Below are 282,860 nucleotides of genomic sequence, written 5' to 3'. Positions count from 1 at the left end.
CCGAGAAGTGTGAAGTGATGCATTTTGGCAGAAGGAACAGGGAGAGGCAATATACACTTAATGGAACAGTTTTAAAGAGTGTGCAGGGACAGAGGGACCTGGGAGTTAATGTGCATGGGTCCCTGAAGGTGGCAGGACATACAGGAAACTTTGGTTTATCCGGAGGTTATATGTCCGGAATACTCGATCTAACGGCAAAAATCAGGAGCCGTTTGCTATAAGTTTTTTTAGTTCTCGTTGCTTTTTTTTTCCCAGTCAGGCACTGCAAGGTCTGTAGCTATAGCAACAGCTTCAGTTAGAGACGCTTGCAGCTGCAGCTGACTGTTTTGAAGCTGTTGCTAAGCAACAGGGTTTGTTGATTCACACGGAGCTTTTCAGTTCCGTATGTTTCAACATTAACGCTGGTATGTCCGGCACTTTTGATGGTACGGCACCAGCTCGGTCCCGTCAGTGCCGGATATCAGAAAGTTTCCTGTATTGAGAGTGGTTAACAAAGCATATGGGATCTTGGGCTTCATAAATAGAAGTATTGAGTACAAAAGTAGAGAAGTTATGCTGAACTTTTATAAAGTGCTGGTTAGGCCACAACTGGAGTATTGCGTCCAGTTCTGGTCACCACACTATAGGAAGAATGTGAAGACCCTTGAGAGGGTGCAGAGGAGATTTACCAGAATGGTTCTGGGAATGGGGGATCTTAGCTACAAGGACAGGTTGGAGAAGCTGGATTTATTTTCATGAGAGCAAAGGAGGTTGAGGGGTGATTTGATAGAGGTGTACAAGATTATGACAGGTTTGGATAGGCTAGATGGGGAAAGGCTGTTCCCACTAGTTGATGGTACAAGGACTAGGGGACACAGATTTAAGGTTTTGTGCAAGCGATACAGGGGGGACGTGAGGAAAAACTTTTTTATGCAGCGAGTGGTGAGGACCTGGAACTCGCTGTCGATGGAAGTGGTGGAGGTGGAGACACTCAATGTTTTCAAGGGGAGACTGCAGAGGCACTTGAGGGAAATAAACTTGCAGGGCTACAGGGATAGAGCGGGGGAATGGGACTGACTGGATTGTTCTACAGAGAGCCGGCACGGACTCGATGGGCCTCCTTCTGTGCCGTTATGACTCTATGGCCTAGAAATTCAGTTGTTAGCGCCAGCCGCTAGCGCCTTAAGAGGGTGAGAAGTGGGGTGCGAAGCAGCTAGCGCCCGGGCGCGGCGTGATCTGCGCCTCTCGCGAACTTCAGTCAAGAATTAGCGGTGGCGCAAAACCGCAGCGCCCGCTCAGGTGCGCGCGCAGATCCTGACGTCATTTCATGGTGCAATGTCCTTGGTGCGCCCCGAACCGGAACTTCAGTGGCGCCCCCCTTCTATGCGCCTGGCGCTCCCAGCGACTGGTTGAGTGGAACGGTTCCCAGTCGCTGTGGGGCGCTGGGGGCGCTATTTAAAGGGGACTCTTCCTGCATTCTTTGTGGCAGCCATTTTGTTCCACTCCTTCTGTGTGAGAGAGAGAGATTTGGAGAGAGGCAAAGGGAGAGAGCTTTCTGCTTTGACTCAGCGCTCGCACAGGTACTTCTGGCTTCAGGCCAGAGCTTTGCAGTTGGATTTAACTTTCAGTGCCATAGCCTTGAGTCGCCACATATAATGGGGGCTGCAATGGGTGGAAACGTTGGGTTTCTCCATTGGATTGAAAGGGCTCAGAGACGCCGAGAGAGAGTGCCAATCATGGCCAGACGGAGGAGGGCCAGCAGGCATCGGCACAGGAGGCCTTACCCACCCAGGGTATATTGCCAGCAGTTCTCATACCTCAACATGTCTGAGGAGCAGTGTATTCAGAGGCTGCGATTCAGAAGGGAGGTGGTCACTGAGATCTGCCACCTGCTTCAGAGAGATCTGCAGCCTCAGCTGAGGAGCAGGATGTCACTGTTGGCAGTGAAGGTGACAGTGGCTCTCAACGTCTATGCCACCGGCTCCTTCCAATCCGCTACTGGGGACATTGCCAATGTCTCCCAGTTCGCGGTGCATTGCTGCATCCGCCAGTTGACGAATGCCCTCTTCAGAAGGAGACGTCAGTACATTTCCTTCCCCATGACGCCGGACAAGCAGCAAGAGCGCGCAATGGGATTTGCAAGAATAGTGGGCTTCCCCATGGTCCAGGGCGCCATTGACTGCACGCATGTGGCTTTGCGGGCGCCTCTAGGGAATGCCGAGGATTACTGCAACCGGAAGGGTTACCATTCGCTGAACGTCCAGTTGGTGTGTGACCACAGGCAGCTCATACTAGCTGTCAATGCCCGCTTTCCAGGCAGCAGCCACGACGCCTTCATCCTGCGCCAGACTTCTGTGGCAGACAAATTCGAAGCCCCGGCTCACCCAGGAGGCTGGCTTATCGGGGACAAGGGCTATCCTTTGTGCACCTGGCTGATGACCCCGCTCCTTGCGCCCACCACCCCTGCTGAAGAACGATACAATGACAGCCATCAAGCGACCAGGAACATCATTGAGCACACAATCGGCGTGCTGAAGCAATGGTTCCGCTGTCTGGACCATTCCGGGGGAGCCCTACAGTACGAGTACCCCATTTCATTGTAGTGTGCTGCATGCTGCACAACCTGGCTATCCTCAGGACTCAGCCACTGCCAGCAGACATTGGAGGACTATCAGAGGAGGAGGAGGAGGAGGAGGAGGAGGTGGAGGAGGAGCACCAAGACGGGAGAGATGCAAGGGCCATCCGTCAGCGGCTTATTGCAAGTTGGTTCTAGGCCCCCTCTCAGGGAATGGCTTGTGCCATTGAAAGAACATGAATGGAGCCGCTCTGCAAACCCTCAGCCGGTCAAGACAACAAATAGTTCAAAGTGTAAACATGGACAATCTGAATAAAGACCATTTTTTATTTGACAAACTCTGTGCCCTTCCCGCATGACAACCAAATACAGAGAAACCCCCAAAAAACAGTCAGACACATAACTGGCTCTCACAACCTGGAGAAAATGAAAAAAACAGTTAAACAAAAATGACCATGATCCTCGGCCTTCATATAAAAAAACATAAAATCCTCGGCCTTCATATAACAAAAACATAAAATCCTCGGCCTTCATATTAAAAAAAATCACATTCTCGGCCTTCATATAAAAAAAAAATCACATTCTCGGCCTTCATATAAAAAAAACATTGTGCCACACCTTCTACTTTTTCACCTGTGAGGGTGATCCGCCTTGCTTGTGCGATTGGCCCCTACCCGCCCTGCAGCTCCTCCTCAATGGGACCCCAGTGGCTGCAGCAAGGCTGGGGGAAGGCTGCTGAGGGTCAGATGGTGAGTCGGCAGATGCCCTTGGGGGACGGCCTGGACCAGCTCTGGGCCTGGAGGGCCCGGCTGCTGACTGCTCCAACTCTACTTGGGCAGCAGCAGTCTGTCCTACGGGTGGTGGCAGCTGCAGTGGAGGAGTGACAGTGTTGGCAGCAGGAATGCTGCCAACCTAACAGAGCCCAGGCACTCTCTAGTCGGCCGAGGCACTGGCACTCGCACGGGCCAGCACTGAAGCATGCGCAGCAATCTGCTGAAGCACAGCTTGCTGGGCTGCTGCAGCGTGGCGAGGGCCCCGGCAATTCCCGGCCGATCCAGCGAGGGTGGCAGCAGTTAGTGCCCGTGTGGCCCTGATCTGTGCCTGCATCAGACCAGCCAGTGAATGCATGGCACGACTAAGCACTTGGCTGGAAGCCGCATGTGATGCAGCGAAGTCCTGCTGACCCCTAGCCTGTGCTGCCCCGAAGTCCTGCAGACTCCTGGCCTGTGCTGCCCCGAATTCCGGAACACTCCTTGCCAGTGACTCTATGGAGTCAGGCATCCTTGCCACTGTAGCCATGAGCTCAGTGTGCCTGCGCTCAGTCTGGGCGCCCATTTCACCAAGGAGCCGCACCTCCTCTGCGCTCACCGTAGCAGGACTGGAGGCCGCACTCCCCCTCCGGGGAGAAGGCCGCCGAGCTACCCCACCCCTCCCACGTTGCTGCAGCCCACTGGGCCCCGGAGCTTTACCCTCATCAGACCCTTCCCCCCTCCAGGGAAGACATGTCCCCATCATGGCCATGGGCTGCACAAGAGTTGCTTTAGAGTGAGGACAGGGCGGCAGCGAGGGAGGCATGAGTGCTGCTATGCACTGCATTGGTTCGACAGTGGCAAAGGATGCTGGTGTGAGGCACAAGTGGAAAGAGAGAGGTCAAAAAGTTGATGACCTTACCATTGCTGTCCAGAACGGGGTCGGCATCTCCACTGGTGACTGGGCCAATCAGCCGGCCTCCCATAATCCGCTCAACTCGCTGCGCCAGGTCGCTGAGCTCTTTAAGGTCAGGATGGCCTACCCCGGTCCGTAGCTGCTGCCTGCGATTGTGGGCCAGCTTGCCCTGCAAGAGAAAGGACGGCCTCTGAGTACAGTGTCAAGCCCTGATCGTGCCATCACTGCCTCCCATGTTTTTACCAACTTGCTTAAAATGTGGAAAATAACTTGGCCCAGGTGAGTTGACCAATGGTGATTCCTGGACCTGTTTATCAACAGTCAACTTGACTGTAACAAGGAACAAACAATCGCTGGATTAGACACTCAGTATTTGTCTTCTCTGTGCTGACTATTGCTCCTTGGCTTTAGGAACAGAGGAACAGGAGGAGGCCATTCAGCGTCTTGAGTCTGTTCCGCCATTCAATTAAATCATGGCTGATCTGTATCTTAACTACATTCACCCGCCTTAGCTCCATATCCCTAATACCCTTACCTAACAAAAAGCTATCAATCTCAGTTTTGAAATTTTCAATTGTCCTAGCCTCAGCAGCGCTTTGGGGCAGAGTTTCCAGATTTCCAATACACATTTGTGTGAATAAGTGCTTCCTGACATCACCTCTGAATGGCCTAGCTCTAGTTTTAAAGATGAGTCATAGGCCTAGAAATTCAGTATCGCTACGTTTGGGGCGCTACAGCCTGTGAAACCTGACGTGAGCACTATTGGCTTGCTGACTATCAGCAGCAGGTCAACCATTAAAGAGGAGATTTGATCAGTCATCATTTGCAGGTGGCAGGACTTTGTTGTCTCAGGCCTGGGGCAACTTTTACCAGGCTTAAACACACCTGTGGAAGGTTGGAGCCTCACACACTTCTCCAGTGTGACTTCCTGCGAAACCCCTCTCGCCACCCTCACTCAGTGCTTCCTCAACTGAGGCATCTACCAGAAGCATGGGAGACCATTTTTTCCCTCCCTTCTTGGCATTAGAGGACCTCCAGCCCCATTCGCGAAATGACACATGCCACAACTGCAGCAGTTGCCATCAGAATTTTCATGCAAAACAAACAACTGATGGCATTTTTACAAAATACACATTTCACCCAAGTGACTACCCTTGTGACTATTTGTGCTTTATTTTCCTCTTACGCGTGCTCTTACATAGTGGTTCCCCTGTGGCTTCAGCAGATGTGGAGGCCCCTTGCTCACTTTCCTGCTGCTCCTGTCTCGACACCTTTGGCGGGCGTCCTCTGGCGTGGCGAGCCTGTGAGGGCTCATCAGCAGTCTGCTGCTCCTGCGGCTGTGCAGGAGTTGAGACGTCTATCTCAGTTGGGTGTGGACTCCGGCGGGGCTCTGACTGAGGGCTCTGCAGTGGCATGGACATGTGAGCGCTTGGAGAGGAGCCCCCACTTCCTTGAGGTTTGCCACCAACCTCCCTCTCATGGGTCAGGGCCCCCTCAGTGCCTGCAAGTGGCTTGAGAGCACCTTGCTGCACATCAGGGAGGCCATGGGGACCCGTATCTGCAATGGCAGTCCTACTCAGAAGGACTTCTATGAAGGTCTGGTTTCTCTGTTCAATAGATGCCCATCGCTCCTCAAGAGATTTCATTCTATTCTGAACACTCACCATGTTTTCCATACCCTGGCGACTAACCTCCTCCATGGCCGTAGCCCTCCTCTCCTCTACCGTAGCCAGCCTTACCACGGAGGCAGCAATCATTTCCACGTAGGTAGCCATTCTTTCCGTGTTGAGGCGTTCATGCGCCACTGACTCCACAAAGGCTCTGCTCATGTTCGCTATGGACTCCTCCATTCGCTCCAGACTCGCAGTGACCCTGGAGACAAAACCTGCCAGAGACTCCTGCATCTGTGCATGGAGTTCCATCACCTCTGATCTTACGGATGGACCCAGAGGCAGAGGGTCGACATGCAGCTGAGCCGAGTTGGCAGAGTCCTGCACCCTCCGATGAGGACTCTCCACTGCTGCCCCTGTCTCCACAATCTGCTGATGCTCACTTGTGAGCTGTGATACACCAGGTGACAACTCTACTCTATGTCCCGAAGGTCCCACCGAGGTGTGAGTGTCTGCGCTGGTGCTGGGTGCTCTTATTTCTGCTGACGCTGCACCTCAGAGGTTGCTGAGGAGTCTGACATCTCAGGCTCTTCCTCCTGCACAGTGTGGATGGGGACGCTCGATGGTCCTGTGGGGGAGTGAAGGATAAAGTTAGAGATGTGATGCCATGGTTACATGCACATAGTATTTTGCAGATGATCATAAGTCCATATGATGTAGCTTCAGAATCATTATCAGCGACTCATGCAATGCCAATGAGAGAGATGGAAAACTATTCTGTCACCAGCTTGCGGGGATGCACCTGTCTGTCCTTCCCCAACTTCCGCATCTCTGTCAGCCCCGACAATCTCCAGGATGGCTTCCTCCCAGGGGATGAGCTGGGCTAAAGAGGGCAGCCCTCCTCCTGTCCTGGCTCGCTCTCTCCTGTTGTGAGCTCTCTTTTCCTGCAATGAGGGAGACAAGTGGAGGTTGAGTGAGAATGAAGGAGTGAGTGCAGAGATTGCATAGCATAGATACTTAGAAGGAGACAAAGATGGAGTGAGGTTGCAAGACCAAGGGCCCTCCCTGTGTATCAGAGGAAGGCAGCAGCAGCCAACTTCCTGGCACCAGGGGTGGCTCTGCTGCACAGAATGGGAGGAAAAAGAGGGGTAGATCTATAGTAATAGGGGATTCAATTGTAAGGGGAATAGATAGGCGTTTCTGCGGCCGCAAACGAGACTCCAGGATGGTGTGTTGCCTCCCTGGTGCAAGGGTCAAGGATGTCTCCGAGCGGCTGCAGAACATCTTGGAAGGGGAGGGTGAACAGCCAGTTGTCGTGGTGCATATAGGCACCAACGATATAGGTAAAAAGCGGGATGAGGTCCTAAAAGCGGAATATAGGGAGTTAGGAGATAAATTAAAAAACAGGACCTCAAAGATAGTAATCTCAGGATTGCTACCAGTGCCACGTGCTAGTCAGAGTAGAAACAGAAGGATACTTCAGATGAATACGTGGCTAGAGGAATGGTGCCGGGGGAGGGATTCAAGTTCCTGGGACATTGGAACCGGTTCTGGGGGAGGTGGAACCAGTTCAAACCGGACGGTTTGCACCTGGGCAGGGCTGGAACCGATGTCCTAGGGGGAGTGTTTGCTAGTGCTGTGGGGGAGGGTTTAAACTAAAATGGCAGGGGGTTGGGAACCTGAGCAGGGAGACAGAGGAAAGGGAAACAAGGATAAAAGCAAAAGATAGGAAGGAGAAAAACAAAAGTGGCAGTCAGAGAAATCAACGGTTTAAATCAAACATGGCCACAGTAAATAATAATTCTAATAGGTCTAAGAGCGTTAAAAAAACAAGCCTGAAGGCTTTGTGTCTTAATGCGAGGAGCATTTGTAATAAGGTGGATGAATTGGCTGCGCAAATAGAAGTAAACAAATACGATTTGGTTGGGATTACGGAAACGTGGCTCAAGGAAGGCCAGGACTGGGAACTCAACATCCAGGGGTATTCGATATTCAGGAAAGATAGGCAAAAAGGAAAGGGAGGTGGGGTAGCATTACTGGTTAAAGAAGGGATTAACACAATTGTAATGAAGGATATTAGCTCTGATGAGGTGGAATCTGTATGGGTAGAATTGAGAAATACTAAGGGGAAAAAAACATTAGTGGGAGTGGTTTATAGACCTCCAAACAGTAAGGCGGAGGTTGGGGATGGCATTAAAAGGGAAATTAAAGAAGCGTGCAATAAGGGCACAGCAGTCATCATGGGTGACTTTAATCTACATATAGATTGGGCCAACCAAATTAGTAACAATACTGTGGAGGAGGAATTCATGGAGTGTTTACGGGATGGTTTCCTGGACCAATATGTCGAGGAACCAACCAGAGATCAGGCCATCTTAGACTGTGCATTATGTAACGAGAAAGGATTAATTAGCAATCTTGTTGTACGAGACCCCTTGGGTCGGAGCGATCATAATATGATCGAATTCTTCATTAAGATGGAGAATGAAGTAGTTGACTCAGAGACTAGGGTCCTCAATTTAAATAAAGGAAACTATGATGGTCTGAGGAGCGAGTTGGGTAGGATTGATTGGGGAATGGCACTCAAAGGGTTGACGGTGGATAGGCAATGGCAAACATTCAAAGACCGAGTGGATGAACTACAGAATTTGTTCATCCCAGTTTGGCATAAAAATAAAACAAAAAAGGTGACCCAACCATGGCTAACAAGGGAAATTAGGGATAGCATAAGGTCCAAGGAGAGGGCATATAAATTGGCCAGAAAAAGCAATAATCCTGAGGATTGGGAGCAGTTTAGGATTCAACAAAGGAGGACAAAGGGATTAATTAAGAAAGGGAAAATAGAATATGAGAGTAAGCTAGCGGTGAACATAAAAACTGACTGTAAAAGCTCTTATAGATATGTGAAGAGAAAAAAATTGGTGAAGTCAAGCGTAGGTCCCTTGCAGTCAGAATCGGGGGAATTTATAATGGGGAACAAAGAAATGGCAGACCAACTAAATACATATTTTGGTTCTGTCTTCACAAAGGAGGACACAAATAACCTCCCAGAGATGCCGGGGAACATAGGGTCTGATGAAAGGGTGGAACTGAAAGAAATCAGTATTTGTAGGGAAATGGTGTTAGGAAAATTGATGGGACTGAAGGCCAATAAATCCCCAGGGCCTGATAATCTACATCCCAGGGTACTTAAGGAACTGGCCCTAGAAATAGTAGATGCATTGCTGGCCATCTTCCAGAACTCAATAGACTCTGGAACGGTACCCATGGATTGGCGGGTAGCTAATGTTACCCCACTATTCAAAAAAGGTGGTAGAGAAAAGGCGGGGAATTATAGACCGGTAAGCTTGACATCGGTAGTGGGGAAAATGCTAGAGTCCATTATAAAAGATGTAATAGCAGAGCACTTGGAAGGCAGTGACTGGATCGGACAAAGTCAACATGGATTTACAAAAGGTAAATCATGCTTGACTAATCTACTGGAATTTTTTGAGGATGTAACTGGTAAAATAGATAAGGGAGAACCAGTGGATGTGGTGTATTTGGACTTTCAGAAGGCTTTCGATAAGATCCCGCATAAGAGATTAGCGTGTAAATTAAGGCACATGGGATTGGGGGCAAGGTATTGACTTGGATAGAGAACTGGTTGGCGGACAGAAAGCAAAGAGTTGGAATAAACGGGTCATTTTCCGAGTGGCAGGCAGTGACCTAGGACCCCAGCTCTTCACAATATATATTAATGATCTGGACGAGGGAATTGGATGTAATATCTCCAAATTTGCAGACGACACAAAGCTGGGTGGGAGGGTATGCTGTGAGGAGGATGTCGTGAAACTCCAGTACGATTTGGACAGGTTGGGTGATTGGGCAGAAACATGGCAAATACACTATAATGTGGATAAATGTGAGGTTATCCACTTTGGTGGCAAAAACAGGAAGGCAGATTATTATTTGAATGGCAATACATTGGGAGAAGGGGAAGTGCAAAGAGACCTGGGTGTTCTTGTGCACCAGTCGCTGAAGGTAAGCATGCAGGTGCAGCAGGCGGTTAAGAAGGCAAATGGTATGTTGGCCTTCGTAGCAAGAAGGTTCGAGTACAAGAACAAGGATGTCTTGCTGCAGTTATACAGGGCCTTGGTGAGACCACACCTTGAGTATTGTGTGCAGTTTTGGTCGCCTTACCTGAGGAAGGACATCCTTGCTATGGAAGGAGTGCAGCGAAGATTCTCCAGGCTGATACCTGGGATGGCAGGAATGACGTATGAGGAGAGATTGTGTCGATTGGGCTTATACTCACTGGAGTTTAGAAGATTCAGAGGGGATCTCATCGAAACCTATAAAATTCTGTCAGGCCTGGACAGACTAGATGCAGGAAGGATGTTTCTGATGGCCAGGGAGTCCAGAACCAGCGGTCATAGTCTAAGGATAAGGGGTAAGCCATTTAGGACTGAAATGAGGAGGAATTTCTTCACCCAGAGAGTGGTGAACCTGTGGAATTCTCTGCCACAGAGGGCGGTGGAGGCCAGTTCATTAAGTATATTCAAGAAAGAGTTGGATATATTTCTTAAGGCTAAAGGGATCAAGGGATATGGGGAGAAGGCAGGGACAGGGTACTGAATTTGGATGATCAGCCATGATCTCATCGAATGGCGGAGCAGGCTCGAAGGGCCGAATGGCCTACTCCTGCTCCTATCTTCTATGTTTCTATGTTTCTATGTGTTGTCAGTTGTGTTCAAAGCATCAGAGTGAGAGGGAGTGTGAGGGCTGCATGGTGGAATAGTTATGTGAATGTGAGCATAGAGAGAGAGGGAATGGGTAAGGGTGCATGGATGTGAGTGTCAAGTGGGATGTGGAGGAAAAGATTGCTAAAGCTGAGTGCTGGTGAGGAAAGGCAATGGGGATCAGATTGAGGGTGATGGAAACTTCATACAGTACTTACTTTTCCAGTTTGATGAAGGTCATGGAATCTTTTCCTGCACTGCATCCAGGTGTGCCATGTGAGCCCCAAGGAGTTGACTTCACCAGCCACCTGTAGCCACACAGCCTTGGTCTGACTGGGAGGCCTCATCCTCCCTGAAGAAGGGAACAGGACCTCCCTGTGGGCACTAGCACCATCCAGCAATGCCTGGAGTGAAGCCTCATCAAATTTGGGTGCAGCTCTTGCCCTCCCACTGGCCGTTGCTCCTGCAGGCTCCTGTGACATGTTAACGGTGAAGTTTGGAAGCCTGCAGAAGAAGCAAGGCTTCCTGTGGACCTTAAAAGCAGCAGCAATGATGACGTCATATTCTGCGACTTTCTGACTGGAAATACTCAATTGCCAAGGGTTCCCACACGTTGGAAATCAATTGGCCAATTGAGTTAAAATTGCATCAATTTCACAGACCCATTTAGATTCGTGTGGGAAACACGAAATTCGGGGAACCCGACAATTCCCCGCACCTGAGTAAAAATCGACCCCTATGACACAGTGGAACAGAGGAAGGGGGAGTGCGCAGTTAAACCAGAGTCAGAAGAGTAGAAAGTACGAGTTAGGGTGTAGAGCTGGAGATGAGGAGGAGCAAGGCCATAACATCGTTATGAAATCCTCAGTCTATTGTAATTCCACTCTGGTAAATTCAATCATTCATAAATATCAGCATATTTGGTAGCTTTCTGTTTCAACTGAATGTCATTCGGATCAATACCGATTAGCTTGAGACGTCAGCATGATGTGAACTGTCTATAGATTCGTAGGCAGGGAGTTGTCTAACAAACTCAATTTATATTTGGATAAACAAGATAAATATGTAAAAAATGAATTCGCTGAAGATTCAAGGTACAATTGAGCAGTAATGAATGTGGCGCGTAGTGTTTGGTTAAATTAAGGCTTGATGGAGGTGGCCCTTTGCCTTTTCATGAGCGTTCCACAGCATTCGTAATGTCCCAGGACTATATTCATGGTAAACTGGTTCACTCAATCAGGTGAATATGAACTTTATTGAGCAAAGCCCAGCAATTCTTTCCATCAGTCTTTAATGCTCATCAGATTTCATGGCTGGAGTTTCAAAAGGTAAGTTGAAGCAATGACTTAAACCAAAATTTTCACATTGTTTAATAGTACACTGTCTAATATTAAAATTGGGTTCAAGGGGCTGCTGATCTAGTGTATGGTCAGGCTACCCTTGTACATGTTTAGAAATGTTTTATAAATCACAAGCTATTGCATCTAAAAATGTGTATTTGGGGCCATATGGGACCAGTTCTGTCCTTTTGAAACCAGTGTCTACACAGATACCATCATCACACGTGAGGACACCACCCACCAGGTACATGGTACATACTCATGTGACTCGGCCAACGTTGTCTACCTCATACGTTGCAGGAAAGGATGCCCCGGAGCATGGTACATCGGCGAGACCATGCAGACACTGCGACAACGGATGAACGGACACCGCGCAACAATCGCCAGGCAGGAGTGTTCCCTCCCAGTCGGGGAACACTTTAGCAGTCAAGGACATTCAGCCTCCGATCTTCGGGTAAGCATTCTCCAAGGCGGCCTTCGAGACACACGACAACGCAAAATCGTAGAGCAGAAACTGATAGCCAAGTTCCGCACTCATGAGGACGGCCTCAACTGGGACCTTGGGTTCATGTCACGCTACATGTAACCCCACCTGACGTAGGGTCATCCAGACTCGAGTCGTCGTTGGCTGGTTCTCTCTACACAGATGCAGCCGGACCTGCTGTGATTTCCAGCAAAAAAAATGTTTTTTGTTTTTCATACAGACCCCAGCATCTGCAACATTTGACCCCTTGTGACCCCACCTCATTGTTCTTTGATGTAATGTTTTCCTGACTGACCTGTTTGGACACCATTCACACCTTTGATTGCTGTGATTATCTCTCTGCCGAGGTGTGATAAATGGCAGTTAGAAAGATTACCTGTAATCATCTGGCATTATTCTCTGACTATATAAGCTGTGTCTTTATGCATCTCTCCACTTCACCTGACGAAGGAGCAGCGCTCTGAAAGCTTGTGATTTCAAATAAAACTGTTGGACTATAACCTGGTGTTGTGTGACTTCTTACATTTGTCCACCCCAGTCCAACACCGGCATCTCCACACAGTGTCTAGGAGGTAAGTGGAATTTCTGCATTTCACTCAAGACCTGGAGTTTTTTCAGGAAAATAAAATGCCGATTGAATGAGTTGGAACAGTCACCCCCCTGGTCTAAAGGCACCAGTCACAATTCCAAAATATATTCCCTTGTCTTAACTTTCTTTTTAAAAGGAGCAGTGCCTTTTTATGCCTGATGCATGTCCACCTCCAGCAAACATCGCCTATTCTGGGGCCATGATATTTTTGCAAATAGGACCATTTGTCCCAGAATCTTCAATCTTGGATGAGTTCAATTTGAATGTTAGAATGCAATTTGGCAGCTTTTCCAGTCAACCTGAAGATGTGACTTAAGTTAAGATTTGGGAATCACTTGGGTACAACTTGGAGAGAGTCCTGCCTCTCCTCCTCACAAACACAATTTGCACTACACAACCTGCGATAACAGACATGGTACCACTCACCCACTCACACACATGCCATCAACCCACCTCTCCCCTTTCAGATTATCTCTTGTATGTTATTTCAATAATGAACATACACTCTGCTATTCTTGGTTGATGTGTCCGAGTACGTCAGAGGTGACCAACCTGTGACCCACTGAGCTTTGGCAATCTTCCCCTGAAGCTCAGGCAACTAGATCCCACTTGTGCTTATTTTATCTGCTGGCTTCCCTCTGTTTGAATTTTTCAGGGCCTAGAGATTTGGAAAAGGGTTGCTGTCTGATTGGTGAATAAGTTCTAAATCAGTACACCATGATCTGTTATAAGAACATAAGAAATAGGAGCAGGAGTAGGCCATTTGGCCCTTCGAGCCTGCTCCGCCATTCAATAAGATCATGGCTGATCTTCTACCTCATCTCCACTTTCCAGCACTATCCCCATAGCACTGTACCCAAGAGATCCCAAAACCTTATCATGAGCAACTTTGAGATATACACTAAGGAATAAGAACATGGATTTAAAATTTAAATCGGGTCTTGCAGTTCCATGGTGTGCACTTAGGGAGCCCACAAAGACAGAAATTCAGACATCTACAAATGTTCATATCGGCTCATATATCCCACTCCAGGGGTGACGGAACTTTAGGTCCTGTTTCAGTTTCAGTTGATTTTGGCACTCTTTCATAAAGTTATCTTCAACAATGAAAGAATGTCCCAGACCAATATTTTCTTCATCAATGTAGCAAAGAATTTGTACGGAGAGGAACTTTCTCTTCATGGGCCACCTAGATTCATATCGCGGTGCCACATATAAAGTTTAAACCCCATCCCCCACACCCACAAGAGATCAATTATAAATGGAACCTCTGGGAAACGACCCAAACTCCACTAAAGTTTTCAAAGTAATTGTCGTCCCCATCCCCGCAAGCTCCTGCATCTTGCTGGAAACAATCACTTTTCCAATAATAAGTCCAAGATTTCATGAGTCTTCAATCGCTGAGCTGCAAAACAAAAGGAATATATTGCTTATCTCTCTTGCTTATTTTGGCCAGTGGGGGAACAGGATTGACGTACTGAATGACCTCTTCTCAATCCATACGCTGTTATAGATTACATGGATCTAATAGGCCATCAATTGGCTGGTGAATACAAGGAAAAGGAGAGTCTTCCAATTCTATCATGGCTTTCACAACCTCAGGACGTCCCAAAGCGCTTTACAGCCAATGAAGTACTTTTTGTAGTGTAGTCACTGTTGTAATGTAGGGGAAAGTGGCAGCCAATTTCTGCACAGCAAAGTCCCACAAACTGCATTGAGATAAATGATCAGACAATCTGTTTTAGTGATGTTGGTTGAGGGATAAGTATCGGCCAGGACACCGGGGAGAACGCCAATATAAAGTGAAACCAGTAAATGGAATTTTTAAAGTGCTCTTCCTCTCAGCTAACTGCTTTGTTTGTTCCCCTATTTTATTCAGTTTAGGATTAACTAAAATATTTTAATAAAATGACTGGATTTCTCAGAGTTCCAGCATATATCAGATACACACAAGATATTGGGTTTTTATTAAAAAAAGGAAGATCCTCAGCATATGTCATAAATGCACTGTCCAGTACCCTTTACGCTTGGTCTTCCTATACTGTGCAGCCTTCATTACTCTGTTGCATAGACTAGGCCTGTAATCCCTCGAGTATAGAAGATTAAGGGGTGATCTGATTGAGATGATTAAATGATTTGATGGGGTAGACAGAGAGAAATTATTTCCTCTGGTGGGTGAGTCCAGAACAAGGGGGCATAACCTTAAAATTAGAGCCAGGCCGTTCAGGGGCGACGTCAGGAAGCACTTCATCACACAAAGGGGAGTGGAAGTCTGGAACTCTCTCCCCGAAAAAGCTGCTGAAGTTCGGTCAATTGAACATTTCAAAACTGAGATTGATAGATTTTTGTTAGGCAAGGGTGTTAAGCGTTATGGAACCAAGGCGGGTAAATGGAGTTAAGATACAGATCAGCCATGATCTAATTGAATGGCCGAACATGCTTTAGCGGCTGAATGGCCTCCTCCTGTTCCTATGTTCCTAATTTCTGGGAGGGCCGATTAGTTTGCATCATAATCCTACAGGTGACCGAGCAATTAAACCATTGCTGACCTTTTTAATATATAAAAACAAAACCTGCTTCCAGTCATTAACCGAATTGTGATAACTGATTTATTTACGCTGTTGGCAAAAAGAGCCCCTTGAAAACTATTCAACCCCACGCAAATTGGAGCAATGCTTCTGTGCGACATACTAGAGCTGATGCAATCAGATGGCCCCATGTCTGGGCGGCAGCAAATCATACAATGGGTCTGCTGTGATTTTTCATATGATACTGATTAAATATCAAGAGCAAAACAACAGTGACGGTTGCATCAGTGAATAACTGATCAGTGTTTTCGACATTAATCAAATTTGCATATAAAAACCCTTCTCCCCTGCAGCAACGCTATGTAGATCTTTATTGGGTCATCCACCATTGATGGCCTTTTTGATTACTGGATATCTCAAAGTGCTTTACAGCCAATGAAGTACTTTTAAAGTGGAGTCACTGTTGTCATGTGGGAAACGCGGCAGCCAATTTGGTCACAGCAAGCTCCCACAAACAGCGATGTGATAATGACCAGATAATCTGTTTTTGTTATGTTGATTGAGGGATAAATATTGGCCAGGACACCGGGGAGAACTCCCCTGCTCTTCTTCGAAATAGTGCCATGTGATCTTTTACGTTCACCTGAGAGAGCAGACGGGGCCTCGGTTTAACGTCTCATCCGAAAGACGGCACCTCCGACAGTGCAGCGCTCCCTCAGTACTGGCACAGGGAGTGTCAGCCTAGATTTATGTGCTCAAGTTCCTGGAGTGGGACTTGAACCCACAACCTTCTGACTCGCAGGCGAGTGTCCATTACGTCGCTGTGTCCCTGGCAAAGTCACTTTAGTACCGTCGTGTACCTCATCAAGATTTTCAAATAATACCTTGCTCACCTACTCACTTACAATTACATTTCAATGTGCCGAATTAGATCTTAATCTAAAGAAACATTGAACTTTCCCCTGCCGCCGGGAACAATCGTGTCACTGACGACATCAGTGCAGGATCTTGTACCAAGCAGGATTTGCACGACAGGTGTAAATGTTCAGAAACATTGTGCTGGCGTAAGCGTAAAAATTTAAATTCAGTTTAAAAGCAAAATCTGGAAATAAAATGCCAGTATCAGTAAAAAGTGACCCCGAAGCTGTCGGATGGTCATAAAAACCCCAGCTGTTTCACCAATGTCCTGTCGGGAAGGAAACCTGCCGTCCCTACCCGGCCTGGCCTATATGTGACTCCAGACCCACACCAGTCTGGTTGCCCTCTGAACAGCCACTCAGTTGTATCAAATCCCTCAAGACATTCCACCACCACCTTCTCAGGGCAAGTAGGGATGGCCAATAAATACCAGCAACGCCCATAAACCAAGAATGAATTTTTAAAAATGTCCAAGTGGCTGTTTTATTGGCAGCTAACTTTTGGTTGTATTGAATTTTCAAACTTTTTTTTTTACACACATTTGTTTCTGCTCCCCTCCTTTTGACAATTTTTCTCTTGCCATCTTAAATGCCCCACCTCCGTGCTGTGCACTTCTTTCCGATTGGTAGGCAACATCTTCCTAGGTTACCGCTTATGCTGCTCTTGAACTGGTGCTTAGGAGGCGTAAGAAGGCCCCAAGCCCACCTTTCGATCTTATTACCATTTAGAATTTGTCCCACTGCTCTAAACTTGTAAACACGAGAGAAAGACATTGTCCACAAGTAGGTTGCGTCTCCGTGAACCAAGATCAGCGCTCTTGTGCATGTCGTGAATGAGATAGAAGGATTTAGGGCTAACAGTTACTTCAATTAAGATCATTGGCAAAAGAACCAGGTAGCAGATGAGGAGAATTTTTTTTACACAGTGTGTTGTTATGATCTGGAATGCACTGCCTGAAAGAGTGGTGGAAGCAGATTTAATACATACAACTACATTACATAGAATTTACACCATAGAAACAGGTCATTCGGCCCAACTAGTCCATGCTGATGTTTATGCTCCACACAAGCCTCCTCCCACCCTGCTTATCTAGCTTCCCTTTAAATGCATCTATACTATTCGCTTCACCCACTCCCTGTGGGAGAGAGTTCCACAATCTAACTACACTCTTGGTAAAGAAGTTTCTCCTGAATTCTCTATTGGATTTATTAGTGACTATCTTATATTTATGACCCCTAGTTTTGGACTCCCCACAAGTGGAAACATCTTCTCTACGTCTACCCTATCAAACCCCTTCATAATTTTAAAGACCTCTATTAGGCCACCCCTCAGCCTTCTATTTACTAAAGTATAGAGTCCCAGCTTATTCACTCTTTCTTGATACGTATAACCTCTCAGTTTGGGTAGCATCCTTGTCAATCTTTTTTGCACATTCTCCAGTGCCTCGATAATCCTTCTTGTAATATGGAGACCAGAACTGTACGCAATACTCTAACTGTGGTCTAAACCAAGTTTCTATACAAGATTAACATCATTTCCTTGCTTTTCAATTCTATTCCTCTAAAAATTAACCCCACTGCTTTGTTTGCATTTTTATGGCCTTTCAAATAATAACTTTGTATGAGGAAAGAGTGGGGGAGTGGGACTAATTGGCGAGCTCGTTCACAGAGCCAGCACAGGCACGATGGACGAATGGCCTCCTTCTGTGCTGTATGATCCTATGAACACACTGTTGATTACATGAGACATTCCATGATTCTCTTATGTTCATCAAACAGCTACACTGTCAGTCCATGTTTTTAGGCTGAAACCAATGGGAACTTTTATTTACAAAATGATATACAGAAGCCATAAGGCACAGTAGGCTACTGGTGGTACAAATATATAGGAACAGAAGGAGGCCATTCAGCCCCTTGATCCTGTTCCACCATTCAATGAGGTCATGACTGATCTGTATCCTAACTCCATCCACCCGACTTGGCCCCATATTTCTATTTTAAAAAGGTGGTAGAGAGAAATGGGGAATTATAGACCGGTAAGCCTAACATCGGTAGTGGGGAACATGCTAGAGTCCATTATAAAAGATGTAGTAGCTGGGGGAGACTGCAGATGGCCTTGCAGGATGACCTCCAGCAGCCCTGGGCCTAGAAGGCCTGGCTTTAGACTGCACCACCTCGGCACGGGCGGTAGCAGTCTGGGCTGGCTGGCTGACAGACAACAGCAAGGGCACTGGCGGAGTGGCAGGGGAGGAAACACAAATACTGTCATCCTGAGAGAGGACAGCAGGTTCATGCTCCACGGAGCCACTCCCACTCCCCTGGGGCGGCACCTCAGCAATCCCAGTAATCTGTTGGAGGACCGATTGCTGGACTGCTGTGACACCCTGCAAGCCCCTTTTAACACTGGTATCCGCAGCCATAATGGCAGCAGTCTGAGCTTGCATAGAATCATAGAATGGTTACAGCACAGAAGGCGGCCATTCGGCCCGTCGAGCCCATGCCGGCTCTCTGCAAGAGCACTTCAGCTAGTCCCACTCCTCTGCCCTTTCCCTGGAGCCCTGCAATTTTTTTCCTTCAAATACTTATCCAACTCCCTTTTGAAAGATAAGATTGAGTCTGCCTCCACCACCATTTCAGTTAGCGCATTCCAGATCTTAACCACTCGCTGCGAAAAAAAGTTTTTTTTTACGTCGCCTTTGGTTCTTTTGCCAATCACCTTAAATCTGTGTCCTCTGGTTCTTGACCCTTCCGCCAATGGGAAGAGTTTGTCTCTATCTACCCTGTCCAGACCCCTCATGATTTTGAACACCTCTATCAAATCTTCTCTCAATCTTCTCTGCTCCAAGGAGAACAACCCCAGCTTCTCCAGTCTATCAACGTAACTGAAGTCCCTCATTCCTGGAATCATTCTCGTAAATCTTTTCTGCACCCTCTCTAAGGCCTTCACATCCTTCCTAAAGTTTGGTGCCCAGAATTGGACACAATACTCCAGTTGGGGCCGAACCAGTGTTTTATTCAGGTTCATCATAATTTCCACACTTTTATACTCTATACCTCTATTGATGAAGCCCAGGATCCTGTAAGTCTTTTTAACTGCTTTCTCAACCTGCCCTGCCACCTTCAATGATTTGTGCACACATACCCCCAAGTCTCTCTGTTCGTGCACCCCCTTTAGGATTTATAGTAGGTGCATTGCTGGTCATCTTCCAAAATTCTATAGACTCTGGCACAGTTCCCATGGATTGGAGGGTAGCTAATGTAACCCCACTATTTAAAAAAGGTGGTAGAGAGAAAACGGGGAATTATAGTCCGGTAAGCATGACATCGGTAGTGGGGAAAATGCTAGAGTCCATTATAAAAGATGTAATAGCAGAGCACTTGGAAAACAGTGACAGGATCGGACAAAGTCAACATGGATTTACAAAAGTTGACTAATCTACTGGAATTTTTTGAGGATGTAACTGGTAGAATAGATAAGGGAGAACCAGTGGATGTGGTGTATTTGGACTTTCGATAAGGTCCCCGCATAAGAGATTAGCGTGCAAAGTTAAAGCACATGGGATTGGGGGTAAGGTACTGACTTCATAGCGAGAGGATTCGAGTACAGGAGCAAGGATGTCTTGCTGCAGTTGTACAGGGCCTTGGTGAGGCCACACCTTGAGTATTGTGTGCAGTTTTGGTCACGTTATCTGAGGAAGGATGTTCTTGCCATGGAGGAAGTGCAGCGAAGATTCACCAGGCTGATACCTGGGATGGCAGGAATGATGTATGAAGAGATTGGGTCGATTAGGCTTATATTCACTAGAGTTTAGAAGAATGAGAGGGGATCTCATTGAAACTTATAAAATTCTAACAGGACTAGACAGACTAGATGCAGGAAGGATGTTCCCGATGGCGGGGGAGTCCAGAACCAGGGGTCACAGTCTAAGGATAAGGGGTAGGACATTTAGGACTGAGATGAGGAGGAATTTCTTCACCCAGAGAGTGGTGAACCTGTGGAATTCTCTACCACAGAAGGCAGTTGAGGCCAATTCATTAAATATATTCAAGAAGGAGTTAGAGATATTTCTTAAGGCTAAAGGGATCAAGGGATATGAGGAGAAAACAGGGACAGGGTACTGAATTTGGATGATCAGCCATGATCGCAGGCTCGAGGGGCTGAATGGTGGAGCAGGCTCGAGGGGCTGAATGGCGGAGCAGGCTCGAGGGGCTGAATGGCGGAGCAGGCTCGAGGGACTGAATGGCGGAGCAGGCTCGAGGGGCTGAATGGCGGAGCAGGCTAGAGGGGCCGAATGGCGGAGCAGGCTCGAGGGGCTGAATGGCGGAGCAGGCTCGCGGGGCTGAATGGCGGAGCAGGCTCGAGGGGCTGAATGGCCTACTCCTGCTCCTATCTTCTATGTTTCTATGAACCATTTAGTTTATATGTCCTCTCCCCATTCTTTCCACCAAAATGTATCACTTTGCACTTTTCTGTGTTAAATTTCACCTGCCACGTGTCCGCCCATTTCACCAGCCTGTCTATGTCCTCCTGAAGTCTATCACTATCTTCCTCACTGTTCACTATACTTCCAAGTTTTGTGTCATCTGCAAATTTTGAAATTGTGCCCTGTACACCCACATCCAAGTCATTAATATATATCAAGAAAAGCAGTGGTCCTAGTACCGACCCCTGGGGAACACCACTGTGTACCTTCCTCCGGTCCAAAAAACAACCGTTCACCACAACTCACTGTTTCCTGTCACTTAGCCAATTTCGTATCCATGCTGCCACTGTCCCTTTTATTCCGTGGGATTCAACTTTGCTGGTAAGCCTATTATGTGGCACTTTGTCGAACGCCTTTTTGAAATCTATGTACACTACATCAACTGCATTACCCTCATGAACCCCCTTGGAATATTATGGCCAGTACCTCCGTGACTTCCACCCTCAATTACCGCATCAAAAAACTCGATCAAGTTGGTTAAACACGATTTGCCTTTAACAAATCTATGCTGGCTTTCATTAATTAATCCCCACCTATCCAAGTGACTGTTAATTTTGTCCCTGATTACTGTTTCTAAAAGCTTCCCCACTACCAAGGTCAAACTGACTTGGCCTGTAGTTGATGGGTTTATCTTTATACCCTTTTTGAACAATGTGTAACATTTGCAATTCTCCAGTCCTCTGGCACCATCCCCGTATTTATGGAGGATTGGAATATTATGGCCAGTACCTCCGCGATTTCCGCTTTCAATTGACTCAACATTCTAGGATGCATCCCATCCGCTCCTGATGACTTGTCTACTTTTAAGTACAGCCAGCCTTTCTAATACCTCTTCTTTATCAATTTTTATCCTATCAAGTATCTCCACTGTAGTGTATGTACTTTGCAGAAGGAACTATATTCTGCAGCCCCTGTATACTGCAGTACCAGTAGTGACTCTTATGTTCATTAATAAATAGACATTCTTATTATGAACACAGCTAGCTTTTGCTAGTTACTTTATTGAGCACATGTGGACTAGGTACAGTATCTGTAGAGGCATCCATCTTGACTGCTGTCTTGTGGGTAGCCTAGTGCCTCATGGGTAATGTAGTCTTAATATACATACAGCTGGGTAGTGTAGTCTTATACATACAGCTATATACAGCTCTACACAGCTCTATGGCTCCACCTAGTGTCCACTATAGAATGACATGTTATTGATCATTACATCCCCCTTTCTTTGAGGTTTAACAAAATCAATATCAATCAACTTTCAAGAAAACAATAAAGATATCAGTAACACTTTTGTTAGTGCTCTATAAACATAAACATTTTCAAAACAGTCAACACATTTTCAAAGCTTTACATTGTACTCAAAGATTAAGTCTATCAGGCTATTTTACTTCACGTGTGGATCTTCTCAACACGGGTAAGTCTGACGTGTCCTCATGAGATTGTTCTGGCGGTGAATGACAAGATGCAGTTGCGGCATTGTCATCAATCTGCTCTTGTATAGATCGAGGTCTCCTTGTGATCTTTGCTTGGAGAGGGTTTCAGTGTTTCCTTCACTCTTCATGCCATAACCCTCAATGTAGTCAATGCACTCTCGAAAAACTGCTGGCAGCTGGATCCCATCATACAGCATAGTCCTCTCAGCAGCCTCGGCTAATGGAACACCAAAGATTGGCCTGAGAGAAGAAGGAGTATCCACCGGAACTGCTTCCTGCTCTGGTGCAGGCTTACATAAGAACATAAGAAATAGGAGCAGGAGTAGGCCAATTGGCCCCTCGAGCCTGCTCCGCCATTCAATAAGATCATGGCTGATCTGATCCTAACCGCCAATCCACTATGACAGGACTATCACAGAATCACAGAAACCTCACAGTGTAGATAGAGGCCATTTCGGCCCATCGAGCCTGCACCGACACATATCCCACCCGATCCCCGTAACTCCTACACCAACACATATCCCACCCTATCCCCGTAACCCCACATATTTAATCCCCCTAACACTAAGGGTCAATTTTTAGCATAGCCAATCAACCTAACCCGCACATCTTTGGACTGTGGGAGGAAACCGGAGCACCCGGAGGAAACCCACGCAAACACGGGGAGAATGTACAAACTCCACACAGACAGTCACCCGAGGCCGGATTCGAACCCGGGTCCCTGGCGCTGTGAGGCAACAGTGCTAACCACTATGCCACCGTGCTGCCCTTAAGAGTGTGTACTATCTCCTGAATCTAACAGAATTAGACACACGAAACAGGAGCAGGATCAGGCTACACGGCCCCTGGGCCCGCTCTGCTACCCACAGGGCCATGACCGATCCGAACCTAGACTCATGTCCAAATTCCTGCCCGCTCCCCGTAACCCTTAATTCCCTTTTCTTCTAGGAAACTGTCTATTTCTGTTTTAAATTTATGTAATGATGTAGCTTCTACAGCTTTTTGGGGCAGCATATTCCATGGACCTACCACCCTCTGAGTGAAGTAGTTCTTCCTCATCTCAGTTTTGAAAGAGCAGCCCCTTATTCTAAGACTATGCCCCCTAGTTCTAGTTTCACCCATCATCTGGAACATCCTCCCTGCATGCACCCGATCCAACCCCTTCACAATCTTATATGTTTCAATAAGATCGCCTCTCATTCTTCTGAACTCCAATGAGTCCCAATCTACTCAACCTCTCCTCATATGTCCATCCCCTCATCCCCGGGATTAACCGAGTGAACCTTCTTTGTACTGACTCGAGAGCAAGTATGTCTTTTCTTAAGTATGGACACCAAAACTGTATGCAGTATTCCAGGTGCGGTCTCACCAATACCTTGTACAACTGAAGCAATACCTCCCTATTTTTATATTCTATCCCCCTAGCAATGAAAGCCAACATTCCATTGGCCTTCTTAATCACTTGCTGCACCTGCATACTAACCTTTTGAGTTTCGTGCACCAGGACCCCCAGATCCCTTTGTACTTCAGCACTTTCCAGTTTCTTGCCATTAAGATAATAACTTGCTCTACGATTTTTCCTGCCAAAGTGCATAACCTCACACTTTCCAGTATTGTATTCCATCTGCCAAATCTCTGCCCACTTACTTAGCCTGTCTATGCCCCCTTGCAGGTTTTTTATGTCCTCCTCACTCACTACTTTCCCTCCCATCTTAGTATCATCTGCAAACTTTGATATGTTACACTCGGTCCCCTCCTCCAAATCGTTAATATAGATTGTAAAGAGTTGGGGACCCAGCACTGACCCCTGCGGAACACCACTGGTTACTGATTGCCAGTCTGAGAATGAACCATTTATCCCAACTCTCTGCCTTCTGTTAGATAGCCAATCCTCTATCCATGCCAGAATATTACCCCCAATCCCGTGATTTTTTATCTTAAGCAATAATCTTTTGTGTGGCACCTTGTCAAATGCCTTTTGGAAGTCTAAATACACTACGTTCTTCTTTTTCTTTTTCTCTTTCCACTGCTTAACAACATCTGCTGCGGTTATATCTTTGGACTTTTTCTCCTTGTGTTTTTCCTCTTTGTGCTTTTCTTCCTTTGGATTGTCTTTGACCTTAAAGTCTTTTTCTTTCTTCTTGGAGAAACTAGGCTTTTTGAAGACATGGATACCCTTTGGTCTTTTCATCCTTGATGGGCTCTCTGCTTCATCACCTGAGTCATCTGGTCTGCTTATGGCACAGTTTATACGGTAGACTCTCTTGACCAGTTCTAAGTCTTCACAAGCTTTGTCACCTAGTATCGAATCAAGTCTTTCAGCCACAACAGAAAACATGAGATGATGCACTTTGTCTTTGACTGTCACTTTAAGTCTGCATACACCTAAGCTATCTATTTTCTGTTCATTATAGTCCTTCAGTAGTACTGACTTTTTCTGTATTTTGGGCTTTTCTTTCATATTGTTAATGTCACTCATACTGATTAAGTTTGCTTTTGCCCCAGTGTCTAGTTTCAAGGTAACTAATGCTCCATTTACGTGCAGTGGGATCATCCATTTGTCCTCTTTTACTGCATTAACTTTATGTTCAGCATTGTCCATTTCTGAGGGCTGCACATTTTCTGTATCCTTTTTGATATTGTCACATGACACCATTCCTACAAAAAATGTCTCACTTAAATCAGTGTCCTCAATTACATTAACTCATTGCCCTTTCTTAGTTTGTACTTTTGAAAAGCATTGTTTGGCAAAGTGATTCTTTCCATTACACTTTGTGCACATTTTTCCAAACGCTGGGCATTGTCTTAACTGGTGTTTGTAACCACAGCGTTTACAATTAAAAATTTCATCCTCCGATTGCTTTTCATTTCTGTTCTGCCCACGTTTCTTCCTCTTATAGGACATAGCATCGACAGCAGCATTATCACTCATTACAATTGCATCATTATTGATTTCACTGAAAGTCTTCGCATGCTTTCGAGCTAGCTCGCTGGCTTGGCATATTTTCACCGCATTTTCCAAATTTAGTTCGGTTCCTCTCAACAGGCGTTCCCTGACTTTTTTATCATGAATACCAAACACAATCTGGTCACGAATCATGGATGATTTCAGCTCAGAGAAATTATATGTCTGTGCTTTCAGTTTCAGATCAGTTATAAAGCTATCAAAAGACTCATTTTGTTGCTGTGTCCGAGAACGGAAGATGTATCTTTCATACGTCGCATTCTTTTTGGCAGAGCAATGTGCATCAAATTTTTTTAGCACATCTTCTAATTTTTCTCTGTTCTCCTCTGGATTAAATACAAATGTATTAAATACCTCTATCGCCTGTGAGCCTGCAACCGTAAGCAGCAACGCTATTTTTCTTGCGTCTGGCTTCGTACCGAATCCGATGGCAGCAATGTAGAGTTCGAATTGTTGTTTAAAAATCCACCAATTGTAGTCGACATTTCCCTCGAGATTCAAATGCTCTGGTGGCTTCAAATTCTCCATGTCGCTTTTCACAATTTTCAGTAGATCTTCACCATCCTGCTACCATCTTATGTTCATTAATAAATAGACATTCTTATTTTGAACACAGCTAGCTTTTGCTGGACACTTTTATTGAGCACATGTGGACTAGGTACAGTACCTGTAGAGGCATCCATCTTGACTGCTGTCTTGTGGGTAGCCAAGTGCCTCATGGGTAATGTAGTCTTAATATACATACAACTGGGTAGTGTAGTCTTATACATACAGCTATATACAGCTCCACACAGCTCTACGGCTCCACCTAGTGTCCACTATAGAATGACATGTTATTGATCATTACAGTGACCACCCCTGTATATAAGCCTGTGTAGTAACTTTGCATAGTAGTTCCAGTTTTGTCTCCACTCAGTAAACACCTGTTGTAACCAATTCCTGCAGTCCGTGTCTCAATTACACACAGACATAATACTGGCGACGAGCAGATCCGAACATACCTACAGTCTGCACCACCTCATGGGGATCCATCCCTGAAGCGAAGTTGTCAGAGGTCGAGGCCAGAAGGAAGAAAAAAAAAACAAACAAACAGAAGAAACGGGCGTCGACCGTGGGCAACCGCCTCTGATTCATCGGATTTGAAGATTTGCAGGAGAGGCTGTCGAGAGCGGGGCTTGGTTTTCCTGTCTATGGTGTTCCAGCTAATCGGGCTGGTGGCAGGTAGTACACTGATCCTTCCTGGGCTGCGGCGGGCTAGAGCTCGATCGGGTGGCTTTTCAACGGGCCGAGCAGCGTTGTCGGGAAGAGGAGAGAGAGGGGGAGGGTGGAGCACACAGGGCGCAGCCGGTGCTACGAAGCCGGGCAGCGTACAGACCCGAGAAGAGGGAGGAAAGTGTCCCGTAGGGTTTGCTCTGATGACTGGAAAATAAAAGAAATTAGAAGCGCAGAAAGCCGCGAGGAGCTGCGATTTGCCACGGGGACCGCGGAGAGCGGTGTTAGCAGCAGCGCAGGGGGGGAAGTGCACGAAGACCATAGGGCGTTGCCATCAAGGCATAAAAACGCTAGCAACAGCGCTAGCAGCAGCGGAGAAGACAGAAAGCGCGGGAGGCGCCATCTTAATCCAGCGGGGAAGAAGGCAAAGCGCGGGAGGCGCCATTTTGTTCAATCGGGGAAGAAGGCAAAGCGCGGGAGGCGCCATCTTAGATTTCCAAGATGCCGAAGTCTGGCAATATCACTGCCTTCGATAATGCAATAGAAGACTGGACCACGTATGTGGAAAGATTCGAAGTATATTGCAAAGCAAACGAAGTAGCCGATGAGAAAAAGGCATCGGTACTACTAAACTTAATGGGCGCAAGAACATACGGCCTATTGCGGAACCTGATCACTCCAGCCAAACCGATGGCGAAGAGTTTTAACGAAAATGTTGATATCCTACAGGAACACCTAAATCCTACACCGCTGCTGATAGCAGAAAGATTTAAATTCCACAGGAGAAATCAGCATAAAGATGAGAGCAATGCTGATTACCTTATGGAACTACGCAAGCTATCAAAGCACTGCCAGTTCCGAGCAGGACTGACAGATACTCTACGGGACAAATTTGTCTGTGGACTCCTGAGTGAAGGAACCCAGAAGAGGTTACTCTCAGAGAAAGAGCTGACGCTGGATAAGGCTTTCAGCTTGGCAGTATCGTACGAAGCAGCAGCAAGGGGAGCTGCGGAAATACAGCAAAAGCCACAGGAATACGGCACCCATGAAATGACACGGGGATTTGAAAAATGTTATCGCTGTGGCAGAACAACCCATGACCAGAAGGACTGCTGGTCCAAGGACAAAATATGCAGGCAATGCGGAAAGATGGGACACATTGCACGAGTTTGCAGGTCTGGAAAGAAGACTAACGACAACAAAAAGTGTTGAGTCTGTGTGTTCCAGATATGCTTATTTTAAATAACTGGACACAGACAACAGGAAAAACTTAAACAGGTCTTTACTACTTGAAGGTCAGGGCTGAACTGCTTTACAAATTACTACACAGAGCTTATATACCGGTGTGGTCACCACCGGTACTACAATATACAGTAGCAAGAGAAAGTAGTCCATCTTCTTAAGGTAGTTCTCTTAAGGTGGTACAGGTTACATACACCACAATTCCTCCCTTTTTAGCTTAACAGTGTACACCCCAATTTAAACATAACATGGATAACATATATACAACTTTCATGCAACTGTTCAAAGATTCAGTCTCTGAGGAGGCCTCCTGATCCGAGTTGGATAACGCCTTTCAGGGGTCTCTGATTCTGGTTGCTGGGGTGACTCCTCTAATTGATCTCTTATGGATTGAACATCCTCATGTACGTTCGCGTTTGAGGTAGATGCTACAGGTTCAATAATTTCTTCCACTGGTGTCTCTGCCGTAGCCATGGGTTCGACCCTTGTTCTCGATTCTACAAGTTGGTCAGCATGACGTCGTATTACGTTTTCACCAATCTCTACTGTGTGCATCAGGGGTCCTTGTCTGGCACGAATTGTTCCAGATTGCCATTTCTCATTCTTATAGTCCCGGGCTAACACTGGTTGTCCTATTTTGAAACTCCGAGTGGTCTTGTTATTTACATGCTGGAACTGTTTGTTTTCGACTTCCCTATGCACATTTGGTTTTAACAAATCCAACCTGGACCGCAACCTCCTGTTATAAAACATCATGGCAGGACTTTGATTTGTCACTGCATGTGTGGCGTTTCGATATGCCATTAGGAAATTGTCCACCTTGTGTTGTAGTGGAATACGATCTTCGCTCATGGCCTTTATCGCCTTTTTGAACGTTTGTACAAATCTCTCGGCCAACCCATTTGTAGCCGGATGATATGGGGCAGATGTATAGTGTTTCACCCCATTCTTCTTCATGAATTTCTGGAATTCTTCTGACACGAACTGCGGTCCGTTGTCTGAACATATCTGTTCTGGCAATCCATTTCTTGCAAATATGGTTCTTAGAACTGCGATCGTCTTTTCCGAGGTAGTGGTCGCCATCTTAATCACTTCTGGCCATTTAGAATGTGCGTCTACCGCTATCAAAAACATGGAATCCATGAATGGACCTGCAAAGTCGATATGTACACGCTGCCATGGGGTTGAAGGCCATTCCCATGGATGCAGCGGTGCAATTGGAGGTGCATTTTGAACTTTTTGGCACCCTGAGCAGCTTTTAGTAAGATCCTCTATTTGTTTGTCGATACCTGGCCACCACACATAAGCCCTAGCAAGGCTTTTCATCTTGACTCCCCCCAGATGACCTTCATGCAGTTCCTTGAGAACTCTCTCCCTTAATTTAGGAGGAATAATCACCCTTGTTCCATACATCAATGTTCCTTGACAAACGGACAGCTGTTCTCGTCTGGCTGAGAATGCCGGTAACAATGGTTCGCCATGTGCTGGCCATCCCTTCACTGTCAATTCGTAGACCCGAGACAGTGTCGGGTCGTTCCTGGTCTCTCTCTCAATACTCGCATTGGTGACTGGCAAACATTCGATGATGGTCGAGTGAAATAACTCAACAGGGTCAACTGCCGGTGCCTCCTCCTCTGTAGGTAGTGGCAGGCACGACAGCCCATCAGCATTACCATGTTGCTTTGTACCTTTGAATTCGATCTCATATTGATGTGCCCCTAGGAAAAGGGACCATCTCTGGAGCCTCTGCGCTGTCATCACCGAAACACCCTTCTTAGGGTTAAAAATGGAAACCAACGGCTGGTGGTCTGTCAGCAGCGTAAACTTTTGGCCTTGCAGGTAATGATTAAATTTTTTTACTCCCCACACGAGGCTGAGAGCCTCCCTATCTATCTGAGCATAGTTGCGCTCAGCGGAGGTCAATGATCTGGATGCGAACGCGACTGGTCTTCCCAAGCCATTTGGCAACTTATGTGATAGCACTGCCCCAATACCATATGGAGAAGCATCACAAGCTAAACGAATAGGCAGCGTTGGGTTAAAGTGAGCCAACACTTCCTTAGAGGTGATCAATGCCTTGCTTTTGTGAAAAGCCCGCTGACAGTCCTCGCTCCACTTCCATGGCACTCCCTTTTGTAAAACAGCGTTCAGCGGGTGTAGCACCGTGGATAAATTTGGCAGAAACTTATGGTAATAGTTAATCAACCCTAGGAACGACCTCAACTGGGATACATTTTCCGGAGCGGGAGCCTTCACAACAGCTTCGATCTTGTCAGGTGACTTGTGAAGCCCCTCCTGGTCAATGACGTGACCACAGTACGAGATTCGCTTCTGAAAGAACTCACATTTCTGGCGATTAACTCGAAGTCCATACTCTTTCAATCTGGTGAGCACCTGTTCCAAATTAGCAAGGTGTTCCTCATCATCATCTCCTGTAATAAGAATGTCATCCAGATAGCATTGTGTGCCAGGAATTCCCTGTAATACCTGCTCCATGGCCCTTTGCCAAATCGCTGGAGCCGATGCCACTCCAAAAACCAATCTATTATACCGATATAAGCCCTTATGCGTGTTGATCGTGAGATACTGGCGTGACGCTTCATCAACTTCCATCTGTAAGTACGCCTGCGCCAGGTCTATCTTGGTGAAGTGTTTCCCGCCAGACAACGAAGCGAAGATATCCTCAATCCGCGGAAGCGGATATTGCACCGTGTGAAGAACCGGATTAACAGTGATCTTGAAATCGCCACAGATGCGAACCTTCCCCGGTTCCCCCGGCTTGTTGCTCAACGAACGCTTCATGACGGGAACAATGGGCGTGGCCCATTCGCTCCAGTCCACCTTTGACAGTACTCCTGAACGTTCTAGCCCTTCCAGCTCAGCTTCCACAGCAGGTCGTATCGCATAAGGTATCGGTCTGGCTTTGAAAAATTTCGGGTTTGCATGTTCTTCAACCTTGATGTTTGCCGTAATTCCTTTCAGTGTTCCCAGTCCCTGTTGGAACACCTCCTTAGCATCGTCCAATATTCTGGACAGTCGTTTAGGTTTGACATCGTCCTTTTTACCGGAATCTACAGTTAGTGCTTTTAAGGAATGCCAGTCCATATTTATTCTCCTGTTCCATTCCCGTCCCAGTAGTGGTGGACCTCCCTCAGGTAACACATACAAGTCCATTCCTTTGCTTTCTTTACCCTTGTGGACCACCTTTACTTTTATCTTTCCGATGGGGTGCACTCTTTGCCCCGTGTATGTTTTTAATACAATCTCCGTATCCCTTAGGGGAATGTGTGAGATTAACCTTTTGTAATCTTGCTTATTCATGACCGTCAATGCCGATCCCGTGTCCAATTCCATCTTCACTTGGACTCCTGCTATCTGGAGTGTAACCCAAATAGTTTGGTGGTCTGCTGTGTTACCCACATTATGTATTCTTAGACAACCCAGTTCCTTACTGCTGGAGTCTGAATCCGTCTTCTGTTCATCCGAACTGTTCTCTGTCACCTTGTGTACTTTTTTGTATTTCTTCTGTGGTGACTTTTTGTTGCTGGCCTTCTTTCCTGACCGGCATACTTTCGCTATGTGACCAAGTCTGCCACATTTTCTGCATTCTTGATCTTTGAACCAGCACTGGTTCTGATCGTGCGTTGTCCTTCCGCAACGATAGCACTTTACTGCACCCAATGCCATTTGATTGGTGCTGAGTTCCGATGGCCTTAGCTGCATTTCCGCGGTGCCTCGTGCTGCCGCCTCGTGCGATGCTGCAATGGTGACAGCTTTATCTAGCGTAAGGTCCTTTTCCTCTAGCAGTCGCTTCTGAGTTCCTTCTTTTAATAGTCCACACACGAACTTATCTCTCAGAGCATCTGCTAGTCCTGTACCAAACTGACAGTACTTTGATAGCTTGTGCAGTTCAATTAAGAATTCAGCGTTGCTTTCCTCTTTCAGCTGCGTTCTTCTGTAAAATTTAAATCGTTCCGCTATCAGCAGCGGCGTGGGGTTTAACTGCTCTTGCAGGATAGTAACAATATTCGCGAAAGTCTTATCCGCCGGTTTATCTGGTGTTACAAGGTGCCTTAATAACCCATACGTCTTCGCACCCATTGAGTTTAATAGGGTTAGTGCTTTCTTTTCAGCCGGTATCTCATTTGCTGTACAATAAACTTCAATACGCTCCACATAAGTGGCCCAATCTTCGACATCGCTATCAAAAGCAGTGATGTTACCGTTTTTAGGCATCCTTGTAAGTTTCTTTAAGTATTTTATTATGATTTTTTTTTCCAAAATGGCGGCTTCCCGCGCTTGGCGGCTTTTCCCGCGCTTGTCTTCTTCCTGCGCCGACTAAAATGGCGGCTTCCCGCGCTTGGCTTCTTCCCCCGCTGGCTACAATGGCGATTACCGCGCTGTTGCTGTTCTCGCCTCCCAGCGGTCCTTAATTTCCCCCGACGCTGCTGCTTTTACACCCCGCTGTCCTCGTGGGTATTAGCACTTCCTTTCTTGCTGCGCGTCTATTCCGATTGCAGCCCGGCCCTTTACACCGGCTGCGGTCGAGTTCTCCGCCCTTTTCCCTCCGGTCTCGCCCCCCTTCTCCACTGACAACGCGGCCGACTTTCTGCCCGTGTCGCTAGATCGGCTTACCCACCGCCGTGGAAGAAGGATGATCACTGCCTGTCGCTGATGGTGGACTTCGTGGTCAGCAATTCCAACCCGGGTTCTCGATGCCTCCCGTGCGAATGCGGTGCTCAGCAGGATGATGAGGGCGGATGCCTCTTCTCGACGCCCGTTCTGGGGACAAAGCTGCCTTGGATGCAATTGCCGCTGGGTAAGATCAACTCGTCGCCACTGTTGAGTCTGTGTGTTCCAGATATACTTATTTTAAATAACTGGACACAGACAACAGGAAAAACTTAAACAGGTCTTTACTACTTGAAGGTCAGGGCTGAACTGCTTTACAAATTACTACACAGAGCTTATATACCGGTGTGGTCACCACCGGTACTACAATATACAGTAGCAAGAGAAAGTAGTCCATCTTCTTAAGGTAGTTCTCTTAAGGTGGTACAGGTTACATACACCATAAAAAGGCTACGAAGGAACAGTACAGGAAAGTACAAAAGATGACGGACAGTAGTTCCGAAGACCAGAAGAGCGATAGTGAATCCGGGAACAAGAGACTAAGCTGTCTCAAACTTCACAACGTAATCGCGAAAGAGGATCACCGAACCATTTGGGTCACCCTCATGATAGCAGGGTCCCAAGTCAAAATGGAATTGGATACAGGATCAGCCCTGGCCGTCATGAATCGACGAGACTACGAGCGGCTATTCTCACACATACCCTTGAAAGAGACATCCATTGTCTTGAAGATGTATACGGGGCAGAAAGTATACCCCAGAGGGAAAATAAGGGTGCCTGTCGAATACAACGGCAAAGAAATACAGAAATTGTATCTGTACATACTGCAAGATGGTGGACCACCATTATTGGGACGTGAATGGATCAGAAAGATAAGTTTAGACTGGCACTCCATTCAGGCACTGACTGTGGCTGGTAAAAAGGATGACGACGTCACACCTGGACGATTGTCAAAAATCTTAGCTAACGCTAAAGAGGTATTTCAACAAGAACTGGGAACTCTTAAAGGCGTAACCGCCTCGATAAAAATAGAAGAGAATGCAATTCCCAAGTTTTTCAAAGCAAGACCGGTACCGTATGCAATTCGCCCAGCCGTCGAGGCAGAGCTGGAGAATCTGGAGAATGCAGGCGTGTTATCTAAGGTAGACTGAAGCGAGTGGGCGACACCCATCGTTCCTGTCATGAAAAAAACGTTAAACAATAAGTCTGAGGAGCCAAGGAAGGTTCGCATTTGTGGGGACTTCAAGGTGATGGTGAACCCAGTCCTTCACACAGTACAGTATCCTCTTCCGAGGGTAGAAGATATTTTCGCCTCACTATCTGGAGGGAAGCGTTTTACAAAAATTGACCTAGCACAAGCATATTTGCAGATGGAGGTTGAAGAATCCTCCAGGAAGTATCTCACGATAAACACTCACAAAGGTCTTTACCAGTATAATCAACTGGTATTCAGAGTAGCATCAGCTCCGGCGATATGGCAAAGAGCAATGGAACAAGTCCTGCAAGGAATTCCGGGGACTCAGTGTTACTTGGACGACATCCTAGTGACAGGTGAAGATGACAGTGAACACCTTAACAACCTAGAGCAGGTGCTCACTAGACTAAGAGAACACGGGCTACGAGCCAATCGTCCCAAGTGCGAGTTTTTTAAGAAACAGATATCGTATTGTGGCCACGTGATTGATGAAGAGGGGTTACATAAGTCCCCTGACAAAATTGAAGCGGTAGTTAAGGCTCCAGCGCCTGAAAATGTGTCGCAACTGAGATCATTCCTAGGATTGGTGAATTACTACCATAAGTTTTTGCCGAATTTGTCCACAATTCTGCACCCACTGAACGCCCTACTACAAACTGGAGTAGCATGGAAATGGAGCGATGAATGTAAGCGGGCTTTTCAGAAGAGTAAAGACCTAATCACTTCAAGAGAAGTATTGGCTCACTACAACCCATCACTACCGATAAGACTGGCATGTGATGCGTCTCCCTACGGCATTGGAGCGGTACTGTCACTTAAACTCCTTGATGGTTCAGAGAGGCCGATAGCTTTTGCGTCACGCTCGTTAACTTCAGCCGAGCATAACTATGCCCAGATTGACAGAGAGGCCCTCAGCCTAGTGTGGGGGGTGAAGAAGTTCAATCACTACCTGCACGGTCAGAAATTTACTCTACTAACTGATCATCAACCTCTTGTCTCCATTTTCAACCCCCAGAAGGGCGTCCCGATAATGACAGCACAACGGCTACAGAGGTGGTCCCTTTTCCTAGGGGCACACCAATATGACATCGAGTACAAAGGAACTAAACAGCATGGGGATGCTGATGGATTGTCCCGCCTACCGTTGCCGACGGTGGAAGAAGCACCTGCAGTGGATCCTGTGGAGATATTCCACTCGACCATAGTCGAATGTCTACCTGTGACGAATGCAAACTTAGAAAAGGAAACACGAAATGACCCGACACTCTCCAGGGTCTATGATTTAATGGTGAAGGGATGGCCAGCACATGGCGAACCACTGTTGCCAGCATTCTCGCCGAGAAGAGAACAGCTGTCAGTGTGCAGAGGAACCTTGATGTGTGGATCCAGAGTAGTAATTCCACCCAAATTGAAGGATAGAGTGCTCAATGAGCTTCATGAGGGTCATCTGGGAGGGGTAAAAATGAAGAACTTAGCCAGAGCGTTTGTGTGGTGGCCGGGAATCGACAGAGAAATCGAAGAGATGACCAAGAGCTGTACAGGATGCCAGAAGGTCCAAAACGCCCCACCACAAGCCTCTCTACATCCATGGGAGTGGCCCTCATCTCCATGGCAAAGGGTGCACATTGATTTTGCTGGTCCATTTATGGACTCGATGTTTTTAATTGCGGTGGATGCACATTCAAAGTGGCCAGAGGTAATAAAAATGTCCTCAACCACCACAGAAAAAACTATCACAGTCTTACGAGCCATATTCGCCAGAAATGGGCTGCCTGAACAGATTTGCTCTGACAATGGACCACAGTTTGTGTCTGAAGAGTTCTGGAGGTTCTTAAAGAACAATGGTGTTAAGCATTACACATCCGCCCCATATCATCCAGCCACCAATGGATTGGCTGAGAGGTTCGTTCAAACATTCAAGAAGGCTATCAAGGCAATGTGTAATGAAGACATACCCCTACAACACAAGGTGGATAACTTCTTGTTTGCCTACCGGAATGCGCCATATGCAGTTACCAACCAAACTCCAGCCATGATGTTCTTCAATCGAAGACTACGATGCCGCTTGGATTTAGTTAAGCCAAACATCAGAAGAGATGTGGAGAACAGGCAGTTTCAGAATATGAATGAAAGGCCGACCAGGAGTTTTGTTAAGTCCGTGATTGATTGAGACACGGACCAGCAGGAGTGAAAACAAACAAGTCTTTACTGGTGGAAGTCAATAGTGAAACTAACAAACAGAGGCTCTCTAGCGCCTTTTATACAGGGGTGGTCACTGCCGGTACTGCAGTCTGAGACCAGTTATTCTCTTAAAGGTACATACACAACAATTCCTCCCCTTTTAGATAAGCAGTACATAACATTCATTTAACAACTAAATGATAACGAATTACAATCACAATTACTGTTGCTAGATATATTGGTTAAGTTTAAGCAATTATAAGTTCAGTCTTTGAGGAGGCTTCCTGATTTTGTCTGGATAACGCCTCTTTGGGGTATCAGGTTCTTCTGGCAATGTTGCGTCGGGATCAATGTCTTTGTTTGGTTCATCTGCTTCCAATATTACCGGTTCTGCGGTAGCTGCAATTGGAACGTCAATTTCATTACCAGGTGTATCAGATCGTGGTGTGGAGTTGACGTTTTCCAGTGACTCTAGAATCTGGTCAGCATGGCGTCTTACAATGCTCTCCCCAACGTCCACGGTATACATGAGAGGTCCTTGTCGTGTACAAATCGTTCCTGGCTGCCATTTCTCAGTGCGGTAGTCCCGGGCCAAATCTGGTTGACCTATCTTAAAACTCCTGGTCGGCCTTTCATTCATATTCTGAAACTGCCTGTTCTCCACATCTCTTTGGACGTTTGGCTTAACCAAATCCAAGTGGCATCGTAGTCTTCGATTGAAGAACATCATGGCTGGAGTTTGGTTGGTAACCGCATGTGTCGCATTCCGGTAGGCAAACAAGAAGTTGTCCACCTTGTGTTGTAGGGGTATATCTTCATTACACATTGCCTTGATAGCCTTCTTGAATGTTTGGACAAACCTCTCGGCCAATCCATTAGTGGCTGGATGATATGGGGCAGATGTGTAGTGCTTAACGCCATTGTTCTTTAAGAACCTCCGGAACTCTTCAGACACAAACTGTGGTCCATTGTCAGAGCAAATCTGTTCAGGCAGCCCATTCCTGGCGAATATGGTTCGCAAAACTGATAGTTTTTTCCGTGGTGGTTGAGGACATTTTTATTACCTCTGGCCACTTTGAATGTGCATCCACCGCAATTAAAAACATCGAGTCCATGAAGGGACCAGCAAAATCAATGTGCACCCGTTGCCATGGAGATGAGGGCCACTCCCATGGATGCAGAGGAGCTTGTGGTGGGCGTTTTGAACCTTCTGACATCCTACACAGCTCTTGGTCATCTCTTCGATTTCTCTATCGATTCCCGGCCACCACACAAACGCTCTGGCTAAGTTCTTCATTTTTACCCCACCCAGATGACCCTCATGAAGCTCATTGAGTACTCTATCCGTCAACTTAGGTGGAATTACTACTCTGGATCCACACATCAAGGTTCCTCTGCACACTGACAGCTGTTCTCTTCTCGGCGAGAATGCTGGCAGCAGTGGTTCGCCATGTGCTGGCCATCCCTTCACCGTTAAATCATCGACCCGTGATAGTGTCGGGTCATTCCGTGTTTCCTTTTCTATGTTTGCATTCGTCACAGGGAGACATTCGACTATGGTCGAGTAGACTAACTCCATTGGATCCACTGCAAGGTCTTCTTCATCCACCGTCGGCAACGGTAGGCGTGACAATCCATCAGCATTTCCATGCTGTTTAGTTCCTTTGTACTCGATGTCATATTGGTGTGCCCCTAGGAAAAGGGACCATCTCTGCAGCCGTTGTGCCGTCATTATCGGTACGCCCTTCTGAGGGTTGAAAATGGAGACAAGAGGTTGATGATCGGTTAGTAGAGTAAATTTTTGACCGTGCAGATAGTGATTGAACTTCTTCACCCCCCACACTAGGCTGAGGGCCTCTCTGTCAATCTGGGCGTAGTTACGCTCGGCAGAAGTTAACGAGCGTGACGCAAAAGCTATCGGCCTCTCTAAACCATCAAGGAATTTATGTGACAGTACCGCCCCAATGCCGTAGGGAGACGCATAACACGCCAGCCTGATTGGCAGTGCTGGGTTGTATTGAGCCAATACTTCCCTTGAAGTGATTAAGTCCTTACTCTTCCGAAAAGCACGCTTACAATCATCGTTCCATTTCCATGCTACCCCCGTTCGTAGCAGGGCGTTCAGTGGGTGCAGAATTGTGGACAAATTCGGCAAAAACTTATGATAGCAATTCACCAACCCGAGGAATGACCTCAGTTGCGACACATTTTCAGGCGCTGGGGCCTTAACAACCGCTTCAATTTTGTCAGGGGACTTATGTAACCCCTCTTCATCAATCACGTGGCCACAATACGATATCTGTTTCTTTAAAAATTTGCACTTGGGGCGGTTGGCTCGCAGCCCATGTTCCCGTAGTCTAGTGAGCACCTGTCCTAGGTTGTTAAGGTGTTCACTGTCATCTTCACCTGTTACAAGGATGTCGTCCAAGTAACACTGAGTCCCCGGAATCCCTTGCAGGACTTGTTCCATCGCTCTTTGCCATATCGCCGGAGCCGATGCTACTCCGAATATCAATCGATGATACTGGTAAAGACCTTTGTGAGTATTTATCGTGAGATACTTCCTAGAGGACTCTTCAACCTCCATCTGCAAATATGCTTGTGCTAGGTCAATTTTTGTAAAACGCTTCCCTCCAGACAGTGAGGCGAAGATGTCTTCTATCCTTGGAAGAGGATATTGTACTGTGTGAAGGACAGGGTTCACCGTCACCTTGAAATCCTCACAGATGCGAATCTTCCTTGGCTCTCCGGACTTATTGCTTAACGTTTTCTTCATGACAGGAACGATGGGTGTCGCCCACTCGCTCCAGTCGACCTTAGACAACACGCCCGCCTTCTCCAGATTCTCCAGCTCTGCCTCGACGGCAGGGCGAATTGCATATGGTACCGGTCTTGCTTTGAAAAACTTGGGAACTGCATTCTCTTCTATTTTTATTGAGGCGGCTACGCCTTTAAGCGTGCCCAGTTCTTGTTGAAATACCTCTTTGGCGTTAGCTAAGATTGTTGACAATCGTCCAGGAGTGACGTCTTCATTTTTTTTACCGTCCACTCTCATTGCATGAATGGAATGGCAATCTAAGTTTATCTTCCTGATCCATTCCCGTCCCAATAACGGTGGTCCACCATTTGGCAGTATGTAGAGATACAATTTCCATATTTTCTTGCCATTGTATTCGACAGGCACCCTTATTTTTCCTCTGGGGTATACTTTTTGCCCCGTATACGTCGTCAAGACGATGGATGTCTCTCTCAAGGGTATGTGTGAAAATAGCCACTCGTAGTCTCGTCGATTCATGACGGTTAGCGCTGATCCTGTATCCAATTCCATTTTAACTTGGGACCCTGCTAACGTGAGGGTGACCCAAATGGTTCGGTGATCCTCTTTTGCGATTACATTGTGAAGTTTGAGACAGCTTAGTCTCTTGTTTCTGGATTCACTATCGCTCATCTGGTCTTCGGAACTACTGTCCGTCATCTTTTGTACTTTCTTGTACGGTTCCTTAGTAGCCTTTTTGTTGTCGCTGGTCTTCTTCCCAGACCTGCAAACTCGTGCAATGTGTCCCATCTTTCCGCATTGCCTGCATATTTTGTCCTTGGACCAGCAGTCCTTCTGGCCATGGTTAGTTCTGCCGCAGCGATAACATTTTGCAAATCCCCCGTGTCATTTCGTGGGTGCCGTATTCCTGTGGTTTTTGTTGAATTTCTGCAGCTCCCCTGGCTGCTGCTTCATATGATACTGCCACGCTGAAAGCCTTATCCAGCGTCAGCTCTTTTTCTGAGAGTAACTTCTTCTGTGTTCCTTCACTCAGGAGTCCACAGACAAATTTGTCCCATAGGGTATCTGCCAGTCCTGCTCCGAACTGGCAGTGCTTTGATAGCTTGCGTAGTTCCGTACGATACTCAGCATTGCTCTCATCTTTGTGCTGAGTTCTCCTGTGGAATTTAAATCTTTCTGCTATCAACAGTGGTGCAGGGTTTAAGTGTTCCTGTAGGACAGCAACAATCTCGTTAAAACTCTTCGCCTTCGGTTTGGCTGGAGTAATCAGGTCCCGCAATAGGCCGTACGTTCTAGCGCCCATTAAGTTTAGCAATATCGATGCCTTTTTCCCCTCCGCTATTTCGTTTGCCTCGAAATATACCTCGACTATTTCCACATACGTGGTCCAGTCCTCTAATGTATTATCAAAAGCAGTGATACAGCCAGTCTTCGGCATCTTGCAAATCTAAAATGGCGCCTCCCGCGCTTTGCCTTCTTCCCCGATTTAACAAAATGGCACCTCCCGCGCTTTGCCTTCTTCCCTGCTGTTGTTAGCGCTGCTTTCCACGGTTTCTTGCACGTTAAATATTGATTCTTTTTCTTTTATTATTTTCCCGTCGTGGAGCGCACCCTCTGGGACACTTCCCTCCCTCTTCTTAGGTCCGAACGCTGCCCGGCTTCGAAGCACCGGCCGCGCCCTGTGTGCTCCACCCTCTCTCTCTCTCTTTGCTTCCCGACTCGCTGCCCGGCCCCGTTGAAAAGCCACCCGATCGAGCTTCAGCCCGCCGCAGCCCAGGAAGGATCAGAGCACTACCTGCCACCAGCCCGATTAGCTGGGAAACCACAGACCGAGGAACCCAGCCTGGCTCTGGACAGTCTCTCCTGCAAGTTTTCAAACCGATGATTGACGGTTGACGCCCGTTTCTCGAGTTTCTTTGGACTCTATTTTTTTTTTTCTTTCTTCTGGCTCTGACCTTCAACAACGTCGTCTGAGGTGCTGCCGAGTTGCAGGTAAGTTCGTTTCTTACTCGTCGCCAGTGTTAAGTCCGTGAATGATTGAGACACGGACCAGCAGGAGTGAAAACAAACAAGTCTTTACTGGTGGAAGTCAATAGTGAAACTAATAAACAGAGGCTCTCTAGCGCCTTTTATACAGGGGTGGTCACTGCCGGTACTGCAGTCTGAGACCAGTTATTCTCTTAAAGTTACATACACAACATGTTTTAAGATAGGTCAACCAGTTTTGGCCCGGGACTACCGCACAGAGAAATGGCAGCCAGGAACGATCTGCACACGGCAAGGACCTCTAATGTATACCGTGGATGTTGGAGAGAGCATTGTAAGACACCATGCTGACCAGATTCTAGAGTCACTGGAAAACATCAATTCCACACCACGATCCGATACACCTGGCGATGAAACCGAAGTTCCAATTGCATCTACCTCAGAATCGGTGATATTGGAAGCAGACGAACCAAACAATGACGTTGATCCCGAATCAACTTTGCCAGAGGAAGCTGATACCCCAAAGAGGCGTTATCCAGACAGAATCAGGAAGCCTCCTCAAAGACTGAACTTATAATTGCTTAACTTCAGCTAATGTCACAGAATCACAGAAACCCCACAGTGCAGATAGAGGCCATTTCAGCCCATCGAGCCCACACCGACACATATCCCACCCTATCCCTGTAACCCCATGTATTTAATCCCCCTAACACTAAGGGTCAATTTATCATAGCCAATCAACCTAACCCACACATCTTTTGGACTGTGGGAGGAAACCGGAGCACCCGGAGGAAACCCACGCAAACACGGGGAGAATGTGCAAACTCCACACAGACAGTCACCCGAGGCCGGATTCGAACCCGGGTCCCTGGCGCTGTGAGGCAACAGTGCTAACCACTATGCCACCGTGCTATCTAGCAACTGTAATTGTAAATATGTTATTTAATTATTAATCGAATGTTATGTACTGTTTAGCTAAAAGGGGAGGAATTGTAGTGTATGTACTTTGCAGAAGGAACTATATTCTGCAGCCCCTGTATACTGCAGTACCAGTAGTGACCATCCCTGTATATAAGGCTGTGTAGTAAATTTGCATAGTAGTTCCAGTTTTGTCTCCACTCAGTAAACACCTGTTGTAACCAACTCCTGCAGTCCGTGTCTCAATTACACACGGACATAATATCCACTACCTCCTCCTTCACTATGTCTATGGCAGCATGTTCTTCCTTGGTGAAGACAGATGCAAAGTACTCCTTTAGTACCTCAGCCATACTCTCTGCCTCCATGCATAGGTTTCATTTTTGGTCCCAATCGGCCCCACCCCTCCTCTTACCATTTTACTATATATATGCCTATAGAAGACTTTTGGATTACCTTTTATGTTGGCTGCCATTCAATTCTCATACCCTCTCTTTGCCCCTCTTTTTTTCTTTTTCACTTCTCTGACCTTTCTATATATAGCCAGATTCTTAGATGTATTTGTGACCTGACATCTGTCATACACGCTCTTTTTCTGCTTCATCATATTCTCTATGTTTCGTCATCCAGGGAGCTCTGACTTTAGTTGCCCTGCCTTTCCCCCTAGTGGGAATGTACCTGAACTGTACCTGAACTATTTCCTCTTTAAAGGCAGCCCATTGTTCCATTACAGTTGTGCCTGCCAATCTTTGATTCCAGTTTACCTGGGCCAGATCCGTTCTCATCCCACTGAAATTGGCCTTCCCCCCCAGTTAAACATTTTTACTCTAGATTGCTCCCTGTCCTTTTCCATAGCTAATCTAAACCTTACGATACTTCAGTCTGAGCTTCCACTGCAGCACCGAGATATTTGGTGGAAGCTGCTTGTGGTGCAATAGAAGCTGAGATATCGGCCATCAGATGCTGCATCATGGTTGAGTCCACAAGTGTGTTGATGGAGGTGGCCATCTCTTCCATGTTGGAAAGGATGGGCTCCAAGCTCTGTGCAAAGCCCTGTGCAAAGTTGGTGCTGGACTCCTCCATGCTCCTTGGCATTGAGTGCAGGCTTTCTGGCAAGCTTTCCAGTGCACCAGGCATTTGGTTGTGTACATCTATCAGCCTTCTTCTGTAGCCTGGCCGATTGATGTCCTCATCTGAGTCCTCTGCAGCAGCACTCATGTGCAACCTTGCCCTCCGGCAAGCAAACCTTGCCCCCTGCCCTGGTTGCACACCACTTGTGCCCGGTGTCTCACCATGTGGAGATCCTGCCTCTATGATATCCGCTAAGATACGCGCAGTGTCAATATCTGAACTGATGGCTGGAATGTGAAATCAAGTGAAGGTGTGTCTTCATCATCACTGTCTTCTTGCTGTTCCACCACTGCCTGGCCTTGGATATCTGAAAGGAGAAAGGCACAAGGGTAAGGTTGTGCTGAAGGGATGAGGGGAAAGTAAGAAGTGCATGCTTACACCAGCTGCAGCTTGTAAGTCAGAAGAGATTGTGTGATGAAGGGGAAGTGGGATGTGAGAAGAAGGATTAGGTTTGAGGATACCGTCATCTTCAATAAATTCAGCTCCGCTGCTGGCCAGAGCCTCAGCAATGGCCCTTCTGATAATGGCCAACACCGTCTCCTCTACGGGGGTTAGAGAATGTAGGCGTGCCTCACCCCTCTGGTTAGTTCATGCTGTCTTCGGATGTGTGTCATCTTGTCCTGCATGGGGAAGTATGTAAGTGAGTGTGGTGTAATGTGTTTGGGTGATGTGGCTGTTATGGTTGAATAGGTGGCAGTGTGTGCAAGCTGTGAGATGTGGGTGTGAGGCTTGCAGCAGTGCTAAGTGCGTGAGGGTAAGGGTGAGGTGAAGCATTAGGTACGAGTCCTGATTGATAGAGATTGTTGGTAGGTGAGTGATGGGGGTGTGGTGCATTGAGCAGTGTATGAGGCTAGTGGTGCAGTTGGTGGGATATGGTATTTGAAGATGCATTCGCTGACCTTGACCACTCTTGTGAGGTCATTAACCTTTTTGCGGCACTGCTTCCAGGTCCTTGGGGCTACACTCCTGGCATTGATCTCCAACTATCTGTTCCCACTGCCTTCTCATCATGTGTCTGGAGGGCCTCCTGGCTCTCTATGGATTCAGGACATCTCTCCTCCTTTCCACCTCCTCCACCAAGACCTCCAGTGCAGCATCCAAGAACCTGGGTGCTCGCTCTCATGGACAGCCATTCTTCTCTCTTTCCCAGGCCAGATTCAGCTCACAAAGGACTTCTAGCTCCTGCTCCAGCCACAATGCACCTCCCCTTTAAGAGGTGCAGGCTAGCTTTAAGCAGTGCAGGCTAGCTTTAAGTAGTGCAGGCTAGTATCGATTTTTGGCTTCCTGTTGATAAGAACATAAGAAATAAGAGCAGGAGTAGGCCATACGGCTCCTCGGGCCTGCACCGCCATTCAATAAGATCATGGCTGATCATCGACCTCAACTCCACTTTCCCGCCCAATCTCCATATCCCTTGATTCCCCTAGAGACCAAAAATCGATCGATCTCAGCCTTGAATATACTCAAAGACAACCTCTCAGCATCTACCCTGTCAATCCCCTTCAGAATCTTGTATGTTTCAATGAGATCACCTCTCATTCTTCTAAACTCCAGAGAGTATAGGCCCATTCTACACAATCTCTCCTCATAGGGATCAATCTAGTGAACCTCCGTTGCACCGCCTCCAAGGCAAGTATATCCTTCCTTAGATAAGGGGACCAAAACTGTGCACAGTAGTCCAGGTGTGGTCTCACTAAGGCCCTGTACAATTGTAGCAAGATACATGCAGCCAATCAGCAACACGGTTAGCGGTGGTTGCACGCAGAAATCATGTTAATGAAGATGCGGTGCTGCCTGCATTACATTGAATGGGCACAGGGTAATTGCGCATCGCGATCCCCGCGTCCGTTTTTGGGGGCTATCCAATTTAGCCCCCGAGGACTATTTTCCGATATACTCAGTCTTCAGAAATAGGAAGAACTTCACAACCAATGAAGTACTTTTGAAGTGTAGTCACTGTTGTAATGTAGGGATACGTGGGAGCCAGTTTGCACACAGCAAGCTCCCACAAACAGCAATGAGGAAAAATGGCCAGATAATCTGTTTCACCTTTTTACTACTTGGACCCTAAGTGCAATGTTCCCAAATCTGCCAAAACCTGCCTTGTTTCACAATATGTCTGCAGGACTTGTGCGCTATCAACATGAAGCCAGAAGAATAAGATTTCTGTTAGCAGCTTCTTAAGGTCAGGGAGACTTTCACTTAATTTCTTATTTCTATTTTTTGTTTTAGTGGTATGATTCTATATACGAGGATGTGGGAGTAAGCATGGCTGCTCTTTCAAAGAGCCGGCACGGGCACAACGGGCCAGTGTGTTGTAAGTTTCTATGATCCTGTACAAAGCACTCTCGCCTCTAAGTCCGAAAATCATGGGTTTACGTCTCACTCCAGAGATTTGAGCTCGTAATCCAGGCTGACACTCCAGTGCAGTGCTGAGGGAGTGCTGCACTGTCAGAAGTGCCGTCTTTCAGATGAGATGTTAAACCGAGGCCCCGTCTGCCCCATCGGGTGGGCGTAAAAGGTCCCACAGCACTATTTCAAAAAAGAGCAATAGAGTTCTCCCCGGTGTCCAGGTCAATATTTATCCCTCAATCAACACAACAACAGATTATCCGGTCATTATCACATTGCTGTTTGTGGAAACTTGCTGAGCGCAAATTGGCTGCCACAGTCCCATAATACAGTGTGAATATTTTCAACAGCCCAGGCTGCAGCTATCAGGGCCCAGTGACTATTCTGGCAAAATCAATTCTTTTTCTACGATTATAATTTTCTAATAATTGTTCCATGTCCTCCTCTAGCACATTCTCACTTCCACCATCATTTGTCTAAAATGAATGCAAATTATTTCTTTAATATCTCTGCCACACCTTTTTTCTCCACAATTAGTTTGCCCCTTTATCCCTGAATCACCTTACCCTCTCTTTAACTATTTCCCTTATAGTCTTTGGGGGTTATTTTGGTGAAAGGGTGAAAACAGGCATTATATGGGTGCTGTGCTAATAAGACACACCAGATTGAAAGTCTGGTTTTAGCATGCAATTTTGGTCCTAATTGCTGATTACCATAATTTAAAATTGCTGGGAGGTGCTAAACCAAAGGCACCTGCAGGTTCAGCACTCAAGAGCTGATTAGACACAATTTCGGTGGATCAGTATATGTGGGCTCCACTCACCCAAGAGGTGGAGTGCTTTGATTGTCACAGCGGCAGGTTTCAGATGGCTCAGGGACCGAGTGAGAGGGAGCACAGGTTCTCGGACGCGACACTGGAGGTCCTGGTGGAGGGGGTCCAGAGGAGGAGGAATATCCTGCAATGATTCCTGTAATTTTTTTTTGGGTGCGCGGCCCCTTTAAGTGGCTGCATGGCCCATTAAAATTCTCGCGTGTGCGCGGTTATTCCAATTGAAAAGCCAGTGAGCGGCCTGCGTGGGAGCTCCAGACTGCTACATGGCCCTGTGGCTGCGCAGCTTAAAGGAAACACTGATGTCCTGTACCTGCAGGGGGGAAGGAGTCTATCTCGCCCTCCTGTCCCTCTCTCTTGCAGCAGCCGGGGCTTCTCTGCCTGGCCTCATGTCCTCCTCCCGTTCCAAGGGAGAACCCTTGCAAGATGCCGATGAACAAGCACTCCCTTTCTCTTGGTGACTCGTATGAGGCGTCCAATAAGGTAGAGTAGCATAGCACTTAAAGGCTAAATTGGATAAGGCCTGAAAAGGGGGCGCAGATTGCGATGCACTATCAGCTCGCGCCCATTCAAAGTCATGCAGGCAGCATGTGAAATTCGTGCTGGCTGCTCACTAACATGACTGAGCCCATCGCTAAACGTGCTGCTGGTTGGTTCAGTGCTCAACAGGGGGACCAATATCGTGGGGAGTCTGCTCTCTATATAAAAATTGCCTGCAGAGTGAAAGGCAGTCTGCACTTCTTAAAAGGGAGGTGTTTTGTGAGAGAAGTACCTCATTTTGACTGGAGCTGGAACTTAGCAATGTCTCAACAGGCAGAGAAAGGGCACCTCGGTGCAGCACTGGAGGCCTTGGTGCAGAGGGTCAATAGGAGGAGACATGTCCTCTACCCACAGGAAGTCAAGAGGTCCTCCAGACACATTGTTCAAAGGCAGTGGGAGCACATTGCTGAAGTGGTCAGTACCACCAGTCTTTCCCCCAGAACATGGATCCAGTGCTGGAAGAATTTTAATGATCTCACAGGAGTGGTTAAGGTCAGTTAATTCATCTTCAAATGCCATATCCCACCATCTGCACCACTAGCCTCATACACTGCTCAATGCACCAAACCCCCATCACTCACATAAGAAAATAAGAAATAGGAGCAGGAGTAGGTCATTTGGCCCTTCGAGCCTGCTCCTCCATTCAACGAGATCATGGCTGATCTTCTGCCTCAACTCCATTCACCGGCCCTATCGCTATATCCCTTACTAGTCAGAAATCTATCAACTTCTGTTTTGAATATACCCAATGACTGAGCCTCCACAGCCCTCTGGGGTAGAGAATTCCAAAGATTCCCCACCCTCTGTGTGAAGAAATTTCTTCTCATCTCAGTTCTGAATGGCCTACCCTTTATCCTGAGGCTGTGGCCCCTGGTTCTCGACTCCCCAGCCAAGGGAAACATTCTCCCAGCATCCACCCTATCAAGCCCTGTAATAATCTTGTATGCTTCAATGAGATCCCGACTCATTCTTCTGAATTCAAGAGAATACAGGCCTAGTTTATTCAATCTCTTCTGATATGACAGTCCCGCCGTCCCAGGAATCAATCTCTTGAACCTTAGTTGCACTCCCTCTATGGCAAATATATCCTTCCTTAGGTAAGGAGACCAAAATTGTACACAGTACTCCAGGTGTGGCTCACCAAGACCCTATCTAATTGGAGTAAGACTTCTTTACTCCGGTACTCAAATCCTCTTGTAATGAAGGCCAGCATACCATTTGCCTTCCTAATGGCTTGCTGCACCTGAACATTCACTTTCAGTGACTCATGTACAAGAACACTTGAGCATCTGCATGCCCCAATCTTTCACCATTTAGGAAATACTCTGCCTTTCTGTTTTTTCTACCAAAGTGGATAACTTCACATTTATCCACATTATATTCCATCGGCCATGTTCTCGCCCACTCACTGAGCCTGTCGAGATCCCCTTGAAGCCTCTTGACATCCTCTTCACAACTGCCACTGCCACCTAGCTTTGTATCATCAGCAAATTTGGAAATGTTACATTTAGTCCCCTCATCCAAATCATTGATATAGATTGTGAATAGCTGGGGCCCAAGCACCGATCCTTGCGGTACTCCACTAGTTACAGCCTGCCATCCTGAAAAAGACCCATTTATCCCGACTCTTTGTTTTCTGTCTGTTAACCAATTCTCAATTCATGCTAGTATATTACCCCCAATTCCATGTGCCCTAATTTTGTTCACCAACCTCTTGTGTGGGACCTTATCGAAGGTCTTCTGAAAATCCAAATACAACACATCTACCGGTTCTCCTTTGTCTACTCCACTAGTTACATCCTCAAAGAACTCCAATAGGTTTGTCAAACAGGAGTTCCCTTTCATAAATCCATGTTGACTCTGCCCAATCTTACTATTAGTTTCTAAGTGCCCAGTTATTGCATCCTTTATAATAGATTCCAGCATTTTCCCAACTACTGATGTGAGGCTAACAGGCCTGTAGTTCCCCGTTTTCTCTCCCCCTCCTTTCTTAAATAGCGTGGTTACATTTGCTGTCCTCCAATCTGTAGGAACTGTTCCAGAATCTATAGATTTTTGGAAGATGACAACCAATGCGCCCACGATCCCAATGGCTACCTCTTTCAAAACCCTAGGATTTATTGGGATTTATCGACTTTTAGTCCCATTAATTTTGCTAGTACTGTTTTTTTACTAATAATAATTTCTTTAAGTTCCTCATTCTCGCCACACCCTTGGTTTTCTCGTATTTCTGGGAGGTTTTTTGTGTCTTCCTCCATGAAGACAGAAACAAAGTATTTATTTAATTTCTCTGCCATTTCCTCATTCCCCATTATAAATTCTCCCGTCTCTGACTGTAAAGAGCTTACATTTACCTTCACCAGTCTTTTCCTTTTCACATACCTATAGAAGCTTTTACAATCTGTTTTTATTTTTTTCGCTAGTTTATGCTCATATTCTATTTTCCCTTTCTTGATCAATTTCTTGGTCCCCCTTTGCTGATTTCTAAAAAGATCCCAATCCTCAGGCTGACCGTTTTTTCTGGCAACTTTATAAGCTTCCTCCTTTGACTTAATGTTAGCTTTAATTTATTTTGTTAGCCATGGTTGGATCACTTTTCCTTTTGGGTTTTTATGCCCTAGAGGAATATATGTTGGTTACAAATTATGTATTCTTTCCTTGAATGTTAGCCATTGTATGTCCACCTTCATACCTTTTAGTGTAGTCTCCCAATCTACCATGGCCAACTTATCCCTCATACCCTTGTAGTTTCCTCTGTTTAGATTGAAGACCTTAGTTTCAGATTGGACTACATCACTCTCAAACTTAATGTAAAACTCAATCATATTATGGTCACTTGTCCCTAAAGGCCCCTTTACCACAAGATTATTGATTAGCCCTTTCTCATTACACAGTACCAGATCCAGAATAGCCTGTTCCCTGGTTGGTTCCTCTTGCATGCATTCCAAGAATTTGTCCTCCACACCATTAGTGGTAATTTGATTTGCCCAGTCAATATGTAGATTAAAGTCCCCCATGATTACTGTATTGCGCTTGTTACATGCACTTCTAATTTCTTGATTGATACTGTGCCCTACATTACCACTACTATTTGGTGGCGCATACACAACTCCCACCAATGTTTTCCGCCCTTTGCTGTTTCTTAGCTCCACCCAAACTGATTCCAGTTCTACATCATGATCTGCCGAGCCAAGATCTTTTATCTCTACCGTACCGATCTCATCCCTTATTAACAGCGCTACGCCACCTCCTTTTCCTTTTTGTCTGTCCTTCCTAAATGTTGAGTACCCTGGAACATTCAGTTCCCAGCTTTGGTTACCCTGCAACCAACAATCTCTAGCAATCACCACTCATACCTCACATTCATAGCTTCACCTCACCCTCACACACTTACCACTGTTGCAAGCCTCATACCCACATCTCACACCTTGCACACAATGCCAGTTATTCAACCGTGACAGCCACATCACCCAAACACATTGCAGCACACTCACTGACACACTTCCCTTTCTCTTGCAGGCCAAGGTGGCTCACAACTGGCACAAGCAGGAGCAAACAGGCGGGGGACAAGCACGGCTGCAGAACCTGACCCAGCTGGAGGAGACAGTGCTGGAGATAATTGGAGGGGCTGTCACTGAGGCCATGGCGATGGGCACTGTTGTGTATGTAACTTTAAGGGAATAACTGGTCTTAGAGTGCAGTACCGGCAGTGACCACCCCTGTATAAAAGGCCCTAGCAGGGTTCTGTAGTTTCAGTTCCAGGTTGTCTCCATTCAGTAAAGACCTGTTATAATCAACTCCTGCAGTCCGTGTCTCAATTATACATGGACATAATACTGGCGACGAGCAGGTACGAACTTACCTACAGTCTGCACCACCTCATGGGGATCCATCCCTGAAGCGAAGTTATCAGAGGTCGAGGCCAGAAGGAAGAAAGAAACAGTGGAAATGGGCGTCGATCGTGGGCATCCGCCTCTGAGTCAGCGGAGTTGAAGATTTGCAGGAGAGGCTGTCGAGAGCGGGGCTTGGTTAGCCTGTTGATGGTGGTTCAGCTAATCGGGCTGGTGGCAGGTAGTACACTGATCCTTCCTGGGCTGCGGCGGTCTAGAGCTCGAGCGGGTGGCTTGCAATGGGGCCGAGCAGCGTTGTCGGGAAGAGGAGAGAGAGGGTGGAGCACACAGGGCACGGCCGGTGCTACGAAGCCGGGCAGCGTACAGACCCGAGAAGAGGGAGGCAAGAGTCCCGCAGGGTTGTTCCGACGACGGGGAAATAATAAAAAAAATTAAACGCACAGAAAGCCGCGAGGAGCTGCAGTTTGCCACGGAAACCGCGGAGAGCGGCGTTAGCAGCAGCACGGGGGGAAGTGCGCGAAGACCATAGGGCATCGCCATCAAGGCATAAAACGCCAGCAACAGCGCTAGCAACAGCGGAGAAGATAGAAAGCGCGGGAGGCGCCATCTTAATCCAGCGGGGAAGAAGGCAAAGCGCGGGAGGCGCCATTTTGTTAAATCGGGGAAGAAGGCAAAGCGCGGGAGGCGCCATCTTAGATTTCCAAGATGCCGAAGACTGGCTATATCACTGCCTTCGATAATGCAATAGAAGACTGGACCACGTATGTGGAAAGAGTCGAGGTATATTGCGAGGCAAACGAAGTAGCCGATGAGAAAAAGGCATCGGTACTGCTAAACTTAATGGGCGCAAGAACGTACGGCCTATTGCGGGACCTGATTACTCCAGCCAAACCGAAGGCGAAGAGTTTTATCGAAATTGTTGCTATCCTACAGGAACACCTAAATCCTGCACCGCTGCTGATAGCAGAAAGATTTAAATTCCACAGGAGAAATCAGCATAAAGATGAGAGCAATGCTGATTACCTTACGGAACTACGCAAGCTATCAAAGCACTGCCATTTCAGAGCAGGACTGGCAGATACCCTACGGGACAAATTTGTCTGTGGACTCCTGAGTGAAGGAACACAGAAGAAGTTACTCTCAGAAAAAGAGCTGACGCTGGATAAGGCTTTCAGCTTGGCAGTATCGTACGAAGCAGCAGCAAGGGGAGCTGTGGAAATACAGCAAAAGCCACAGGAATATGGCACCCATGAAATGACATGGGGATTTGCAAAATGTTATCGCTACGGCAGAACTAACCATGACCAGAAGGACTGCTGGTCCAAGGACAAAATATGCAGGCAATGCGGAAAGATGGGACACATTGCACGAGTTTGCAGGTCTGGGAAGAAGACCAGCGACAACAAAAAGGCTACTAAGCAACCGTACAAGAAAGTACAAAAAATGATGGACAGTAGTTCCGAAGACCAGATGAGCGATAGTGAATCCGGGAACAGGAGACTAAGCTGTCTCAAACTTTACAATGTAATCGCAAAAGAGGATCACCGAACCATTTGGGTCACCCTCACGATAGCAGGGTCCCAAGTTAAAATGGAATTGGATACAGGATCAGCGCTAACCGTCATGAATCGATGAGACTACGAGCGGCTATTCTCACACCTACTCTTGAGAGAGACATCCATCGTCTTGACGACGTATACGGGGCAAAAAGTATACCCCAGAGGAAAAATAAGGGTGCCTGTCGAATACAACGGCAAGAAAATACGGAAATTGTATCTCTACATACTGCAAAATGGTGGACCACCATTATTGGGACGTGAATGGATCAGGAAGATAAGCTTAGATTGGCACTCCATTCATGCAATGACGGTGGACGGTAAAAAAGATGAAGACGTCACTCCTGGACGATTGTCAACAATCTTAGCTAACGCCAAAGAGGTATTTCAACAAGAACTGGGCACTCTTAAAGGCGTAACCGCCTCGATAAAAATAGAACAGAATGCAATTCCCAAGTTTTTCAAAGCAAGACCGGTACCATATGCAATTCGCCCAGCCATCGAGGCAGAGCTGGAGAATCTGGAGAATGTAGGCGTGTTATCTAAGGTAGACTGGAGCGAGTGGGCGACACCCATCGTTCCTGTCATGAAGAAAACGTTAAACAATGAGTCTGAGGAGCCAAGGAAGGTTCGCATCTGTGGGGACTTCAAGGTGACGGTGAACCCAGTCCTTCACACAGTACAATATCCTCTTCCGAGGATAGAAATATCTTCGCCTCACTATCTGGAGGGAAGCGTTTTACAAAAATTGACCTAGCACAAGCATATTTGCAGATGGAGGTTGAAGAATCCTCTAGGAAGTATCTTACGATAAACACTCACAAAGGTCTTTACCAGTATAATCGACTGATATTCGGAGTAGCATCAGCTCCGGCGATATGGCAAAGAGCGATGGAACAAGTCCTGCGAGGGATTCCGGGGACTCAGTGTTACTTGGACGACATCCTAGTGACAGGTGAAGATGACAGTGAACACCTTGCCAACCTAGAGCAGGTGCTCACTAGACTACGTGAACATGGGCTACGAGCCAATCGTCCCAAGTGCGAGTTTTTTAAGAAAGAGAAATCTTATTGTGGCCACGTGATTGATGAAGAGGGGTTACATAAGACCCCTGACAAAATTGAAGTGGTAGTTAAGGCTCCAGCGCCTGAAAATGTGTCGCAACTGAGGTCATTCCTCGGATTGGTGAATTACTAGCATAAGTTTTTGCCGAATTTGTCCACAATTGTGCACCCACTGAACGCCCTGCTACAAACTGCAGTAGCATGGAAATGGAGCAATGAAAGTAAGCGGGCCTTTCAGAAGAATAAGGACCTAATCACTTCAAGAGAAGTATTGGCTCACTACAACCCATCACTACCGATAAGACTGGCGTGTGATGCGTCTCCCTACGGCATTGGGGTGGTACTGTCACATAACTTCCTTGATTGTTCAGAGAGGCCGATAGCTTTTGCGTCACGCTCGTAAGGCGGTGAAGAAGTTCAATCACTACCTGCACGGTCAGAAATTTACTCTACTAACCGATCATCAACCTCTTGTCTCCATTTTCAACCCTCAGAAGGGCGTACCGATAATGACAGCACAACAGCTACAGAGGTGGTCCCTTTTCCTAGGGGCACACCAATATGACATCGAGTACAAAGGAACTAAACAGCATGGGAATGCTGATGGATTGTCGCGCCTACCGTTGCCGACGGTGGAAGAAGAACTGGCAGTAGATCCAGTGGAGTTATTCCACTCGACCATAGTCTAATGTCTCCCTGTGACGAATGCAAACATAGAAAAGGAAACACGAAATGACCCGACACTCTCCTGGGTCTATGATTTAACGGTGAAGGGATGGCCAGCACATGGTGAACCACTGCTGCCAGCATTCTCGCCGAGAAGGGAACAGCTGTCAGTGTGTAGAGGAACCTTGATGTTTGGATCCAGAGTAGTAATTCCACCCAAATTGAAGGATAGAGTGCTCAATGAGCTTCATGAGGGTCATCTGGGAGGGGTAAAAATGAAGAACTTAGCCAGAGCGTTTGTGTGGTGGCCGGGAATCGATAGAGAAATCGAAGAGATGACCAAGAGCTGTACAGGATGCCAGAAGGTCCAAAACGCCCCACCACAAGCCCCTCTACATCCATGGGAGTGGCCCTCATCTCCATGGCAAAGGGTGCACATTGATTTTGCTGGTCCATTTATGGACTTGATGTTTTAATTGCGGTGGATGCACATTCAAAGTGGCCAGAGGTAATAAAAATGTCCTCAACCACCACAGAAAAAACTATCACAGTCTGACGAACTATATTCGCCAGGAATGGGCTGCCTGAACAGATTTGCTCCGACAATGGACCACAGTTTGTGTCTGAAGAGTTCCGGAGGTTCTTAAAGAACAATGGTGTTAAGCATTACACATCTGCCCCATATCATCCAGCCACTAATGGATTGGCCGAGAGGTTCGTTCAAATATTCAAGAAGGCTATCAAGGCAATGTGTAATGAAGATATACCCCTACAACACAAGGTGGATAACTTCTTGTTTGCCTACCGGAATGCGACACATACGGTTACCAACCAAACTCCAGCCATGATGTTCTTCAATCGAAGACTACGATGCCGCTTGGATTTGGTTAAGCCAAACATCAGAAGAGATGTGGAGAACAGGCAGTTTCAGAATATGAATGAAAGGCCAACCAGGAGTTTTAAGATAGGTCAACCAGTTTTGGCCTGGAACTACCGCACAGAGAAATTGCAGCCAGGAACGATCTGTACACGGCAAGGACCTCTAATGTATACCGTGGACGTTGGAGAGAGCATTGTAAGACGCCATGCTGACCAGATTCTAGAGTCACTGGAAAACGTCAACTCCACACCACAATCTGATACACCTGGCGATGAAACCGAAGTACCAATTGCATCTACCGCAGAATCGGTGATATTGGAAGCAGACGAACCAAACAACGACATTGATCCCGACTCAACTTTGCCAGAAGAACCTGATACCCCAAAGAGGCATTATCCAGACAGAATCAGGAAGCCTCCTCAAAGACTGAACTTATAATTGCTTAACTTCAACCAATGTATCTAGCAACCGTAATTGTAATTGTAATTAGTTATTATTTAGTTGTTAAATGAATGTTATGTACTGTTTATCTAAAAGGGGAGGAATTGTTGTGTATGTACCTTTAAGGGAATAACTGGTCTTAGACTGCAGTACCGGCAGTGACCACCCCTGTATAAAAGGCCCTAGCAGGCTTCTGTAGTTTCAGTTCCAGGTTGTCTCCATTCAGTAAAGACCTGTTATAATCAACTCCTGCAGTCCGTGCCTCAATTATACACGGACATAATAGGCACAGCTGAAAGCATTGATGATGATGGAATGCTCATACCTAATCCTTCTTCTCAGCTCCCACAACCTCCTCATCCCACAATCTCTTCTCACTTACAAGCTGCTGATGACGTAAGCATGCACATCTTGCTTTCCCCCCTCCCCACACCACAACTCGACCCTTGTGCATTTCTCCTTTCAGATACCCAAGAACTGCCACCTGCCCAGCCTGTGCAGGAAGAAGTACAGGAGGAGAGTGATGGAGAAGAGACACTGTTACTCGACCTGACATTCCCAGGCACCAGCTCAGAAAATGGCACTGTGTGAACTTTAGAGGGTAGGATAGAGGCGGGATCTGCAGGTGGTGAGTCACTGGGCACGAGTGGGCTGCAGCCAGGGCAGGGGGCAAAGATAGCACAGGTGCCAGCTCCCCTGAGGGCGAGGCCATACATGGGTTCTGCTGCACAGGACTCAGATAAGGACTTTGAAAGGGTGGTCTTCAGAAGAAGGGTGATGGGCATGCAGACAAAAATGCTTGGTGCAATGAGAGCCTCTTGTCAGTGTCAAGGAACATGGAGGAGTGCGGCTCCAACATTGCACAGGACTTTGTGTGGAGCTAGGAGCCCATGATTTCCAGGATGGAAGTGATGGGCAACTCCATTAGAGCACTTGTTGACCCAACCATGATGCAGGGTCTGATGGCCAATGTCTCAGTTTCCATTGCAGCACAAGCAGAAGCCACCCAATGTCTGAGTGCCACAGTGGAAGCTCAGACTGCTGCCATCATGGCTGGGTTTACGAGTGTAGAAAGGGGTTTGCAGGGTGTCCCAGCAGTCCAGCAATCTGTCCTCCAACAGACCGCCCCGGGGGAGCGACAGTGACTCCGTGGAGCAAGAACTTGCTGTCCTTTCTCAGGATGACAGCATTCACACTTCCACCTCTGCCACTCTGCCAGTGCCCTTGGGATTGCCTGTCAGCCAGCCAGCCCAGACTGCTGCCGCCCATGCTAAAATGGTGCAGTCTACTGCCGGGCCTCCTAGGCCCAGAGCTGCTCGAGCTCATCTTGCAAGGCCATCTGCAGTCTCCCCCCACTGAAAGTCAGCAGCCTTCTACCAGCCATGCTGCAGCCACTGGGGTAGCACTTCATAGGAGCGCGAGAATAGGCATAAGCACACAAGACAGACACTAAGGGAATACACAAGGGTAATTAGTTGATTTTATAATGTAATATTGGATTGAATAATTTATAAATTGTGTTTGGTATGTTTGTTTTATGGTGGCTTGCATTTCAGCATTGTGGCCAACATAACCCTGTGGTGTTCTATGCAAGAGAGGTGGTACAGTGTGGAAGTGTTGAGCATCGGGGATCTGGGGTTTCATTCAGGGGAAGAGAACAAGAGAGCGTCCAACCACCTCCCTTTGACATTCAGCGGCATTACCATCACCGAATCCCCCACCATCAACATCCTGGGGGTCACCATTAACCAAAATCATAAATACTGTGGCAACAAGAGCAGGTCAGAGGGTGGGTATTCTGTGGCGAGTGTCTCACCTCCTGACTCCGCAAAGCCTTTCCACCATCTACAAGGCACAAGTCAGCAGTGTGATGGAATACTCTCCACTTGCCTGGATGAGTGCAGCTCCAACAACACTCAAGAAGCTCGACACCATCCAGGACAAAGCAGCTCGCTTGATTGGCAGCCCATCCACCACCTTAAACATTCAGGGGGAGAAGTTCCTTTTAGCCAGTAAAGTTGCCGGTGTCACCAGCACCTGGTTTTAATGGCCGCAATGTTAATGGAGCAAAATTCATCTGGGGGATGGAAATTGTTGGTGCAGCACTTACCTGCCGTGCAACGACATCCTGGTGGTGTTACTGGAGGCCTCCGCCCTGTAGTTCCTGTCCAGGTGCGGCGATGCAACTTCCCACAGCCTCCGGAAGTGAGGCTGTGGAGCTCGCAAGGAATTGTGGGCAATGAAGAGGCCTCAGAATTAAAGGGGCCATGCACACTGAAGCAATACAAATGAAAGTGAAGTGAAACAATGCAGTTTTCAGCCCTTTCTGCCTTTTAAAAAAATATTTAACATTAAAAAGAAGTCCAAATGTGAATATTGAGCTCTTAAAGCTGAATTCCCTTCCTAACCTTAAAAAACGTGAAAACCACCTTAGCACTAACACAAATCGCTTAGTAAGCGAGGGAAGGGGCATCCAGGTTCTCACTTTGTCTCGCTGACCCTCCAGCTTTGTGCAGGGTTCAACAGTGCAAGAGAGGTCCTCTACCCACAGGGGCCAGGAGGCTCTCCAGAAAGAACGATGTGGGACCACATCACTAAGGCTGTCACTGCCAGCAGTGTCACCCCCACCACTTGGCTCTGGTGCCCAAAGAAGCTTCATGACCTCAGACCACTGGCGGGGCATGGCTGAGCCTTTGGCCAGCAGTGGGGCTGAAAGGATGCAAGATGCCGGTATCCTCATACGTTATCCTCCTTCTCGCATGCACCTCTTGCTTTCTCACCCTCCCCTCACCACAACTCCACCCTTGTGCCTTCCTCATTTCACACACCCAAGAAATGCAGCCTGCCCAGCCAGTGGTTGACCAAGAAGAGTGAGAGGAGAGTGAAGAAGAAGAAGAAGATTGATTTGACACTCCCAGCCACCAGCTCCTCAAGGTCAACCAGCAAGACCATTTGCAGGGTCCCCCACTGAAATTCAGCAGGTTTCCACCAGCCTTGCTGCAGCCACTGGGGGAGCACTGCGTGACATCAGTGGGATAGGCAAAGACACCACACATGACAGTCACTAAGGGAATGCATACAGGTGATTAGTTGGATTGGAAAGTTTGCTTTGTGGTGGCTTTTATTTCAGCATTGTGGCCAAGAGGACGCTGTGATGGTCAGTATCAGAGGGAAGGTAAGGTGTGGGGCAAATGTTGAAAGGGGAATTGGGGTTGTGGTCACTGGGACCACAGGCAGATGATTCCTGGATATCCCGGCCACAAAGGGGCTGTCTGGGATGCATCCTTCCGTCTAATTCCTCCTTTTCTGTGTCTTCCTCTTCTGCTTTCTCCTCTTCTGTGTCTTCCTCTTTCCTGCTGCAAGCAGATGCTGTAAATGTGAAATGACAGCTTAAAATGCTGGAAATACTCAGTTGGTCAGGCAGCATCTCGACCTGAGACGTGAACTCTGTTTTTCTCTCCACGGATGTTACGTGGCCTGCTGAGTATTTGCAGCATGTTCAGTCTTGTCAAAGGCCTTCATTTACCATCCGAGCCCTTTAAAGTGTCCAGCATCACTCCCTATACACTTAAAAATCTTTTCACATCTATTGCAGCAAGCCACCACTTCAATAAAATCAAATAAACCCAGTCCAAAACCTTAAATCCAAAATTACCTGAGCGATGTGTGTATCCCTTTAAGAGGTGCAGACATTGCCACTGTCAGCCTGCTTGCACGGCAGGTTTACTTGGTGTGCTTAGGACCCAGTGCTGAATTCAGCGCTCGGGTCGAAGTTCACGCTTGTGACGTAAAGTCAGCGTTGCACGTTGATTTATGTCACAACACCACCATTTTGTTGGAGATGGTGCTGCCAGTTACCGGCAGTGCAACGCTAGGGACCAAAATGGTGGCTGCTGCCAGCAGCTGGCAAAAGAGCGGCGGCTGCCATTTTAATGCCATCTAATGGCGCTATGGATTGACACTAAGGCCACAAATTTCTCGCCCTCACTCCCTCCACCACTGGCGTACCATGGTGTGTACCATCTACAAGATGCACTGCAGCAACTTGCCAAGGCTTCTTCGGCAGCACCTCCCAAACCCGCGACTTCTTCCACCTAGAGGGACAGGGGCAGCAGGCGCATGGGAACACCACCACCTCCAAGTTCCCCTCCAAGTCACACACCATCCTGACTTGGAAATATACCGTTCCAGTCAACCAGTCGCTGGGAGTGCCAGGCGGAAAGAAGGGGGCACCACAGAAAGCAAAGAGTTGGAATAAACGGGTCGTTTTCCGAGTGGCAGGCAGTGACTAGTGGGGTACCGCAAGGATCGGAAGACAGTTTATTATCTGAATGGCAATAGATTGGTAAAAGGGAAAGTACAATGAGACCTTGGTGTTCTTGTGCACCAGTCGCTGAAGGTAAGCTTTCAGGTGCAGCAGGCGGTTAAGAAGGCAAATGGTATGTTGGCCTTCATAGCAAGAGGATTACATAGAAACATAGAAGATAGGAGCAGGAGTAGGCCATTCAGCCCTTCGAGCCTGCTCTGCCATTCAATGAGATCATGGCTGATCATCCAAATTCAGTACCCTGTCCCTGCCTTCTCCCCATATCCCTTGATCCCTTTAGCCTCAAGAAATATATCCAACTCTTTCTTGAATATATTTAATGAACTGGCCTCCACCGCCCTCTGTGGCAGAGAATTCCACAGGTTCACCACTCTCTGGGTGAAGAAGTTCCTCCTCATTTCAGTCCTAAATGGCTTACCCCTTATCCTTAGACTATGACCCCTGGTTCTGGACTCCCCGGCCATCAGAAACTTCCTTCCTGCATCTAGTCTGTCCAGACCTGACAGAATTTTATAGGTTTCGATGAGATCCCCTTTCAATCTTCTAAACTCCAGTGAGTATAAGCCCAATCGACACAATCTTTCCTCATACGTCATTCCTGCCATCCCAGGTATCAGCCTGGAGAATCTTCGCTGCACTCCCTCCATGGCAAGAACGTCCTTCCTCAGGTAAGGTGACCAAAACTGCACACAATACTCAAGGTGCGGTCTCACCAAGGCCCTGTACAGCTGTAGCAAGACATCCTTGTTCCTGTACTCGAACCCTCTTGCTACGCCTGCTGCACCTGCATGCTGACCTTCAGCGACTGGTGCACAATAACACCCAGGTCTCTTTGCACTTCCCCTTCTCCCAATCTATTGCCATTCAAATAATAATCTGCCTTCCTGTTTTTGCCACCAAAGTGGATAACCTCACATTTAGCCACATTATAGTGCATTTGCCATGTATCTGCCCAATCACCCAAACTGTCCAAATCGTACTGGAATTTCACGACATCCTCCTCACAGCTTACCCTCCCACTCAGCTTTGTGTCGTCTGCAAATTTGGAGATATTACATCCAATTCCCTCGTCCAGATCATTAATATATATTGTGAACAGCTGGGGTCCTAGGACCGATCCTTGCGGTACCCCACTAGTCACTGCCTGCCACTCGGAAAACGACCCGTTTATTCCAACTCTTTGCTTTCTGTCCGCCAACCAGTTCTCTATCCAAGTCAATACCTTGCCCCCAATCCCATGTGCCTTAATTTTGCACGCTAATCTCTTATGTGGGACCTTATCGAAAGCCTTCTGAAAGTCCAAATACACCACATCCACTGGTTCTCCCTTATCTAATCTACCAGTTACATCCTCAAAAAATTCCAGTAGATTAGTCAAGCATGATTTACCTTTTGTAAATCCATGTTGACTTTGTCCGATCCTGTCACTGTTTTCCAAGTGCTCTGCTATAACATCTTTTATAATGGACTCTAGCACTTTCCCCACTACCGATGTCAGGCTTACCAGTCTATAATTCCTCGTTTTCTCTCTCCCACCTTTTTTGAATAGTGGGGTTACATTAGCTACCCTCCAATCCATGGGAACTATTCCAGAGTCTATAGAATTTTGGAAGATGACCAGCAATGCATCTACTATTTCTAGGGCCACTTCCTTAAGTACCTTAGGATGTAGATTATCAGGCCCTGGGGATTTATCGGCCTTCAATACCGTCAATTTCCCTTACACCATTTCCCTAGAAATACTGATTTCATTCAATTCCTCCCTCTCATTAGACCTTATGTTCCCCGACATCTCTGGAAGGTAATTTGTGTCCTCCTTTGTGAAGACAGAACCAAAGTATGTATTTAGTTGGTCTGCCATTTCTTTGTTCCCCATTATAAATTCCCCTGATTCTGACTGCAAGGGACCTACGCTTGACTTCACCAATCTTTTTCTCTTCATATATCTATATAAACTTTTACAGTCAGTTTTTATGCTCCCCATCGTGATGCAGGACTGGAACCCTTCCCCCCTACAGTCCAATAACATTCAATCCAATTATTGATGCTGCAACTCTCTCTTTAGTTACTTTGCTCAGCGACACGAAACTGAAGGTGGGTCAGAATGTAGCATCAAATACACGTGAGCGGGACATCACTGAGGCCAGATGGATTCAAACTGTGTTATTTCCCCTCTCACTTATGGGTTTTCCACTCCTCATTGTCAGTATCGGTGGAACTGGGCTCTAAATAAAAGGGAAGCGATACCACTCCTTTTAGAAGCCCATTGTCTTTAATTCAGCAGCACATATTCTAAGTATCGTTACCTGGGTCAGGGGTTTACCAAATGAATGATGGCATTACCTCCATGACTAGCTCCCCCAATGGACAAATACTATAACCTGAATCACTGCAGCAAGAGCTAATGTTGTCATCGTCAAAGATCAAGTCAGGAATGGTGAATAGGCCGAGGCTGCTAGTCCAGGACAAACGAGAGACAAACTGAGGTATGTTTATTACTGACGGCAGACGTCTCCTGGGGGGTATGCTTGAGAGAAAGGAAGCTCAACATTAACATCTGTGACACAAAAGAAGAAGCAGAACAGCAACTTGCATTTATATAGCGCCTTTAATGTCGTAAAATGTCCCAAGGCACTTCACAGCAGTGTAGTCAGAGACCGAGCCACAGAAGGAGATATTAGGACAGGTGACCAAAAGCTTGGTCAGAGAGGTAGGTTTTAAGGAGCGTCTGACAGCAGGAGAATAGAGGCGGAGAGGTTTCAGGAGGGAATTGCAGAGCTTAGGGCCTCGGCAGCTGATGGCACAGCTGCCAATGGTCAGTCACCAGTTGCACCTGACACCGTCATTACTCATGTCTCTTCTTCCTCAAAGAGAAAAATAAACCATGTTTAGAACACTTTCCTATGAAAACAGTGCCTCTGTAAACTATATATCTTTGTTACGCTTCACTTGGTCAAACAGGAAGAATCCTGTTCAAGTGCTTGTTACCATGGTATCGTCAAGTTTTAATCATCCTTGCTGTGGAGAATATGAAGACGCTGAGGCTCAGAGCCAGTGTGTCTGTTTATGAAAGGTTTCACTACTGCTGCAAACCAGAGTCCACATTATGAATACTTGCAGTGTAAAGGATGTGATGTTGCTTGTAGCCAACAACTGGGTCCTGTGCATGCGTGAAACCAAGTACAGGACCTCCATTCACTCCTGTTCTGTAGGACTCATTGTCTGGGCATAAGCACAGTTCTTGTGACATATGGGCCGAGCAGGATTCATCTGTAGCAACAAGTGAACCAAAAGAGGTGACATCACAACACTCTTTCCTGGTAATTCTCAGTCATCCCTCCAAATCTGATAACGTAATGCTTAAAAGGAGAAGACTCTAACATTGGGAGCAATTTGTAGAGAAATTTATATTCATAGGAAAGACCACACAGATTTTGGATCTTTTTGCCATGTAAAATTGCGGGTGGCTATTCTCCAGGAAAGCAAAACCAGTGAACGATGTGGTGCTATGTGCATAGTTTTCCTGTTAACATAAGAACATAAGAAATAGGAGCAGAAGTAGGCCAATCGGCCCCTCGAGCCTGCTCCACCATTCAATAAGATCATGGCTGATCTGATCCTAACCTCAAATCTTCTATCACTCTCCATCCCATCTGAACCCATGTGATCTCCCGGGAGAGGCGAAAAACCAGATAAAAAACCCAATGGCCAATTTGGGAGAAAAAATCTGGGAAATTCCTCTCCGACCCATCTAGGCGATCGAAACACTTCCAGGAGATCACTCTGTCCCTATATTTTCTACAGTACTTACCTTCTGTAAAGGCGATCTCCACCCCAGCCAGGAACAGGAATAAAACCATCTCCTGAAATTTAACAGAATTAGAACACAAGAAGTAGGAGCAGAACCAGGCTACACGGCCCCTGGGCCCGCTCCACTACCCACAGGGCCATGACCATTCCAAACCTAGACTCATGTCCAATTTCCTGCCCGCTGTGTTAGAATGGCACACTAATATTGAGTGTAATCATCTGACTTTCCCTTCCCTCTCTGTTCTGTGCTAGATCACTGAATCGTATTTAACAGGATCTGAAGTCTTTCATGGGAAAAATACGCCATCAAGTTATTCTTGGAGGTCAAGACTTCTGTATGGAGGCACTTTATCCTCCTGTAACATGCCCTTGTGTCTGCTCTCCAATAAAAACTTGAAGCTTTCTTAAGAAAAGAAAGACTTATATTTATATATCACCTTTCACGAACTCAGGATGTCCAAAGTGCTTTACAGCCAATTAAGTACTTTATTTTAAAAGTGTAGTCACTGTTATAATGCAGGAAACACAGCAGCCAATTTGCACACAGCAAGCTCCCACAAACAGCAATGAGATAATGACCAGATCATCTTTTTACTTACGTTGATTGGGGGATAAATATTGGCCAGAAGACCGGGGAGAATACCCCGGTCTTCTGCGAGTAATGCCGTGGGATCTTTTACATCCACCAGGTTTAACGTCTCATTCAAAAGACAGCACCTCCGGCAGTGCAGCGCTCCCTCAGTACCGCAATGATGCGTCAGCCTAGATGTTTCTGGAGAGAGACTTGAACCCACGACCTCCTGACTCAGAGACAAGAGGGCTACTAGCTAAGCCACGGCTGACACAAACACGCATGGTAATGGCAGTAAAAATGCCAGCATTCTACAGGAACAGGCCCCACAGTGTATGCATTAAGAGCTTTCCACTATAAAAATGATTTGCAATGCTTTTTTTCTGGGAGAGGAAATGAAAATCGCACAGCCATTATCTGTGGACTGCCTCTGTTCTGCTTGTGACTCCACAAGGCCACAAAGGATGAATTGTGTTTTCTCATTTTTTTTTTCAACTACTTTTTTGGAATAAAATGAAACAATATATAATGGATCCAAATCATTTCAAAACAGGAAATCTAGCCAGATCACACATTTATTGGACCATGGCCTAGAAATGACACTGTGTCATACTGATGTAATTTAACGCAGAGAAGCGTGAAGTGCAGCATTTTGGGAGGAACAATGAGGCAAGGCAATATAAACTAAATAGTACAATGTTAAAGGGGATGCAGGAACAGAGGGACCTGGGGGGTGAGATACACAAATCTCTGACGGTGGTAGGGCAAGTTGATAAAGCTGTTAAAAAAATCATATGGGATCCTTGGCTTTATAAATAGAGGCATAAAGTACAAAAGCAAGGAAGTTATGCTAAACCTTTTATAAATCACTGGTTAGGCCCCAGCTGGAGTATTGTGTTCAATTCTGGGCACCACACTTTAGGAAGGATGTCAAGGCCTTGGAGAGGGTGCAGAGGAGATTTACCAGGGATGAGGGACCAATTATGTGGAGAGACGAGAGAAGCTGGGATTGTTCTCCTTAAAACAGAGATGGTTAAGGGGAATTTTAATAGATATATTCAAAATTATGAGGGGTTTTGATAGAGTAAATAGGCAGAAACTGTTTCCATTGGCAGGAGGGTCAGTTACCAGAGGTCACAGATTTAAGATAATTGATAAAAGGACCAGAGGGGAGATGAGGAGAATTTGCCTGAAAGGGCGGTGGAAACAGATTCAACAGCAATTTTCAAAAGGGAATTGGATAAATATTTGAAGGGGGAAAATTTGCAGGGCTCTGGGGGATGAGCTGGCGAGTGGGACTAATTGGGTCGCTCTTTCAAAGAGCCAGCACAGGCACGATGGGCTGAATGGCCTCCTTCCGTGCTGTATCATTCTATGATTCTGTAGTGTGCAAGCAATTATCAGGTTCATAGGTCGTGACTTTGTCCACTGCCTTAGTGGAGGTGATGAGCTATTTATTTTAATTTCCTATTATTATAACCATAACATTTGTTGTGTATCACTGACCCTAAATATTATACCTGAGGACTTTCAATAACTCACAATATTCCACATCATTTCCAACAGGTAGGCCGCGATTTTACTAATGGAGGCGGGTTGAGTGCGGGTTCGCTGCTCGGAGCCTTTCCGACCCGTTCCTGGCTCCTGCCTCCCAGAACTTACTATTTTGCCTTGATTGGCCTCGTTACGCCGACGTGTGGATCCCTCCAGGCAATTGCTTGGCGGCTGTCAGTTTCTCGCCTCTGATGACGTGTTGTTTGGATGAAAATTTAAAGGGGCCATGTCCCCTTTGGGAAAAATGTCAATGGGATGGTTTGGTGCTGTATTATATAGAAAGGGGAGTTGACAGCGTCTGTTCTGAACAAAATATAATGAATGAAATTGCTGTTCATATTATTCCAGAAAGATATTTATGATTTTTAAAAATATCCCTCCGATCACCCCCCCCGACCACCCCCTGATCACCTTCCTGACCACCAATCACCCCCCACCCCCCGACCACCGATCACCCCCCCCGACCACCGATCACCCCCCCACCCCCCGACCACCGATCCCCCCCGACCACCGATCACCCCCCCACCCCCCGACCACCGATCACCCCCCGACCACCAATCACCCCTCCGATCACCCCCCACCCCACCGATCACCCCCCGACCACTGATCACCCCCCACCCCGACCACCGATCACCTCCCGACCACCGATCACCCCCCCGACCCCCTCCGACCACCGATCACCGCCCCCGACCACCGATCACCCCCCCACCCCCCGACCACCGATCACCCCCCCCGACCACCAATTCCCCCCGACCACCGATCACCGCCCCCCCCTCCCTCATTGTCCACAGTTGGCTGGCTTGATGGAAATGAGGCCCGAGGTCCAATATCGAGGGGCCTCACATTCAGACGCACATTCAGACTCTGCAGCCCACACATGTACCCAAAATGAATTTCTATGCCTGTGTGTCTTTGCCAAACTCACACTTCCCCATATTGAAGTCCATCTGAAAAAGCTTTTTCCACTTACATAATTTGTGGATGTTTCTTTGTAAAGAAAAAAGAAAGATTTGCATTTATATAGCGCCTTTCACGACCACCAGACGTCTCAAAGCGCTTTACAGCCAATGAAGTACTTTTGAAGTGTCGTCACTGTTGTAATGTGGGAAATGCGGCAGCCGATTTGCGCACAGCAAGCTCCCACAAACAGCAATGTGATAATGACCAGATAACCTGATTTTGTTACGTTGATTGAGAGATAAATGTTGGCCAGGACACCGGGGATAATTCCCCAGCTCTTCTTCGAAATAGTGCCGTGGGATCTTTTATGTCCACCTGAGAGAGCAGACGGGGCCTCATCTGAAAGATGAGACGTTTGTAACTTCCTCCTCCCATGCACAGAACGTACTGTGCTTGCTAACTTAGTGTCTTCTGCAAACTTGCATATACAGCTCTCTATTCCTTCATCTAAGTTATTAATATATATAATGTATTATCACATGGTTTGTCACATGAGTTGTCACATGGTTTGGTATGAGCATGCTCAGTTTGCTCTGGCCTAATAAAGTAAGCACATGTGTTGTGTATCTAATATGTGTGCTACTTTGAACCTATGGACAGGACTGCACTACTTGTAGGGCGTAGTGATACGCAGTACCACTCCTGGCCATAGGGGTATAAATAGTACTGTGGGTACTGATCTCCCCTCAGTTCCCGCCTGTGGGCATGAAGTAAAGACCTACGTATAGTCCCTACCTCCAACCAGTAAAGACCTGTTTGAGTTATACGTTTAAGTCTTTGTGTTAATTGTTCAATACAATACACATACTTAACACTGGCGATGAGTCAGGTTCTTACCCTGCGGCAGTTGAAGAGAGGTTTCAAACATCACCACCCCACTAGAAGCGACAGGCTTTAGGACTCTGAAGCCTCCATCAGCGACTGAGCACTGGAGTGCAGCAGCCATCCTGACAGCTTCCAGCGACTGACAGAAGTCTTTCTGCAGTTTCCTTGTTCAACCTAGGTGGTGGGGTAAGCCGTGCAGCGTTGGCTGCAAAGACAGGGCTGGGGAAGTTGGAGAAGATAAGGGCGATCGCAATCCCTGATAAGAGCCGCGGTGAAACGCGCGAGCGGGTAAGCCAGAGCCCGGGAGGGAGCGAGCAAGAGCCGCGCGAGCGGGTGAGCCAGAGGCCGGGAGCCGCTTCAAGTGCGAGCCGCAGCGCGGGCCAGCGATCGGGACCAAAGATAAGGGCCGCACTCGGACTGAAAGGCGCGGCGGCTGCAGAAGCTCAAGGTGCGAGAGCCGCGGTGCACAGCGCGGGCTATCGATCGCGGCGAAGATAAGGGCCGCACTCGGGGGCTGAAGGGAGACGGCGTCGGGGGACGGGTGAAGACCGCCAAGCGCGGGAAAACCGCCATTTTGTGGGCGGAGGACGACGGCAAGAGCGGGAAGCCGCCATCTTTGATAACAAGTAAAGAAAATAAAATCTGAGAAATTGCAAATCTACAATGCCTAAACACGGGAATATTAGCACCTTTGATAGTGACCTCGAAGATTGGGCCATATATGTTGAAAGAGTAAAAAATTATTGTAAGGCCAATAAAATTCGTGACCAAGATAAAGCTCTAACATTATTAAATTTAATGGGTGCGAAGACATACGGGCAATTGAAACACCTGTTATCACCAGATGAACCGGCGGATAAGACGTTCGATGAGATTGTTACTGTCCTGAAAGATCATCTAAACCCCACGCCGCTGATGCTAGCGGAACGATTTAAATTTTATGACAGAAGGCAGCTACAGCATGAAAGCAATGCTGAATATTTGCTGGAATTGCGTAAATTAGCGAAATATTGCCAGTTTGGAACGGGACTGACAGATGCACTACGAGACAAATTTGTGTGTGGTTTATTTAAACAGGATACACAAAAGCGACTGCTCGAGGAGAATGAGCTGACGCTTGAGAAGGCGGTCACTATGGCAGCAGCACACGAAGCCGCAGCGAGAGGCACGGCAGTAATGCAGCTACGGTCACCGGAGCTCAGTGCACACAAATTGGGTGTGAGTTCTGGCAAATGTTATCGTTGTGGAAAGACAACGCATGATCAGAACCAGTGTTGGTTTAAAAACCAAGAATGTAGAACTTGTGGTAGGCTTGGACACATAGCTAGAGTATGCAGGTCAGGGAAGAAGACCAGCAACAAGAAGTCACCGCAAGGAAAATACGCAAAGGTACACAAGGTGACCGAACAGGAGTCCGATTCAGACGCTAGCAGTAATGAACTGGCTAGCTTAAGCTGTAATGAACTGGCTAGCTTAAGAGTACTCAACGCTGGTAAGGGTGCAGACCTCCAGACAATTTGGGTCACTCTTCAGATAGAAGGAGTCCAAGTAAAACTGGAATTGGACACTGGATCGGCATTGACGGTCATAAATAAGAAAGATTACGGAAAGTTATTCCAACATATTCCCCTACAGGATACGGGGATTATATTGAAAACATACACGGGGCAAAGAGTGTACCCCATCGGGAAAATAGAGGTTGCAGTGGTCCACAAGGGCGAAGACAGTCAAATAATGGACTTATATGTGATATCTGAAGGAGGTTCTCCATTACTAGGACGGGAGTGGATTAGGAAAATGAATATGGACTGGCATTTCCTACAAACAATAACGAGTGAGAACTCGGTGAAGATAGTCGGCCCAGACTCTGGAACGGATGATGGTAAGCCCAACTCAGGTGCAAAAGACAAAGTTTCAGCACAGAATTCCACTGAGCAACAACAACATAGTTTAACTGTGGATTCTGAGTCTGGCAAGTCTACTGATGTGCCCATTTCTGAGGGACACCGGGCTCGAACTCAACTCCATTTCAAACTACAACAGCAATTAGAACAAATGCTTCGCCGTTTTGAGCAAGAGTTGAATGCAACGAAAGAGTTCTTTGATATAGAGTTGGAGAATCTGGAAAGACAACAGAAGCAGCTGATGGAGAAAATGGAGCAGGAGCACACAAAACGTCTGATGTCAGAGGAGTTAACGGTCAGCCAACTCCTGCATATGCTGAAGGACAGGACTCTGAAATGGGAAAAACTTGAACACGAACTTCAATATTCAAACGAAAGGGGTTCGGAGCTCTCAAAGGTTATTGGAAGAGCTGAGGTGGCAACACAGACTGAGATGACTGCAACAGAGCAGCCCTTGGATGCCAAAAGTACGCTGACTCACGTCAACGTAGAACAACAGACCGCTGAAACAGCTGCTCCGGTAGAGGGATTGAATAGTCCGATCAATCAATCTCCAAAAGAAGTTGAAGTAGTAAAATCTCAAATGAGGTCATTAGTAAACGACTTGCTGAAAGCCCAGAAAAAGCTGGATGAAGAGGTACGCATGAAGAAGTCTCTTCAGGAAAGATGTCTGGACTTGGAACAAAAGCTGGCTAACGCCCAGCTGGGTATGGAGGAAATAGAAGACCCTCTCGCTGGCCTAGATCAGGACGACACCGAATATTACTATGTCCTGTCCTGCCCAACTTGTAACTTCGACTCCCACCATACAGAAATCATGGAGGAGCACCGAAAGTCTACGGAACATCGGGAGAAGGTGGCTCTACTACGGAAAAAGGAGGAAGAGAAGGAGGACCTGCGCATGCAGCTGGCAGCTGACAGTGGAGCCCAGAGAGTCTCCAAGAAGCAGAAAAGGAAAAGTCGAAACAGAAGATGACCCATCTGAACCATTATTACCTCTACCAGATCACACACGTGGTCCCTCCGAACGGAGCCAATTCAGTTCGGAAGTTCAAACTGTTAAATCCATGGAAGGACTATTGAATGAGTCACTCCAGCAACGTGAACCGACTACACCACAGAGATTGAATCTGTGAACTGTTTTCCGCAGAGACTGAATCTGTGATCTGTTTTGACATGAAGTTATCTATGTATCTATGTTATTCTGTTATGTAAACCTGAAGTTATATATGTATATATGTTATTACGTTATGTTAAATGGGGAGATGACTGTAAAGCTAGGAAGGGAGGAATGTTGTGTATGTAATATGTGTGCTACTTTGAACCTATGGACAGGACTGCACTACTTGTAGGGCGTAGTGATACGCAGTACCACTCCTGGCCATGGGGTATAAATAGTACTGTGGGTACTGATCTCCCCTCAGTTCCCGCCTGTGGGCATGAAGTAAAGACCTACGTATAGTCCCTACCTCCAACCAGTAAAGACCTGTTTGAGTTATACGTTTAAGTCTTTGTGTTAATTGTTCAATACAATACACATACTTAACGACATGGACGAGCAACTCATGGTATCGCTGTCCTTCATTTGTTCGACCGACATATATTCTTCTTCTCTTAGGCAGTCCCTCGGAACCGAGGATGACTTGCTTCCACATTAAAAATGAGTTCTCAGGTGACTGATGAATCCAATGCGGGACCTACAGTCTCTGTCACAGGTGGGCAGACGGTGGTTGAAGGGGTGGGTGGGGTGCTTGGGTTGACGTATGCTCCTTCTGCTGCCTGTGCTTGGCTTCCACTTGCTCCCGGCGAAGAGACTCGAGGTGTTCAGCGCCTTCCTGGATGCTTCTCCTCCACTTTGTGCGGTCTTGGGCCAGGGATTCCCAGGTGTCGGTGGGGATGTTGCACTTTTTCAAGGAGGCTTTGAGGGTATCCTTGAAGCGTTTCCTCTGCCCACCTGGGGCTCTCTTGCCATATCGGAACTCTGAGTAGAGTGCTTGTTTTGAGAGTCTCATATTGGGCTTGCAGACGATGTGACCTGTCCATCGGAGCTGATCGAGCGTGGTCAAAGCTTCGATGCTGGGGATGTTGGCCTGAGCGAGAACACTGGCATTGGTGCGCCTATCCTGCCAATGGATTTGCAGGATCTTGCGGAGGCAGCATTGGTGGTACCTCTCCAGTGCTTTGAGGTGCCTGCTGTACATGGTCCTTGTCTCTGAAGCATACAGGAGGGCGGGTATCACTGCTGCTCTGTAGACCATGAGCTTGGTGCTGGGTTTGAGGTCCTGATCTTCAAACACTCTCTTCCTCAGGCGACCGAAGGCTGCACTGGCACACTGAAGGCGGTGTTGGACTTCGTCATTGACATCTGCCCTTGTTGACAGTAGACTTCTGAGGTATGGAAAGTGGTCCACGTTTCCAAGGCCTTGTCATTGATTTTGATAATTGGGGAGCAGTACTGTGTGGCGGGGGCAGGTTGGTAGAAGACCTTTGTCTTACAGATGTTTAGTGTAAGGCCCATGCTCTCGTCTGCTTTGGTGAAGGTGTTGATGATGGTTTGGAGTTCGGCCTCAGAGTGTGCGCAGATGCAAGCATCGTCTGCATACTGTAATTCGATGACAGAGGATGGGACGACCTTGCATCTGGACTGGAGGCAATGGAGGTTGAACAGTTTCCCGTTTGTTCTGTAGATTAGCTCCACTCCAGTGGGGAGCTTGCTGAGGGTGAGATGGAGCATTGCAGCCAGGAAGATCGTGAACAGTGTTGGTGCGATGACACAGCTTTGCTTGACCCCGGTCCGTATGTGAATTTGGCCTGTGGTGGATCCGTTGACCAGGACCACGGTTTGCATGTCGTCGTGAAGCAGGCGAATATGAGGAGGACACTCCATAATCCCTCATGGTTGACGGTGTTGAAGGCCTTTGTGACGTCAAAGAAGGCCATGTACCGCGGTTGGTGCTGTTCCCTGCATTGCCCTTGTAGTTGACGTGTGGTGAAGATCATGTCCATTGTGCCCCTTAGCGGAATCCACATTGCGGCTCTGGAAGGAGCTCTTCAGCCACTGGGAGAAGGCAATTGAAGAGGATTCTTGTGATGACTTTCCCTGTGGCAGACAGCAGGGAGACTCCTCTGTAATTACCGCAATCGGACTTGTCACCTTTCTTGAAGATGGTCATGATTACGGCATCTCTGAGATCCCCTGGCATGTTCTTCTCCTTCCAAATAAGAGAAATTAGTTCATGTATTCGCGCCAATAGTGCTTCTCCGCCATGCTTTAGTGCCTCGGCAGGGATTCCATCTGCACCTGAGGCCTTGTTGTTCTTCAGTTGTCGGATGGCCTTTTCAACCTCATGCCAGGCTGGGTTTGTGCTGAGATGGTGGCAAGTAGCGTGCTGCGGGATGGAGTTGAGGACACTCATGTCGAAGACAGAGTCTTGGTTAAGGAGATCTTCGAAGTGCTCCTTCCAGCGGGCACTGACTGCCTCTCTGTCTTTGATGAGTACCTCTCCGTTCTTGGCCCACAGTGGGGTAGGACCTTGGGTGCTTGGGCGGTAAGTGGTCTTGACTGCGCTAAAGAATCCACACACGTCGTGGTTGTCGGCTAGCTGCTGGATCTCCTGCGCTTTCTCCACCCACCATCTGTTCTTTAGGTCGCGAGTTTTTTGTTGGACCTCGGCCTTCAGCTGTCTGTAGATCTGCTTTCTTGCTCTCGAGTTGTGTTGCTGTTTCCAGATCAGGAATGCCTTGCACTTGCAGCTTATTAGCTCCTGGATCTCCTGGTCGTTCTCGTCGAACCAGTCTTGGTGTTTCCTGGTTGAGTGACCGAGCGTCTCTTCACAGGTACTGATTATGGAGGACTTGAGAGCAGACCAGGCGCTGTGGACACTCTGTGTCTCTGAATCACTGGGAGTCATCAGGTTGTGAGGCGCAGACTGAATAGGGCTTTCTTAGCAGGGTCTCTGAGTGCTCCAGTGTTGATTTTCCTGCGGCATTGCTTCTGTTGCTGCCGCTGTTTTGGGGCTACATTGATGGAGATGACAGAGTGGATTAGGTGGTGGTGTGTCCAGCAGTCGTCAGCTCCTGCCGGGTGATGCGGACGTCCTTGCGGTCCCTCACTTGGATGATGACTTAGTCCAGCAGATGTCAATGCTTGGAGCGAGGGTGTTGCCATGAAGCCTTGTACTTGTCTCTCTGATGGAACAAGGTGTTGGTTATGACGAGGCCATGTTCTAAGCATTTCGTCAGGAGGAGGGCACCGTTGGAGTTGGCTTTCCCTACCCCCTCTCTGCCGATCACACCTCCCCCGAGGTCTGTGTCCTTTCCAACTGTGGCGTTGAAGTCACCAAGAAGGATCAGCTTGTCGACCGTTGGGACTTGGGACAGGGATTGTTCGAGGCTGGAGTAGAATTCCTCTTTGGTCTTGTCTGTGGCTTCCAGTGTTGGGGCGTACGCACTGATGACCGTAGCACACTGGTTCCGGGCTAGGGTGAGCCGAAGAGTCATGAGGCGCTCGTTTATATCACTAGGGGAGTCTCTGAGATGTTCAACAAGCTCATTTTTTATGGCGAAGCCTACCCCATGGAGGCGACATTCTTCTTTAGGTTTGCCTTTCCAGAAGAAGGTGTAGCCACCACCCTGCTCCTTGAGCTGGCCTTCCCCTGCCCACCGGGTCTTGCTTAGGGCAGCGATGTCTATGTCGAAACATCTGAGCTCCCGGGCAACAATAGCAGTACAGCGTTACGGTCTGTCACTGTTGGGGTTGTCCATGAGGGACCTGACGTTCCAGGTCCCGAACTTCATTTTAAAGGGTGGAAGATGCCTGCGCGTGAATTCTTTTAACGTGGGGTGGCCATTGCACACCAGCTACCACACGGGCTTGACAGAGCAAGGTCTTGGTCCAATGGCAAGATGATTGGAGACTAGGCTCTGCTACATCGGCCTAGCACGCACACAAAAAAATACTCCTACTGCCCTCCTCCCTCTTTCCTGCAGGTCCTCGCTGCTTGGGTTTCATAGGCTGCAGTGTGGTCCTCCCGACCCCGCTGCTGGTCCACGCTGCATCACTCCTGGGCCTCGACTTCGCTGCTGGGCTCGTCATCGCTCCTGGGTCTGGTCCACGCCCCTAGGCCTTGTCTGTGGTGTCTCCTTCCAGTGAGTGTGTCCCGCGGTGTCTCCTTCCAGTGAGTGTGTCCCGCGGTGTCTCCTTCCAGTGAGTGTGTCCCGCCGTGTCTCTTCCAGTGAGTGTGTCCGGCGGTGTCTCCTTCCAGTGAGTGTGTCCCGCGGTGTCTCCTCCCAGTGAGTGTGTCCCGCAGTGTCTCCTTCAGTGAGTGTGTCCGGCGGTGTCTCCTTCCAGTGAGTGTGTCCGGCGGTGACTCCTTCCAGTGAGTGTGTCCCGTGGTGTCTCCTTCCAGTGAGTTTGTCCCGCGGTGTCTCCTTCCAGTGCATGTGACCACTGGTGTCTCCTTCCAGTGAGTGTGTCCCGCGGTGTCTCCTTCCAGTGCCTGTGACCCCTGCTGTCTCCTTCCAGTGAGTGTGTCCCGCGGTGTCTCATTCCAGTGAGTGTGCCCCGCGGTGTCTCCTTCCAGTGAGTGTGTCCCGCGGTGTCTCCTTCCAGTGAGTTTGTCCCGCGGTGTCTCCTTCCAGTGCATGTGACCACTGGTGTCTCCTTCCAGTGAGTGTGTCCCGCGGTGTCTCCTTCCAGTGCCTGTGACCCCTGCTGTCTCCTTCCAGTGAGTGTGTCCCGCGGTGTCTCATTCCAGTGAGTGTGCCCCGCGGTGTCTCCTTCCAGTGAGTGTGTCCCGCGGTGTTTCCTTCCAGTGAAAGTGTCCCGTGGTGTCTGCTTCCAGTGAGTGTGTCCCTCGGAGTCTCCTTCCAGTGAGGGTGTCCCGCGGTGTCTCCTTCCAGTGAGTGTGTCCCGCGGTGTCTCTTTCCATTGAGTGTGTCCCGCGGTGTCTCCTTCCAGTGAATGTGTCCCGCGGTGTCTCCTGCCAGTGAGTGTGTCGGGCGGTGTCTCCTTCCAGTGAATGTGTCCCGCGGTGTCTCCTTCCAGTGAGTGTGTCCCGCGGTGTCTCCTTCCAGTGAGCGTGTCCCGCGGTGTCTCCTTCCAGTGAGCGTGTCCCGCGGTGTCTCCTTCCAGTGAGTGTGTCCCGTGGTGTCTCCATCCAGTGAGTGTGTCCCGTGGTGTCTCCTTCCAGTGAGTGTGTCCCGCGGTGTCTCCATCCAGTGAGTGTGTCCCGTGGTGTCTCCTTCCAGTGAGTGTGTCCCGCGGTATCTCCTTCCAGTGACGGTGTCCCGCGGTGTCTCCTTCCAGTGTGTGTGTCCCGTGGTGTCTCCTTCTAGTGAGCATGCCCCGCGGTGTCTCCTTCCAGTGAACGTGTCCCGCGGTGTCTCCTTCCAGTGTGTGTGTCCCGTGGTGTCTCCTTCCAGTGAGCGTGTCCCGCGGTGTCTTCTTCCAGTGAGTGTGTCCCGCGGTGTCTCCTTCCAGTGAGTGTGTCCCGCGGTGTGTCATTCCAGTGAATGTATCCCGCGGTGTCTCCTTCCAGTGAGTGTGTCCCGCTGTGTCTCCTTCCAGTGAGGGTGTCCCGCGGTGACTCCTTCCAGTGAGCATGCCCCGCGGTGTCTCCTTCCAGTGAGTGTGTCCCGCGGTGTCTCCATCCAGTGAATGTGTCCCGCGGTGTCTCTTTCCATTGAGTGTGTCCCGCGGTGTCTCCTTCCAGTGAGTGTGTCCCGCGCTGTCTCCTGCCAGTGAGTGTGTCTGGCGGTGTCTCCTTCCAGTGAATGTGTCCCGCGGTGTATCCTTCCAGTGAGTGTGTCCCGCGGTGTCTCCTTCCAGTGACCGTGTCCTGCGGTGTCTCCATCCAGTGAGTCTGTCCCGTGGTGTCTCCTTCTAGTGAGTGTGTCCCGCGGTGTCTCCTTCCAGTGAACGTGTTCCACGGTGCCTCCTTCCAGTGTGTGTGTCCCGCGGTGTCTCCTTCCAGTGAGTTTGTCCCACGGTGTCTCCTTCCAGTGCATGTGACCCCTGGTGTCTCCTTCCAGTGAGTGTGTCCCGCGGTGTCTCCTTCCAGTGCATGTGACCCCTGCTGTCTCCTTCCAGTGAGAGTGTCCCGTGGTGTCTCATTCCAGTGAGTGTGTCCCGCGGTGTTTCCTTCCAGTGAACATGTCCCGCGGTGTCTACTTCCAGTGAACGTGTCCCGCCGTGTCTCCTTCCAGTGAGCATGTGCCGCGGTTTCTCCTTCCAGTGATTGTGTCCCGCGGTTTCTCCTTCCAGTGAGTGTATCCCGCGGTGTCTCCTTCCAGTGAATGTGTCCCGCTGTGTCTCCTTCCAGTGAATGTGTCCCGCGGTGTCTCCTTCCAGTGAGTATGTCCCGCGGTGTGTCCTTCCAGTGAGTATGTCCCGCGGTTTCTCCTTCCTGTGAGTGTGTCCCGCGGTGTGTCTCCTTCCAGTGAGTGTGTCCCGCGGTGTCTCCATCCAGTGAATGTGTCCCGCGATGTCTCCTTCCAGTGAATATGTCCCGCGGTGTCTCCTTCCAGTGAGTGTGTCCAGCGGTGTCTCCTTCCAGTGAGTGTGTCCCGCGGTGTCTCCTTCCAGTGATTGTGTCCCGCGGTGTATCCATCCAGTGAATTTGTCCCACGGTGTCTCCTTCCAGTGAGTGTGTCCCGCGGTGTCTCCTTTCAGAGAATGTGTCCGGCGGTGACTCCTTCCAGTGAGTGTGCCGGTGGTGTCTCCTTCCAGTGAGTGTGTTCTGCGGTGTCTCCTTCCAGTGAGTGTGTCCCGCGGTGTCTCCTTCCAGTCAGTGTGTCCAGCGGTATCTCCTTCCAGTGAGTGTGTCCCGCGCTGTCTCCTTCCAGTGAGTGTGTCCCGCGGTGTCTCCTTCCAGTGAGTGTGTCCCGCGGTGTCTCCTTCCAGTGAGTGTGTCCCGCTGTGTCTCCTTCCAGTGAGGGTGTCCCGCGGTGACTCCTTCCAGTGAGCATGCCCCGCGGTGTCTCCTTCCAGTGAGTGTGTCCCGCGGTGTGTCTCCTTCCAGTGAATGTGTCCCGCGGTGTCTCTTTCCATTGAGTGTGTCCCGCGGTGTCTCCTTCCAGTGAGTGTGTCCCGCGCTGTCTCCTGCCAGTGAGTGTGTCTGGCGGTGTCTCCTTCCAGTGAATGTGTCCAGCGGTGTATCCTTCCAGTGAGAGTGTCCCGCGGTGTCTCCTTCCAGTGAGTGTGTCCCGCGGTGTCTCCTTACAGTGACCGTGTCCCGCGGTGTCTCCATCCAGTGAGTCTGTCCCGTGGTGTCTCCTTCCAGTGAGTGTGTCCCGCGGTGTCTCCTTCCAGTGAACGTGTTCCGCGGTGTCTCCTTCCAGTGAGTGTGTCCAGCGTTGTCTCCTTCCAGTGAGTGTGTCCCGCGGTGCCTCCTTCCAGTGTGTGTGTCCCGCGGTGTCTCCTTCCAGTGAGTTTGTCCCGCGGTGACTCCTTCCAGTGCATGTGACCCCTGGTGTCTCCTTCCAGTGAGTGTGTCCCGCGGTGTCTCCTTCCAGTGCATGTGACCCCTGCTGTCTCCTTCCAGTGAGAGTGTCCCGCGGTGTCTCATTCCAGTGAGTGTGTCCCGCGGTGTCTCCTTCCAGTGACTGTGTCCCGCGGTGTTTCCTTCCAGTGAACATGTCCCGCGGTGTCTACTTCCAGTGAGCGTGTCCCGCCGTGTCTCCTTCCAGTGAGCATGTGCCGCGGTGTCTCCTTCCAGTGATTGTGTCCCGCGGTTTCTCCTTCCAGTGAGTGTATCCCGCGGTGTCTCCTTCCAGTGAATGTGTCCCGCTGTGTCTCCTTCCAGTGAATGTGTCCCGCGGTGTCTCCTTCCAGTGAGTATGTCCCGCGGTGTGTCCTTCCAGTGAGTATGTCCCGCGGTTTCTCCTTCCAGTGAGTGTGTCCCGCGGTGTGTCTCCTTCCAGTGAGTGTGTCCCGCGGTGTCTCCATCCAGTGAATGTGTCCCGCGATGTCTCCTTCCAGTGAATATGTCCCGCGGTGTCTCCTTCCAGTGAGTGTGTCCAGCGGTGTCTCCTTCCAGTGAGTGTGTCCCGCGGTGTCTCCTTCCAGTGAGTGTGTCCCGCGGTGTATCCATCCAGTGAATTTGTCCCACGGTGTCTCCTTCCAGTGAGTGTGTCCCGCGGTGTCTCCTTTCAGAGAATGTGTCCGGCGGTGTCTCCTTCCAGTGAGTGTGCCGGTGGTGTCTCCTTCCAGTGAGTGTGTCCCTCGGTGTCTCCTTCCAGTGAGTGTGTCCCGCGGTGTCTCTTTCCATTGAGTGTGTCCCACGGTGTCTCCTTCCAGTGAGGGTGTCCCGCGGTGTCTCCTGCCAGTGAGTGTGTCCGGCGGTGTCTCCTTCCAGTGAATGTGTCCCGCAATGTCTCCTTCCAGTGAGTGTGTCCCGCGGTGTCTCCCTCCAGTGAGTGTGTCCCGTGGTGTCTCCATCCAGTGAGTGTGTCCCGTGGTGTCTCCTTCCAGTGAGTGTGTCCCGCGGTGTCTCCATCCAGTGAGTGTGTCCCGTGGTGTCTCCTTCCAGTGAGTGTGTCCCGCGGTGTCTCCTTCCAGTGAAGGTGTCCCGCGGTGTCTCCTTCCAGTGTGTGTGTCCCGTGGTGTCTCCTTCCAGTGAACGTGTCCCGCGGTGTCTCCTTCCAGTATGTGTGTCCCGTGGTGTCTCCTTCCAGTGTGTGTGTCCCATGGTGTCTCATTCGAGTGAGCGTGTCCCATGGTGTCTCCTTCCAGTGAGTGTGTCCCATGGTGTCTCCTTCCAGTGAGTGTGTCCCATGGTGTCTCCTTCCAGTGAGTGTGTCCCGCGGTGTCTCCTTCCAGTGAGTGTGTCCAGCGGTGTCTCTTTCCATTGAATGTGTCCCGCGGTGTCTCCTTCCAGTGAGTGTGTCCCGCGGTGTCTCCTTCCAGTGAGTGTGTCCCGCGGTGTCTCCTTCCAGTGAGTGTGTCCCGCGGTGTCTCCTTCCAGTGAGTGTGTCCCGCGGTGTCTCCTTCCAGTGAGTGTGTCCGGCGGTGTCTCCTTCCAGTGAATGTGTCCCGCGGTGTCTCCTTCCAGTGAGTGTGTCCCGCGGTGTCTCCTTCCAGTGAGTGTGTCCCGTGGTGTCTCCATCCAGTGAGTGTGTCCCGTGGTGTCTCCTTCCAGTGAGTGTGTCCCGCGGTGTCTCCATCCAGTGAGTGTGTCCCGTGGTGTCTCCTTCCAGTGAGTGTGTCCCGCGGTATCTCCTTCCAGTGACGGTGTCCCACGGTGTCTCCTTCCAGTGAGTGTGTCTCGCGGTGTCTCCTTCCAGTGAGTGTGTCCCGCGGTGTGTCATTCCAGTGAATGTGTCCCGCAGTGTCTCCTTCCGGTGAGTGTGTCCCGCGGTGTGTCATTCCAGTGAATGAGTCCCGCAGTGTCTCCTTCCGGTGAGTGTGTCCCGCGGTGTCTCCTTCCAGTGAGTGTGTCCCGCGGTGTCTCCTTCCAGTGAGTGTGTCCCGCGGTGTCTCCTTCCAGTGAGTGTGTCCCGCGGCGTCTCCTTCCAGTGAGTATGTCCCGCGGTGTCTCCTTCCAGTGAGTGTGTCCCGCGGTGTCTCCTTCCAGTGAGTGTGTCCTGCGGTGTCTCCTTCCAGTGAATGTGTCCCGCTGTGTCTCCTTCCAGTGAGTGTGTCCCGCGGTGTGTCTCCTTCCAGTGAGTGTGTCCCGCTGTGTCTCCATCCAGTGAATGTGTCCCGCGATGTCTCCTTCCAGTGAGTGTGTCCAGCGGTGTCTCCTTCCAGTGAGTGTGTCCCGCGGTGTTTCCTTCCAGTGAGTGTGTCCCGCGGTGTATCCATCCAGTGAATTTGTCCCACGGTGTCTCCTTCCAGTGAGTGTGTCCCGCGGTGTCTCCTTTCAGAGAATGTGTCCGGCGGTGTCTCCTTCCAGTGAGTGTGCCGGTGGTGTCTCCTTCCAGTGAGTGTGTTCTGCGGTGTCTCCTTCCAGTGAGTGTGTCCTGCGGTGTCTCCTTCCAGTCAGTGTGTCCTGCGGTATCTCCTTCCAGTGAGTGTGTCCCGCGCTGTCTCCTTCCAGTGAGTGTGTCCCGCGGTGTCTCCTTCCAGTGAGTGTGTCCCACGGTGTCTCCTTCCAGTGAGTGTGTCCCACGGTGTCTCCTTCCATTGAGTGTGTCCCGCGGTGTCCCCTTCCAGTGAGTGTGTCCTGCGGTGTCTCCTTCCAGTGAATGTATCCCGCGGTGTCTCCTTCCAGTGAGGGTGTCCCGCGGTGACTCCTTCCAGTGAGCATGCCCCGCGGTGTCTCCTTCCAGTGAGTGTGTCCCGCGGTGTGTCTCCTTCCAGTGAATGTGTCCCGCGGTGTCTCTTTCCATTGAGTGTGTCCCGCGGTGTCTCCTTCCAGTGACCGTGTCCCGCGGTGTCTCCATCCAGTGAGTCTGTCCCGTGGTGTCTCCTTCCAGTGAATGTGTCCCGCGGTGTCTCCTTCCAGTGAACGTGTTCCGCGGTGTCTCCTTCCAGTGAGTGTGTCCAGCATTGTCTCCTTCCAGTGAGTGTGTCCCGCGGTGCCTCCTTCCAGTGTGTGTGTCCCGCGGTGTCTCCTTCCAGTGAGTTTGTCCCGCGGTGTCTCCTTCCAGTGCATGTGACCCCTGGTGTCTCCTTCCAGTGAGTGTGTCCCGCGGTGTCTCCTTCCAGTGCATGTGACCCCTGCTGTCTCCTTCCAGTGAGAGTGCCCCGCGGTGTCTCATTCCAGTGAGTGTGTCCCGCGGTGTCTCCTTCCAGTGAGTGTGTCCCGCGGTGTTTCCTTCCAGTGAACATGTCCCGCGGTGTCTACTTCCAGTGAGCGTGTCCCGCCGTGTCTCCTTCCAGTGAGCATGTGCCGCGGTTTCTCCTTCCAGTGATTGTGTCCCGCGGTTTCTCCTTCGAGTGAGTGTATCCCGCGGTGTCTCCTTCCAGTGAATGTGTCCCGCTGTGTCTCCTTCCAGTGAGTGTGTCCCGCGGTGTGTCTCCTTCCATTGAGTGTGTCCCGCGGTGTCTCCATCCAGTGAATGTGTCCCGCGATGTCTCCTTCCAGTGAATATGTCCCGCGGTGTCTCCTTCCAGTGAGTGTGTCCCGCGGTGTCTCCTTCCAGTGAATGTGTCCCGCGATGTCTCCTTCCAGTGAATATGTCCCGCGGTGTCTCCTTCCAGTGAGTGTGTCCAGCGGTGTCTCCTTCCAGTGAGTGTGTCCCGCGGTGTCTCCTTCCAGTGAGTGTGTCCCGTGGTGTCTCCATCCAGTGAATTTGTCCCACGGTGTCTCCTTCCAGTGAGTGTGTCCCGCGGTGTCTCCTTTCAGAGAATGTGTCCGGCGGTGACTCCTTCCAGTGAGTGTGCCGGTGGTGTCTCCTTCCAGTGAGTGTGTTCTGCGGTGTCTCCTTCCAGTGAGTGTGTCCCGCGGTGTCTCCTTCCAGTCAGTGTGTCCTGCGGTATCTCCTTTCAGTGAGTGTGTCCCGCGCTGTCTCCTTCCAGTGAGTGTGTCCCGCGGTGTCTCCTTCCAGTGAGTGTGTCCCACGGTGTCTCCTTCCAGTGAGTGTGTCCCACGGTGTCTCCTTCCATTGAGTGTGTCCCGCGGTGTCCCCTTCCAGTGAATGTGTCCTGCGGTGTCTCCTTCCAGTGAATGTATCCCGCGGTGTCTCCTTCCAGTGAGTGTGTCCCGCTGTGTCTCCTTCCAGTGAGGGTGTCCCGCGGTGACTCCTTCCAGTGAGCATGCCCCGCGGTGTCTCCTTCCAGTGAGTGTGTCCCGCGGTGTGTCTCCTTCCAGTGAATGTGTCCCGCGGTGTCTCTTTCCATTGAGTGTGTCCCGCGGTGTCTCCTTCCAGTGAGTGTGTCCCGCGCTGTCTCCTGCCAGTGAGTGTGTCTGGCGGTGTCTCCTTCCAGTGAACGTGTTCCGCGGTGTCTCCTTCCAGTGAGTGTGTCCAGCGTTGTCTCCTTCCAGTGAGTGTGTCCCGCGGTGCCTCCTTCCAGTGTGTGTGTCCCGCGGTGTCTCCTTCCAGTGAGTTTGTCCTGCGGTGTCTCCTTCCAGTGCATGTGACCCCTGGTGTCTCCTTCCAGTGAGTGTGTCCCGCGGTGTCTCCTTCCAGTGCATGTGACCACTGCTGTCTCCTTCCAGTGAGAGTGTCCCGCGGTGTCTCATTCCAGTGAGTGTGTCCCGCGGTGTCTCCTTCCAGTGACTGTGTCCCGCGGTGTTTCCTTCCAGTGAACATGTCCCGCGGTGTCTACTTCCAGTGAGCGTGTCCCGCCGTGTCTCCTTCCAGTGAGCATGTGCCGCGGTTTCTCCTTCCAGTGATTGTGTCCCACGGTTTCTCCTTCCAGTGAGTGTATCCCGCGGTGTCTCCTTCCAGTGAATGTGTCCCGCTGTGTCTCCTTCCAGTGAATGTGTCCCGCGGTGTCTCCTTCCAGTGAGTATGTCCCGCGGTGTGTCCTTCCAGTGAGTATGTCCCGCGGTTTCTCCTTCCAGTGAGTGTGTCCCGCGGTGTGTCTCCTTCCAGTGCGTGTGTCCCGCGGTGTCTCCATCCAGTGAATGTGTCCCGCGATGTCTCCTTCCAGTGAATATGTCCCGCGGTGTCTCCTTCCAGTGAGTGTGTCCAGCGGTGTCTCCTTCCAGTGAGTGTGTCCCGCGGTGTATCCATCCAGTGAATTTGTCCCACGGTGTCTCCTTCCAGTGAGTGTGTCCCGCGGTGTCTCCTTTCAGAGAATGTGTCCGGCGGTGTCTCCTTCCAGTGAGTGTGCCGGTGGTGTCTCCTTCCAGTGAGTGTGTTCCGCGGTGTCTCCTTCCAGTGAGTGTGTCCCGCGGTGTCTCCTTCCAGTCAGTGTGTCCTGCGGTATCTCCTTACAGTGAGTGTGTCCCGCGCTGCCTCCTTCCAGTGAGTGTGTCCCGCGGTGTCTCCATCCAGTGAGTCTGTCCCGTGGTGTCTCCTTCCAGTGAGTGTGTCCCACGGTGTCTCCTTCCAGTGAACGTGTTCCGCGGTGTCTCCTTCCAGTGAGTGTGTCCAGCGTTGTCTCCTTCCAGTGAGTGTGTCCCGCGGTGCCTCCTTCCAGTGTGTGTGTCCCGCGGTGTCTCCTTCCAGTGAGTTTGCCCCGCGGTGTCTCCTTCCAGTGCATGTGACCCCTGGTGTCTCCTTCCAGTGAGTGTGTCCCGCGGTGTCTCTTTCCAGTGCATGTGACCCCTGCTGTCTCCTTCCAGTGAGAGTGTCCCGCGGTGTCTCATTCCAGTGAGTGTGTCCCGCGGTGTCTCCTTCCAGTGAGTGTGTCCCGCGGTGTTTCCTTCCAGTGAACATGTCCCGCGGTGTCTACTTCCAGTGAGCGTGTCCCGCCGTGTCTCCTTCCAGTGAGCATGTGCCGCGGTTTCTCCTTCCAGTGATTGTGTCCCGCGGTTTCTCCTTCCAGTGAGTGTATCCCGCGGTGTCTCCTTCCAGTGAATGTGTCCCGCTGTGTCTCCTTCCAGTGAATGTGTCCCGCGGTGTCTCCTTCCAGTGAGTATGTCCCGCGGTGTGTCCTTCCAGTGAGTATGGCCCGTGGTTTCTCCTTCCAGTGAGTGTGTCCCGCGGTGTGTCTCCTTCCAGTGAGTGTGTCCCGCGGTGTCTCCATCCAGTGAATGTGTCCCGCGATGTCTCCTTCCAGTGAATATGTCCCGCGGTGTCTCCTTCCAGTGAGTGTGTCCAGCGGTGTCTCCTTCCAGTGAGTGTGTCCCGCGGTGTCTCCTTCCAGTGAGTGTGTCCCGCGGTGTATCCATCCAGTGAATTTGTCCCACGGTGTCTCCTTCCAGTGAGTGTGTCCCGCGGTGTCTCCTTTCAGAGAATGTGTCCGGCGGTGACTCCTTCCAGTGAGTGTGCCGGTGGTGTCTCCTTCCAGTGAGTGTGTTCTGCGGTGTCTCCTTCCAGTGAGTGTGTCCCGCGGTGTCTCCTTCCAGTCAGTGTGTCCAGCGGTATCTCCTTCCAGTGAGTGTGTCCCGCGCTGTCTCCTTCCAGTGAGTGTGTCCCGCGGTGTCTCCTTCCAGTGAGTGTGTCCCACGGTGTCTCCTTCCAGTGAGTGTGTCCCACGGTGTCTCCTTCCATTGAGTGTGTCCCGCGGTGTCCCCTTCCAGTGAATGTGTCCTGCGGTGTCTCCTTCCAGTGAATGTATCCCGCGGTGTCTCCTTCCAGTGAGTGTGTCCCGCTGTGTCTCCTTCCAGTGAGGGTGTCCCGCGGTGACTCCTTCCAGTGAGCATGCCCCGCGGTGTCTCCTTCCAGTGAGTGTGTCCCGCGGTGTGTCTCCTTCCAGTGAATGTGTCCCGCGGTGTCTCTTTCCATTGAGTGTGTCCCGCGGTGTCTCCTTCCAGTGAGTGTGTCCCGCGCTGTCTCCTGCCAGTGAGTGTGTCTGGCGGTGTCTCCTTCCAGTGAATGTGTCCAGCGGTGTATCCTTCCAGTGAGAGTGTCCCGCGGTGTCTCCTTCCAGTGAGTGTGTCCCGCGGTGTCTCCTTACAGTGACCGTGTCCCGCGGTGTCTCCATCCAGTGAGTCTGTCCCGTGGTGTCTCCTTCCAGTGAGTGTGTCCCGCGGTGTCTCCTTCCAGTGAACGTGTTCCGCGGTGTCTCCTTCCAGTGAGTGTGTCCAGCGTTGTCTCCTTCCAGTGAGTGTGTCCCGCGGTGCCTCCTTCCAGTGTGTGTGTCCCGCGGTGTCTCCTTCCAGTGAGTTTGTCCCGCGGTGTCTCCTTCCAGTGCATGTGACCCCTGGTGTCTCCTTCCAGTGAGTGTGTCCCGCGGTGTCTCCTTCCAGTGCATGTGACCCCTGCTGTCTCCTTCCAGTGAGAGTGTCCCGCGGTGTCTCATTCCAGTGAGTGTGTCCCGCGGTGTCTCCTTCCAGTGACTGTGTCCCGCGGTGTTTCCTTCCAGTGAACATGTCCCGCGGTGTCTACTTCCAGTGAGCGTGTCCCGCCGTGTCTCCTTCCAGTGAGCATGTGCCGCGGTTTCTCCTTCCAGTGATTGTGTCCCGCGGTTTCTCCTTCCAGTGAGTGTATCCCGCGGTGTCTCCTTCCAGTGAATGTGTCCCGCTGTGTCTCCTTCCAGTGAATGTGTCCCGCGGTGTCTCCTTCCAGTGAGTATGTCCCGCGGTGTGTCCTTCCAGTGAGTATGTCCCGCGGTTTCTCCTTCCAGTGAGTGTGTCCCGCGGTGTATCTCCTTCCAGTGAGTGTGTCCCGCGGTGTCTCCATCCAGTGAATGTGTCCCGCGATGTCTCCTTCCAGTGAATATGTCCCGCGGTGTCTCCTTCCAGTGAGTGTGTCCAGCGGTGTCTCCTTCCAGTGAGTGTGTCCCGCGGTGTCTCCTTCCAGTGAGTGTGTCCCGCGGTGTATCCATCCAGTGAATTTGTCCCACGGTGTCTCCTTCCAGTGAGTGTGTCCCGCGGTGTCTCCTTTCAGAGAATGTGTCCGGCGGTGTCTCCTTCCAGTGAGTGTGCCGGTGGTGTCTCCTTCCAGTGAGTGTGTTCCGCGGTGTCTCCTTCCAGTGAGTGTGTCCCGCGGTGTCTCCTTCCAGTCAGTGTGTCCTGCGGTATCTCCTTCCAGTGAGTGTGTCCCGCGCTGTCTCCTTCCAGTGAGTGTGTCCCGCGGTGTCTCCATCCAGTGAGTCTGTCCCGTGGTGTCTCCTTCCAGTGAGTGTGTCCCACGGTGTCTCCTTCCAGTGAACGTGTTCCGCGGTGTCTCCTTCCAGTGAGTGTGTCCAGCGGTGTCTCCTTCCAGTGTGGGTGTCCTGCGATGTCTCCTTCCAGTGAGTTTGTCCCGCGGTGTCTCCTTCCAGTGCATGTGACCCCTGGTGTCTCCTTCCAGTGAGTGTGTCCCGCGGTGTCTCCTTCCAGTGCATGTGACCCCTGCTGTCTCCTTCCAGTGAGAGTGTCCCGCGGTGTCTCATTCCAGTGAGTGTGTCCCGCGGTGCCTCCTTCCAGTGAGTGTGTCCCGCGGTGTTTCCTTCCAGTGAAAGTGTCCCGTGGTGTCTCCTTCCAGTGAGTGTGTCCCTCGGTGTCTCCTTCCAGTGAGGGTGTCCCGCGGTGTCTCCTTCCAGTGAGTGTGTCCCGCGGTGTCTCTTTCCATTGAGTGTGTCCCACAGTGTCTCCTTCCAGTGAGTGTGTCCCGCGGTGTCTCCTGCCAGTGAGTGTGTCCGGCGGTGTCTCCTTCCAGTGAATGTGTCCCGCAATGTCTCCTTCCAGTGAGTGTGTCCCGCGGTGTCTCCCTCCAGTGAGTGTGTCCCGTGGTGTCTCCATCCAGTGAGTGTGTCCCGTGGTGTCTCCTTCCAGTGAGTGTGTCCCGCGGTGTCTCCTTCCAGTGTGTGTGTCCCGTGGTGTCTCCTTCCAGTGAGCATGCCCCGCGGTGTCTCCTTCCAGTGAACGTGTCCCGCGGTGTCTCCTTCCAGTGTGTGTGTCCCGTGGTGTCTCCTTCCAGTGTGTGTGTCCCATGGTGTCTCCTTCCAGTGAGTGTGTCCCATGGTGTCTCCTTCCAGTGAGTGTGTCCCATGGTGTCTCCTTCCAGTGAGTGTGTCCCGCGGTGTCTCCTTCCAGTGAGTGTGTCCAGCGGTGTCTCTTTCCATTGAATGTGTCCCGCGGTGTCTCCTTCCAGTGAGTGTGTCCCGCGGTGTCTCCTTCCAGTGAGTGTGTCCCGCGGTGTCTCCTTCCAGTGAGTGTGTCCCGCGGTGTCTCCGTCCAGTGAGTGTGTCCCGCGGTGTCTCCTTCCAGTGAGTGTGTCCGGCGGTGTCTCCTTCCAGTGAATGTGTCCCGCGGTGTCTCCTTCCAGTGAATGTGTCCCGCGGTGTCTCCTTCCAGTGAGTGTGTCCCGCGGTGTCTCCTTCCAGTGAGTGTGTCCCGTGGTGTCTCCATCCAGTGAGTGTGTCCCGTGGTGTCTCCTTCCAGTGAGTGTGTCCCGCGGTGTCTCCATCCAGTGAGTGTGTCCCGTGGTGTCTCCTTCCAGTGAGTGTGTCCCGCGGTATCTCCTTCCAGTGACGGTGTCCCACGGTGTCTCCTTCCAGTGAGTGTGTCCCGCGGTGTCTCCTTCCAGTGAGTGTGTCCCGCGGTGTGTCATTCCAGTGAATGTGTCCCGCAGTGTCTCCTTCCGGTGAGTGTGTCCCGCGGTGTGTCATTCCAGTGAATGTGTCCCGCAGTGTCTCCTTCCGGTGAGTGTGTCCCGCGGTGTCTCCTTCCAGTGAGTGTGTCCCGCTGCGTCTCCTTCCAGTGAGTGTGTCCCGCGGTGTCTCCTTCCAGTGAGTGTGTCCCGCGGCGTCTCCTTCCAGTGAGTGTGTCCCGCGGTGTCTCCTTCCAGTGAGTGTGTCCCGCGGTGTCTCCTTCCAGTGAGTGTGTCCTGCGGTGTCTCCTTCCAGTGAGTGTGTCCAGTGGTGTCTCTTTCCAGTGAACATGTCCCGCGGTGTCTACTTCCAGTGAGCGTGTCCCGCAGTGTCTCCTTCCAGTGAGCATGTGCCGCGGTTTCTCCTTCCAGTGATTGTGTCCCGCGGTATCTCCTTCCAGTGAGTGTATACCGTGGTGTCTCCTTCCAGTGAATGTGTCCCGCTGTGTCTCCTTCCAGTGAGTGTGTCCCGCGGTGTGTCTCCTTCCAGTGAGTGTGTCCCGCTGTGTCTCCATCCAGTGAATGTGTCCAGCGATGTCTCCTTCCAGTGAATATGTCCCGCGGTGTCTCCTTCCAGTGAGTGTGTCCAGCGGTGTCTCCTTCCAGTGAGTGTGTCCCGCGGTGTTTCCTTCCAGTGAGTGTGTCCCGCGGTGTATCCATCCAGTGAATTTGTCCCACGGTGTCTCCTTCCAGTGAGTGTGTCCCGCGGTGTCTCCTTTCAGAGAATGTGTCCGGCGGTGTCTCCTTCCAGTGAGTGTGTCCCGCGGTGTCTCCTTCCAGTCAGTGTGTCCTGCGGTATCTCCTTCCAGTGAGTGTGTCCCGCGCTGTCTCCTTCCAGTGAGTGTGTCCCGCGGTGTCTCCTTCCAGTGAGTGTGTCCCACGGTGTCTCCTTCCAGTGAGTGTGTCCCACGGTGTCTCCTTCCATTGAGTGTGTCCCGCGGTGTCCCCTTCCAGTGAGTGTGTCCTGCGGTGTCTCCTTCCAGTGAATGTATCCCGCGGTGTCTCCTTCCAGTGAGTGTGTCCCGCTGTGTCTCCTTCCAGTGAGGGTGTCCCGCGGTGACTCATTCCAGTGAGCATGCCCCGCGGTGTCTCCTTCCAGTGAGTGTGTCCCGCGGTGTGTCTCCTTCCAGTGAGTGTGTCCCGCGGTGTCTCCTTCCAGTGACCGTGTCCCGCGGTGTCTCCATCCAGTGAGTCTGTCCCGTGGTGTCTCCTTCCAGTGAGTGTGTCCCGCGGTGTCTCCTTCCAGTGAACGTGTTCCGCGGTGTCTCCTTCCAGTGAGTGTGTCCAGCGTTGTCTCCTTCCAGTGAGTGTGTCCCGCGGTGCCTCCTTCCAGTGAGTGTGTCCCGCGGTGTCTCCTTCCAGTGAACGTGTTCCGCGGTGTCTCCTTCCAGTGAGTGTGTCCAGCGTTGTCTCCTTCCAGTGAGTGTGTCCCGCGGTGCCTCCTTCCAGTGAGTGTGTCCCGCGGTGTCTCCTTCCAGTGAGTTTGTCCCGCGGTGTCTCCTTCCAGTGCATGTGACCCCTGCTGTCTCCTTCCAGTGAGTGTGTCCCGCGGTGTCTCCTTCCAGTGAGTGTGTCCCGCGGTGTTTCCTTCCAGTGAACATGTCCCGCGGTGTCTACTTCCAGTGAGCGTGTCCCGCCGTGTCTCCTTCCAGTGAGCATGTGCCGCGGTTTCTCCTTCCAGTGATTGTGTCCCGCTGTGTCTCCTTCCAGTGAGTGTGTCCCGCGGTGTGTCTCCTTCCATTGAGTGTGTCCCGTGGTGTCTCCATCCAGTGAATGTGTCCCGCGATGTCTCCTTCCAGTGATTATGTCCCGCGGTGTCTCCTTCCAGTGAGTGTGTCCAGCGGTGTCTCCTTCCAGTGAGTGTGTCCCGCGGTGTCTCCTTCCAGTGAGTGTGTCCCGCGGTGTATCCATCCAGTGAGTGTGTCCCGCGGTGTCTCCTTCCAGTGAGTGTGTCCCGCGGTGTCTCCTTCCAGTGAATGTGTCCCGCGATGTCTCCTTCCAGTGAATATGTCCCGCGGTGTCTCCTTCCAGTGAGTGTGTCCAGCGGTGTCTCCTTCCAGTGAGTGTGTCCCGCGGTGTCTCCTTCCAGTGAGTGTGTCCCGTGGTGTCTCCATCCAGTGAATTTGTCCCACGGTGTCTCCTTCCAGTGAGCGTGTCCCGCGGTGTCTCCTTTCAGAGAATGTGTCCGGCGGTGACTCCTTCCAGTGAGTGTGCCGGTGGTGTCTCCTTCCAGTGAGTGTGTTCTGCGGTGTCTCCTTCCAGTGAGTGTGTCCCGCGGTGTCTCCTTCCAGTCAGTGTGTCCCGCGGTGTCTCCTTCCAGTGAGTGTGTCCCGTGGTGTCTCCATCCAGTGAATTTGTCCCACGGTGTCTCCTTCCAGTGAGTGTGTCCCGCGGTGTCTCCTTTCAGAGAATGTGTCCGGCGGTGACTCCTTCCAGTGAGTGTGCCGGTGGTGTCTCCTTCCAGTGAGTGTGTTCTGCGGTGTCTCCTTCCAGTGAGTGTGTCCCGCGGTATCTCCTTTCAGTGAGTGTGTCCCGCGCTGTCTCCTTCCAGTGAGTGTGTCCCGCGGTGTCTCCTTCCAGTGAGTGTGTCCCACGGTGTCTCCTTCCAGTGAGTGTGTCCCACGGTGTCTCCTTCCATTGAGTGTGTCCCGCGGTGTCCCCTTCCAGTGAATGTGTCCTGCGGTGTCTCCTTCCAGTGAATGTATCCCGCGGTGTCTCCTTCCAGTGAGTGTGTCCCGCTGTGTCTCCTTCCAGTGAGGGTGTCCCGCGGTGACTCCTTCCAGTGAGCATGCCCCGCGGTGTCTCCTTCCAGTGAGTGTGTCCCGCGGTGTCTCCTTCCAGTGAGTGTGTCCCGCGCTGTCTCCTGCCAGTGAGTGTGTCTGGCGGTGTCTCCTTCCAGTGAATGTGTCCCGCGGTGTATCCTTCCAGTGACTGTGTCCCGCGGTGTCTCCTTCCAGTGAGTGTGTCCCGCGGTGTCTCCTTACAGTGACCGTGTCCCGCGGTGTCTCCATCCAGTGAGTCTGTCCCGTGGTGTCTCCTTCCAGTGAGTGTGTCCCGCGGTGTCTCCTTCCAGTGAACGTGTTCCGCGGTGTCTCCTTCCAGTGAGTGTGTCCAGCGTTGTCTCCTTCCAGTGATTGTGTCCCGCGGTGCCTCCTTCCAGTGTGTGTGTCCCGCGGTGTCTCCTTCCAGTGAGTTTGTCCCGCGGTGTCTCCTTCCAGTGCATGTGACCCCTGGTGTCTCCTTCCAGTGAGTGTGTCCCGCGGTGTCTCCTTCCAGTGCATGTGACCCCTGCTGTCTCCTTCCAGTGAGAGTGTCCCGCGGTGTCTCATTCCAGTGAGTGTGTCCCGCGGTGTCTCCTTCCAGTGACTGTGTCCCGCGGTGTTTCCTTCCAGTGAACATGTCCCGCGGTGTCTACTTCCAGTGAGCGTGTCCCGCCGTGTCTCCTTCCAGTGAGCATGTGCCGCGGTTTCTCCTTCCAGTGATTGTGTCCCGCGGTTTCTCCTTCCAGTGAGTGTATCCCGCGGTGTCTCCTTCCAGTGAATGTGTCCCGCTGTGTCTCCTTCCAGTGAATGTGTCCCGCGGTGTCTCCTTCCAGTGAGTATGTCCCGCGGTGTGTCCTTCCAGTGAGTATGTCCCGCGGTTTCTCCTTCCAGTGAGTGTGTCCCGCGGTGTGTCTCCTTCCAGTGAGTGTGTCCCGCGGTGTCTCCATCCAGTGAAAGTGTCCCGCGATGTCTCCTTCCAGTGAATATGTCCCGCGGTGTCTCCTTCCAGTGAGTGTGTCCAGCGGTGTCTCCTTCCAGTGAGTGTGTCCCGCGGTGTCTCCTTCCAGTGAGTGTGTCCCGCGGTGTATCCATCCAGTGAATTTGTCCCACGGTGTCTCCTTCCAGTGAGTGTGTCCGGCGGTGTCTCCTTTCAGAGAATGTGTCCGGCGGTGTCTCCTTCCAGTGAGTGTGCCGGTGGTGTCTCCTTCCAGTGAGTGTGTTCCGCGGTGTCTCCTTCCAGTGAGTGTGTCCCGCGGTGTCTCCTTCCAGTCAGTGTGTCCTGTGGTATCTCCTTCCAGTGAGTGTGTCCCGCGCTGTCTCCTTCCAGTGAGTGTGTCCCGCGGTGTCTCCATCCAGTGAGTCTGTCCCGCGGTGTCTCCTTCCAGTGAATATGTCCCGCGGTGTCTCCTTCCAGTGAGTGTGTCCCGCGGTGTGTCTCCTTCCAGTGAGTGTGTCCCGCTGTGTCTCCTTCCAGTGAGGGTGTCCCGCGGTGACTCCTTCCAGTGAGCATGCCCCGCGGTGTCTCCTTCCAGTGAGTGTGTCCCGCGGTGTGTCTCCTTCCAGTGAATGTGTCCCGCGGTGTCTCTTTCCATTGAGTGTGTCCCGCGGTGTCTCCTTCCAGTGACCGCGTCCCGCGGTGTCTCCATCCAGTGAGTCTGTCCCGTGGTGTCTCCTTCCAGTGAGTGTGTCCCGCGGTGTCTCCTTCCAGTGAACGTGTTCCGCGGTGTCTCCTTCCAGTGAGTGTGTCCAGCGTTGTCTCCTTCCAGTGAGTGTGTCCCGCGGTGCCTCCTTCCAGTGTGTGTGTCCCGCGGTGTCTCCTTCCAGTGAGTTTGTCCCGCGGTGTCTCCTTCCAGTGCACGTGACCCCTGGTGTCTCCTTCCAGTGAGTGTGTCCCGCGGTGTCTCCTTCCAGTGCATGTGACCCCTGCTGTCTCCTTCCAGTGAGAGTGTCCCGCGGTGTCTCATTCCAGTGAGTGTGTCCCGCGGTGTCTCCTTCCAGTGAGTGTGTCCCGCGGTGTTTCCTTCCAGTGAACATGTCCCGCGGTGTCTACTTCCAGTGAGCGTGTCCCGCCGTGTCTCCTTCCAGTGAGCATGTGCCGCGGTTTCTCCTTCCAGTGATTGTGTCCCGCGGTTTCTCCTTCCAGTGAGTGTATCCCGCGGTGTCTCCTTCCAGTGAATGTGTCCCGCTGTGTCTCCTTCCAGTGAGTGTGTCCCGCGGTGTGTCTCCTTCCATTGAGTGTGTCCCGCGGTGTCTCCATCCAGTGAATGTGTCCCGCGATGTCTCCTTCCAGTGAATATGTCCCGCGGTGTCTCCTTCCAGTGAGTGTGTCCCGCGGTGTCTCCTTCCAGTGAGTGTGTCCCGCGGTGTATCCATCCAGTGAGTGTGTCCCGCGGTGTCTCCTTCCAGTGAGTGTGTCCCGCGGTGTCTCCTTCCAGTGAATGTGTCCCGCGATGTCTCCTTCCAGTGAATATGTCCCGCGGTGTCTCCTTCCAGTGAGTGTGTCCAGCGGTGTCTCCTTCCAGTGAGTGTGTCCCGCGGTGTCTCCTTCCAGTGAGTGTGTCCCGTGGTGTCTCCATCCAGTGAATTTGTCCCACGGTGTCTCCTTCCAGTGAGTGTGTCTCGCGGTGTCTCCTTTCAGAGAATGTGTCCGGCGGTGACTCCTTCCAGTGAGTGTGCCGGTGGTGTCTCCTTCCAGTGAGTGTGTTCTGCGGTGTCTCCTTCCAGTGAGTGTGTCCCGCGGTGTCTCCTTCCAGTCAGTGTGTCCTGCGGTATCTCCTTTCAGTGAGTGTGTCCCGCGCTGTCTCCTTCCAGTGAGTGTGTCCCGCGGTGTCTCCTTCCAGTGAGTGTGTCCCACGGTGTCTCCTTCCAGTGAGTGTGTCCCACGGTGTCTCCTTCCATTGAATGTGTCCCGCGGTGTCCCCTTCCAGTGAATGTGTCCTGCGGTGTCTCCTTCCAGTGAATGTATCCCGCGGTGTCTCCTTCCAGTGAGTGTGTCCCGCTGTGTCTCCTTCCAGTGAGGGTGTCCCGCGGTGTCTCCTTCCAGTGAATGTGTCCCGCGGTGTATCCTTCCAGTGAGTGTGTCCCGCGGTGTCTCCTTCCAGTGAGTGTGTCCCGCGGTGTCTCCTTACAGTGACCGTGTCCCGCGGTGTCTCCATCCAGTGAGTCTGTCCCGTGGTGTCTCCTTCCAGTGAGTGTGTCCCGCGGTGTCTCCTTCCAGTGAACGTGTTCCGCGGTGTCTCCTTCCAGTGAGTGTGTCCAGCGTTGTCTCCTTCCAGTGATTGTGTCCCGTGGTGCCTCCTTCCAGTGTGTGTGTCCCGCGGTGTCTCCTTCCAGTGAGTTTGTCCCGCGGTGTCTCCTTCCAGTGCATGTGACCCCTGGTGTCTCCTTCCAGTGAGTGTGTCCCGCGGTGTCTCCTTCCAGTGCATGTGACCCCTGCTGTCTCCTTCCAGTGAGAGTGTCCCGCGGTGTCTCATTCCAGTGAGTGTGTCCCGCGGTGTCTCCTTCCAGTGACTGTGTCCCGCGGTGTTTCCTTCCAGTGAACATGTCCCGCGGTGTCTACTTCCAGTGAGCGTGTCCCGCCGTGTCTCCTTCCAGTGAGCATGTGCCGCGGTTTCTCCTTCCAGTGATTGTGTCCCGCGGTTTCTCCTTCCAGTGAGTGTATCCCGCGGTGTCTCCTTCCAGTGAATGTGTCCCGCTGTGTCTCCTTCCAGTGAATATGTCCCGCGGTGTCTCCTTCCAGTGAGTATGTCCCGCGGTGTGTCCTTCCAGTGAGTATGTCCCGCGGTTTCTCCTTCCAGTGAGTGTGTCCCGCGGTGTGTCTCCTTCCAGTGAGTGTGTCCTGCGGTGTCTCCATCCAGTGAATGTGTCCCGCGATGTCTCCTTCCAGTGAATATGTCCCGCGGTGTCTCCTTCCAGTGAGTGTGTCCAGCGGTGTCTCCTTCCAGTGAGTGTGTCCCGCGGTGTCTCCTTCCAGTGAGTGTGTCCCGCGGTGTATCCATCCAGTGAATTTGTCCCACGGTGTCTCCTTCCAGTGAGTGTGTCCGGCGGTGTCTCCTTTCAGAGAATGTGTCCGGCGGTGTCTCCTTCCAGTGAGTGTGCCGGTGGTGTCTCCTTCCAGTGAGCGTGTTCCGCGGTGTCTCCTTCCAGTGAGTGTGTCCCGCGGTGTCTCCTTCCAGTCAGTGTGTCCTGTGGTATCTCCTTCCAGTGAGTGTGTCCCGCGCTGTCTCCTTCCAGTGAGTGTGTCCCGCGGTGTCTCCATCCAGTGAGTCTGTCCCGCGGTGTCTCCTTCCAGTGAATATGTCCCGCGGTGTCTCCTTCCAGTGAGTGTGTCCCGCGGTGTGTCTCCTTCCAGTGAGTGTGTCCCGCGGTGTCTTCATCCAGTGAATGTGTCCCGCGGTGTCTCCTTCCAGTGAGTCAATCCCGCGGTGTCTCCTTCCAGTGAGTGTGTCCCGCGTTGTTTCCTTCCAGTGAGTGTGTCCCGCGGTGTCTCCATCCAGTGATTGTGTCCGGCGGTGTCTCCTTCCAGAGAGCGTGTCCCACGGTGTCTCCTTCCAGTGAGTTTGTCCCGCGGTGTCTCCTTCCAGTGAGTGTGTCCCGCGTTGTTTCCTTCCAGGAAGTGTGCCCCGCGGTGTCTCCTTCCAGTGAGTGTGTCCCACGGTGTCTCCGTCCAGTGAGTGTGTCCCGCGTTTTTTCCTTCCAGTGAGTGTGTCCCGCGGTGTCTCCGTCCAGTGAGTGTGTCCCACGGTGTCTCCTTCCAGTGAGTGTGTCCCGCGGTGTCTCCTTCCAGTGAACGTGTCCCGCGGTGTCTCCTTCCAGTGAGTGTGTTCCGCGGTGTCTCCTTCCAGGAGCGTGTGCCACGGTTTCTCCTTTCAATGAGTGTGTACCGCGGTGTCTCCTTCCAGTGAGTGTGTCCCGCGGTGTCTCCTTCCAGTGAGTGTGTCCCACGGTGTCTCCATCCAGTGAGTGTGTCCCGCGGTGTCTCCTTCCAGTGAGTATGTCCCATGGTGTCTCCTTCCAGTGAGTGTGTCCCGCGGTGTCTCCTTCCAGTGAATGTGTCCCGCGGTGTCTCCTTCCAGTGAGTGTGTCCCGCGGTGTCTCCATCCAGTGAATTTGTCCCACGGTGTCTCCTTCCAGTGAGTGTGTCCCGCGGTGTCTCCTTCCAGTGAGTGTGTCCAGCGGTGTCTCCTTCCAGTGAGTGTGTCCCGCGGTGCCTCCTTCCAGTGTGTGTGTCCCGCGGTGTCTCCTTCCAGTGAGTTTGCCCCCCTGTGTCTCCTTCCAGTGCATGTGACCACTGGTGTCTCCTTCCAGTGAGTGTGTCCCGCGGTGTCTCCTTCCAGTGCATGTGACCCCTGCTGTCTCCTTCCAGTGAGTGTGTCCCGCGGTGTCTCATTCCAGTGAGTGTGTCCCGCGGTGTCCCCTTCCAGTGAGTGTGTCCCGCGGTGTTTCCTTCCAGTGAAAGTGTCCCGTGGTGTCTCCTTCCAGTGAGTGTGTCTCGCGGTGTCTCCTTCCAGTGAGTGTGTCCCTCGGTGTCTCCATCCAGTGAGGGTGTCCCGCGGTGTCTCCTTCCAGTGAGTGTGTCCCGCGGTGTCTCTTTCCATTGAGTGTGTCCCGCGGTGTCTCCTGCCAGTGAGTGTGTCCAGCGGTGTCTCCTTCCAGTGAATGTGTCCCGCGCGGTGTCTCCTTCCAGTGAGTGTGTCCCGCGGTGTCTCCTTCCAGTAAGTGTGTCCCGTGGTGTCTCCATCCAGTGAATGTGTCCCGCGGAGTCTCCTTCCAGTGAGTGTGTCCCGCGGTGTCTCCTTCCAGTAAGTGTGTCCCGTGGTGTCTCCATCCAGTGAATGTGTCCCGTGGTGTCTCCTTCCAGTGAGTGTGTCCCGCGGTGTCTCCATCCGGTGAGTGTGTCCCGCGGTGTCTCCTTCCAGTGAGTGTGTCCTGCGGTGTCTCCTTCCAGTGAGTGTGTCCCATGGTGTCTCCTTCCAGTGAGTGTGTCCCACGGTGTCTCCTTCCAGTGAGTGTGTCCCGCAGTGTGTCCTTCCAGTGAATGTGTCCCGCAGTGTCTCCTTCCGGTGAGTGTGTCCCGCGGTGTCTCCTTCCAGTGAGCATGCCCCGCGGTGTCTCCTTCCAGTGAACGTGTCCCGCGGTGTCTCCTTCCAGTGTGTGTGTCCCGTGGTGTCTCCTTCCAGTGAGCATGCCCCGCGGTGTCTCCTTCCAGTGAACGTGTCCCGCGGTGTCTCCTTCCAGTGTGTGTGTCCCGTGGTGTCTCCTTCCAGTGTGTGTGTCCCATGGTGTCTCATTCGAGTGAGCGTGTCCGGCGGTGTCTCCTTCCAGTGTGTGTGTCCCGTGGTGTCTCCTTCCAGTGAGTGTGTCCCGCGGTGTGTCATTCCAGTGAATGTGTCCCGCAGTGTCTCCTTCCGGTGAGTGTGTCCAGTGGTGTCTCCTTCCAATGAGTGTGTCCCGCGGTGTCTCCTTCCAGTGAGTGTGTCCCGCGGTGTCTCCTTCCAGTGAGTGTGTCCCGCGGTGTCTCCTTCCAGTGAGTGTGTCCCGCGGTGTCTCCTTGCAGTGAGAGTGTCCCGCCGTGTCTCCTCCCAGTGAGTGTGTCCTGCGGTGTCTCCTTCCAGTGAGTGTGTCCCGCGGTGTGTCTCCTTCCAGTGAGTGTGTCCCGCGGTGACTCCATCCAGTGAATGTGTCCCGCGATGTCTCCTTCCGGTGAGTATGTCCCGCGGTGTCTCCTTCCAGTGAGTGTGTCCCGCGGTGTCTCCTTCCAGTGAGTGTGTCCCGCGGTGTCTCCTTCCAGAGAATGTGTCCGGCGGTGTCTCCTTCCAGTGAGTGTGCCGGTGGTGTCTCCTTCCAGTGAGTGTGTTCCGCGGTGTCTCCTTCCAGTGAGTGTGTCCCGCGGTGTCTCCTTCCAGTCAGTGTGTCCCACGGTGTCCCCTTTCAGTGAGTGTGTCCCACGGTGTCTCCTTCCAGTGATTGTGTCCCGCGGTGTCTCCTGACAGTGAGTGTGTCTGGCGGTGTCTCCTTCCAGTGAATGTGTCCCGCGGTGTATCCTTCCAGTGAGTGTGTCCCGCTGCGTCTCCTTCCAGTGAGTGTGTCCCGCGGTGTCTCCTTCCAGTGAGTGTGTCCCGCGGTGTAGCCTTCCAGTGAGTGTGTCCCGCGGTGTCTGCATCCAGTGAGTCTGTCCCGTGGTGTCTCCTTCCAGTGAGTGTGTCCTGCGGTGTCTCCTTCCAGTGAGTGTGTCCAGCGGTGTCTCTTTCCAGTGATTGTGTCCCGCGGTTTCTCCTTCTAGTGAGTGTATCCCGCGGTGTCTCCTTCCAGTGAGTGTGTCCCGCGGTGTCTCCTTCCAGTGAATGTGTCCCGCGGTGTCTCCTTCCAGTGAGTATGTCCCGCTGTGTCTCCTTCCAGTGAATATGTCCCGCGGTGTCTCCTTCCAGTGAGTGTGTCCCGCGGTGTGTCTCCTTCCAGTGAGTGTGTCCCGCGGTGTGTCTCCTTCCAGTGAGTCAATCGCGCGGTGTCTCCATCCAGTGAGTGTGTCCGGCGGTGTCTCCTTCCAGAGAGCGTGTCCCACGGTGTCTCCTTCCAGTGAGTTTGTCCGGCGGTGTCTCCTTCCAGAGAGCGTGTCCCGCGGTGTCTCCTTCCAGTGAGTTTGTCCCGCGGTGTCTCCTTCCAGTGAGTGTGTCCCGCGTTGTTTCCTTCCAGGAAGTGTGCCCCGCGGTGTCTCTTTCCAGTGAGTGTGTCCCACGGTGTCTCCGTCCAGTGAGTGTGTCCTGCGTTTTTTCCTTCCAGTGAGTGTGTCCCGCGGTGTCTCCGTCCAGTGAGGGTGTCCCACGGTGTCTCCTTCCAGTGAGTGTGTCCCGCGGTGTCTCCTTCCAGTGAACGTGTCCCGCGGTGTCTCCTTCCAGTGAGCGTGTTCCGCGGTGTCTCCTTCCAGGAGCGTGTGCCACGGTTTCTCCTTTCAATGAGTGTGTCCCGCGGTGTCTCCTTCCAGTGAGTGTGTCCCGCGGTGTCTCCTTCCAATGAGTGTGTCCCGCGGTGTGTCTCCTTCCAGTGTGTCCCACGGTGTCTCCATCCAGTGAGTGTGTCCCGCGGTGTCTCCTTCCAGTGAGTATGTCCCATGGTGTCTCCTTCCAGTGAGTGTGTCCCGCGGTGTCTCCTTCCAGTGAATGTGTCCCGCGGTGTCTCCTTCCAGTGAGTGTGTCCCGCGGTGTCTCCATCCAGTGAATTTGTCCCACGGTGTCTCCTTCCAGTGAGTGTGTCCCGCGGTGTCTCCTTCCAGTGAGTGTGTCCAGCGGTGTCTCCTTCCAGTGAGTGTGTCCCGCGGTGCCTCCTTCCAGTGTGTGTGTCCCGCGGTGTCTCCTTCCAGTGAGTTTGCCCCGCTGTGTCTCCTTCCAGTGCATGTGACCACTGGTGTCTCCTTCCAGTGAGTGTGTCCCGCGGTGTCTCCTTCCAGTGCATGTGACCCCTGCTGTCTCCTTCCAGTGAGTGTGTCCCGCGGTGTCTCATTCCAGTGAGTGTGTCCCGCGGTGTCTCCTTCCAGTGAGTGTGTCCCGCGGTGTTTCCTTCCAGTGAAAGTGTCCCGTGGTGTCTCCTTCCAGTGAATGTGTCCCTCGGTGTCTCCTTCCAGTGAGGGTGTCCCGCGGTGTCTCCTTCCAGTGAGTGTGTCCCGCGGTGTCTCTTTCCATTGAGTGTGTCCCGCGGTGTCTCCTGCCAGTGAGTGTGTCCAGTGGTGTCTCCTTCCAGTGAATGTGTCCCGCGGTGTCTCCTTCCAGTGAGCGTGTCCCGCGGTGTCTCCTTCCAGTGAGTGTGTCCCGCGGTGTCTCCTTCCAGTAAGTGTGTCCCGTGGTGTCTCCTTCCAGTGAGTGTGTCCCGCGGTGTCTCCATCCGGTGAGTGTGTCCCGCGGTGTCTCCTTCCAGTGAGTGTGTCCCGCGGTGTCCCCTTCCAGTGAAGGTGTCCCGCGATGTCTCCTTCCAGTGTGTGTGTCCCGTGGTGTCTCCTTCCAGTGAGCATGCCCCGCGGTGTCTCCTTCCAGTGAACTTGTCCCGCGGTGTCTCCTTCCAGTGTGTGTGTCCCGTGGTGTCTCCTTCCAGTGTGTGTGTCCCGTGGTGTCTCCTTCCAGTGAGCGTGTCCCGCGGTGTCTTCTTCCAGTGTGTGTGTCCCGTGGTGTCTCCTTCCAGTGTGTGTGTCCCGTGGTGTCTCCTTCCAGTGAATGTGTCCCGCAGTGTCTCCTTCCGGTGAGTGTGTCCCGTGGTGTCTCCTTCCAGTGAGTGTGTCCCGTGGTGTCTCCTTCCAGTGAGTGTGTCCCGCGGTGTCTCCTTCCAGTGAGTGTGTCCCGCGGTGTCACCTTCCAGTGAGTGTGTCCCGCGGTGTCTCCTTCCAGTGAGTGTGTCCCGCCGTGTCTCCTCCCAGTGAGTGTGTCCCGCGGTGTCTCCTTCCAGTGAGTGTGTCCTGCGGTGTCTCCTTCCAGTGAGTGTGTCCAGCGGTGTCTCTTTCCAGTGAACATGTCCCGCGGTGTCTACTTCCAGTGAGCGTGTCCCGCAGTGTCTCCTTCCAGTGAGCATGTGCCGCAGTTTCTCCTTCCAGTGATTGTGTCCCGCGGTTTCTCCTTCCAGTGACTGTATCCCGCGGTGTCTCCTTCCAGTGAGTGTTTCCCGCGGTGTCTCCTTCCAGTGAATGTGTCCCGCGGTGTCTCCTTCCAGTGAGTATGTCCCGCGGTGTGTCCTTCCAGTGAGTATGTCCCGCGGTTTCTCCTTCCAGTGAGTGTGTCCCGCGGTTTGTCTCCTTCCAGTGAGTGTGTCCCGCGATGTCTCCTTCCAGTGAGTATGTCCCGCGGTGTCTCCTTCCAGTGAATGTGTCCAGCGGTGTCTCCTTCCAGTGAGTGTGTCCCGCGGTGTCTCCTTCCAGTGAGAGTGTCCCGCGGTGTATCCATCCAGTGAATTTGTCCCACGGTGTCTCCTTCCAGTGAGTGTGTCCCGCGGTGTCTCCTTTCAGAGAATGTGTCCGGCGGTGTCTCCTTCCAGTGAGTGTGCCGGTGGTGTCTCCTTCCAGTGAGTGTGTTCCGCGGTGCCTCCTTCCAGTGAGTGTGTCCCGCGGTGTCTCCTTCCAGTGAGTGTGTCTCGCGGTGTCTCCTTCCAGTAAGTGTGTCCCGCGCTGTCTCCTTCCAGTGAGTGTGTCCCGCGGTGTCTCCTTCCAGTGAGTGTGTCACACGGTGTCTCCCTCCAGTGAGTGTGTCCCACGGTGTCTCCTTCCAGTGAGTGTGTCCCGCGGTGTCTCCTTCCAGTGAGTGTGTCCTGCGGTGTCTCCTTCCAGTGAATGTATCCTGTGGTGTCTCCTTCCAGTGAGTGTGTCCCGCTGTGTCTCCTTCCAGTGAGGGTGTCCCGCGGTGACTCCTTCCAGTGAACATGCCCCGCGGTGTCTCCTTCCAGTGAATGTGTCCCGCGGTGTCTCTTTCCATTGAGTGTGTCCCGAGGTGTCTCCTTCCAGTGAGTGTGTCCCGCGGTGTCTCCTGCCAGTGAGTGTGTCTGGCGGTGTCTCCTTCCGGTGAATGTGTCCCGCGGTGTATCCTTCCAGTGAGTGTGTCCCGCGGTGTCTCCTTCCAGTGAGTGTGTCCCGCGGTGTCTCCTTCCAGTGAGCGTGTCCCGCGGTGTCTCCATCCAGTGAGTCTGTCCCGTGGTGTCTCCTTCCAGTGAGTGTGTCCCGCGGTGTCTCCTTCCAGTGAATGTGTTCCGTGGTGTCTCCTTCCAGTGTGTGTGTCCCGTGGTGTCTCCTTCCAGTGAACGTGTCCCAAGGTGTCTCCTTCCAGTCAATGTGTCCCGCGGTGTCTTCTTGAAATGCGTGTGTCCCGCGGTGTCTCCTTCCAGTGAATGTGTCCCGCGGTGTCTTCTTCCAGTGAGTGTGTCCCGCGGTGTCTCCTTTCAGTGAGTGTGTCCCGTGGTGTCTCCTTCCAGTGAGTGTGTCCCGCGGTGTGTCCTTCCAGTGAATGTGTCCCGCAGTGTCTCCTTCCGGTGAGTGTGTCCCGCGGTGTCTCCTTCCAGTGAGTGTGTCCCGCGGTGTCTCCTTTCAGTGAGTGTGTCCCGCGGTGTCTCCTTCCAGTGTGTGTGTCCCGTGGTGTCTCTTTCCAATGACTGTGTCCCGTGGTGTCTGCTTACAGTGAGTGTGTCCCGCGGTGTCTCCTTCCAGTGAATGTGTCCCGCGGTATCTCCTTCCAGTGAGTGTGTCCCGCGGTGTCTCCTTCCAGTGAACATGCCCCGCGGTGTCTCCTTCCAGTGAGTGTCTCCTGCGGTGTCTCCCTCCAGTGTGTGTGTCCCGCGGAGTCTCCTTCCAGTGAGTGTGTCCCGCGGAGTCTCCTTCCAGTGAGTGTGTCCCGCGGTGTCTCCCTCCAGTGTGTGTGTCCCGCGGTGTCTCCTTCTAGTGAGTGTGTCCCATGGTGTCTCCTTCCAATGAGTGTGTCCCGCGGTGTCTCCTTCCAGTGAATATGTCCGACGGTGTCTCCTTCCAGTGACGGTGTCCCGCGGTGTCTGCTTCCAGTGAGTTTGTCCCGCATTGTTTCCTTCCAGTGAGTGTGTCCTGCGGTGTCTCCTTCCGGTGAGTGTCTCCCGCGGTGTCTCCTTCCAGTGAGTGTGTCCCGTGGTGTCTCCTTCCAGTGAACGTGTCCCGCGGTGTCTCCTTCCAGTGAGCGTGTTCCGCGGTGTCTCCTTCCAGTGAGCGTGTGCCACGGTTTCTCCTTCCAGTGAGTGTGTCCCGCGGTGTCTCCTTCCAGTGTGTGTGGCCCGCGGTGTCTCCTTCCAGTGAGTGTGTCCCGCGGTGTCTCCTTCCAGTGAACGTGTCCCGCGGTGTCTCCTTCCAGTGAGCGTGTTCCGCGGTGTCTCCTTCCAGGAGCGTGTGCCACGGTTTCTCCTTTCAATGAGTGTGTACCGCGGTGTCTCCTTCCAGTGAGTGTGTCCCGCGGTGTCTCCTTCCAGTGAGTGTGTCCCGCGGTGTCTCCTTCCAGTGAATGTATCCCGTGGTGTCTCCTTCCAGTGAGTATGTCCCGCGGTGTCTCCTTCCAATGAGTGTGTCCCGCGGTGTGTCTCCTTCCAGTGAGTGGGTCCCACGGTGTCTCCATCCAGTGAGTATGTCCCATGGTGTCTCCTTCCAGTGAGTGTGTCCCGCGGTGTCTCCTTCCAGTGAGTGTGTCCCGCGGTGTCTCCTTCCAGTGAGTGGGTCCCACGGTGTCTCCATCCAGTGAGTATGTCCCATGGTGTCTCCTTCCAGTGAGTGTGTCCCGCGGTGTCTCCTTCCGGTGAGTGTGTCCCGCGGTGTCTCCTTCCAGTGAGTATGTCCCATGGTGTCTCCTTCCAGTGAGTGTGTCCCGCGGTGTCTCCTTCCAGTGAGTGTGTCCCGCGGTGTCTCCATCCAGTGAATTTGTCCCACGGTGTCTCCTTCCAGTGAGTGTGTCCCGCGGTGTCTCCTTCCAGTGAGTGTGTCCAGCGGTGTCTCCTTCCAGTGAGTGTGTCCCGCGGTGCCTCCTTCCAGTGTGTGTGTCCCGCGGTGTCTCCTTCCAGTGAGTTTGCCCCCCTGTGTCTCCTTCCAGTGCATGTGACCACTGGTGTCTCCTTCCAGTGAGTGTGTCCCGCGGTGTCTCCTTCCAGTGAGTGTGTCCCGCGGTGTCTCATTCCAGTGAGTGTGTCCCGCGGTGTCTCCTTCCAGTGAGTGTGTCCCGCGGTGTTTCCTTCCAGTGAAAGTGTCCCGTGGTGTCTCCTTCCAGTGAGTGTGTCCCTCGGTGTCTCCTTCCAGTGAGGGTGTCCCGCGGTGTCTCCTTCGAGTGAGTGTGTCCCGCGGTGTCTCTTTCCATTGAGTGTGTCCCGCGGTGTCTCCTTCCAGTGAGTGTGTCCCGCGGTGTCTCCTGCCAGTGAGTGTGTCCAGCGGAGTCTCCTTCCAGTGAATGTGTCCCGCGGTGTCTCCTACAGTGAGCGTGTCCCGCGGTGTCTCCTTCCAGTGAGTGTGTCCCGTGGTGTCTCCATCCAGTGAATGTGTCCCGTGGTGTCTCCTTCCAGTGAGTGTGTCCCGCGGTGTCTCCATCCGGTGAGTGTGTCCCGTGGTGTCTCCTTCCAGTGAGTGTGTCCCGCGGTGTCTCCTTCCAGTGAAGGTGTCCCGCGATGTCTCCTTCCAGTGTGTGTGTCCCGTGGTGTCTCCTTCCAGTGTGTGTGTCCCGTGGTGTCTCCTTCCAGTGAGTGTGTCCCGCGGTGTCTTCTTCCAGTGCGTGTGTCCCACGGTGTCTCCTTCCAGTGAGTGTGTCCCGCGGTGTCTCCTTCCAGTGAGTGTGTCCCGCGGTGTCTCCTTCCAGTGAGTGTGTCCCGCAGTGTGTCCTTCCAGTGAATGTGTCCCACAGTGTCTCCTTCCAGTGAGTGTGTCCCGCGGTGTCTCCTTCCAGTGAGTGTGTCCCGCAGTGTGTCCTTCCAGTGAACATGTCCCGCGGTGTCTACTTCCAGTGAGCGTGTCCCGCAGTGTCTCCTTCCGGTGAGTGTGTCCCGTGGTGTCTCCTTCCAGTGAGTGTGTCCCGCGGTGTCTCCTTCCAGTGAGTGTGTCCCGCGGTGTCTCCTTCCAGTGAGTGTGTCCTGCGGTGTCTCCTTCCAGTGAGTGTGTCCCTCCGTGTCTCCTCCCAGTGAGTGTGTCCCGCGGTGTCTCCTTCCAGTGAGTGTGTCCTGCGGTGTCTCCTTCCAGTGAGTGTGTCCAGCGGTGTCTCTTTCCAGTGAACATGTCCCGCGGTGTCTCCTTCCACTGAGTATGTCCCACGGTGTCTCCTTCCAGTGAGTGTGTCCCGCGGTGTCTCCTTCCAGTGAGTGTGTCCTGCGGTGTCTCCTTCCAGTGAATGTATCCTGTGGTGTCTCCTTCCAGTGAGGGTTTCCGCGGTGACTCCTTCCAGTGAACATGCCCCGCGGTGTCTCCTTCCAGTGAATGTGTCCCGCGGTGTCTCTTTCCATTGAGTGTGTCCCGCGGTGTCTCCTTCCAGTGAGTGTGTCCCGCGGTGTCTCCTGCCAGTGAGTGTGTCTGGCGGTGTCTCCTTCCGGTGAAAGTGTCCCGCGGTGTATCCTTCCAGTGAGTGTGTCCCGCGGTGTCTCCTTCCGGTGAGTGTGTCCCGCGGTGTCTCCTTCCAGTGAGTGTGTCCCGCGGTGTCTCCTTCCAGTGAGTGTGTCCCGCGGTGTCTCCTTCCAGTGTGTGTGTCCCGTGGTGTCTCTTTCCAATGACTGTGTCCCGTGGTGTCTGCTTACAGTGAGTGTGTCCCGCGGTGTCTCCTTCCAGTGAATGTGTCCCACGGTATCTCCTTCCAGTGAGTGTGTCCCGCGGTGTCTCCTTCCAGTGAACGTGCCCCGCGGTGTCTCCTTCCAGTGAGTGTCTCCCGCGGTGTCTCCCTCCAGTGTGTGTGTCCCGCGGAGTCTCCTTCCAGTGAGTGTGTCCCACGGTGTCTCCCTCCAGTGTGTGTGTCCCGCGGTGTCTCCTTCCAAAGAGTGTGTCCCGCGGTGTCTCCTTCCAGTGAATATGTCCCATGGTGTCTCCTTCCAGTGAGTTTGTCCCGCATTGTTTCCTTCCAGTGAGTGTGTCCTGCGGTGTCTCCTTCCGGTGAGTGTCTCCCGCGGTGTCTCCTTCCAGTGAGTGTGTCCCGCGGTGTCTCCTTCCAGTGAACGTGTCCCGCGGTGTCTCCTTCCAGTGAGCGTGTTCCGCGGTGTCTCCTTCCAGTGAGCGTGTGCCACGGTTTCTCCTTCCAGTGAGTGTGTCCCGCGGTGTCTCCTTCCAGTGTGTGTGGCCCACGGTGTCTCCTTCCAGTGAGTGTGTCCCGCGGTGTCTCCTTACAGTGAACGTGTCCCGCGGTGTCTCCTTCCAGTGAGCGTGTTCCGCGGTGTCTCCTTCCAGGAGCGTGTGCCACGGTTTCTCCTTTCAATGAGTGTGTACCGCGGTGTCTCCTTCCAGTGAGTGTGTCCCGCGGTGTCTCCTTCCAGTGAGTGTGTCCCGCGGTGTCTCCTTCCAGTGAATGTATCCCGCGGTGTCTCCTTCCAGTGAGTATGTCCCGCGGTGTCTCCTTCCAATGAGTGTGTCCCGCGGTGTGTCTCCTTCCAGTGAGTGGGTCCCACGGTGTCTCCATCCAGTGAATGTGTCCCGCGGTGTCTCCTTCCAGTGAGTATGTCCCATGGTGTCTCCTTCCAGTGAGTGTGTCCCGCGGTGTCTCCTTCCAGTGAATGTGTCCCGCGGTGTCTCCATCCAGTGAATTTGTCCCACGGTGTCTCTTTCCAGTGAGTGTGTCCCGCGGTGCCTCCTTCCAGTGTGTGTGTCCCGCGGTGTCTCCTTCCAGTGAGTTTGCCCCCCTGTGTCTCCTTCCAGTGCATGTGACCACTGGTGTCTCCTTCCAGTGAGTGTGTCCCGCGGTGTCTCCTTCCAGTGCATGTGACCCCTGCTGTCTCCTTCCAGTGAGTGTGTCCCGCGGTGTCTCATTCCAGTGAGTGTGTCCCGCGGTGTCTCCTTCCAGTGAGTGTGTCCCGCGGTGTCTCCTTCCAGTGAGTGTGTCCCGCGGTGTTTCCTTCCAGTGAAAGTGTCCCGTGGTGTCTCCTTCCAGTGAGTGTGTCCCTCGGTGTCTCCTTCCAGTGAGTGTGTCCCGCGGTGTCTCTTTCCATTGAGTGTGTCCCGCGGTGTCTCCTTCCAGTGAGTGTGTCCCTCCGTGTCTCCTTCCAGTGAGGGTGTCCCGCGGTGTCTCCTTCCAGTGAGTGTGTCCCGCGGTGTCTCTTTCCTTTGAGTGTGTCCCGCGGTGTCTCCTTCCAGTGAGGGTGTCCCGCGGTGTCTCCTTCCAGTGAGTGTGTCGCGCGCTGTCTCTTTCCATTGAGTGTGTCCCGCGGTGTCTCCTTCCAGTGAGGGTGTCCCGCGGTGTCTCCTTCCAGTGAGTGTGTCCCGCGGTGTCTCTTTCCATTGAGTGTGTCCCGCGGTGTCTCCTTCCGGTGAGTGTGTCCCGCGGTGTCTCCTTCCAGTGAGTGTGTCCAGCGGTGTCTCCTTCGAGTGAATGTGTCCCGCGGTGTCTCCTTCCAGTGAGCGTGTCCCGCGGTGTCTCCTTCCAGTGAGTGTGTCCCGCGGTGTCTCCTTCCAGTAAGTGTGTCCCGTGGTGTCTCCATCCAGTGAATGTGTCCCGTGGTGTCTCCTTCCAGTGAGTGTGTCCCGCGGTGTCTCCATCCGGTGAGTGTGTCCCGCGGTGTCTCCTTCCAGTCAATGTGTCCCGCGGTGTCTTCTTCAAGTGCGTGTGTCCCGCGGTGTCTCCTTCCAGTGAATGTGTCCCGCGGTGTCTCCTTCCAGTGACGGTGTCCCGCGGTGTCTGCTTCCAGTGAGTTTGTCCCGCATTGTTTCCTTCCAGTGAGTGTGTCCTGCGGTGTCTCCTTCCGGTGAGTGTCTCCCGCGGTGTCTCCTTCCAGTGAGAGTGTCCCGCGGTGTCTCCTTCCAGTGAACGTGTCCCGCGGTGTCTCCTTCCAGTGAGCGTGTTCCGCGGTGTCTCCTTCCAGTGAGCGTGTGCCACGGTTTCTCCTTCCAGTGAGTGTGTCCCGCGGTGTCTCCTTCCAGTGTGTGTGGCCCACGGTGTCTCCTTCCAGTGAGTGTGTCCCGCGGTGTCTCCTTCCAGTGAACGTGTCCCGCGGTGTCTCCTTCCAGTGAGCGTGTTCCGCGGTGTCTCCTTCCAGGAGCGTGTGCCACGGTTTCTCCTTTCAATGAGTGTGTACCGCGGTGTCTCCTTCCAGTGAGTGTGTCCCGCGGTGTCTCCTTCCAGTGAGTGTGTCCCGCGGTGTCTCCTTCCAGTGAATGTATCCCGCGGTGTCTCCTTCCAGTGAGTATGTCCCGCGGTGTCTCCTTCCAATGAGTGTGTCCCGCGGTGTGTCTCCTTCCAGTGAATGTGTCCCGCGGTGTCTCCTTCCAGTGAGTATGTCCCATGGTGTCTCCTTCCAGTGAGTGTGTCCCGCAGTGTCTCCTTCCAGTGAATGTGTCCCGCGGTGTCTCCTTCCAGTGAGTGTGTCCCGCGGTGTCTCCATCCAGTGAATTTGTCCCACGGTGTCTCCTTCCAGTGAGTGTGTCCAGCGGTGTCTCCTTCCAGTGAGTGTGTCCCGCGGTGCCTCCTTCCAGTGTGTGTGTCCCGCGGTGTCTCCTTCCAGTGAGTTTGCCCCCCTGTGTCTCCTTCCAGTGCATGTGACCACTGGTGTCTCCTTCCAGTGAGTGTGTCCCGCGGTGTCTCCTTCCAGTGCATGTGACCCCTGCTGTCTCCTTCCAGTGAGTGTGTCCCGCGGTGTCTCATTCCAGTGAGTGTGTCCCGCGGTGTCTCCTTCCAGTGAGTGTGTCCCGCGGTGTTTCCTTCCAGTGAAAGCGTCCCGTGGTGTCTCCTTCCAGTGAGTGTGTCCCTCGGTGTCTCCTTCCAGTGAGTGTGTCCCGCGGTGTCTCTTTCCATTGAGTGTGTCCCGCGGTATCTCCTTCCAGTGAGTGTGTCCCTCGGTGTCTCCTTCCAGTGAGGGTGTCCCGCGGTGTCTCCTTCCAGTGAGTGTGTCCCGCGGTGTCTCTTTCCTTTGAGTGTGTCCCGCGGTGTCTCCTTCCAGTGAGGGTGTCCCGCGGTGTCTCCTTCCAGTGAGTGTGTCCCGCGGTGTCTCTTTCCATTGAGTGTGTCCCGCGGTGTCTCCTTCCAGTGAGGGTGTCCCGCGGTGTCTCCTTCCAGTGAGTGTGTCCCGCGGTGTCTCTTTCCATTGAGTGTGTCCCGCGGTGTCTCCTTCCAGTGAGTGTGTCCCGCGCTGTCTCCTTCCAGTGAGTGTGTCCAGCGGTGTCTCCTTCCAGTGAATGTGTCCCGCGGTGTCTCCTTCCAGTGAGCGTGTCCCGCGGTGTCTCCTTCCAGTGAGTGTGTCCCGCGGTGTCTCCTTCCAGTAAGTGTGTCCCGTGGTGTCTCCTTCCAGTGAATGTGTCCCGCGGTGTCTCCTTCCAGTGAGTATGTCCCATGGTGTCTCCTTCCAGTGAGTGTGTCCCGCGGTGTCTCCTTCCAGTGAATGTGTCCCGCGGTGTCTCCATCCAGTGAATTTGTCCCACGGTGTCTCCTTCCAGTGAGTGTGTCCCGCGGTGCCTCCTTCCAGTGTGTGTGTCCCGCGGTGTCTCCTTCCAGTGAGTTTGCCCCCCTGTGTCTCCTTCCAGTGCATGTGACCACTGGTGTCTCCTTCCAGTGAGTGTGTCCCGCGGTGTCTCCTTCCAGTGCATGTGACCCCTGCTGTCTCCTTCCAGTGAGTGTGTCCCGCGGTGTCTCATTCCAGTGAGTGTGTCCCGCGGTGTCTCCTTCCAGTGAGTGTGTCCCGCGGTGTCTCCTTCCAGTGAGTGTGTCCCGCGGTGTTTCCTTCCAGTGAAAGTGTCCCGTGGTGTCTCCTTCCAGTGAGTGTGTCCCTCGGTGTCTCCTTCCAGTGAGTGTGTCCCGCGGTGTCTCTTTCCATTGAGTGTGTCCCGCGGTGTCTCCTTCCAGTGAGTGTGTCCCTCCGTGTCTCCTTCCAGTGAGGGTGTCCCGCGGTGTCTCCTTCCAGTGAGTGTGTCCCGCGGTGTCTCTTTCCTTTGAGTGTGTCCCGCGGTGTCTCCTTCCAGTGAGGGTGTCCCGCGGTGTCTCCTTCCATTGAGTGTGTCGCGCGCTGTCTCTTTCCATTGAGTGTGTCCCGCGGTGTCTCCTTCCAGTGAGGGTGTCCCGCGGTGTCTCCTTCCAGTGAGTGTGTCCCGCGGTGTCTCTTTCCATTGAGTGTGTCCCGCGGTGTCTCCTTCCGGTGAGTGTGTCCCGCGGTGTCTCCTTCCAGTGAGTGTGTCCAGCGGTGTCTCCTTCGAGTGAATGTGTCCCGCGGTGTCTCCTTCCAGTGAGCGTGTCCCGCGGTGTCTCCTTCCAGTGAGTGTGTCCCGTGGTGTCTCCTTCCAGTAAGTGTGTCCCGTGGTGTCTCCATCCAGTGAATGTGTCCCGTGGTGTCTCCTTCCAGTGAGTGTGTCCCGCGGTGTCTCCATCCGGTGAGTGTGTCCCGCGGTGTCTCCTTCCAGTCAATGTGTCCCGCGGTGTCTTCTTCAAGTGCGTGTGTCCCGCGGTGTCTCCTTCCAGTGAATGTGTCCCGCGGTGTCTCCTTCCAGTGACGGTGTCCCGCGGTGTCTGCTTCCAGTGAGTTTGTCCCGCATTGTTTCCTTCCAGTGAGTGTGTCCTGCGGTGTCTCCTTCCGGTGAGTGTCTCCCGCGGTGTCTCCTTCCAGTGAGAGTGTCCCGCGGTGTCTCCTTCCAGTGAACGTGTCCCGCGGTGTCTCCTTCCAGTGAGCGTGTTCCGCGGTGTCTCCTTCCAGTGAGCGTGTGCCACGGTTTCTCCTTCCAGTGAGTGTGTCCCGCGGTGTCTCCTTCCAGTGTGTGTGGCCCACGGTGTCTCCTTCCAGTGAGTGTGTCCCGCGGTGTCTCCTTCCAGTGAACGTGTCCCGCGGTGTCTCCTTCCAGTGAGCGTGTTCCGCGGTGTCTCCTTCCAGGAGCGTGTGCCACGGTTTCTCCTTTCAATGAGTGTGTACCGCGGTGTCTCCTTCCAGTGAGTGTGTCCCGCGGTGTCTCCTTCCAGTGAGTGTGTCCCGCGGTGTCTCCTTCCAGTGAATGTATCCCGCGGTGTCTCCTTCCAGTGAGTATGTCCCGCGGTGTCTCCTTCCAATGAGTGTGTCCCGCGGTGTGTCTCCTTCCAGTGAATGTGTCCCGCGGTGTCTCCTTCCAGTGAGTATGTCCCATGGTGTCTCCTTCCAGTGAGTGTGTCCCGCAGTGTCTCCTTCCAGTGAATGTGTCCCGCGGTGTCTCCTTCCAGTGAGTGTGTCCCGCGGTGTCTCCATCCAGTGAATTTGTCCCACGGTGTCTCCTTCCAGTGAATGTGTCCCGCGGTGTCTCCTTCCAGTGAGTGTGTCCAGCGGTGTCTCCTTCCAGTGAGTGTGTCCCGCGGTGCCTCCTTCCAGTGTGTGTGTCCCGCGGTGTCTCCTTCCAGTGAGTTTGCCCCCCTGTGTCTCCTTCCAGTGCATGTGACCACTGGTGTCTCCTTCCAGTGAGTGTGTCCCGCGGTGTCTCCTTCCAGTGCATGTGACCCCTGCTGTCTCCTTCCAGTGAGTGTGTCCCGCGGTGTCTCATTCCAGTGAGTGTGTCCCGCGGTGTCTCCTTCCAGTGAGTGTGTCCCGCGGTGTTTCCTTCCAGTGAAAGCGTCCCGTGGTGTCTCCTTCCAGTGAGTGAGTCCCTCGGTGTCTCCTTCCAGTGAGTGTGTCCCGCGGTGTCTCTTTCCATTGAGTGTGTCCCGCGGTATCTCCTTCCAGTGAGTGTGTCCCTCGGTGTCTCCTTCCAGTGAGGGTGTCCCGCGGTGTCTCCTTCCAGTGAGTGTGTCCCGCGGTGTCTCTTTCCTTTGAGTGTGTCCCGCGGTGTCTCCTTCCAGTGAGGGTGTCCCGCGGTGTCTCCTTCCAGTGAGTGTGTCCCGCGGTGTCTCTTTCCATTGAGTGTGTCCCGCGGTGTCTCCTTCCAGTGAGGGTGTCCCGCGGTGTCTCCTTTCAGTGAGTGTGTCCCGCGGTGTCTCTTTCCATTGAGTGTGTCCCGCGGTGTCTCCTTCCAGTGAGTGTGTCCCGCGGTGTCTCTTTCCATTGAGTGTGTCCCGCGGTGTCTCCTTCCAGTGAGTGTGTCCCGCGCTGTCTCCTTCCAGTGAGTGTGTCCAGCGGTGTCTCCTTCCAGTGAATGTGTCCCGCGGTGTCTCCTTCCAGTGAGCGTGTCCCGCGGTGTCTCCTTCCAGTGAGTGTGTCCCGCGGTGTCTCCTTCCAGTAAGTGTGTCCCGTGGTGTCTCCTTCCAGTGAATGTGTCCCGCGGTGTCTCCTTCCAGTGAGTATGTCCCATGGTGTCTCCTTCCAGTGAGTGTGTCCCGCGGTGTCTCCTTCCAGTGAATGTGTCCCGCGGTGTCTCCATCCAGTGAATTTGTCCCACGGTGTCTCCTTCCAGTGAGTGTGTCCCGCGGTGCCTCCTTCCAGTGTGTGTGTCCCGCGGTGTCTCCTTCCAGTGAGTTTGCCCCCCTGTGTCTCCTTCCAGTGCATGTGACCACTGGTGTCTCCTTCCAGTGAGTGTGTCCCGCGGTGTCTCCTTCCAGTGCATGTGACCCCTGCTGTCTCCTTCCAGTGAGTGTGTCCCGCGGTGTCTCATTCCAGTGAGTGTGTCCCGCGGTGTCTCCTTCCAGTGAGTGTGTCCCGCGGTGTCTCCTTCCAGTGAGTGTGTCCCGCGGTGTTTCCTTCCAGTGAAAGTGTCCCGTGGTGTCTCCTTCCAGTGAGTGTGTCCCTCGGTGTCTCCTTCCAGTGAGTGTGTCCCGCGGTGTCTCTTTCCATTGAGTGTGTCCCGCGGTGTCTCCTTCCAGTGAGTGTGTCCCTCCGTGTCTCCTTCCAGTGAGGGTGTCCCGCGGTGTCTCCTTCCAGTGAGTGTGTCCCGCGGTGTCTCTTTCCTTTGAGTGTGTCCCGCGGTGTCTCCTTCCAGTGAGGGTGTCCCGCGGTGTCTCCTTCCATTGAGTGTGTCGCGCGCTGTCTCTTTCCATTGAGTGTGTCCCGCGGTGTCTCCTTCCAGTGAGGGTGTCCCGCGGTGTCTCCTTCCAGTGAGTGTGTCCCGCGGTGTCTCTTTCCATTGAGTGTGTCCCGCGGTGTCTCCTTCCGGTGAGTGTGTCCCGCGGTGTCTCCTTCCAGTGAGTGTGTCCAGCGGTGTCTCCTTCGAGTGAATGTGTCCCGCGGTGTCTCCTTCCAGTGAGCGTGTCCCGCGGTGTCTCCTTCCAGTGAGTGTGTCCCGTGGTGTCTCCTTCCAGTAAGTGTGTCCCGTGGTGTCTCCATCCAGTGAATGTGTCCCGTGGTGTCTCCTTCCAGTGAGTGTGTCCCGCGGTGTCTCCATCCGGTGAGTGTGTCCCGCGGTGTCTCCTTCCAGTCAATGTGTCCCGCGGTGTCTTCTTCAAGTGCGTGTGTCCCGCGGTGTCTCCTTCCAGTGAATGTGTCCCGCGGTGTCTCCTTCCAGTGACGGTGTCCCGCGGTGTCTGCTTCCAGTGAGTTTGTCCCGCATTGTTTCCTTCCAGTGAGTGTGTCCTGCGGTGTCTCCTTCCGGTGAGTGTCTCCCGCGGTGTCTCCTTCCAGTGAGAGTGTCCCGCGGTGTCTCCTTCCAGTGAACGTGTCCCGCGGTGTCTCCTTCCAGTGAGCGTGTTCCGCGGTGTCTCCTTCCAGTGAGCGTGTGCCACGGTTTCTCCTTCCAGTGAGTGTGTCCCGCGGTGTCTCCTTCCAGTGTGTGTGGCCCACGGTGTCTCCTTCCAGTGAGTGTGTCCCGCGGTGTCTCCTTCCAGTGAACGTGTCCCGCGGTGTCTCCTTCCAGTGAGCGTGTTCCGCGGTGTCTCCTTCCAGGAGCGTGTGCCACGGTTTCTCCTTTCAATGAGTGTGTACCGCGGTGTCTCCTTCCAGTGAGTGTGTCCCGCGGTGTCTCCTTCCAGTGAGTGTGTCCCGCGGTGTCTCCTTCCAGTGAATGTATCCCGCGGTGTCTCCTTCCAGTGAGTATGTCCCGCGGTGTCTCCTTCCAATGAGTGTGTCCCGCGGTGTGTCTCCTTCCAGTGAATGTGTCCCGCGGTGTCTCCTTCCAGTGAGTATGTCCCATGGTGTCTCCTTCCAGTGAGTGTGTCCCGCAGTGTCTCCTTCCAGTGAATGTGTCCCGCGGTGTCTCCTTCCAGTGAGTGTGTCCCGCGGTGTCTCCATCCAGTGAATTTGTCCCACGGTGTCTCCTTCCAGTGAATGTGTCCCGCGGTGTCTCCTTCCAGTGAGTGTGTCCAGCGGTGTCTCCTTCCAGTGAGTGTGTCCCGCGGTGCCTCCTTCCAGTGTGTGTGTCCCGCGGTGTCTCCTTCCAGTGAGTTTGCCCCCCTGTGTCTCCTTCCAGTGCATGTGACCACTGGTGTCTCCTTCCAGTGAGTGTGTCCCGCGGTGTCTCCTTCCAGTGCATGTGACCCCTGCTGTCTCCTTCCAGTGAGTGTGTCCCGCGGTGTCTCATTCCAGTGAGTGTGTCCCGCGGTGTCTCCTTCCAGTGAGTGTGTCCCGCGGTGTTTCCTTCCAGTGAAAGCGTCCCGTGGTGTCTCCTTCCAGTGAGTGAGTCCCTCGGTGTCTCCTTCCAGTGAGTGTGTCCCGCGGTGTCTCTTTCCATTGAGTGTGTCCCGCGGTATCTCCTTCCAGTGAGTGTGTCCCTCGGTGTCTCCTTCCAGTGAGGGTGTCCCGCGGTGTCTCCTTCCAGTGAGTGTGTCCCGCGGTGTCTCTTTCCTTTGAGTGTGTCCCGCGGTGTCTCCTTCCAGTGAGGGTGTCCCGCGGTGTCTCCTTCCAGTGAGTGTGTCCCGCGGTGTCTCTTTCCATTGAGTGTGTCCCGCGGTGTCTCCTTCCAGTGAGGGTGTCCCGCGGTGTCTCCTTCCAGTGAGTGTGTCCCGCGGTGTCTCTTTCCATTGAGTGTGTCCCGCGGTGTCTCCTTCCAGTGAGTGTGTCCCGCGCTGTCTCCTTCCAGTGAGTGTGTCCAGCGGTGTCTCCTTCCAGTGAATGTGTCCCGCGGTGTCTCCTTCCAGTGAGCGTGTCCCGCGGTGTCTCCTTCCAGTGAGTGTGTCCCGCGGTGTCTCCTTCCAGTAAGTGTGTCCCGTGGTGTCTCCATCCAGTGAATGTGTCCCGTGGTGTCTCCTTCCAGTGAGTGTGTCCCGCGGTGTCTCCATCCGGTGAGTGTGTCCCGCGGTGTCTCCTTCCAGTCAATGTGTCCCGCGGTTTCTTCTTCAGGTGCGTGTGTCCCGCGGTGTCTCCTTCCAGTGAATGTGTCCCGCGGTGTCTCCTTCCAGTGAATGTGTCCCGCGGTGTCTCCTTCCAGTGAATATGTCCCACGGTGTCTCCTTCCAGTGACGGTGTCCCGTGGTGTCTGCTTCCAGTGAGTTTGTCCCGCATTGTTTCCTTCCAGTGAGTGTGTCCTGCGGTGTCTCCTTCCGGTGAGTGTCTCCCGCGGTGTCTCCTTCCAGTGAGTGTGTCCCGTGGTGTCTCCTTCCAGTGAACGTGTCCCGCGGTGTCTCCTTCCAGTGAGCCTGTTCCGCGGTGTCTCCTTCCAGTGAGCGTGTGCCACGGTTTCTCCTTCCAGTGAGTGTGTCCCGCGGTGTCTCCTTCCAGTGTGTGTGGCCCGCGGTGTCTCCTTCCAGTGAGTGTGTCCCGCGGTGTCTCCTTCCAGTGAACGTGTCCCGCGGTGTCTCCTTCCAGTGAGCGTGTTCCGCGGTGTCTCCTTCCAGGAGCGTGTGCCACGGTTTCTCCTTTCAATGAGTGTGTACCGCGGTGTCTCCTTCCAGTGAGTGTGTCCCGCGGTGTCTCCTTCCAGTGAGTGTGTCCCGCGGTGTCTCCTTCCAGTGAATGTATCCCGCGGTGTCTCCTTCCAGTGAGGGTGTCCCGCGGTGTCTCCTTCCAGTGAGTGTGTCCCGCGGTGTCTCTTTCCATTGAGTGTGTCCCGCGGTGTCTCCTTCCAGTGAGTGTGTCCCGCGCTGTCTCCTTCCAGTGAGTGTGTCCAGCGGTGTCTCCTTCCAGTGAATGTGTCCCGCGGTGTCTCCTTCCAGTGAGCGTGTCCCGCGGTGTCTCCTTCCAGTGAGTGTGTCCCGCGGTGTCTCCTTCCAGTAAGTGTGTCCCGTGGTGTCTCCATCCAGTGAATGTGTCCCGTGGTGTCTCCTTCCAGTGAGTGTGTCCCGCGGTGTCTCCATCCGGTGAGTGTGTCCCGCGGTGTCTCCTTCCAGTCAATGTGTCCCGCGGTTTCTTCTTCAGGTGCGTGTGTCCCGCGGTGTCTCTTTCCAGTGAATGTGTCCCGCGGTGTCTCCTTCCAGTGAATGTGTCCCGCGGTGTCTCCTTCCAGTGAATATGTCCCACGGTGTCTCCTTCCAGTGACGGTGTCCCGCGGTGTCTGCTTCCAGTGAGTTTGTCCCGCATTGTTTCCTTCCAGTGAGTGTGTCCTGCGGTGTCTCCTTCCGGTGAGTGTCTCCCGCGGTGTCTCCTTCCAGTGAGTGTGTCCCGTGGTGTCTCCTTCCAGTGAACGTGTCCCGCGGTGTCTCCTTCCAGTGAGCCTGTTCCGCGGTGTCTCCTTCCAGTGAGCGTGTGCCACGGTTTCTCCTTCCAGTGAGTGTGTCCCGCGGTGTCTCCTTCCAGTGTGTGTGGCCCGCGGTGTCTCCTTCCAGTGAGTGTGTCCCGCGGTGTCTCCTTCCAGTGAACGTGTCCCGCGGTGTCTCCTTCCAGTGAGCGTGTTCCGCGGTGTCTCCTTCCAGGAGCGTGTGCCACGGTTTCTCCTTTCAATGAGTGTGTACCGCGGTGTCTCCTTCCAGTGAGTGTGTCCCGCGGTGTCTCCTTCCAGTGAGTGTGTCCCGCGGTGTCTCCTTCCAGTGAATGTATCCCGCGGTGTCTCCTTCCAGTGAGTATGTCCCGCGGTGTCTCCTTCCAATGAGTGTGTCCCGCGGTGTGTCTCCTTCCAGTGAGTGGGTCCCACGGTGTCTCCATCCAGTGAGTGTGTCCCGCGGTGTCTCCTTCCAGTGATTATGTCCCATGGTGTCTCCTTCCAGTGAGTGTGTCCCGCGGTGTCTCCTTCCAGTGAGTGTGTCCAGCGGTGTCTCCTTCCAGTGTGTGTGTCTCGCGGTGTCTCCTTCCAGTGAGTTTGCCCCCCTGTGTCTCCTTCCAGTGCATGTGACCACTGGTGTCTCCTTCCAGTGAGTGTGTCCCGCGGTGTCTCCTTCCAGTGCATGTGACCCCTGCTGTCTCCTTCCAGTGAGTGTGTCCCGCGGTGTCTCATTCCAGTGAGTGTGTCCCGCGGTGTCTCCTTCCAGTGAGTGTGTCCCGCGGTGTTTCCTTCCAGTGAAAGTGTCCCGTGGTGTCTCCTTCCAGTGAGTGTGTCCCTCGGTGTCTCCTTCCAGTGAGGGTGTCCCGCGGTGTCTCCTTCGAGTGAGTGTGTCCCGCGGTGTCTCTTTCCATTGAGTGTGTCCCGCGGTGTCTCCTTCCAGTGAGTGTGTCCCGCGGTGTCTCCTGCCAGTGAGTGTGTCCAGCGGAGTCTCCTTCCAGTGAATGTGTCCCGCGGTGTCTCCTACAGTGAGCGTGTCCCGCGGTGTCTCCTTCCAGTGAGTGTGTCCCGCGGTGTCTCCTTCCAGTAAGTGTGTCCCGTGGTGTCTCCATCCAGTGAATGTGTCCCGTGGTGTCTCCTTCCAGTGAGTGTGTCCCGCGGTGTCTCCATCCGGTGAGTGTGTCCCGTGGTGTCTCCTTCCAGTGAGTGTGTCCCGCGGTGTCACCTTCCAGTGAAGGTGTCCCGCGATGTCTCCTTCCAGTGTGTGTGTCCCGTGGTGTCTCCTTCCAGTGTGTGTGTCCCGTGGTGTCTCCTTCCAGTGAGTGTGTCCCGCGGTGTCTTCTTCCAGTGCGTGTGTCCCACGGTGTCTCCTTCCAGTGAGTGTGTCCCGCGGTGTCTCCTTCCAGTGAGTGTGTCCCGCGGTGTCTCCTTCCAGTGAGTGTGTCCCGCAGTGTGTCCTTCCAGTGAATGTGTCCCACAGTGTCTCCTTCCAGTGAGTGTGTCCCGCGGTGTCTCCTTCCAGTGAGTGTGTCCCGCGGTGTCTCCTTCCAGTGAGTGTGTCCCGCGGTGTCTCCTTCCAGTGAGTGGGTCCCGCGGTGTCTCCTTCCAGTGAGTGTGTCCCGCGGTGTCTCCTTCCAGTGAGTGTGTCCCGCGGTGTCTCCTTCCAGTGAGTGTGTCCCGCCGTGTCTCCTCCCAGTGAGTGTGTCCCGCGGTGTCTCCTTCCAGTGAGTGTGTCCTGCGGTGTCTCCTTCCAGTGAGTGTGTCCAGCGGTGTCTCTTTCCAGTGAACATGTCCCGCGGTGTCTACTTCCAGTGAGCGTGTCCCGCAGTGTCTCCTTCCGGTGAGTGTGTCCCGTGGTGTCTCCTTCCAGTGAGTGTGTCCCGCGGTGTCTCCTTCCAGTGAGTGTGTCCCGCGGTGTCTCCTTCCAGTGAGTGTGTCCCGCGGAGTCTCCTTCCAGTGAGTGTGTCCTGCGGTGTCTCCTTCCAGTGAGTGTGTCCCGCCGTGTCTCCTCCCAGTGAGTGTGTCCCGCGGTGTCTCCTTCCAGTGAGTGTGTCCTGCGGTGTCTCCTTCCAGTGAGTGTGTCCAGCGGTGTCTCTTTCCAGTGAACATGTCCCGCGGTGTCTCCTTCCAGTGAGTGTGTCCCACGGTGTCTCCTTCCAGTGAGTGTGTCCCGCGGTGTCTCCTTCCAGTGAGTGTGTCCTGCGGTGTCTCCTTCCAGTGAATGTATCCTGTGGTGTCTCCTTCCAGTGAGGGTTTCCCGCGGTGACTCCTTCCAGTGAACATGCCCCGCGGTGTCTCCTTCCAGTGAATGTGTCCCGCGGTGTCTCTTTCCATTGAGTGTGTCCCGCGGTGTCTTCTTCCAGTGAGTGTGTCCCGCGGTGTCTCTTTCCATTGAGTGTGTCCCGCGGTGTCTTCTTCCAGTGAGTGTGTCCCGCGGTGTCTCCTGCCAGTGAGTGTGTCTGGCGGTGTCTCCTTCCGGTGAAAGTGTCCCGCGGTGTATCCTTCCAGTGAGTGTGTCCCGCGGTGTCTCCTTCCGGTGAGTGTGTCCCGCGGTGTCTCCTTCCAGTGAGTGTGTCCCGCGGTGTCTCCTTCCAGTGAGTGTGTCCCGCGGTGTCTCCTTCCAGTGTGTGTGTCCCGTGGTGTCTCTTTCCAATGACTGTGTCCCGTGGTGTCTGCTTACAGTGAGTGTGTCCCGCGGTGTCTCCTTCCAGTGAATGTGTCCCACGGTATCTCCTTCCAGTGAGTGTGTCCCGCGGTGTCTCCTTCCAGTGAACGTGCCCCGCGGTGTCTCCTTCCAGTGAGTGTCTCCCGCGGTGTCTCCCTCCAGTGTGTGTGTCCCGCAGAGTCTCCTTCCAGTGAGTGTGTCCCACGGTGTCTCCCTCCAGTGTGTGTGTCCCGCGGTGTCTCCTTCTAGTGAGTGTGTCCCGCGGTGTCTCCTTCCAGTGAGTGTGTCCCATGGTGTCTCCTTCCAAAGAGTGTGTCCCGCGGTGTCTCCTTCCAGTGAATATGTCCCACGGTGTCTGCTTCCAGTGAGTTTGTCCCGCATTGTTTCCTTCCAGTGAGTGTGTCCTGCGGTGTCTCCTTCCGGTGAGTGTCTCCCGCGGTGTCTCCTTCCAGTGAACGTGTCCCGCGGTGTCTCCTTCCAGTGAGCGTGTTCCGCGGTGTCTCCTTCCATTGAGCGTGTGCCACGGTTTCTCCTTCCAGTGAGTGTGTCCCGCGGTGTCTCCTTCCAGTGTGTGTGGCCCACGGTGTCTCCTTCCAGTGAGTGTGTCCCGCGGTGTCTCCTTCCAGTGAACGTGTCCCGCGGTGTCTCCTTCCAGTGAGCGTGTTCCGCGGTGTCTCCTTCCAGGAGCGTGTGCCACGGTTTATCCTTTCAATGAGTGTGTACCGCGGTGTCTCCTTCCAGGAGCGTGTGCCACGGTTTCTCTTTCCAGTGAGTGTGTACCGCGGTGTCTCCTTCCAGTGAGTGTGTCCCGCGGTGTCTCCTTCCAGTGAGTGTGTCCCGCGGTGTCTCCTTCCAGTGAATGTATCCCGCGGTGTCTCCTTCCAGTGAGTATGTCCCGCGGTGTCTCCTTCCAATGAGTGTGTCCCGCGGTGTGTCTCCTTCCAGTGAGTGGGTCCCACGGTGTCTCCATCCAGTGAATGTGTCCCGCGGTGTCTCCTTCCAGTGAGTATGTCCCATGGTGTCTCCTTCCAGTGAGTGTGTCCCGCGGTGTCTCCTTCCAGTGAATGTGTCCCGCGGTGTCTCCTTCCAGTGAGTGTGTCCCGCGGTGTCTCCATCCAGTGAATTTGTCCCACGGTGTCTCCTTCCAGTGAGTGTGTCCAGCGGTGTCTCCTTCCAGTGAGTGTGTCCCGCGGTGTCTCCTTCCAGTGTGTGTGTCCCGTGGTGTCTCCTTCCAGTGAGTGTGTCCAGCGGTGTCTCCTTCCAGTGAGTGTGTCCCGCGGTGCCTCCTTCCAGTGTGTGTGTCCCGCGGTGTCTCCTTCCAGTGAGTTTGCCCCCCTGTGTCTCCTTCCAGTGCATGTGACCACTGGTGTCTCCTTCCAGTGAGTGTGTCCCGCGGTGTCTCCTTCCAGTGCATGTGACCCCTGCTGTCTCCTTCCAGTGAGTGTGTCCCGCGGTGTCTCATTCCAGTGAGTGTGTCCCGCGGTGTCTCCTTCCAGTGAGTGTGTCCCGCGGTGTTTCCTTCCAGTGAAAGTGTCCCGTGGTGTCTCCTTCCAGTGAGTGTGTCCCTCGGTGTCTCCTTCCAGTGAGTGTGTCCCGCGGTGTCTCCTTCCAGTGAGTGTGTCCCTCGGTGTCTCCTTCCAGTGAGTGTGTCCCGCGGTGTCTCCTTCCAGTGAGTGTGTCCCTCGGTGTCTCCTTCCAGTGAGGGTGTCCCGCGGTGTCTCCTTCCAGTGAGTGTGTCCCGCGGTGTCTCTTTCCTTTGAGTGTGTCCCGCGGTGTCTCCTTCCAGTGAGGGTGTCCCGCGGTGTCTCCTTCCAGTGAGTGTGTCCCGCGGTGTCTCTTTCCATTGAGTGTGTCCCGCGGTGTCTCCTTCCAGTGAGGGTGTCCCGCGGTGTCTCCTTCCAGTGAGTGTGTCCCGCGGTGTCTCTTTCCATTGAGTGTGTCCCGCGGTGTCTCCTTCCAGTGAGTGTGTCCAGCGGTGTCTCCTTCCAGTGAATGTGTCCCGCGGTGTCTCCTTCCAGTGAGCGTGTCCCGCGGTGTCTCCTTCCAGTGAGTGTGTCCCGCGGTGTCTCCTTCCAGTAAGTGTGTCCCGTGGTGTCTCCATCCAGTGAATGTGTCCCGTGGTGTCTCCTTCCAGTGAGTGTGTCCCGCGGTGTCTCCATCCGGTGAGTGTGTCCCGCGGTGTCTCCTTCCAGTCAATGTGTCCCGCGGTGTCTTCTTCAAGTGCGTGTGTCCCGCGGTGTCTCCTTCCAGTGAATGTGTCCCGCGGTGTCTCCTTTCAGTGAGTGTGTCCTGCGGTGTGTCCTTCCAGTGAATGTGTCCCGCAGTGTCTCCTTCTGGTGAGTGTGTCCCGCGGTGTCTCCTTCCAGTGAGTGTGTCCCGCGGTGTCTCCTTCCAGTGAGTGTGTCCCGCGGTGTCTCCTTCCAGTGTGTGTGTCCCGTGGTGTCTCTTTCCAATGACTGTGTCCCGTGGTGTCTCTTTCCAATGACTGTGTCCCGCGGTGTCTCCTTCCAGTGTGTGTGTCCCGTGGTGTCTCCTTCCAGTGAGTGTGTCCCGCGGTGTCTCCTTCCAGTGAATGTGTCCCACGGTATCTCCTTCCAGTGAGTGTGTCCCGCGGTGTCTCCTTCCAGTGAGTGTGTCCCGCGGTGTCTCCTTCCAGTGAACGTGCCCCGCGGTGTCTCCTTCCAGTGAGTGTCTCCCGCGGTGTCTCCCTCCAGTGTGTGTGTCCCGCGGAGTCTCCTTCCAGTGAGTGTGTCCCGCGGTGTCTCCCTCCAGTGTGTGTGTCCCGCGGTGTCTCCTTCTAGTGAGTGTGTCCCATGGTGTCTCCTTCCAATGAGTGTGTCCCGCGGTGTCTCCTTCCAGTGAATATGTCCCACGGTGTCTCCTTCCAGTGACGGTGTCCCGCGGTGTCTGCTTCCAGTGAGTTTGTCCCGCATTGTTTCCTTCCAGTGAGTGTGTCCTGCGGTGTCTCCTTCCGGTGAGTGTCTCCCGCGGTGTCTCCTTCCAGTGAGTGTGTCCCGCGGTGTCTCCTTCCAGTGAACGTGTCCCGCGGTGTCTCCTTCCAGTGAGCGTGTTCCGCGGTGTCTCCTTCCAGTGAGCGTGTGCCACGGTTTCTCCTTCCAGTGAGTGTGTCCCACGGTGTCTCCTTCCTGTGTGTGTTGCCCGCGGTGTCTCCTTCCAGTGAGTGTGTCCCGCGGTGTCTCGTTCCAGTGAGTGTGTCGCGCGGTGTCTCCTTCCAGTGTGTGTTTCCCGCGGTGTCTCCTTCCAGTGAGTGTGTCACGTGGTGTCTCCTTCCAGTGAATGTGTCCCGCGGTTTCTCCTTCCAGTGAGTTTGTCCCGCGGTGTCTCCTTCCAGTGAATGTGTCCCACGGTGTCTCCTTCCAGTGAATGTGTCCTGCGGTGTCTCCTTCCAGTGAGTGTGTCCCGCGTTGTTTCCTTCCAGTGTGTGTGTCCCGCGGTGTCTCCTTCCAGTGAGTGTGTCCCGCGGTGTCTCCTTCCAGTGAGTGTGTCCCGCGGTGTCTCCTTCCAGTGAACGTGTCCCGCGGTGTCTCCTTCCAGTGAGCGTGTTCCGTGTTGTCTCCTTGCAGTGAGCGTGTGCCACGGTTTCTCCTGCCAGTGAATGTATCCCGTGGTGTCTCCTTCCAGTGAGTGTGTCCCGCGGTGTGTCTCCTTCCAGTGAGTGTGTACCACGGTGTCTCCATCCAGTGAGTGTGTCCCGCGGTGTCTCCTTCCAGTGAGTATGTACCACGGTGTCTCCTTCCAGTGAGTGTGTCCCGCGGTGTCTCGTTCCAGTGAGTGTGTCGCGCGGTGTCTCCTTCCAGTGAGTGTCTCCCGCGGTGTCTCCATCCAGTGAATTTGTCCCGCGGTGTCTCCTTCCAGTGAGTGTGTCCCGCGGAGTCTCCTTCCAGTGAGTGTGTCCAGCGGTGTCTCCTTCCAGTGAGTGTGTCCCGCGGTGCCTCCTTCCAGTGTGTTTGTCCCGCGGTGTCTCCTTCCAGTGAGTGTGTCCCGCGGTGTCTCCTTCCAGTGCATGTGACCCCTGGTGTCTCCTTCCAGTGAGTGTGTCCCGCGGTGTCTTCTTTCAGAGAATGTGTCCGGCGGTGTCTCCTTCCAGTGAGTGTGCCGGTGGTGTCTCCTTCCAGTGAGTGTGTTCCGCGGTGCCTCCTTCCAGTGAGTGTGTCCCGCGGAGTCTCCTTCCAGTGAGTGTGTCCCGCGCTGTCGCCTTCCAGTGAGTGTGTCCCGCGGTGTCTCCTTCCAGTGAGTGTTTCCCACGGTGTCTCCTTCCAGTGAGTGTGTCCCACGGTGTCTCCTTCCAGTGAGTGTGTCCCACGGTGTCTCCTTCCAGTGAGTGTGTCCTGCGGTGTCTCCTTCCAGTGAGTGTGTCGCGCTGTGTCTCCTTCCAGTGAGGGTGTCCCGTGGTGACTCCTTCCAGTGAACATGCCCCGCGGTGTCTCCTTCCAGGGAGTGTGTCCCGCGGTGTCTTCTTCCAGTGAATGTGTCCCGCGGTGTCTCCTTCCAGTTTGTGTGTCCCGCGGTGTCTCTTTCCATTGAGTGTGTCCCGTGGTGTCTCCTTCCAGTGAGTGTGTCCCGCGGTGTCTCCTGCCAGTGAGTGTGTCTGGCGGTGTCTCCTTCCAGTGAATGTGTCCCGCGGTGTATCCTTCCAGTGAGTGTGTCCCGCGGTGTCTCCTTCCAGTGAGTGTGTCCCGCGGTGTCTCCTTCCAGTGAGTGTGTCCCGCGGTGTCTCCATCCAGTGAGTCTGTCCCGTGGTGTCTCCTTCCAGTGAGTGTGTCCCGCGGTGTCTCCTTCCAGTGAACGTGTTCCGCGGTGTCTCCTTCCAGTGTGTGTGTCCCGTGGTGTCTCCTTCCAGTGAACGTGTCCCGCGATGTCTCCTTCCAGTCAATGTGTCCCGCGGTGTCTTCTTCAAGTGCGTGTGTCCCGCGGTGTCTCCTTCCAGTGAATGTGTCCCGCGGTGTCTTCTTCCAGTGAGTGTGTCCCGCGGTGTCTCCTTTCAGTGAGTGTGTCCCGTGGTGTCTCCTTCCAGTGAGTGTGTCCCGCGGTGTGTCCTTCCAGTGAATGTGTCCCGCAGTGTCTCCTTCCGGTGAGTGTGTCCCGCGGTGTCTCCTTCCAGTGAGTGTGTCCCGCGGTGTCTCCTTCCAGTGAGTGTGTCCCGCGGTGTCTCCTTCCAGTTTGTGTGTCCCGCGGTGTCTCCTTCCAGTGAGTGTGTCCCGCGGTGTCTCCTTCCAGTGAGTGTGTCCCGCCATGTCTCCTTCCAGTGAGTGTGTGCCGCGGTGTCTCCTTCCAGTGAGTGTGTCCTGCGGTGTCTCCTTCCAGTGAGTGTGTCCAGCGGTGTCTCCTTCCAGTGAACCTGTCCCGCGGTGTCTCCTTCCAGTGAGCATGTGCCGTGGTTTCTCCTTCCAGTGAGTGTGTCCCGCGGTTTCTCCTTCCAGTGAGTGTGTTCCGCGGTGTCTCCTTCCAGTGAGTGTGTCCCGCGGTGTGTCTCCTTCCAGTGAGCATGTGCCGTGGTTTCTCCTTCCAGTGAGTGTGTCCCGCGGTTTCTCCTTCCAGTGAGTGTGTCCCGCGGTGTCTCCTTCCAGTGAGTGTGTCCCGCGGTGTCTCCTTCCAGTGAATGTGTCCCGCGGTGACTCCTTCCAGTGAGTATGTCCCGCGGTGTCTCCTTCCAGTGAGTGTGTCCCGCGGTGTCTCCTTCCAGTGAGTGTGTCCCGCGGTGTCTCCTTCCAGTGAGTATGTCCCGCGGTGTCTCCTTCCAGTGAGTGTGTCCCGCGGTGTCTCCTTCCAGTGAGTGTGTCCCGCGGTGTCGCCTTCCAGTGCATGTGACCCCTGGTGTCTCCTGCCAGTGAGTGTGTCCCGCGGTGTCTCATTCCAGTGAGTGTGTCCCGCGGTGTCTCCTTCCAGTGAGTGTGTCCCGCGGTGTTACCTTCCAGGGAAAGTGTCCCGTGGTGTCTCCTTCCAGTGACTGTGTCCCTCGGTGTCTCCTTCCAGTGAGTGTGTCCCGCGGTATCTGCTTCCAGCGAGATTGTCCCGTGGTGTCTCCATCCAGTGAATGTGTCCCGCGGTGTCTCCTTCCAGTGTGCGTGTCCCGCGGTGTCCCCATCCAGTGAGCGTGTTCCGCGGTGTCTCCTTCCAGTGAGCGTGTGCCACGGTTCCTCCTTCCAGTGAGTGTGTCCCGCGGTGTCTTCTTCCACTGAGTGTGTCCTGCGGTGTCTCCTTCCAGTGAGTGTGTCTCGCGGTGTCTCCTTCCATTGAGTGTGTCCCGCGGTGTCTCCTTACAGTGTGCGTGTCCCGCGGTATCTCCTTCCAGTGAGTGTGTCCCGCGGTGTCTCCTTCCAGTGAGTGTCTCCCGCGGTGTCTCCATCCAGTGAATGTGACCACTGGTGTCTTCTTCCAGTGAGTGTGTCCCACGGTGTGTCTCCTTCCAGTGTGTGTGTCCCGCGGTGCCTCCTTCCAGTGAGTGTGTCCCGCGGTGTCTCCTTCCAGTGAAAGTGTCCCGTGGTGTCTTCTTCCAGTGACTGTGTCGGGCGGTGTCTCATTCCAGTGAGTGTGTCATGCAGTGTCTCCATCCAGTGAATGTTTCCCGCGGTGTCTCCTTCCAGTGAGTTTGTCCCACGGTGTCTCCATCCAGTGAGTTTTTCCCGCGGTGTCTCCTTCCAGTGACTGTGTCCCGCGTTGTTTCCTTCCAGTGAGTGTGCCCCGCGGTGTCTCCTTCCAGTGAGTGTGTCCCACGGTGTCTCCGTCCAGTGAGTGTGTCCCGCGTTTTTTCCTTCCAGTGAGTGTGTCCCGCGGTGTCTCCGTCCAGTGAGTGTGTCCCACGGTGTCTCCTTCCAGTGAGTGTGTCCCGCGGTGTCTCCTTCCAGTGAGCGTGTGCCACGGTTTCTCCTTTCAGTGAGTGTGTCCCACGGTGTCTCCTTCCAGTGTGTGTGTCCCGCGGTGTCTCCTTCCAGTGAATGTGTCCCGCGGTGTCTCCTTCCAGTGAGTGTGTCCCGCGGTGTCTCCTTCCAGTGAGTGTGTCCCGCGGTGTCTCCTTCCAGTGAGTGTGTCCCGCGGTGTCTCCTTCCAGTGAATGTGACCCCTGGTGTCTCCTTCCAGTGAGTGTGTCCCGCGGTGTCTCCTTCCAGTGAGTGTGTCCCGCGGTGTTTCCTTCCAGTGAAAGTGTCCCATGGTGTCTCCTTCCAGTGAGTGTGTCCCTTGGTGTCTCCTTCCAGTGAGTGTGTCCCGCGGTATCTCCTTCCAGTGAATGTGTCCCGCGGTGTCTCCTTCCAGTGTGCGTGTCCCGCGGTGTCTCCTTCCAGTGAGCGTGTTCGGCCGTGTCTCCTTCCAGTGAGCGTGTGCCACGGTTCCTCCTTCCAGTGAGTGTGTCTCGCGGTGTCTCCTTCCAGTGAGTGTGTCCCGCGGTGTCCCCTTCCAGTGTGCGTGTCCCGCGGTGTCTCCTTCCAGTGAGTGTGTCCCGCGGTGTCTCCTTCCAGTGAATGTGACCCCTGGTGACTTCTTCCAGTGAGTATGTCCCGCGGTGTCTCCTTCCAGTGAGTGTGTCCCGCGGTGTCTCCTTCCAGTGAAAGTGCCCCGTGGTGTCTTCTTCCAGTGACTGTGTCGGGCGGTGTCTCATTCCAGTGAGTGTGTCCCGCGGTGTCTCCTTCCAGTGAGTGTGTCCCGCGGAGTCTCCTTCCAGTGAATGTTTCCCGCGGTGTCCCCTTCCAGTGAGTTTGTCCCGTGGTGTCTCCTTCCAGTGAGTGTGTCCCGCGGTGTCTCCTTCCAGTGAGCGTGTCCCACGGTGTCTCCTTCCAGTGAGTGTGTCCCGCCTTGTTTCCTTCCAGTGAGTGTGCCCCGCGGTGTCTCCTTCCAGTGAATGTGTCCCACGGTGTCTCCGTCCAGTGAGTGTGTCCCGCGTTTTGTCCTTCCAGTGAGTGTGTCCCGCGGTGTCTCCGTCCAGTGAGTGTGTCCCGCGATGCCTCCTTCCAGTGAGCGTGTCCCACGGTGTCTCCTTCCAGTGAATTTGTCCCGCGGTGTCTCCTTCCAGTGAGTGTGTCCCACGTTGTTTCCTTCCAGTGAGTGTGCCCCACGGTGTCTCCTTCCAGTGAGTGTGTCCCATGGTGTCTCCTTCCAGTGAGTGTGTCCCGCGGTGTCTCCTTCCAGTGAACGTGTCCCGCGGTGTCTCCTTCCAGTGAGCGTGTTCCGCGGTGTCTCCTTCCAGTGAGCGTGTGCCACGGTTTCTCCTTTCAATGAGTGTGTACCGCGGTGTCTCCTTCCAGTGATTGTGTCCCGCGGTGTCTCCTTCCAGTGAATGTGTCCCGCGGTGTCTCCTTCCAGTGAATGTATCCCGCGGTGTCTCCTTCCAGTGAGTATGTCCCGCGGTGTCTCCTTCCAGTGAATGTGTCCCGCGGTGTCTCCTTCCAGTGAGTATGTCCCGCGGTGTCTCCTTCTAATGAATGTGTCCCGCGGTTTGTCTCCTTCCAGTGAGTGTGTCCCACGGTGTCTCCATCCAGTGAGTGTGTCCCGCTGTGTCTCCTTCCAGTGAGTATGTCCCATGGTGTCTCCTTCCAGTGAGTGTGTCCCGCGGTGTCTCCTTCCAGTGAGTGTGTCGCGCGGTGTCTCCTTCCAGTGAGTGTGTCCCGCGGTGTCTCCATCCAGTGAATTTGTCCCACGGTGTCTCCTTCCTGTGAGTGTGTCCCGCGGTGTCTCCTTCCAGTGAGTGTGTCCAGCGGTGTCTCCTTCCAGTGAGTGTGTCCAGCGGTGTCTCCTTCCAGTGAGTGTGTCCCTCGGTGCCTCCTTCCAGTGTGTGTGTCCCGTGGTGTCTCCTTCCAGTGAGTGTGTCCCTCGGTGTCTCCTTCCAGTGAGTGTGTCCCGCGGTATCTCCTTCCAGTGAGTTTGTCCCGCGGTGTCTCCTTCCAGTGAATGTGTCCCGCGGTGTCTCCTTCCAGTGTACGTGTCCCGCGGTGTCTCCTTCCAGTGAGCGTGTTCCGCGGTGTCTCCTTCCAGTGAGCGTGTGCCACGGTTCCTCCTTCCAGTGAGTGTGTCTCGCGTTGTCTCCTTCCAGTGAGCGTGTCCCGCGGTGTCTCCTTCCAGTGAGTGTGTCCCGCGGTGTCTCCTTCCAGTGAAAGTGTCCCGTGGTGTCTTCTTCCAGTAACTGTGTCGGGCGGTGTCTCATTCCAGTGAGTGTGTCCCGCGGTGTCTCCTTCCAGTGAGTGTGTCCCGCGGAGTCTCCTTCCAGTGAATGTGTCCCGCGGAGTCTCCTTCCAGTGAATGTTTCCCGCGGAGTCTCCTTCCAGTGAGTGTGTCCCGCGGAGTCTCCTTCCAGTGAGTGTGTCCCGCGGAGTCTCCTTCCAGTGAATGTTTCCCGCGGTGTCTCCTTCCAGTGAGTGTGTCCCGCGGAGTCTCCTTCCAGTGAATGTGTCCCGCGGTGTCTCCTTCCAGTGAGTGTGTCCCGCGGTGTCTCCTTCCAGTGAGTGTGTCCCGCGGTGTCTCCTTCCAGTGAATGTGTCCCGCGGTGTCTCCTTCCAGTGTATGTGTCCCGCGGAGTCTCCTTCCAGTGAATGTTTCCCGCGGTGTCTCCTTCCAGTGAATGTGTCCCGCGGTGTCTCCTTCCAGTGAGTGTGTCCCGCCTTGTTACCTTCCAGTGAGTGTGCCCCGCGGTGTCTCCTTCCAGTGAGTGTGTCCCGCCTTGTTACCTTCCAGTGAGTGTGCCCCGCGGTGTCTCCGTCCAGTGAGTGTGTCCCGCGTTGTTTCCTTCCACTGAGTGTGTCCTGCGGTGTCTCCGTCCAGTGAGTGTGTCCCGCGGTGTCTCCTTCCAGTGAGTGTGTCCCGCGGTGTCTCCTTCCAGTGAACGTGTCCCCCGGTGTCTCCTTCCAGTGAGCGTGTTCCGCGGTGTCTCCTTCCAGTGAGCGTGTGCCACGGTTTCTCCTTTCAGTGAGTGTGTACCACGGTGTCTCCTTCCAGTGAGTGTGTCCCGCGGTGTCTCCTTCCAGTGAACGTGCCCCGCGGTGTCTCCTTCCAGTGAGTGTGTCCCGCGGTGTCTCCTTCCAGTGAAAGTGTCCCGTGGTGTCTTCTTCCAGTGACTGTGTCGGGCGGTGTCTCATTCCAGTGAGTGTGTCCCGCGGTGTCTCCTTCCAGTGAGTGTGTCCCGCGGAGTCTCCTTCCAGTGAATGTTTCCCGCGGTGTCTCCTTCCAGTGAGTGTGTCCCGCGGTGTCTCCTTCCAGGAGTTTGTCCCGTGGTGTCTCCTTCCAGTGAATGTGTCCCGCGGTGTCTCCTTCCAGTGAGTTTGTCCCGCGGTTTCTCCTTCCAGTGAGTGTGTCCCACGGTGTCTCCGTCCAGTGAGTGTGTCCCGCGTTGTTTCCTTCCACTGAGTGTGTCCTGCGGTGTCTCCGTCCAGTGAGTGTGTCCCGCGGTGTCTCCTTCCAGTGAGTGTGTCCCGCGGTGTCTCCTTCCAGTGAACGTGTCCCCCGGTGTCTCCTTCCAGTGAACGTGTCCCACGGTTTCTCCTTTCAGTGAGTGTGTACCGCGGTGTCTCCTTCCAGTGAGTGTGTCCCGCGGTGTCTCCTTCCAGTGAACGTGCCCCGCGGTGTCTCCTTCCAGTGAGTGTCTCCCGCGGTATCTCCCTCCAGTGTGTGTGTCCCGCGGAGTCTCCTTCCAGTGAGTGTGTCCCGCGGTGTCTCCCTCCAGTGTGTGTGTCCCGCGGTGTCTCCTTCTAGTGAGTGTGTCCCGCGGTGTCTCCTTCCAGTGAATATGTCCCACGGTGTCTCCTTCCAGTGACGGTGTCCCGCGGTGTCTGCTTCCAGTGAGTTTGTCCCGCATTGTTTCCTTCCAGTGAGTGTGTCCTGCGGTGTCTCCTTCCGGTGAGTGTCTCCCGCGGTGTCTCCTTCCAGTGAGTGTGTCCCGCGGTGTCTCCTTCCAGTGAACGTGTCCCGCGGTGTCTCCTTCCAGTGAGCGGGTTCCGCGGTGTCTCCTTCCAGTGAGCTTGTGCCACGGTTTCTCCTTCCAGTGAGTGTGTCCCGCAGTGTCTCCTTCCAGTGTGTGTGGCCCGCGGTGTCTCCTTCCAGTGAGTGTGTCCCGCGGTGTCTCGTTCCAGTGAGTGTGTCGCGCGGTGTCTCCTTCCAGTGTGTGTTTCCCGCGGTGTCTCCTTCCAGTGAGTGTGTCACGTGGTGTCTCCTTCCAGTGAATGTGTCCCGCGGTTTCTCCTTCCAGTGAGTTTGTCCCGCGGTGTCTCCTTCCAGTGAATGTGTCCCACGGTGTCTCCTTCCAGTGAATGTGTCCTGCGGTGTCTCCTTCCAGTGAGTGTGTCCCGCGTTGTTTCCTTCCAGTGTGTGTGTCCCGCGGTGTCTCCTTCCAGTGGGTGTGTCCCGCGGTGTCTCCTTCCAGTGAATATGTCCCGCGGTGTCTCCTTCCAATGAGTGTGTCCCGCGGTGTCTCCTTCCAATGAGTGTGTCCCGCGGTGTCTCCTTCCAGTGAGTGTGTACCACGGTGTCTCCATCCAGTGAGTGTGTCCCGCGGTGTCTCCTTCCAGTGAATATGTCCCGCGGTGTCTCCTTCCAATGAGTGTGTCCCGCGGTGTCTCCTTCCAATGAGTGTGTCCCGCGGTGTCTCCTTCCAGTGAGTGTGTACCACGGTGTCTCCATCCAGTGAGTGTGTCCCGCGGTGTCTCCTTCCAGTGAGTATGTACCACGGTGTCTCCGTCCAGTAAGTGTGTCCCGCGGTTTCTCCTTCCAGTGAGTGTGTCCCGCGGTGTCTCCTTCCAGTGAGTGTGTCCCGCGGTGTCTCCATCCAGTGAATTTGTCCCGCGGTGTCTCCTTCCAGTGAGTGTGTCCCGCGGTGTCTCCTTCCAGTGAGTGTGTCCAGCGGTGTCTCCTTCCAGTGAGTGTGTCCCGCGGTGTCTCCTTCCAGTGAGTGTGTCCCGCGGAGTCTCCTTCCAGTGAATGTTTCCCGCGGTGTCTCCTTCCAGTGAGTGTGTCCCGCGGTGTCTCCTTCCAGGAGTTTGTCCCGCGGTTTCTCCTTCCAGTGAGTGTGTCCCACGGTGTCTCCGTCCAGTGAGTGTGTCCCGCGTTGTTTCCTTCCACTGAGTGTGTCCTGCGGTGTCTCCGTCCAGTGAGTGTGTCCCGCGGTGTCTCCTTCCAGTGAGTGTGTCCCGCGGTGTCTCCTTCCAGTGAACGTGTCCCCCGGTGTCTCCTTCCAGTGAACGTGTCCCACGGTTTCTCCTTTCATTGAGTGTGTACCGCGGTGTCTCCTTCCAGTGAGTGTGTCCCGCGGTGTCTCCTTCCAGTGAACGTGCCCCGCGGTGTCTCCTTCCAGTGAGTGTCTCCCGCGGTGTCTCCCTCCAGTGTGTGTGTCCCGCGGAGTCTCCTTCCAGTGAGTGTGTCCCGCGGTGTCTCCCTCCAGTGTGTGTGTCCCGCGGTGTCTCCTTGTAGTGAGTGTGTCCCGCGGTGTCTCCTTCCAGTGAATATGTCCCACGGTGTCTCCTTCCAGTGACGGTGTCCCGCGGTGTCTGCTTCCAGTGAGTTTGTCCCGCATTGTTTCCTTCCAGTGAGTGTGTCCTGCGGTGTCTCCTTCCGGTGAGTGTCTCCCGCGGTGTCTCCTTCCAGTGAGTGTGTCCCGCGGTGTCTCCTTCCAGTGAACGTGTCCCGCGGTGTCTCCTTCCAGTGACCGGGTTCCGCGGTGTCTCCTTCCAGTGAGCTTGTGCCACGGTTTCTCCTTCCAGTGAGTGTGTCCCGCGGTGTCTCCTTCCAGTGTGTGTGGCCCGCGGTGTCTCCTTCCAGTGAGTGTGTCCCGCGGTGTCTCGTTCCAGTGAGTGTGTCGCGCGGTGTCTCCTTCCAGTGTGTGTTTCCCGCGGTGTCTCCTTCCAGTGAGTGTGTCACGTGGTGTCTCCTTCCAGTGAATGTGTCCCGCGGTTTCTCCTTCCAGTGAGTTTGTCCCGCGGTGTCTCCTTCCAGTGAATGTGTCCCACGGTGTCTCCTTCCAGTGAATGTGTCCCGCGGTGTCTCCTTCCAGGAGTTTGTCCCGCGGTTTCTCCTTCCAGTGAGTGTGTCCCACGGTGTCTCCGTCCAGTGAGTGTGTCCCGCGTTGTTTCCTTCCACTGAGTGTGTCCTGCGGTGTCTCCGTCCAGTGAGTGTGTCCCGCGGTGTCTCCTTCCAGTGAGTGTGTCCCGCGGTGTCTCCTTCCAGTGAACGTGTCCCCCGGTGTCTCCTTCCAGTGAACGTGTCCCACGGTTTCTCCTTTCAGTGAGTGTGTACCGCGGTGTCTCCTTCCAGTGAGTGTGTCCCGCGGTGTCTCCTTCCAGTGAACGTGCCCCGCGGTGTCTCCTTCCAGTGAGTGTCTCCCGCGGTGTCTCCCTCCAGTGTGTGTGTCCCGCGGAGTCTCCTTCCAGTGAGTGTGTCCCGCGGTGTCTCCCTCCAGTGTGTGTGTCCCGCGGTGTCTCCTTCTAGTGAGTGTGTCCCGCGGTGTCTCCTTCCAGTGAATATGTCCCACGGTGTCTCCTTCCAGTGACGGTGTCCCGCGGTGTCTGCTTCCAGTGAGTTTGTCCCGCATTGTTTCCTTCCAGTGAGTGTGTCCTGCGGTGTCTCCTTCCGGTGAGTGTCTCCCGCGGTGTCTCCTTCCAGTGAGTGTGTCCCGCGGTGTCTCCTTCCAGTGAACGTGTCCCGCGGTGTCTCCTTCCAGTGAGCGGGTTCCGCGGTGTCTCCTTCCAGTGAGCTTGTGCCACGGTTTCTCCTTCCAGTGAGTGTGTCCCGCGGTGTCTCCTTCCAGTGTGTGTGGCCCGCGGTGTCTCCTTCCAGTGAGTGTGTCCCGCGGTGTCTCGTTCCAGTGAGTGTGTCGCGCGGTGTCTCCTTCCAGTGAGTGTGTCCCGCGGTGTCTCCTTCCAGTGAGTGTGTCCCGCGGTGTCTCCTTCCAGTGAATGTGTCCCGCGGTGACTCCTTCCAGTGAGTATGTCCCGCGGTGTCTCCTTCCAGTGAGTGTGTCCCGCGGTGTCTCCTTCCAGTGAGTGTGTCCCGCGGTGTCTCCTTCCAGTGAGTATGTCCCGCGGTGTCTCCTTCCAGTGAGTGTGTCCCGCGGTGTCTCCTTCCAGTGAGTGTGTCCCGCGGTGTCGCCTTCCAGTGCATGTGACCCCTGGTGTCTCCTGCCAGTGAGTGTGTCCCGCGGTGTCTCATTCCAGTGAGTGTGTCCCGCGGTGTCTCCTTCCAGTGAGTGTGTCCCGCGGTGTTACCTTCCAGGGAAAGTGTCCCGTGGTGTCTCCTTCCAGTGACTGTGTCCCTCGGTGTCTCCTTCCAGTGAGTGTGTCCCGCGGTATCTGCTTCCAGCGAGATTGTCCCGTGGTGTCTCCATCCAGTGAATGTGTCCCGCGGTGTCTCCTTCCAGTGTGCGTGTCCCGCGGTGTCCCCATCCAGTGAGCGTGTTCCGCGGTGTCTCCTTCCAGTGAGCGTGTGCCACGGTTCCTCCTTCCAGTGAGTGTGTCCCGCGGTGTCTTCTTCCACTGAGTGTGTCCTGCGGTGTCTCCTTCCAGTGAGTGTGTCTCGCGGTGTCTCCTTCCATTGAGTGTGTCCCGCGGTGTCTCCTTACAGTGTGCGTGTCCCGCGGTATCTCCTTCCAGTGAGTGTGTCCCGCGGTGTCTCCTTCCAGTGAGTGTCTCCCGCGGTGTCTCCATCCAGTGAATGTGACCACTGGTGTCTTCTTCCAGTGAGTGTGTCCCACGGTGTGTCTCCTTCCAGTGTGTGTGTCCCGCGGTGCCTCCTTCCAGTGAGTGTGTCCCGCGGTGTCTCCTTCCAGTGAAAGTGTCCCGTGGTGTCTTCTTCCAGTGACTGTGTCGGGCGGTGTCTCATTCCAGTGAGTGTGTCATGCAGTGTCTCCATCCAGTGAATGTTTCCCGCGGTGTCTCCTTCCAGTGAGTTTGTCCCACGGTGTCTCCATCCAGTGAGTTTTTCCCGCGGTGTCTCCTTCCAGTGACTGTGTCCCGCGTTGTTTCCTTCCAGTGAGTGTGCCCCGCGGTGTCTCCTTCCAGTGAGTGTGTCCCACGGTGTCTCCGTCCAGTGAGTGTGTCCCGCGTTTTTTCCTTCCAGTGAGTGTGTCCCGCGGTGTCTCCGTCCAGTGAGTGTGTCCCACGGTGTCTCCTTCCAGTGAGTGTGTCCCGCGGTGTCTCCTTCCAGTGAGCGTGTGCCACGGTTTCTCCTTTCAGTGAGTGTGTCCCGCGGTGTCTCCTTCCAGTGAATGTGTCCCGCGGTGTCTCCTTCCAGTGAGTGTGTCCCGCGGTGTCTCCTTCCAGTGAGTGTGTCCCGCGGTGTCTCCTTCCAGTGAGTGTGTCCCGCGGTGTCTCCTTCCAGTGAATGTGACCCCTGGTGTCTCCTTCCAGTGAGTGTGTCCCGCGGTGTCTCCTTCCAGTGAGTGTGTCCCGCGGTGTTTCCTTCCAGTGAAAGTGTCCCATGGTGTCTCCTTCCAGTGAGTGAGTCCCTTGGTGTCTCCTTCCAGTGAGTGTGTCCCGCGGTATCTCCTTCCAGTGAATGTGTCCCGCGGTGTCTCCTTCCAGTGTGCGTGTCCCGCGGTGTCTCCTTCCAGTGAGCGTGTTCGGCCGTGTCTCCTTCCAGTGAGCGTGTGCCACGGTTCCTCCTTCCAGTGAGTGTGTCTCGCGGTGTCTCCTTCCAGTGAGTGTGTCCCGCGGTGTCCCCTTCCAGTGTGCGTGTCCCGCGGTGTCTCCTTCCAGTGAGTGTGTCCCGCGGTGTCTCCTTCCAGTGAATGTGACCCCTGGTGACTTCTTCCAGTGAGTATGTCCCGCGGTGTCTCCTTCCAGTGAGTGTGTCCCGCGGTGTCTCCTTCCAGTGAAAGTGCCCCGTGGTGTCTTCTTCCAGTGACTGTGTCGGGCGGTGTCTCATTCCAGTGAGTGTGTCCCGCGGTGTCTCCTTCCAGTGAGTGTGTCCCGCGGAGTCTCCTTCCAGTGAATGTTTCCCGCGGTGTCCCCTTCCAGTGAGTGTGTCCCGCGGTGTCTCCTTCCAGTGAGTTTGTCCCGTGGTGTCTCCTTCCAGTGAGTGTGTCCCACGGTGTCTCCTTCCAGTGAGCGTGTCCCACGGTGTCTCCTTCCAGTGAGTGTGTCCCGCCTTGTTTCCTTCCAGTGAGTGTGCCCCGCGGTGTCTCCTTCCAGTGAACGTGTCCCACGGTGTCTCCGTCCAGTGAGTGTGTCCCGCGTTTTGTCCTTCCAGTGAGTGTGTCCCGCGGTGTCTCCGTCCAGTGAGTGTGTCCCGCGATGCCTCCTTCCAGTGAGCGTGTCCCACGGTGTCTCCTTCCAGTGAATTTGTCCCGCGGTGTCTCCTTCCAGTGAGTGTGTCCCACGTTGTTTCCTTCCAGTGAGTGTGCCCCACGGTGTCTCCTTCCAGTGAGTGTGTCCCATGGTGTCTCCTTCCAGTGAGTGTGTCCCGCGGTGTCTCCTTCCAGTGAACGTGTCCCGCGGTGTCTCCTTCCAGTGAGCGTGTTCCGCGGTGTCTCCTTCCAGTGAGCGTGTGCCACGGTTTCTCCTTTCAATGAGTGTGTACCGCGGTGTCTCCTTCCAGTGATTGTGTCCCGCGGTGTCTCCTTCCAGTGAATGTGTCCCGCGGTGTCTCCTTCCAGTGAGTATGTCCCGCGGTGTCTCCATCCAGTGAGTGTGTCCCGCGGTGTCTCCTTCCAGTGATTGTGTCCCGCGGTGTCTCCTTCCAGTGAGTATGTCCCGCGGTGTCTCCATCCAGTGAGTGTGTACCGCGGTGTCTCTTTCCAGTGATTGTGTCCCGCGGTGTCTCCTTCCAGTGAGTATGTCCCGCGGTGTCTCCATCCAGTGAGTGTGTCCCGCGGTGTCTCCTTCCAGTGAGTGTGTCGCGCGGTGTCTCCTTCCAGTGAGTGTGTCCCGCGGTGTCTCCTTCCAGTGAGTGTGTCGCGCGGTGTCTCCTTCCAGTGAGTGTGTCCCGCGGTGTCTCCATCCAGTGAATTTGTCCCACGGTGTCTCCTTCCTGTGAGTGTGTCCCGCGGTGTCTCCTTCCAGTGAGTGTGTCCAGCGGTGTCTCCTTCCAGTGAGTGTGTCCCTCGGTGCCTCCTTCCAGTGTGTGTGTCCCGTGGTGTCTCCTTCCAGTGAGTGTGTCCTGCGGTATCTCCTTCCAGTGCATGTGACCCCTGGTGTCTCATTCCAGTGAGTGTGTCCCACGGTGTCTCCTTCCAGTGAGTGTGTCCCGCAGTGTTTCCTTCCAGTGAAAGTGTCCCGTGGTGTCTCCTTCCAGTGAGTGTGTCCCTCGGTGTCTCCTTCCAGTGAGTGTGTCCCGCGGTATCTCCTTCCAGTGAGTTTGTCCCGCGGTGTCTCCTTCCAGTGAATGTGTCCCGCGGTGTCTCCTTCCAGTGTACGTGTCCCGCGGTGTCTCCTTCCAGTGAGCGTGTTCCGCGGTGTCTCCTTCCAGTGAGCGTGTGCCACGGTTCCTCCTTCCAGTGAGTGTGTCTCGCGTTGTCTCCTTCCAGTGAGCGTGTCCCGCGGTGTCTCCTTCCAGTGAGTGTGTCCCGCGGTGTCTCCTTCCAGTGAAAGTGTCCCGTGGTGTCTTCTTCCAGTAACTGTGTCGGGCGGTGTCTCATTCCAGTGAGTGTGTCCCGCGGTGTCTCCTTCCAGTGAGTGTGTCCCGCGGAGTCTCCTTCCAGTGAATGTGTCCCGCGGAGTCTCCTTCCAGTGAATGTTTCCCGCGGAGTCTCCTTCCAGTGAGTGTGTCCCGCGGAGTCTCCTTCCAGTGAGTGTGTCCCGCGGAGTCTCCTTCCAGTGAATGTTTCCCGCGGTGTCTCCTTCCAGTGAGTGTGTCCCGCGGAGTCTCCTTCCAGTGAATGTGTCCCGCGGTGTCTCCTTCCAGTGAGTGTGTCCCGCGGTGTCTCCTTCCAGTGAGTGTGTCCCGCGGTGTCTCCTTCCAGTGAATGTGTCCCGCGGTGTCTCCTTCCAGTGAGTGTGTCCCGCGGAGTCTCCTTCCAGTGAATGTTTCCCGCGGTGTCTCCTTCCAGTGAATGTGTCCCGCGGTGTCTCCTTCCAGTGAGTGTGTCCCGCCTTGTTACCTTCCAGTGAGTGTGCCCCGCGGTGTCTCCTTCCAGTGAGTGTGTCCCGCCTTGTTACCTTCCAGTGAGTGTGCCCCGCGGTGTCTCCGTCCAGTGAGTGTGTCCCGCGTTGTTTCCTTCCACTGAGTGTGTCCTGCGGTGTCTCCGTCCAGTGAGTGTGTCCCGCGGTGTCTCCTTCCAGTGAGTGTGTCCCGCGGTGTCTCCTTCCAGTGAACGTGTCCCCCGGTGTCTCCTTCCAGTGAGCGTGTTCCGCGGTGTCTCCTTCCAGTGAGCGTGTGCCACGGTTTCTCCTTTCAGTGAGTGTGTACCACGGTGTCTCCTTCCAGTGAGTGTGTCCCGCGGTGTCTCCTTCCAGTGAACGTGCCCCGCGGTGTCTCCTTCCAGTGAGTGTGTCCCGCGGTGTCTCCTTCCAGTGAAAGTGTCCCGTGGTGTCTTCTTCCAGTGACTGTGTCGGGCGGTGTCTCATTCCAGTGAGTGTGTCCCGCGGTGTCTCCTTCCAGTGAGTGTGTCCCGCGGAGTCTCCTTCCAGTGAATGTTTCCCGCGGTGTCTCCTTCCAGTGAGTGTGTCCCGCGGTGTCTCCTTCCAGGAGTTTGTCCCGTGGTGTCTCCTTCCAGTGAATGTGTCCCGCGGTGTCTCCTTCCAGTGAGTTTGTCCCGCGGTTTCTCCTTCCAGTGAGTGTGTCCCACGGTGTCTCCGTCCAGTGAGTGTGTCCCGCGTTGTTTCCTTCCACTGAGTGTGTCCTGCGGTGTCTCCGTCCAGTGAGTGTGTCCCGCGGTGTCTCCTTCCAGTGAGTGTGTCCCGCGGTGTCTCCTTCCAGTGAACGTGTCCCCCGGTGTCTCCTTCCAGTGAACGTGTCCCACGGTTTCTCCTTTCAGTGAGTGTGTACCGCGGTGTCTCCTTCCAGTGAGTGTGTCCCGCGGTGTCTCCTTCCAGTGAACGTGCCCCGCGGTGTCTCCTTCCAGTGAGTGTCTCCCGCGGTGTCTCCCTCCAGTGTGTGTGTCCCGCGGAGTCTCCTTCCAGTGAGTGTGTCCCGCGGTGTCTCCCTCCAGTGTGTGTGTCCCGCGGTGTCTCCTTCTAGTGAGTGTGTCCCGCGGTGTCTCCTTCCAGTGAATATGTCCCACGGTGTCTCCTTCCAGTGACGGTGTCCCGCGGTGTCTGCTTCCAGTGAGTTTGTCCCGCATTGTTTCCTTCCAGTGAGTGTGTCCTGCGGTGTCTCCTTCCGGTGAGTGTCTCCCGCGGTGTCTCCTTCCAGTGAGTGTGTCCCGCGGTGTCTCCTTCCAGTGAACGTGTCCCGCGGTGTCTCCTTCCAGTGAGCGGGTTCCGCGGTGTCTCCTTCCAGTGAGCTTGTGCCACGGTTTCTCCTTCCAGTGAGTGTGTCCCGCGGTGTCTCCTTCCAGTGTGTGTGGCCCGCGGTGTCTCCTTCCAGTGAGTGTGTCCCGCGGTGTCTCGTTCCAGTGAGTGTGTCGCGCGGTGTCTCCTTCCAGTGTGTGTTTCCCGCGGTGTCTCCTTCCAGTGAGTGTGTCACGTGGTGTCTCCTTCCAGTGAATGTGTCCCGCGGTTTCTCCTTCCAGTGAGTTTGTCCCGCGGTGTCTCCTTCCAGTGAATGTGTCCCACGGTGTCTCCTTCCAGTGAATGTGTCCTGCGGTGTCTCCTTCCAGTGGGTGTGTCCCGCGGTGTCTCCTTCCAGTGAATATGTCCCGTGGTGTCTCCTTCCAATGAGTGTGTCCCGCGGTGTCTACTTCCAGTGAGTGTGTCCCGCGTTGTTTCCTTCCAGTGTGTGTGTCCCGCGGTGTCTCCTTCCAGTGGGTGTGTCCCGCGGTGTCTCCTTCCAGTGAATATGTCCCGCGGTGTCTCCTTCCAATGAGTGTGTCCCGCGGTGTCTCCTTCCAATGAGTGTGTCCCGCGGTGTCTCCTTCCAGTGAGTGTGTACCACGGTGTCTCCATCCAGTGAGTGTGTCCCGCGGTGTCTCCTTCCAGTGAGTATGTACCACGGTGTCTCCGTCCAGTAAGTGTGTCCCGCGGTTTCTCCTTCCAGTGAGTGTGTCCCGCGGTGTCTCCTTCCAGTGAGTGTGTCCCGCGGTGTCTCCATCCAGTGAATTTGTCCCGCGGTGTCTCCTTCCAGTGAGTGTGTCCCGCGGTGTCTCCTTCCAGTGAGTGTGTCCAGCGGTGTCTCCTTCCAGTGAGTGTGTCCCGCGGTGTCTCCTTCCAGTGAGTGTGTCCCGCGGAGTCTCCTTCCAGTGAATGTTTCCCGCGGTGTCTCCTTCCAGTGAGTGTGTCCCGCGGTGTCTCCTTCCAGGAGTTTGTCCCGCGGTTTCTCCTTCCAGTGAGTGTGTCCCACGGTGTCTCCGTCCAGTGAGTGTGTCCCGCGTTGTTTCCTTCCACTGAGTGTGTCCTGCGGTGTCTCCGTCCAGTGAGTGTGTCCCGCGGTGTCTCCTTCCAGTGAGTGTGTCCCGCGGTGTCTCCTTCCAGTGAACGTGTCCCCCGGTGTCTCCTTCCAGTGAACGTGTCCCACGGTTTCTCCTTTCAGTGAGTGTGTACCGCGGTGTCTCCTTCCAGTGAGTGTGTCCCGCGGTGTCTCCTTCCAGTGAACGTGCCCCGCGGTGTCTCCTTCCAGTGAGTGTCTCCCGCGGTGTCTCCCTCCAGTGTGTGTGTCCCGCGGAGTCTCCTTCCAGTGCGTGTGTCCCGCGGTGTCTCCCTCCAGTGTGTGTGTCCCGCGGTGTCTCCTTCTAGTGAGTGTGTCCCGCGGTGTCTCCTTCCAGTGAATATGTCCCACGGTGTCTCCTTCCAGTGACGGTGTCCCGCGGTGTCTGCTTCCAGTGAATGTGTCCCGCGGTGTCTCCTTCCAGGAGTTTGTCCCGCGGTTTCTCCTTCCAGTGAGTGTGTCCCACGGTGTCTCCATCCAGTGAGTGTGTCCCGCGTTGTTTCCTTCCACTGAGTGTGTCCTGCGGTGTCTCCGTCCAGTGAGTGTGTCCCGCGGTGTCTCCTTCCAGTGAGTGTGTCCCGCGGTGTCTCCTTCCAGTGAACGTGTCCCCCGGTGTCTCCTTCCAGTGAACGTGTCCCACGGTTTCTCCTTTCAGTGAGTGTGTACCGCGGTGTCTCCTTCCAGTGAGTGTGTCCCGCGGTGTCTCCTTCCAGTGAACGTGCCCCGCGGTGTCTCCTTCCAGTGAGTGTCTCCCGCGGTGTCTCCCTCCAGTGTGTGTGTCCCGCGGAGTCTCCTTCCAGTGAGTGTGTCCCGCGGTGTCTCCCTCCAGTGTGTGTGTCCCGCGGTGTCTCCTTCTAGTGAGTGTGTCCCGCGGTGTCTGCTTCCAGTGAGTTTGTCCCGCATTGTTTCCTTCCAGTGAGTGTGTCCTGCGGTGTCTCCTTCCGGTGAGTGTCTCCCGCGGTGTCTCCTTCCAGTGAGTGTGTCCCGCGGTGTCTCCTTCCAGTGAACGTGTCCCGCGGTGTCTCCTTCCAGTGAGCGGGTTCCGCGGTGTCTCCTTCCAGTGAGCTTGTGCCACGGTTTCTCCTTCCAGTGAGTGTGTCCCGCGGTGTCTCCTTCCAGTGTGTGTGGCCCGCGGTGTCTCCTTCCAGTGAGTGTGTCCCGCGGTGTCTCGTTCCAGTGAGTGTGTCGCGCGGTGTCTCCTTCCAGTGTGTGTTTCCCGCGGTGTCTCCTTCCAGTGAGTGTGTCACGTGGTGTCTCCTTCCAGTGAATGTGTCCCGCGGTTTCTCCTTCCAGTGAGTTTGTCCCGCGGTGTCTCCTTCCAGTGAATGTGTCCCACGGTGTCTCCTTCCAGTGAATGTGTCCTGCGGTGTCTCCTTCCAGTGAGTGTGTCCCGCGTTGTTTCCTTCCAGTGTGTGTGTCCCGCGGTGTCTCCTTCCAGTGGGTGTGTCCCGCGGTGTCTCCTTCCAGTGAATATGTCCCGCGGTGTCTCCTTCCAATGAGTGTGTCCCGCGGTGTCTCCTTCCAGTGAGTGTGTCCCGCGTTGTTTCCTTCCAGTGTGTGTGTCCCGCGGTGTCTCCTTCCAGTGGGTGTGTCCCGCGGTGTCTCCTTCCAGTGAATATGTCCCGCGGTGTCTCCTTCCAATGAGTGTGTCCCGCGGTGTCTCCTTCCAGTGAGTGTGTACCACGGTGTCTCCATCCAGTGAGTGTGTCCCGCGGTGTCTCCTTCCAGTGAGTATGTACCACGGTGTCTCCATCCAGTAAGTGTGTCCCGCGGTTTCTCCTTCCAGTGAGTGTGTCCCGCGGTGTCTCCTTCCAGTGAGTGTGTCCCGCGGTGTCTCCTTCCAGTGGGTGTGTCCCGCGGTGTCTCCTTCCAGTGAATATGTCCCGCGGTGTCTCCTTCCAATGAGTGTGTCCCGCGGTGTCTCCTTCCAGTGAGTGTGTACCACGGTGTCTCCATCCAGTGAGTGTGTCCCGCGGTGTCTCCTTCCAGTGAGTATGTACCACGGTGTCTCCGTCCAGTAAGTGTGTCCCGCGGTTTCTCCTTCCAGTGAGTGTGTCCCGCGGTGTCTCCTTCCAGTGAGTGTGTCCCGCGGTGTCTCCATCCAGTGAATTTGTCCCGCGGTGTCTCCTTCCAGTGAGTGTGTCCCGCGGTGTCTCCTTCCAGTGAGTGTGTCCAGCGGTGTCTCCTTCCAGTGAGTGTGTCCCGCGGTGCCTCCTTCCAGCGTGTGTGTCCCGCGGTGTCTCCTTGCAGTGAGTGTGTCCCGTGGTGTCTCCTTCCAGTGCATGTGACCCCTGGTGTCTCCTTCCAGTGAGTGTGTTCCGCGGTGCCTCCTTCCAGTGAGTGTGTCCCGCGGTGTCTCCTTCCAGTCAGTGTCCCCTGCGGTATCTCCTTCCAGTAAGTGTGTCCCGCGGTTTCTCCTTCCAGTGAGTGTGTCCCGCGGTGTCTCCTTCCAGTGAGTGTGTCCCGCGGTGTCTCCTTCCAGTGGGTGTGTCCCGCGGTGTCTCCTTCCAGTGAATATGTCCCGCGGTGTCTCCTTCCAATGAGTGTGTCCCGCGGTGTCTCCTTCCAGTGAGTGTGTACCACGGTGTCTCCATCCAGTGAGTGTGTCCCGCGGTGTCTCCTTCCAGTGAGTATGTACCACGGTGTCTCCGTCCAGTAAGTGTGTCCCGCAGTTTCTCCTTCCAGTGAGTGTGTCCCGCGGTGTCTCCTTCCAGTGAGTGTGTCCCGCGGTGTCTCCATCCAGTGAATTTGTCCCGCGGTGTCTCCTTCCAGTGAGTGTGTCCCGCGGTGTCTCCTTCCAGTGAGTGTGTCCAGCGGTGTCTCCTTCCAGTGAGTGTGTCCCGCGGTGCCTCCTTCCAGCGTGTGTGTCCCGCGGTGTCTCCTTGCAGTGAGTGTGTCCCGTGGTGTCTCCTTCCAGTGCATGTGACCCCTGGTGTCTCCTTCCAGTGAGTGTGTTCCGCGGTGCCTCCTTCCAGTGAGTGTGTCCCGCGGTGTCTCCTTCCAGTCAGTGTCCCCTGCGGTATCTCCTTCCAGTGAGTGTGTCCCGCGCTGTCTCCTTCCAGTGAGTGTGTCCCGCGGTGTCTCCTTCCAGTGAGTGTGTCCCACGGTGTCTCCTTCCAGTGAGTGTGTCCCACGGTGTCTCCTTCCAGTGAGTGTGTCCCGCGGTGTCTCCTTCCAGTGAGTGTGTCCTGCGGTGTCTCCTTCCAGTGAATGTATCCCGCGGTGTCTCCTTCCAGTGAGTGTGTCCCGCTGTGTCTCCTTCCAGTGAGGGTGTCCCGCGGTGACTCCTTCCAGTGAACATGCCCCGCGGTGTCTCCTTCCAGTGAGTGTGTCCCGCGGTGTGTCTCCTTCCAGTGAGTGTGTCCCGTGGTGTCTCCTTCCAGTGAGTGTGTCCCGTGGTGTCTCCTTCCAGTGAATGTGTCCCGCGGTGTATCCTTCCAGTGAGTGTGTCCCGCGGTGTCTCCTTCCAGTGAGTGTGTCCCGCGGTGTCTCCTTCCAGTGAGCGTGTCCCGTGGTGTCTCCATCCAGTGAGTCTGTCCCGTGGTGTCTCCTTCCAGTGAGTGTGTCCCGCGGTGTCTCCTTCCAGTGAACGTGTTCCGCGGTGTCTCCTTCCAGTGTGTGTGTCCCGTGGTGTCTCCTTCCAGTGAACGTGTCCCGCGGTGTCTCCTTCCAGTGTGTGTGTCCCGCGGTGTCTTCTTCAAGTGCGTGTGTCCCGCGGTGTCTCCTTCCAGTGAATGTGTCCCGCGGTGTCTTCTTCCAGTGAGTGTGTCCCGCGGTGTCTCCTTTCAGTGAGTGTGTCCCGTGGTGTCTCCTTCCAGTGAGTGTGTCCCGCAGTGCGTCCTTCCAGTGAATGTGTCCCGCGGTGTCTCCTTCCAGTTTGTGTGTCCCGCGGTGTCTCCTTCCAGTGAATGTGTCCCGCGGTGTCTCCTTCCAGTGAGTGTGTCCCGCGGTGTCTCCTTCCAGTGAGTGTGTCCCGCGGTGTCTCCATCCAGTGAATTTGTCCCGCGGTGTCTCCTTCCAGTGAGTGTGTCCCGCGGTGTCTCCTTCCAGTGAGTGTGTCCAGCGGTGTCTCCTTCCAGTGAGTGTGTCCCGCGGTGCCTCCTTCCAGCGTGTGTGTCCCGCGGTGTCTCCTTGCAGTGAGTGTGTCCCGTGGTGTCTCCTTCCAGTGCATGTGACCCCTGGTGTCTCCTTCCAGTGAGTGTGTTCCGCGGTGCCTCCTTCCAGTGAGTGTGTCCCGCGGTGTCTCCTTCCAGTCAGTGTCCCCTGCGGTATCTCCTTCCAGTAAGTGTGTCCCGCGGTTTCTCCTTCCAGTGAGTGTGTCCCGCGGTGTCTCCTTCCAGTGAGTGTGTCCCGCGGTGTCTCCTTCCAGTGGGTGTGTCCCGCGGTGTCTCCTTCCAGTGAATATGTCCCGCGGTGTCTCCTTCCAATGAGTGTGTCCCGCGGTGTCTCCTTCCAGTGAGTGTGTACCACGGTGTCTCCATCCAGTGAGTGTGTCCCGCGGTGTCTCCTTCCAGTGAGTATGTACCACGGTGTCTCCGTCCAGTAAGTGTGTCCCGCAGTTTCTCCTTCCAGTGAGTGTGTCCCGCGGTGTCTCCTTCCAGTGAGTGTGTCCCGCGGTGTCTCCATCCAGTGAATTTGTCCCGCGGTGTCTCCTTCCAGTGAGTGTGTCCCGCGGTGTCTCCTTCCAGTGAGTGTGTCCAGCGGTGTCTCCTTCCAGTGAGTGTGTCCCGCGGTGCCTCCTTCCAGCGTGTGTGTCCCGCGGTGTCTCCTTGCAGTGAGTGTGTCCCGTGGTGTCTCCTTCCAGTGCATGTGACCCCTGGTGTCTCCTTCCAGTGAGTGTGTTCCGCGGTGCCTCCTTCCAGTGAGTGTGTCCCGCGGTGTCTCCTTCCAGTCAGTGTCCCCTGCGGTATCTCCTTCCAGTGAGTGTGTCCCGCGCTGTCTCCTTCCAGTGAGTGTGTCCCGCGGTGTCTCCTTCCAGTGAGTGTGTCCCACGGTGTCTCCTTCCAGTGAGTGTGTCCCACGGTGTCTCCTTCCAGTGAGTGTGTCCCGCGGTGTCTCCTTCCAGTGAGTGTGTCCTGCGGTGTCTCCTTCCAGTGAATGTATCCCGCGGTGTCTCCTTCCAGTGAGTGTGTCCCGCTGTGTCTCCTTCCAGTGAGGGTGTCCCGCGGTGACTCCTTCCAGTGAACATGCCCCGCGGTGTCTCCTTCCAGTGAGTGTGTCCCGCGGTGTGTCTCCTTCCAGTGAGTGTGTCCCGTGGTGTCTCCTTCCAGTGAGTGTGTCCCGTGGTGTCTCCTTCCAGTGAATGTGTCCCGCGGTGTATCCTTCCAGTGAGTGTGTCCCGCGGTGTCTCCTTCCAGTGAGTGTGTCCCGCGGTGTCTCCTTCCAGTGAGCGTGTCCCGCGGTGTCTCCATCCAGTGAGTCTGTCCCGTGGTGTCTCCTTCCAGTGAGTGTGTCCCGCGGTGTCTCCTTCCAGTGAACGTGTTCCGCGGTGTCTCCTTCCAGTGTGTGTGTCCCGTGGTGTCTCCTTCCAGTGAACGTGTCCCGCGGTGTCTCCTTCCAGTGTGTGTGTCCCGCGGTGTCTTCTTCAAGTGCGTGTGTCCCGCGGTGTCTCCTTCCAGTGAATGTGTCCCGCGGTGTCTTCTTCCAGTGAGTGTGTCCCGCGGTGTCTCCTTTCAGTGAGTGTGTCCCGTGGTGTCTCCTTCCAGTGAGTGTGTCCCGCAGTGCGTCCTTCCAGTGAATGTGTCCCGCGGTGTCTCCTTCCAGTTTGTGTGTCCCGCGGTGTCTCCTTCCAGTGAATGTGTCCCGCGGTGTCTCCTTCCAGTGAGTGTGTCCCGCGGTGTCTCCTTCCAGTGAATGTGTCCCGCGGTGTCTCCTTCCAGTGAATGTGTCCCGCGGTGTCTTCTTCCAGTGAGTGTGTCCCGCGGTGTCTTCTTTCAGTGAGTGTGTCCCGTGGTGTCTCCTTCCAGTGAGTGTGCCCGCGGTGTCTCCTTTCAGTGAGTGTGTCCCGTGGTGTCTCCTTCCATTGAGTGTGTCCCGCGGTGTCTCCTTCCAGTGAGTGTGTCCCGCGGTGTCTCCTTCCAGTTTGTGTGTCCCGCGGTGTCTCCTTCCAGTGAGTGTCTCCCGCAGTGTCTCCTTCCAGTGAGTGTGTCCCGCCATGTCTCCTTCCAGTGAGTGTGTGCCGCGGTGTCTCCTTCCAGTGAGTGTGTCCTGCGGTGTCTCCTTCCAGTGAGTGTGTCCAGCGGTGTCTCCTTCCAGTGAACCTGTCCCGCGGTGTCTCCTTCCAGTGAGCATGTGCCGTGGTTTCTCCTTCCAGTGAGTGTGTCCCGCGGTGTCTCCTTCCAGTGAGTGTGTCCCGCGGTGTCTCCTTCCAGTGAATGTGTCCCGCGGTGACTCCTTCCAGTGAGTATGTCCCGCGGTGTCTCCTTCCAGTGAGTGTGTCCCGCGGTGTGTCTCCTTCCAGTGAGTGTGTCCCGCGGTGTCTCCTTCCAGTGAGTATGTCCCGCGGTGTCTCCTTCCAGTGAGTGTGTCCCGCGGTGTCTCCTTCCAGTGAGTGTGTCCCGCGGTGTCTCCTTCCAGTGCATGTGACCCCTGGTGTCTCCTTCCAGTGAGTGTGTCCCGCGGTGTCTCCTTCCAGTGAGTGTGTCCCGTGGTGTCTCCTTCCAGTGCATGTGACCCCTGGTGTCTCCTTCCAGTGAGTGTGTCCCGCGGTGTCTCATTCCAGTGAGTGTCTCCCGCGGTGTCTCCCTCCAGTGTGCGTGTCCTGCGGAGTCTCCTTCCAGTGAGTGTGTCCCGCGGTGTCTCCCTCCAGTGTGTGTGTCCCGCGGTGTCTCCTTCTAGTGAGTGTGTCCTATGGTGTCTCCTTCCAATGAGTGTGTCCCGCGGTGTCTCCTTCCAGTGAATATGTCCCACGGTGTCTCCTTCCAGTGACGGTGTCCCGCGGTGTCTGCTTCCAGTGAGTTTGTCCCGCATTGTTTCCTTCCAGTGAGTGTGTCCTGCGGTGTCTCCTTCCAGTGAGTGTGTCCCGTGGTGTCTCCTTCGAGTGAGTGTGTCCCGCGGTGTCTCCTTCCAGTGAGTGTGTCCCGCGGTGTCTCCTTCCAGTGAGTGTGTCCCGCGGTGTCTCCTTCCAGTGAATGTGTCCCGCGGTGACTCCTTCCAGTGAGTATGTCCCGCGGTGTCTCCTTCCAGTGAGTGTGTCCCGCGGTGTGTCTCCTTCCAGTGAGTGTGTCCCGCGGTGTCTCCTTCCAGTGAGTATGTCCCGCGGTGTCTCCTTCCAGTGAGTGTGTCCCGCGGTGTCTCCTTCCAGTGAGTGTGTCCCGCGGTGTCTCCTTCCAGTGCATGTGACCCCTGGTGTCTCCTTCCAGTGAGTGTGTCCCGCGGTGTCTCATTCCAGTGAGTGTGTCCCGCGGTGTCTCCTTCCAGTGAGTGTGTCCCGCGGTGTTTCCTTCCAGGGAAAGTGTCCCGTGGTGTCTCCTTCCAGTGACTGTGTCCCTCGGTGCCTCCTTCCAGTGAGTGTGTCCCGCGGTATCTCCTTCCAGCGAGTTTGTCCCGTGGTGTCTCCATCCAGTGAATGTGTCCCGCGGTGTCTCCTTCCAGTGTACGTGTCCCGCGGTGTCCCCATCCAGTGAGCGTGTTCCGCGGTGTCTCCTTCCAGTGAGCATGTGCCATGGTTCCTCCTTCCAGTGAGTGTGTCCCGCGGTGTCTTCTTCCACTGAGTGTGTCCTGCGGTGTCTCCTTCCAGTGAGTGTGTCTCGCGGTGTCTCCTTCCAGTGAGTGTGTCCCTCGGTGTCTCCTTCCGGTGAGTGTCTCCCGCGGTGTCTCCTTCCAGTGAGTGTGTCCCGCGGTGTCTCCTTCCAGTGAACGTGTCCCGCGGTGTCTCCTTCCAGTGAGCGTGTTCCGCGGTGTCTCCTTCCAGTGAGCGTGTGCCACGGTTTCTCCTTCCAGTGAGTGTGTCCCTCGGTGTCTCCTTCCGGTGAGTGTCTCCCGCGGTGTCTCCTTCCAGTGAGTGTGTCCCGCGGTGTCTCCTTCCAGTGAACGTGTCCCGCGGTGTCTCCTTCCAGTGAGCGTGTTCCGCGGTGTCTCCTTCCAGTGAGCGTGTGCCACGGTTTCTCCTTCCAGTGAGCGTGTTCCGCGGTGTCTCCTTCCAGTGAGCGTGTGCCACGGTTTCTCCTTCCAGTGTGTGTGGCCCGCGGTGTCTCCTTCCAGTGAGTGTGTCCCGCGGTGTTTTGTTCCAGTGAGTGAGTCGCGCGGTGTCTCCTTCCAGTGTGTGTTTCCCGCGGTATCTCCTTCCAGTGAGTGTGTCACGTGGTGTCTCCTTCCAGTGAATGTGTCCCGCGGTTTCTCCTTCCAGTGAGTTTGTCCCGCGGTGTCGCCTTCCAGTGAATGTGTCCCACGGTGTCTCCTTCCAGTGAATGTGTCCTGCGGTGTCTCCTTCCAGTGAGTGTGTCCCGCGTTGTTTCCTTCCAGTGTGTGTGTCCCGCGGTGTCTCCTTCCAGTGAGTGTGTCCCGCGGTGTCTCCTTCCAGTGAGTGTGTCCCGCGGTGTCTCCTTCCAGTGAACGTGTCCCGCGGTGTCTCCTTCCAGTGAGCGTGTTCCACGGTGTCTCCTTGCAGTGAGCGTGTGCCACGGTTTCTCCTGCCAGTGAATTTATCCCGTGGTGTCTCCTTCCAGTGAATATGTGCCGCGGTGTCTCCTTCCAATGAGTGTGTCCCGCGGTGTGTCTCCTTCCAGTGAGTGTGTACCAAGGTGTCTCCATCCAGTGAGTGTGTCCCGCGGTGTCTCCTTCCAGTGAGTATGTACCACGGTGTCTCCTTCCAGTAAGTGTGTCCCGCGGTTTCTCCTTCCAGTGAGTGTGTCCCGCGGTGTCTCCTTCCAGTGAGTGTGTCCCGCGGTGTCTCCATCCAGTGAATTTGTCCCGCGGTGTCTCCTTCCAGTGAGTGTGTCCCGCGGTGTCTCCTTCCAGTGAGTGTGTCCAGCGGTGTCTCCTTCCAGTGAGTGTGTCCAGCGGTGCCTCCTTCCAGTGTGTGTGTCCCGCGGTGTCTCCTTCCAGTGAGTGTGTCCCGCGGTGTCTCCTTCCAGTGCATGTGACCCCTGGTGTCTCCTTCCAGTGAGTGTGTTCCGCGGTGCCTCCTTCCAGTGAGTGTGTCCCGCGGTGTCTCCTTCCAGTCAGTGTCCCCTGCGGTATCTCCTTCAAGTGAGTGTGTCCCGCGCTGTCTCCTTCCAGTGAGTGTGTCCCGCGGTGTCTCCTTCCAGTGAGTGTGTCCCACGGTGTCTCCTTCCAGTGAGTGTGTCCCACGGTGTCTCCTTCCAGTGAGTGTGTCCCGCGGTGTCTCCTTCCAGTGAGTGTGTCCTGCGGTGTCTCCTTCCAGTGAATGTATCCCGCGGTGTCTCCTTCCAGTGAGTGCGTCCCGCTGTGTCTCCTTCCAGTGAGGGTGTCCCGCGGTGACTCCTTCCAGTGAACATGCCCCGCGGTGTCTCCTTCCAGTGAGTGTGTCCCGCGGTGTGTCTCCTTCCAGTGAGTGTGTCCCGCGGTGTCTCTTTCCATTGAGTGTGTCCCGTGGTGTCTCCTTCCAGTGAGTGTGTCCCGCGGTGTCTCCTTCCAGTGAATGTGTCCCGCGGTGTATCCTTCCAGTGAGTGTGTCCCGCGGTGTCTCCTTCCAGTGAGTGTGTCCCGCGGTGTCTCCTTCCAGTGAGCGTGTCCCGCGGTGTCTCCATCCAGTGAGTCTGTCCCGTGGTGTCTCCTTCCAGTGAGTGTGTCCCGCGGTGTCTCCTTCCAGTGAACGTGTTCCGCGGTGTCACCTTCCAGTGTGTGTGTCCCGTGGTGTCTCCTTCCAGTGAACGTGTCCCGCGGTGTCTCCTTCCAGTCAATGTGTCCCGCGGTGTCTTCTTCAAGTGCGTGTGTCCCGCGGTGTCTCCTTCCAGTGAATGTGTCCCGCGGTGTCTCCTTTCAGTGAGTGTGTCCCGTGGTGTCTCCTTCCAGTGAGTGTGTCCCGCGGTGTGTCCTTCCAGTGAATGTGTCCCGCAGTGTCTCCTTCCGGTGAGTGTGTCCCGCGGTGTCTCCTTCCAGTGAGTGTGTCCCGCGGTGTCTCCTTCCAGTTTGTGTGTCCCGCGGTGTCTCCTTCCAGTGAGTGTGTCCCGCGGTGTCTCCTTCCAGTGACTGTGTCCCGCCATGTCTCCTTCCAGTGAGTGTGTGCCGCGGTGTCTCCTTCCAGTGAGTGTGTCCTGCGGTGTCTCCTTCCAGTGAGTGTGTCCAGCGGTGTCTCCTTCCAGTGAACCTGTCCCGCGGTGTCTCCTTCCAGTGAGCATGTGCCGTGGTTTCTCCTTCCAGTGAGTGTGTCCCGCGGTTTCTCCTTCCAGTGAGTGTGTCCCGCGGTGTCTCCTTCCAGTGAGTGTGTCCCGCGGTGTCTCCTTCCAGTGAATGTGTCCCGCGGTGACTCCTTCCAGTGAGTATGTCCCGCGGTGTCTCCTTCCAGTGAGTGTGTCCCGCGGTGTGTCTCCTTCCAGTGAGTGTGTCCTGCGGTGTCTCCTTCCCGTGAGTATGTCCCGCGGTGTCTCCTTCCAGTGAGTGTGTCCCGCGGTGTCTCCTTCCAGTGAGTGTGTCCCGCGGTGTCTCCTTCCAGTGCATGTGACCCCTGGTGTCTCCTTCCAGTGAGTGTGTCCCGCGGTGTCTCATTCCAGTGAGTGTGTCCCGCGGTGTCTCCTTCCAGTGAGTGTGTCCCGCGGTGTTTCCTTCCAGGGAAAGTGTCCCGTCGTGTCTCCTTCCAGTGACTGTGTCCCTCGGTGTGTCCTTCCAGTGAGTGTGTTCCGCGGTATCTCCTTCCAGCGAGTTTGTCCCGTGGTGTCTCCATCCAGTGAATGTGTCCCGCGGTGTCTCCTTCCAGTGTACGTGTCCCGCGGTGTCCCCATCCAGTGAGCGTGTTCCGCGGTGTCTCCTTCCAGTGAGCGTGTGCCACGGTTCCTCCTTCCAGTGAGTGTGTCCCGCGGTGTCTTCTTCCACTGAGTGTGTCCTGCGGTGTCTCCTTCCAGTGAGTGTGTCTCGCGGTGTCTCCTTCCATTGAGTGTGTCCCGCGGTGTCTCCTTACAGTGTGCGTGTCCCGCGGTATCTCCTTCCAGTGAGTGTGTCCCGCGGTGTCTCCTTCCAGTGAGTGTCTCCCGCGGTGTCTCCTTCCAGTGAATGTGACCACTGGTGTCTTCTTCCAGTGAGTGTGTCCCACGGTGTGTCTCCTTCCAGTGTGTGTGTCCCGCGGTGTCTCCTTCCAGTGAGTGTCTCCCGCGGTGTCTCCTTCCAGTGAATGTGACCACTGGTGTCTTCTTCCAGTGAGTGTGTCCCATGGTGTGTCTCCTTCCAGTGTGTGTGTCCCGCGGTGTCTCCTTCCAGTGAGTGTCTCCCGCGGTGTCTCCTTCCAGTGAATGTGACCACTGGTGTCTTCTTCCAGTGAGTGTGTCCCACGGTGTGCCTCCTTCCAGTGAGTGTGTCCCGCGGTGTCTCCTTCCAGTGAAAGTGTCCCGTGGTGTCTTCTTCCAGTGACTGTGTCGGGCGGTGTCTCATTCCAGTGAGTGTGTCCCGCGGTGTCTCCTTCCAGTGAGTGTGACCCGCGGTGTCTCCTTCCAGTGAAAGTGTCCCACGGTGTCTCCTTCCACTGAGTGTGTCCCGTGGTGTCTCCTTCCAGTGAGTTTTTCCCGCGGTGTCTCCTTCCAGTGAGTGTGCCCCGCGGTGTCTCCTTCCAGTGAGCGTGTCCCACGGTGTCTCCATCCAGTGAGTTTTTCCCGCGGTGTCTCCTTCCAGTGACTGTGTCCCGCGTTGTTTCCTTCCAGTGAGTGTGTCCCGCGGTGTCTCCGTCCAGTGAGTGTGTCCCATGGTGTCTCCTTCCAGTGAGTGTGTCCCGCGGTGTCTCCTTCCAGTGAGCGTGTGCCACGGTTTCTCCTTTCAGTGAGTGTGTACCGCGGTGTCTCCTTCCAGTGAATGTGTCCCGCGGTGTCTCCTTCCAGTGAGTGTGTCCCGCGGTGTCTCCTTCCAGTGAATGTGACCCCTGGTGTCTCCTTCCAGTGAGTGTGTCCCGCGGTGTCTCATTCCAGTGAGTGTGTCCCGCGGTGTCTCCTTCCAGTGAGTGTGTCCCGCGGTGTTTCCTTCCAGTGAAAGTGTCCCGTGGTGTCTCCTTCCAGTGAGTGTGTCCCTCGGTGTCTCCTTCCAGTGAGTGTGTCCCGCGGTATCTCCTTCCAGTGAGTTTGTCCCGCGGTGTCTCCTTCCAGTGAATGTGTCCCGCGGTGTCTCCTTCCAGTGTGCGTGTCCCGCGGTGTCTCCTTCCAGTGAGCGTGTTCCGCCGTGTCTCCTTCCAGTGAGCGTGTGCCACGGTTCCTCCTTCCAGTGAGTGTTTCCCGCGGTGTCTCCTTCCAGTGAGTGTGTCCCGCGGTGTCTCCTTCCAGTGAGTGTGTCCCACGGTGTCTCCGTCCAGTGAGTGTGTCCCGCGTTGTTTCCTTCCACTGAGTGTGTCCTGCGGTGTCTCCGTCCAGTGAGTGTGTCCCGCGGTGTCTCCTTCCAGTGAGTGTGTCCCGCGGTGTCTCCTTCCAGTGAACGTGTCCCCCGGTGTCTCCTTCCAGTGAGCGTGTTCCGCGGTGTCTCCTTCCAGTGAGCGTGTGCCACGGTTTCTCCTTTCAGTGAGTGTGTACCGCGGTGTCTCCTTCCAGTGAGTGTGTCCCGCGGTGTCTCCTTCAAGTGAATGTATCCCGAGGTGTCTCCTTCCAGTGAGTATGTCCAGCGGTGTGTCTTTTTCCAGTGAGTGTGTCCCGCGGTGTCTCCATCCAGTGAGTATGTCCTGCGGTGTCTCCTTCCATTGAGTGTGTTCCACGGTGTCTCCTTCCAGTGAGTGTGTCCCGCGGTGTCTCCTTCCAGTGAGTGTGTCCCGCAGTGTCTCCTTCCAGTGAGTGTGTCCCGCGGTGTCTCCTTCCAGTGAGTGTGTCCCGCGGTGTCTCCTTCCAGTGAGTGTGTCCCGCCGTTTCTCCTTCCAGTGAGTGTGTCCCGTGGTGTCTTCTTCCAGTGAGTGTGCCCCGCGGTGTCTCCTTCCAGTGAGTGTGTCCCGCAGTGTCTCCTTCCAGTGAGTGTGTCCCGCGGTGTCTCCTTCCAGTGAGTGTGTCCCGCGGTGTCTCCTTCCAGTGAGTGTGTCCCGCCGTTTCTCCTTCCAGTGAGTGTGTCCCGCGGTGTCTCCTTCCAGTGAGTGTGTCCCGCGGTGTCTCCTTCCAGTGAGTGTGTCCCGCGGTGTCTCCGTCCAGTGAGTGTGTCCCGCCGTTTCTCCTTCCAGTGAGTGTGTCCCGCGGTGTCTCCTTCCAGTGAGTGTGTACCGTGGTGTCTCCTTCCAGTGAGTGAGTCCCCTGGTGTCTCCTTCCAGCGAATGTGTCCCGCGGTTTCTCCTTCCAGCGAGTGTGTCCCGCGGTGTCTCCTTCCAGTGAACGTGCCCCGCGGTGTCTCCTTCCAGTGAGTGTGTCCCGCGGTGCCTCCTTCCAGTGTGTGTGTCCCGCGGTGTCTCCTTCCAGTGAGTTTGTCCCGCGGTGTCTCCTTCCAGTGCATGTGACCCCTGGTGTCTCCTTCCAGTGAGTGTGTCCCGCGGTGTCTCCTTCCAGCGAATGTGTCCCGCGGTTTCTCCTTCCAGCGAGTGTGTCCCGCGGTGTCTCTTTCCAGTGAACGTGCCCCGCGGTGTCTCCTTCCAGTGAGTGTGTCCCGCGGTGTCTCCTTCCAGTGAATGTGTCCCGCGGTGTCTCCCTCCAGTGAGTGTGTTCCGCGGTTTCTCCTTCCAGTGAGTGTGTCCCGCGGTGTCTCCTTCCTGTGAGTGTGTCCCGCGGTGTCTCCTTCCAGTGAGTGTGTCCGGCGGTGTCTCCTTCCAGTGAGTGTGTCCTGCGGTGTCTCCATCCAGTGAGTCTATCCCGCGGTGCCTTCTTCCAGTGAGTGTGTCCCGCGGTGTCTCCTTCCAGTGAATGTGTCCGGCGGTGTTTCCTTCCAGTGACTGTGTCCTGCGGTGTCTCCTTCCAGTGAGTCTATCCCGCGGTGCCTTCTTCCAGTGAGTGTGTCCCGCGGTATCTCCTTCCAGTGAGTGTTTCCCGCGGTGTCTCCTTCCAGTGAGGGTGTCCCGCGGTGTCTACTTCCAGTGAGTGTGTCCTGCAGTGTCTCCTTCCAGTGAGTGTGTACCGCGGTGTCTCCTTCCAGTGAGTATGTCCCGCGGTGTCTCCTTCCAGTGAGTGTGACCCGCGGTGTCTCCTTCCAGTGAGTGTGTCCCGCGGTGTCTCCTTCCAGTGAGCGTGTCCCGCGGTGTCTCCTTCCAGTGAGTGTGTCCCGCGGTGTCTCCTTCCAGTGTGTGTGTCCCGCGGTGTCTCCTTCCAGTGAGTGTGTCCCGCGGTGTCTCCTTCCAGTTAGTGTGTCCTGCGGTGTCTCCTTCCAATGTGTGTGTCCCGCGGTGTCTCCTTCCAGTGAGTGTGTCCCGCGGTGTCTCCTTCCAGTGAGTGTGTCCCGCGGTGTCTCCTTCCAGTGAATGTGACCCCCGGTGTCTCCTTCCAGTGAGAGTGTCCCACGGTGTGTCTCCTTCCAGTGAGTGTGTCCCGTGGTGTCTCCTTCCGGTGAGTGTGTCCCGCGGAGTCTCCTTCCAGTGAGTGTGTCCCGCGGTGTCTCCTTCCAGTGAGTGTGTCCCGCGGTGTCTCCTTCCAGTGAATGTGTCCCGCGGTGTCTCCTTCCAGTGAGTGTGTCCCGCGGTGTCTCCTTCTAGTGAGTGTGTCCCGCTGTGTCTCCTTCCAGTGAGTGTGTCCCGCGGTGTCTCCTTCTAGTGAGTGTGTCCCGCTGTGTCTCCTTCCAGTGAGTGTGTCCCGCGGTGTCTCCTTCCAGTGAATGTGTCCCACGGTGTCTCCTTCCAGTGAATGTGTCCCGCGGTGTCTCCTTCCAGTGAGTGTGTCCCGCAGTGTCTCCTTCCACATATATTACATTTTGACAAGAAGTATGGGATCCCAAAGTAATTTTTAGGGATCATGGAAGGACACAGTGTTCAACCTTTAAGTGAACAAGTTTAAGGTGAATTTGTGACACCAAAACTGAATTTTTGCGATGTTTTACCATTAATGCTGATGCGGAATCGTCTGCGGTTCGCCTTCACGTGTATGTATACACAGCAACAGCGGCGTTGATTCTCACAGTTTCACAGGCAGCGTGCCGAGTCACTGTTCAACGGGATCGGGACTATCATGGCTGCAACTACGGGATTCATCAGAAGCCTCGGCATGTATGACCGAGCTCGTGATCCATTCAGTTCTTACATTGAGCAGATGAAAATGTTTTTTGGGGCCAATAACATTATTGAGACCGAAGGTGCAGATAAGAATATTTAAGCTCAAAATAAAGTAATTCGTGAACGTAAAAAAGCAGTTTTTCTAACCGAGATGGGGCCAGATAGAGTCATAGAGCATAGATTTATACAGCACAGAAAGAGGCTCTTTGGCCCATCGTGTCCACGCCGGCCATCAAGCCCTGTCTATTCTAATCCCATTTTCCAGCATTTGGTCCGTAGCCTTGTATGCTATGGTGTTTCAAGTGTTCATCTAAATGCTTCTTGAATGTTATGAGTGTTCCTGCCTCTACTACCCTTTCAGGCAGTGAGTTCCAGACTCCAACCACCCTCTGGGTGAAAACGTTTTTCCTTAAATCCCCTCTGAACCTCCTGCCCCTTACCTTGAAACTATGCCCCCTGGTTATTGACCCCTCTACTAAGGGGAAAAGTTCCTTTCTATCTACCCTATCTATGCCCCTCATAATTTTGTACACCTCAATCAGGTCCCCCCTCAGCCTTCTCTGCTCTAAGGAAAACAACCCCAGCCTGTCCAGTCTCTCTTCATAGCTGAAGCGCTCCAGCCGAGGTAACATCCTGGTGACTCTCCTCTGCACCCTCTCCAATGCAATCACATCCTTCCTATAGTGTGGCAACCAGAACTGCACACAGTATTCCAGCTGTGGCCTAACTAGCGTTTTGTACAGCTCCATCATAACCTCCCTGCTCTTATATTCTATGCCTCAGCTAATGAAGGCAAGTATCCCATATGCCTTTTTAACCACCTTATCTACCTGTCCTGCTGCTTTCAGGGATCTATGCACATGCACATGAAGGTCCCTCTGATCCTCTGTCTTTCCTAGGGTCTTACCATTCATTGTGTATTCCCTTGCCTTGTTAGCCCTCCCAAAATGCATCACCTCACACTTTTCAAGGTTAAATTCCATTTGCCACTGTTCTGCCCATTTGACCAACCCGTCTATATCGTCCTGTAACCTGAGGCTTCCCTCCTCACTATTTACCACTCCACCAATTTTCGTGTCATCTGCGAACTTACTGATCATACCTCTTACATTCATATCTAAATCATTAATGTACACTACAAACAGCAAAGGGCCCAGCACCGATCCCTGCGGTACACCACTGGACACAGGCTTCCAGTCACAAAAACAACCTTCAACCATCACCCTCTGCCTCCTGCCACTAAGCCAATTTTGGATCCAATGTGCCAAATTGCCCTGGATCCCATGGGCTCTCACCTTCTTGACCAGTCTCCCATGCGGGACTTTGTCAAAAGCCTTATTGAAGTCCATGTAGACTACATCAACTGCACTACCTTCATCCACACACCTAGTCACCCCCTCGAAAAATTCAATCAAATTGGTTAGACATGATCTCCCCCTGACAAAGCCATGCTGACTATCCTTGATTAATCCTTGCCTCTCCAAGTGGAGATTAATTCTGTCCCTCAGAATTTTTTCCAATAATTTCCCTACAACTGATGTTAGGCTCACTGGCCTGTAATTCCCTGGTTTATCCCTACTACCCTTCTTGAATAGATGTCTAAGGAAAGTTGACAAACCTACTCGTGCCAGGGAAAGAGAAGGATGTGCCATTTGAAGGCATTGTCGAGAAACTCGAGGACCATTTCGACTCAAAGCCATTAAAAATAGCAGAGAGCTTTAAGTTTGGCACCAGAAACCAAAAACAAAGTGAAACCATCAGTGAGTACATTGTAGCCCATAAGAACCTGTCTTTGTGAGATAAGTTTGTGTGTAGGCTGATGGATGAGCGCACACAGTCCAAGTTACTGAACACTCCAAACCTAACGTTTGACATAGCATGCAAAATTGCCCTATCAATGGAGATGGCGTCTAAGAATGCTTGGGAGCTCCGTCCAACTCAAGTGACTAGTGCAGCTGAGGTCTACAGTCACAAAGTCACCGCCAAACCTAAAGTTGTGAGACTGAGTCAAAAGCATGTCGGTGAGAGCAGTTCAGTGAATTGTTATCGCTGCAATGGAAATCACTCACCACAGTCCTGCTAATACAGAAATACGAAGTGCTTTCACTGCCAGAAGAAAGACAATGGGCCAGAAATTGGTGAACGGGGCTTGCCGCGCGTGCAAGCCCCGTATATGCACTTACCCCGCGCTACTGCCGATCAGCTCCAGGGACGCCTGGACTTGGTGTTTGAAAAAGAAGAATCCCGGGCAGCGTATGACGTCACGCCGCCCAGGAGTGCAGCCAGCGCGGACCCAGGAGCGTGCAGTGTAAGTGAGACACGCCCCTTGAGGTCTCAGTTTCACTGGACACGCCCCCAATGTTTCTGTCAAGCTGCTAAGCATTTTTACATGCAAAGCAGCAGTTTAAATAGGTTTTTGGAAGTTTTTTGAAGATTTTGGTAACTTTTATAAACTTTTTAAAATGTTTACATTATTTTGAGTAATCTGAAGTAGTTTTAAAGAGAATTAAAGCAATTTAAAGACTTTAAAAAGCCCTAAAAGAATTTTTTTAATTCCATTTATTTATTTAGCAATGTCGTCGTCATATGTGTCTTCGCACTGTTCCCTTTGGGGAACTGTATGAAGTGGTGGAAGGATTTATGGCCATGATTAACGCTCATTCCGTGACCGTAACCATCTTTGAACCAGCCATTAGGGCGGTTAGTCCTATGGCGGGAGGGTTTTACGGGCTCCCACAAGCTATACAAGGAGGGGGGGCCACCCACACCCACGGATGCAAATATCCCACTGGATGTCAACCCAGAATTTAGAGCCGGAGCTCCGACTCCACTTGCCGGGACTGTCTGGAGCGGGGTTCAAAACCCTACCCTGATCTGGCCCAGCGGCGGGGATCCTACCGCTATGACAAAGGCCCAATCCGATTAGCAACGTGAAATGGCAGCATAGGGCTCCAGTCACGGGGAGGGAAAAGGCGCAGGAAACGTATGGGTGTCACCTTTTGTGCGGAGTGGGCCTTTTGCGTAGCAGTAAGCATCCACGCCGCTGGGCCAGAAGGAGTAGGGTTTTGAACCCCACTCCAGACAGTCCCGGCAAGTGGAGTCGGAGCTCCAACTTTAAATTCTGGGTGGACATCCAGCGGGATACTTGCGTCCGTGGGTGTTGGTGGCGCACCCCCCCCTCAGATGGGTTGTGGGAGCCCGTAAAACCCTCCCGCCATAGGACTAACCACCCTAATGGCTGGTTCAAAGATGGTTACGGTCACGGAATGAGCGTTAATCACGGCCATAAATCCTTCCACCACTTCATACAGTTCCCCAAAGGGAACAGTGTGAGGATACGTACGATGATGACCTCTTGCGCAATGCACCTCCTTGGACCCTCAGTCGCAGATGCGAGGGGGCAAGTCGTGCAATTGTTAAATTTTTCATTTTATTGACATGTAAAATGTTGGCCCAGTAATTCCCTTCCAAATGCGCGAGTACGGTCGGGGTACTTACGCATCTGGCCGGATGAAATGCCGGTTTTCAGCATGCACAGTGCATGTGGGGAAAACCGGCATTTCCTGTCCTCTGAACGAAGGGGTTCAGAGGCAGAACGCGTGCGACTGCACAGGCAGCACGTGCGCAGTATAATTCGCCGCTTTCATTAATGCTTTCAGTGAGGTCAAGTCATTACAACTTACACATGAAAAAAGCATGGGTACAGTTGCTCCAGAGGCTGCGGAGGAAGATATTTATTATTGTGGAGCTTCTGAAAGTATGTATGTCTGTATATATTCCTTTGCGTGTTATGTATATATTCCTTTACTTATGTGTATGAATGTATTATTTAATTATGACTTTCAGAGAAAGTAACTTATTGGAAAATCATAATTAAAAACATACATTCATACACATTAGTAAAGGAATATAAAACATACATACATATACGTAAAGGAATATATGTGGACATACATACATAACTCATTCTCACATTCCATTCACACAGCCACAATTGCTCCTTCTACCTACCGTTCTGAAAACCCTTTAAAACTTACTTAAAATTTCTTAAAATAACTTCCCTCCCTTTCTCAAACAAAAATATTGCATTTCAGAAGCTCCACGATAAAATATATCTTCCTCCGCAGCCAATGAACAACTTTACACTTACTTTTTTGAAGTGTAACTTCTAAGGACTTACCCTCACTGAATCCATCATTGAAATCCACAAAGTTCACTGCGCAAGCGCTGCCTGTGCAGTCGCACGCGCTGTGAATAGACCTCGGGTCTGGAAATGCCGGCGTTCCCCGCATGCGCTGTTCCTGCTGAACGCCGGCATTTCCAACGGCCAGATGCGTGAGTACCCCAACCGTACTCACGCTTCTGGCCGCGAATTTCTGGCCCCATATTTCAACAGCTTGCAGAGCTAGATCGAAAGCAGGAAGTAAGAACCATTCTGGTGGCAATGCAAAGCAGCAACAACAAAAGGGAGGAATTCACAATATTGAAGTGAACACACCTGATTTTGAAGAACTAGGAATCTACAGTATCTATACCACCAGCAGCAATGCTAGCAGTCGTGAGAAAGACTTCCGTACAAAACCTTTGATCAATGATCAATATATTGATATGTGTATTGACACAGTGGCAGACTGCTCTATCATGAGTAAGGACACATATGAGAATAAGTTTAATCAGATACGACTTACAAAGAGTACCGTAGAGTTAAAAACCTACTCTGGAGAAATCCTAGAGACATGTGGACAAATGGAATGTACAGTTCAACACAATGGTCAGTCGGTAAAGCTGCCTATTATTGTAGCGAGCTACAACAACAGGCCAACTCTCATGGGCAAAGACTGGTTGAGAAAGTTAAAGCTAGACTGGAAAAACATCTTCAGTGTAGATGCTTCAAAGAATCGACACGACACAACGTTAAACAAGTACGACAGCATGTTCACAGACAGTTATGAGGCATCACTGGGTATGACGCGCATATCCGCATCAAGTCCAAGGCAAAGCCTGTCTATTGTAAGGCAAGGCCGGTCCCCTATGTGTTGAAAAGCCAGGTGAAGGAAGAGCTAGAGAAACTGAGAGAGAATGGAGTGCTAGTAAAAACTAGCCAAAGTGAATGGGCTACCCCGATTGTGGTAATGCCCAAAGCAGACAAAACTGTCGCTTGTGCGGTGACTGCAAAATTATTATCAACCAAGCAGTTGACAATGAGCAGTGCTCGTTACCTACATCCCAAGATTTGTATGCAGCACTCTCTGGGTCAAAGGTTTTCTCCAAGCTTACTCTGTCGCATGCATACACTCAGCTGAAGTTGACAAAGAGAGTCAACAGTATCTCACCATCAAGGCACACAAGGGACTGTACTCATACACCAAGCTGCCATATGGTGTAAAGTCCTCCCCCAAAATATTCCAGGCTACGATAGATAAGATTTTGCAGGAATTCCAAATTGCTTATGCAATCAAGATGATGTGCTGATCGCAACAAGCAGCGAGGAAGAAAATCTTGAAGTGTTAGATTTAGTGCTTCAAAGGATGAGTTCCCACAATGTCAAATTGAAAAGGAGCAAATGTGCTTTTGTGCAGCAAGAGGTTGTGTACATTGGTCTGAAAGTTGATGCAAATGGCTTGCAACCATTTAAGGAAAAGGTTGATGCTGTTATCAATGCTCCAAAGCCACAGAGCATGTCTGAGTTAAGATCTTTCCTTGGAATGGTCCAGTACTATGCATGTTTCTTTCCTGAGTTAGCGACCATGTTAGCTCCATTGAACGAGGTCCTCAAGAAGGGTATCCAGTGGAAGTTGATGAAAGCGCAACAGGAAGCTTACGACCCTTGTAAGAGAAGTCTCTCTAGCGATGCTCCACTTCTGCACTACGACACAGAGCGTGAGCTCAAGTTAGCATGTGATGCTTCCAGCTACGGTGTGGGAGCAGTCAAAAGCCACTTAATGGATGACGGCCAAGAGAAACCAATCACGTTTGCACCGTGAACCCTCACAAAGAGCAAAAGAAAGTACGTGCAAATTGAAAAGGAAGCAAGAAATTCCAACAGTTCCTGATCAGCAGAAAATTTACCCTGATAACCGATCATAAACCGCTCCTAGCAATATTGGGGCCCAAATCTACCATCCCTGCAATGGCCGCATCAAGAATGCAACATTGAGCAGTGTTGTTGTCACAATATGATTACACGATTGAATATCGCACTTCAAAGCAAAACGCAATCGCAGATGCCTTGTCCAGGTTGCCACATGAACAGTCATGTGTTGGGAGTGAAGGTGCTATTTTCACACTAGGTGCAGTTGACAAAGATTTTCCCCTGAATGCAACTGAGTTTGCAGATGAGACTCAAAAGGACTCAGTACTGAAAAGAGTGTATGCAAACACCTTGAATGGATGGACTGATCAGTGTATGGTCACAGAGTTGAAACCATTCCATAACCATCGTACTGAATTGTCTTGTGAGCAAGGTTGTATCAAGTGAGGAAACAGAGTGGTGGTACCTACTTCTTTCAGAGATAGAATTCTGGCCGAACTTCACACTGAACATCCAGGGATCGTCAGTATGAAATCAATTGCAAGAAGCTATGTTTACTGGCCTGGATTGGACAGTGATCTTGAATCACTTGTCAGCAAATGCAGTGTTTGCCAAATTGTAGAAACAAACTGTTGTATATGTACCTTTAAGAGAATAACTGGTCTCAGACTGCAGTACCGGCAGTGACCACCCCTGTATAAAAGGCTCTGTAGTTCAGTTTCCCGATTGACCAATATTTACTACAAGCCCACTGACTCCCACAGCTACCTGGACTACACTTCCTCCCACCCCGCTTCCTGTAAGGACTCTATTCCATTCTCCCAGTTTCTCCGCCTCCGCCGTATCTGCTCCGACGATGCCACCTTCCACACCAGTGCTTCAGACATGTCTTCCTTTTTCCGCAACCGAGGATTCCCCTCTACCGTGGTTGACACTGCCCTCGACCGTGTCAGTTCTATCTCCCGCACCTCTGCCCTCACCCCTGCCCCTCCCTCCCGGAACCACGATAGGGTTCCCCTTGTCCTCACCTTTCACCCCACCAGCCTCCACATTCAACGGATCATCCTCCGGCATTTCCGCTACCTCCAAAGTGATCCCACCACCAAACGTATCTTCCCCTCCCCTCCCCTTCCAGCATTCCGCAGGGACCGCTCTCTCCGAGACACCCTAGTCCACTCCTCTATCACCCCAAACAGCCCTTCCCCTTCGCCTGGCACCTTCCCGTGCAAGCGGAGGAGATGTAACACCTGCCCCTATACCTCCCCCCTCCCCACTGTCCAGGGCCCCAAACACCCCTTCCAGGTGAAACAGCGATTTACTTGTACTTCTCGCAATCTAGTATACTGTATTCGCTGCTCACGATGCGGTCTCCTCTACATTGGGGAGACCAAACGCAGATTGGGTGACCGCTTTGCGGAACACCTCCGTTCAGTCCGTAAGGGTGACCCCGAGCTTCCGGTCGCCTGTCATTTCAATTCACCGCTCCATTCCCACTCGGACCTCACCGTCCTTGGCCTCTTGTACTGTTCCACGGAAGCTCAACGTAAACTCGAGGAACAGCACCTCATCTTCCGATTAGGCAGTCTGCAGCCTTCCGGTCTCAATATCGAGTTCAACAATTTCAGATCATAACCTCGGCCCCTATTTCATTTTCACTTATATTTTTCCACTCCTTTCCTTTCCCCCCCCCCTTTCCTTTTGTTTCTCTCTCACACCTGGCAGCTATCTTTTGCCCTGCCAGTACACTTTACACCTAATCACAGCCTATTACCATCTCGTCTAGCTTCTAATCTCTTTTACTTCTTTTGGTTCTTTTATTCCTTTGTCCGATCGCAGCCCTGCCTTCGATCTAGTTCCTTTTCTCTCCAGTTTTGAAGAAGGGTCAAACCCGAAACGTCAACTCAAATTTCTCTCCACGGATGTTGCCTGACTTGCTGAGTTTTTCCAGCATTTTCTGTTGTTATTCCCGATTGACTCCTTTCAGTAAAGACTTGTTTTGTTCAACTCCTGCTGTCCGTGTCTCAATCATACACGGACATAATACTGGCGACGAGCAGATACGAACTTACCTACAGTCTGCACCACCTCCTGGGATCCATTCCTGCAGTGAAGTGAGCAGAGGTCGAGGCCAGAAGGAAGAAAGAAGCAGTAGAAACGGGCATCGACCGTGGGCATCCGCCCCTGTGTTAGCGGAGTTGAAGATTGTTGGAGAAGCTGTCGAAAGCAGGGCCTGGTTCCTGTCGACGGTGCTTCAGCTAATCGGGCTGGTGGCAGGTAGTACACTGATCCTTCCTGGGCTGCGGTGGTCGCGAACCCGAGCGGGTGGCTTGCAACGGGGCTGAGCAGCGTTGTCGGGAAGAGGAGAGAGAGAGGGTGGAGCACACAGGGCGCGGCCGGTGCTACGAAGCCGGGCTGCGTATAGACCCGAGAAGAGGGAGGCAAGAGTCCCACAGGGTTGTTCCACGATGGGAAAATAATAAAAAAAAGAAATATTAAATGCGCAGGAAACCGCGAGGAGCTGCAGGTTGCAATGGAGACCGCGGAAAGCAGCACTAGCAACAGCGGGGAAGAAGGCAAAAGCGCGGGAGGCACCATCTTAATCAGCGGGGAAGAAGGCAAAGCGTGGGAGGCGCTATTTTGTTAAATCGGGGAAGAAGGCAAAGCGCGGGAGGTGCCATTTTAGATTTTCAAGATGCCGAAGACTGGCTGTATCACTGCCTTTGATAATACAATAGAGGACTGGACCACGTATGTGGAAAGAGTCGAGGTATATTGCGAGGCAAACGAAATAGCCGATGAGAAAAAGGCATCGGTATTGCTAAACTTAATGGGCGCCAGAACGTACGGCCTATTGCGGGACCTGATTACTCCAGCCAAACCGAAGGCGAAGAGTTTTAATGAAATTGTTGCTGTCCTACAGGAACACCTAAACACTGCACCGCTGTTGATAGCCGAAAGATTTAAATTCCACAGGAGAACTCAGCATAAAGATGAGAGCAATGCTGAGTACCTTACGGAACTACGCAAGCTATCAAAGCACTGCCAGTTCGGAGCAGGACTGGCAGATACACTACGGGACAAATTTGTCTGTGGACTCCTGAGTGAAGGAACACAGAAGAGGTTACTCTCAGAGAAAGAGCTGATGCTAGATAAGGCTTTCAGCGTGGCAGTATCGTACGAAGGAGCAGCCAGGGGAGCTGCGGAAATTCAACAAAAGCCACAGGAATACGGCACCCACGAAATGACACGGGGATTTGCAAAATGTTATCGCTGCGGCAGAACTAACCATGACCAGAAGGACTGCTGGTCCAAGGACAAAATATGCAGGCAATGCGGAAAGATGGGACACATTGCACGAATTTGCAGGTCTGGGAAGAAGATCAGCGACAACAAAAAGGCTACTAAGCAACCGTAGTACAAAAGATGATGGACAGTAGTTCCGAAGACCAGATGAGCGATAGTGAATCCGGGAACAGGAGACTAAGCTGTCTCAAACTTCACAATGTAATTGCAAAAGAGGATCACCGAACCATTTGGGTCACCCTCACGATAGCAGGGTCCCAAGTTAAAATGGAATTGGATACAGGATCAGCGCTAACCGTCATGAATCGACGAGACTACGAGCGGCTATTCTCACACATACCCTTGAGAGAGACATCCATCGTCTTGACGACGTATACGGGGCAAAAAGTATACCCCAGAGGAAAAATAAGGGTGCCTGTCGAATACAACGGCAAGAAAATACGGAAATTGTATCTCTACATACTGCAAAATGGTGGACCACCATTATTGGGACGTGAATGGATCAGGAAGATAAGCTTAGATTGGCACTCCATTCATGCAATGACGGTGGACGGTAAAAAAGATGAAGACGTCACTCCTGGACGATTGTCAACAATCTTAGCTAACGCCAAAGAGGTATTTCAACAAGAACGGGGCACTCTTAAAGGCGTAACCGCCTCGATAAAAATAGAAGAGAATGCAATTCCCAAGTTTTTCAAAGCAAGACTGGTACCATATGCAATTCGCTCAGCCATCGAGGCAGAGCTGGAGAATCTGGAGAAGGCAGGCGTGTTGTCTAAGGTCGACTGGAGCGAGTGGGCGACACCCATCGTTCCTGTCATGAAGAAAACGTTAAGCAATAAGTCTGAGGAGCCAAGGAAGGTTCGCATCTGTGGGGATTTCAAGGTGACGGTGAACCCAGTCCTTCACACAGTACAATATCCTCTTCCAAGGATAGAAGACATCTTCGCCTCACTGTCTGGAGGGAAGCGTTTTACAAAAATTGACCTAGCACAAGCATATTTGCAGATGGAGGTTGAAGAATCCTCTAGGAAGTATCTCACGATAAACTCTCACAAAGGTCTTTACCAGTATCATCGATTGGCATTCGGAGTAGCATCGGCTCCGGCGATATGGCAAAGAGCGATGGAACAAGTCCTGCAAGGGATTCCGGGGACTCAGTGTTACTTGGATGACATCCTTGTGACAGGTGAAGATGACAGTGAACACCTTAACAACCTAGAACAGGTGCTCACTAGACTACGGGAACATGGGCTACGAGCCAAACGCCCCAAGTGCGAGTTTTTTAAGAAACAGATATCGTATTGTGGCCACGTGATTGATGAAGAGGGGTTACATAAGTCCCCTGACAAAATTGAAGCGGTTGTTAAGGCCCCAGCGCCTGAAAATGTGTTGCAACTGAGGTCATTCCTCGGATTGGTGAATTACTACCATAAGTTTTTGCCGAATTTGTCGACAATCCTGCACCCACTGAACGCCCTGCTATGAACGGGAGTAGCATGGAAATGGAGCAATGACTGTAAGCGGGCCTTTCAGAAGAGTAAGGACTTAATCACTTCAAGTGAAGTATTGGCTCACTACAACCCAGCACTGCCGATCAGACTGGCGTGTGATGCGTCTCCCTACGGCATTGGGGCGGTACTGTCACATAAGTTCCTTGATGGTTTAGAGAGGCTGATAGCTTTTGCGTCACGCTCGTTAACTTCTGCCGAGCGTAACTACGCCCAGATTGACAGAGAGGCCCTCAGCCTAGTGTGGGGGGTGAAGAAGTTCAATCACTACCTGCACGGTCAAAAATTTACTCTACTAACCGATCATCAACCTCTTGTCTCCATTTTCAACCCTCAGAAGGGCGTACTGATAATGACAGCGCAACGGCTGCAGAGGTGGTCCCTTTTCCTAGGGGCACACCAATATGACATCGAGTACAAAGGAACTAAACAGCATGGGAATGCTGATGGATTGTCACGCCTACCGTTGTCGACGGTGGAAGAAGAAGACCTTGCAGTGGATCCAATGGAGTTATTCCACTCGACCATAGTCGAATGTCTCCCTGTGATGAATGCAAACATAGAAAAGGAAACACGGAATGACCCGACACTATCACGGGTCTATGATTTAACGGTGACGGGATGGCCAGCACATGGCGAACCACTGCTGCCAGCATTCTCGCCGAGAAGAGAACAGCTGTCAGTGTGCAGAGGAACCTTGATGTGTGGATCCAGAGTAGTAATTCCACCTAAGTTGACGGATAGAGTGCTCAATGAGCTTCATGAGGGTCATCTGGGTGGGGTAAAAATGAAGAACTTAGCCAGAGCGTTTGTGTGGTTGCCGGGAATCAATAGAGAAATCAAAGAGATGACCAAGAGCTATGCAGGATGCCAGAAGGTCCAAAACGCCCCACCACAAGCTCCTCTACATCCATGGGAGTGGCCCTCATCTCCATGGCAAAGGGTGCACATTGATTTTGCTGGTCCCTTCATGGACTCGATGTTTTTAATTGCGGTGGATGCACATTCAAAGTGGCCAGAGGTAATAAAAATGTCCTCAACCACCACGGAAAAAACTATCACAGTTTTACGAACCATATTCGCCAGGAATGGGCTGCCTGAACAGATTTGCTCTGACAATGGACCACAGTTTGTGTCTGAAGAGTTCCGGAGGTTCTTAAAGAACAATGGTGTTAAGCATTACACATCTGCCCCATATCATCCAGCCACTAATGGATTGGCCGAGAGGTTTGTTCAAACATTCAAGAAGGCTATCAAAGCAATGTGTAATGAAGATATACCCCTACAACACAAGGTGGACAACTTCTTGTTTGCCTACCGGAATGCGACACATGCGGTTACCAACCAAACTCCAGCCATGATGTTCTTCAATCGAAGACTACGATGCCGCTTGGATTTGGTTAAGCCGAAGAGATGTGGAGAACAGGCAGTTTCAGAATATGAATGAAAGGCCGACCAGGAGTTTTAAGATAGGTCAACCAGTTTTGGCCCGGGATTACCGCACTGAGAAATGGCAGCCAGGAACGATTTGTACACGGCAAGGACCTCTCATTTATACCATGGATGTTGGAGAGAGCATTGTAAGACGCCATGCTGACCAGATTCTAGAGTCACTGGAAAACGTCAACTCCACACCGCGATCTGATACACCTGGTAATGAAATCGACGTACCAATTGCAGCTACCGCAGAATCGGTGATATTAGAAGCAGATGAACCAAACAACGACATTGATCCTGACTCAACCTTGCCAGAGGAACCTGATACCCCAAAGAGGCGTTATCCAGACAGAATCAGGAAGCCTCCTCAAAGACTGAACTTATAATTGCTTAAACTTAACCAATGTATCTAGCAACCGTAATTGTGATTGTAATTAGTTATCATTTAGTTGTTAAATGAATGTTATGTACTGTTTATCTAAAAGGGGAGGAATTGTTGTGTATGTACCTTTAAGAGAATAACTGGTCTCAGACTGCAGTACCGGCAGTGACCACCCCTGTATAAAAGGCGCTAGTAAGCCTCTGTAGTTCAGTTTCCCGATTGACTCCTTTCAATAAAGACTTGTTTTGTTCAACTCCTGCTGTCCGTGTCTCAATCATACACGGATATAATACAAACCACCCAAAACTCCACTACAACCCTGGTCATGGCCAAGTAGGCCTTTTCAGAGAGTACATGTAGACTTCTGTGCGAAAGCAAATGATATTATCCTGGTACTTGTGGATAGTCACTCAAAGTGGATTGAAGTGAAACACATGGGTTCAAAAGTACAACTGAACGTACCATAGATGAGTTGAGGTCTATCTTTGCATGTCATGGCTTACCTGAAGAACTTGTTTCTGACAATGGCCCTCAGTTCCGTTCTGCTCTGTTCCAAGAATTCATGAAATGGAATGGTATCAAACACACTCTCGTTCCACCATATCATCCAGCTTCAAACTGTACAGCCGAAAGGTCAGTCAGAATAGTGAAAGAAGCTCTAGAAAAGCAAGTGTTGCAGGGTTGTTCGGGACTCAGCATGAAGCAACGTTTGCCAAATTTCTTGCTGAAATACGGAACTACTCCGCACACTACAACTGGACATACCCCAGCAGAACTCTTGGCCAAGAGGAGATTGAGAACACAATTGAGTCTTGTTCAACCATATTTGGCCTCAAGAGTTGAACAGAAACAGTTGAGTCAGAAACGTTATTATGACAGCAATCAGAAAGATCGCAGTTTCAGACAAAACGAGTGCGTTCATGTTCTCAGTCTCCCTGGCAAGTCGAGTTCACACAAGTGAGATGTAGGAACCATAGTAGAGGTTGGTGGAACCAAGAGATATTTGGTTGAAATTGGTGACAAAATCCGAGGTGTTGATGCAGATCAAATGATCTCTGCTCGAGATGAACCACGACATGATCGTGAACCACTTGATCATGAACATGTACATGAGTTGGACTCCGTTCAGACTTCAGAAACTGAAGTACCAGATTGAAACAAATCTGAGAGAGAAACAGGATCATCTTTGAGTTCGGAACCAGAACAAAACAGCCCGAAAATTGGTTCAACACCAAAACCTTCTGTAAGGAGTTCAGGAAAGCTTCACAAACCTGTTATTAACCTGGATTTGTAGTTCATTTATAGGATTTGTAGTTGATTTAAAAGAAATAAAGCCAGGAGTTTTTGTTATGTGGTACATGTAATGCTGGGAAAGGTGGGACCATAGTTTTGTTGTATTTGAGAGGGGAATATGGACATTTTTTTCAAGGGGGCAGCAGTGTAATGTATTATCACATGGTTTGTCACATGGTTTGGTATGAGCATGCTCAGTTCACTCTGGCCTAGTAAAGCAAGCACATGGGCTAGCAACTCATCGTGTCTCTGTCCTTCATTTGTTCGACCCACATACAGTATATTGCAATATATATGGTGAAAAGTTGAAGCCTGCATACAGATCCCTGGGAAACTGTGATAGCCGAGTAGTAAGGTCAGAAACTGAGATAAGCGAGATATAAGGAACAAAACCCAACTGTTTAATTACCCGGTGTAGCAGAGAAACATCTCTTACAGGCTGCAAGCAAAACACAGTATTTCTAACTGCACGATGCAAGATGGAGGATTCACCTCTGAGTCATACCCATAATGCAATGCCACATTACCTTAATAACTGGTCTACCAGGACATTGACTACATGACCCATTACCTTAAACACTGGTGAATGTGATACCTTAATCTTTGGCTCCACCTGGTGGATAACTTAAACATTACATCCCAGATTACTATAGAAACATAACTTGTCACATCCTGCCAATCAGAGAATGCAGTTCTATACCTGTGGTTCTTCATACAGTTAGTCGGAATTCTCAACGGTGCCACTAGGGGGAACTGCAGAGCGGCGGTCAGGCATTCCACCATTGGGAGAGAGGGCAATTCACCCCATGCCCACTCGGTGGGTGTCCTGGCAAATGCCTGACAAGAACCTAACTGCTTATCCCCTCTGTTCATGTCTGATGGATAACTCAGGGAGACCCAACGGGAGAAATAAAATAAAATATAGTTAAACAATACTACACACGCAGAATCTGTACCAATACAATTGTACAGTTGGCTTAGAATAGTTGGTGAAGTGTCGACTGATTTCTCTTACCCGCTTTTCCATTTTATTTTCCCTCCCAAGTGCTCTACAGCAAACATTCTCCTCCGGCTGGAGAGACACGAATTTGCAATGGCATTTTGACCGCAGCAGATGTAATTTGTTCGATAAGTTAGTCGGTGTCAGCATCCTCCTCTATGATGGAGCGACTTGGTTCCACATGACGTTCTATCTATCAAAGAGCAGCAGAAACCCAGGGACCCAGCTCAAAGACACAACCTTCCCATTGGAAATAACTTGCTCAACGAACTGGAGGTCCTGGGCCACGGCTGCAATTCAGCAATTGCCATCGTCCAACTCCTCCGAAGTCTCGGAATGAGAGAGGTTCGAGCTGGCAGCCATTTGCAAACATCCTTTGGTATTAGCCTCCAGATCCGTCTGAGCCCTGGAGAATATACTAAAGGAGTAAAACCCTGGAGTAATGGCATCTGTCTGTTTCAGTATTGCTTCGGGCTTCTAGACAAGGTAAAACCTATCCCCCGGGTACTAAATGACAAATAATTTGACACACAAACTCAGACATTCTGCAGGCTGCGTAACAATCCTTTCTCTGGAGTGAATTAAAACTATAAATAAATGCAAAATTGGACATTCTTTTGTGTTGTTGTTTTTGTGGAAAATGTGCCCAGAACTTCCTGAACTATGAATTCCAATTAGCTCCAAATGATAATCCACAGCCTTCCCGTAAGAAATGGACAATCAAAAAGATCACGAATGTAAAGAGGTGAGTAAGCTCTTAAAATTCTAGCTTTTTAAAAGTGTTAGAGTGAGCAAAACAAAGATTGGGGCTCTCACACAGGGAAAAGGCAAACCTGAAATAAAGATAAACAAACATTTTTTTAAATTACTTTTTTGTAAAGTTCTTTAAAATGTTTGATTTTTATTAAAATTGATAAATTTTACATGGCACAAAATTTAAATGAGTTTTTCAGGCCCATAACCTTTGTTTAGCAGTTAATATGCTGTTAAAACCCCAGTTATACCTAATCCCCTTGGGTCTGACTTTTAGTGGGGAATTTAACAGTGTGATCACTGCGGAAGAGCCGAAGTTTGTGTCAAGTTTCCCAGATTGGGGTGATTTCATTGATTGCTGGAGGAGCAGTGAATGACAGACCCCAACTTCGGGATCTCTGCATGCGCCTGCACCAAATCCCGAAGTTGCGGTCAGTTTCAAAGGCAGAATGACGGCGAATGCTGCCAGTTCGGCGTCATCTGGACCGCAAATTCCAGGCCAGTGTATCAGGGAATGGCAATGTAATAATTCTAATTAAAGTGTTCGGCTTGTGCCTCCCGCTCCCTCCCCAAGTGATTGACCACATTTACTGACACTATCATATCTCAAAGTCGCGGGGTCAAAATCCTGGGCCTCCCTCCCTAACAGCACTGAGGGAGCACCTTCACCACATGGACTGCAGCAGTTCAAGAAGGCGGCTCGCCACCACCTTCTCCAGGGCAATTAGGGATGGGCAGTAAATGCTGCCCTTGCCAGTGATGCCCACATCCCATAAACGAATAAAAACATTTTAAAAAAAGGATGGTGCTCATCTGTTCCAAGAACCACCTTTTGGAAAAGAAGTGAAATAACAAGAATTTGGGGGTAATTGTGACTTTGGACGATATTGGGTCAGCTGCCTGTTAGACATCACTCCTGATTTTCATTTCCGTTGCTGTCAATGAAGTTGGGGAGAGATGTATAACGGGTGGCTGGATCGATATTGCCTGTTTTACACTATTGGCCAAAGTCACAATTGCTCCTTTTAAAGTGCAGCCTCATGAGACAGTTTGTAAGTTTTGCTTTGTGTTCGAAATTGCAGAAAATGAACTTGAACACATCTACAATATAAACACAAATCCTTGCAATACTCGTACTGTTTGTACATTACAATTGGCCGCAAGGACAAAAATAAAAATCACTTAAGTAGACTTAAGACAGAACTGATGTACCGACTACCTAAAGAGCAAAATTATCATTTTGGCTGTAACTGTGTTGAAGAGTTCTAGACCACAATATAAACTGGTTTCTAATGGATTGCCCTTAGTGGTGTCACTGTACAGTAAGTAAAACATTCGTAGGTACTTTGCTGACACTCCCAAGTTGGACAGCTGCAGGCACAAACCTCATGGTTTGCAGGATCAAAGGTAACATTGAGATCAATGCAAATTGATTAAGAAGATATCTGGGGAGGGACATCCTCGGGTATCTCCCTCTCCACTGACATATCTTTGGCAGAAACCCCAGTTACACAGGCAGGCAAGGTATGGTAGTGTAGTGGTTATGTTACTAGACTAGTAATCAAGAGGACTAGTAATCAAGAGGACTAGTAATCAAGTAGGACTAGTCATCAAGAGGACTAGTAATCAAGTAGGACTAGTAATCAAAAGGACTAGTAATCAAGAGGACTAGTAATCAAGAGGACTAGTAATCAAGTAGGACTAGTAATCAAAAGGACTAGTAATCAAGTAGGACTAGTAATCAAGTGGACTAGTAATCAAGTGGACTAGTAATCAAGTGGACTAGTAATCAAATAGGACTAGTAATCAAAAGGGCTAGTAATCAAGTAGGACTAGTAATCAAAAGGACTAGTAATCAAGTAGGACTAGTAATCAAGTGGACTAGTAATCAAGTAGGACTAGTAATCAAGAGGACTAGTAATCAAGTAGGACTAGTAATCAAGAGGACTAGTAATCTGAACATGAGCTCAAATTCCACCACGGCAGTGTGAGTTGTTTTTTAAATCTGGAAATAATTGTCTGGTATCAGTAAAAAGTGACTATGAAGCTGCCGGATAGTCGGAGGTGCCCTGCACTGTCGGAGGTGCCACCTTTTGGATGAGTCGTTAAACCGAGGCCACGTCTGGTCTCTCAGGAGGATGTAAAAGATCCCAAGGCGTTATTTCGAAGAAGAGCAGGGGAGATATCCCCAGTGTCCTGGTCAATATTTATCCCTCAACCAACATCACTAAAGCAGATTATCCGCTCATTATCACATTGTGGGAGCTTGCTGTGCGCAACTTGGCTGCCGCGTTTCCTACATTACAACAGTGACTACACTTCAAAAGTACTTCATCGGCTGTAAAGTGCTTTGGGACGTCCTGGAGTTGTGAAAGGCGCTATAGAAATGCACGTTCTTTCTTTTCCCACGTTCAGTCATCAAGCTGTGTTTGCAGAACTTTGGTCTGGTTGTTGTCTGGTTCTTGGCCTAAAAGAACATGTTTCCGATTTTGTTAGAAATACTAGACAGAGGGAATCGTCATGGACGCATTTACAATATCACCAAGCACATCAAGACTCACAGGCGCAAAAGAAGGACAATTTCTTTAGTGTAACTGTCTCACACAATGCAATGAAGTGCTGGAACCTGCAAGGCTACGGACCAAGAGCTGGAAAGTGGGATTAGGCTGGATAGCACTTTGTCAGCCGGCACAGACACCATGGTCTGAATGGCCTCCTTCTGTGCTGCAAGTTTCTATGATTCTATAAGCATGCCTCCATATTCAGCCATGTCTTTGCAATTAGACTGTCTGTTCACTAGGTTTTGGAAAAGTCACAGTTTTGTCTGTATCTATATTTGCTCCGGAGACTTCGACAAACATCTTACAGAATTTTTGCCAATTGTATTAAGTTTAAAGAAGTCCCTAAATTGTCACAATTGCTGAGATCTGGCATACTATAGACCTGCTGGCAGGCTGCCTGTAATCATAGATTCAACTGGTTGACCCACTGTCATGGACATGGGGTGAGGCTCTGCCAATTGTGTACGTTTCAAAATGAATATATTTTTGAAGACTAACAGACTCTCCTTCACCCAAATTCACTATGGCCACAAAGGAATTTGAACATTGTTTCTTGCTTTGTGAAGATATTTATAGAAACCATTTGTCCTCTTCAGAAAGTTCTGAATGTGTTTTTGCTGATTAGGGAGATTTTGAATGGTGCCTGCACACTGCTTAATCTGCTGGGCCTTTAAGATTTAGCCTTTGTAGCAAAATAAGGCCGTGTTCAGGTACCTTAATAATGGGTAGATCAAAGTGAGATTCATACACAGCCCTTGATTCTTTTACCTAACAAAAACCTATCGATCTCAGTCTTGAAAGCTCCAATTGTCCCAGCATCCACAGCCTTTTGGGGGAGAGACTTACAGATTTCTACCACCCTGTGTGTGGAAAGTGCCTCCGGATTTCACTCTTGAATGGCTGGGCTCTAATTTTAAGATTATGTTCCTTCCACTTCCAACTTCACATCCGGTCCATCACCAAGAATGTCTCTTTTCACTCCTGAAGTATCACAGCCCCCCGCTCCCTACCTCACTCCCACTGCTACTGGAACCCTTGTTAGAGATGGGGTTCTTGTTTATAATTCACTCCTCAAATCAATAAAGTTACTAAATATTGACTAGCAGGTGTTGCAGATTTATTAAGTATGCAGTCCATGTAATGGTATGTCAAAATACAGTTAAAAGATCACACTTACAACCAGACCTTAGGATGGTTGGTTGGGGTTCAAATGTGTTACAGTCGTGAGCTCAACATCTTAGGCCTTTACAAATCCAAATACTCATTAAAAATTGCCAGTTTTTATACATTTCTCTTGCTCCCTTCACGAGACAATCCATTCAATTCTACATTACATAATTATATAATTATTAAAATACACCTCCATATAAGGAGAACTTAATTGGCTTATCCTTTATCAATGACTTGAGTTTCTCTTACTTAACAAGTTATTATTTTCCATACTCCCTTACTTTGTCATTTTATCGATAGTTTCACTCTTGTTACATATAATTGCTATTCCACCAAATGAAACTTCAATCTTAAGACTGTCTTTAATTCAGTACCATTCCGTACCAGTCAATGCCTTGCTTCTACAGAAACCCCAATTAAAAGGGATGATGTATACCCAGATTTTTTTCCTTTGTAGAACTAACTATTTCCTACACTTGTTATCAACTGATTAAAGCTCTCTGAAATCTGTGAATCAGTATGCACTGGGATGTCGTTTAATTAGGTTCATTGAAGTGACTAAACTGATCATTGCTTTAAGGTCAGCCCTGGGTCAATAGCCCTGTGGTCCTATTAAATTAACTTAAACTTCCCTGCTTAAAAGGCAAAGGCCAAAGGTCACTATTACTACACTATCGAGAGAAATCAATAGCAGTATAACAGTAGCCGACTTCGGGAAAGTCTGATGAATCCTTTCCTTACACCCTCAGCCATGCGTTTAGTATCTTCAGGCTGTACTTCACCAACGGCCTCCTCTCCTGTGCTCCAGCCTAAACAAACTACCACTGGTCCACAGTGCAATGTATATACCTTTAAGTGGGGAACTATCTTTTACAGCTCATGTATACTGCAGTACCGGCAGTGACCACACCTGTATATAGCCCTGAGTAGTAATCTGTACAGATCAGTTGCAGTGTGAGCCACGTTGAGTAAACACCTGTTGTACCGTTCTCCGCAGTCTGTGTCTCATTATACACGGACGTAACATTGGCGATGAGGCAGGTTCGAACCTACCTGCAACTCTGCATCACCTCCCGGGGATTCGTTCCTGGAGATCAGTGGATTGGAGGTCAAGGCCAGAGACTCGGGCGTCGACCACGGGCAACCGCCCAGTCACCCAGCAGAGACTCGAGAATTGCGGGGGAGGCTGTCGAGAGCCAGGCTTGGCTTTCCAGTCGAGGTCGTCCAGCGAAATGGGCTGGCAACAGGTAGTGCATAGACCCTTCCCGGACAGCGGCGGGCTGTAGCCCGATCGAGCGGCACAGCAAAGGGCCGAGCAGCGTCGACGGGGGAGAGAGAGAGAGGGCAGAGCGCACAGGGAGCAGCCAGTGTTCAGGGGCCGAGCAGCGTCGGAGAGAGGGAGAGAGAGACGCGCAGAAACCCGCGAGGCGCCGCCATTGCCACGAGGACCGCCGAGAGTGGCGTTGGCAGCAGCGCAGGAGAAGCGCGCGAAACCTGCAGGGCGCCACCATTGCCATGAGAACCACCGGGAGCGGCGTCAGCAGCAGCGGGGGAGGAAGGAAAGCGCGGGAGACGCCATTTTAAGCCATTGGGAGACGCCATTTTAAACCACACCCAAAATGCCGAAGAGTGGCAGTATCACCGCATTTGACAATGAAGTCGAAGATTGGACTACATATGTCGAACGAATAGAGGTGTACTGCAAGGCAAATGAGGTGTCAGATGACAAGAAAGCGTCGGTATTGTTAAATTTAATGGGTGCAAAGACGTATGGTTTATTACGAAATCTAGTAACCCCAACGAAGCCAATGGAAAAGAGTTTTGAAGACATAGTAACGATACTAAAGGAACATTTAAACCCCACACCGCTGCTGATAGCAGAAAGATTCAAGTTTCACAAACGGAACCAGCATAAGGATGAAAGCAATGCTGATTATTTAACAGAACTGCACAAACTATTGAAACACTGCCAGTTTGGAGTGGGACTGGCAGATGCCTTAAGGGACAAGTTTGTGTGTGGGCTTCAAAGTGAAGGAACCCAGAAACGGCTTTTATCTGAAAAGGACCTTACGCTGGAAAAGGCTTTCAGCATTGCGGTATCATATGAAGCAGCAGCACGGGGCGCTGCAGAGATACAACAGAGACCGTAAGAATATGGCACAAACGAAATGTCATATGGAACAGAAAAGTGCTATCGCTGTGGCAGAACAACACACAGTCCAAAGATGTGTGGGTTAGGTTGATTGGCTATGATAAATTGACCCTTAGTGTTAGGGGGATTAAATACGTGGGGTTACAGGGATAGGGTGGGATATGTGTTGGTGTAGGGGTTATGGGGATCGGGTGGGATATGTGTCGGTGCAGGCTCGATGGGCCGAAATGGCCTCTATCTGCACTGTGGGGTTTCTGCGATTCTGTGATTCTGTGATGACCAGAATGATTGTTGGTTCAAAGACAAAGTGTGCAGACAGTGTGGAAAAGTAGGACACATAGCATGAGTCTGCAGGTTGGGGAAGAAAACCAGCAATAAGAAACCGACCAAAGGAAAGTACAAGAAGGTACATAGGATAACGGAGAATAGTTCAGATGAACAAAAGAGTGATAACGACTCTGAAAGCAGGGGGAACTGAGTTGTCTGAAACTACATAATGTGATCACAACGGAGGATCACCGAACCATTTGGGTCACTCTCAAGATAGCAGGAGTCCAGGTAAAGATGGAATTGGACACAGGATCAGCCCTAACAGTCATAAACCGACGGGACTACGAGCGGCTATTCTCACACATACCCTTGAGAGACACAAAAATTATTTGAAGATGTACACGGGGCAAAAAGTCTACCCCAAAGGAAAAATAAGGGTGACCGTTATATATAACGGTAAGGAAACACCAAAACTAGACCTGTATGTATTGCAAGATGGAGGACCACCATTACTGAGACGTGAATGGATCCGGAAAGTACAACTGGATTGGCATTCCATACAGGCACTGACTGTCGCTGACAAAAAGGATGACGACGTCACACCTGGGCGACTGTCAAAGATCCTAACTGACGCGAAAGAAGTGTTCCAACAAGGACTCGGAACACTAAAAGGCATGACAGCGACGATTAAAATTGAAGAAAACGCAAGCCCCAAATTTTTTAAGGCCAGACCGGTACCTTATGCGATCCGCCCAGCCGTCGAAGCAGAGCTGGAGAGTCTGGAATGTTCAGGTGTACTGTCCAAGGTAGACTGGAGCGAGTGGGCTACACCCATCGTTTCTGTGATGAAAAAGTCATTGAGCAGCACGCCTGGGGAACCAAGGAAGGTTCGCATCTGTGGGGACTTTAAACTAACAGTGAACCCGGTCCTTCACACCATACAATATCCACTTCCGCGGATTGAAGATATTTTCGCCTCGCTATCTGGAGGGAAACGCTTCACTAAGATTGATCTGGCCCAGGCGTATCTGCAAATGGAGGTAGAAGAAGCATCAAAAAAATACCTCACAATCAACACCCATAAATGTCTCTTCCAATACAACCGGCTGGTATTCAGGGTAGCATCAGCTCCGGCTATTTGGTAGAGGGCAATGGAACAAGTCCTGCAAGGGATCCCAGGGACCCAGTGTTATTTGGACGACATCCTGGTCATGGGCGAAAATGACAGTGATCACCTTGCCAACCTGGAGCAGGTGCTCACTAGATTGCAGGAATATGGGCTCCGAGCTAACCGCCCCAAATGCGAGTTTTTTAGAAAACAGATCTCGTATTGTGGCCACGTTATCGATAAAGAGGGGTTACATAAGTCCCCAGAGAAGATTGAGGCAGTAGTCAAGGCTCCAGCACCGGAAAATGTGTCACAACTGAGGTCGTTCCTCGGGCTGGTAAACTACTACCATAAGTTCTTGCCAAATTTGTCTACAATACTACACCCACTGAACACCCTACTGCAAACTGAGGTGCCATGGAAGTGGAGTGACGAATGTAGACGAGCTTTCCAGAAGAGCAAAACACTAATCACATCGAAAGAGGTATTGGCCCATTACAACCCAGCATTACCAATTTGGTTGGCATGTGATGCGTCACCCTACGGCATTGGAGCGGTGCTGTCGCACAAATTCTCGGACGGCTCAGAGAGGCCAATAGCCTTTGCGTCACGATCACTAACCTCAGCCGAGCATAACTACGCCCAGATTGACAGAGAGGCCCTCAGCCTAGTGTGGGGAGTGAAAAAGTTCAATCACTATCTGCACGGGCAGAAATTCACCTTGCTGACTGATCACCAGCCTCTTGTCTCCATTTTTAATCTGAAGAAGGGCGTTCCGGTGATGACTGCGCAACGACTACAAAGATGGTCACTTTTTCTAGGGGCGCACCACTATGAGATTGAATATAAGGGCACGAAACAGCATGGAAATGCTGATGGGCTATCACGCCTGCCACTGCCTACTGTGGAGGAAGCACCAGCAGTGGACCCTGTCGAAATATTCCATTCGACTATAGTTGAATATCTTTTGGTAACTAACACTTGTATCGAAAAAGAAACCCGAAATGACCTGACACTGTCTCGGGTATATGATTTGACGGTGAAGGGATGGCCAGCACATGGCGACTCACTGTTGCCAGCATTCGCGACAAGGAGAGAACAGCTGTCAGTGTGCCGGGGGACCTTGATGTGTGGATCCCGAGTGGTAATTCCACCCAAGCTAAGGGATAGAGTGCTCAATGCATGAGGGCCATCTGGGAGGGGTAAAAATGAAATGCCTCACCAGGGCTTATGTGTGGTGGCCGGGAATCGATAAACAAATCGAGGACCTGACCAAGACCTGCTCAGGATGCCAGAAAGTCCAAAATGCACCACCACAGGCCCCTCTACACCCATGGGAGTGGCCCTCATCTCCATGGCAACAGGTGCATATTGATTTTGCTGGTCCATTCATGGACTCAATGTTTTTAATAGCCGTGGATGCGCACTCGAAATGGCCTGAGGTCATCAAAATGTCCTCCACCACCACGGAGAAAACTATTGCAGTCCTACAGACCATTTTTGCCAGGAATGGCTTGCCAGAACAAATTTGCTCCGACAACGGACCACAGTTTGTGTCCGAAGAGTTCCGGAGGTTCTTGAAAAAGAATGGGGTAAGGCATTACACATCCGCCCCGTATCATCCAGCCACAAATGGATTGGCTGAGAGGTTCGTACAAACCTTTAAGAAGGCAATAAAGGCTATGTACAATGACAACATTCCGCTGCAGCACAAGGTGGACAATTTCCTGTTCGCCTACCGGAATGTGACACATGCAGTCACCAACCAGGCCCCAGCCATGATGTTCTTTAACCGAAGGTTAAGATCTCGCCTGGATTTGCTCAGACCAAACGTACGAAGAGATGTTGAGAGTAAGCAATTCCAGCACATCCATGAGAAGCCAACAAGGAGCTTCAATGTAGGGCAACCAGTCTTGGCCCGCGACTACCGAACAGAAAAATGGCAGCCAGGGACGATATGCACACGGCAGGGCCCACTAATGTACACAGTGGACGTTGGGGAGAGCATCGTGAGATGCCATGCTGACCAGATCCTAGAGTCACAGGAACAAGTCAACCCCATGCCTCGCCCATACGTACCTGGTGATGAATCCGACGTACAGGTCGCATCTACCCCAGAAACAGTAGCATCGGAAGCTGATGAACCAACCGACGACAGGGGGCCGGAATCGCCTCCGCACCAAGAGCAAGACACTCGGGAAAGGCACTATCCAGAAAGGATCAGGAAGCCTCCCCAAAGACTGAATATATAAATAGACTATTTTCAGCTAATGTTGCATGTTAAAAGTGTTAATTGTAATTAGTTTGCTATTTAATTGTTAAATGAGTGTTATGGTACTGTTAATCTAAAAGGGGAGGAATTGTAATGTATATACCTTTAAGTGGGGAACTATCTTTTACAGCTCATGTATACTGCAGTACCGGCAGTGACCACACCTGTATATAGCCCTGAGTAGTAATCTGTACAGATCAGTTGCAGTGTGAGCCACGTTGAGTAAACACCTGTTGTACCGTTCTCCGCAGTCTGTGTCTCATTATACACGGACGTAACACACAGCTCCACTGTCACCATCCTAGCCCATTACTAATTCCCCCTCACCCATCACCTATTACTGCCAGCCCATCCCCTAACATACTGATTTCAACATCCCTGTCCCCATTTACAAGTCTCTCCATGGCCTCTCTCTCCACCCTTTAATCTCTCCTAGCCTCACAACCTAGCTCGCATTCTGCTCTCTTCTCAGCCTGGACTATTGCCTATCCGACCACCCCCTCAACCCCCTCCCCCCCACCGCTCTTTCCCCCCAACCATCCTCTACCTATTTGGTCACATGGCTTTCAGCACTCGAGAATTCTCTTCCTAAACCCCTCTACTTTGCTACATCTTTTCCCATCTTTAAAAGTCTCCTTAAAATTTATTTCAATCACTTTTTCAGTCACCTTCCCCCAACCCCTGCTTCCTGTCCAATCCCCCCTCACTTGTGAAGGTTCTTGGGATTTTTATTTGCCAGATTAAAGGTACCATATGAGTGTGTTTTAGTTTGGTAACTAGGGTTTGACCTTTGAATTCCTGTGTTGTCAAATGTTAAGATAATTTACCATGTTTTCCTACATTACAACAGTGACTACACTTCAAAAGTATTTCATTGGCTGTAAGATGCTTTGGGATGTCCTGAGGTCATGAAAGGCGCTATATAAATGCAAGTCTTTCTGTTTTCTTTTTATGTGGGAGATAGGTGAAGAGGTGATGATGTCAGGTGGAGAAAGAAAGAGATCTGGGAGTTCTAGTCCATAGATTGTTAAATGACCTAGCCTCGGGTGTAGGGAGCAGCATTATAAAATTTGCAGATGATACGAAACTTGGCAAAGTAGTCGATCATGATGGGGATTGTTAGATCCGTGGTTCAGTGGATAAATAATTACACGGATGCTGTACATAAACAAATAACAGGTCTTTACTGGAGGAGGGTCATCTCTAGACTTGGGTACAGAGGCATGCGCACAGCTTATATACCGGTGTGGTCACTGCCGGTACTACAGTATACAGGAGCTGTAAAAAGTAGTTCTGACTTAATAATAATAATAATAATAATAATAATAATCAACTTTATTGTCATTGTTAGTGCACAAGTGCAGTACAACGAAATGTAGGCTTGCGGCTCCCGAGAGTGTACATTTAGATTAAGACATTTAAACATTCAACATTCATTTGGCTTGTAATACATTAACATAAACATAATAAAGTGCATTGGCAGATGTGCAGGCTTTAGAGTTTATTTGTGGAGTTCAGTAGGATGACAGCCCTGGGAAAGAAGCTATTCCTAAATCTGATCATTCGGGTGCGAATGCATCTGTAGCATCTCCCAGATGGCAGGGGGGCGAACAGACTGTGGCTGGGGTGGGTAGGGTCTTTGATGATGGTCAGTGACCTCCGTAAACAGCGTTTCTGGTAGATGTTCTCTATGGTCGGTAGCCGGGTGCCGGTAATGCGTTGGGCAGTTTTGACTACCCGCTGCAGGGCTTTCCGGTCATAGGAGCTACAGCTGCCATACCATACTGTGATACAGTTCGTCAGGATGCTCTCTATTGTGCAGCGGTAAAAGTTAGAGAGGATCAGGGGTGACAGGTTACATCCCTTCAGCCTCCTTAGGAAATATAGGAAGCACATACACTACAATTCCTCCCTTTTTAGATTAATAATACCCCTGTTGAGGCTGCCGCAGAACACGAATGGAGGCCGAACCGATCTGAGGAACACATGGCTTTTTATTACATTCTCTTGAGAGATGGCTGCCCCAGCTCTTCTCTCTGCTAAACCCGAAAACAGACTGGGGCGACGCCCGCGCTTTTGTGTACACACTGAGGGCGAGGCCCGCTCCTTTGTCATGCCTTAAAGGCAGCATGCTTCTTAAAGGCAAGGTGCCCAATTTATTGTCCACAGACGGAAAAGTGGATTGCGCCCGTTTAGGTGGCGATCCGCCACACAGCTCCCCCCAGAATCCGCTTAGGAGGTGTGGACGAGACGGTGTGGTGGTCTGATGGGCCGGCCGGAGCGGCTCTTGTAGGATGCCGGTGGACGTGGAACGGCCGGGCGTGGAGCAGCCGGGTGTACTGGCTTGAGGGCAGGTCGGCCGCGTGGCGGTGGACGAGCTACTGGGACCTGCTCACCGGGCTCCGAGTGTGCTGGCTTGAGTCGGTCAACCGACACTTTTTCAGTCCTGTCGCCCACTTGTAGGGCGAAAAATTTGTCCCCAGCCTGTAGCACTTTGTAGGGCCCGTCGTACGGGGGTTGAAGGGGTCCGCGGTGGGCGTCGTGCCGGACAAAAACGAACCGTGCCTGGTGCAGGCTTAGCGGGACGTGTGAGGTGGATTCGCCGTGCCGGGCAATGGGCACCGGGGCGAACTGTAGCGCCGGTGAGGTGAAGTCGTGGCGTTGCTGGTCGGCTGACCAGGGTGTCGTGGCGGTGGGCAGGAACTCGCCGGGTACGCGCAGCGGCTGGCCGTACACGAGCTCTGCTGCCGATGCGTGGAGGTCTTCTTTAACCGCGGAGCGCAGGCCGAGGAGGACCCACGGGAGTCGGTCGGTCCAGGCGCCATCCTGGAGGCTGGCTCGAAGAGATGCCTTCAAGGATCTGTGGAACCGCTCACACAGTCCGTTGGCTTGGGGGTGGTACGCTGTGGTGCGGTGAATGGTCACCCTGAGATTGCGTGCGATGGCGGTCCAGAGTTCAGAGGTAAATTGCGGACCTCTGTCCGACGTCATGTCGGAGGGGACGCCGAACTGTGCGACCCAGGTGCTGACGAAGGCTCTGGCGATGTCGGCGGTGGTGGTAGAGGTCAGTGGAATTGCCTTGGGCCAGCGCGTGGTGCGGTCGACGATCGTCAGCAAGTGCGTGTGGCCTTGCGACGGCGGCAGGGGCCCGACGATGTCCACGTGGATGTGGTCGAATCTACGTGAAGGGACGGTGAACTCCTCGAGGGGTGCTTTCGTGTGTTGCTGCACCTTGGCCCGTTGGCAGGCTAAGCAGGAGTTGGCCCAAGTACGCACATCCTTGCGAAGGCCGCGCCAGACAAAGCGGTTGGCTACCAATTTGATGGATGCGCAGGCGCCGGGGTGGGAGAGGTTGTGGAGAATTTCGAATACCCGGTGGTGCCAGGACGCTGGGACGACGGGCCGAGGTTGAGATAGGGATATGTCGCACTTGACCGTGACTGCGGTCGGGCCGCAGGCGACGTCGGCCAAGCGTAGCCCTGGTAGGTTGGTAGGTGCGGAGAGCAGATCAGGGTCCGTGAGCTGGTCTGCTGCGAGTTGAGCATAGTCGACTGCCAGGTGTGCGGCGTGGATGGCGGGGCGGGAGAGGCAGTCGGCTACCACGTTGTCTCGGCCGGAGACGTGTTGGATGTCCGTGGTGAACTCGGACACTGCCGCGAGCTGGCGCTGCTGCCTGGTGGACCAGGGGTCGGTTGTCTTTGCCATTGCGAATGTCAGGGGTTTGTGGTCGACAAACGCAGTGAAGGGGTGGCCCTCCAGCAAAAAACGAAAATGGCGGACCGCCAGGTACAGCGCGAGGAGCTCGCGGTTGAAGGTGCTGTACTTGACCTCCGGGGGGCGTAGTTGGCGGCTGAAGAAGGCAAGTGGTTGCCAGGCGCCGTCGACCCACTGCTCGTACATGGCGCCGACCGCGTGGTCGGAGGCGTCCGTGGTGAGCGCTACTCTGGCATTGGGCCGTGGGTGCGCGAGCAGGGTGGTGTCGGCGAGCGCGGTCTTGGTGGAGTTGAAGGCGGCTGATACGTCTGCCATCCATTCGACCGCCATCTTGCCACTCCTGCCCCGGAGGGCTTCATACAGGGGCCTCATGAGGGACGCCGCTTTGGGGATGAAGCGGTTGTAGAAATTCACCATCCCGAGGAACTCCTGGAGTCCTTTGATGGTGGTGGGGCGGGGAAATTGCTGGATGGCCTGCACCTTGGTGGGCAGGGGAATGGCTCCAGCATGGGTGATGTGGTGGCCGAGGAAGTCGATCTTGCCCAGGCCGAACTGGCACTTGGCTGGGCTGAGGATGAGCCCGTGGTCGCTGAGGCGCCCGAACAGGATGCGAAGGTGTTCGAGGTGTTCCTGCTTGGAGGGACTGGCTACCAGGATGTCGTCCAGGTAGACAAACAGGAACTTCAGGTCCCGAAGGACCGAGTCCATGAGCTGTTGGAATGCCTGGGCCGCGTTTTTGAGGCCGAAGGGCATCCGCAGGAACTCGAAAAGCCCGAAGGGGGTGATTACGGCCATCTTGGGGACGTCCGCGGGATGGACGGGGACTTGGTGGTAGCCGCGCACCAGGTCGACTTTGGAAAAGACTGAGCGGCCGGCCAGTCTAGCCGAGAAGTCCTGAATGTGCGGCACGGGGTACCGATCAGGGGTGGTGGCATCGTTGAGGCGGTGGTAATCCCCGCAGGGGCGCCAACCCCCGCCTGGTTTGGGGGCGATGTGGAGTGGGGAGGCCCAGGGACTGTTGGAGCGGCGGATGATGCCGAGCTGTTCCATAGTGGCAAACTCGGTCCGCGCGATCTCCAGTTTGGCCGGGTCCAGCCTGCGGGCGTGGGCGTACACTGGGGGGCCTGTGGTGGGGATGAAGTGTTCCACCCCGTGTTTGGCGACCTCTGCGGAGAAGGTCGGGTTGGTGAGGGCCGGGAATTCGGCCAGGAGTGCCGAGTAGTCATCCATGGCCCGGGCGTGGCACTGTGACGCCATGTCGGCGGGTTGACGGGGGGCCATGGCGCCCAGGATGGGGGACATGGTGTTCATGTCCATGAGGTGGTGTCGAGGGATGTCTACCAGTAGGCCGTGGGCGCACAGGAAATCTGCGCCGATGACAGGGGAGAGTACCTTGGCAGTGATGAACTCCCATCGGTAGCGGCGACCAGCGAGGTCGAGGGTGACTGTGCGGGTGCCGTACGTCCGGATGTCCAAGCCGTTAGCGGCAGCCAGCGCCTGTCCTCGTTCGCCCTTTTGGATGTCGAGGGCGGAGGCCGGGATGATGCTGTGCTGAGCTCCAGTGTCGCACAGGAACCGGCGGCCGGTTTTGTCATCCGTGACGTACAGCAGGGAGCCCGCGTGGCCCACGGCCATCGCGGGGGCTGGTACGGGAGCGGACTTGAAGGAGCAGGGAGGTGTGCACCGTTGTGCCCTGGTGCCGAACCGTGCGTGGTAGTAACAGTAGCCCAGGTTTGTGGGGCGCGAAGGCCCCGTGGGCCCCGTGGCTGGGCCTTGTGGCCACGTGGTGGCCGGTGAGGGGCGCGCCCAGGCTGTGGCTGCCAGGTCCGGAGCGACGTCGCGGCTGGAGTGAGCGGACAGCAGCTTGTCGGCCTCGTCGGCCAGGGCTTCCAGGTCCGTGAGGCCGGACGCCACGATCGCTGGGCGGATGCTGGGAGGTAGCTGGCGGATGAACAGCGTGCAGAAGAGGGACCCGGGTGGGCTCTCGTCGGTGAGTGAGAGCATGTGGGAGAGGAGGTCTGACGGTGAGGCGTCACCGAGGCCTGGAAGGTCGAGGAGGCGGCAGTTTCGCAGGTATGTTGAGGTCGTAAATTTTTTAAGGAGCGCGGCCTTAAGATATGCATACTTGCCCTCCTCTGGTGAGTTCTGCAGCGCTATCCAGACCTTCGTGACTGTGGAGCTACCGAGTGATGCGACGAGGTAGTCATACTTCGTCCCATCTGTGGTGATGTGTCGCAGCCAGAATCGGGACTCAGCTTGGAGGAACCAGGCTTTGGGCTGGTTTTCCCAAAACTCCGGCAGTTTCATGGAAACTGCATTTGTGTCCGCCATTGCAGTGCTCAGAATACGTTCTGAGCGTCGGGGTCACCAATGTTGAGGCTGCCGCAGAACACGAATGGAGGCCGAACCGATCTGAGGAACACGTGGCTTTTTATTACATTCTCTTGAGAGATGGCTGCCCCAGCTCTTCTCTCTGCTAAACCCGAAAACAGACTGGGGCGATGCCTGCGCTTTTGTGTACACACTGAGGGCGACGCCCGCTCCTTTGTCATGCCTTAAAGGCAGCATGCTTCTTAAAGGCAAGGTGCCCGATTTATTGTCCACGGACGGAAAAATGGATTGCGCCCGTTTAGGTGGCGATCCGCCACACCCCCTTAATATTCAAATAACAATTACATTTTTACATGTACATTCAATAACAAAAGTACACTTATAGATTCAGTCTTTGGGGCGGCTTCCTGACCCTTTCGGGATAGCGCCTTTCCGGAGGTTCTTGTTCTTGGTGCAGAGGCGATTCTGACCCCTTTTCATCGGGTAGTTCATCGGGTTCCACTGCTACTGGGTCTGAAGTAGATGCTACCGGTATGTCGGGTTCATCCCCAGGTACTCGAGACATGGGGTTGACGCCTTCCTGTGACGCGAAGATCTGATCGACGTGGCGTCTCACAATGTTCTCCCCGACATCCACTGTGTACATTAATGGCCCCTGCCTTGTACATATCGTTCCGGGTTGCCACTTCTCTGTTCGATAGTCACGGGCCAAGACTGGTTGCCCTACATTGAAGCTCCTTGTCGGCTTCTCGTTGATGTGCTGGAATTGTTTGTCCTCAACATTTCTTCGCACATTTGGTCTGAGCAAGTCCAGACGAGATCTCAACCTTCTGTTAAAGAACATCATGGCCGGGGTCTGGTTGGTAACAGCATGTGTCGCGTTTCGGTAGGCTAATAAGAAATTGTCCATCTTATGCTGTAGTGGAATTTCCTCGTCGCACATGGCCTTTAACGCCTTCTTAAAGGTTTGTACGAACCTCTCAGCCAATCCATTGGTGGCTGGATGATACGGGGCGGATGTGTAATGCCTTACCCCATTCCTTTTCATGAATTTTTGGAACTCATCGGACACAAACTGTGGTCCATTATCAGAGCAGATCTGCTCTGGCAAACCGTTTCTGGCAAATATGGTCTGTAGGACTGCAATCGTTTTCTCTGTAGTGGTTGAAGACATCTTTATCACCTCAGGCCACTTTGAATGAGCATCCACTGCTATTAAGAACATTGAGTCCATGAATGGACCAGAGAAATCAATGTGCACCCATTGCCATGGAGAGGAGGGCCACTCCCATGGGTGTAGAGGGGCATGTGGTGGTGCATTTTGGACCTTCTGGCATCCTAAGCAGCTCTTAGTTAGGTCTTCAATTTGTTGATCGATTCCCGGCCACCACACATAAGCCCTAGCAAGGCTTTTCATTTTCACTCCCCCCAGATGACCTTCATGTAGCTCCTTTAGCACTCTCTCCCTTAACTTGGGTGGAATCACCACTCTGGATCCACACATCACTGTCCCCTGGCATACTGACAGCTGTTCTCTTCTGGATGAGAATGCTGGCAACAGTGAGTCGCCATGTGTTGGCCATCCCCTCACCGTCAATTCATATACCCGTGACAGCGTCGGATCATTGTGGGTCTCCTTCTCTATATCCGCGTTTGTTACTGGCAATCGTTCAATTATCGACGAATAAAATATCTCAATAGGGTCCACTGCTGGTGCTTCCTCCACCGTAGGCAGTGGCAGGCGCGATAGCCCATCAGCGTTCCCATGCTGTTTCGTGCCTTTATATTCTATTTCATATTGATTCGCCCCTAGAAACAAGGACCATCTTTGTAAGCGCTGTGCAGTCATTACTGGCACGCCCTTCTTAGGATTAAAGATGGAGGCAAGTGGTTGGTGGTCAGTCAGCAAGGTGAACTTCTGCCCATGCAGATAATGGTTGAATTTTTTTACTCCCCATACTAGGCTGAGGGCCTTCCTGTCAATCTAGGCGTAGTTGCGCTCGGCTGAGGTTAGTGACCGAGACGCAAAGGCTACTGGCCTCTCCAACCCGTCTGGGAATTTGTGCGACAGCACCGCTCCAATGCCGTAGGGTGATGCATCACATGCCAAACGAATTGGTAGTGCTGGGTTGAAATGGGCCAACACCTCTTTTGATGTGATCAATTCTTTACACTTCTGGAAAGCTCGTCTACGTTCGTCATCCCACTTCCATGGTACCCCTGTTTGCAGTAGGGTGTTCAGCGGGTGTAATACCGTAGACAAATTTGGTAAGAACTTGTGGTAATAGTTTACCAGTCCGAGGAACAACCTCAGTTGTGACACATTTTCCGGTGCTGGAGCCTTGACTACTGCCTCAATCTTGTCAGGGGACTTATGTAACCCCTCTTCATCGATGACGTGGCCGTAATACGAGATCTGTTGCTGGAAAAACTCGCACTTGTGCCGATTAGCTCGTAGGCCATATTCCTTTAATCTGGCGAGCACCTTCTCCAAGTTAGCGAGGTGATCACCGTCATTTCCGCCCGTGACTAAGATGTCGTCCAAATAACACTGCGTCCCTGGAATCCCTTGCAGGACCTGATCCACCGCCCTTTGCCAGATAGCCGGAGCCGAGGCTACTCCAAACACCAGCCGGTTGTATTGATAGAGACCTTTATGGGTGTTGATCATAAGGTAATGTTTCGAAGCTTCTTCTAGCACCATTTTCAAGTACGCCTGGGCTAGATCAATTTTGGTGAAGCGTTTACCACCAGATAGCGAGGCGAAAATATCCTCAATTCGTGGGAGCGGATATTGCACCGTGTGAAGGACTGGGTTCACTGTCACCTTAAAATCCCCACAGATGCGGACCTTCTTTGGTTCCCCAGGCGTAGTACTCAACGACCTCTTCATTACAGGAACGATGGGTGTAGCCCACTCGCTCCAGTCCACTTTGGACAGTACTCCTGAACGTTCCAACCCTTCCAGCTCTGCTTCAACCGCTGGTCTGATCGCATAAGGCACTGGTCTGGCCTTCAGAAACTTTGGGCTTGCATTATCCTCTATTTTAATTGTTGCTGTTATTCCTTTTAGTGTTCCTAGTCCTTCCTGGAACACTTCTTTTGCGTCAGTTAGCATTTTTGACAGTCGTCCAGGTGTGACGGCGTCATCCTTTTTGGCCTCCACCTTCAGTGCCTGTATGGAATGCCAATCTAATTGTATCTTCCAGATCCATTCACGTCCTAGCAGTGGTGGTCCTCCATTTGGCAATACATATATATCCATTTTAGGTATTTCCTGACGTTTATATGTCACTTTCACCCTTATTTTTCCTTTGAGGTAGACTTTTTGCCCCGTATACGTCTTCAAGACAATCTCTGTAGCTGTCAAGGGTATCTGTGAAAATAGCCGCTTGTAGTCTCTTTGATTTATGACTGTTAGAGCTGACCCTGTGTCCAATTCCATTTCCACTTGGACTCCGTCTATCTTGAGTGTAACCCAGATAGTCTGGTGATCCTCCATTTCGGTTACATTATGTAGTTTCAGACAACCCAGCTCCTTGCTTCCGGAGTCTGTGTCACTTTTCTGTTCGTCTGAACCACTGTCCATCACCTGGTGTACCTTTTTGTACTTCTCCTGTGGAGATTTCTTACTGTTGGTTTTCTTCCCAGACCTGCAGACTCTTGCTATGTGTCCTGCTTTCCCACACTGTCTGCACACTTGGTCCTTGAACCAACAATCTTTCTGGTCATGTGTTGTTCTGCCGCAGCGATAGCACTTCCCTGTTCCATAGGTCATTTCATTGGTGCCATATTCTTGCGGTCTCCGTTGTATCTCTGCAGCGCCCCTTGCGGCTGCTTCGTGTGATACTGCCATATTGAAAGCTTTGTCCAGCGTAAGGTCCTTTTCTGATAGAAGCCGTTTCTGCGTTCCTTCACTTTGTAGCCCACACACAAACTTGTCCCTTAACGTGTCTGCTAGTCCCGCTCCAAACTGGCAGTATTTCGATAGCTTGCGCAGTTCCGTTAGGTACTCAGCATTGCTTTCGTCTTTGTGTTGGTTCCTTTTATGGAACTTAAATTGTTCTGCTATCAGCAGCGGTGTGGGGTTTAAGTGGTCCTGTAGGATTTTTACTATGCTTTCAAAATTCTTGTTTACCGGCTTCTCTGGGGTGGTTAGATTTCGCAGTAACCCATAAGTTTTTGCACCCATGGAATTTAACAGAACCAATGCTTTTTTAACATCTGGCACTTCATTCGCCCTGCAGTACACCTCAATACGTTCCACATATGTCACCCAATCTTCGACTTCATTGTCGAATGTAGAGATACTGCCACTCTTCGGCATCCTTGGTTGTGCGTTAACTATCCCCAATGGCGCCTCCCGCGCTTCCCCTTCTTCTCCGCTGGCACAAAATGGCGTCTCCCGCGCTTTCCTTCCTTCCCGCGCTCGCCCGTCTTCTCCGCTGCGGCTTCGCAAAATGGCGTCTCCCACGCTCTTCCTACTTCTCCGCGGCTCAACGGCGCCTCCCGCGCTCTCCCTGCTTCTCTGCAGCTCAATGGCACCTCCCGCGCTCTCCCTGCTTCTCCGCGGCTCAATGGTGTCTCCCCTTGCTTCGCCCCACGGACCCTGATCAGCCCGTGATCCCTGGCTGTGCTCTGCGCGTTCTTCTCTTGATATTGTCGATGCTGCTCAGTCTAGAACCCGGCTGTTTCTTATCCTCTCTCTCTCCGGTTTGCAGTATTTTTCCTCGACGCCGCTCGGTGATCAAACCCCGGCTGCGCCCTGCTCTCTTCACCCTCTTTCTTACCCCATCGACACTGCCAGGCTCTCTCTCTCTGCCGTCGGTCGGCTCCAGCCGCCGCTGCTCGCGAAGGGTCTGCTCTGGACCTGTCGTCGGTCTCTTACTGCTCGTTGTGGCTGGGGAACCAAGCCCAGCTCTCCACAGCCTCCCCAGCGACGTTGGATCTCTGCCTGACTGCTGGGCGGTTGCTCGCGGTCGACGCCCGTTTTCCTGGACTCGACTATTTTTTATTTTTTTTATGTTGCAGGTAGATTTGCATCAACACTCGTCGCCACTGTTAGATCTGTGGTTCAGTGGATAAATAATTACACGGATGCTGTACATAAACAAATAACAGGTCTTTACTGGAGGAGGGTCATCTCTAGACTGGGGTACAGAGGCATGCGCACAGCTTATATACCGGTGTGGTCACTGCCGGTACTACAGTATACAGGAGATGTAAAATGTAGTTCTGACTTAAAGCACATACACTACAGGGATAGTTACAGGTTTCAGGATGACATAGACAGGATGGATGGTGAAATGGGCAGAAGCATGGCAGATGGAGTTCAGTGTGGAGAAGTGTGAAGTGATGCACTTTGGGAGGACTAATCTGGAAAGACAATGGGGGAAAAATTCAGTATCGCCCCGTTTGGGGTGCAATTATCGGCTGGGCGCAAAGTTTAGCGCCTGGCGCTAATTATCACCTCCAACTGCAAACTTGGCTTCTATCGCCCCTGGAGGTGATTTGAGCACTAAATCAGGTGCTACACACCTCTCTCAAGGCACTAACGCCGAGGAGTGAGGCGCTACCTCAGAGCGCTGGCGAAGCTCATGTGATGTCAGTTAGCAATGGAACACAGGCACACTGGCGCCGGCCAGTTCTTAAAGGGGAGGGTGGATCTTGCTCTCCATCCACACCCTGCTCATTGCAGCCTTGAATCTCGGCCTGGAGAGACCTGTACATCAATTCTGCTGGAACCACCAATGGAGAGGCCCAGGGAATGAGCTCAGTGCTTCAGCGACCGGGCCTTGGTGGCTCTGGTTGGTGCAGTGGAGCGGCGAAGGGCTGAACTCTACCCACAGAGTGGCAGGAGGCCATTGCCAGGCGAATACAGAAGAGTCTGGAGGGAGGTGGCTCAGCACGTCTCCTCCAGGATCATGGTGCCCAGGACCCACACCCAATGTCGGAAGAAGTTCAACGACCTCACTCGGGTGGTCAGGGTGAGCGGCTGCTTTTCAATACCTCTACATCCCTCCATCTCAACTTCATTCTGTGCCCAGAGGGTTTAAAAACCCCAAATGCCCAACACTCGTCCAAGAGCTATGGCCATCTCATAAAACACACATGCACTTTCCACACCTTGCATACATTAAGGGCTATTCAACTATGGGAGGCACATCAGGCAAGCACATGGTTGCACATTAACTCAGATGCCATCCTTTTTCTTGCAGGCCAAGCTGTCTCACAACAGGTGCCAGCAGCAATGGATGGGTGGAGGGCTGGCTGAGCTGCAGACCCTCAGCAATTTGGAGGATGCGTACATGGACCGTTGTCAGTCAGGTGATAAGTGCCGTGGCTGCTGGAGAGGTCGACCCCCTTGGGGACAGCAATGGTAAGTCCATCAGCTTTCTCTCCTCTCTCATTCCACTTGCCCCTCACAACACCAGCCTTTTACACTTTCAGTCCAACTTACTAAATGTCTCCAGTCCTTGCTCCCTTACTGCCCCCCTGTCCTGATGCTAAAGCCACTCTTGTACCGCCCTGCTTTCAGATAGTGAACCACCAGCTGACCAGCCTGGCCCTCAACCAACCAGTGGCAGCGAAGCCCCAGATGAGGAGGAAGAGGAAGCCAGAGCCTCACCGCCTGCGTCTCCCGAGGGAGCCCATGCCCACACTGGGACCACGCCTTCCATGGAGGGGAGCAGAGGGGAAGGGTCTGATGAGGACGAAGCTCCGGGACCCAGCGGGCGGCATGGGGGTAGGGAAGCTTGGGGGCCGTCTCCCGGAGGGCGAGTAGGCAAGTGAGTCCTGCTGCACCGGACTCAGAGGAGGACCGCGCCATCGTGGCCATAAATAGCCAGGCCTTGAACATACACACTCAGCTCATGGGTGCAATGGCAAGGGTTCCCGAAAGCATTGATGGACTGGCAAGGAGTGTGGAGCGCTCCGCTGCAGCACAGGCCGATGCAACGCAACAGCTTAGTGCTGCAATTCAGTCACTGGCTGCTGCAATCCAATTTCAGACTGCTCTCATGCAGTCTCAGATTGATGTCACTCAAGCACTGACTGCTGCCATCGTCGCTGGTTCAGCCACATAGCCCCAGGGCTCTCATGGTGCCGCAGCAGGCCAGCAATCTGTGCTGAGGTACTGCCCTAGTGTGTCGGTCGAGCAGGAAGGTGCTGTCCTCTCTCAGGATAACAGCATTCCTGCTCCCACCACCGGCACTTCCCCATTGCACTTGCCACCGCCTGCAACACAGCCAGCCCAGACTGCCGCCGCCCATGCAGAGTTGGTGCATTCTGCAGCCGGGTCCTCCAGGCCCAGAACTGGTTGAGGGCATCCTTCAAGGGCATCTGTAGTCTCAGCATCTGACATTCAGCAGCTTTCCACCAGCCTTGCTGCAGCCACTGGGGCTCCATTAGGGAGGAGCAGTAGGGTGGGAAGGGGGGAAGTGCGCAGGGGATGGAGATCACCCTCGAAGGGCAAACAGTAGAAGGTCTAAATAAATGGTGGGAATGTTTGTAGTAAAGGTCGAGGTTCGTGTGGTTACATTTGTTTAGTGCTTTTCTGTTTTTCTCCAGCTTGTGAGATCCAGTTCTGTTAATTCATGATTTGTTGTGTTTGTTTCTAATTGTTTGTCCTGAATAAATGACACGCACAGAGTTTGTTAAAGAAAAAAGTTGTTGTATTCAAAATGTACATTTTTGGCCTTTGCAATCATTGCAGATTTGGTCGGCAATAGGGGGTGCCGGTTGCTTTCCATGATGTTGTTCTCCATGCCAGAAGCCATCTTCTGAGTAGGGGCCGAGAAGCGGCTTCTTATCAGCCGTTGATGGACGGCCCTTGCAGTGGCAACATTGTGCGCCTCCCTCCCACCTTGGTGCTGCTGCTGATCATCCTCCTCCTCTTCCTCCTCCTCTTCCTCCTCCTCCTCCTCAGGTGGAGCACCAGTCCCTGGTGGCATTGGCTGGGTCCTCAGGATTGCCAGGTTGTGAAGCATGCAGCACACAACTTTGAAGAGGGAGACTCACTCAGGCGAGTACTGCAGGGCTGCTCCTGAATGGTCCAGACAGCGGAACCGTTGCTTCAGCACGCCGATTGTCTGCTCAATGATGTTCCTGGTGGCGATATGACTCTCATTATACCGCAGCTTGGCAGGGGTGTTGGGGTTATGAGGCGGTGTCATCAGCCAGGTGCAGAGTGGATAACCCTTGTCCCTGAGGAGCCATCCACTTGGGTGATGCAGTGCCTGGAAAAGGTCTGGCACACCAGTCTGGTGCAGGATGAAAGCGTCGTGGCTGCTGCCAGGATAGCGGGCATTGACGGCGAGTATGAGCTGTCTGTGGTCACAGACCAACTGCACATTTAAGGAGTGGTAACCCTTGTGGTGTCGGAATACCTCTGCATTCTCATGCGGTGCCCGCAATGCCACATGCGTGCCGTCAATGGTGCCCTGCACCATGGGGAAAACCGCTATCCTAGCAAAGTCCAATGTGCGTTCATGCTGTTTGGCCCGGGTCATGGGGAAAGAGACGTACTGGCGTCTCCTTTGTCACCTCCCGGATACAGCAATGGACAGCGAACTGGGAGATATTGGCGATGTCCCCAGTAGATGCTTGAAAGGAGCTGCTGGCATAAAAATTCAAAGCCACTGTCACCTTCACTGCCACCGACAGTGAAAGTCCTGGTCCTCAGTGGAGGCTGCAGATCTGGTTGCAGCAGGTGGCAGAGCTCAGTGACCACCTCCTTGCTGAAGTGCAGCCTGCGCAAACACTGCTCCTTAGACAAATTAATGTAGGAGAATTGTTCCCGGAATACCCTGGGAGGATAAGGTCTCCTGTGCAGAGGCCTGTTGGCCCTCCTCCGTCTGGCCATGTTTGCCACTCTCTCTCTGCGTCTCTACTGTCTCCGATTCTGCAGGAGCAGGGCGACACCCCGAATCAGTGCAGCCCGCATAGTCTCTTCTAAATCGATGCAAGGAAGGTCAAATCAAATTGAACCTGCAAAGTGCTGCTCAGTACCCAAAACTCCTTCACACAGCGTTGAATCTCTCCAGAAGTCTCTCTCTCTCTCTCTCTCCCTCTCTCAGAATGCGTGGTGCAAAAATGTCGCCGACAAAAAGAGGCAGGAAGTGGTCGCCTTTAAATAGCGCTCCACCAGTCCCTCTCCGACTGCAAAATGCTCCCCTCAACCTATCGTTGCTTGCGGCAGGCGGAAAGGCAGGGGGCGCCACTCAATATCCAGTCCCGGGCGCTACCAGGGCATGGCATGCTCGACTGACGTCACGATCTGCGGGCGCAGGAGATCATGGCAGTAGTGTTTAGTGCTGCCGCAAATTGTCTGGCCAATTTCACGAGCGGCGCAAACATCGCTGTGCTCGGGCGCTAGTTGCTTTGCGCCCTGTTGGTGCCCTAAGAGGGCTAATCAAACAAATTTCCCCCCCAATATACTGTAAGTGGCATGATTTTGAAAAGTGTAGATGAGCAGAGAGACCTTAGTGTCCATATGCACAAATCCTTAAAGGTGGCAGGGCAAGTTGATGAGGTGGTTAAAAAGCATATGGTTACTTGGGTTTATAAATAGAGGCATAGAATATAAAAGCAAAGAGATCATGGGCTAGATTTTCAGTTTAGGCAGTTTTGGGGCGCTAGCTTTAGCGCCCGCCCGAAGTTAGCGCCCGCCCCAAAGTAGCGCCCCGTTGCCGGGAATTCAGTGGCTTCGCCCTAAGAGGTTGGTGGAGCGCTAAAAGAGGCGTTCCACTACTCTCTTTAGGCGCTAAGCCGGCGGTCCAGAGGGATAGCGCCCAGGCGGGGCGCAGCACGGGTGCGGTCATTTTTGCACTGACAGCAGACCCCGTGGTGCCGACCAGCTCTTAAAGGGGGAAGGGACGAATTAGTCTGCTGCCACGCCCTGCACACTGCAGCCTTGCAAAGAGGCCTCAACACTACTGCTCAGCCCCAGGGAGTCATGGCAACGCCAGAGAAGGCCCGTCAGCGTGCCCTGCGCTTCTCAGAGGGTGATCTGGACATCATGCTCACAGCTCTGGAGGTGAGGCGCAAGATCTTGTTTCCAGACAGTGGGAGGAATCCAACCCACCACGACTACACCAAAGCCTGGAAGCAGATCGCCCAGAGGGTGACATTCACCGGCGAGGCCCCCAGGACCCACACACAATGCCGTAAGAAGTACAACGATCTGACCAGGATTGTGAGGGTGAGTAGCCTTTCCAGTCTCCTCCTCATTCTTGCATGTACACCTGACATGATGGGCAAAGGGACCTGAAAGTCCTTTTGGCCAGCCCTCAGCCAGCAGCATTGGGACAGTCATGAGCATCAAATGGCCATTCGGCACTCTACACTTTGGCCAAGCTATTCCACCATGGGAGGCAGTGCACACTACATCAGGGCTTCACTCTGTCCAAGCTATTCCACCATGGGAGGCAGTGCACACTACATCAGGGCTTCACTCTGTCCAAGCTATTCCACCATGGGAGGCAGTGCACACTACATCAGGGCTTCACTCTGTCCAAGCTATTCCACCATGGGAGGCAGTGCACACTACATCAGGGCTTCACTCTGTCCAAGCTATTCCACCATGGGAGGCAGTGCACACTACATCAGGGCTTCACTCTGTCCAAGCTATTCCACCATGGGAGGCAGTGCACACTACATCAGGGCTTCACTCTGTCCAAGCTATTCCACCATGGGAGGCAGTGCACACTACATCAGGGCTTCACTGCGCCCTTACAGCCCGTCCTTTCTCTTGCAGGCTAAAGTAGCGTTTAATCGCCAGGCCCGTGCCAGGGGTGGCCGCGCCAAGCTGCAGAAGCTCACTCGGCTGGAGGAGCGCGTGTGTGTGCTCATGGGAGCACGTGTGATTGTCCCCACAGCGTGCGGTGTATCCGACCCTCCACTGCCCGGCAATGGTAAGGACCTCGCCTTTTGGCCCTCTCGCGTCGCACTGGCCCATCCGAGCTACCTCCTTTGCCACTGTCCCACCAATGCGCTGAATCCCACCAGTCCTAACTCCCTCGCTGACGCCGTCTCCTCACTCTGAAGCTACTCTTGTGCATTCCTGCTTTCAGCTGGTGACGACCAGGACCCTGAGGCTGCCAGTGACAGCACCTCCAACCAGGAGGAGGAGGAGGAGCAAGCCGGACCTTCGGGGGAACAGTCACGTCCCGCAGGAGAGGAGGAAATGCTCGACACCTCCTCACTGGACGAGTGCCTGGAGGAACTGTCGCAGGGCAATGCAGCTTCTGGGACCAGTGGCGTCCAGCCACCCAGCAGCCGTGCGCGTGGCCCGCGGCCTTCCCCCCAAAGGGGGGAAGGATCAGAGGGGAGTGCTGCTGCTCGGCACACTCGCCGTCACCAACGCGGCAAGGGTCCCCTAGTTCGGCCCCCTCCTCCCCAGCGGGAGAGTCGCGACTCCAGTCCGGACACCTTCACTTCGGAGGAGGTGCGGAAGCTCGATCAGATGGCCGACGACTCGGACCGGCGCCACACGGAGCTCATGAGCGTGGTGGGGCGCATGCCTGAGGCCATCGAGTCGCTGGCGACCAGTGTGCGCGAGTTCGGGGCAGCAACTGCCGCGACTGGCCGCATGCTAACTGATGCCGTCAAGACCCTGGCGGATGTGATGCGCGCGCACACCAGGACCAGAGGGCCACTCACTGCTGCCACACGCGCTGTCTCAGGCAGGCATCGCCAGGGCAGGCGCCGCGCTGGACCATCCCAGCAAGCCGGCCGTCGGCTGATTGCTGCGGATCCTGCAGTGCGGGCCCGGCCGAGTGCCACCGCGCCACAGCACCAGCCAGCGCATTCCAGACGCCAGCTGGCCCACATTGCACCATCCGTCGCCGCCATTCCCCCTCTGGGGCGTCAAGGGCAAGCGGCTGCAGCTGATGTTGGCCAGGCTCAGGCGCGCCACTCAGGAGACGGCCCCTCGAGGCCCAAACGCCGTGTAGGCCGCCCCCCAGCGGCATCTGGCGGAAGGGCATCTGAGCCTCAGGCGCCTTCCCCCAGCCTCGCAGCAGCCACTGGGCAGAGCTTGCGAAGGAGCAGCAGGCAGGGCAGGGGAGGCAAAATGCTGGCCAAGGTCTCGCCCTCGCGGGCCACTCAGTAGAGGGTGTGGCCAGCTTTCCTTTAATATGGCGGTGGCCATCTTTATTTTGCCCATGGTTGTGCTTTTGGAGGGCTTTTTTTTTGCGTTAGGCCGACGTTGAGGCCCGGTTTCAATAAAGGTGGAGTGGCTCCTCCCCAGTTTGTGGGAGTGAGTCGTTTGTTGGGCTTTTTGTGGGGCCCGTTTATTGTTTTTGGGGATTCATGTGGGAAGGGCTTTTCATTTTTGTTTAATAAAAAATTATCTTTATTCATGCAGTCTCCATGGTTGTTCTTCTTAGTGTTTGTTGGCTTCGCCGGCTGAGGGCTTGCGGAGCGGCTGCATTCATCTTCCCTCATGGCCCCTGGCCATTCCCTGACAGGGGGCTTAGAAGTACCGTGTAATAAGGTGGCGTCGTGCGGCCCTTGGCCCTGGTCGCTCCCTCCTGGGAACGTACTCCTGCTCCTCCTCCTCCTCCTCCTCCTCCTCCTCATGCTCCTCCTGCTCCTCCTCCTGAGGTGCTGGTCCAACGTCAGGTGGCAGTGCCTGAGTCCTGCGGATAGCCAGGTTGTGTAGCATGCAGCAAACCACCACAAATTGGGAGACCCGGTCCGGCGAATACTGGAGAGCTCCTCCGGAGCGATCAAGGCAGCGGAACCGCTGCTTGAGGACCCCAATAGTTAGCTCGATGATGTTGCGGGTGGTTTGATGGCTCTCGTTGTAGGCCTCTTCAGCAGCGGTCCTGGGCGCGCGGAGCGGGGTCATGAGCCAGGTGCACAAAGGATAGCCTTTGTCCCCGAGTAGCCATCCTCTTGGGGGAGGCTGTGCCTGGAACATGTCATGCACAGTACTCTGCCGCAGGATAAAGGCATCGTGGCTGCTGCCTGGGAAGCTGGCATTGACTGCCATGATGCGCTGCTTGTGGTCACAGACCAGCTGCACATTCAGAGAATGGTAGCCCTTCCTGTTGCGATACTGCTCGCCATGCTCCAGAGGGGCCCGCAAAGCCACATGCGTACAGTCAATGGCGCCCTGCACCAAGGGGAATTCCCCGAGTCTGGAAAATCCCAATGCGCGCTGATGCTGGCTCTCCAGGGCCATGGGGAAGGAGATGAATTGGCTTCTCCTTCTGAACAGTGCTTCGGTCACCTGGCGGATGCAGCGATGCGCGCCGTACTGGGAGATGTTTGCTATGTCCCCAGCAGCGTATTGGAAGGAGCCGGTGGCATAGAAGTTCAATGCCACTGTCACCTTCACTTCCACCGACAGAGACGTCCTGCACCTGAGCTTTGGCCGCAGATCTCGGCGAAGCAGGTGGCAGATCTCTGCAATCACCCCCTTCCGGAATCGGAGCCTTTTAACACATCGCGCGGCACTCATGTTTAGGTAGGAGCGCTGCTGGCGGTATAGCCTGACTGGGTAAGGCCTACGTGGCCGACGCCTGTAGCCCCCTCTGCCTCTAGCCAGGGCTGCCCCTCTCACAATACGTCTGCGAGCCCTACGGACATGGAGCTGCAGCTCCGCGTTGGCACCCCATGCAACCCCCATCAAATCCTGGCAAACACTCTAATTTCCAAATGGCCACTTGCAGCGCTGTTGCCTGAGTCCAAAAATACCTGGCTCTTGCTGCTTGAAACCAGTTAGCTATCCTCCTTGTTGTGTCTCCAGAAATGCGTTGCACAAGACTGTTTTCTGAAATAATGGATGGCCTTTATACTGGAGAGGACGTTCCCTTTAATTAGCGCCCCCCGGGGCCCGCGCTGGTTGTGTTGCGTTCCTTTTTCCAAACGCTCCGGCCGCCCGCCGCACAATGGGGCGGTCCGACTGAAGTTTGCAATCGGGGCGGCCAAAGGGCGTTGCACGAGGATGTGACGTCATTTTCTGCGCGCGCATCCGGGCGGGCGCTAAACTTTGCGCCGGCGCTAACGGGCAACTTAATTTGGGGCGGGGCGCAAACTGCGCTGCGCCCGGGCGCTACACGCATAGCGCCCGGAAATCACTTCTCTTAAGGCGCTAACTGCTGGCGCAAGCAACTGAAAATCTAGCCCCATGAACTTTATAAATCACTGGTTAGGCCTCAGCTGGAGTATTGTGGACAATTCTGGGCACCGCACTTCAGGAAAGATGGAAAGGCCTTATAAAGGGGACAGAGGAGGTTTACCAGGATGTTACCAGGGATGAGGGACTTCAGTTATAGGAGAGTTTGGAAAAGTTTGGACTGTTCTCCTTGGAACAGGGAAGGTTAAGAGGTGACCTAAAAGAGGTTTTCAAGATAGAGTAAATAGAGAAAATATGTTCCCTCTGGTGAGTGGGTCAATAACCAGAGGTCATAGAATTAAAATCATTGGCAAAAGATCTAGAGGGGCGAAGAGGAGAAATGTTTTCACTCAGAGAGTTGTTGGGATCTGGAACACTCGACCTGAAAAGGTGGTGGAAGCGGATTCCATCAATAATTTAAAAGGGAGTTGGACGGGTACTGGAGGATGAGGAACTCACAGGGTCACGGACAAGAAGCGGGAATGTGGGACTAAACATGACTGCTCTTACAAAGAGCCAGTACAGGCACGACGGGCCGAATGGCCTCCTTCTGTGCTGTAAGTTTCTATAAACTATGAATCTATCTGTAAAGGTTCATGAGCAATGCCGTTGAGTGAATAGGGTGTCGGGGTGTATTTATAGGACAATTGATAAGACAAGGTCTACTATTTGTCCTTGTACAAGACCTTGGTCAGGCCTCAGTTGGAATACTGTTTCCAGATTTGGTCTCTTCACATGGTGGGTGATATTGAGGCTTTGGAAAGGGTGCAGAGGAGGGCCACTAGACTAATTCCCAGTTTAAAGCATCTTAGTTATCAAGATAGGTTAAAAGAGCTGGGACTCTACCCTTTAGAGAAGTGTAGACTTAGGGGTATTTTATCAAGTTTTATAAGATGATGAAGGGAATAGATTGTGTTCGAGTAGGCAGTTTGTTCCAATTAAATAGGTTAGGGAGGACCAGGGATCACAATTTCAAATTATACAAGGTATCAAGGGGGTCCGAGAGGAATTTCCCAGAGTTTGTTTTCCCAAATTGGCCTTAGTTTTTATTTTTTTTGTCTCAGGCGACCACATGGCTTTGGGGTGGGGTGGGGAGTCTTTATATTGTGACGCACAAGGCATTGGATGTGTGGGACAGACTGGATGGACCAGAGGGTCTTTTCCTGCCCATCATTCTGTGTATGTCACGACAAAGTGGCTACAGTCAATTCTTGGTGGTGTCAAGGCTGAATTGGATAATGGATGGGATGGAGTGACTGTCACACAGCAACAACAAGAGGCAAGACCAGCAATGGGCAGAGGAGCAGGTTAGAGCCGGTGGGCAGGTTAGAGCCGGTGGGCAGGGTAGAGCCGGTGGGCAGGTTAGAGCCGGTGGGCAGGTTAGAGCCGGTGGGCAGGGTAGAGCCGGTGGGCAGGTTAGAGCCGGTGGGCAGGTTAGAGCCGGTGGGCAGGTTAGAGCCAGTGGGCAGGTTAGAGCCGGTGGGCAGGGTGGAGCCGGTGGGCAGGTTAGAGCCGGTGGGCAGGTTAGAGCCGGTGGACAGGTTAGAGCCGGTGGGCAGGTTGGAGCCGGTGGGCAGGGTGGAGCCGGTGGGCAGGGTGGAGCCGGTGGGCAGGTTAGAGCCGGTGGGCAGGTTAGAGCCGGTGGGCAGGTTAGAGCCGGTGGGCAGGTTAGAGCCGGTGGGCAGGTTAGAGCCGGTGGGCAGGTTAGAGCCGGTGGGCAGGTTAGAGCCGGTGGGCAGGTTAGAGCCGGTGGGCAGGTTAGAGCCGGTGGGCAGGTTAGAGCCGGTGGGCAGGGTGTAGCCGGTGGGCAGGGTGGAGCCGGTGGGCAGGGTGGAGCTGGTGGGCAGGGTGGAGCCGGTGGGCAGGTTAGAGCCGGTGGGCAGGGTGGAGCCGGTGGGCAGGTTAGAGCCGGTGGGCAGGTTAGAGCCGGTGGGCAGGTTAGAGCCGGTGGGCAGGTTAGAGCCGGTGGGCAGGTTAGAGCCAGTGGGCAGGTTAGGGCCGGTGGGCAGGTTAGAGCCGGTGGGCAGGTTAGAGCCGGTGGGCAGGTTAGAGCCAGTGGGCAGGTTAGGGCCGGTGGGCAGGTTAGAGCCAGTGGGCAGGTTAGGGCCGGTGGGCAGGTTAGAGCCGGTGGGCAGGTTAGAGCCAGTGGGCAGGTTGGAGCCGGTGGGCAGGTTAGAGCCGGTGGGCAGGGTAGAGCCGGTGGGCAGGTTAGAGCCAGTGGGCAGGTTAGAGCCGGTGGGCAGGTTAGAGCCGGTGGGCAGGTTAGAGCCGGTGGGCAGGTTGGAGCCGGTGGGCAGGTTAGAGCCGGTGGGCAGGTTGGAGCCGGTGGACAGGGTAGAGCCGGTGGGCAGGGTGGAGCCGGTGGGCAGGTTGGAGCCGGTTGGCAGGTTAGAGCCGGTGGGCAGGTTAGAGCCGGTGGGCAGGGTAGAGCCGGTGGGCAGGGTGGAGCCGGTGGGCAGGTTGGAGCCGGTGGGCAGGGTAGAGCCAGTGGGCAGGTTGGAGCCGGTGGGCAGGTTAGAGCCGGTGGGCAGGTTAGAGCCGGTGGGCAGGGTGGAGCCGGTGGGCAGGTTGGAGCCGGTGGGCAGGTTAGAGCCGGTGGGCAGGTTAGGGCCGGTGGGCAGGTTAGAGCCGGTGGGCAGGTTAGAGCCGGTGGACAGGTTAGAGCCGGTGGGCAGGTTGGAGCCGGTGGGCAGGGTGGAGCCGGTGGGCAGGGTGGAGCCGGTGGGCAGGTTAGAGCCGGTGGGCAGGTTAGAGCCGGTGGGCAGGTTAGAGCCGGTGGGCAGGTTAGAGCCAGTGGGCAGGTTAGAGCCGGTGGGCAGGTTAGAGCCGGTGGGCAGGTTAGAGCCGGTGGGCAGGTTAGAGCTGGTGGGCAGGTTAGAGCCGGTGGGCAGGGTAGAGCTGGTGGGCAGGGTGGAGCCGGTGGGCAGGTTAGAGCCGGTGGGCAGGGTGGAGCCGGTGGGCAGGTTAGAGCCGGTGGGCAGGTTAGAGCCGGTGGGCAGGTTAGAGCCGGTGGGCAGGTTAGAGCCAGTGGGCAGGTTAGAGCCGGTGGGCAGGTTAGAGCCGGTGGGCAGGTTAGGGCCGGTGGGCAGGTTAGAGCCGGTGGGCAGGTTAGAGCCAGTGGGCAGGTTGGAGCCGGTGGGCAGGTTAGAGCTGGTGGGCAGGTTAGAGCCGGTGGGCAGGTTAGAGCCGGTGGGCAGGTTAGAGCTGGTGGGCAGGGTGGAGCCGGTGGGCAGGTTGGAGCCGGTGGGCAGGTTAGAGCCGGTGGGCAGGTTAGGGCCGGTGGGCAGGTTAGAGCCGGTGGGCAGGTTAGAGCTGGTGGGCAAGTTAGAGCTGGTGGGCAGGTTAGAGCCGGTGGGCAGGTTGGAGCCGGTGGGCAGGTTAGGGCCGGTGGGCAGGTTAGAGCCGGTGGGCAGGTTAGAGCCGGTGGGCAGGTTAGAGCCGGTGGGCAGGTTAGAGCTGGTGGGCAGGTTAGAGCTGGTGGGCAGGGTGGAGCCGGTGGGCAGGGTAGAGCCGGTGGGCAGGGTAGAGCCGGTGGGCAGGTTAGAGCCGGTGGGCAGGGTGGAGCCGGTGGGCAGGGTAGAGCCGGTGGGCAGGGTAGAGCCGGTGGGCAGGTTAGAGCTGGTGGGCAGGGTGGAGCCGGTGGGCAGGGTAGAGCCGGTGGGCAGGGTAGAGCCGGTGGGCAGGTTAGAGCCGGTGGGCAGGTTAGAGCCAGTGGGCAGGTTAGAGCCGGTGGGCAGGGTAGAGCCAGTGGGCAGGTTAAAGCCAGTGGGCAGGGTAGAGCCGGTGGGCAGGTTAGGGCCGGTGGGCAGGTTGGAGCCGGTGGGCAGGTTAGGGCCGGTGGGCAGGTTAGAGCCGGTGGGCAGGTTAGAGCCGGTGGGCAGGGTGGAGCCGGTGGGCAGGTTAGAGCCGGTGGGCAGGTTAGAGCCGGTGGGCATGTTAGAGCCGGTGGGCAGGGTGGAGCCGGTGGGCAGGTTAGGGCCGGTGGGCAGGTTAGAGCCGGTGGGCAGGTTAGAGCCGGTGGGCAGGTTAGGGCCGGTGGGCAGGTTGGAGCCGGTGGGCAGGTTAGGGCCGGTGGGCAGGTTAGAGCCGGTGGGCAGGTTAGAGCCGGTGGGCAGGGTGGAGCCGGTGGGCAGGTTAGAGCCGGTGGGCAGGTTAGAGCCGGTGGGCATGTTAGAGCCGGTGGGCAGGGTGGAGCCGGTGGGCAGGTTAGGGCCGGTGGGCAGGGTGGAGCCGGTGGGCAGGTTAGAGCCGGTGGGCAGGTTAGAGCCGGTGGGCAGGTTAGAGCCGGTGGGCAGGTTAGGGCCGGTGGGCAGGTTAGAGCCGGTGGGCAGGTTAGAGCTGGTGGGCAGGTTAGAGCCGGTGGGCAGGTTAGAGCCGGTGGGCAGGGTGGAGCCTGTGGGCAGGTTAGAGCCGGTGGGCATGTTAGAGCCGGTGGGCAGGTTAGAGCCGGTGGGCAGGTTAGAGCCGGTGGGCAGGTTAGAGCCGGTGGGCAGGTTAGAGCCGGTGGGCAGGTTAGAGCAAGTGGGCAGGGTAGAGCCGGTGGGCAGGGTGGAGCCGGTGGGCAGGTTGGAGCCGGTGGGCAGGGTGGAGCCGGTGGGCAGGTTGGAGCCAGTGGGCAGGTTAGAGCCGGTGGGCAGGGTGGAGCCGGTGGGCAGGTTAGAGCCGGTGGGCAGGTTAGAGCCGGTGGGCAGGTTAGAGCCGGTGGGCAGGTTAGAGCCGGTGGGCAGGTTAGAGCCGGTGGGCAGGTTGGAGATGGTGGGCAGGTTAGAGCCAGTGGGCAGGTTGGAGATGATGGGCAGGTTAAAGCCAGTGGGCAGGGTGGAGCCGGTGGGCAGGTTAGAGCCGGTGGGCAGGTTGGAGATGGTGGGCAGGTTGGAGATGGTGGGCAGGTTAGAGCCGGTGGGCAGGTTAAAGCCGGTGGGCAGGTTGGAGATGGTGGGCAGGGTAGAGCCGGTGGGCAGTTTAGAGCCGGTGGGCAGGTTAGAGCCGGTGGGCAGGTTAGAGATGGTGGGCAGGTTAGAGCCAGTGGGCAGGTTAGAGCCGGTGGGCAGGTTAGAGCAAGTGGGCAGGGTAGAGCCGGTGGGCAGGTTAGAGCCGGTGGGCAGGTTGGAGATGGTGGGCAGGTTGGAGATGGCGGGCAGGTTAAAGCCAGTGGGCAGGGTAGAGCCGGTGGGCAGGTTAGAGTCGGTGGGCAGGTTAGAGCCGGTGGGCAGGTTTGAGCCGGTGGGCAGGTTAGAGATGGTGGGCAGGTTTGAGCCGGTGGGCAGGTTAGAGATGGTGGGCAGGTTTGAGCCGGTGGGCAGGTTGGAGCTGGTGGGCAGGTTAAAGCCAGTGGGCAGGGTAGAGTCGGTGGGCAGGTTAGAGCTGGTGGGCAGGTTAGAGCCGGTGGGCAGGTTAAAGCCAGTGGGCAGGGTAGAGTCGGTGGGCAGGTTAGAGCCGGTGGGCAGGTTTGAGCCGGTGGGCAGGTTAGAGATGGTGGGCAGGTTTGAGCCGGTGGGCAGGTTGGAGCTGGTGGGCAGGTTAAAGCCAGTGGGCAGGGTAGAGTCGGTGGGCAGGTTAGAGATGGTGGGCAGGTTGGAGCCGGTGGGCAGGTTAGAGCCGGTGGGCAGGTTAAAGCCAGTGGGCAGGGTAGAGTCGGTGGGCAGGTTAGAGTCGGTGGGCATGTTAGAGCCGGTGGGCATGTTAGAGCCGGTGGGCAGGTTGGAGCTGGTGGGCATGTTAGAGCCAGTGGGCAGGTTGGAGCTGGTGAGCAGGTTAGAGCCAGTGGGCAGGTTAGAGCCAGTGGGCAGGTTAGAGCTGGTGGGCATGTTAGAGCCGGTGGGCAGGTTGGAGCTGGTGGGCAGGTTAGAGCCGGTGGGCAGGTTGGAGCTGGTGGGCAGGTTAGAGCCAGTGGGCAGGTTAGAGCCAGTGGGCAGGTTAGAGATGGTGGGCAGGTTAGAGCTGGTGGGCAGGTTAGAGTCGGTGGGCAGGGTGGAGCCGGTGGGCAGGTTAGAGCTGGTGGGCATGTTAGAGCCGGTGGGCAGGTTGGAGCTGGTGGGCATGTTAGAGCTGGTGGGCAGGTTGGAGATGGTGGGCAGGGTGGAGCCGGTGGGCAGGTTAGAGCCGGTGGGCAGGTTAGAGATGGTGGGCAGGTTAGAGCTGGTGGGCATGTTAGAGCTGGTGGGCAGGTTGGAGATGGTGGGCAGGGTGGAGCCGGTGGGCAGGTTAGAGCCGGTGGGCAGGTTAGAGATGGTGGGCAGGTTAGAGCTGGTGGGCATGTTAGAGATGGTGGGCAGGTTAGAGCTGGTGGGCATGTTAGAGCCGGTGGGCAGGTTAGAGCTGGTGGGCATGTTAGAGCTGGTGGGCAGGTTAGAGCTGGTGGGCAGGTTAGAGCTGGTGGGCAGGGTGGAGATGGTGGGCAGGGTGGAGCCGGTGGGCAGGTTAGAGCCGGTGGGCAGGTTAGAGCTGGTGGGCAGGTTGGAGATGGTGGGCAGGGTGGAGCCGGTGGGCAGGTTAGAGCCGGTGGGCAGGTTAGAGCTGGTGGGCAGGTTGGAGATGGTGGGCAGGTTGGAGATGGTGGGCAGGTTGGAGATGGTGGGCAGGGATGACTAAGAGGCTTAAAGGAAGGGATTAATGAACTGTATGAAGAGATGAGGGGATAAAGGGGGAAGCGCCAATCATCAGCTGAAAGAATCCTTTGGCAAAAAAAATTGCTTTTGGGGCGTAAGAGAGGCATAGCCGGCTTCAAAGAAGGAAACCCAGTTATTTATGATGGTATTAAAGGAACTGGTTACAATGTGTTTCCATAGGAACAGAATCTTGTGTGCAACTAGTTAGCAACGACGTGTAAATTACTCTGGGGCTCAAACGAAGGTAATCCCGGGAGGCCGACGACATCAAGTGGGTGAAAATACAAAAGATATTTTCATTCTCCATGCGTGAGCATTATAATTAATCCCATAACATCTGCACAAACACTGCAGACAGCAAAGAACGGAGCAAGCCTCTTCCCTGGTGGGACAGGTTCAGCCCTCTACCCGAGGAATCTACTCTTATCATAGTGGAAAAATAAAACCCTCACCTCTGAAGGATTACAGACTGGGTTTACTCCCCCTTTCATTGAACTGTTGACATGAGTGAATTAATGGATTGAGGCAACAACAACAATAACAACTTGCATTTAACATAGTAAAATGTCCCAAGGTGCTTCACAGGAGTGATTATCAAACAAAATTTTACACTGAGCCACATAAGGAGATATCTGGACAGGTGACCAAAAGCTTGATCAAAGAGGTAGGATTTAAGAAGCATCTTAAAGGAGGAGAGAGAGGTAGAGAGGTGGAGAGGTTTAGGGAGGGAATTCCAAAGCTCAGGGCCTAGGCAACAGAAGGCACGGCTGTCAATGGTGGGCGATTAAAATCAGGGATGCTCAAGAGTCCAAAATTGGAGGAGCACAGAATTCTCAGAGAGTTATACAGCTGGAGAATGTTACAGAGAAAGGGAGGGGCAAGATCATGGAGGGATTTGAAAACAAGGATGAGCCTTTTAAAATTTTAAGTTTAGCTCGAGTTTCACTTATATATACGTGGAAGCTGGGTTGGACTATCCCAAGCCCCTTAACGTTATATGTTAACACAGTCAAATTTCTCTCGTCCACAGATGTCCTTCTGAAGTCCGATATATAAAAGCTGAGATACAGGGGTAGAAATTTGACTTGGGTGGGATGCTCAATGGGGATTATTGCATGGTCCGCCAGTCCTACCCCCACCCCACGGTGATATTCAGTTCTTTTGAAGTTGATGTCAAAGGGCTACGGGACAGTCCTAACATCTTGCATTTCCTTCTAGTAGTGTAATCCTCACTACTTTCCGCACTGGACATGCCTTCATCTTTATTCCAATCCCACCTAACAAGAGGGTTGCCAACTCTGATTGGGCATATTCCTGGAGGTTGCATCACATGACATGCAACCACCCCGCCCAGTCAAATAGCCCTTCCCCGTCACCAATATTTTTATTAATTAATAAATGAAAGTGTTTTAAGAACATTAAAAAACATTTATTTTTCCAATGTTCCTATGATTTTTCTCCTGAGTTGTCCTAGAATTATAGAATCATAGAATGATACAGCACAGAAGGAGGCCATTCTGCCCACCGTGCCTGTGCCGGCTCTTTGAAAGAGCTCGCCAATTAGTCCCACTCCCCTGCTCTTTCCCCATAGCCCTACAAATTTTCACCCTTCAAATATTTATCCAATTCCCTTTTGAAAGTTACTATTGAATCTGCTTCCACCACCCTTTCAGGCAGTGCATTCCAGATCACAACAACTCGCTGTGTAATTTTTTTTCCTTATGTTGACTCTGTTTCTTTTGCCAATCATCTTAAATCTGTGTCCTCTGGTTACCAAACATTCTACCACTGGAAACAGTTTCTCCTTATTTACTCTATTAAAACGGTTGATGATTTTGAACATCTCTATCAAATCTCCCCTTAACCTTCCCTGCTCTAAGGAGAACAACCCCAGCTTTTCTACTCTCTCCACATAACTAAAGTCTTTCATCCCTGGTACCACTCTAGTAAATCTCCTCTGCACCCTCTCTAAAGCCTTGACATCCTTCCTCAAAGAGTGGTGCCCAGAATTGAACACAATACTCCGTATGGGGCCTAACCACTGTTTTCTAAAGATTTAGCATAATGTCCTTGCTTCTGTACTCTACTCCCCTGTTTATAAAGCCAAGGATCCTGTATGCCTTTTTAACAGCCTTCTCAACTTGTTCTGCCACCTTCAAAGATTTGTGTACATACACCCCCAGGTCTCTCTGTTCCTGCACCCACTTTAAAATTGTACCATTTAGTTTATATTGACTCTCTTCATTCTTCCGATCAAAATGAATTACTTCACACTTCTCTGCGTTAAATGTCATCTGCAATGTGTTTGCCCATTTCACCAGCCCTACTGAAGTCTGTTACTATCCTCCTCACTGTTTACTACATTTCCTTTGACTAACCTTTCATTCCTCGAGACTCCAGGACAATTCCGGAAGGTTGACAATCCTATTTGACAAACGTACCTTCTAATCATCATCAGTGGGAATGTGAGGTGATTCTAACTGCGATCTGAGGGAAGAAACATTATTTTTCTCACCTTTTAAAGGCCTCCCCATCCCACAGACCACCTCCCTCCCCCAAGAGACCAGTCCAGTGGCCTGCTCTTAGAATCCTGTCAACTCTGCTCTGTGGCTGACCTGGAGGGCAGCAGCAAAGCAACCTGGCTCGAACTGTCTTCCAATTCTCTTTCACTCTGTGTCGGGGAACCGTGCTATTATTTAGGTGTTGGCAATACTCACAGGCATTAACAAGTAAATTTTACGTTGCGAAGTTAGCACACCTGATGCAGCCTTCAGTTTAAAAAAAAATACATCCAGGAAAAGGATTCTCGAAGGATTTCCTCAAAGAAAATCTGCGGGATGAAACAGGAAATGTGATGAAAAACCATTGCCTGCTATTGGCTTTGTTTGGGGAAGGGAATCAGACTGCATTGAAATTGGGCGACAGTGTGTGACTATCTAGAGAAGCATCAATCTCCACATTAAAGTACAATGCATACAATCTAACATGGTGTTGGATGCAGATTATACCAGCCCAGGCTCCAGTATGTGGAGAAAGTACACAGGAAGGCGGGAGAAATCAATGCTGCCCTTTGTGTTATCTGACATTTCAAGGAACGGTGATCAGTGATTGTTGGATTGCTATCTAACGTTATCTCGACCTACTGCTGCTGCCAGCCCTGGCACAGATAAAGGAGAATGAACGTGCTGATATTGTGCACGATAAAGATTGCTCCTACATAATTGGCGGCTGCTGCCTTTGTCGGGGGCCTTGGTGCTTCCAGTCAATACGATGTTGACATTTTGCTCACTGCAAAGGCCTCCCTGGCAGTATCTTCACAGCAGGAAGCATAGAAGCATTAGGAACAAGGTGGATGAATTAGTTGTGGAAATAGAGGTAAACAAGTATGATTTGATTGGGATTACAGAAACGTGGCTGCAGGGTGGGCAAGGCTGGGAACTTAACATCCAGGGATATACAATATTTAGGAAGGATCGGCAAAAAGGTAGGGGAGGTGGGGTAGCATTGCTGGTAAAGGAGGGGATTAATGCAATGGAAAGGAAGGATATTAACTCGGATGAAACGGAATCTGTATGGGTAGAAATGAGAAATAGCAAGGGGAGGAAAACGTTAGTGGGTGTGATATATAGGCCTCCAAATAGTAATATGGAGGTGAGGGAAGGCATAAAAAGGGAAATTAGAGAAGCGTGCGATAAGAGCACAGCTGTCATCATGGGTGACTTTAATTTACATATTGATTGGACTACCCAAATTAGTAAAAATTCTGAGGAGGAGGAATTCCTGGAATGTTTTCGGGACGGTTATCTGGACCAATATGTCGAGGAGCCGACTCGAGATCAGGCCATTTTAGACTGGGTATTGTGCAATGAGAAGGGACTTATCAACAATCTTCTTGTACGAGGCCCCTTGGGTCAGAGCGATCATAATATGATCGAGCTCTCAGTCGAGATGGAGAGTGAGGAAATTGAATCAGAGACTAAGGTCCAGAACTTAAATAAAGGGAATTACGAGGGTATGAGACGGGAATTGGGTAAGATTGATTGGGTGGTGTTTCTGGGGGGATTGACAGTGGATAGACAATGGCAAGCATTCAAAGATAGAATGGAAGAATTCCAGAACATGTTTATACCGGTTTGGCATAAAAATAAACCTAAAAAGGTGGCTCAACCGTGGATAACGAGGGAAATTAGGGACAGCATAAAATCAAAAAAAAGGGCATATCAACTGGCAAAAAAAAGCACCAGACCGGAAGATTGGGGGCAGTACAGGATACAGCAAAAGAGGACAAAGGGATTAATCAGGAAGGGGAAAATAGAATACGAAAGTAAACTTGCAGCAAACATAAAGACAGACTGCAAAAGCTTTTATCGGTATATCAGGAGGAAAAGACTGGTAAAATCCCAAGTCGGTCCCTTGCAGTCCGATTCGGGAGAATATATAATGGAGAATAAGGAAATGGCAGACCAATTAAACTCATACTTTGGTTCTGTATTCACAAAGGAGGACACAAATAACCTCCCAGGAATATCGGCAAACATAGGGACTAATGAGAGGGAGGAGCTGACAGAAATTAGTATCTCTAGGGATATGGTGTTGGGTAAGTTGAGGGGACTGAAGGCCGACAAATCCCTGGGGCCTGATAAACTACATCCTAGGGTACTTAAGGAGGTGGCCCTGGAGATAGCAGATGCTCTAAGGATCATCTTCCGGAACTCCATTGACTCGGGAACAGTACCCGTGGATTGGAGGGTAGCTAATGTTACCCCAATATTTAAAAAGGGGGGTAGAGAGAAAGCAGGGAATTATAGACCAGTAAGCCTTACATCGGTTGTGGGCAAAATGCTAGAGTCCATTATTAAGGATAAAATAGCGGAGCACTTGACAAATGGGGAAAGGATCGGACAGAGTCAACATGGATTTACAAAGGGTAAATCGTGTTTGACTAATCTGCTGGAATTTTTTGAGGAAGTAACTGGTAAAATAGATGGGGGAGAGCCAGTGGATGTGGTGTACCTTGACTTCCAGAAAGCCTTCGATAAGGTTCCACACAAAAGATTATCATGCAAAATTAAGGCTCATGGGATTGGGGGCAAAGTATTAACGTGGATAGAGAACTGGCTGGCGGATAGAAAACAGAGAGTTGGAATAAACGGCTCGTTTTCGGAGTGGCAGGCAGTGACCAGCGGGGTGCCGCAAGGATCTGTCCTGGGACCCCAGCTGTTCACAATATATATAAATGATCTGGATCAGGGAATTGGATGCAATATTTCCAAATTCGCTGACGACACTAAACTAGGAGGAGGGGTGGGCTCTGATGAGGATGTCAGGAGGCTACAGTGCGATTTGGACAGGTTGGGGGAATGGGCGGATACGTGGCAGATGCACTATAATGTGGATAAATGCGAGGTTATCCACTTTGGGGGTAAAAACAGGAGGGTAGATTATTATCTAAATGGCAATAGATTGGGAGATGGGGAAGTGCAGAGGGACCTGGGTGTTCTTGTGCACCAGTCACTGAAGGAGAGCATGCAGGTGCAACAGGCGATTAAGAAGGCAAATGGTATGTTGGCCTTCATATCAAGGGGGTTCGAGTATAGGAATAGGGATACCTTACTACAGCTGTACAAGGTGCTGGTGAGACCGCATCTGGAGTATTGTGTACAGTTTTGGTCGCCCCATCTGCGGAAGGATGTTCTTGCCATGGAAAGAGTGCAGCGGCGATTCACCAGGCTGATACCTGGAATGGCGGGAATGACCTACGAGGAGAGATTGAATAGTTTGGGCTTGTACTCACTGGAGTTTAGAAGATTGAGAGGGGATTTCATCGAAACATATAAAATTATGGCAGGCCTGGACAGGCTGAATTCAGAGAGAATGTTTCCAATGGCAGGGGAGCACAGAACCAGGGGCCACAGTCTAAAAATAGCGGGCAAATCATTTAAAACAGAGATGAGGAAGAATTTCTTCACTCAAAGAGTGGTGAGCCTGTGGAATTCCCTGCCACAGAGGGCTGTGAAGGCTAATTCAATAAATATTTTCAAGAGAGAATTGGATATATTTCTGAAGGCTAAGGGGATTAAGGGTTACGGAGAAAAGGCGGGGACGGGGTACTGAACTGGTAAGATCAGCTATGATCTCAGATGAAGATCAGCCATGATCTCATTGAATGGCGGAGCAGGCTCGAAGGGCCGAATGGCCTACTCCTGTTCCTATCTCTATGTAACTATGTAAAACCTACCAGCTACAGCATGGCTTCTGTGTTTTTGAAGCTCTTTGCTCTGATGCCCATAACTTTGATGCCTCCACTTTTTCTTTTCCTTACTTACTTCCGCAGTGCGACAAGGCTAATCTGAATCTGGCTTTCTAGATTGTGGCCCGCTATATTTAATTAACTTTGTATAGTAACTTCGTGCCACAGGTCTCCCGAGCGTGAAAGCGCGATCACTTGTAAGACACTTGAGTCATGTGACCAGAGGGAAGCTAAGACGGGCAGAGGGTTGGTTACACAAAATTACATAGAATAACATAGAATTTACAGCATAGAAACAGAGCGCAAACCTCCTCCCACCCCGCTTCATCTAACCCTATCAGCATATCCCTCATGTGCTTATCTAGCTTCCCCTTAAATGCATCGCTGCTATTCGCCTCAACCACTCCCTGTGGTAGTGAGTTCTACATTCTAACCACTCTCTGGGTAAGGAAGTTTCTCCTGAAATCCCTATTGGATTTATTAGTGACTCTCTTGTATTTATGTCCTCTATTTCTGGTCTCGCCCACAAGTGGAAACATCTTCTCTATGTCTAACTCTATGGACCCTTTCTTGATTGTAAAGACCTGGATCAGGTCACCCCACAGCCTTCTCTTTCATTACAACAGTGACTACACTTCAAAAGTACAGGAATCCCTCCCCAACTGCGGTGGGATACGTCCCTGAAAACCCCCGTGGTTGGCAAATTCATTATAACAATAAAAAAGAATATAAAAAGCATATAAAAAGCATAAAAATCATGTTATTTACCTTATTCCTAAATTAAAAACCGTGGATACGTGAATTTCACTGCCGCGGTTGGCAAAAATAGTCGCAGAATGGAAGCCGTGTATACGTGAAATCCGTGTATGGCAAAAGCGCGGTTGGGGCGGGATTCCTTTGAGACATCTGGTGGTCGTGAAAGGCGCTATAGAAATGCAAGTCTTTCTTTTTCTTTCTTTCGAGAGAAATTAGAATGAGCTAATCTCCAGCCAAGGTTCGTCTGGCTCCTTTCCGAATTAAAAATTCCAGACCACCGCTGGTTTACTGAGGAAATGAAAGATAAGCAAGTTGCCCTATCAGGCGGTGTGTGGTGTACATTATAATTGATCTGCAAATTGCTTTTGTCTTGTCCTTCTGACAGCCTGGGGTGTACCGAGGTTGAGCAATCACTGGGGCTTGTAACCTACTGCTGATTCCTGGAGCCAGGACACATTAAGGAAGCTGATTCCTCCCAAGAGCAAGTTTATATCAATCTAAAATTCATTTGGGATGAAATATTTATGATTTTTTTTGCATCTGAGCAGAGTTTGGTTGTATCGGATTATCACTGGCTGACGGTGATGACAGCAGCGCTAACCTTTTTTTCCTCTCCACTTTAATGAGCATTTATTCTAAATGCTGTAACATAATTCATTAGGATGGGCTTGAAAAGCTACTAATTAGTTGGGTGGGGACTAGGGGGCTTAGTGGAGACAAGAGCTGCAGACAGGAAGGAAATTGAGCAGCCTAGGGTGCGCCAATGAGCCCAGAGAGGGTCCTTTCCTGTCGACAGATTGAATTGACTGCCTGTTCAATCTTCTTGAGAGATCTGGATGACCTTCACATCACAGTATTTGGGTGTGTGCTATCTACATGAACTTACAGGCTTGATGGTATCTCTCTGTAGCCCCACTTTACACAGATTAATCGAGAGGAAGACAGTTTCAATGAACTTGCATTGCATGAACTCGCTGTCACTGATGTGTGACTGTCTCAAAGGCCCTGGTTTACAGAGGGGGAGGAAGCAAGTGGGCAGGGGGCAATGGTCAGCAGCTGGGAAACCCGGCAATAAGGGAAAGACGGAGGTCCTGCTGAATTTAACGGCTGGACCTAGTTAGAATCCTTTTACTCAGTTTCCCGTACGGCAGCCAGCCAGATTGAGAGGAGGGAAAACCTGTTGAACAAGGACACAACTGAGGACCGGCGAGGGGGGAGGGAGGGATCATGGGAGGAGATCGCAGTGGGAGATCACGGAGGGAGAGAGATTGCGGGGAGAGATGATGGCGCGAGATCGCGGAGGGAGATCGTGGGGAGAGATCGTGGGAGATTGTGGGGAGATCGCAGGGGCAGATCGTGGGGAGAGATCGCGGGGGGAGATCGCGGGGGGAGATCGCGGGGAGAGATCGCGGAGGGAGTGATCGTGGGGGGAGATTGCGGGGGAGAGATCGCGGGGAGAGATTCCGGGGGAGATCGCGGGGAGAGATTGCGGGGAGTGATCGCGGGGAGAGATCGCGGGGAGAGATCGCGGGGAGATCGCGGGGATAGATTGCGGGGGGAGATCGCGGGGAGGGATAGTGGGGGGAGATCGCGGAGGGAGATCGCGGGGAGAGATAGCGGGGGAGATTGCGGAGGGAGTGATCATGGGGGGAGATTGCGGGGGAGAGATCGTGGGGAGAGATCGCGGGGAGATCGTGGGGGGAGATCGCGGGGAGAGATAGCAGGGGGCGATCGCGGAGGGAGATCGTGGGGAGAGATAGCGGGGGAGAGATCGCGGGGAGAAATTCCGGGAGAGATTGCCGGGGAGAGATTGCGGGGAGAGATCGCGGGGAGAAATTCCGGGGGAGATTGCGGGGAGAGATCGTGGGGAGAGATCGCGGGGTGAGATTGTGGGGAGAGATCGCGGAGGGAGTGATCGTGGGGGGAGATTGCGGGGGAGATCGCGGGGAGAGATCGCGGAGGGAGTGATTGTGGGGGGAGATTGCGGGGGAGAGATCATGCAGAGAGATTCCGGGGGCGATCGCGGGGAGAGATCGCGGGGATAGATTGCGGGGGAGATCGCGGGGAGAGATAGCGGGGGGAGATCACGGAGGGAGAGCGCGGGGAGAGATAGTGGGGGGAGATTGCGGAGGGAGTGATCGTGCGGGGTGATCGCGGGGGAGAGATCGCGGGGAGAGATCGCGGGGAGATCGCGGGGAGAGATCGCGGGGGGAGATCGCAGGGAGACATCACGGGGGGAGATCGCAGGGAGAGATAGCGGGGAGAGATCGCAGAGGGAGATTGCGGGGAGAGATAGCGGGGGAAGATTGCGGAGGGAGTGATCGTGGGGGGAGATTGCGGGGAGATCGTGGGGGGAGATCGCGGGGAGAGATAGCAGGGGGCGATCGCGGAGGGAGATCGTGGGGAGAGATAGCGGGGGAGAGATCGCGGGGAGAAATTCCGGGAGAGATTGCGGGGGAGAGATTGCGGGGAGAGATCGCGGGGAGAAATTCCGGGGGAGATTGCGGGGAGAGATCGTGGGGAGAGATCGCGGGGTGAGATTGCGGGGAGAGATCGCGGAGGGAGTGATCGTGGGGGGAGATTGCTGGGGAGAGATCATGGGGAGAGATTCCGGGGGAGATCGCGGGGAGAGATCGCGGAGGGAGTGATTGTGTGGGGAGATTGCGGGGGAGAGATCGCGCGGAGAGATTCCGGGGGAGATCGCGGGGAGAAATTCCGGGGGAGATTGCGGGGAGAGATAGCGGGGGGAGATCACGGAGGGAGATCGCGGGGAGAGATAGTGGGGGGAGATTGCGGAGGGAGTGATCGTGCGGGGTGATCGCGGGGGAGAGATCGCGGGGAGAGATCGCGGGGGGAGATCGCAGGGAGACATCGCGGGGGGAGATCGCAGGGAGAGATAGCGGGGGGAGATCGCAGAGGGAGATTGCGGGGAGAGATAGCGGGGGAAGATTGCGGAGGGAGTGATCGTGGGGGGAGATTGCGGGGGAGAGATCGCGGGGAGAGATCGCGGGGAGATCGTGGGGAGAGATCACCAGGGGAGATCGCGGGGTGAGAGATCGCTGGGGAGAGCTAGTGGGGGGAGAGATCGCGAGGGGAGATCGCTGGGAGAGCTAGCGGGGGAGATTGTGGGGAGAGATTCCGGGGGAGATCGTGGGGACTGATCACGGGGTGAGATCACATGGTAAGATTGCGGGGGAAACATTGCGGCGGGAGAGATAACAGGGGAGAGATCGCTGGGAGAGATCACGGGGAACACATCACGGGGAGACATCGCAGAGGAGATCGAGGGGGGATTTCACGGGGACAGATTGCGGGGAGAGTTCGCGGGGGGTAGATCACGGCGGAGATCGCGGGGGAGACTTCCCGGAGAGAGATCGCGGGGAGATCGCGGGGAGCGATCGCGGGCAGAGATCGTGGAGAGAGATCGTGGGTAGAGATCACGGGGAGAGATCGCAGGGAGAGATCGTGGTGAGATATCACATGGAGAGATCATGGGGAAGACATCGCGGGGGGAGGGAACGCGGGGAGAGATTGCGGGCGAGATTGCGGTGAGTGTTCGCGGGGGGAGAGTTCGCGGGGAGAGATTGCGGGGGAGAGATTGTGGGGGATATCGCAGGGAGAGAGATCACGGGGAGTGATCGCAGGGGGAGATCGCGGGGAGAGATCGTGGGGAGAGATCATGGTGGGAGATTGCGAGGGGAGATCGCGGGGAGAGATTGCGAGGGGAGAGATCCAGGTGGGAGATCATGGGGAGAGATCGCGGGTAAAGATAACGGGGAGAGATTGCTAGGGGAGAACGCGGGGAGCGATCGCGGGGAGAGATTGCTAGGGGAGAATGCGGGGAGAGGTCGCGGGGGGTGATCACGGGGAGAGATCACAGGGGGAGATCACGGGGAGTGATCGTGGGGGAGAGATCGCTGGGAGAGATCGCAGGGAGTGATTGCTGGGAGAGATCGTGGGGGATATCGCAGGGAGAGAGATCGCGGGAGAGATCGCGAGGGGAGATCACGGAGGGAGAGGTCACGAGGGGAGATCGTGGGTGGAGAGATACCGGAGAGAAATCGCGGGGAGAGATCGCGGGGGTAGATCGCGGGGAGAGATCACGGGGAGAGATCGTGGTGGGAGATTGCAGGCAGAGATCGTGGGGCGAGATCGCGGGGACAGATCGTGGCGGAGATCGCATGGAGTGATCGCAGGGGGAGATCACGGGGAGGGATCGCAGGGAGAGATCATGGTGGGAGATTCCGAGGGGAGATCGCGGGGAGAGATCGCGAGGGGAGAGATCCAGGTGGGAGATCGCGGGGAGAGATCGCGGGTAAAGATAACGGGGAGAGATTGCTAGGGGAGAATGCGGGGAGCGATCGCGGGGAGAGATTGCTAGGGGAGAACGCGGGGAGAGGTCGCGGGGGGAGATCGCGGGGAGAGATCACAGGGGGAGATCACGGGGAGTGATCGCGGGGGAGAGATCGCTGGGAGGGATCGTGGGGAAAGATTGCCGGGAGGGATCGCGGGGGAAGATCGCGGGGAGAGATCGCGGGGGGAGATCGCTCGGAGTGATCGCGGGGAGAGATCACTGGGAGAGATCGCGGGGGGAGATCACTGGGAGAGATCACGGGGGAAGATCGCAGGCAGAGATCATGGGGGAAGATCATGGGGAGAGATTGCTAGGGGAGAACGCGGGGAGAGGTCGCGGGGGAAGATCACAGGGAGTGATCGCGGGGGGAGACATCGCCGGGAGTGATCGCGGGGCGAGGCATTGCGGGGAGAGATCACGGGAGAGATCACGGGGACGATCGCGGGGCGTGATCGTGGGGGGAGACATCACGGGGAGAGATCGAAGGGAGAGATCATGGGGCGAGATTGCGAGGGAGATCACGTGGAGTGATTGCGGGGGGGAGATCGCAGGGAAAAATTGCGGGGAGAGATCGCGGGGAGAGATCGCGGGGAGTGATCACGTGGGGGGGGAATGCAGGGAGAGATCGTGGGGGGAGATCGCGGGGGAGAGATCACGGGGGGAGATCGTGGGGAGAGATCGCAGGGAGAGATCGTGGTGGGAGATCGCAGGCAGAGATCGCGGGAGGAGATCGTGGGCAGAGATCGCGGGGTGAGATCGTGGGGGGAGATCGCGGGGGAGAGATCGTGGGGGGAGATCGCGGGGGAAGATCACGAGGGAGATTGCGGGGGAGATCGCAGGGAGAAATTGCGGGCTGAAATCATGGGGAGAGATCTTGGGGGAGAGATCGCAGGGAGAGAGATCATGGTGTGAGATCGCGGGGGAGAGATCGCAGGCAGAGATCGCAGGGGAGATCGCAGGGAGAGAGATCGCGAGGAGAGAGTGCGAGGGGAGATCACGGAGGGAGAGGTTGCGAGGGGAGATCACGGGGAGAGATCGCGAGAGGAGATCGCGGGGAGAGATACCAGAGAGAAATCGCGGGGAGAGATCGCGGGGAGAGATCGCGAGGAGAGATCGCAGAGAGAAATCGTGGGGGAGATCGCGAGGGGAGATCGCAGGGAGAGAACGCAAGGGGAGAGATTCAGGTGGGAGATCGCGGGGAGAGATCACGGGGAGAGATCGTGGTGGGAGATTGCAGGCAGAGATCGTGGGGGGAGATCGCAGAGGAGATCGCGGGGGGACATCGCGGGGAGAGATCGCGGGGGAGATCGCAGGGAGTGATTGCGAGGAGAGATCATGGTGGGAGATCATGGGCAGAGGTCGTGGGGTGAGATCGTGGCGGGACCTCGCGGGGAGAGATCATGGGGGAGATCTCGTGGAGTGATCGCGGGGGGAGATCACGAGGGGAGAGATCCAGGTGGGAGATCGTGGGGAAAGATCACGGGGAGAGACCGTGGTGGGAGATCGCGACAGAGATCGCGGGGTGAGATCGCAGGCAGAGATCGCGGGGAAAGATCGTGGGGGGAGATCGCGGGCGGAGATTGCGGGGGGAGATCGCGGGGAGAGATTGCTAGGGGAGAACGCGGGGAGAGATCGCGGGGAATGATCGTGAGGGGCGAGATCCAGGTGGGAGATCGTGGGGAAAGATCACGGTGAGAGACCGCGGTGGGAGATCGCGGGCAGAAATCGCGGGGGGAGATCGCGGGGGGGAGATCATGGGCGGAGATCGCGAGGGGAGATCGCGAGGAGAGATCGCGGGGGGAGATCGCGGGGAGAGGTCGCAGGGGGTGATCGCGGGTGGAGATCGCTGGGAGAGATCGCGGGGCTAGATCACAGAGGGGGATCGCGGGGAGAGGTCGCAGGGGGAGATCGCTGGGAGAGATCGTGGGGAGAGATGGCAGGGAGAGATCGCGAGGGGAGATTGTGGGGAGAGATCTTGGGGGGAGATCGCGGGGGGAGATCGTGGGACAGATCTCGGGGGGAGAGAGCGCTTGGAGAAATCGCGGGTGGAGATTGCGGGGAGAGTTTGCGGGGTGAGATCGCGGGCAGAGTTTGCGGGGGGAGATCGCGGGGGGAGATCGTGGGGAGAGATCGCGGGGGAGATCACGGGGGGAGATCGTGGGGAGAGATCACTGCAGGGTGATCGCAGGGAGAGATTGCAGGGGGAGATTACCAGGAGTGATAGCGGGGGGAGATCACCGGGAGTGAAAGCGGGGCGAGATCGTGGGGAGTGATTGCGAGGAGAAATCGCGGGGAGAGATCGCGGGGGGAGATCATGAGGGGAGATCGCGGGGAGAGATCATGTGGGGAGGGAACGCAGGGAGAGATCGTGGGGGGAGATCGCGGGGGAGAGATCACGGGGGGAGATTGTGGGGAGAGATCGCAGGGAGAGATCGTGGTGGGAGATCGCGGGCAGAGATCGCGGGAGGAGATCGCGGGGTGAGATCGTGGGGGGAGATCGCGGGGGAGAGATCGTGGGGGGGAGATCGCGGGGGAAGATCACGAGGGAGATTGTGGGGGAAATCGCAGGGAGAAATTGCGGGCTGAAATCATGGGGAGAGATCTTGGGGGAGAGATCGCAGGGAGAGAGACCATGGTGTGAGATCGCGGGGGAGAGATCGCAGGCAGAGATCGCAGGGGAGATCGCAGGGAGAGAGATCGTGAGGAGAGAGTGCGAGGGGAGATCACGCAGGGAGAGGTTGCGAGGGGAGATCACGGGGAGAGATCGTGGTGGGAGATCGCGGGCAGAGATCGCGGGGGAGAGATTGCGGGGAGAGGTCGCGGGGAAAATCACGGGGAGAGATCGCAGGGGGAGATCGCGGGGGGGAGATTGCGGGTGAAGATCGCGGGGAGATATCACGGGAAGAGATCGCGGGGCGAGATCGCGGGGGAGATCGCATGGAGTGATCGCGGGGGGAGATCGCGGGGAGAAATTGCGTGGAAAGATCGCGGGAAGTGATCATGTAGGGAGAGTTCACAAGGGGATCGCGGGCGGAGAGATCGTGGGGAGAGATCACGGAGGAGATCGCGGGGAGAGAGGTCGCGGGGAGACATCACGGGGACATCGCAGGGAGGGAGATCGTGGGGGAGATCGTGGGCAGAGATTACGGGGAGAGATCGTGGAGAGTGATCGTGGGGAGAGATCACGGGGAGAGATCGCAGGGTGAGATCGTGGAGAGAGATCATGGGGAGAGATCGCGGGGAGAGATCGCGGGGAGAGATCGCAGAGAGAAATCGTGGGGGAGATCGCGAGTGGAGATCGCAGGGAGAGAACGCAAGGGGAGAGATTCAGGTGGGAGATCGCGGGAAGAGATCACGGGGAGAGATCGTGGTGGGAGATCGCAGGCAGAGATCATGGGGGGAGATCGCAGAGGAGATCGCGGGGGGACATCGCGGGGAGAGATCGCGGGGGAGATCGTGGGGGAGATCGCAGGGAGTGATCACGTGGATAGATCATGGTGGGAGATCACGGGCAGAGATCGTGGGGGGAGATCGTGGGGGGACATCGCAGGGAGAGATCACGAGGGGAGAGATCCAGGTGGGAGATCGTGGGGAAAGATCACGGGGAGAGACCGTGGTGGGAGTTCGCGGGGAAAGATCGTGGGGGGAGATCGCGGGCGGAGATCGTGGGGGGAGATCGCGGGGAGAGATTGCTAGGGGAGAATGCGGGGGGAGATTGCGGGGAATGATCGCGAGGGGCGAGATCCAGGTGGGAGATTGTGGGGAAAGATCACGGTGAGAGACCGTGGTGGGAGATTGCGGGCAAAAATCGCGGGGTGAGATCGCAGGCAGAGGTCGTGGGGGGAGATCGCGGGGGGAGATGACGGGCGGAGATCGCGGGGGAGATCGCGAGGAGAGATCGCGGGGAGAGATCGCGGGGGGAGATCACGGGGAGAGATCGCAGGGGGAGATCGCAGGGGGAGATTGTGGGGGAGAGATCGCTGGGAGAGGTCGCGGGGAGAGCGCAGAGTGAGATCGCGGGGAGAGGTCGCAGGGGGAGATCGCGGGGGGAGATCGCTGGGAGAGATCGTGGGGAGAGATCGCGGGGAGAGATCGCGAGGGGAGATCATGGGGAGAGATCTTGGGGGGAGATCTCGGGGGGAGATCGTGGGGCAGATCTCGCGGGGAGAGAGCGCTTGGAGAGATCGAGGGTGGAGACTGTGGGGAGAGTTTGCGGGGTGAGATTGCGGGCAGAGTTTGCGGGGTGAGATCGCGGGGGGAGATCGCGGGGGAGATCGTGGGGAGAGATCGCGGGGGAGATCACGGGGGGAGATCGTGGGGAGAGATCACGGCAGGGTGATCGCAGGGAGAGATTGCAGAGGGAGATTACTGGGAGTGATAGCGGGGGGAGATCACCGGGAGTGATAGCTGGGCGAGATCGTGGGGAGTGATTGCGAGGAGAAATCGCGGGGAGAGATCGCGGGGGGAGATCGCGAGGGGAGATCGCGGGGAGAGATCGCGAGGGGAGAGATCCAGGTGGGAGATCGCGGGGAGAGCTCATGGGGAGAGATCGTGGTGGGTGTTTGCGGGCAGAGATCGCTAGGGGAGAGATTGCTAGGGGAGATCGGGGGGGAGAGATCACAGCAGAGATCACGGGGGGAGATTGCGTGGTAAGATTGCGGGGGAGATCGCGGGGGGAGAGATAACGGGAGAGATTGCGGGGGAGATCGCGGGGGAGATCGGGGGGAGAGATTGCGGGGAGAGATCACGGGGAGCACATCACGGGGCGAGATCGCAGGGGGAGATCACGGTGGGGTAGATCGTGGGGGAGACTTCGCGGTGAGAGATCACGGGGAGAGATCGTGGAGAGAGCTCGTGGGGAGAGATAACGGGGAGTGATCGCGGGGGGAGATCACGGGGAGAGATTGCAGGGAGAGATCGTGGGGAGAGTTCGCGGGGAGAGATCATGGGGGAGGGAACGCGTGGAGAGATTGTGGGTAGATTGCGGTGAGAGATCGCGGGGGGAGATCGCGGGTGAGATTGCATGGAGACATCGCAGGGAGAGATCACGGGGAAGACCTCACGGGGAGAGATCGCAGGGGGAGATCACGGTGGGGGAGATCGCGGGGGAGACTTCACGGGGAGAGATCGCAGGGAGAGATCACGGGGGTGATCGCAGGGAGAGATCGCAGGGGGAGATCAGCAGGAGTGATAGCGGGGGGAGGTCGTGGGGAGGGATTGCGGGGAGAAATCACGAGGAGAGATCGCGGGGGGAGATCGCGAGGGGAGATCGTGGGGAGAGATCGCGAGGGGAGAGATCCAGGTGGGAGATCGCGGGGAGAGATCATGGGGAGAGATCGTGGTTGGTGATCGCGGGGGAAGATCGTGGGGAGAGATCGCGAGGGGAGATCGCGAGGGGAGATCGGGGGGAGTGATCGCGAGGGGAGAGATCCAGGTGGGAGATCGCGGGGAGAGATCATGGGGAGAGATCGTGGTTGCTGATCGCGGGCAGTGATCGCTAGGGGAGAGATTGCTAGGGGAGATCGTGGGGGAGAGATCACAGGGAGAGATCACGGGGAGAGATCGTGGGGAGTGATTGCGGGGAGAAATTGCGGGGAGAGATTGCGGGGGGAGATCACTAGGGGAGATCACGGGGAGAGGTCGCGAGGGGAGAGATCGTGGGGGTAACATCGTGGGAGAGATCGCAGAGGGAGATCGCGGGTGAGATCGCATGGAGACATCGCAGGGAGAGATCACGGGGAAGACATCACGGGGAGAGATCGCAGGGGGAGATCACGGTGGGGGAGATCGCGGGGGAGACTTCACGGGGAGCGATCATGGGGAGGGATTGCGGGGAGAAATCATGGGGAGAGATCGCAGGGGGAGATCGCTAGGGGAGATCGCGGGGAGAGATTGCGAGGGGAGAGATCCAGGTGGGAGATCGCGGGGAGAGATCATGGGAAAGATCGTGGTTGGTGATCGCGGGGGAAGATCACGGGGAGAGATCACGGGGGGAGATCGCGAGGGGAGATCGCGGGGAGAGATCGCGAGGGGAGATCACGAGGGGAGTTCGCGGGGAGAGATCGCGAGGGGAGAGATCCAGGTGGGAGATCATGGGGAGGGATCATGGGGAGAGATTGTGGTTGCTGATCGCGGGCAGAGATCGCTAGGTGAGAGATTGCTAGGGGTGATCGTGGGGGAGAGATCACAGGGAGAGATCACGGGGAGAGATCGCATGGTAAGATTGCGGGGAAAACATCGCGGGGGGAGAGATAATGGGAGAGATCACGGGGGAGATCGCGGGGGAGATCGGGGGGAGATTGCGGGGAGAGATCACGGGGAACACATCACAGGGAGAGATCGCGAGGAGAGATCACTGGGAGAGATCGCGGGGAGAGATCGCGAGGGGAGATCATGGGGAGAGATCTCGGGGGGAGATCGCGGGGGGAGACCGTGGGGGAGGTCGCAGGGGGAGATCGTGGAGGGAGATCACTGGGAGGGATCGCGGGGAGAGATCGCGAGGGGAGATCGTGGGGAGAGATCTCGGGGGAGATCACGGGGGGTGATCGTGTGGACAGATCTCGGGGGGAGAGAGCGCTTGGAGAGATCGGAGGTGGAGATTGCGGGGAGAGTTTGCGGGGTGAGATCGCGGGCAGAGTTTGCCGGGTGAGATCGCGGGGGGAGATCGCGGGGGGAGATCGCGGGGGAGATCGCGGGGGGAGATCGCGAGGGGAGATCATGGCGGGGTGATCGCAGGGAGAGATTGCAGGGGGAGATCACCGGGAGTGATAGCGGGGGGAGATCACCGGGAGGGTTAGCGGAGGGAGATCGTGGGGAGTGATTGCGGGGAGAAATCGCGGGAACAGATCGCGGGGGGAGATCGCGAGGGGAGATCGCGGGGAGAGATCGTGAGGGGAGAGATCCAGGTGGGAGATCGCGGGGAGAGATCACAGGGAGAGATCATGGTGGGTGATTGCGAGCAGAGATCGCTAGGGGAGAGATTGCTAGGGGAAATCGTGGGGGTGAGATCACAGCGGAGATCACGGGGAGAGATTGCGTGGTAAGATTGCGGGGGAGATCGCGGGGGGAGAGATAATGGGAGAGATTGCGGGGGAGATCGTGGGGGAGATCGGGGGGAGAGATTGTGGGGAGAGATCACGGGGAGCACATCACGGGGAGAGATCGCAGGGGGAGATCACGGTGGGGGAGATCGCGGGGAAGACTTCGCGGTGAGAGGTCACGAGGAGAGATCGTGGAGAGAGTTCACGGGGAGAGATCATGGGGAGTGATCGTGGGGGGAGATCATGGGGAGAGATTGCGGGGAGAGATTGCGGGGAGAGATCGCGGGGAGAGATCACGGGGAGAGATCATGGGGGGAGAGAACGCGGGGAGAGATTGCGGGTAGATTGCGGTGAGAGATCGCGGGGGGAGAGATCGTGGGGGTAACATCGCGGGAGAGATCGCGGGTGAGATCACATGGAGACATCGCAGGGAGAGATCACGGGGAGAGATCACGGGGAGAGATCATGGAGAGAACTTGCGGGGAGAGATCACGGGGAGTGATCGCGGGGGGAGATCACGGGAGAGATTGCAGGGAGAGATCGCGGGGAGAGATCGTGGGTAGAGATCACGGGGAGAGATCGCGGGGAGAGATCGCGGGGAGAGATCGCTGGGGGAGGGAACGCGGGGAGAGATCGCGGGGAGAGATCACGGGGGGAGGGAACGCGAGGAGAGATTGCAGGGGAGATTGCTGTGTGAGATCGCGGGGGGAGAGATCGTGGGGGTAACATCGCGGGAGAGATCGCGGAGGGCGATCGCGTGGAGACATCGCAGGGAGAGATCACGGGGAAGACATCACGGGGCGAGATCGCGAGGGAGGGAACGCGGAGAGAGATTGCGGGGGAGATCGCAGTGAGAGATCGAGGGGGAGAGATCACGAGGGGAGATCACGGGCGGAGAGATCGCGGGGAGAGATCAGGGGGAGATCGCGGGGAGCGAGATCGCGGGGAGAGATCGCGAGGGGAGATCGCGGGGGGAGAGGTCGCGGGGTGAGATTGCGGGGGAGAGATCGCGGGGAGAGATCACGGGTAGAGATCATGGGGGGATATCACGGGGAGAGATCGTGGGGGGAGATCGCGAGCGGAGATCGCGGGGAGAGATACCGGAGAGAAATCGCTGGGAGAGATCGCGGGGAGAGATCGCGGGGTGAGATCGCGGAGAGAGATCGTGGGGGGAGATCGCGGGGAGAGTTTGTAGGGATAGATCACGGGGAATACATCATGGGGTGCGGTAGCATAGTGGCTATGTTACTGGACTAATAATCCAGAAGTCTGGATTAATGATTCAGAAACATAAATTCAAATCCCACCACGGCAGCTGGGGAATTTAAATTCAGTAAATTAAATAAATCTGGAATAAAAACGGTGACCACGAAACTACCGGATTGTCATAAAAACCCATCTGGTTCACTAATGTCCTTCAGGGAAGGAAATCTGCCGTCCTTACTCGGTCTGGCCTATATGTGACTCCACACCCACAGCAATGTGGTTGACTCTTAACTGCTCACCACCACCTTCTCAAGGGCAATTAGGGATGGGCAATAAATGCCAGCCTTGCCAGCGACGCCCACATGCCCTGAACAAAAAAAAACAAAAAAAATCACAGGGGGAAATCGGGGGGGGGGGGGAGAAATTGCGGGATGAAATCATGGGGAGAGATCGCGGGGGGAGAGATAACGGGGGGGGGAGAGATTGCGGGGGGAGAGATAGCGGGGAGGAGAGATAACGGGGGGGAGAGATAACGGGGGGAGAGATAACGGGGGAGAGATAACGGGGGGGGAGAGATAACAGGGGGGGAGAGATCACGGGGGGAGAGATCACGGGGGGAGAGATCACGGGGGGAGAGATCGCGCGGGGAGAGATCGTGTGGGGAGAGATCGTGTGAGGAGATTGCGGGGGAAACATCGCTGGGGGGAGATCGGGGGGAGAGATCATGGGGAAAACATCACGGAGGAGGGATTGGGGTGAGAGATCGTGGGGGGGGAGATCGCGGGGGTAACATCGTGGGAGAGATCGCCGGGAAGAGATCGCGAGGGGAGGTCATGGGGGTGATCGCGGGGAGAGATTGCTAGGGGAGATCATGGGCAGAGATCGCGTGGTAAGATTGCAGGGGAAACAGCGCGGGGGGGCAGATCGCGTGGAGAAATTGCGGGGTGAAATCACGGGGTGAGATCTTGGGGGGAGATTGCGAGGAGAGATCGCGAGGGGAGATCGCGAGGGGAGATCGCGGGGAGAGATCGCGGGGAGAGATCGCGAGGGGAGAGATCGTGGTGGGAGATCGCGGGCGGAGATCGCGGCGAGAGATTGTTAGGGGAGATCGCGGGCAGAGATTGCGGGGGAAACATCACGTGGGAGATCGGGGGAGAGATCGGGGGAGAGATCGGGGGAGCGATCGGGGGAGAGATCGGGGGAGCGATCGGGGGAGCGATCGGGGGAGAGATCGGAGGAGAGATCGCGGGGGAGAGACTGGAGGAGAGATCGCGGGGGGAGATCGCGGGGATAGATCGCGGGGCCAGATCACGGGGGAGGGAACGCGGGGAGAGATCAGGGTGAGAGATCGCGGGCAGAGATTGGGGGCGAGATCGCGGCGGAGATCGTGGTGGGGGATCGCGGGGGAGATTGCGGGCAGAAATTGCGGGGTGAAATCATGGGGGGAGATTGCGAGGGGAGAATTCGGGGGGAGAGATCCAGGTGGGAGAGATCGCGGGGAGAGATCGCGGGGGGAGAGATAACGGGGGGAGATCGTGGGGGGAGATTGCGGGGGGTGGTCGCGGTGGGGAGAGATTGCTGGGAGAGATCGCAGGGGGAGATCACGGAGAGTGATCGCGGTGGGGAGAGATCACGGAGGGAGAGTGAGGGGAGATTGCATGGGGAAGATCGCAGGGAGAGACCGCGGGGGGATATCGCGAAGGGAGAGATCCAGGTGGGAGATCGTGGGGAAAAATCACAGCGAGAGATTGCAGGCAGAGATTGCGGGGAGAGATTGCTAGGGGAGATCGCTGGGGGAGATCGTGGGGAGAGATCGCGGGGAAGATCACGGGGAGTGATCGCGGGGGGATACATCATGGAGAGTGATCGCGGGGGGAGACATCGTGGGGAGAGATAGCGGGGAGAGATCGCGGGGAGAGATCACGGGGGGAGGGAACGTGGGGAGAGATTGTGGGTAGATTGCGGTGAGAGATCGGGGGAGAGATCACGGGGAGTGATCGCGGGGGGAGGTCACGGGGAGAGATCGCGGGGCCAGATCACGGTGGAGGGAACGCGGGGAGAGATCGCGGGCAGGGATCGCAGGGAGAGAGATCGGGGTGAGAGATCGGGGTGAGAGATCACGGGCAGAGATTGGGGGCGAGATCGCGGGGGAGATCGTGGTGGGTGATCGCGAGCAGGGATCGCGGGGGAGATCGCGGGGGGAGATTGCGGGCAGAAATTGCGGGGTGAAATCATGGGGGGAGATTGCGAGGGGAGAATTCGGTGGGAGAGATCGTGGGGAGAGATCGCGGGGGGAGAGATAACAGGGGAGATCGCGGGGGGAGATCGCGGTGGGGAGAGATTGCTGGGAGAGATCGCAGGGGGAGATCACGGAGAGTGATCGCGGGAGGAGATCACGGGGAGAGATCGCGGTGGGGAGAGATCGCGAAGGGAGAGTGAGGGGAGATCGCGGGGGGAGATCGTAGGGAGAGATCACGGGGGGATATCGCGAAGGGAGAGATCCAGGTGGGAGATCGTGGGGAAAAATCACAGGCAGAGATCGCGGGGAGAGATTGCTAGGGGAGATCGCGGGGGGAGATCGCTGGGGGAGATCGTGGGGAGAGATCGCGGGGGGAGATCTGGGGGAGAGATCGCGGGGAAGATCACGGGGAGTGATCGCGGGGGGATACATCACGGGGAGTGATCGCGGGGGGGAGAGATTGCGGGGGGAGATCGTGGGGGAGAGATCGTGGGGGAGAGATCATGGGGAGTGATCGCAGGGGATACATCATGGAGAGTGATCGCGGGGGGAGACATCGCGGGGAGAGATCGCGGGGAGAGATCACGGGGGGAGGGAACGCGGGGAGAGATTGCGGGTAGATTGCGGTGAGAGATCGCGGGGAGAGATCGTGGGGAGAGATCACAGGGAGAGATCACAGGGAGAGATCGCGGGGAGAGGGAACGCAGGGAGAGATTGCGGTGAGAGATCGCGGGGGAGAGATCGTGGGGGTAACATCGCGGGAGAGATCGCGGAGGGAGATCGCGGGTGAGATCGCATGGAGACATCGCAGGGAAGATATCACAGGGAAGACATCACGGGGAGAGATCGCAGGGGGAGATCACGGTGGGGGAAATCGTGGGGGAGACTTTACGGGGAGAGATCACGGGGAGAGATCATGGAGAGAGCTCGCGGGGAGAGATCACGGGGTTTGATCGCGGGGGGAGATCACGGGAGAGATTGCAGGGAGAGATCGCGGGAAGAGATCGCTGGGGGAGGGAACGCGGGGAGAGATTGCGGGGGAGATTGCGGTGAGAGATCGCGGGGGAGAAATCGTGGGGGTAACATCGCGGGAGAGATCGCGGAGGGAGATCGCGGGTGAGATCGCGTGGAGACATCGCAGGGAGAGATCACGGGGAGAGATCGCGAGGGAGGGAACGCAGAGAGAGATTGCGGGGGAGATCACAGTGAGAGATCGAGGGGGAGAGATCGCGAGGGAAGATTGCGGGGAGAGATCAGGGGAGATCGCGGGGATAGAGATCGCAGGGAGAAATCGCGAGGGGAGATTGCGGGGGGAGAGGTCGCGGGGTGAGATCGCGGGGGAGAGATCGCGGGGAGAGATCGCGGGTAGAGATCACGGGGGGATATCACGGGGGGATATCACGGGGAGAGATCGTGGGGGGAGATCGCGAGGGTAGATCGTGAGCGGAGATCGCCATGAGAGATACCGGAGAGAAATCGCCGGGAGAGATCGCGGGGAGAGATCGCGGGGGTGAGATCACGGGGAGAGATCGTGCGGGGAGAGTTTGCGGGGATAGATCACGGGGAATACATCACGGGGTACGGTAGCATAGTGGTTATGTTACTGGACTAATAATCCAGAAGTCTGGATTAATGATCCAGAGACATGAGTTCAAATCCCACCACGGCAGCTGGGGAATTTAAATTCAGTAAATTAAATAAATCTGGAATAAAAACGGTGACCACAAAACTACCGGATTGTCATAAAAACCCATCTGGTTCACTAATGTCCTTCAGGGAAGGAAATCCGCCGTCCTTACTCGGCCTGGCCTATATGTGACTCCACACCCACAGCAATGTGGTTGACTCTTAACTGCTCACCACCACCTTCTCAAGGGCAATTAGGGATGGGCAATAAATGCCAGCCTTGCCAGCAATGCCCACATCCACTGAACGAAAAAAAAAAAAAAAATCGCAGGGGGACATTGTGGGGAGAAATCGTGGGATGAAATCATGGGGAGAGATCACGGTGGGGTGATCACGGGCAGAGATCGCTGGGGGGGAGATCGTGTGGTAAGATTACGGGGGAAATCGCAGGGGAGGGAGATCGCAGGGAGAGATCACGCGGGAAGAGATCGCGGGGAGAGATCGTGTGGTAAGATTGCGGGGGGAGAGATCACGGGGGAGATCGGGGGGAGAGATTGTGGGGAGAGATTGTGGGGAGAGATCATGGGGAACACGTCACGGGGAGCGATTGCGGGAGGAGGGATTGCAGTGAGAGATCGCGGGGGGGAGATCGCGGGGGTAACATCATGGGAGAGATCGCCGGGGAGACATCACGGGGAAGAGATCGCGAGGGGAGTTCACGGAGGGAGAGATCGCGAGGGGAGTTCACGGAGGGAGAGGTCGTGAGGGGTGATCGCAGGGGAGATCGCGGGCAGAGATTGTGGGGGAAACGTCGCGGGGGGGAGATCGCGAGGGGAGATTGCGGGGAGAGATTGCAGGGTGGTAGATTCCGGGGAGAGATCGTGGTGGGTGATCGCGGGGGGAGATCGCGTGGAGAAATTGCGGGGTGAAATCACGGGGTGAGATCTTGGGGGGAGATTGCGAGGAGAGATCGTGGTTGGAGATCGCGAGGGGAGATCGCGAGGGGAGATCGCGAGGGGAGATCACGGTGCGTGATCGCGAGGGGAGATCGCGGGGAGAGATCGCGAGGGGAGAGATCGTGGTGGAGATCGCGGGGGGGAGACCATGGGCAGAGATCTCGGGGGGGAGATCGCGGGGAGAGATTGCTAGGGGAGATCACGGGGGGAGATCGCTGGGAGTGATCGCGGGGGGAGATCGTGGGGAGAGATCGCAGGGGGAGGGATCGCTGGGAGAGATCACAGGGGGAGATCACGGGGAGTGATCGCGGGGGGAGATCGTGGGGAGAGATCGCGGGGGGAGGGATCGCTGGGAGAGATCGCAGGGGGAGATCACGGGGAGTGATCGCGGGGGGAGATCGCGGGGGGAGATCGCAGGGGGAGATCGCGGGGGGGAGATTGCGGGTGAAGATCGTGGGGAGATATCACGGGAAGAGATCGCGGGGCGAGATCGCGGGGGAGATCGCATGGAGTGATCGCGGGGGGAGATCGCGGGGAGAAATTGCGTGGAAAGATCGCGGGAAGTGATCATGTAGGGAGAGTTCACGAGGGGATCGCGGGCGGAGAGATCGTGGGGAGAGATCACGGAGGAGATCGCGGGGAGAGAGGTCGCGGGGAGACATCACGGGGGACATCGCAGGGAGGGAGATCGTGGGGGAGATCATGGGGGAGATCGTGGGCAGAGATTACGGGGAGAGATCGTGGAGAGTGATCGTGGGGAGAGATCATGGGGAGAGATCGCAGGGTGAGATCGTGGAGAGAGATCATGGGGAGAGATCACGGGGAGAGATCGCAGGGAGAGATCGGGGGAGAGATCACAGGGGACATCGCGGGGGGAGATCATGGGGAGAGATTGTGGGGGGAGATCGCGAGGGGAGATCGTGGGGAGAGATACCAGAGAGAAGTCGTGGGGAGAGATCGCGGGGAGAGATCGCGGGGAGAGATCGCAGAGAGAAATCGTGGGGGAGATCGCGAGTGGAGATCGCAGGGAGAGAACGCAAGGGGAGAGATTCAGGTGGGAGATCGCGGGAAGAGATCACGGGGAGAGATCGTGGTGGGAGATCGCAGGCAGAGATCATGGGGGGAGATCGCAGAGGAGATCGCGGGGGAGATCGTGGGGGAGATCGCAGGGAGTGATCGCGTGGATAGATCATGGTGGGAGATCACGGGCAGAGATCGTGGGGGGAGATCGTGGGGGGACATCGCAGGGAGAGATCACGAGGGGAGAGATCCAGGTGGGAGATCGTGGGGAAAGATCACGGGGAGAGACCGTGGTGGGAGTTCGCGGGGAAAGATCGTGGGGGGAGATCGCGGGCGGAGATCGTGGGGGGAGATCGCGGGGAGAGATTGCTAGGGGAGAACGCGGGGGGAGATTGCGGGGAATGATCGCGAGGGGCGAGATCCAGGTGGGAGATTGTGGGGAAAGATCACGGTGAGAGACCGTGGTGGGAGATTGCGGGCAAAAATCGCGGGGTGAGATCGCAGGCAGAGGTCGTGGGGGGAGATCGCGGGGGGAGATGACGGGCGGAGATCGCGGGGGAGATCGCGAGGAGAGATCGCGGGGAGAGATCGCGGGGGGAGATCACGGGGAGAGATCGCAGGGGGAGATTGTGGGGGAGAGATCGCTGGGAGAGGTCGCGGGGGAGAGCGCAGAGTGAGATCGCGGGGAGAGGTCGCAGGGGGAGATCGCGGGGGGAGATCGCTGGGAGAGATCGTGGGGAGAGATCGCGGGGAGAGATCGCGAGGGGAGATCATGGGGAGAGATCTTGGGGGGAGATCGCGGGGGGAGATCGTGGGGCAGATCTCGCGGGGAGAGAGCGCTTGGAGAGATCGAGGGTGGAGACTGTGGGGAGAGTTTGCGGGGTGAGATTGCAGGCAGAGTTTGCGGGGTGAGATCGCGGGGGGAGATCGCGGGGGAGATCGTGGGAAGAGATCGCGGGGGAGATCACGGGGGGAGATCGTGGGGAGAGATCACGGCAGGGTGATCGCAGGGAGAGATTGCAGAGGGAGATTACTGGGAGTGATAGCGGGGGGAGATCACCGGGAGTGATAGCTGGGCGAGATCGTGGGGAGTGATTGCGAGGAGAAATCGCGGGGAGAGATCGCGGGGGGAGATCGCGAGGTGAGATCGCGGGGAGAGATCGCGAGGGGAGAGATCCAGGTGGGAGATCGCGGGGAGAGCTCATGGGGAGAGATCGTGGTGGGTGTTTGCGGGAGACCATGGGCAGAGATCGCGGGGGGGAGATCGCGGGGAGAGATTGCTAGGGGAGATCACGGGGGGAGATCGCTGGGAGTGATCACGGGGGGAGATCGTGGGGAGAGATCGCAGGGGGAGGGATCGCTGGGAGAGATCACAGGGGGAGATCACGGGGAGTGATCGCGGGGGGAGATCGTGGGGAGAGATCGCGGGGGGAGGGATCGCTGGGAGAGATCGGAGGGGGAGATCACGGGGAGTGACCGCGGGGGGAGATCGTGGGGAGAGATCGCAGGGGGAGATCATGGGGAGTGATCGTGGGGGGAGATGATGGGCAGAGATCTCGGGGGGGAGATCGCGGGGAGAGATTGCTAGGGGAGATCGCGGGCAGTGATCGCGTGGTAAGATTGCGGGGGAAACATCGCGTGGGAGATCGGGGGGGACATCGCGTGGGAGATCGGGGTAGAGATCACGGGGAACACATCACGAGGAGTGATCGCAGGGGGAGATCACGGGGAGTGATCGCAGGGGGAGATCACGGGGAGTGATCGCGGGGGGAGATCGCGGGGCCAGATCACGGGGAAGACATCAATGGGAGGGAACGCGGGGGGAGATTGTGGTGAGAGATCGCGGGGGGTGAGATCATGCGGGTGAGATCGCGGTGAGAGATCACGGGGGGTGAGATCGCGCGGGTGAGATCGCGGGGAGAGATCGTGGGGGAGGGCACGCGGGGAGAGACATCACGGGGAAAGTTTGCGCGGGGAGGGAACGTGGGGGGAGATCGCGGGGAGAGATCGCGGGGGAGGGCACGCGGGGAGAGATTGCGCGGAGAGATCACGGGGGAGGGTACGCGGGCAGAGATTCCGCGGAGAGATCGCAGGGGGAGAGATCGCGGGGAGAGATCGCGGGCAGAGAGATCGGGGGAGAGATCGCGAGGGGAGATCACGGGGGTGAGATCGCGGGGGTGATCGCGAGGGGAGATCGTGGGGGGAGATCGTGGTGGGTGATCGCGAGCAGAGATCATGGGGAGAGATCGCGGGGGAGAGATCGCGGGGAATATTGCGGGGAGGGATCGCGGGGAGAGATCGCGGGGAGGGATCATGGGGGAAATCACGGGGGGAGGTCGCGGGAGAAATTGCGGGGTGAAATCATGGGGGGAGATCGCGGGGAGAGATCGCGGGGAGAGATCGCGGTGGGAGATCATGAGGGGAGATCGCGGGGAGAGATCGTGGTGGGAGATTGCGAGGGGAGATCGCGGGGGGAGATCGCGGGGGGAGAGATCCAGGTAGGAGATCGCAGGGAGAGATCGTGGGCAGAGATCGCGGGGGGAGGTCGTGGGGAGAGAGCGCAGGGGCAGATCACGGAGAGTGATCGCGGGAGAAGATCGCGGGGAGAGATCGCGGTGGGGAGAGATTGCTGGGAGAGATCGCAGGGGGAGATCGCGGGAGGAGATCATGGGGAGAGATCGCGGCGGGAGATTGCGGGGAGAGTTTGCGGGGAAGATCGTGGGGGGCTGATCGCCGGGGGAGATCGTGGGGAGAGATCGCGGGGAGAGATCGCGGGGGGAGATCGCGGGGGGATATCGCGAGGGGATAGATCCAGGTGGGAGATCGTGGGGAAAGATCACAGGGAGAGATTGTGGTGGGAGATTGTGGGCAGAGATCGCGGGGGGAGATCGCGGGGAGAGATTGCTAGGGGAGATCACGGGGGGAGATCGTTGGGAGTGATCACGGGGGGAGATCGTGGGGAGAGATCGCGGGGGGAGGGATCGCTGGGAGAGATCGCAGGGGGAGATCACGGGGAGTGATCACGGGGGGAAATCGTGGGGAGGGATCACGGGGGGAGGGATCGCTGGGAGAGATCGCAGGGAGAGATCACGGGGAGTGATCACGGGGGGAGATCGTGGGGAGAGATCGCAGGGGGAGATCACGGGGAGTGATCGTGGGGGGAGTTCGTGGGGAGAGATCACAGGGGGAGATCACGGGGAGTGATCGCGGGGGAGATCACGGACAGTGATCGCGGGAGAAGATCGCGGGGAGAGATCGCGGTGGGGAGAGATTGCTGGGAGAGATCGCAGGGGGAGATCGCGGGAGGAGATCATGGGGAGAGATCGCGGTGGGAGATTGCGGGGAGAGTTTGCGGGGAAGATCGTGGGGGGCTGATCGCCGGGGGAGATCGTGGGGAGAGATCGCGGGGGGAGGTCGCGGGGGGATATCGCGAGGGGATAGATCCAGGTGGGAGATCGTGGGGAAAGATCATAGGGAGAGATTGTGGTGGGAGATTGCGGGCAGAGATCGCGGGGGGAGATCGCGGGGAGAGATTGCTAGGGGAGATCACGGGGGGAGATCGCTGGGAGTGATCGCGGGGGGAGATCGTGGGGAGAGATCACAGGGGGAGGGATCGCTGGGAGAGATCACAGGGGGAGATCACGGGGAGTGATCGCGGGGGGAGATCGTGGGGAGAGATCGCGGGGGGAGGGATCGCTGGGAGAGATCGCAGGGGGAGATCACGGGGAGTGATCGCGGGGGGAGATCGTGGGGAGAGATCGCAGGGGGAGATCATGGGGAGTGATCGTGGGGGGAGTTCGTGGGGAGAGATCGCAGGGGGAGATCACGGGGAGTGATCGCGGGGGAGATCACGGGGGGAGATTGTGGAGAGAGATCGCGGGGAGAGATCGTGGGGAGAGATCGCGGGGCAAGATCACGGGGAAAACATCACGGGGAGTGATCGCGGGAGGAGGGAACGCGGGGAGAGATTGCGGGGAAGACATCACGGGGAGGGAACGCGGAGGGAGATTGTGGTGAGAGATCGCGGGGGGTGAGATCATGCGGGTGAGATCGCGGTGAGAGATCACGGGGGGTGAGATCGCGCGGGTGAGATCGTGGGGAGAGATCGTGGGGGAGGGCACGCGGGGAGAGACTTCACGGGAAAAGTTTGCGCGGGGAGGGAACGTGGGGGGAGATCGCGGGGAGAGATCGCGGGGGAGGGCACGCGGGGAGAGATTGCGCGGAGAGATCATGGGGGAGGGCACGCGGGGAGAGATTCCGCGGAGAGATCGCAGGGGGAGAGATCGCGGGGAGAGATCGCGGGCAGAGAGATCGGGGGAGAGATCGCGAGGGGAGATCACGGGGGCGAGATCGCGGGGGTGATCGCGAGGGGAGATCGTGGGGGGAGATCGTGGTGGGTGATCGCGAGCAGAGATCATGGGGAGAGATCGCGGGGGAGAGATCGCGGGGAATATTGTGGGGAGGGATCGCGGGGAGAGATCGCGGTGAGGGATCATGGGGGAAATCGCGGGGGGAGGTCGCGGGAGAAATTGCTGGGTGAAATCATGGGGGGAGATCGCGGGGAGAGATCGCGGGGAGAGATCGCGGGGAGAGATCGCGGGGGGAGATCGCGGGGGGATATCGCGAGGGGATAGATCCAGGTGGGAGATCGTGGGGAAAGATCACAGGGAGAGATTGTGGTGGGAGATTGTGGGCAGAGATCGCGGGGGGAGATCGCGGGGAGAGATTGCTAGGGGAGATCACGGGGGGAGATCGCTGGGAGTGATTGCGGGGGGAGATCGTGGGGAGAGATCGCGGGGGGAGGGATCGCTGGGAGAGATCGCAGGGGGAGATCACGGGGAGAGATCGGGGGGGGAAATCGTGGGGAGAGATCGTGGGGGGAGGGATCGCTGGGAGAGATCGCAGGGGGAGATCACGGGGAGTGATCACGGGGGGAGATCGTGGGGAGAGATCGCAGGGGGAGATCACGGGGAGTGATCGTGGGGGGAGTTCGTGGGGAGAGATCGCAGGGGGAGATCACGGGGAGTGATCGCGGGGGAGATCACGGACAGTGATCGCGGGAGAAGATCGCGGGGAGAGATCGCGGTGGGGAGAGATTGCTGGGAGAGATCGCAGGGGGAGATCACGGGAGGAGATCATGGGGAGAGATCGCGGCGGGAGATTGCGGGGAGAGTTTGCGGGGAAGATCGTGGGGGGCTGATCGCCGGGGGAGATCGTGGGGAGCGATCGCGGGGGGAGGTCGCGGGGGGATATCGCGAGGGGATAGATCCAGGTGGGAGATCGTGGGGAAAGATCACAGGGAGAGATTGTGGTGGGAGATTGCGGGCAGAGATCGCGGGGGGAGATCGCGGGGAGAGATTGCTGGGGGAGATCACGGGGGGAGATCGCTGGGAGTGATCGCGGGGAGAGATCGTGGGGAGAGATCGCAGGGGGAGGGATCGCTGGGAGAGATCGCAGGGGGAGATCACGGGGAGTGATCGCGGGGGGAGATTGTGGGGAGAGATCGCAGGGGGAGATAATGGGGAGTGAGCGTGGGGGGAGTTTGTGGGGAGAGATCGCAGGGGGAGATCACGGGGAGTGATCGCGGGGGAGATCACGGGGGGAGATTGTGGAGAGAGATCGCGGGGAGAGATCGTGGGGAGAGATTGCGGGGCGAGATCACGGGGAAAACATCACGGGGAGAGATCGCGGGAGGAGGGAACGCGGGGAGAGATTGCGGGGGAGATTGCGGTGAGAGATCGGGGGGATAACATCGCGGGAGAGATCGCTGGGGGAGATCGCAGGTGAGATCGCGGGGAGACATCGCAGGGAGAGATCACAGGGAAGACATCACAGGGAGAGATTGTGGGGGAGGGAATGCAGGGAGAGATTGCGGGGAGAGATCGCAGGGAGAGAGATTGCAGTGAGAGATCGCGGGGGAGAAATCGCGGGCAGAGATTGCGGGGCAGATCACAGGGAGAGAGATCATGGGTAGAGATCGCGAGGGGAGATCACGGAGGGAGAGGTCGCGAGGGGATATCGCGGGTGGAGAAATCGCGGGGTGAGATCATGGGGGAGATTGCGGGTAGAGATATCGTGGGGAGAGATCGCGAGGGAAGACTGTGGGGGAAATCGCAGGGGAGGGAGATCGCAGGGAGAGATCACGCGGGGAGAGATCGCGGGGGGAGAGATCGCGGGCAGAGTTCGTGTGGTAAGATTGCGGGGGGAGAGATCACGGGGGAGATCGGGGGGAGAGATTGCGGGGAGAGATCATGGGGAACACGTGACGGGGAGCGATTGCGGGAGGAGGGATTGCGGTGAGAGATCGCGGGGGGGAGATTGCGGGGGTAACATCATGGGAGAGATCGCCGGGGAGACATCACGGGGAAGAGATCGCGAGGGGGAGATCGCGAGGGGAGATCACGGAGTCAGAGGTCGCGGGGAGAGATCGCGAGGGGAGTTCACGGAGGGAGAGATCGCGAGGGGAGTTCACGGAGGGAGAGGTCGTGAGGGGAGATCGTGGTGGGTGATCGCACGGGAGATCGCGGGCAGAGATCGTGGGGGAAACATCGTGGGGGGGAGATCGCGAGGGGAGATCGCGGGGAGAGATCGCAGGGTAGATTCCGGGGAGAGATCGTGGTGGGTGATCGCGGGGGGAGATCGCGTGGAGAAATTGCGGGGTGAAATCACGGGGTGAGATCTTGGGGGGAGATTGTGAGGAGAGATCGTGGTTGGAGATCGCGAGGGGAGATCGTGGTTGGAGATCGCGAGGGGAGATCGCGAGGGGAGCTCGCGAGGGGAGATCATGGTGCGAGATCGCGAGGGGAGATCGCGGGGAGAGATCGCGAGGGGAGAGATCATGGTGGAGATCGCGGGGGGAGATCATGGGCAGAGATCTCGGGGGAGAGATCGCGGGGAGAGATTGCTAGGGGAGATCGCGGGCAGAGATCGCGTGGTAAGATTGCGGGGGAAACATCGCATGGGAGATCGGGGGGGATATCGCGTGGGAGATCGGGGTAGAGATCACGGGGAACACATCACGGGGAGTGATCGCAGGGGGAGATCACGGGGAGTGATCGCAGGGGGAGATCACGGGGAGTGATCGCGGGGGGAGATCGCGGGGGAGAGATCGCGGGGGAGAGATCGCGGGGCCAGGTCACGGGGAAGACATCACGGGGAGGGAACGCGGGGGGAGATTGTGGTGACAGATCGCGGAGAGTGAGATCATGCGGGTGAGATCGCGGTGAGAGATCACGGGGGGTGAGATCGCGCGGGTGAGATCGTGGGGAGAGATCGTGGGGGAGGGCACGCGGGGAGAGACATCACGGGGAAAGTTTGCGCAGGGAGGGAACGTGGGGGGAGATCGCGGGGAGAGATCGCGGGGGAGGGCACGCGGGGAGAGATTGCGCGGAGAGATCATGGGGGAGGGCACGCGGGGAGAGATTCCGCGGAGAGATCGCAGGGGGAGAGGTCGCGGGGAGAGATCGCGGGCAGAGAGATCGGGGGAGAGATCGCGAGGGGAGATCACGGGGGCGAGATCGCGGGGGTGATCGCGAGGGGAGATCGTGGGGGGAGATCGTGGTGGGTGATCGCGAGCAGAGATCATGGGGAGAGATCGCGGGGGAGAGATCGCGGGGAATATTGTGGGGAGGGATCGCGGGGAGAGATCGCGGGGAGGGATCATGGGGGAAATCGCGGGGGGAGGTCGCGGGAGAAATTGCAGGGTGAAATCATGGGGGGAGATCGCGGGGAGAGATCATGGGGAGAGATCGCGGGGAGAGATCGTGGTGGGAGATCGTGGTGGGAGATCGCGGGGAGAGATCGTGGTGGGAGATTGCGAGGGGAGATCGCGGGGGGAGATCGCGGGGGGAGAGATCCAGGTAGGAGATCGCAGGGAGAGATCGTGGGCAGAGATCGCGGGGGGAGGTCGTGGGGAGAGAGCGCAGGGGCAGATCACGGAGAGTGATCGCGGGAGAAGATCGCGGGGAGAGATCACGGTGGGGAGAGATTACTGGGAGAGATCGCAGGGGGAGATCGCGGGAGGAGATCATGGGGAGAGATCGCGGCGGGAGATTGCGGGGAGAGTTTGCGGGGAAGATCGTGGGGGGCTGATCGCCGGGGGAGATCGTGGGGAGAGATTGCGGGGGGAGATCGCGGGGGGATATCGCGAGGGGATAGATCCAGGTGGGAGATCGTGGGGAAAGATCACAGGGAGAGATTGTGGTGGGAGATTGTGGGCAGAGATCGCGGGGGGAGATCGCGGGGAGAGATTGCTAGGGGAGATCACGGGGGGAGATCGTTGGGAGTGATCACGGGGGGAGATCGTGGGGAGAGATCGCGGGGGGAGGGATCGCTGGGAGAGATCGCAGGGGGAGATCACGGGGAGTGATCACGGGGGGAAATCGTGGGGAGAGATCACGGGGGGAGGGATCGCTGGGAGAGATCGCAGGGGGAGATCACGGGGAGTGATCACGGGGGGAGATTGTGGGGAGAGATCGCAGGGGGAGATCACGGGGAGTGATCGTGGGGGGAGTTCGTGGGGAAAGATCGCAGGGGGAGATCATGGGGAGTGATCGCGGGGGAGATCACGGGGGGAGATTGTGGAGAGAGATCGCGGGGAGAGATCGTGGGGAGAGATCGCGGGGCGAGATCACGGGGAAAACATCACAGGGAGAGATCACGGGAGGAGGGAACGTGGGGAGATATTGCGGGGGAGATTGCGGTGAGAAATCGCGGGGGTAACATCGCGGGAGAGATCGCTGGGGGAGATCGCAGGTGAGATCGCGGGGAGACATCACAGGGAGAGATCACGGGGAAGACATCACGGGGAGAGATCGCGGGGGAGGGAATGCAGGGAGAGATTGCGGGGAGAGATCGCTGGGAGAGAGATTGCGGTGAGAGATCGCGGGGGAGAAATCGCGGGCAGAGATTGCGGGGCAGATCACAGGGAGAGAGATCGCGGGTAGAGATCGCGAGGGGAGATCACGGAGGGAGAGTTCGTGAGGGGAGATCGCGGGTGGAGAAATCGCGGGGTGAGATCATGGGGGAGATTGCGGGTAGAGATATCGTGGGGAGAGATCGCGAGGGAAGATCACGGGGGGCGAGATCGTGGGGAGAGATCGTGGGGGGAGATCGTGGTGGGTGATCGCGAGCAGAGATCACGGGGGGAGACATCGTGTGGAGTGATCGCGGGGGGAGATCACGTGGAGAAATTGCGGGGTGAAAACACGGGGTGAGATCTTGGGGGGAGATTGCGAGGAGAGATTGCGGGGAGAGATCGCGGGGAGAGATCGTGGGGGGAGATCGCGAGGGGAGATCGCGGGGAGAGATCGCGAGGGGAGATCGCGGGGACAGATCGCGAGGGGAGAGATCCAGCTGGGAGATCATGGGGAAAGATCACGGGGAGAGATCGTGGTGGGAGATCGTGGGCAGAGATCGTGGGGGGAGATCGTGGGCAGAGATCTCGTGGGGAGATCGCGGGGAGTGATTACTAGGGGAGATCGCGGGCAGAGATCTCGGGGAGAGATCGCATGGTAAGATTGCGGAGGATCATTGCGGGGGGAGAGATAACGGGGGAGAGATCACGGGGGAGATCGCGTGGGAGATCAGGGAAGAGATTGCGGGGAGAGATCACGGGGAACACATCACGGGGACTGATCGCAGGGGGAGATCACGGGGGGAGATCGCGGGGGAGTTCACGGGGAGAGATCATGGAGAGAGATCGCGGGGAGAGATCGCGGGGAGAGATCACGGGGCGAGATCACGGGGAAGACATCACGGGGAGAGATCACAGGAGGAGGGAACGCGGGGAGAGATTGCGGGGGAGATTGCGGTGAGAGATCGCGGGGGGTGAGATCGCGGGGGTAACATCACGGGAGAGATCGCTGGGGGAGATCGCGGGTGAGATCGCGGGGAGACATCGCAAGGAGAGATCACGGGGAAGACATCACGGGGAGAGATCGCGGGGAAGGGAACGCGGGGAGAGATTATGGGGAGAGATCGCAGGGGGAGAGATCGTGGTGAGAGATCACGGGGGAGAGATCACAGGCAGAGATCGTGGGGAGATCGCAGGGAGAGAGGTTGCGGGGAGAGATCGCGAGGGGAGATCACGGAGGGAGAGGTCGCGAGGGGAGATCATCGGGGAGATCGCGCGGAGAGAGATCGTGGGAACAGGTCGCGAGGGGAGATCACGGGGGGCGAGATCACGGGGAGAGATCGCGGGGGAGATCGCGAGGGGAGATCGCGGGGAGAGATCACAGGGAGAGATCGCGGCGGAGATCGTTTGGAGAAATCGTGGGAAGCGATCTTGGGGAAGATTGCAGGGAGAGATTGTGGGGGGAGATTGCGGGGAGAAATTGCGGGGTGAAATCATGGGGAGAGATCTTGGGGGGTGATCGCGGGGAGAGATAATGGGGAGAGATCGCGGGCAGAGATCACGGGGGGTGATTGCGGGGGGAGATCGCGGGCAGAGATCGCGGGGAGAGATAATGGGGAGAGATCGCGGGCAGGGATCACGGGGGGAGATCGCGGGGGAAGATCGCGGGCAGAGATCGCGGGGAGAGATCATGGGCAGAGATCACGGGGAGAGATAACGGGGAGAGATCGCGGGTAGAGATCACAGGGGGATATCACGGGGAGAGATCGTGGGGGGAGATCACGAGGGGAGATCGCGGGGAGAGATCGCGGGGAGAGATAATGGGGAGAGATCGCGGGCAGAGATCACGGTGGGAGATCGCGGGGGGAGATCGCGGGGAGAGATCGTGGGCAGAGATCACGGGGAGAGATAACGGGGAGAGATCGCGGGTAGAGATCACGGGGGGATATCACGGGGAGAGATCGTGGGGGGAGATCACGAGGGGAGATCGCGGGGAGAGATCGCGGGGAGAGATAATGGGGAGAGATCGCGGGCAGAGATCACGGTGGGAGATCGCGGGGGGAGATCGCGGGGAGAGATCGTGGGCAGAGATCACGGGGAGAGATAACGGGGAGAGATCGCGGGTAGAGATCACGGGGGGATATCACGGGGAGAGATCGTGGGGGGAGATCGCGAGGGGAGATCGTGAGCGGAGATCACGGGGAGAGATACCGGAGAGAAATCGCTGGGAGAGATCGCGGGGAGAGATCGCGGGGTGAGATCGCGGGGAGAGATCGTTGGGGGAGATCGCGGGGAGAGTTTGCGGGGATAGATCACGGGGAATACATCACGGGGTACGGTAGCATAGTGGTTATGATACTGGACTGATAATCCAGAAATCTGGATTAATGATCCAGAGACATGAATTCAAATCCCACCACGGCAGCTGGGGAATTTAAATTCAGTAAATTAAATAAATCTGGAATAAAAACGGTGACCACGAAACTACCGGATTGTCATAAAAACCCATCTGGTTCACTAATGTCCTTCAGGGAAGGAAATCCGCCGTCCTTACTCGGTCTGGCCTATATGTGACTCCACACCCACAGCAATGTGGTTGACTCTTAACTGCTCACCACCACCTTCTCAAGGCCAATTAGGGATGGGCAATAAATGCCGGCCTTGCCAGCGATGCCCACATCCCCTGAACGAAAAAAAAAACAATCGCAGGGGGACATTGCGGGGAGAAATTGTGGGATGAAATCATGGGGAGAGATCATGGTGGGGTGATCGTGGGGTGATCGTGGGGTGATCGTGGGGAGATCGCGTGGTAAGATTGCGGGGGAAATTGCAGGGGAGGGAGATTGCAGGGAGAGATCACGTGGGGAGAGATCGCGGGGAGAGATCGTGTGGTAAGATTGCGGGGGAAACATCGCGGGGGGAGAGATCACGGGGGAGAGATTGCGGGGAGAGATCATGGGGAACACGTCACGGGGAGAGATTGTGGGAGGAGGGATTGCGGTGAGAGATCGCGGGGGTAACATCACTGGGGAGATCGCGGGGGTAACATCGTGGGAGAGATCGCCGGGGAGACATCAAGGGGAAGAGATCGTGAGGTAGAGATCGCGAGGGGAGATCACGGAGTCAGAGGTCGCGAGGGGAGTTCACGGAGAGAGAGGTCGTGAGGGGAGATCGCAGGCAGAGAGATCATGGGGGAAATCGGGGGGGGAGATCGCGGGAAGAGATCGCGGGGGAGATCGTGGTGGGTGATCACGGGGAGAGATTGCTAGGGGAGATCGCGGGCAGAGATCGTGGGGGAAACATCGCTGAGGGGAGATCGCGGGGAGAGATCGCGGGGTAGATCGCGGGGGAGATCACGTGGAGAAATTGTGGGGTGAAATCACGGGGTGAGATCTTGGGGGAGATTGCGAGGAGAGATCGTGGTTGGAGATCGTGGTTGGAGATCGCGAGGGGAGATCACGGAGAGAGATCGCGAGGGCAGAGATGGCGGGGGGAGATCGCGGGGATAGATTGCTAGGGGAGATCGCGGGCGGAGATCGCGGGGAGAGATTGCTAGGGGAGATCGCGGGCAGAGATCGCGTGGTAAGATTGCGGGGGAAACATCGCGTGGGAGATCGGGGGGGCATCGCGTGGGAGATCGGGGGACATCGCGTGAGAGATCGGGGGAGAGATCACGGGGAACACATCACAGGGAGCGATCGCAGGGGGAGATCACGGGGAGTGATCGCGGGAGAGAGATTGCGGGGAGAGATCGCGGGGCCAGATCATGGGGACGATATCATGGGGAGGGAACGCGGGGGGAGATTGCGGTGAGAGATCGCGGGGGGTGAGATCGCGGGGAGAGATCGCGGGGGAGGGCACGCGGGGACAGATTGCGCGGAGAGATCGCGGGGGAGGGCACGCGGGGAGAGATTGCGCAGAGAGATCGCAGGGGGAGAGATCGCGGGGAGAGATCGCGGGCAGAGATCGCAGGGAGAGAGATCGGGGGAGAGATCGCGGGGAGAGATCGCGGGCAGAGATCGCAGGGAGAGAGATCAGGGAGAGATCACGGGGGCGTGATCGCGAGGGGAGATCGCGGGGGGAGATCGTGGTGGGTGATCGCGAGCAGAGATCACGGGGAGAGATCGCCGGGGAGAGCTCGCGGGGAGGGATCGCGGGGAGAGATCGCGGGGAGGGATCGCGGGAGAGATCGCGGGGGAGATCGCGGGGAGAAATTGCGGGGTGAAATCATGGGGAGAGATCGCGGGGAGAGATCGCGGGGAGAGATCGTGGTGGGAGATCGCGAGGGGAGATCGCGGGGAGAGATCGTGGTGGGAGATCGCGGGGAGAGATCGCGGGGGGAGAGATCCAGGTCAGAGATCGTGAGGAGAGATAACGGGGGGAGATCGCGGGGAGAGATCGCGGGGGGAGATCGCGGGGGGAGGTCATGGGGAGAGAGCGCTGGGAGAGAGCACAGGGGGAGGTCACGGAGAGTGATCGCGGGAGAAGATTGCGGGGCAAGATCGCGGTGGGGAGAGATTGCTGGGAGAGATCGCAGGGGGAGATCGCGGGAGGAGATCATGGGGAGAGATCGCAGGGGGAGATCACGGGGAGTGATCGCGGGGGAGATCATGGGGGGAGATTGTGGAGAGAGATCGCGGGGAGAGATCGTGGGGAGAGATCGCGGGGCGAGATCACGGGGAAGACATCACGGGGAGAGATCGCGGGAGGAGGGAACGCGGGGAGAGATTGCGGGGGAGATTGCAGTGAGAGATCGCGGGGTTAACATCGCAGGAGAGATCGCTGGGGGAGATCGCAGGGAGAGATCACGGGGGAGAGATCACGGGAAAAAATCACGGGGAGAGATCGCGGGGGAGGGAATGCAGGGAGAGATTGCGGGGCGAGATCACAGGGGGAGAGATTGCGGTGAGAGATCGCGGGGAAGAAATCACGGGCAGAGGTTGAGGGGCAGATCACAGGGAGAGAGATCGCGGGTAGAGATCGCGAGGGGCGATCACGGAGGGAGAGGTCGCGAGGGGAGATCGCGGGCGGAAAAATCGCGGGGTGAGATCATGGGGGAGATTGTGGGTAGAGATATCGTGGGGAGAGATCGCGAGGGAAGATCACGGGGGGCGAGATCACGGGGAGAGATCGTGGGGGGAGATCGTGGTGGGTGTTCGCGAGCAGAGTTCACGGGGGAGACATCGCGTGGAGTGATCGCGGGGGGAGATCACGTGGAGAAATTGTGGGGTGAAATCACGGGGTGAGATCTTGGGGGGAGATTGCGAGGAGAGATTGCGGGGAGAGGTCGTGGGGAGAGATCGTGGTGGGAGATCGCAAGGGGAGATCGCGGGGAGAGATCGCGAGGGGAGATCGCGGGGAGAGATCGCGAGGGGAGAGATCCAGCTGGGAGATCGTGGGGAAAGATCACGGGGAGAGATCATGGTGGGAGATCGTGGGCAGAGATCGTGGGGGGAGATCGTGGGCAGAGATCTCGTGGGGAGATCGCGGGGAGTGATTACTAGGGGAGATCGCGGGCAGAGATCTCGGGGAGAGATCGCATGGTAAGACTGCGGGGGATCATTGTGGGGGGAGAGATAATGGGGGAGAGATCATGGGGAAGATCGCGTGGGAGATCGGGGGAGAGATTGCGGGGAGAGATCACGGGGAACACATCACGGGGACTGATCGCAGGGGGAGATCACGGGGGGAGATCGCGGGGGAGATCACGGGGAGAGATCGTGGAGAGAGATCGCGGGGAGAGATCGCGGGGAGAGATCGCGGGGAGAGATCGCGGGAGGAGGGAAAGCTGGGAGAGATTGCGGGGGAAATTGCAGTGAGAGATCGCGGGGGGTGAGATAGCGGGGGTAACATCACGGGAGAGATCACTGGGGGAGATCGCGGGGAGACATCGCAGAGAGAGATCACGGGGAAGACATCACGGGGAGAGATCGTGGGGAGGGAACGCGGGGAGAGATTGCGGGGAGAGATCGCAGGGGGAGAGATCGTGGTGAGAGATCACGGGGGAGAGATCGCGGGCAGGGATCGCGGGGGAGATCGCAAGGAGAGAGATCACGGGGAGAGATCGCGAGGGGAGATCACGGAGGGAGAGGTCGCGAGGGGAGATCATCGGGGAGATCGCGGGGAGAGAGATCATGGGAAGAGATCGGGAGGGAAGATCACGGGGGGCGAGATCGCGGGGAGAGATTGCGGGGGAGATCGCGAGCGGAGATCGCGGGGAGAGATCGTGGGGGGAGATTGTGGTGGGTGATCGCGGGGGGATATCGCGGGGGGAGATCGTGAGGAGAGATCACGGGGAGAGATCGCGGTGGAGATCGTGGGGAGAAATCGTGGGAAGCGATCTTGGGGGAGATTGCGGGGAGAGATCGTGGGGGGAGATTGCGGGGAGAAATTGCGGGGTGAAATCATGGGGAGAGATCTTGGGGGTGATCGCGGGGAGAGATCGCGGGGAGAGATAATGGGGAGAGATCGCGGGCAGAGATCACGGGGGGAGATCGCGGGGGGAGATCGCGGGCAGAGATCGCGGGGAGAGATCGTGGGCAGAGATCACGGGGAGAGATAACGGGGAGAGATCGTGGGCAGAGATCATGGGGGGAGATTGCAGGGGGAGGTCACGTGGAGAGATCGCAGGGGGAGATCGCAGGGAGAGATCCAGGTGGGAGATTGCGAGGACGATCGCGGGGGGAGATCACGGAGAGTGATCGCGGGAGGAGATCACGGAGAGTGATAGCGGGAGGAGATCGCGGGGAGAGATCGCGGTGGGGAGAGATCACTGGGAGAGATCGCAGGGGGAGATCACGAAGAGTGATCTTGGGAGGAGTTCATGGGGAGAGATCGCAGTGGGGAGAGATTGCAGAGGGAGATTTCGGGGAGAGTTTGCGGGGGGAGATTGCGGGGAAGATCGTGGGGGGCAAATCGTGGGGGGATATCGCGGGGGGAGATAGCGGGGAGACATCGCGGGGAGAGATCATGATGGAGATCGTGGGGAGAAATCGTGGGGAGCGGTCTTGGGGGAGATCGCGGGGAGAGATCGTGAGGAGAGAGATCCAGATGGGAGATCGTGGGGAAAGAGCACAAGGAGAAATTGTGGTGGGAGATCACGGGGAGTGATCGCGGGGGGAGGTCGTGGGGAGCGATCGCGGGGGGAGGGATCGCTGGGAGAGATCGCGGGGGGAGATCGCGAGGGGAGATCGCGGGGAGAGATCACGAGGGGAGATTGCAGGGAGAGATCGTGAGGGGAGAGATACAGCTGGGAGATCGTGGGGAAAGATCACGGGGAGAGATCGTGGTGGGAGATCGTGGGCAGAGATCGTGGGGGGAGATCGTGGGCAGAGATCTCGTGGGGAGATCGCGGGGAGTGATTACTAAGGGAGATCGCGGGCAGAGATCTCGGGGAGAGATCGCATGGTAAGACTGCGGGGGATCATTGCGGGGGGAGAGATAACGGGGAGAGATCATGGGGGAGATCGCGTGGGAGATCGGGGGAGAGATTGCGGGGAGAGATCACGGGGAACACATCACGGGGACTGATCGCAGGGGGAGATCACGGGGGGAGATCGCGGGGAGAGATCGCGGGGCGAGATCACGGGGAAGACATCACGGGGAGAGATCGCGGGAGGAGGGAACGCGGGGAGAGATTGCGGGGGAGATTGCGGTGAGAGATCGCGGGGGGTGAGATCGCGGGGGTAACATCACGGGAGAGATTGCTGGGGGAGATCGCGGGTGAGATCGCGGGGAGACATCGCAGGGAGAGATCACGGGGAAGACATCACGGGGAGAGATCGCGGGGAGGGAACGCGGGGAGAGATTGTGGGGAGAGATTGCAGGGGGAGAGATCGTGGTGAGAGATCACGGGGGAGAGATCACGGGCAGGGATCGCGGGGGAGATCGCAGGGAGAGAGATCGCGGGGAGAGATCGCGAGGGGAGATCACGGAGGGAGGGGTCGCGAGGGGAGATCATCGGGGAGATCGCGGGGAGAGAGATCGTGGGAAGAGATCGCGAGGGAAGATCACGGGGGGCGAGATCGCGGGGAGAGATTGCGGGGAGGTCGCAAGCGGAGATCGCGTGGAGAGATCGTGGGGGGAGATTGTGGTGGGTGATCGCGGGGGGATATCGCGGGGGGATATCATGAGGAGAGATCGCGGGGAGAGATCGCGGTGGAGATTGTGGGGAGAAATCGTGGGAAGCTATCTTGGGGGAGATTGCGGGGAGAGATCGTGGGGGGAGATTGCGGGGAGAAATTGCGGGGTGAAATCATGGGGAGAGATCTTGGGGGGTGATCGCGGGGAGAGATCGCGGGGAGAGATAATGGGGAGAGATCGCGGGCAGAGATCACGGGGGGAGATCGCGGGGGGAGAACGCGGGCAGAGATCGCGGGGAGAGATCATGGGCAGAGATCACGGGGAGAGATAACGGGGAGAGATCGTGGGCAGAGATTACGGGGGGAGATTGCAGGGGGAGGTCGCGGGGAGAGATCGCAGGGGGAGATCACGGAGAGTGATCGCGGGAGGAGTTGCGGGGAGAGATCGCGTGGGGAGATAACGGAGAGTAATCGCGGGAGGAGATCACGGAGAGTGATAGCGGGAGGAGATCGCGGGGAGAGATCGCGGTGGGGAGAGATCGCTGGGAGAGATCGCGGGGGAGATCACGGAGAGTGATCGTGGGAGGAGTTCATGGGGAGAGATCGCAGTGGGGAGAGATTGCAGAGGGAGATTTCGGGGAGAGTTTGCGGGGGGAGATTGCGGGGAAGATTGTGGGGGGCAAATCATGGGGGGATATTGTGGGTGGAGATAGCGGGGAGAAATCGCGGGGAGAGATCGCGGTGGAGATCGTGGGGAGAAATCGTGGGGAGCGGTCTAGTGGGAAATTGCGGGGAGAGATCGTGAGGAGAGAGATCCAGGTGGGAGATCGTGGGGAAAGATCACAGGGAGAAATTGTGGTGGGAGATCATGGGGAGTGATCGCGGGGGGAGATCTTGGGGAGAGATCGCGGGGGGAGGGATCGCTGGGAGAGATCGTGGGAGGCGATTGCGGGGAGAGATCGCGGGGAGTGAGCGTGGTGGAGATCGCGGGGAGAGATCGCGGGGAGTGATCGCGGGGGAGACATCGCAGGGAGTGATTGCGGGGGGTGACATCACGGGGAGAGATCGCGCGGAAGATCGCGGGGAGTGATCGCGGGGGAAGATCGCGGGGATTAATCGCGGGCAGAGATCACAGGGAGAGATCCAGGTGGGAGATTGCGGGGAAGATCGCGGGGGGAGATCACGGAGAGTGATCACGGGAGGAGATCATGGGGAGAGATCACGGTGGGGAGAGATCGCGGAGGGAGATTGCGGGGAGAGTTTGCGGGGGGAGATTGTGGGGAAGATCGTGGGGGGCAGATCGTGGGGGGATATCACGGGGTGAGATCACGGTGGGAGAGATCGCGGAGGGAGATCGCGGGGGGATATCGCGAGGGGAGAGATCCAGGTGGGAGATCGTGGGGAAAGATCACAGGGAGAGGTTGTGGTGCGAGATCGCAGGCAGTGATTGCGTGGGGAGATCACAGGGAGAGATTGCTAGGGGAGATCGCGGGGGGAGATCGCATCGAGTGATCGAGGGGGGAGATCGCGGGGAACACATCACGGGGACAGATCGCAGGGGGAGACCTCGGGGGGAGATCGCGGGGGAGATCAAGGGGAGAGAACGTGGAGAGTGATCGCGGGGAGAGATCGCGGGGCGAGATCACGGGGAAGACATCACGGGGAGGGATCACTGGGAGAGATCGTGGGGGGAGATTGCAGGGAGAGATCGCGGGGAGTGATCGCGAGCAGAGATCACGGGGGGAGACATCGCGTGGAGTGATCGCGGGGGGAGATCGCGTGGAGAAATTGCGGGGTGAAATCACGGGGTGAGATCTTGGGGGGAGATTGCGGGGAGAGATCCCAGGGAGAGATCGTGGTGGGATATCGCGAGGGAAGATCGCGGGGAGAGATCGCGGGGAGAGTTCGTGGTGGGAGATCGCGGGGAGAGATCACGGGGAGAGATCGTAGTGGGAGATCGCGGGCAGAGATCGCGGGGAAGATCGCGGGGAGAGATCGTGGGGGGAGATTGCGGGGGAGATCTTGGGGGGAGATTGTGGGGAGAGATCGTGGTGGGATACCGCGGGGAGAGATCACGGGGAGAGATCGTAGTGGGAGATCGTGGGCAGAGATCGCGGGGAAGATCGCGGGGAGAGAACGTGGGGGGAGATCGCGGGGGAGATCTTGGGGGGAGATCGTAGGGAGTGATAGCTGGGAGAGATCGCAGGGGGAGTGATCACAGGGGGTGATCGCAGGGGGAGACCACGGGAAGAGATTGCGGGGAGAGATCGCGGGGTGTGATCGCGGGGAGTGATCACGGGGAGAGGTCGCTGGGAGTGATCATGGGGAGTGATCGCGGGGGTATCACGAGGGGAGATCGTGGGGGGAGATCGTGGGGGGAGATCATGGTGGGAGATCGCGGGGGGAGATCGCGGGGAGAAATTGCGGGCTGAAATCATGGGGAGAGCTCTTGGGGGGGCGATCGCGTGGAGAGATCGCGGGCAGAGATCATGGGGGGAGATCGCGGGGGGAGATCGCGGGGGCAGATCGCGGGCAGAGATCGTGGGGCGAGATTGCCAGGAGAGATTGCTAAGGGAGGTCGCGGGGAGAGATCGCAGGGGAGATGCAGGGAGGGATCGCAGGGGGAGATCACGGGAGGAGATCCTGGGGAGAGATCGTGGAGGGAGATTGCGCGGAGAGTTTGCATGGGAGATTGTGGGGAAGATCGTGGGGGGCAGATCGTGGGGGGATATCACGGGGGGAGATGGCGTTGAGAGATCGCGGGGGGAGATCGCGGGGGAATATCGCGAGGGGAGAGATCCAGGTGGGAGATCGTGGGGAAAGATAACGGGGAGAGGTTGTGGTGTGAGATTGCGGGCAGTGATTGCGTGGGGAGACCACGGGGAGAGATTGCTAGGGGAGATCGCGGGGGGGAGATCGCAGGGAGTGATCGCGGGGGGAGATCGCGGGGAGAGATTGCTAGGGGAGATCACGGGGAGTGATCATGGGGGGAGATCATGGGGAACACATCACGGGGACAGATCGCAGGGGGAGATCTCGGGGGAGATCGCGGGGGAGATCACGGGGAGAGAACGTGGAGAGTGATCGCGGGGCGAGATCGTGGGGCGAGATCATGGGGAAGACATCACGGGGAGAGATCGCAGGAGGAGGGAACGCGGGGAGATATCGCGGGGGGAGATCACGGGGAGAGATCGCAGGGGGAGATCGCAGGGGGAGATCGTGGGGAGAGATCGCAGGGGAGATCACGGGGCGTGATCATGGGGGGAGATCGTGGGGAGAGATTGCGGGGGAGAGATCGCGGGGGAGATTGCGGGGGAGATTGCGGGGGGAGAGATCGCTGGGAGAGATCACGGCGAGTGATCGTGGGGAAGACATCGCAGGGAGTGATCGCGGGGGGAGACATCACATGGAGAGATTGTGGGGAGTGATCGCGGGGGACGATCGTGGGGAGTAATCATGGGGGAGACATCGCGGGGAGAGATCGCGGGCTCATCGCGGGGAGAGATCGTGGGGAAGATCGCTGGGAGTAATCACGGGGAGAGATCGCGGTGGAGGACGCGAGGGAGATCGCGTGGAGTGATCGCGGGGAGAGATCGCGGGGAGAAATTGCGGGGTGAAATCACAGGAAGAGATCTTGGGGGGAGATTGCGGGGAGAGATCGCGGGGAGAGATCATGGTGGGAGATCGCGAGGGGAGATCGCGGGGAGAGATTGCGAGGGGAGATCGCGGGGAGAGATTGCTAGGGGAGATCGTGGGGGAGAGATCAAAGGGAGAGATCGCGTGGTAAGATTGCGAGGGAGATCAGTGGGAGAGATTGCGGGGAGAGATCGCGGGGAGAGATCGCAGGGGTAGAGATTGTGGTGAGAGATCGCGGGGTAGAGATCGTGGGCAGAGATCGCGGGGAGATCGCAGGGAGAGAGATTGCGAGGTGAGATCACAGAGAGAGAAGTCGCGAGGGGAGATCGCGGGTGGAGAGATCGCGGGGAGAGATCATGGGGGAGATCGTGGGGAGAGTTCGCGAGGGGAGATCGCAGGGGGCGAGGTCGCGAGGGGTGATCACGAGGGGAGATCGCCGGGAGAGATCCCAGAGAGAAATCGGAGGAAGAGCTCGTGGGGGGAGATCGCGGGGAGAGATCGTGGGGAGAGATCGTGGTGGGAGATCGTGGTGGGAGATCGCGGGCACAGATCGCGGGGGGAGTCATCGCGGGGAGAGATCGCGGGGAAGATCGCGGGGAGAGATCACGGGGGGGATCGCGGGGGAGATCGCGGGGGGAGTTCATGGGGCAAAATTGCGGGGTGAAATCATGGGGAGAGATCTTCGGGGAGATCGCGGGGAGAGATCGCAGGGAGAGATCGTGGTGGGAGATCACGGGGAAAGATAACGGGCAGAGATCGCGGCGGGAGATCGCGGGCACAGATCGCGGGGGGAGATCGCAGGGAGAGATCGTGGTGGGAGATTACGAGGGGAGATCGCGGGGAGAGATCGCGAGGGGAGAGATCCAGGTGGGAGATCGCGGGGAAAGATAACTGGGAGAGATCGTGGTGGGAGATCGCGGGCAGAGATCGCTGGGGGAGATCATGGGCAGAGATCGTGGGAGGAAATCGCAAGGGGATATCGCAGGCAGAGATCGCGGCGGGAGATCGCGGGGAGAGATTTCTAGGGGGCGATCACAGAGAGTGACCGCAGGGGGAGATCACGGGGGGAGATTGCGGGGAGAGTTTGCGGGGGGAGATCGCGGGGAAGATCGTGGGGGGCAGATCGCGGGGGGAGATCGTGGGGGGTGATCGCGGGGGGAGATCGCAGGGAGAGATCGTGGTGTGAGATTACGAGGGGAGATCGCGGGGAGAGGTCGCAAGGGGAGAGATCCAGGTGGGAGATCGCGGGGAAAGATAACTGGGAGAGATCGTGGTGGGAGATCGCGGGCAGAGATCGCTGGGGGAGATCACGGGCAGAGATCGCGGGAGGAAATCGCAAGGGGAGATCGCGGGCAGAGATTGCGGCGGGAGATCGCGGGGAGAGATTTCTAGGGGGCGATCACAGAGAGTGACCGCAGGGGGAGATCAGGGGGGAGATTGTGGGGAGAGTTTGCGGGGGGAGATCGCGGGGGGTGATCGCGGTGAGAGATCGCGGGGGGAGATCACACGGAGAGATCGCAGGGGGAGATCACCGGGAGTGATCGCGCGGGGAGATCGTGGGGGGAGATTGCGAGGGGAGAGATCCCGGTGGGAGATCGCGGGGAGAGATCACGGGGAGAGATCGTGGTGGGTGATCGCGGGCAGAGATCGCTAGGGGAGAGATTGCTAGGGGAGATTGTGGGGGAGAGAGCACAGGGAGAGATCACGGGGAGAGATCGCGTGGCAAGACTGTGGGGGAAACATCGCGGGGGGAGAGATAACGGGGGAGAGACTGCGGGGGGAGATCGCAGGGGAGATCAGGGGGAGAGATTGTGGGGAGAGAACACGGGGAACATATCACGGGGAGTGTTGAATCCGTGTGTTAATGGAGACACGGAATGCAGGAGTTGATTTAACAAGTGTTTACTGAACAAATTCTGGAGGTGAACTAACTATACAAGACGCTATACAGGCTTATATACCCGAGTGGTCACTACCGGTACTACAGTACACAGGGGCTTCAAAAAAACATAGTTCCTCTTAAAGGTACATACACTACAATTCCTCCCCTTTTAGATAAATAGTACATAACATTTTAAGTAATCATTAAATAACATTTTTACAAGAACAATAATCTGCACATTTGCTGAAGTTAATCAATTACAAATTCAGTCTCTCTGGAGGCTTCCTGACTCGGTCCGGATAACACCTCGGTGGTGTAGTAGGTTTCGGTGGTGTAGTAGGTTCTTTTGGCAAGGTCGATTCGGCTTGAATGCCAGTGTCGGGTTCATCTGGTTCCAGTATCACCGGATCGGAGGTAGATGCTATGGGTATCTCTGCTTCATCACTAGGCGTATAGAGTTGTGGTGTAGGTTGTCCCTTTTCGGATGACTCTATGATCTGGTCAGCATGGCACCTTATTATGCTTTCTCCAATGTCCACGGTATACATCAGCGGTCCTAGTCGTGTGCAAATAGTTCCAGGCTGCCATTTCTCGGTACGGTAGTCCCGGGCCAAAACTTGTTGACCTATCTGGAGGGTTCTAGTTGGCCTTTCATTCATGCTTTGAAATTGCCGGTTCTCTACGTCCCTTCTGATGTTTGGCTTGATCAAATCCAGCCGGCATCTTAGTCTTCTATTGAAAAACATCATGGCGGGGGTTTGGTTTGTAACCACATGTGTTGCATTCCTGTACGCAAACAAGAAGTTATCTACCTTATGTTGTAGATTTATGTCTTCATTACCCATGGCCTTTATGGCCTTCTTGAAGGTCTGGATAAACCTTTCAGCTAATCCATTGGTGGCAGGATGGTATGGGGCGGACGTGTAGTGCTTAACCCCATTGTTTTTTAAGAACTTCCTGAATTCTTCGGATACAAATTGCGGTCCATTATCAGAACAGATCTGTTCAGGCAGCCCATTCCTGGTGAATATGGTCCTTAATACTGTGATGGTTTTTTCCGTGGTGGTGGAGGACATCTTTATTACCTCCGGCCACTTGGAGTGTGCATCCACCGCGATTAAGAACATTGAGTCCATAAATGGACCAGCAAAGTCGATATGTACCCTTTGCCATGGAGATGAGGGCCACTCTCATGGATGTGGAGGGGCTTGTGGTGGGGTGTTTTGGACCTTCTGGCATCCTAGACAGCTCTTGGTCATTTCTTCGATGTCTCCATCGATACCTGGCCACCACACAAACGCTCTGGCTAAGTTCTTCATTTTCACTCCACCCAGATGCCCCTCGTGAAGCTCCTTTAGCACTTTATCCTGGAGTTTGGGTGGAATCACCACTCTGGATCCACACATCAAGGTTCCTCGGCACACTGACAGCTGTTCTCTTCTTTGCGAGAATGCTGGCAACAGTCGTTCGCCATGTGCTGGCCATCCCTTCGCCGTTAAATCGTAGACTCGTGAGAGAGTCGGGTCATTTCTCGTTTCCTTTTCAATGGTAGAATTTGTCACTGGTAGACATTCCACTATGGTCAAGTGGAACATCTCCACTGGGTCCACTGTAGGTGCCTCTTCTACCGTTGGCAACGGTAGGCGCGATAACCCGTCAGCATTCCCATGCTGTTTTGTTCCTTTGTATTCTATGTCATATTGGTGTGCCCCTAGGAAAAGGGACCACCTCTGTAGCCTTTGCGCTGTCATAATGGGAACGCCCTTTTTAGGGTTGAATATGGAGACGAGGGGTTGATGGTCAGTCAACAAGGTAAATTTTTGTCTGTGTAGGTAATGGTTGAATTTCTTCACCCCCCACACTAGGCTGAGTGCCTCCCTGTCAATCTGGGCATAGTTACGCTCAGCTGAGTTCAATGAGCGTGACGCAAAAGCTATCGGCCGCTCCGAGCCATCAGGGAATCTATGCGATAATGCCGCTCCCACGCCGTAAGGGGATGCATCACACGCCAGTCTGATTGGCAGTGATGGGTTGTAATGAGCCAACACTTCCTTGGACGTGATCAAGCCTTTGCATTTATGGAAGGCACGTTTACAGTCTTCGCTCCATTTCCAAATTACTCCCGTTTGTAGCAGTGCGTTAAGAGGGTGCAGAACCGTTGACAAGTTCGGTAAAAATTTATGATAGTAATTTATTAATCCCAGGAACGACCTTAATTGTGCGACATTTTCAGGCGCGGGGGCTTTTACGACCGCTTCAATTTTTTCAGGTGACTTATGCAACCCTTCTTCGTTAATGACATGGCCACAATATGATATTTGTTTCTGGAAAAATTCGCACTTGGGGCGATTTGCTCGTAGGCCCCGTTCTCTCAGCCTCGTGAGCACCTGCTCCAAATTGGCAAGGTGCTCGTTGTCGTTTTCTCCTGTTACAAGGATGTCATCTAGGTAGCATTGAGTCCCCGGAATCCCTTGCAGGACTTGCTCCATAGCTCTTTGCCAGATAGCTGGAGCTGATGCTACTCCGAAAACCAGTCGATTGTACTGGTACAGGCCTTTGTGTGTGTTTATCGTGAGATATTTTTTAGAGGCCTCCTCAACCTCCATCTGTAGATATGCCTGTGCCAAGTCAATTTTGGTGAAACGTTTCCCTCCGGATAGTGAGGCGAAAATATCTTCTATCCTCGGGAGAGGATACTGTACTGTGTGAAGAACCGAGTTTACAGTCACCTTGAAGTCCCCACAGATGCAAATTTTTCTCTGTTCTTCAGATTTATCATTATTCAACGTTTTCTTCATGACCGGGACGATGGGTGTTGCCCACTCGCTCCAATCTACCTTGGATAACACGCCTACTTTTTCCAAATTCTCCAGCTCTGCCTCGACTGCTGGACGAATTGCGTATGGCACCGGCCTTGCCTTAGAAAACTTGGGAATTGCCGCATCTTCCACTTTTATTGAGGCGGTGGCGCCTTTCAGGGTTCCTAGTTCCTGTTGAAACACTTCTTTGGCGTTAGCCAAGATTTCTTTTAATCGTCCAGGTATGACGTCATCATCATTTTTTTTCTTACTGGTCACCGTCAGTGCCTGAATGGAGTGCCAGTCTAAACGTATCTTTCTGATCCATTCACGTCCCAACAACGGTGGACCACCATCTTGCAGAACGTATAAATACAACTTCTGTATTTCCTTGCCGTTGTATACAACAGGCACCCTTATTTTCCCTCTGGGATATACTTTCTGCCCCGTATATGTCTTCAAGATAATGGATGTGTCTTTCAAAGGTATATGCGGAAATAGCCGCTCGTAATCCCGTCGACTTATGACGGTCAGAGCTGATCCTGTATCTAGCTCAATTTTAACTGGGGACCCCGCTATCGTGAGGGTAACCCAAATGGTCTGGTAATCTTCTTTGGCAATTACATTATGTAATTTGAGACAGCTTAGTCTCTTGTTTCCGGAGTCACTATCGCTCTTCTGGTCTTCGGAGCTACTGTCCGTCATCATTTGTACCTTTCTGTACTTTTCCTTATTGACCTTTTTACTGTCAGCGGATTTTTTTCCAGATCTGAATACACTTGCAATGTGTCCCATCTTTCTGCATTGCCTGCATGCTTTGTCCTTGAACCAGCAGTCCCTCTGGTCATGGGTGGATCTGCCGCAGCGATAACATCTCTCGAAACCCCGTGTCATTTCATGGGTGCCGAAGTCCTGTGGCTTTTGCTGTATCTCTGCAGCTCCTCTTGCTGCTGCTTCGTATGATGCAGCCACACTGAAAGCCTTTTCCAGTGTCAAATCTTTCTCAGAAAGTAATCTTTTCTGTGTTCCTTCGCTTAGGAGACCGCAGACAAATTTGTCTTGTAGAGAATCTGCCAGTCCTGCCCCGAATTGGCAGTGCTTTGACAGCTTTCATAATTCGGTGAGGTAATCAGCGTTACTTTCATTCTTGTGCTGATTCCTCCTGAAGAATTTGAATCGTTCCGCTATCAGCAGCGGTGTTGGGTTTAAGTGCTCCTGTAGGGTATCAACAATTTCCTTAAAATTCTTGTCAATCGGTTTGGCTGGAGTGATCAAGTTTCGTAACAGCCCGTATGTCCTTGCGCCCATCAGATTGAGAAGTACCGTTGCCTTTTTATCATCCGCTACTTCCTTCGCCTTGCAATATACCTCCACTCTTTCCACATATGTGGTCCAATCCTCTATATCACTATCGAAAGCAGTAATATTGCCAGTCTTAGGCATCCTGAAAATCAAACATGGCGCCTCCCGCACTTTTCCTTCTCCCTGCCGAGTCAAGATGGCGCCTCCCGCGCTTTCCCACCGCTGCTGCTGCTGCCAACGCTGTTCTCCGCGGTTCCCGTTGCGACCTGCAGCTTTTCATGGTATTTCTATTTTTTAAATTTTTTTTTAATTTGCACATATATTTTAAACAGTTTCTCCATCACTTGGAGAATCGTTCCTGTCGGACCCCCTGGGACTTTCCCCTCCCTCTGCTCGGTCCGAACGCCGACCTGTTTTGCAGCGCCGGCCGTCTGCTGAGTGCTCCACCCTCTGACTCTGCTTGTTTCTGCTTTCCGACTTGCTGCCCGGCCCCGCTGCAGAGCCACCCGATCGAGCCCCAGCCTGCCGCCCAGGAAGGATCAGAGCACTACCTGCCACCAGCCCGTTTAGCTGGTGAAACCACAGTTTTTTTTTGTTGTTTTTTTTTCTTCTACCTTCATCTGAGGAATCGATCTCCTTGAGGTGCTGCCGAATTGCAGGTAAGTTCGTTTCTAACTTGTCGCCACTGTTGAATCTGTGTGTTAATGGAGACACGGAATGCAGGAGTTGATTTAACAAGTGTTTACTGAACAAAGTCTGGAGGTGAACTAACTATACAAGATGTTATACAGGCTTAAAAACCCGAGTGGTCACTACCGGTACTACAGTACACAGGGGCTTCAAAAAAACATAGTTCCTCTTAAAGGTACATGCACTACAGGGAGAGATCGCAGTTGGAGATCGCGGGGGGAGTTCACGGGGTCAGATTGCAGGGAGAGTTCGCGGAGGGAGATCACGGGTGAGACTGCGGGGGAGATTTCGCGGGGAGAGATCGGGGGGAGAGATCATGGGGAAGACATCATGGGGAGAGATCGTGGGGGGAGGGAACGCGGGAAGGGATTGCGGGGGAGATTGCGGTGAGAGATCGTGGGGGTAACATCGCTGGAGAGATCGCGGGGAGAGATCGCGGGGAGAGATTGCGGGGGGAGAGATCGCGGGGGTAAAATCGCAGGAGGGAGAGATCGCAGGGGGAGATCGCGGGTGAGATTGCGGGGAGACATCACAGGGAGAGATCATGGGCAAGACATCGTGGGGAGAGATCGCGGGGGAGGGAACGCGGGGAGAGATTGCGGGGCTGATCGCGGTAGAGATCGTGGGGGGAGAGATCGCGGGGAGAGATCACGGGGGGAGATCTCGGGGAGAGATCGCGAGGGGAGAGATCCAGTTGGGAGATCGCGGGGAAAGATAGCGGGGATAGATCGTGGTGGGAGATCGCGGGCAGAGATCGCTGGGGGAGATCGCGGGCAGAGATCGCGGGGGGAAATCACGGGGGGAGATCGTGGGCAGAGATCGCGGGGGAGATCGCGGGGAGAGATCTCGGGGAGAGATCGTGGTGGGGGATTGCAAGGGGAGTTCGTGGGGAAAGATCGCGAGGGGAGAGATCCAGGTGGGAGATCGCGGGGAAAGGTAATGGGGAGAGATCCTGGTGGGAGATCGCGGGCAGAGATCGCGGGCAGAGATCGCAGGGGGAGATCGCGGGGAGAGATTGCTAGGGGAGGTTGCGGGGAACGATCGCAGGGGGAGGTCACGGGGAGTGATCGCGGGGGGAGATCACAGGGGAGATTGCGGGGAGAGTTTGGGGGGGAGATCGCGGGGAAGATCGTGGGGGGCAGATCACAGGGGGAGATCGCGGGGGGTGATCGCAGTGAGAGATCCTGGGGGGAGATCGCGGGAAGAGATCGCAGGGAGAGATCACCAGGAGTGATCGCGCGGGGAGGTCGTGGGGAGTGATTGCGGGGAGAAATCGTGGGGAGAGATCGTGAGGGGAGATCGCGAGGGGAGATCGCGGGGAGAGATCGCGAGGGGAGAGATCCCGGTGGAAGACCTCCCGGTGGGAGATCGCGGGGAGAGATCATGGGGAGAGATCGTGGTGGGTGATCGTGGGCAGAGATCGCTAGGGGAGAGATTGCTAGGGGAGATTGTGGGGGAGAGACAACAGGGAGAGATCATGGGGAGAGATCGCGTGGTAAGATTGCGGGGGAAACATCGCGGGGGGAGAGATAACGGGGGAGAGATCGCGGGGGGGAGATCGCGGGGGAGATCGAGGGGAGAGATTGCGAGGCGAGATCATGGGGAACACATCACGTGGAGAGATTGCAGGGGGAGATCGCAGAGGAGATCGCGGGGGGATTTCACGGGGACAGATTGCGGGGAGAGTTCGCGGGGGGGGATCACGGGGGAGATCGTGGGGTAGATTTCGCGGGGAGAGATCGGGGGAGAGATCACGGGGATGACATCATGGGGAGAGATCGTGGGGGGAAGGAACGCGGGAAGTGATTGCGGGGGAGATTGCGGTGAGAGATCGTGGGGGTAACATCGCTGGAGAGATCATGGGGGGAGGTCGCGGGGAGAGGTCGCGGGGAGAGATTGCGGGGGGAGAGATCGCGGGGGTAAAATCGCAGGAGAGATCGCGGGGGAGATCGCGGGTGAGATTGCGGGGAGACATCGCAGGGAGAGATCACAGGGAAGATATCATGGGGAGAGATCGTGGGGGAGGGAACGCGGGGAGAGATTGCGGGGCTGATCACGGTAGAGATCGCGGGGGGAGAGATCGCGGGGAGAGATCACGGGGGGAGATCGCGGGGAGTGATCGGGGGGGAGATCGTGGGGTGAGATCGCGGGCAGAAATCGTGGGGAGAGATCGCGGGGAGATCACGGGGGGAGATTGCGGGGAGAGATCGGGTGGGAGATCGTGGGGGGAGATCGCGGGGGGAGATCAGGGGGAGATCTTGCGGGGAGATCGCGGGGGAGATCACGGGGGGACATCGGGGAGTGATCGTGGGGGTTGATCGCGGGGGAGATCACGGGGAGATCGTGGGAGGAGATCGCGGGGGAGATCACAGGGAGATCGCGGAGAGAGATCGCGGGGGGAGGTCACGGGGTGATCGCGGGGGGAGATCGCGGGGAGAAATCGCGGAGAGATCACGGGGCAGATCGCGGAGAGATATCGCGGGGGGAGATCACGGGGAGATCGCGGGGGGAGATCGCGGGGAGAGATCGCGGGGTGAGATCGCGGGGGGAGATCACGGGGAGATCGCGGGGGGAGATCGCGGGGTGAGATTGCGGGGGGAGATCGCACGGAGAGATCGCCTGGAGATGGCGGGGTAGAGATCGCACGGAGAGCTCGCGGGGGAGATTGCAGGGAGAGATTGCGGGGAGAGATCGCGGGGAGAAATCGCGGGGGAAAAAATCGCGGGGAGACATCGCGGGGCGAGATCGTGGGGGAGAGATCGTGGGGGGAGATCGTGGGGGGAGATCGCAGGGAGAGATCGCGGGGGAGAGATCATTGGGGAGAGATCTTGGGGGGAGATCGCGGGGAGAGATCGCGGGGAGAGATCGCGGGGAGAGATCGTTGGGGGAGATCGTGGGGGAAGATCGCGGGGAGAGATCGTGGGGAGAGATTGTTGGGGGAGAACCCTAGGGGAGATGGCGAGGAGAGATCGCGGGGGGAGATGGCGGGCAGAGATCGCGGGGAAAGATCATTGGTGGAGATCACGTAGATAAATCGCCGGGGCGATATCATGGGGAGAGATCGAGGGGGAGATCGCGGGGGGAGATGGTGGGGAGAGATCGCGGGGGGAGATGGCGGGGAGAGATCGCGGGGGGAGACATTGCGGGAATGAGATATTTTCACATCCTCAGGAAATACCAAAGTGCTTTCCAGCCAATGAATTACTTTTGAAGTGCAATCACTGTTGCTATATAGGCAAAAGGCACAGCAAGATCCCACTAACAGCATTGATGTGAATGACCAGTTAATTTCTTTTTAGGTTGTGGTGCTTGAGGGAAACCTATTGGCCAGGACCCTGGGAGAACGCCCCTGCTTTACTTCAAATAGTGCCGTTGGATCTTGTATGTCCTCCTGGTAGAGCAGAGGGGACCTCGGGTTAGCATCCTATCTGAGATGCAGCACCTCCGACAGTGCAGCACTCCATGTGTCAGCCCAGGCCTTGGGAATCCCAGCAGCTGCAGAGAGGCGAGGACAGCCGTGAGGAGCACTCCTTATGGGTCGGGAGGAGCAGATGTGAGGAGCAGCAGGGAACCTGTCGGTGATGTCACATGCACATGGTAGAGTTGAACTCCAAAAGTTAAAATTTCCCGCATTGTGTTGGAGAACAAGCTATGTGCATTAAGATCAGTAAAGCACCAACAGCTAGCCTGGCTCCAAGCAGGAAACCCTCCATCACCAGGCTCCAAAAGCTGCAACATCTTGTCCCTAAGCCACCTTAGGCCCACAGAGAGGCTCGTGGTGAAACAACTGTCAAGCACAAAGGGGTAGAAATTGGACTTCGTTGTGTCTGTTTCACGGTTATAAGCTTTGCACCCTGAGGGCCAATTTCGAGGAACATCATCCCGCACCCAACCAGCCCCAGGGGTACGGGCGCTGCCATATTGGCACATGTAGCTACATGCCAATGAAGGGTTTCACACCTGCTTCAGGCCCCCTGCACTAATCTGATGAGCGAAGCAGGCTCCGGGCATGGATCGGGATTCTTCAGCGGACTGCCACCACCAAGTACGTTTTTTGTAAAGCCCGTTCCTGCGTGGGGCCGCTGCCTGCCCTGCAAAAGGCCCACCCCTCCCCTCCCCTCCTGTTGTCCTTCCCACCCCACCTGGGCCGCTACTGGCGAGGCAGGTGGCCCGAAATTGGAATGCCGGCAACGTTATCTCTGGAGGCGCAACGGGCCAAAATGATTTAAATGAGGCCTGAGGCCCAGTGTTGGGTGGGCCTCGCGCCTCCTGCTTGAGACGGCACTCCATCAATTTGGCACCCAAAAGTGGGCCATAGCCAACTTGTACCCTGCAGTACCCGTCGGTTCGATCGTGGTCGTCGTTGTAACAATGGGTAGAACAACCTTGCCTGCGATAACATTGCATTGACCGGCAGGAAGAGTCTACCTCAAATGACGGGACCCTAAAGAGCACGGCCCAGTAAAGGAAAGACATTGTTTGCCATGTGCCAATCACTACTCTTCGCCTCCCATTTGTAAGAAATGATCCTTCAGGCAGGCTGTGAAATTATTAATCATCCAGCATCGCATTCATGGAACATGAGCACGAGACTGCCATGCGTCAGACAGCAATCCAAATGTACAAAATGGGATGTTTCGTTTAATTCTTGTCCATGCTCAACGTTGTTTCAATTTTGTACAGTCCTATAGTCAGTGCATAACCTCTCAAATCTAAACCAAATATTTGACACTAGTATAAAATGACAATAGCATTGAAGTAAGCAATCAAAAACGCAAAGGACTGTGGCGTGTTAATTTGTCTTCTATCTGCCTCGTCTCCTTCAATATGTCTTTCCGTTGTCAGTTCTTGGGAAGCAATCCATTCTAAACAACCCTTCATGTTTAGCTGAGATGTCCTGTATGAATATCTTTGATAAAGAAACCATTAAAGATGAGCAAACAGACTCTTGATTTATAACACCCGGCTTCAGTTGGCCCAGTTTGAACTGGGTTGAGTACACAAAATGTCAACCAGCTTTGAGCTAAAGTTCAAGGTTGAAAGATTCCCTTATTTCTGAGTTTTCACCATGGCAACTGAGAAAAACACACAAATCCAAGGTTGTGGTTTCCTTTACCCCATGGTTATTGATCTTGGTGGTGGGCACTTTCCCAGAAGGAGAAAAGGAAAATTGGGCATTAAACTTTCAAGAACTCTGCATTCCTCCAATTCTGGCCTCTTGTGCATCTTCCAATTCCAATTCCTTCACCCGCACCTTTGGCAGCCGTGCCTTCAGCCATCTGGGCCCTATGCTCTGGAATTCCCTCTTTGAACCCTATCGTCATTCCACCTCTCCTCTCTCTCCTTCACTTAAGACCCTCCTTAAAACCTAGCTCTTTGACCAAGCTTTTGGTCACCTGTCCTAATGTCTCCTTCTTTGGCTCAGCGTCAAATTTTGTCTGATTACTCTCCTGTGAAGCACCTTGGGATGTTTTCCTACATTAAAGCCACTATATAAATGCAAGTGGTTGTTGTTGTAAATCATTCTCAGCCTACCTGTGGCCTACCTGTTAGTTCTGAGTCAAGAGTAGTGTTGACAGTGACTTGGAAGTAGATGACCCATGTTCTCTCTCAGCAGTAGGATGTGAGGTGTTGCTGGGAGATCTTCAGATAAAGTGGAATAAATGGAGGACCAGAGTGGGACACGGGTCAGCCTGGAGTAATGGGGTGAACATCACCAGTAAGGTACTGAGAGATTCCTGCACTGTCGAAGGTGCCACCTTTCGGATAAGACGTTAAACCAAGTCAGCATCTGTCCTCTCAGGTGAACGTAAAAAATCTCATGCCACTATTTTGACGAGCAGGGGTGTTCTCCCTGGTATCCTGGCCAACAGTTGCCCTTCAACCAACGTCTCTAAAAAAAACAGATGATCTGGTCATTTATTTCAAAGCTGTGGGAGCTTGCTGTGTGTAAATTGGCTGCCACGTTTCATACATTCCAACAGTGCCTACACTTCAGAAGTACATCAGTGGCTGCGAAGCACTTTGGGACATCCTGAAGTCATGAAAGGTGCTATAGAAATGCAAGTTCTTTCTTTTCCGAACATCTCATTCAGTTGCTTGTGGGCATAGATTCACAGCACCAAACTGCCTCTAATTTGGCACCAATTTGCAGGGGACAGAGCTAAAGTTAAAGAATTGTCGGGGGGGTGGGGGGGGGGTGGTGGTGGGACAGGGTGGCGGCGGTGGTGGTGGTAGACTTCCTGATTTTGCCGACTAGACACAGCACAGCCACAACATGGTCCTCCAATGCCGACAATGCAATCGCTACCGGGGATTAAAAAATGAATCAAGTAAATTATTTGAAGTCAGTTTTGGCCGGGTCCTGACTTACAAAATTGGCTGACCTCCAAGTGATTGATGGGGGAGGGTCATGACCCCCCCGAATTCCTCCCCCCCTCCCCTCCCACTGGCTCTGCCACTGTAAATTGGCACTAAAGTCACTCAGAAAGGCCATAGGATAGCTGTATGGAAAATGGAGTAGAGTCGCACTGGTGCAGTAGGGGTGTTCTTCCGAAGTTAAGGCTGAGGCACGTTGGTGGAGCAGAATAGAAGAAGTTTTTTTCTGTAGCTAACCATTCTATACCTAACTTGGGAGTGCTTGGTATTGACACTATTTTGACTTAAATAGGAAGTGCCACATTGAACGGCCCCAATGTCTCGCAACTCGATAAGCACAAAGATTCCCACAGGAAAAAAGGGAGAAAGAAAATAAACAAATTAGAAACAAGCTTAAACCTGAACTGGCCAAGTCTTGACAGGAACAGAGCCCTGTGAGACTGGCTAAGTGTGAACAACTTGGCCTCCCAGCATCATTCATTCATCAGGAGATGCAATGTTAAAGGAGCGCTGTTTTCATGGAGAGTGCTTGACAGGCCTTACGTCACTTGAGAGGGAACAGTCGCAGTAGCTGTGCGCCATTTTCATTGTGGGTGTTTCGATGAGATTTCTGTTACCATGGCACAAAGAGAAGTAGGCCCAGGGCTTTTCACAAAGTTGAGACATCTCTATTTTCATGTGCAAAATATCAATTCTCTGGCTTCTTAATCCCCTTCCCACTACCTCAGAATATCTTCGCACTAGAAAAGTGAGAAAGAGTTAGAATCATAGAATCATAAAGCACAGAAGGAGGCCATTTGGCCCTTTGTGCCTGTGCTGGCTCAATGAAAGCACGATCCAATTAGTCCCATGACCTTGCTCTTTCAACAACAACAATTTCTATCTATATAGCGCCTTTAACGTAGTAAAACGTCCCAAGGCGCGTCACAGGAGCGATTATCAAACAAAATTTGACACTGAGCCACATAAGGAGAAATTAGGGCAGGTGACCAAAAGCTTGGTCAAAGAGGTAGTTTTTGAGGAACATCTTAAAGGAGGAAAGAGAGATAGAGAGGCGGAAAGGTTTAGGCAGGGAATTCCCGAGCTTAGGGCCTAGGCAACAGAAGGCATGGCCACCAATGGTTGAGCGATTATACTCAGGGATGCTCAAGAGGCCAGAATTAGAGGAGCGCAGATATCTCGGGGGGGGGTTGTGGGGCTGGAGAAGATTACAGAGATAGGAAGGGGCGAGGCCATGGAGGGATTTGAAAACAAGGATGAGAATTTTGAAATCAAGGCATTGCTTAACTGGGAGCCAATGTAGGTCAGCGAGCACAGGGGTGACGGGTGAACAGGACTTGGTGCAAGTTAGGACACGGGCAGCCGAGTTTTGGATCACCTCAAGTTTACTTAGGGTAGAATGTGGGAGGTCAGCCAGGAGTGCATTGGAATAGTTAAGTCTAGAGGTAACAAAGGCATGGATGAGGGTTTCAGCAGCGGATGAGCTGAGGCAAGGGCGGAGATGGGTGATGTTACGGAGGTGGAAGTAGGCAGTCTTTGTTATGCTGCGGATATGTGGTTTGAAACTCATTTCAGGGTCCAATGTGACACCAAGATTGCGAACTGTGTGGTTCAGCCTCAGACAGATGTTAGGGAGAGGGATGGAGTCAGTGGCTAGGGAACGGAGTTTGTGGCAGGGACCGAAAACAATGGCTTCAGTCTTCCTGATATTTAATTGGAGAAAATTTCTGCTCATCCAGAACTGGATGTCGGACAAGCAGTTTGACAATTTAGAGACCGTGGAGGGGTCGAGAGAAGAGGTAGTGAGGTAGAGCTGGGTGTCATCAGCATACATGTGGAAACTGACGCTGTGTTTTTGGATGATGTCGCCAAGGGGCAACATGTAGATGAGAAATAGGGGGGGCCAAGGCTAGATCCTTGGGGGACACCAGAGGTAACGATGCGGGAGCGGGAAGAGAAGCCGTTGCAGGTGATTCTCTGGCTACGATTAGATAGATAAGAATGGAACCAGATGAATGCAGTCCCACCCAGCTGGTCGATGGTGGAGAGGCGTTGGAGGAGGATGGAGTGGTCAACCATGTCAAAGGCTGCAGACAAGTCAAGAAGGATAAGGAGGGATAGTTTACCTTTGTCACAGTCACAAAGGATGTCAGTTGTGACTTTGATGAGAGCTGTTTTGGTACTGTGGCAAGGGTGGAAACCTGATTGAAGGGTTTCAAACATGGAATTGCAGGAAAGATGGGCATGGATTTGGGAGGCGACAACACGTTTAAGGACTCTGGAGAGGAAAGGGAGGTTGGAGATGGGGTGGTAGTTTGCAAGGACTGAGGGGTCAAGGGTTGATTTTTTTGAGAGTGGTGATGACAGCAGATTTGAGGGAGAGGGGGACAGTACCTGAGGAGAGAGAACTGTTAACAATGTCAGCTAACAGCTTTCCCCATAGACCTGCATTTGCTTTCCTTTTTATCTCTTCTATCTCTCAGTAGAACCTTGCATTTATATAGCACCGTTCGTGACCTCAGGACATCCCAAAGTGCTTCACAGCCAATGAAGTATGTTTTTTGAAGTGTAGTCACCGTTTTAATGCAGGAAATGATCTTAGAGGGTGTGTCTTTTGTGGGGGGTGAGGGAGGGTAGGGGAACTCAAAGAACTGATGCGTGATTTGCACAAACTCAGTAAGATGTGGTAGTGATTACGTGAACTGTCCTAAGCGCACTGTCCTCAACTGGAGTTCAAGAGACAGCGGGCTGGATTTTGATTCTGGAGGCGTGTAGGAGACGGGACTACAACTTTCGGGGTTGTAGTCCCGCCTCCATCGAGTTGTGGCCAACCCACGCGATTTTCACTTGATTGACTTTGTTGAGCCCGCCCAGCGGGCTCAGCAGGCCAATTAAGGGCCACCCGGCAACAGGTGACGTCACAGATTGACATTTCATCTGTCAAGAACTTATGACACTCATGCACCCATCACTCACCTGAACACCGGACATCTCGATCCCTCCAAGCCCTTCAGCCCGACGGTCCGCCTCGCTAACTTGGCGTGGTTTGGAGCCATCGGGAATCCCACACTTCAGCAATAAAAATAGGGATTAGGCTAAAAGCTGCCTGTTAACTACCTGTTAACAGGCATTTAATTGGCACTAATCCCCTTCCCACCTTGGGGAGGCGGCTCCCAGCACAGGTCGGGTATCCGCCTCCTTTGAAACTGGCATGGAGGCGGGTTGGGGGCGGGATGGGTTCGTGCCCCCCGATTTTGAGATTTTAACCCCCCACACGCCTCCAATCCCGCCTCCATGGCCGAATGAAAACCCTGCCCATCAACTGTGAGATGAGGTTGCAGCCCTCCCAGTCATTCTGGGTTATCTATTATGAATACATATCACAATCTTCTCGATGCTGGCAATGGCTTTCCAAATAGACACAGGCAGGTACCTTGCTCCACTCATGAGGTGGACCCTTAAGCTTAATGACTGCCACCCAATCACTGGAAGGTTATTGATACTGAGCAGCGAGAGCAGATTTTACTGCAACAACACAGGGCCAGTACTTGAAATAAAACGGTGCGTGCCTTAACGCAGCCTTTCAATGGCTAAGCAACAGGGATTCAGGGTTAATTTGTCGAGGCGCCCTAAAATTTCTATTGGGAGTCATGTGCAAACAAAATGGCCGGGCCGTGCTGTGAGGCCCAGATCCCCCTTTTCACTCTTGCAACAACAACAAAAATGCGTGCGGTGAGAACTCTCTCACGCCTGCAGTCCTGATTGAGTAATGGTTTATTCACACTCGTGACAAGACTCCCATAACTCACTGTCACCAGATTAATTGTCTCAAGACAGGAGGGGGGCAGAGAGAGAACAATCGGATCGGGCTCTCTCTGAAGTCAAGAGTGTTCAGGGCATCAAGTTGTATTTTTTAATCCCCCTTTGTGTCTCTGCTAACCTTGTAAACACAAGAGCTATTAGATTCGAATTTCGTTTAAAGTAGAAATTAATTCAAAATGAAACAGTGGGGCTCAAGAAAATTTGAATTAAATTAGAATGAGGAACGCGTCTTGCCAAAAATATGTTTTATTTCAGGCAATCTGAAGTGCAAACAATTTACTTAGCTCTACAATAGAGGGTGCGTGATGTTCTTGCTTGAGGAATAATGGTTTTCTGCTGCTCTAACATCTGCAAGAAAAACATTATCTGAACATTTCTGGCACTCAGAGTTACACGGTGGAATCAGAGAGATGTAGTGACTGCACAGCAGTTCTTAATTCAAGCAATTCTTTAACCCTTGCCTCACTGACCGGACAAAACAATCTGGAATGACTGTTTATTCCAAATGAGTGACTTCAGATTCCAGTACCTCAAGATTTAATCATTAGGATGGCCAATTTTCCTTATCCTTTTAAGCATAGTGGTAAACCTCAATGCAGTGTCAGCTGTGGCTCAGTAGGTAGTTTTATCGTCTCTGAGTCACAAGGCTGTGGGTTCGAGTCCCACTCCAGAGACTTGAGCGCACACTCTAGGCTGACACTCCCAGTGCAATGCTGAGGGAGTGCTGCACTGTCAGAGGTGCCGTCTTTCAGATGAGACGTTAAACTGAGGTCCTGTCTGCTCTCTCAGGTGGATGTAAAAGATCCCTTGGCACTATTTCGAAGTAGAGATGTGAATTTCTCCCCGGTGTACTGGCCAATATTTATCCCTCAACTAACACCATTAACACAGATTATTTGATCATTATCACATTAGTGTTTGTGGGACCTTGCTATTTGTAAATTGGCTGCTGCGTTTCCTACATTGTGTAAGAATTCGCAATAATTTACAGTTCTGAAGATCAATTTTTTTGATTAAAGAATCCCTGGGTGTTGTGCTTTTAAATTTCCAGGGATAAAAATGGCTGTCACCACATGGCCGAAGACAAAGGACAATGCTTTGTTTACAAAGCAATTGAATGCTATTAGCATTTGTTTGTATATCGAGTGGATACATCTAAACTGCAGAAGAAACTTTTGTACCTTTAATGGGAATTGAATGGGTTTTTAAATCACCCAGCACTGGACAATAGGGCTGTTACATTCTCTTTTGTTTCAGCCCAGGGAGCTCCGGAAGACACATTAACCCAGTCTAACCACTTTGAGTTAGCCAATCACAGCTTTCTCTTGTGTATTGGACCCTTTGGGCGGGGAATTTTGCACACAGCCCTTGCAGGGCAGAACGGCAGGACCTGACCAGGTATAAAGATAGCTGCTGAGAAGCTATCTCGCTCTCGCTCTTACTTCGCTGGAACACAGGTGAGCAGGGTGTTCTGACCCCTCAACAAGGCAACCTAGCAGGAGTTTGGGGTGGTGATTTAAGGGAATTGCTAAGATTGTTTAAATAACATTGTAGCCATTGTATCCCTCATTTTCACCATCTGCAACCCCGTTATATAGTTTTACTGTAATTACTGTGTTCGTGTTGTATAGTTTATTCTTTTGATTGTAGTTTATTTAGGTAATAAAACTTGATTTTTTTCTCTCATCCAAACCACTTGTTCCGTTTTAATATCATTAATTATAAGTTCCTCCACTCAGAACTAAAGGAGGGGTAGCGATTCGGAACCGCTGTTTTAAAATAGGTTTTATTGGAATTGGTCTGTGTGCAGGCAAAGGCTGCAAGACCAGGAAAATTACTTTAAACCAGTTTAAAGAAGCCCCCAACCCTTACAATTGCAACAGTGATTCCACATGAAAAGTACTTCATTGGCTGTAAGGCGCTTTGGGACAGTCTGAGGTCATGAAAGGCGCTATATTAATGCAAATTCTTTCTTTTCTTTAAAAATAAACTAAGAGCAAAAACAACAAAAAACTGCAGTTGCTGGAAATCTGAAACAAAAACAGAGAATGCGTTGATGGTTCAAGTGCGGATTCTTTGCTCAAAAGTGTTTTGAACAAAGAGTCTGTGCCCATGACGTTAACTCGTCTGTCCTCGTCACAGATGCTGCCAGACCTGACAAGTGTTGCCTGCACTTTCTGTTCTTTGCCACATTATATAAATATAAAATATATAAAAGACGGGCGATAGCTTGCATGACATTAAGTTGCAATGGCAGCTTGCTGCAATGTGACAGGGTCAGTACATCATTATAACATTATTCTTTGCTTACAGGTAAGCAGAATTCATTGGAAGGAGTTACGAATGCTGTTCTTGAAGCTTTCATCATCAAAGGATTGTTAGGAGTGAGCTCTGTGATCTGAGTGAGACAGGATGATAGGAAAGACAGATGTGTATTAATGTAGCACCTTAGCAACTCTCTCAGAAGTGTCTCACATACAACGCATTACTTGAAGTACAGTGATAGTTGTTATGTAGACACACTTATTTAAATGTATGGAGCTGTTGCCCTTTATCTCAAAGGGGCTAGAATACAGAGGTGTGGAAGTTATGTTAGAGCTGTATAAAGCTCTAGTCAGACCCCATCTGGAATATTGCATTCAGTTCCGGGCAACACACCTCAGGAAGGATATACTGGCCTTGGAGACGGTGTAGAGCAGATTCACCAGAATAATACCGGCCAGGGCAGAGAGGGTTAAACTATGAGGACAGGTTGCATAAACTTGGTTTGTATTCTCTTGAGAATTCCATCTTCCAAGAAGGCTCCGAGGCTGGCAGCTCCTGAAGGAGCTCCTCATTGTTGCACCTCTATCCATGGGGATCTGCTGCCATCCTTTGCCCTTTCTCTCCCAAATCTCCTCGCTACCACTGTTTAAGTTCCCCAGGCTCTATTAGTTGCCACATTTTAACCCTAACTACAAGTTAACTGCTATTTTAAACCACCATTCTCCATCCCCCAACCCCCGATGCCTGCTCTTTGCTTCTTTCATCCGGGAAGCTCCTGGATTTCTTCTCAAATTTGGCTTCCGAATTCCTGGACTTCTCTGGACATCAAGACTACGCTTCCGCACAGGACTACACTGGGCTACACCGTACGGCTCATCTGCTGTGTCTCTGATCTGTTGCTCTGTTGCTTAAATTTTAAAGTAACTTTAGTCAGCTTACAGCCCATCCCCCACTGCTGCTACTGAGCCTGTGACTGGCTGAATCCACAACGAGGCCTTGGAAAACATGGACCACTTTCCATACCTCGGGAGCCTACTGTCAACAAGGGCAGACGTCGATGATGAAGTCCAACACTGCCTTCAGTGTGCTAGTGCAGCCTTCGGTCACCTGAGGAAGAGAGTGTTTGAAGACCAGGACCTCAAACCCGGCACCAAGCTCATGGTCTACAGAGCAGCAGTGATACCCGCCCTGCTGTATGCTTCAGAGACATGGACCATGTACAGCAGGCACCTCAAAGCACTGGAGAGGTACCACCAATGCTGCCTCCGCAAGATCCTACAAATCCACTGGCAGGATAGGCGCACTAACGTCAGTGTTCTTGCTCAAGCCAACATCCCAAGCATCGAAGCTTTGACCATGCTCAATCAGCTCCGATGGACGGGCCACATCGTCCGCATGCCCGATATGAGACTCCCAAAACAAGCGCTCTACTCGGAACTCCGACACGGCAAGAGAGCCCCAGGTTGGCAGAGGAAACGCTTCAAGGACACCCTCAAAGCTTCCTTGAAAAAGTGCAACATCCCCTCCGATACCTGGGAATCCCTGGCACAAGACTGCTCAAAGTGGAGGAGAAGCATCCGGGAAGGCGCCGAACACCTCGGGCTCAATTTTAACTCAGCCGTCAGGCGGGCTTTGAGACGTGTGGGGGGTGAAAATTGCAAAATCTGGGGGTCGGGACCCACCCCCGCCTGGTTCCCGACACCTAGCCATTTTAACCCAGGCGTGTCTGATGGTCCCGAATCAGTCCCGCCTGCAACAGGCGGGACTGGTCTTTAGGGCCCTTAAACAGCACTAATTGGCCTTTATAATCCAATTTTAACAGGCCCTTGCCTGTTTAACCCTTCTCCCACGTAAAACACGCCTGGTGGGGATCATGCCTGTGAAACTTGGCGTGAGCACTATTGGCTTGCTGACTATCAGCTGCAGGTCAACCATTAAAGAGGAGATTTGATCAGTCATCATTTGCAGGTGACAGGACTTTGTTGTTTCAGGCCTGGGGCAACTTTTACCAGGCTTAACCACACCTGTGGAAGGTTGGAGCCTCACACACATCTCCAGTGTGACATCCTGGGAAACCCCGCTCGTCACCTTCACTCAGCGCTTCCTCAACGGAGGCATATACCAGAAGCATGGAGCCATTTATTTCCTTCCCTTCTGGGCATTAGATGAACTCAAACACCAGCCGCAGCAGAACCAGGAGCAACAGCAGCAGCAACAGGAGCGCCAGGATGCTGCTCACCCACCTGAAGCTGCACAGGCCAGAAGGGGCCAACGCTTGGAAGTGGCTTGAGAGCACCTTGCTGCACATCAGGGGGCCATGGGGACCCGTATCTGCACTGGCAGTACTACTCAGAAGGACTTCCATGAAGGTCTGGTTTCTCTGTTCAATAGATGCCCATCGCTCCTCAAGAGATATCATTCTATTATGAGCACTCACCATGTTTTCCATACCCTGGCAACTTATCTCCTCCATGGAGGTTGCCATCCTTTCCATGGTGATGCGTTCACGTGCCAATGACTCCACAAAGGCTCTGCTCATGTTCGCTATGGACTCCTCCATTCGCTCCACACTCGCATCGACCCTGGAGACAAAACCTGCCAGAGACTCCTGTATCTGTTCCTGGAGTTCCAGCCCCGCTGATCTTATGGATGGACCCAGAGGCAGAGGGTCGACATGCAGCTGAGCTGAGCTGGCAGAGTCCTGCGCCCTCCGACTAGCACTCCCCACTGCTGTCCCTGTCTCCACAATCTTCTGATGCTCACTTGTGAGCTTTGATACACCAGGTGACAACAATACTCTATGTCCCGAAGGTCCCACCGAGGTGTGAGTGTCTGCGCTGGTGCTGGGTGCGCTGAATTCTGCCTACGCTGCGCCCTCAGAGGTTGCAGATTCCTCTGAGGAGTCTGGAAGCTCAGGCTCTTCCTCCTGAACAGTGGGGACGGGGGCTCTCGATGGTCCTGTGGGGGAGTAAAGGAAAGCGTTAGAGATGTGAGGTCAAGGTTACATGCACATTGCATATTGCAGGTGATCATAGGTCCATCTGTTATAGCTTCAGAATCATTATCAACACTCATGCAATGTCAATGAGAGAGATGGAAAACCATTCTGTCACCAGCTTGCTGTGATGCACCCGTCTATCCGTCCCCCACTTGCGCCTCATCCTCCAGTCCTACGATCTCCAGGACCGCCTCCTCCCGGGGGGTGAGGTGGGCTACTGATGGTGGCCCTCCTCCTGTCCTCGCTCGTTCTCTTTTATTGTGAGCTCTCTTTTCCTGCAATGAGGGAGACAAGTGGAGTTTGAGTGAGAATGAAGGAGTGAGTGTAGAGAATCCATAGCATAGATGCTTAGAAGGAGACAAAGATAGAGTGAGGTGGCAAGACCAAGGGCCCTCCCTGTGTGTTGTCAGTTGTTTTCATAGCATCAGTGTGATAGGGAGTGTGAGAGCTGCATAGTTGAATAGTTAGGTGAATGTGAGCATAGAGAGAGAGGGAATGGGTAAGGGTGCATGGATGTCAGTGTCAAGTGGGATGTGGAGGAAGAGATTGCTAAAGCTGAGTGCTGGTGAGGAGAGGCAATGGAGATCGGATTGAGAGTGATGGGAAATTCATACTTACTTTTCCAGTGTGCTGAAGGTCATGAAATCTCTTCCTGCACTGTATCCAGGTTCTGCGGGTAGCTGATAAGGAGTTGACCTCCTCTGCCACTTGCAGCCATGCAGCCTTTGTCTGCTGGGGAGGCATCTTCCTCCCTGATGAAGGGAAGAGCACCTCCTTGTGAGCTCTTGCTCCCTCCACTGAAGCCTGCAGGGCAACGTCGTCAAAACGGGGTGCAGACCTCGGTCTTTCTCTTGCCATTCTGCTTCCAGCTCAGTGTATCAGCAAATGCCAAAACGTTGGCAGCCTGCAGAAGAAGCAAGGCTTGTTGCAGACCCTAAATGCAGCAGCAATAATGACATCATATTATGCGACTTTCTGACTGGAAATATTCAATTGCCAAGGATTCCCACATGTTGGAAATCAATTGGCCAATTGAGTTAAAATTGCATCAATCTCACACACCCATTTAGATTCGTGTGGGAAACACCAAATTCGGGGAACCCGACAATTCCCCGCACCTGAGTTAAAATCGACCCCTCGAGTCTCTTCGCCGGGAGCAAGCGGAAGCCAAGCGCAAACAGTGGAAGGAGCGCATGTCAACCCAAGCACCCCACCCACAAGCCCCTTCAACCTCCGCCTGCCCCACCTGTGACAGAGACTGTAGATCCCACATTGGACTCATCAGTCACCTGAGAACTCATTTTTAATGTGGAAGCAAGTCATCCTCGGTTCCGAGGGACTGCCTAAGAAGAGAAGAGAAGAAGGTTCAACTGGTTTTTCAGCATCAGCTACAGCCTGGTTTCACGCTTGTGTTTTACTCTCCTGGGCTGAAATACATTCCTCCGCCGCTTCTGGATCTTATGGTGAACTCCAACTTCGCCAACACCTTTCTGCCGCGCAACTGATTCTGCACATCTCCTGGATCTTCAATCCCATGAAAATGCCTCCATCCTCTGCTACTCTACCCTTCAAATAGCTTCTGGATTTCACTCGCCCACTGCACCTGTCTCTGAACTTGGACAAGAATTCATCGATGCTCCATGCCGACTCCACCCTACTTTATCCCACCATGGGACCTCTGATTAATTCTGGACTCCCTCCTATTGTCTCCTATCTATTCCCTGTTACTACCAGGAAATATGTATCCTAACAATTGCTACATAACCAGGCCTATGTAACTTGAGTTTTCCCCATGTCAGTTCGATGCGCATTTTGGCTGCTGCTCCGGACCCGAGCCGATCACTTCTATTTCCAATTTTTTCTCTTGACCCCTCTTTGCTCTCTACCCCTCCCTGACTGCTCTCTCCTGTCATAATGCCTCCATTCTTTTCTCCACTCTCAGGTACTCTGCCCTCCCAAATCCCTGCCCCGACCCTTCATTTCTCTTTGACCTTCCTACTCTCCTGCTGCCACCCCAGGCTTGACTCCCTCTTAGATAAGCCTACAGCTTCCCTCTGTGCCTCTCTTGGCATCCTATGAAGGGCCCATCAAGGCACTCGTTGCTGCCTCCTTACGAGCAGCAACCTCAACTGTCCCATCCTGCTCTCTCACTGAACTTCCTGTATTGATTTCTTTGTGGGTTCAATGACGAAACATTTATGAAAGAGAATGTCTTTTAATCTAAAGTCTGTTCAACTCTTTATACAGCATTTACAGGAGACATCATGCTAGTGATGCATCTAGAACGAAACTGAAACTAAACTCAACTGCCTTGCTTGTCTCGGTCACATGCCCTCTGCTGGTCAGGCACAAGCAATCAATACATGCAAACTTGCTGGTAAGGCATCATAATCAAACAGGCAAATACCATCTCTATTTGCTGATATCATTACATCTCCTTTTCTTAAAACAAAAGTATTTTACTTTTAACTAACAACATGTTTTCTTTGTATTAATCTGCATTTTAACGGTAGCACTTAATGAACTTATATTATCATTATCATGATCAAGGTTTTTTAACCTTGCTTTGTGTGTTCACATGAAATATGTCAATACACTAGAACTTGAAGAAAGAATAAGATAACATTACTTCCTTCTATAACAATAGTCCTTAAATTTGCTCAATGAGTCTCTCAGGAGGCTTCACGTGTCTTGAGGATTTTCTGATTGATTGTCCTTGAATCTGAGTTGTTGCCTCAGATGATTGGTTCTCAGCTGTGTGATCAGGTTGTTCAACAGTATCAGTCTCTTGACCTGCTGTGGCTGGTCCCATGAGAAGATCTCGACGATTTCTTCTCAGAACAGCACCCTCATCTGTCTGAATGGTGTATGATCTTGGTTGAACTTCACTCAGGACAGTTCCCTTCTGAGTCCATGTGTTTGTTTTGTCTTTGAACCTTACTTGGTCACCAGTGTGGAGTTCAGGTAGGTTTTGTGTTCCTCTGTCATAGTAGTACTTTTGCTTTTCTTTCTGTTGCTCTTTGAACTTCCTCACTTTCTCCCCCTCTTTTGTTTTCAGGGGGTTCTCCGGGATGGGTAGGTTTGACCTTAGCAGACGTCCCATAAGGAGTTGGGCTGGTGACATACCACACTCGAGCGGCGTTGTGCGGTATACAAGCATGCTCTGGTAGAAGTCAGTTCCACTGTCTTTTGCCTTGTACATCAGTCTTTTCACTGTCTGGACCGATTTTTCCACTAGTCCATTGGACTGTGGATAGTGAGGACTTGACGTTGTGTGGACAAAGTCCCACTCTTTGGCAAAGTGTCAGAAACTTGCATTGTAAAACTGGGGTCCGTTGTCTGTGAAGACCTCGCTTGCCACGCCATGTCTGGAGAATATGGCTTTCATGCATGTTATCACAGCATCTGCAGTGGTGGTGCACAGTCTACAAACCTCTGGATACAGGGAGTAATAGTCTGTGACTACAAGATAGTCCTTCCCTTGACATACGAATAGGTCAGCGCCTACCTTCTGGTAAGGTCTGTCTGGCGCTGGGTGTGGCTTTAGTGGTTCTACTGGATTGCTTGCTCGATATTTCAGGCATATTGTGCAGTATGACACCTCATTTGCCACATCTTGGTTGATTCGTGGCCAGTGCATCACCTCTCGTGCTCTTTTCTTACACTTTTCGATTCCCAGATGTCCTCCATGGATCCTTTTTAGCATCTCTTTTCTCAGACTCTTTGGGATAACTATTTTACTTCCTTTGTAGATGATGTCTTCGACCACTGATAGTTCCGCCCTGCAGTTCCAGTACTCTGCCATGTCAGGTGAGCAGTCTTGCTTCATGTTGGGCCATCCATCCAAGATGCTTTTCCTCAGTCGTCTCATTGTTTCATCATTGTTTGTCTCAGTCTTTATGAGCTCCATTTTTGCATCTGCTATGGGCAGTGCACTTGTGATCATGTCCACGTAGGCATTCACTTTTTCATCCATTTTGGTGTTTGCGGGCTCACTTGGGTCTACAGCTCTGGACAACGTGTCTGCTGTATACATCAGCTTACCCGGTGTGTACGCAACATTCAGTGTATAGCGTTGCAGCCTGATCATCATTCTTTGTATTCTAAGCGGACAGCTATTTAGTGGCTTTTGGAGCAATGCAATCAAGGGCTTATGGTCAGTCTCTACACTGATTGCTTGTCCTGCCACAAACTGGTGAAATCTTTCACAGGCGTATGTGATGCTGAGCAGCTCCTTTTCTATTTGAGCATATCGCATCTCCGCGTCTGTCATTGAGCGCGATGCATATGCAATAGGTTGCCAGTAGTCATATTTTTGCAGAAGAACAGCACCGAGCCCACTCTGTGATGCATCTGATGATATCTTGATGGGTCTCGCTGGGTCATAAAACCTCAGAACTGGTTCCTCTGTGAGCAGTTTCTTTAGATCGCTCCATGACTTCTCATGCTCATGATTCCATTCCCATTCTATGTTCTTTTCAGTTAGTCTTCTCAGTGGCGCCATCTTTTCTGAGAGGTTGGATATGAATTTACCCATGTAGTTGATCATTCCATTAAACCTCTGCACGTCCTTTTTGCATTGTGGCTTTGGCATATTCTCAATGGCGGACACCTTTCTGGGATCTGGTCTGATGCCCTCACTGCTAAGGATATCTCCCACGAATGTCAGTTCTGTCACCCCGAGCTGGCATTTCTCTCTATTCAGCTTCAGGTTTGTTTTCCTTGTTGCTTCCAGCACTTTTTTCAGTCTCTCGTCATGCTCAGTTCTCGTGGTTCCCCATACTATAATGTCATCCATTGATGTATCAACTCCCTCCAGGTGCTCATAGATCATGTGGATAGTTTTGTGATACACTTCAGGAGTTGAGGCAATGCCAAATGGTAACCTTAGGAATCTGTATCTGCCAAATGGACTGTTGAACATGCACAGTCTTGAACTTGCTTCGTCCAGTTTCATCTGCCAAAATCCTGATGATGCATCTAACTTGCTGAAATATTTTGCATTTGCAAACTGTGACATGATTTCCTCACGTGTAGGAAGCTTGAAGTGCTCTCTCTTTATTGCTCTGTTTAGATCTCTTGGATCCAGGCAAATTCTGAGCTTTGCATTCTTTTTGTCCACAACGACGAGGGAACTCACCCATTCAGTTGGCTCATCTATCTTCTGAATCACGTTCAGGCTTTCCATCCTGTCCAACTCTGCCTTCAGTTGCTTTTGAAGAGCAAACGGAACTTTTCTGCATGGATGTATGACCGTTGGCATACTTTTATCTACTCTGATCGTGTGTTCTCCTGGAATGCAGCCTAGACCCTTAAATAGGTCATTGTACTCTTTCATGAGTTCATCATAGACTGTCTCTCCTTCGCTTTCCACAACGAGGACTCTCTTTACCAGGTTCAGTCTCTCACAGGCTTTTAAACCTAGTATGGCTTGCACATCCTTTGGCACCATGATTAATGCTAGCGTGTGCTCTCTGTCCTTGTGTGTTACTTTGACAATGCATCTTCCTTTCACTGGTATATCAGTACCTGTGTATCCTGTCACTTTCACTTTTATTCCATGTATCTTTGGTCTGGGTCTAATTTTCTTAAAATCAGTCTCTGATATCACATTAACTTGTGCTCCAGTATCCAATTTAAATGGAATATGTATGTCATTCATTTTTAGTGTCAACATCCAGTCTCTTTTTTCTTCTTTTATGTTTTCAGAAACGACATCTACATAGAACTCCTCTATCTCGCTTTCATCTACTGCATGGACCTTGCTTTGTTGCGCTTGGTTCTTGCAGCAACGGGCATAATGGTTGTTTTTGTTGCAACTATTGCATTTTTTACCATATGCTGGACACTTTTTTGGTGGATGCTGTGTACCGCATCGACTACATGTCTATCGATTGTCTCTTTCATTTTCGTTCGCTGGCCACACCTCTTTTTTCACATTGGCGCTCTTTTTGTTAAACGGTTTATGTCCGTTCATTCTCACTGCATCCACGTTGCAGCTATTGTCACTGAACAGCTCTTTTGCCTGCGACTTCACAGTCTCTGTGGCCCTACACAGTGCTATGGCTTTTCCCAGGTCTAGATCTTGCTCTCTTAGCAGTCTTTCCCTTAGACCATTATCTGGAATACCACACACCAGTCTGTCTTTTATCAGCGAGTCTGTCAGTCCCCCAAATTCACATGTTTTGCTTCGGTTTCTCAGTTCAGTCACATACTGATCAATAGTCTCACCCGTTTTCTGTACACATGTGAAAAATCTGTGCCTCTCAAATGTCACGTTATGTTTAGGTATGCAGTAGGCCTCAAACTGTTCCATTATTTTATCTAGCTTCATTTTGTCTCCATCAGCAGCGAATGTGAAGTTATTATACACCTCCAGCGCTTCATCACCCATGACATGTAAGAACACTGACGATTTCTTATTATCACTTTTCTCGTCAGCTCCGATTGCCGCTAAATACAACTCTACACGTTGTTTGAATCTCCTCCAATTTTCAGCCACATTACCTGTCAACTGAAGCTTCGCCGGTGGGAGTAAACCTTCCATTTTTCACTTCGTTAGCTATTCTCTAATGGTAAGTAACGATGTTCTCTTTTGGCTTGCTAATATGTGGAGAGCTGATTTAACTTCAGATTTTTCCTCTTCATCTCTTTCAATCACTTCTGACACCATATATTGATTTCTTTGTGGGTTCAATGACGAGACATTTATGAAAGAGAATGTCTTTTAATCTAAAGTCTGTTCAACTCTTTATACAGCATTTACAGGAGACATCATGCTAGTGATGCATCTAGAATGAAACTGAAACTAAACTCAACTGCCTTGCTTGTCTCGGTCACATGCCCTCTGCTGGTCCGGCACAAGCAATCAATACATGCAAACTTGCTGGTAAGGCATCATAATCAAACAGGCAAATACCATCTCTATTTGCTGATATCATTACACTTCCCACCCAGTGTGCCCACTGGGGGCTAATCTTACCAATCTTCTCCCCGTCCAACTCCCCCCCCACCCCAGCGCTGCCCCTGTGGACGCTGGCAGTGGGTCAGCCATTACCGACCCTCTCCGCATCTCCCTCCAGAAGGTCTGTTCACTTGCAAACAAGGCCCTTGCCATCCATGGGCTTATTATGGATGATTGCATCGACATCATGGCCCTGATGGAAACCTGGTTGAGGGGTGATGACACCTTACCCTTAAATGAAGCCTCCCCGCCTGGCTATACCTTCCACCACTTGCCCCGTTCAGACCGCTGCGGTGGCGGTATGGCTCTCATCACCAAATCACACCTTGGTCTGTCCCCCTACTCCTCCGCCACTTTCTCCTCCTTTGAGCATCTCACCCCTCTCACCTCTCATTTAAAATTCTCGTCCTCTACTGCCCACCCAAGTACCATAAAAATGTTCTCACCGAGATATATTCACTGCTTTCCTCCCTCAGCCTCTGCACCGAACGACTTCTCATCCTCGGTGATTTCAACCTCCATCTCAATTTATCATGCTCGCTCTCCTCTGAGTTCAGTAGCCTCCTGTCCCCCCTAAATCTCTCCCTCCATGTAAACTCCCGAACCCATATTCACGGCCACCCTCTCGACCTTGCCATCTCTCATGGCCTCGCTACTTCCATCGTGTCAATCGCAGATAAGGCCATCTCTGACCACTTCCTCGTATCGCTCTGCACCCACATCCCCCTTCCACCATCCCCCTCAAACCTACTTCCTTCTGTGTCCGTCACTGGAAAAAATTGTCTCCCAACTCACACAATTGCACTTTCAAAATCTCAACTGTCCAGCCTTTGGCCCTCCATTCACCATGACATTTCTGCAGCTACCAATCTGCTCAACCACACCCTGACCACCACCTTTGATGCCCTAGTCCCTATTAAAACCATTACTCTCTCTCACCCAGGCCTATCCCCCTGGTACAGCCCTCATGTCTGCTTCCTTAAGGCCAAGGAACGCAGACTTGAACGGATATGGCGGACAACTGGTTTAGCCATTCACCGCTGGACCCCATAAAGCATTATCGGGACCTATTCTCCTCAACCAATATTGTTCACTATTCCAGGATAATTCTGGAATGCAAAGATAACTCTCGGCTTCTTTTCTCTACTGCAAACCGTCTTCTTAAACCCTTCTCCCCCGTCTCCTCCACTCTCACCTCCAAAAACAAGTGCGAGGAACTCATGGACTTCCTTGTCTCTAAGATTGAGGCCATCCATTCAGCTGCCTCTGCCACTTCCCTCCCTTCCCCTAGCCCACCAGGCCAAACTTCCTCTAAGGTTCCCCCCTGCCCTAGCACTGAACTCACACCTTTCTCCAGTTTCTCTCTGATATCCCCTCATGCCCTCTCCACGCTCATCTTGTCCATGAGACCCACTTCCTGCTCCCTCGACCCTATTCCCACTAAACTTCTGACCACCCAACTTCCTTTTCTGGCTCCCATGTTAGTGGGCATTGTTAACGGTTCTCTCTCCTCAGGTACTGTCCCCCTCTCCCTCAAATCTGCTGTCATCACGGCCTCCCTTGACCCCTACTGTCTTTGCAAATTACCGTCCCATCTCCAACCTCCCTTTCCTCTCCAAAGTCCTTGAATGTGTTGTCATCTCCCATTTTCTGGAACTCCATGTTTGAATCCCTCCAATCAAGTTTCAACCTCTGCCACAGTACCGAAACGGATCTCCGCACCCATGAGGACGGCCTCAACCGAGATCTTGGGTCATGTCACGCTACATGTAACCCCACCTGACGCAGGGTCATCCAGACTCGAGTCGACATTGGCTTGTTCTCTCTACACAGATGCGGCCGGACCTGCTGTGATTTCCAGTAAAAAAAATTTTTTTTGTCTGTTTTTTTGTTTTTCATACAGACCCCAGCATCTGCAATAATTGACCCCTTGTGATCCCACCTCATTGTTCTTTGATGTAATATTTTCCTGACTGACCTGTTTGGACACCATTCACACCTTTGATTGCTGTGATTATCTCTCTGCCGAGGTGTGATAAATGGCAGTTGGAAATATTACCTGTAAACATCTGACATGATAGTAAAATAGAGGTTAGGGAGGGCATCACGAGGGAAATTAGAGAAGCGTGCAATAAGAGCACAGCTGTCATCATAGGTGACTTTAACTTACATATAGATTGGACTAGCCTAATCAGTAAAAATAATGAGGAGGAGGAATTCCTTGAGTGTTTAAGGGATGGTTATCTGGATCAATATGTCGAGGAACCAACTCGGGAACAGGCTATATTGGACTGGGTACTGTGCAATGAGAAGGGACTAATCAGTAATCTTGTTGTACGGGGACCCTTGGGTCAGAGCGATCATAACATGATCGATTTCTCACTCGAAATGGAGAGCGAAGAAATTGACTCAGAGACTAAGGTCCTGAATTTAAACAAGGGGAATTATGATGCCATGAGACGGGAACTGAGTAGGTCTGATTGGACAACGTTCCTGAGAGGACTGGAGGTAGATAAACAATGGCAAACATTTAAAGATAGAATGACAAAATTGCAAAAATTGTGTATACCAATCTGGCATAAAAGGAAATCTAAAAAGGTGACTCAACCGTGGATAACAGGGGAAATTAGAGACAGCATAAAATCCAAAGATAGGGCGTATAAAATAGCCAAAAAAAGCGCCAGAGCGGAAGATTGGGAACAGTTTAAGATAGAGCAAAGGAGGGCAAAGGGCATGATCAAGAGGGGCAAA

At 53.7% G+C, this 282,860-nt stretch overlaps 1 protein-coding gene across 1 annotated transcript in view; it reads left to right on the top strand.

Moving 5' to 3' along the window:
• The window catches only part of qkib (QKI, KH domain containing, RNA binding b), a 736,031-nt gene extending 723,391 nt beyond the window's left edge, over nt 1-12,640 (top strand). The window contains exon 8 of the mRNA XM_085981974.1: nt 12,191-12,640. Within this exon, the coding sequence (XP_085838100.1) occupies nt 12,191-12,252 (62 nt within the window). The 3' untranslated portion in view covers nt 12,253-12,640. The remainder of the gene's footprint in view (nt 1-12,190) is intronic.
• Nucleotides 12,641-282,860: the final 270,220 nt, after the last annotated feature.

Source organism: Somniosus microcephalus, chromosome 3 (assembly GCF_052327205.1).
Source record: "Somniosus microcephalus isolate GS21.2 chromosome 3, FLI_Smic_1.0, whole genome shotgun sequence".
Classification (NCBI taxonomy): Eukaryota; Metazoa; Chordata; class Chondrichthyes; order Squaliformes; family Somniosidae; genus Somniosus; species Somniosus microcephalus.
Note: the sequence above shows the minus strand (reverse complement) of the source record. Positions and strands in the feature narration are given on the sequence as shown.